Genomic DNA, 231,516 nt, shown 5'->3' with positions numbered 1-231,516 from the left:
TACGACCTGAAAATCACTGACGTCATCATTTTTTTCCTGAGTTCCCAGTTGTCTTGAAAGCACCATAAATCCAGAGAATGCCAGACTTTGATGAAGTTTGATGACAAAATAAACCCACGAAGGACCGCCGCGCCACCTTCCTGTTCAAGTGAGCACAGCACAACAAGGTGAGTCCAAAAATGTCTTGTATGCTTCTGCATAAATGATGTAACATGCCAGGGAGATGTGTATACTGTAGCTAAGAAAGTAATACCAAGTGTATGTTGTGTAGTAAGATGTTAGTAGCCCATGTGCCTCACCCTAATATTTTGGTCTTGTTTCACCTCTTAATCTTGCCTCCTGTTCTGACTTGGTGGTTCACATGAAGCTTATAACATGTTTTTGAGAAATGTAATATTGTACGAATTTTCATTGTCTGCATATATGCCCTTTTATTTATCCTACGGTTCTGACTTGGCGTACAGGGAGAACACTGTAAGAACAGCCCATGTTCTGAATTCTGTCGCTGTACATTTCAAAAGTGCTGAACAAATAGTTATATTGACTACGTCCGTCCTAGCTCGCTCATTAATGTCTTAATCGAAATTACGGATTGCCTCTTATCTGCTTGTCGTCCCCTTATGCCATAGTTTGTACATCTCAAATGTCAGTAGAAACCACATTTGTTTAAGTAAGTCAACCATGTTACTTTAAAAGACAGTAAATGAGGCTGAATGAACTGTTTCGTTGCCAGACATGGTTCCGCTGATAGCCAGGTGTAGCAGTGGTAAATTGTTGGGACTATGCTGTTTGGTCAGCTTTATGTAACAGTTTGTGTTACAATTAATGTATTGTTTAGTAATGTGTTGTGTAGTGGGTTTGCTGGCATGCATCCCACTTTTTAAAAGTTTTTATTTAATCTTTATTTAACTAGTCAAGTCAGTTAAGAACAAATTCTTATATACAATGACGGCCTACCCCGGCAAAACCCAGACGATGCTGGGCCAAATGTGTGCTTCCCTATGGCACTCCCAATCACGGTCAGATGTGATTTAGCATGGCTTCGAACCAGGGACTGTAGTTATGCCTCTTGCACTGAGATGCAGTTCCTTAGACCGCTGCGCCACTCGGGAGCCCATGAAAGGTTTGCTCCCAATGTGAAGCAGGAGTTTGACGGCACAAGCAGGGAGCCCATTCAACAGAGATTTGAGAAATGTGTTGGTACTCTTATCCAGATTTGTTCCTCGCCACAAACCTGTCTCGAAGCTCGACAGACAATTTCTTCATCCTCATTGCTTGGTTTTTGCTCTGACATGCACTGTCAACTGTGGAACCTTATATCGACAGGTGTGATCCTTTTCCAATCATGTCCAATCATTTGAATTTGCCACAGGTGGACTCCAGTCAAGTTGTAGAACCATCTAAAGGATGATCAATGGAAACAGGATGCACTTGAGCTCACTTTGCAAAAATCGCTGAAGTTGGAGACTTTCATCTCCCTCGCCAACTTTAAACATCTGCTATCTGAGCAGCTAACCGATCGCTGCAGCTGTACATAGTCCATCGGTAAATAGACCACCCAATTTAACTACCTCATCCCCATACTGTTTTTTATTTATTTACTTTTCTGCTCATTTGCACACCTGTACATGACCATCTGATCATTTATCACTCCAGTGTTAATCTGCAAAATTGTAATTATTCGCCTACCTCCTCATGCCTTTTGCACACAATGTATATCTTTATTTAAAAAATATATATACTGTGTTATTGACTTGTTTATTGTTTACTCCATGTGTAACTCTGTGTTGTTGTCTGTTCACACTGCTATGCTTTATCTTGGCCAGGTCGCAGTTGTAAATGAGAACTTGTTCTCAACTAGCCTACCTGGTTAGGCTAGTTGGGTGGCGCAGTTAGGCTACCCGGGTGGCGCAGTGGTTAAGGGCGCTGTACTGCAGCGCCAGCTGCACCACAAGAGAGGGAGGGTTTGGCCGGTAGGGAAATCCTTGTCTCATCGCGCACCAGCGACTCCTGTGGCAGGCCGGGCGCAGTGCGCGCTAGCCAAGGTTGCCAGGTGTAGATAGTAGCTACTAAAAACAATTGGCTACCACGAAATTGGGGAGAAAAATAGGTAAAATTCACAAAAAAATAAATGAGGTATAAATTTGCAAAAATGTCTAAAAACCTGTTTTCGGTTTAACATTATGGGGTATTGTGTTTATATTGACGAGGGAAAGATTAATGTAATACATTTTCAAATAAGTAACGTAACAAAATTTGGAAAAAGTAAATGATTATTGCCCTGTATATGATTCAAACTACAGATGTAAGGTTCTGAAGTGGTAAACACAATGGCATAATGGAAAATACATGTCCAATGGTTATCTCTGTATTAGTATTATCCACATTTAAAACAACTAGGTAGAGCAGAGAGGACAGAGCATGTGGCTTTGTAACACACCTAGGTAGAGCAGTGGTTGTCTCTATTAGTATTCTCTCTATATTAGTATTACCAACATTAAAACATCTAGGTAGAGCAGTGGTTATCTCTATTAGTATTATCTCTATATTAGTATTACCAACATTAAAACACCTAGGTAGAGCAGTGGTTGTCTCTATTAGTATTCTCTCTATATTAGTATTACCAACATTAAAACATCTAGGTAGAGCAGTGGTTATCTCTATTAGTATTATCTCTATATTAGTATTACCAACATTAAAACACCTAGGTAGAGCAGTGGTTATCTCTATTAGTATTATCTCTATATTAGTATTACCAACATTAAAACACCTAGGTAGAGCAGTGGTTATCTCTATTAGTATTATCTCTATATTACTATTACCAACATTAAAACACCTAGGTAGAGCAGTGGTTGTCTGTATTAGTATTATCTCTATATTAGTATTACCAACATTAAAACACCTAGGTAGAGCATTGGTTATCTCTATTAGTATTATCTCTATATTACTATTACCAACATTAAAACACCTAGGTAGAGCAGTGGTTGTCTGTATTAGTATTATCTCTATATTAGTATTACCAACATTAAAACACCTAGGTAGAGCAGTGGTTATCTCTATTAGTATTATCTCTATATTAGTATTACCAACATTAAAACACCTAGGTAGAGCAGAGAGGACAGAGCATGTGGCTTTGCAACACACAGGTGTTTCATCTCCACACTGGGATGATTTTACCAGTGCAACGCCACACAGGCCTCATGCCTCTCAGGTAGGAGGGTACCAGAAATAAATGAATAAAAAACACAAAACTAATGAAGGAGCACACAGGGCCACAACACTTCAGGAACACACAGTCACCAACAATATGTCCCTGGCGACAATACTTTCAACTGGCTCAGCTCGCTGTTACAGTACAGCACCACCAAATTCCATTTATTAAGTAACCATCTGTCTTATGGAACCATAATGTAACATATCATTTTGTTTTGAGAGTCCTGGATTATACTTTCTATGTTACATGGAGTCTATGAGACGAGGCTGCTCCTTAACCTACATTATAAACACGCAGATCAAGAGGTGTGTTTTCCCTTCAGCATCTGCATGTGATATAATCTCACCCACCTCACAGCATGAATCTAAAATGGTTAACCTTGGCTGTGAGTGATGGGGAAAAAATCTGACTACGGCAATTACTTGAATAATTCAATGGATGTTTTGTTTACACATTTGATGAGTAATTTGTCTTGTTTAATTAAAAAAAGAAATTGACTTCGCTATGGGGCCGTCAATGGGAATTGGGCCATGATTCAGCTGAACTGCAGTACCGAAAATGCCCTCTGAGCACAGTGGAAAGCATGCGTGTAGACTGGAAGCCTGGCCCCTTGATCCGAGAAGGATATAATTGCAGACCGCAATTAGGGGCGTTCTCTGATATCGGGTGTTTCATGATATCAAGTTTACACCAATTGATGCTCCCCATTGGTCCGTGGCTGTTTCTTTTGCGTTGGGTACAACAGTTGTTGAGAACTGTAGAATTGTAGCTATGCCTAACCTTAACCTTTTTCCTAACCTTAATCTCAGTCTCATAACCACCGTTAACTATCATAACCTGCCACATTCGTTATCCAATCCTGCATGGTAAACAAATCCCTAACCCTAACCCTTTTCCTAACCTTAACCTCAGTCTCCTGACCTCCACTTTAATTATCCTAACCTGTTATGTATGCTTTGTGCCTAGTTAAATAAATATATATATATATATATATATATATATATATATATATATATATATATATATATATATATATATTTGTTTTTTCACCAATAGTCTCCATCAGTTTCATAACACCGAAACTGACCAATTATATCAGGGAACATCCACATCAAGAAACTGTACAGTAGTTCTCCTACTGGGAGGCGCGGGAAATAGATTAAAGAGTGATTGGTGCTGAGGAAGCTATGGCAGTGGATGGCCCGCAGCCTGTTGAGAATCATAATGACGTTTACCAGTTGAAGGATACCGATAGTAAATATGAATTGTTCGTGCGGCTGAAAGGTTTTTGGGAGTTCAGGAATTAACATTGGAAGCATTGCAGGCAGTGGTTAAAAAGTACCCAATTGTCATACTTGAGTTAAAGTAAAGATACTTGAGTCAAGGAAAAGGTGAAAGCCACCCAGTAAAATACTACTTGAGTAAAAGTCTAAAAGTATTTGGTTTGACATATACATAAGTATCAAAGGTAAAAGTATAAATAATTTCGAATTCATTATATTTAGAGAAATAGACAGCACGCTTTTCTTGAAATGTAAATGTTCGGATAGTCAGGGGCACACTCCAACACAGGCATGGCGTGCGTTCCTAAATTCGCTCTGGCTATATACTCCAATTTCAGAGCACTCTGGTCTAAGTGCCAGAGGGCAGAATAATTGATGAAAAAGGAACGCTCAACGTCCCTTGAAAACAGCCGGTGTCAGTAAACGTCGGCAAAAAAAGCGTAATTAAATTGTTGCGTGTAGCACAGTTAACATAAACACAGCCTAACCAGCTCTGCTAAGGCGAGTAAAATGGTCAGACTTCTCTAATTTGTACTGAAAGTAGCTAGCAAGCTAGCCAATGCTAACCAGTTATCTTGGATGCTTGACTGCCGTTGTGAGGTCAGAACGCTTGAATCAACCCTCCTCCTCCGCCAGAGCGTCCAGTGTGGCTCTGAACGCTCCGAGAGCGATACGAACTGACAGTCTGACAACGCTCTGAATTTACGAACGACCAAGCGCACTCTGGCACTCCAGATTGAATTTTTAAGATCACATCCATAATTTACTAACAAAGTATTTGTGTTTAGTGAGTCCAACAGATCAGATGCAGTAGGGATGCGCGAATTGAAAAAATGTCCTGCCCTGCTAATCATTCAAAATCTAACGAGTACTTTTGGGTGTCAGGGAACATGTATGGAGTTGAAAGTACATTATTTTCTTTAGGAATGTAGTGGAGTAAAAGGGGAAGTTGTCAAAAATATCAAAAGTAAAGTACAGATACTCCCAAAACTCCATACATTTTCCCTGACACCCAAAAGTACTTAAAATATTTGTACTTATGTACTTTACATCACTAATTGCAGGGAATACTGTTTAAAGATGTTCCTCCCTACGAGGCCCATGAGACTGTGTAGGGATGTGATTTGAATAGGACTGTGACTGAACGAGTGGAATGTTGTTATTTATCTATTTATGTATTTGGTTTTGATATCGTTGTTCCCCTTCCCCTTTTCCGCAGAGGAAATGTATTTTCTTCTACAGTTTACTAACCTTACAGTAGGTGGCGGCAGAGAGGTTATATTTGTGTAAATGTCAGTATACCAGAGAAGAAGATGACGGTGTTGCATTGTCGAGGTGGGGAACAGGAAGTTCCGGGTCGAAACGACAGAGCTGTGCTGTTGTGTCGATAGTGGTTGTGTCCGTTTCAAATGTATCATTGTAGGTATGTAATAGCATGTTTAAACTTTCTAATGTCGAAAGAATATATAACATGCTAGGTAACAAATCCGTTTCACGCCTGGTAATGGTTTTAATTGTATGTGTTATTTTGGAGTCTAACCGAGTGAGTGAAGAACGTGATTAAAAACTATTTTACAAGTCACATAACTAGACTTTGGGTTTATCTGAGCCTATGTACATATTTTCGTCAAAGTCATTTCATAAAGATTCCATTTATTTAAGTTTTTACATGATCTCGGTTTTGGGTAAAATGTTTATGAGCTGGTAAATAGCCTTGTCCGAACCATCCTGTTCTCGCGAGTGTTTCGTTAATGCAGTGTTTCGTTAATGTAAGCTCGCGAGATCAGTATGGTTCGGACGAGGCTAGTCAAATGGCGTCTTCAACGGTTTCGGTCGTCTTTCTAGGAGTTTGCTCGTGGTGAAATGGCAACATGAGGCTGCGTGATTAAGTGTCAAAATAGAGGGAGGCTAACTGGAGTTATCCTGCACCGTTTGGAGAGAGAGGCCAACTGCATGGATTGGCGTCGATTAATGCGGATGAATCGGAGCACGTATCAAACTCATTCCATGGAGGACCAAGTGTCTGCGTGTTTTCGCTCCACACCTGTACTTGATTAATGAATTAAGCTCACTATTTAGGAACGAACTCCCCTCATCTGATTGTCTAGGTTTTATTTGAAAGGAAAACCTGATGAGATTTGGCCCTCAATAGAATGAGTTTGACACCCCTGAAACGATGGAAATGGAGAGTTTGAGAAGCAACAGCTGTGCTGGAATGCGATCAATGTGGGGGACAGTTCTGATGACATTGAGCTGGAGGATGAGGCCCTAGTATGTGAATGTTCTCTGTAGTGGGAAGACATAGGAAGAACAGAGATAATGATACTGGAAGCAGAGGCGCATGTAGTATAGTAACTACAGGCCCACGGTAGGGAGCTAGAGTGATAATGTTTTATTGTGGAAAGTTGGGATGGTGTTTGAGGTGACCACAGGGCCTCGTTTACACCCTGATTAACCAAGGCCATAAAAAGAGGTGTAGTTAAACTGGGTAAATGAGAACTTGTTCTGAACTAGCCTACCTGGTTAATTAAATAAAGGTGAAATTGAAAGTGGTAGATTGTTAATATCTTGTGCTGGTCAGGTTCAAGGGAAGATTCTTCAAATGGAAAATCATAATGGGACGAAGCTCAGAAGCCATGACCCTGGAGCTGATGCTACATTGAAGGGAGTAATAATCTCTGCGGTCCCAATATCTATGTCCATGGATGATATTGTTAAAGACCATGTGAAGGGGGACAGAGTGGTTGAAGCCTAAAGGTTGATCAGTAGGAAATAGGGTTAAAGAAGTCACAAAGTGCTGTACAGAAACGCAGCCTAAAACAACAAACAGCAAGCAATGCAGGTGTAGAAGCACAGTGGCTAGGAAAAACTCCCTAGAAAGGCCAGAACCTAGGAAGAATCCTTGAGAGGAACCAGGCTATGAGGGGTGGCCAGTCCTCTTCTGGCTGTGCTGGGTGGAGATTATAACAGAACATGGCCAAGATGTTCAAATGTTCATAGATGACCAGCAGGGTCAAATAATAATAATCACAGTGGATGTCGAGGGTGCAACAGGTCAGCACCTCAGGAGTAAATGTCAGTTGGCTTTTCATTGCCAATCATTGAGAGTTTCTCTACCGTTCCTGCTGTCTCTAGAGAGTTGGAAACAGCAGGTCTGGGACAGGTAGCACGTCCGGTGAACAGGTCAGGGTTCCATAGCAGAACAGTTGAAACTGGAGCAGCAACAGTGAATCATCAGTGTTTTTAAATGCCAAAGAATGGGACATGTAGCTGTTGAGTGAAATGATGTGCCAAGTGTGGTGGGGAACATGATTACGGTGAATGTTGGAGCAATGTGACAGTTAAGTGTTGCAATTGTGTGGAGGACAAAGAGCAGCATTTGGTGGATGCCAGGTGCAGAGAGATGCTCAGTGTAATAGAATCTGTCATGATCTATCATATGCAGAGGCTGTAAGACAGACTGGTGGAACTACAGTGCAGACTGATGGAACTTCCATGGCTGGTCCAGTAGTAAGAGGACCTACTGTCAGACTGATGGAGCTTCCATGGCTGGTCCCGTAGTAAGAGGACCAACTGTCAGACTGATGGAGCTTCCATGGCTGGTCCCGTAGTAAGAGGACCTACTGTCAGACTGATGGAGCTTCCATGACTGGTCCCGTAGTAAAAGGATCTACTGTCTGACTGATGGACCTTCCATGGCTGGTCCTGTAGTAAGAGGACCTACTGTCAGACTGATGGAGCTTCCATGGCTGGTCCCGTAGTAAGAGGACCAACTGTCAGACTGATGGAGCTTCCATGGCTGGTCCCGTAGTAAGAGGACCTACTGTCAGACTGATGGAGCTTCCATGACTGGTCCCGTAGTAAGAGGATCTACTGTCAGACTGATGGACCTTCCATGGCTGGTCCTGTAGTAAGAGGACCTACTGTCAGACTGATGGAGCTTCCATGGCTGGTCCTGTAGTAAGAGGACCTACTGTCAGAACTGGTCTTTCTACTAGTCCTGACATGGTTTCGAGGCCTGTTCTTGTGCCCATAAATATGCTGTGACAAAGGATGCTTTAATTGTGAATAATATGTACTTCATAGCTTTCATTTGTAAGGTTATCAACAACTTGGATTGTGTAAAGCAGAAATACCAGGTTTAAAGTTATCTTGTAAACTGCAGCAGAGCTGTTGGGGGTAACAGATGTTACTGTCGGTATGGTTTTTGATAAACTGGATAATCTGGGGGTGGATTGTCTCAGCATGATATAAACCCCAATGTTTGCAAAAACAGAAAGGGATCTATTGATATAGTTTATTGGGGGGTGTGGGAGAGTTTTTTGGGGGAAGGGGAGGGTGTGGTAGAAGTTAGTAGGGATTTCTTGGTTTATTTTCTTAGTACAGAATTAGACAGACATGGACCTTAAAGGTTTGTTTGTGGACCTCCATGATACCATAGGAGGTCTGCATCAACGGACTTCAGTGCAGCTCGTGCCTCATCAGAGAGAGAACATTTCAGTTGCTCTACAGTTTTGAAGCTGAATGTAATGATTATCAGTTCTTTACATGTGTACTAATATTCAGACACATTCAGTTGTTTCTATATTTATCTATAATTCAGGGTTTTCACACTGGGCTTCAAGTAAATAAATATTAGTGGCTGAAAAGTCCTTGAATTTGACTTGCCACTGTACGAACCCTGATAATTCTTAATATGGTGTGAACGGGAAATACAATTGGTTTTTGTGAGTGAAATAATACAGTGAAGACAAGGTTATTCAGGAAAATAGTACATAGTGCTGCCTGAAACATACTGTGATCTTGTACTGTGATCTTGAGTCATTTATGCATTTATGTGAATTTAGGAAATCTACTATAGATTAAGTGCACTTATGTTGTGCAATTTAAAATGTGTACTTTGTGTCTAACATGAATGAATGTTTTGTCAAGGATTATCTACCCGATCTACTGAAATGAGATAATTGAACATGAAAAACAAGAAAATATTTTTACAGAATAAAGTGCCAGAACTGTCAAGAAAATAACTTTTGTGTCCGTTTGTCTTTATTACTACAGACCGACTCAGATTAAGTCTGAGGCCGTTAACATCAACAGTGAGGACAAACCCAGCCTGCCACTCTCCTTCCACAAGGAGTCCAAACCTACAGTCACTGTGTCCTGATTGTGACAGTGGAGCCTAGTTTGCACTGCAGGATCCAGAGATGGCATCAGTGAAGCTGGAAGACTGCAGTCAAACACTGGAGCTGAATGCCAACATTAAAGATGAAGAAGAGGAGGAGAAGATTAGGACAACTGTTAGTCATGGTAAAAGCTGGTTCTATCTAGAAGTTATCTTCATAAATTAGACCTCCATAAGTTAGGACCAGTCTATTGCTAGGTCTAATTCTGTAATTCTAACATCACACATTCCTGAACAACTCAAGACTTCACAGCGAAGCAATTTAAAAAAAAAACTTGTATCGCCTGCCTTTCCCCACACATTGTCTCAAAAACATTGAAAATGTTTAATACCCTCAATCACCAAGTTAGGCATTCCTCATTTCAAAATAGGCCAAGGCATCATCACTGTCAATATTGAATTATAATTCTTCACGTTTTACCAGTGAAATGACCAAGCTGCGTCTGCATGCCAATCGTTTGATCTCAATCAATTTCATGGGAATATGCATTTAAATCTTCTTGAAATACTGTTTGGTTAGCAAATTAGAGTAGATGGTGTTAAATTATTTAGACTTCCTGTATTTAGTTTTAATCAAAGCACATTATGCTTAATCGCTCGCTGTTGAGTTTGGGACGATTCAACAAACCATTCTAAAACCTCCTAAGAAAATAGGTGTTGTTTTTGTTGTAACAGTAATGTTATGCTATAATCTTTGGTGATGTGGACTGCTAATTAATCATTAGGTGATCGTCCAAGACATTGATCTAACTTTACTAAAAAACACCATTGTGGCGGCTCATCGCTCTTGCAGCAATACACACCTGCAGTCTGCTGCACCGAACTAGTGATTGATGCTCACCTAGCCTACTCTTTTGTCTCGTTCAACATTTGGTGATGCAGAAACGAGAGAACATGTTGTTTTCATGAAAATCTGGGAATATTTGGCCAAGGAAACATTTCTGGTTGGTCTCAAGGAATGTCACACAGGGAAACTTTTTAAAACGGGATTGAGAGAAGTAGCAGCTAATGCTCATGTAGAGCCTAACTATTATTATTAACCTTTATTTTACTACGCAACGATTGGAGAAGTGTTGAACATAACCAGTGGACTGTCACATCCTGATGATTTATATCTGATACATATATATTTAATATTTTTATATATCAAGTTGTCGAAACATCTCAATGATGATCAATGGAAACAGGATGCACCTGAGCTCAATTCAAAAGTTTGGGGTCACTTAATCTACCCATGGTGTCCGATTTAAAAAGTGATTTACAGCGAAAGCACAACATGTTAGGTCATAGCCAAGTCAAAAAAAACACAGCCATTTTTCCGTTCCGTTTGTATCATTGTAGGTATGTAATAGCATGTTTAAACTTTCTAATGTCGAAAGAATATATAACATGCTAGGTAACAAATCCGTTTCACGCCTGGTAATGGTTTTAATTGTATGTGTTATTTTGGAGTCTAACCGAGTGAGTGAAGAACGTGATTAAAAACGATTTTACAAGTCACATAACTAGACTTTGGGTTTATCTGAGTGTATGTACATATTTTCGTCAAAGTCATTTCATTAAGATTCCACTTATTTGAGGTCGTTTTTACATGTTCTTGGTTTTGTGTAAAATGTTTATGAGCTGGTAAATAGCCTCGTCCGAACCATCCTGTTCTCGCGAGTTTACATACACTGTTTCGTTAATGTAAGCTCGCGAGATCAGGATGATTCGGACGAGGCAAGTCAAATGGCGGCTTCAACGGTTTCGGTCGTCTTTCTAGGAGTTTGCTCGTGGTGAAATGGCGACATGAGGCTGCGTGATGAAGTGTCAAAATAGAGGGAAGCTAACTGAAGTTATCCTTCACCATTTGGAGAGAGAGGCCAACTGCATGGAATGGCGTCGATTAATGAGGATGAATCGGTGCACGTATCAAACCCATTCCACGGAGGACCAAGTGTCTGCGGGTTTTCGCTCCACCCTTGTACTTGATTAATGAATTAAGGTCACTAATTAGAAAGGAACTCCCCTCATCTGATTGTCTAGGTTTTAATTGAAAGGAAAAAAGGAACACCTGGTGAGAATTGGCCCTCAATGGAATGAGTTTTGCACCAATGAAACAATGGAAATGGAGAGTTTGAGAAGCAACAGCTGTGTTGGAATGCGATCAATGTGGGGGACAGTTGTGATGATATGGAGCGGGAGGATGAGGGCCTAGTATGTGAATGGTCTGTAGTGGGAAGACATAGGAAGAACCGAGATAATGATACTGGAAGCAGGGGCGCATGTAGTATAGTAACTAGAGGCCCAAGGTAGGGAGCTAGAGTAATAATGTGGAAAGTTGGGATGGTGTTTGAGGAGACCACAGGGCCTCATTTACACCCTGATTAACCAAGGCCATAAAAAGAGGTGAAGTTAAACTGGGATGCAGCTGTGTAAATGAGAACTTGTTCTGAACTAGCCTACCTGGTTAAATAAAGGTGAAATAAAATATTGAAAATGGTAGATTGTTAATATCTTGTGCTGGTCAGGTTCAGCAAGGGAAGATTCTTCAAATGGGAAATCATAATGGGACGAAGCTCAGAAGCCATGACCCTGGAGTTTATGCTAAATTGAAGGGAGTAAAAATCTCTGCGGTCCCAATATCTATGTCCATGGATGATATTGTTAAAGACCATGTGATGGGAGACAGTGGTTGAAGCCTAAAGGTTGATCAGTAGGAAATAGGGTTAAAGAAGTCACAAAGTGCTGTACAGAAACGCAGCCTAAAACCCCAAACAGGAAGCAATGCAGGTGTTGAAGCACAGTGGCTAGGAAAAACTACCTAGAAAGGCCAGAACCAAGGAAGAAACCTAGAGAGGATCCAGGCTTTGAGGGGTGGCCAGTCCTCTTCTGGCTGTGCTGGATGGAGATATTCATAGATTACCAGCAGGGTCAAATAATAATGGTGGTTGTCGAGGGTGCAACAGGTCAGCACCTCAGGAGTAAATGTCAGTTGGCTTTTCATTGCCGATCATTGAGAGTTTCTCTTCTGCTCCTGCTGTCTCTAGAGAGTTGGAAACAGCAGGTCTGGGACCGGTAGCACGTCCAAACAGGTCAGGGTTCCATGACAGCAGGCAGAACAGTTGAAACTGGATCAGCAACGGTGAATCATCACAGTATATTTAAATGCCAAAGAATTGGACATGTAGCTGTTGAGTGAAAAGATGTGCCAAGTGTGGTGGGGAACTTGATTACGCTGAATGTTGGAGCAATGTGACAGTTAAGTGTTGCAATTGTGTGGAGGACAAAGAGCAGCATTTGGTGGATGCCAGGTGCAGAGAGATGCTCAGAGATATAGAATCTGTCTTGATGTATCATATGCAGAGGCTGTAAGACAGACTGGTGGAACTACAGTGCAGACTGATGGAGCTTCCATGGCTGGTCCCGTAGTAAGAGGACCCACTGTCAGACTGATAGAGCTTCCATGGCTGGTCCCGTGGTAAGAGGACCTACTGTCAGACTGATGGAGCTTCCATGGCTGGTCCTGTAGTAAGAGGACCTACTGTCAGACTGATGGAGCTTCCATGGCTGGTCCCGTAGTAAGAGGACCTACTGTCAGACTGATGGAGCTTCCATGGCTGGTCCCGTAGTAAGAGGACCTACTGTCAGAACTGGTCTTTCTACTAGTCCTGACATGGTTTCGAGGCCTGTTCATCTTGTGCCCATAAATATGCTGTGACAAAGGATACTTTAATATTGAATAAAATGTACTTCATAGCATTCATTGGTGAGGTTATCAGCAACTTGGATTGTGTAAAGCAGAAATACCAGGTTTAAAGTTATCTTGTAAACTGCAGCAGAGTTGTTGGGGGTAACAGATGTTACTGTCGGTATGGTTTTTGATAAACTGGATAACCTGGGGGTGGATTGTCTCAGCATGATAAAAACCCCAATGTTTGCAAACACAGAAAGCGATCTATTGATATAGTTTATTGGGGGGTGTGGAAGGGTTTTTGGGGAAGGGGAGGGTGTGGTAGAAGTTAGTAGGGATTTCTTGTTTTATTTTCTTAGTACTGAATTAGACAGACATGGACCTTAAAGGTTTGTTTGTGGACCTCCATGATACCATAGGAGGTCTGCATCAACGGACTTCAGTGCAGGTAGTGCCTCATCAGAGAGAAAACATTTCAGTTGCTCTACAGTTCTGAAGCTGAATGTAATGATTATCAGTTCTTTACATATGTACTATTATTCAGACACATTCAGTTGTTTCTATATTTATCTATAATTCAGGGTTTTCACATGGGGCTTCAAGTAAATAAATATTAGTGCTTGAAAGTCTTTGAATTTGACTTGCCACTGTACGACCCCTGATAATTCTTAATATGGTGTGAATGGGAAATACATTTGGTTTTTGTGAGTGAAATAATACAGTGAAGACAAGGTTATTCATAAAATAGTACATAGTGCTGCCTGAAACATACTGTGATCTTGTACTAAATGGTTGTTGAGTCATTTATGCATTTATGTGAATTTAGAAAATCTACTATAGATTAAGTGCACTTATGTTGTGCAATTTAAAATGTGTACTTTGTGTCTAATGTGAATTAATGTTTTGTCAGGGATTATCTACCTGATCTACTGAAATTAGATAATTGAACAAGATAAACAAGAAAATATTTTTATAGAATAAAGTGCCAGAACTGTCAAGAAAATAACTTTTGTGTCCGTTTGTCTTTATTACTACAGACCGACTCAGATTAAGTCTGAGGCCGGTAACATCAACAGTGAGGACAAACCAATCCTGTCACTCTCCTTCCACACTGAGTCCAAACCTACAGTCACTGGGTCCTGATTGTGACAGTGGAGCCCAGTTTGCTCTGCAGGATCCAGAGATGACATCAGTGAAGCTGGAAGACTGCAGTCAAACACTGAAGCTGAATGTCATCATTAAAGATGAAGAAGAGGAGGAGGAGATTGGTACATCTGTTAGTCATGGTAAGAGCTGGTTCTATAAGTTAACTTCATAAATTAGACCTCCATAAGTTATGACCAGTCTATTGCTAGGTTGAATTCTGTAATTCTGACATCACGCATCCCTGAACAACTCAAGACTTCACAGTGAAGCAAAAACAATTTAAACTTGTAACTCCTGTCTTTGCCCACACATTGTCTCAAGAACGTTGAAAATGTTTAATACCCTCAATCACCAAGTTAGGCATACCTAATTTCAAAATAGGCCAAGGCATCATGACTGTCAATATTGAATTATAATTCTTCACGTTTTACCAGTGAAATGACCAAGCTGCGTCTGCATGCCAATCGTTTGATCTCAATCAGTTTCATGGGAATATGCATTTAAATCTTCTTGAATTACTGTTTGGTGAGCAAATTAGAGCAGATGGTGTTAAATTATTTTGACTTCCTGTATTTTGTTTTAATCAAAGCACATTCTGCCTAATGGCGCGCTGTTGAGTTTGGGACGATTCAGCAAACCATCCTAAAATCTCGTAAGAAATTAGTTTTTTGTTGTAACAGTAATGTTGTGCTATAATATTTGGTGATGTGGACTACTAATTAATCATTAGGTGATCGTCCAAGACATTGATCTGACTTTACTAAACAAACACCATTGTGGCAGCTCATCGCTCTTGCAAGCGCTACACCCCTGCAGTCTGCTGCACCAAACTAGCGATTGATGCTCACCTAGCCTACTCTTTTGTCTCGTTCAACATTTGGTGATGCAGAAATGAGAGAACATGTTGTTTTTATGACAATCTGGGAATATTTGGCCAAGGAAACATTTCTGGTTGGTCTCAAGGAATGTCACACAGGGAGACTTTTTAAAACGGGATTGAGAGAAGTAGCAGCTAATGCTCATGGAGAGCCTAACTCTTATTATTAACCTTTATTTTACTAGGCAACGATTGGAGAAGTGTTGAACATAACCAGTGGACTGTCACATCCTGATGATTTATATCTGATACATATATATTTAATATTTTTATATATCAAGTTGTCGAAACATCTCAATGATGATCAATGGAAACAGGATGCACCTGAGCTCAATTCAAAAGTTTGGGGTCACTTAATCTACCCATGGTGTCCGATTTAAAAAGTGATTTACAGCGAAAGCACAACATGTTAGGTCATAGCCAAGTCAAAAAAACACAGCCATTTTTCCGTTCCGTTTGTATCATTGTAGGTATGTAATAGCATGTTTAAACTTTCTAATGTCGAAAGAATATATAACATGCTAGGTAACAAATCCGTTTCACGCCTGGTAATGGTTTTAATTGTATGTGTTATTTTGGAGTCTAACCGAGTGAGTGAAGAACGTGATTAAAAACTATTTTACAAGTCACATAACTAGACTTTGGGTTTATCTGAGTGTATGTACATATTTTCGTCAAAGTCATTTCATTAAGATTCCACTTATTTGAGGTCGTTTTTACATGTTCTCTAACTCTGTCGGGAGCAAGTGTCATGAGACCGAGGCTCTCTGCCAGACCACTTTCTCAAAGAGCTCTCATGAGCCCCTCCTTTATAGTAGAATCCTCAAACCAGTTTCTAAGGACGGTGACATCTAGTGGAAGCCCTAGGAAGTGCAACGTCATCCATATCTCACTGTGAATTCAATAGGCACTGTTTTGAAAATCTATTTCTCACTTCCTGTTTGGATTTCTTCTCAGGTTTTTGCCTGCCATATGAGTTCTGTTATACTCACATACATCATTCAAACAGTTTTAGAAACTTCAGAGTGTTTTCTATCCAATACTAATAATAATATGCATATATTAGCATCTGGTGTATTGAGTTTGGGACAGTTTTCAACTGTGCTAACATAATTGCAAAAGTGTTTTCTAATGATAAACTTGGATTAGCTAACACAACATGCCATTGGATCACAGGAGTGATGGTTGCTGATAATGGGCCTCTGTACACCTTTGTAGATATTCCATAAAATATCTGCCGTTTCCAGCTACAATAGTCATTTACAACAATAACAATGTCGACACTGTATTTCTGATCAATTTGATGTTATTTTAATGGACAATCAATGTGCTTTTCTTTCAAAACAAGGACATTTCTACGTGACCCCAGACGTTTGAACAGTAGTGGATATTTAATATTTTGTATATATCAAGTTGTAGAAACATCTCAAGGATGATCATTGGAAACAGGAAGCATCTGAACTCAATTTTGAGTCTCTTGTTTTTCTGTTTTTTTTGTTTTTTTTAAATAAATTTGCAAAAATCTCTAAACCTGTTTTAGCTTTGTAATTATGAGGGTGTGTAGATTGCTGAGGATATTTTTGTATTTAATTATAGAATTAGGCTGTAATATAGCAATGTGGAAAAGTCAAGGGGTCTGAATACTTTCCAAGGGCACTGTCAGACCCCTTCCCATTTCTCCCATTTTGGTATATTACAGCCTTCTTCTAAAATTAATTACATGTTTTTCCCCGTCAATCTACACACAACATCCCATAATGACATCACAATACCCCATAATGACATCACAATACCCCATAATGACATCACAATACCCCATAATGACAAAGCCAAAACAGGTTTTTAGAAATTCTTGCAAATCTAAAAATAAATTAAATTGCTTATTTATGTTTTTAAGTTTTCAGACCCTTTGCTATGAGATGATCCTTGAGATGTTTCTACAACTTGATTGGAGTCCACCTGTGGTAAATGCAATTGATTGGACTTGATTTGGACAGGCACACACCTGTCTATGTCAGGTCCCACATTTGACAGTGCATGTCAGAGTAAAAACCAAGCCATGAGGTCGATGGATTTGTCTGTAGAGCTCCGAGACAGGATTATGTCGGCACAGATCTGGGGACCGGTACCAACACATTTCTGCATTATTAAATGTCCCCAAGAACACAGAGGCCTCAGGGTGAAATATCTTAGTCATTACTTTAAACACACAAATTCTACTATCACCCTTGTGATGTTGAGTGGAGGATGGTATAGCTCATCATTTTCACGACTTTTGCCTCTTATTAGTGTTTGACTCCTACCCAGTTTTAGAATAGTTTGATTCCCCTTCCCATACAGCCTACTGAAATGAATACATACACTACCGTTGAAACATTTAGGGTCATTTAGAAATGTCCTTGTTTTTTTTGTCCATTAAAATAACATCAAATTGACCATTAATACAGTGTAGACGCTGTTAATGTTGTAAATGACTTGTAGCTGGAAACGGATGATTTAAAAAAATGGAGTATCTACATAGGTGTACAGAGGCCCATTATCAGCAACTATCACTCCTGTGTTCCAATGGCATGTTGTGTTAGCTAATCCAAGTTTATCATTTTAAAAGGCTAATTGATCATTACAAAACCCTTTTGCAATTATGTTAGCACAGCTGAAAACTGTGGTGCGGATTAAAGAAGCAATAATAACATTCCTTTTTTAGACTAGTTGAGTATCTGGGTCATTTGTCGGTTCGATTACAGGCTCAAAATGGCCAGAAACAAAGACCTTTCTTCTGAAAGTCGTCAGTCTATTCTTGTTCTGAGAAATGAAGGCTATTCCATGTGAGAAATTTCCAAGAAACTGAAGATCTCGTGCAGTTCTGTGTACTACTCCCTTCACAGAACAGTGCAAACTGGCTCTAACCAGAATAGAAAGAGGAGTGGGAGGCCCCTGTGCACAACTGGGCAAGAGGACAAGTATTTTAGAGTGTCTAGTTTGAGAAACAGACGTCTCACAAGTCCTCAACTGGCAGCTTCATTAAATAGTACCCGCAAAACACCAGTCTCAATGTCAACAGTGAAGAGGCGACTCCGGGATGCTGGCCTTCTAGGCACTATTCTGGTTAGAGACTGTTTGCATTGTTCTGTTAAGAGAGTAGTACACAGCGTTGTACGAGATCTTCAGCCGTTTCCAGCTACAATAGTCATTTACAACATTAACAATGTCTACACTGTATTTCTGATCACTTTGACATTATTTGATTGGACAAAAAATGTGCTATTCTTTCAAAAACATGGACATTTGTAACTTTAGAATTTATTCATTTATTTCACCACTAATGGTAGTGTATTTAAAAAATATAACTTTATTTAACTTTCTTAGCATACTGGTTGTTGTCCGGAATTTCCGATGATTGACGTGCCCAAAGTAAACTGCCCAGAAGCTAAGATATGAATATACTTGATAGCATTGGATAGAAAACACTCTGAAGTTTCTAAAACTGTAAAAATGATGTCTGTGGGTATAACAGAACTGATATGACAGGCGAAAACCTTGAGGTCACAGATTTTTTCAATGCTTGCCTATGGGATATTCAAATTGTTGGACCCAGATTGCAGTTCCTTTGGCTTCCACTAGATGTCAACAGTCTTTAGAAAGGGTTTCATGCTTGTTTTTTGAAAAATGAACAAGTATTTGTAGTTTTTCCAAGATGTCCCCCATTAGAAAAGTAGTCATGTTGCGCGCATCAACGAGAGTGCGCTCTTCGTTATTTATCTTTGCTATTGAACACACTATTCTCCGTCTTAAATATTATTGTTTATTTACATATTAGAATACCTGAGGATTAATTGGAAACTTCGTTTGACTTTTTTGGACGATCTTTACCGGTAACCTTTAAGATTCGTTTGTGTGCATGTTGAACGAGTGACCTACTGAATCAAGCGCGCCATCTAAACTGATATTTTTGGGATATAATGAAGGATATTATCGAACAAAACAACCATTCATTGTGTAGCTGGGACCCTTGGGATTGCAATCAGAGGAAGATCTTCAAAGGTAAGTGATTTATTTAATTGCTGTCTGATTTTGTGACGCCTGTGCTGGTTGAAAAAGTATTTTGACGTGGGGAGCTGTCCTCAGATAATCGCATGGTATGCTTTCTCCGTAAAGCCTTTTTCAAATCTGACAACGCAGTTGGATTAACAAGAAGCTTTTAAATTATGTAAGACACTTCTATTTTCATGAATGTTTAATATTACGATTTTTGTATTCTGCAATTTCACCCGATGTTGTCATTGGTGTCCCGCAAGCGTTTGGACATGCGCCCAAACAGGTTAACTAGGCAGGTCAGTTAGGAACAAATTCTTATTTTCAATGACGGCCTAGGAACAGTGGGTTAACTGCCTTATTCAGGGGAAGAACAACAGATTTTTACCTTGTCAGCTCAGGGATTTGCTCTAACCACTAGGCTACCTGTCACCCGGTATGGCCAGAAGAGGACTGGTCACCACTCTGAGCCTGGTTCCTCTCTAGGTTTCTTCCTAGGTTCCTGCTTTCTAGAGAGATGTTTGTGGCCACTGTGCATCTACATCTGCATTGCTTGCTCTTTGGGGATTTTAGGCTGGGTTTCCATTAAGCACTTTGACAACTACTGATGTAAAAAGGGCTTCATAAAATACATTTGATTGACATGTATATCACACCAACTGACTGGTTCTTCTGATGTTGTTCACACAGGAGACCATGTTGAGACATTCTCCACATCCATAGAGCAAGAGCAGGAAGATCAGAGAGCCAAGAGGTCTCATCACTGCCCACATTGTGAAGAGATTTTCCCAATTCTATCAAAGCTAAAAATACACCTACAAATACACACAGGAGAGAAGCCTTACTCCTGCTCTGACTGTGGAAAATGCTTCAAAACATCAAATGAGCTAAAAGTTCATCAGAGAACACACACAGGAGAGAAGCCTTACTCCTGCTCTGACTGTGGAAAATGCTTCAAAACATCAAATATGTTAAAGGTTCATCAGAGAACACACACAGGAGTGAAGCCTTTCTTCTGCCCTGACTGTGGAACTAGTTTCTCTCAACTGTCCCACTTAAAAGCACATGAACGTATACATACAGGAGAGAAGCCATACTCCTGCTCTGACTGTGGGAAATGTTTTAAAACATCAAATGTGCTAAAAGTTCATCAGAGAACACACACAGGAGAGAAGCCTTTCTTCTGCCCTGACTGTGGAACTAGTTTCTCTCAACTGTCCCACTTAAAAGCACATGAACGTATACATACAGGTGAAAAGCCTTACATCTGCTCTGACTGTGGGGCGAGTTTCTCTCTTCTGGGCACCTTAAAAACACACCAACGTATACACACAGGAGAGAAGCCTTACTCCTGCTCTGACTGTGGAAAATGCTTCACAACGTCAACTGATCTAAAAGTTCACCAGAGAACACACACAGGAGAGAAGCCTTACGTCTGCTCTGACTGTGGAACTAGTTTCTCGCAACTTTCCAACTTAAGATCACATGAACGTATACACACAGGAGAGAAGCCTTACTCCTGCTCTGTGGAAGGGTGGACGTGTAACTCAAACTTCTAGCCAAAGGCTGCTGTGTTTAGAATCTCATCAAGGTTAACTGTAGTATTTTAGCTAATTAGCAACTTTGCAACTACTTACTACTTTTTAGCTATTACTTAGCATGTTAGCTTAGCATGCAACTACTTAGTATGGTAGCTTACCTTTCCCCTAAAACCATTTAACCCCTCACCCCTAACCTAGCTAACATTCCAACAACAAATTGGAATTTGTAACATATCATACATATTACAAGTTCGTAACATATTGTATGAATAGCAATGCGTAAAATAACGTAAGAATTGTAATTCTTAACATACGATACTTCCTACAAGTCGTATTATACTGAACAACAATCTAAATGTAACAAGTTCGAAGATTTATGGTTCGTATAAGGAAATCAGTCATTTTAAATAAACAATGTCCTAATCTATATATATCACATGACAGGGCAGGGGCTCAGCCATGGCTGGGACTTGGGAGGGCATCGGCCCACTTGGGAGCCAGGCCCAGCCAATCAGCATGAGTTTTTCCCCACAAAACGTCTTGATTACAGACAGAAATACTGCTCACCCCCCTCCCAGACAATCCTGCAGGTGAAGATGTCCTGGGCTGCCGTGGTTACATGTGATCTGCAGTTGTGAGGCCGGATGGATGTACTGACAAATTCTCTAAAAGGACGTTAGAGGTGACTTATGGTAGAGATATAAATATTGAAATCTCTCCTGCAGTCATCATGACAATTGCACATTCCCCGAACTTGAGATATCTGACATTGTGTTGTGTGGCCTTTTATTGTCCCCCAGCATAAGGTGCAGTTGTGTAATGATAATGCTGTTATCAGCATCTTGATATGCCACACCTGTCAGGTGGATGGATTATCTTGACAAAGGCTGAAATGCTCACTTACAGGGATAGTAACAAAGTTGTGCACAACATTTGAGAGAAATTAGCTTTTTCTGCACATGGAACATTGCTGGAATGTTTTATTTCAGCTCATGAAACCAACACTTTACATGTTTAGTGTATATTTTAGTTCAGTTTTTATATTGGTAGTCCAATTTAATGTAACCTAACATACTAAATGGAGTGGCACGGATGTTTTTGTAATACATAATATGTTTTGCTCTGAGACCAGGTTGTCCCTCTGCAGTATTTTGCAAATAATTAAAAAAAATGTGTTGAACCTTTATTTAACTAGGCAAGTCAGTTAAGAATAAATTCTTATTTACAATGATGGCTTAGGAACAGCCTTGTTCAGAGGCAGAACAACAGATTTTTACCTTGTCAGCTCGGGGATTCGATCTAGTAACCTTTTGGTTACTGGCCCAATGCTCTAACCACTAGGCTACCTTCCGCCCCTAACATGTATCAGATAGAGATGATCACTTTTCACCATTAGTTTGGGGGGATTATTTTACAACTTTTTTTAATGATACACAGTTTATGAAATGAATACGTGTGTTTATTAATTGTCTTTAAAACTAGATGAGTTATTTTAGTTACTGATCATGAATGTGTTTGGATAATTGAAGCAAACTTTATTGATCTGCCAATGAAAAATAAAGTTACATGAATATGTACTGGTCAACCTCTTCTTCTCTTTAGTATTCAGTTCTTCATATTAGATCTGACAGTATGAATGGTTCTTATGGGCTGAGTGCCTGGAGTGTTTTTGTATGACTACAGTCAGGAGTTCTCTCTGACCCTGTGACGTCACCAGCACATTAAGCACATTCATCTTGAGATAGCCAGGTGAGACAACCACATATCACAGTAAACACATTTCTCCTCAATTAGTCAGTGTCACATTATTATTGTTATGATTTGTATTATTATTATTTGTATTTTTGGGGGGGGAGGGGACTCTTTAAAGACTTAGGTGTTTCAGACCATTTCGGGCAGTTGGGCAGAGACTCTGCTTCACTGACATCAGAGGGATAAAGTGTGAAAAAAATGATCTGTTTGCAAACAATGTAAAAATGTATAATTGAGTTATTAATAAAGCCGCATTCAAAAATGGTCTCTTTCTTGTTTTCTTGAGTAAGGCAGCTCCAAAATGCAGGTCTTTCAGCCTAGCTCATTGTCTTCTGTGGAGGTGGGGCAAGCCAGCAGAAAATAGAGCGTTTGTGCCGCTATTGGCTCAGTGTTCTGTCATTCATGTGGACAATTCGTCACTACCAAGTCTAAGCGTAGAACTTGAAAATTCAAGCCCCTTGGGTGCTGCCATAGAGTTACATTATAAGTGCCCATCCAAGAAGGCTCAAGGTCATTGTCCACAGATAAAATAACTTCAAATCATGTGATATCTACAGTCGCATTGATTGGACTGATCATGTCAACATCATACTTTCAAAATCTGAGCTAGCAGTCATCATCATGAATCAAGTCGACAATCTACTGGCAAATCCTTTTTAATCTTTGTCATATGAAGAGAAATAATGAGAAATTATAGAGAAAACCTATCAGTGCTCATCGGCCATTGGACATAAACATTACATAACAAATAGCAAATTCAACAATGAGTGGTTTGGAAGGAATCAGTGGCTAACTGCAAGCATTGCAAAGCAATAATTAGCCTGCTATTCAGTGGAGTGGCTGTGTGGTCCCAAGTCTAAGATTAAGGGGCTCTTTTCCTAGTTTAAAATTGTAAACATTCAACATTGGCCATGCTGTCGATGAAGCTTGATTTGTGCCGTGTTCAAAACAACTTTACTCTGTACTTCAAAATCTGACTGGAGTGAGTTCAGTACAACTGGGAACTCAGGGGAAAAACAAGCTACGACTGAGAAAACGTTTTGAACTCATCCAACTCGGAATTGTAAATTGGGAACTTTTTCTTAGCTATGACCTTAAGATCACTGACGTCATCATTTTTCCCCCTGAGTTCCCAGTTGTATTGAAGCACCACAAATCCAGAGAATGCCAGACTTTGATGACAAAATATGCCCATGAAGAACTGCCGCGCCACCTTCCTGTTCAAGTGATCACAGCACAACAAGGTGAGTCCAAAAATGTCTTGTATGCTTCTGCATAAATTATGTAATATACCAGGGAGATGTGTATACTGTAGCTAAGAAAGTAATACTAAGTGTATGTTGTGTAGTAAGATGTTAGTAACCCATGTGCCTCACCCTAATAATTTGGTCTATTTTCACCTCTTCATTTTGCACACTGTTCTGACTTGGTGGTTCACATGTAGCCTATAACATGTTTTAGAGTCATCATTGAATATTGTAAGGGTTTTCATTGTCTGCTTATATGCCCCTTTATTTATCCTACGGTTCTGACTTGGTGTACAGGGAGAACACTGTAAGAACAGCCCATTTTCTGAATTCTGTTGCTGTACATTTCAAAAGTGCTGAACAAATAGTTATATTGACTACGTCCGTCCTAGCTCGCTCATTAATGTCTTAATCGAAATTACGGATTGCCTCTTATCTGCTTGTCGTCCCCTTATGCCATAGTTTGTACATCTCAATTGTCAGTAGAAACCACATTTGTTTAAGCAAGTCAGCCATGTTACTTTAAAAAACAGTAAATGAGGCTGAATGAACTTTTGTTGCCAGACAAGGCTCCGCTGATAGCCAGGTGTAGTAGTGGTAAATTGTTGGGACTATGCTGTTCAATCAGCTTTATGTAAGAGTTTGTGGGCACCTTTTCTCACCGTTTTTGTGCAATTAATGTATTGTTTAGTAATGTGTTGTGTAGTGGATTTGAATCCCACTTTTTTAGTTCATCTTTATTTGACTGGTCAAGTCAGTTTAAGAACAAACAAGGAGCTCATCAAAAGCAGAGGAAGGGAGTTTAAAGGGACCAAATTCGGTCTCAATGACCAATTTCTAAGGGAAATCAACAAACGTCGTAAGAGACTGTATCCGGTACAAAGACAACAAAGGAAGGATGGTAGGCGTGGCTTTATCAATGTGGACAAACTCTTTATAGATGGACAGCTATTCCCAGACAGCTCCATAACACCATGGCAGTACTAAACTCTAAAGGGACTTCAGGCTACGAGAAAAAAATAGAAGGTATGGGAACTGTAACATTTTCTGAACATTATGAAGTGGATATGAACACACACATACGGACTTATACAAACACACACACACACACCTGATCTCGCTCTCCTCTCTCTCTTTTCTCATCTCTTCTCTCCCTTTCTCTCTATTGTTAACTGTTTTATAATTTAATGTGTTTATTGTTTGTCTATATTTTATGTATTTGTCTACAACTTTATATATGTTTACAACAAGCAAGGGGAAGTTATCAGAATAGGGGCATTGGGGAATAATAACATATTGTATGGAATACATTTGTACTGTAGTGGAGTCGTCTCTAGAGTAATGCAAGGTCTCTTTCATGATCATGTGAAACGTCAGTTGCTGTGGAAATGCTGGGATATGTGTTTCAATTATGTTAAAGGTAATTATGATGCAACTATGATGGTGATACGATATGGATTACAATTATCACCATGAATATCAAGGCAATACACACATAGACACCCAACTATGCAAATTGGCAGAGTTATTATTTATTTGGACATCACAGATTATGGTCTTACTCTTATACAGACATCGTACACACTCTCACTATATCCCATCCAATATCGTACACATCAACCTACTCAGATTTGCCACCCACATAATATCTTGTCTCAATTTTCTAACATCTGTGGCATTGGCTCACAGGCAAGGGAATAAAACACATATTGATAGAACCTATTTCTTGAATTCTAAATATCAGACATTTGAAAGCTCTAGTTTTGACCTTCATAATACCTCTGATGGCAGTAACTTTACAAGCACTAATTATGGTAAATTATGACTGAGAATAGTATCTAGTTACGGTAAGGGGTGAAATAAGTATAGCCAGTTATAATTGTAATGGTTTAGCAGATTATAAAAAAAGATCAGTCTTTACATGGCTAAAAGAAAAGGAATATGACATCTACTGTTTACAGGAAACTCACTCTGCATCCTGAGATGAAGCTGCGTTGAAGGGAATGGGGAAAGGGTGTGATGATATTATTTAACAATCATTTCCATCTGAATGTGCAAATAGTCAGGAATGATTCGCAAGGAAGGTGGATCCTTTTGAATATGAAAGTGGACAAAGAAGAGATTTGGCTCATTAATTTATATGGTCCCCATTAGGATGATCCACACTTCTTTGAAAACATTTATACCAATTTATTGAACTTATAGGCAACAAATGATCTAATCATTATGGTAGGAGACTATAACAGTGTTAAGTACCTCAATGGACCGTAAAGCTAATCACTCTACAACCTCTTGTCACCGTGCCCTTAAGGAAATCAAAAATATTATGGACACATTAGAAATAGTGGATATTTGGAGACTAAAAAACCCCGACCTAGTGAGACATACATGGAGGACACTTAATCAAGCTAGTCGTCTTGACTACTTTCTTGTCTCTTTCTCTCTTGCATCAAAGGTTATAAAAGTTTTAATAGGAGACAGAATGCGATCGGATCATCATCTAATTGGCCTTCACATAACTCTTATAGATTTTCCACGTGGACGTGGATATTGGCAATTTAATCACAGTTTACTGGAGGACAACTTATTTTTAACTAAGACAAAATAATTTATAACTGATTTTTTTCTAGTATAATATAGGTTCAGGAAATCCCCTTATTGTTTGGTATATTTAAATGTGTCACGATCGTCGTATGAAGCAGACCAAAGCGCAGCGTGGTATGTGTTCATGATGATTTTTTAATTAAAGAAAGCACTGGACACTGAATACAAACTATACAAAACAATAAACGAATGTGACGCTATAATGAGCACTGTGCTGACACAAGCAACTAACATAGACAATCACCCACAACCCACAATGACAAAACAGGCTACCTAAATATGGCTCCCAATCAGAGACAATGACTAACACCTGCCTCTGATTGAGAACCATATCAGGCCAAACACAGAAACAGACAAACTAGACATCCAACATAGAATGCCCACTCAGATCACACCCTGACCAAACAAAACATAGAAACATACAAAGCAAACTATGGTCAGAGTTTGACAAAATGTACCTTCAGGGGTCATTCAATTCAATATTCATCAATAATAAAAAAGCAGTTTCTGGCTAAAGAGCCAAGACTAACAAGGGAAATCCATGACCTAATAGTACAGGTAGATAGTAATACAAATGATACTACAGAGATACAAAATAAGTTGGAGGAAAAACAAAAAGAACTTGAGGAACTTATTCAAGAACAATCTAATGTAATCTATTGCAAAAATAAAGCAAACTGGATGGAATATAGAGAAAAATGCACAGAATTCTTCCTGAATCTCCAATACAGGAACGCTAACAAAAATGATTTGCAGAAACTCGTTACTGAAGACGGTGTCATCTATGATTCTCTGAATGATATTTTAAAAGAGGAAGATAATTATTTTAGGCAGATGTTCTCTTTTCCATCTCATCCTTTCCCACTGAATGAAGATTATGGTAAGGAATTATTTTCAAATAATACACTGCTCAAAAAAAAATTAAGGGAACACTTAAACAACACAATGTAACTCCAAGTCAATCACACTTCTGTGAAATCAAACTGTCCACTTAGGAAGCAACACTGATTGACAATAAATGTCACATGCTGTTGTGCAAATGGAATAGACAACAGGTGGAAATTACAGGCAATTAGCAAGACACCCCCAATAAAGTAGTGGTTCTGCAGGTGATAACCACAGACCACTTCTCAGTTCCTATGCTTCCTGGCTGATGTTTTGGTCACTTTTGAATGCTGGCGGTGCTTTCACTCTAGTGGTAGCATGAGACGGAGTCTACAACCCACACAAGTGGCTCAGGTAGTGCAGTTCATCCAGGATGGCACATCAATGCGAGCTGTGGCAAGGTTTGCTGTGTCTGTCAGCGTAGTGTCCAGAGCATGGAGGTGCTACCAGGAGACAGACCAGTACATCAGGAGACGTGGAGGAGGCCGTAGGAGGGCAACAACCCAGCAGCAGGACCGCTACCTCCGCCTTTGTGCAAGAAGGAGCAGGAAGAGCATTGCCAGAGCCCTGCAAAATGACCTCCAGTTGGCCACAAATGTGCATGTGTTTGCTCAAACGGTCAGAAACAGACTCCATGAGGGTGGTATGAGGGCCCGACGTCCACAGGTGGGGGTTGTGCTTACAGCCCAACACCGTGCACAACGTTTGGCATTTGCCAGAGAACACCAAGATTGGCAAATTCGCCACTGGCGCCCTGTGCTCTTGACAGATGAATGCAGGTTCACACTGAGCACATGTGACAGAGTCTGGAGACGCTGTGGAGATCGTCTGCTGCCTGCAACATCCTCCAGCATGACCGGTTTGGCGGTGGGTCAGTCATGGTGTGGGGTGGCATTTCTTTGGGGGGCCGCACAGCCCTCCATGTGCTTGCCAGAGGTAGCCTGACTGCCATTAGGTACCGAGATGAGATCCTCAGACCCCTTGTGAGACCATATGCTGGTGCGGTTGGCCCTGGGTTCCTCCTAATGTAAGACAATGCTAGACCTCATGTGGCTGGAGTGTGGCAGCAGTTCCTGCAAGAGGAAGGCATTGATGCTGTGGACTGGCCCGCCCGTCCCCCAGACCTGAATCGAATTGAGCACATCTGGGACATCATGTCTCGCTTTAGTCCAGGTCTGGGAGGAGATCCCTCAGGAGACCATCCGCCACCTCATCAGGAGCATGCCCAGCCGTTGTAGGGAGGACATACAGGCACGTGGAGGCCACACACACACTACTGAGCCTCATTTTGACTTGTTTTAAGGACATTACATCAAAGTTGGATCAGCCTGTAGTGTGGTTTTCCACTTTAATTTTGAGTGTGACTCCAAATCCAGACCTCCATGGGTTGATAAATTTGATTTCCATTGATAATTTTTGTGTGATTTTGTTGTCAGCACATTCAACTATGTAAAGAAAAAAGTATTTAATTCATTCAGATCTAGGATGTGTTATTTTAGTGTTCCCTTTATTTTTTTGAGCAGTGTATAAAAAAATGGAAAATTAACAAATGTACAGAAAGATCGTTGTGAAGGCCAAATTACAGAGGAATAACTTTTTGAGGCTATTAAATCCTTTCAGTCTGGAAAAAACCCAGGGCTTGATGGCATACCGGTAGATGTATATCAAGTATTTTTTTGATATACTAAAAGCTCCATTGTTAGATTGTTTTAACTACTCCTATAGAAATGGTAGTCTGTCAGGTACTCAGCAGGAAGGTCTGATTTCTCTATTATTAAAACAAGACCCAGGTGGCAAATATAAAGACCCAGTCTATCTAAGGTCCCTTACACTTCAATGCTGTGGCAAAAAAATACTAGCAAAATGCATAGCACTCAGATTTAAAAGGGTTTTACCAGGTATTGTTCATCCTGATCAGACAGTTTTTTTTACATGGAGGATACATTGTAGATAATATACGACAACTACTAGAAATAATAGAACATCATGAAACACATAAAAATTCAGGAATGGTATTTATAGCGGATTTTGAAAAGACATTTGATAAAGTAAGACTGGATTTTATTTTTAAATGTCTCGAATTTGGTAATTCTCTTATAAAATGGGTAAAAGATCATGTAGAGCAACATCAGGTGTAAAATAGTAAATAATAGCTACTTCTCAGAGATTTTTGAATTGTCAGGAGGAGTTAAACAAGGGTGTCCGCTATCACCATATCTATTCGTTATGTCCATCGAAATGCTAGCTATTAAAATCAGATCCAATAACAACATGAGAGGATCAGAAAACCAAGGCTTAAAGGTTTTAAATGTATTATTATTATTTTTTTTTTTTGCATTGTTGTTTGCTGTTTTCTTCTGTCTTTTCCTTTTGTTTCTTTAGTTCATTATCTTGGTTGTTGGTGCATTGGGCTGTTCTTGGAGGTAGAGAATGGAATTAATTGTATTTTTTATTTATTTTTTTCTTCCTGGGGGGGACTGGGGGAGGGGTCTCGAATGGTTGAGGGACAGCTATTGGGGAACTGTGTGGGGTGTGGGATTGCCAAGTGCTAAAGCGCGTAGCTTGTAAAAATCGTCTGTCCTCGGTTGCAACTACCGAGTTCCAAACTGCCTCTGGAAGCAATGCCAGAACTGTTCATCGGGGGCTTCATGAAATGAGTTTCCATAGCCAAGCAGCCGCACACAAGCTTAAGATCACCATGTGCAATGCCAAGTGTCGGCTGGAATGGTGTAAAGCCCGCCGCCATTGGCGTTCTCTGGAGTGAGCAATCAGACTTCATCATCTGACAGTCTAATGGATGAATCTGGGTTTGGCGGATCGTTAACTGTCCGAATGCATAGTGCCAACTGTAAAGTTTGGTGGAGGAGGCATAATGGTCTGGAGCTGTTTTTCATGGTTCGGGCCCCTTAGTTCCAGTGAAGGGAAATCTTATTTCTACAACATACAATGACATTCTAGACGATACTGCGGCAACAGTTTGGGGAAGGCCCTTTCCTGTTTCAGCATGACAATGCCACCGTGCACAAAGCGAGGTCCAAACAGAAATGTTTTGTCGAGATCGGCGTGGAAGAACTTGACTGGCCTGCACAGAGCCCTGACCTCAATCCCATCGAACACCTTTGGGATGAATTGGAATGGCAACTGCGAGTCAGGCCTAATCGCCCAACATCAGTGCCCGACCTCACTAATGCTCTTGTGGCTGAATGGAAGGAAGTCCCAATAGCAATATTCCTATATCTAGTGGAAAGCCTTCCCAGAAGAGTGGAGGCTGTTATAGCAGCAATGTTCCCACATCTAGTGGAAAGCTTTCCCAGAAGAGTGGAGGCTGTTTTAGCAGCAAAGGAAGGACCAACTCCATATTAATGCCCATGATTTTGGAATGAGATATTGATGGGCAAGTGTCCACATACTTTAGGTAATGTACTGAATTTTACAACGGAGGCATTACAAGGAATCTTGTCGATGAATGTTCCATTCACACAGGCAGCCTATGTTGGGATGTGATTTGGATTATTACTGAAGGAGGTAGGTATTTTTGTATTTTTTTATTTGTTGCATTCCCGCAATGGATATTTAGAAAATTGTATTTGTACCCCCTTTTTTCGTGGTATCCAATTAGTAGTTAGTCTTTTCCCATCGCTGCAACTCCCGTAAAGGTCGAAAGCCTTGCATCCTCCAAAAACACAACCCAACCAAGCCGCACTGCTTCTTGATGCAATGCACGTTTCACCCGGAGTCCAGCCGCACCAATGTGTCAGACGAAACACCGATGGGACAAGAACATCCCTGCCGGCCAAACCCTCCCCTGACCGGGACGACACTGGGCCTAATTGTGCGCCGCCCCATGGGTCTCCCGGTCGTGGCCGGCTGTGACAGAGCCTGGACTCGAACCAGGATCTCTATTGACACAGCCTTAGACCACTGCGCCACTCGGGAGGCCTGATTTTACATTTTTTATTCACTATAGTTGGCAGCAATACACCAATAGGTGAAGTCTGCCATAAAACATTGAAGGAGAAGAAGAACCAGCACTAAAAGTGGTGTTAGGATATATATGTTTTCCTGTACGAGCTTTTGTGCTGAAAACATTACGTTATTACAGGTGTCAAGGTTATGGGCATGTGGCAGCAGTGTGTAGGAGGGAGGTTCCTGGGTGTGAGAAGTGTGCAGAAGGGCATGAGACAAAGGAATGTGAAAACATTGGGGAAAGTAGTGGAATGTGTTAATTGTAGGGGTTCCCACAGTGCTGGGGATCAGAAATGACCCCTGCGAGAGACGCAGGTTGAGGTTTCCAGGGTTAATGTAGTGCAGAAGTTGTCATATGCTGAGGCAGTGAAGAAAGTAGAGGAAGATGGTCAAGGGGGAGGGATTATGAGAGGAGTGGTGTCGGTGATATATTTTTCAGTAAGATTGGATTTTTGGCATTTATAGCAATGGTTATCATCAACTGTACTGAAGGGATGGAATGTAGGTCGCAGAAAACTGAGGTTGTGGTGGCAGCTGCAGAGAGGTATTTGTGTGTGAGAGACTTGACATCAAAAGAGTTACAGGTTGTGTGAAGTGGTGGTGTCCCATCCTTTCAGGATGTTGGCCTGAGGGAAGACTAAATAGATTGAAATAGTGGAATAGGGTGGTGTATTTTAATTTCTTTAAATGTGTGAGTGTAGATAGTAGTGTAACAGTACTCGTCTTGCGTTGTGTACAATCAGTCATCGACACGGAACTCCAACATGTAGCACCAGTCATGTAGCTTTATTCGCTGGTTTGGTGCTTGTTCACTGGGGTAGTTACCAAAATAATACAATTACAATATACAATATAATATATTTAACCATTAACAATGTACCTGATAAGAACGACACAAAATTGCACGTCATGCAATGCACGTCTCACCATCCAACTCTGCACTCACGCACTGTACAAAATATATGAACCCCCCCCCCACCAGACACAGTAAGTTGCTAGCTAATACTGGCGGGAATTCTCTACAACAAAATGCACAACAAATATTCTCCAAAAACCGCTGCATCTTATGTGTGATGTTCGAATAACATTTACAAACAATTTTGATATAAATTGTACGTTTAAATCATCACTTGAGAGTATAAAAATCACTTTTGATGTACAGTTCTATGCAACCAACAACTTACCGCTGGTTTGGTGCTTGTTCACTGGGACGATTTTAACTGGAACATCCCCCCTCGTAAGCAAGCTACGCAAACCAGCCAATAAGATGCCATGTTGAGTAGGTGAAGGCAAAACAAACTCAAACCAAAAACCCATTGGCTTAACAATACAGTGGCAAGGGGAATCACCAATATAACCCTGTTACAGTAGCGTATTTGTTTATTTTTCCAAGCGAAGTATTAATTAACGAGTTGTACTCCAGTCTAGTAGGTGGCGGTAATGCAACATGCATTGGATGCCAACCGCCGTTAAACCTCATAGAAGAAGGAACACTAGAACTGTGCTGTGAAGACGATAGCTTTTGTATCCGTTTCAAATGCATTACTACAGGTATGTAATAGCACCGTTTACACTTTATAATATCGAAAGAACATGTCATAACATGTTAGGTAGCCAATCCGTCAAGGTATTGTCACGTTTGCTGAAGGTTTTATGACGTTGTTGTTGTGTCAAACCGAGTGAGTGAAGGAAGTGATAAGTCACATCGTTAGAGACTGGGTTTGTCTGAGTGAATGAATATACATTACTTCGTCAAGATAAATTCAAAAATAATCCATCTATTTGAGATTTCTGAGTTCGTTTTACATGTTATTGTTTTGTTGTGTAATGTGTTTTTTTACGAGCTGATAAAATGGCTGCGGCAACTCTGAGTCAATGGACTTCAGTCAGGCAGTGAGGGAGCATCAGAGAGACATTTTCACGGTTGCTCTACTGTTTTGAAGCTGAATGTAATGATTAACAGTTCTTTACATGTGTACTAATATTCAGACACATTTAGTTGTTTCTATGTTATCTATATTTGTTACTATGGTGTGAATGGTAAATATAAAATTGTTTTTGCGAGCGAAATCACATTTTATTGGTCACACGCGCCAAATACAATGTGTAAACTTTGAAACGCTTCCTTCCAATAATACATAGTTAATAAATATAACAACTGGTAGACTCTACAGTGAAACGCTTCCTTCCAATAATACATAGTTAATAAATAAAGGGAAGTATTTTCTAAATAAAGAAAGTAATAGTAGCACAAGGAGTACCAGTACCGAGTCAATGTACAGGGTGGTAATACAGGATCAATATACAGGGTGGTAATACAGGATCAATGTACAGGGTGGTAATACAGGATCAATATACAGGGTGGTAATACAGGGTCAATGTGCAGGGTGGTAATACAGGATCAATATACAGGGTGGTAATACAGGATCAATGTGCAGGGTGGTAATACAGGATCAATGTGCAGGGTGGTAATACAGGATCAATATACAGGGTGGTAATACAGGATCAATGTGCAGGGTGGTAATACAGGATCAATATACAGGGTGGTAATACAGGATCAATGTGCAGGGTGGTAATACAGGATCAATATACAGGGTGGTAATACAGGATCAATGTACAGGGTGGTAATACAGGATCAATATACAGGGTGGTAATACAGGATCTATGTTCAGGGTGGTAATGCAGGATCAATATACAGGGTGGTAATACAGGATCGATGTACAGGGTGGTAATACAGGATCAATGTACAGGGTGGTAATACAGGATCAATGTACAGGGTGGTAATACAGGATCGATGTACAGGGTGGTAATACAGGATCAATGTACAGGGTGGTAATACAGGATCAATATACAGGGTGGTAATACAGGCTCTATGTGCAGGGTGGTAATACAGGATCAATGTACAGACAGAGATCTCTGTCCTCCATCCCTATCTCTGTCTTCTCTCCCTATCTCTGTCCTCCATCCCTATCTCTGTCCTCCATCCCTATCTCTGTCTTCTCTCCCTATCTCTGTCCTCCATCCCTATCTCTGTCCTCCATCCCTATCTCTGTCTTCTCTCCCTATCTCTGTCCTCCATCCCTATCTCTGTCCTCCATCCCTATCTCTGTCTTCTCTCCCTATTGTCGTGGTAATTTCCTGTATTACTAAACATTGAGAGAGCAAACCACACACAAGTCAGAGTTATATTATAAAGTCCATCTTTAATTATATTTCAGCTTCACCATGGCCCTATGACTCTCAGATCAATTCAGTGTCTATAAATGAACTCTCTGAGAGTGCTTACAAAACAATTCTTAGTATCAGTTATAGCCAAGACACAGCCCTCTCAACTCACATGACGAATAACAGATCTTAGGAACATTACAAAGGAAGACTTTTACTGGAGAGAGTAAATAGCCAGAAGGCATTAGCTATAACTTATTGTTCTGTTTGCTCTCTCAGACGAGGTTCTACTTCTCTTTCTTGGTACTTCATATTACCAAACCATTACCTCATCCAATGGCATATATCAGTTGTCAATTCTAGATACGCCCATCTCAAATACAACCTCCACCTGGACAAGCTCACAGAGAGTAGTGAGCCTCTAGGTCATATACTAGGTCAAGATAAGTTTCGACATAAGAGGGGACATACAATGGTTCCAGACACTGCCGTACTCCTCCTCCCAATATGGGAAAAGTAGGGAGTGACTGGTGTACAGACATTGTGGAGCCCTTCACATGGTTTAACAGATACCCTCACATATGAAGACAATCCTGACCTCTCCCCTCTCTGGGCCCCAAGTGACTTTTTCCCTGGAGAAGAGAGAGAGGAAAATGCAACTGCCAACAGTATTATCCAAAAGAAGACGTTCTAATGAAAAATATCTCACATAAGCATTATTATGTAAATAAAACATCTTATTTATCAACTAATTGTGATTCTGCTACGACACCACCTCTGTCCTCCATCCCTCTCCGTTGGACGGTAGCTGGGGACGGCCAAAGGCCAAAATAACACTATATAATACAGTGAATATTATTCAGGAAAATAGTACATAGTGCTGCCTAAAACATACTGTAACCTTGAACTAAATGGTTTTTGAGTCATTTATTTTAATGTAGGAAATCTACTATAGATTAAGTGCACTAATGTTGTGCAATTTTAAAGTGTGCACTTTGTCTAATGTGAATTAATGTTTTGTTGTCAATGATTAGTTACCTGATAAATGGAAATGAGAGAAATTAACAAGAAAACATTATAATATATTTTGTTATAATAAAGAAGTTAGAATAACTTTTTGTGTCCGTTTCTCATTATATCTACAGGACGACTTGAATTAAGTCTGAGGCCGGTAACATCAACAGTGAGGACAAACCCAGCCTGCCTCTCTCCTTCCACACGGAGTCCAAACCTACAGTCACTGGGTCCTGATTGTGACAGTGAAGCCCAGTTTGCTCTGCAGGATCCAGAGATGGCATCAGTGAAGCTGGAAGACTGCAGTCAAACAATGGAACTGAATGTAAACATTAAAGATGAAGAAGAAGAGGAGAAGATTGGAACATCTGTTTCTCATGGTAAGAGCAGGTTCTGTCTAACTAAGTTTGTTGTTCATTCCAACTTCCCACTGTGTATGAAAAGTTGCAGTAGAACTGTTTCAATGAGAAGGTAGAAGTTATTTCATGTGTTTTATTCACTGGGCTGTCTGGAGTGTTCAGAGACTAAAGAAGTGAAGTAGTAAAGTTATATGATTATGGCTATGTAGTTACTAACTCTTGTGATAGTGAGTGGAGGATGATATGGCTGTGTAGTTACTAACTCTTGTGATAGTGAGTGGAGGATGATATGGCTGTGTAGTTACTAACTCTTGTGATAGTGAGTGGAGGATGATATGGCTGTGTAGTTACTAACTCTTGTGATAGTGAGTGGAGGATGATATGGCTGTGTAGTTACTAACTCTTGTGATAGTGAGTGGAGGATGATATGGCTGTGTAGTTACTAACTCTTGTGATAGTGAGTGGAGGATGATATGGCTGTGTAGTGACTAACTCTTGTGATAGTGAGTGGAGGATGATATGGCTGTGTTGTTACTAACTCTTGTGATAGTGAGTGGAGGATGATATGGCTGTGTAGTTACTAACTCTTGTGATAGTGAGTGGAGGATGATATGGCTGTGTAGTTACTAACTCTTGTGATAGTGAGTGGAGGATGATATGGCTGTGTAGTTACTAACTCGTGTGATAGTGAGTGGAGGATGATATGGCTGTGTAGTTACTAACTCTTGTGATAGTGAGTGGAGGATGATATGGCTGTGTAGTTACTAACTATTGTGATAGTGAGTGGAGGATGATATGGCTGTGTAGTTACTAACTCTTGTGATAGTGAGTGGAGGATGATATGGCTGTGTAGTTACTAACTCGTGTGATAGTGAGTGGAGGATGATATGGCTGTGTAGTTACTAACTCTTGTGATAGTGAGTGGAGGATGATATGGCTGTGTAGTTACTAACTATTGTGATAGTGAGTGGAGGATGATATGGCTGTGTAGTTACTAACTCTTGTGATAGTGAGAGGAGGATGATATGGCTGTGTAGTTACTAACTCTTGTGATAGTGAGAGGAGGATGATATGGCTGTGTTCTTACTAACTCTTGTGATAGTGAGTGGAGGATGATATGGCTGTGTAGTGACTAACTCTTGTGATAGTGAGTGGAGGATGATATGAAATGAGTCTGTGTAGTTACTAACCCTTGTGATAGTGAGTGGAGGATGATATGGCTGTGTAGTGACTAACTCTTGTGATAGTGAGTGGAGGATGATATGGCTCATAGTTTTTGACTTTCACCCCTTTTTAGTTTTTGACTCTTACCCAGTTTTAGAATAGTTTTATTCCCGTTCTGTAATTGTACAGACGATGAATTCATATGTCACCCGTGACAGCCAGGAGAGGACTGGCCACCCCTCAGAGCCTGGTTCCTCTTTAGGTTTGTTCCGAGATTCCTACCATTCTAGCAAGTTTTTCGTGGCCACTGTGCTTCTCGATCTGCATAGGTTGCTCTTTGGTGTTTTAGGCTGGGTTTCTGTAGAACACTTGGACAAACTGCTGATGTAAGAAGGGCTTCCTAATATACATTTGATTGACATGTATATCACACCAACTGACTGGTTCTTCTGATGTTGTTCACACAGGAGACCACGTTGAGACATTCCCTGCATCCAGACAACAACAGCAGGAAGATCACAGAGCTAAGAGGTCTCACCACTGCCCACATTGTGTGGAGATTTTCCCATTTCTATCAAAGCTAAAAGCACACCTAAAAATACACACAGGAGAGAAGCCTTACTCCTGCTCTGACTGTGGGGTGAGTTTCTCTCGACTGGATACCTTAAAAACACACCAACGTATACATACAGGAGAGAAGCCTTACTACTGCTCTGACTGTGGGGAGAGATTCTCTCAAATGAGCAGCTTAAAAGCACACAAACAAGTACATACTGGAGAGAAGCCTTACTCCTGCTCTGATTGTGGGAAGTGTTTCTCCCGATCGGATACCTTGAAATCACATGAACGTATACATACAGGAGAGAAGCCTTACTTCTGCTCTGACTGTGGAAAAAGTTTCTCCCGATTGGATAACTTAAAAACACATGAACGTGTACATACAGGAGAGAAGCCATATTCCTGCTCAGACTGTGTAAAATGCTTCAAAACATCAACTGAGCTAAAAGTACATCAGAGAACACACACAGGAGAGAGGCGTTACTACTGCTCTGACTGTGCAAAATGTTTTAAAACATCAACTGAGCTAAAACTTCATCAGAGAACACATACAGGAGAGAAGCCTTACTTCTGCTCTGACTGTGGAAAGAGTTTCTCCCGATTGGATACCTTAAAAACACATGAACGTATACATACAGGAGAAAACCCTTACTCCTGCTCTGACTGTGTAAAATGCTTCAAAACATCAACTGAGCTCAAAGTTCATCAGAAAACACACACAGGAGAGAAGCCTTATTACTGCTCAGTCTGTGGAAAATGTTTTAAAACATCAAATGAGCTAAAAGTTCACCAGAGAACACACACAGGAGAGAAGCCTTACGTCTGCTCTGGCTGTGGCAAAAGTTTCTCTCACCAGAGCAACTTAAAAACACACCAACGTATACATTAAACCCAGTTAAAGCGAGGCGTCCCTCTCGCAAAGGGTCAAAGCTCGCGGGATTTGCACAATTAAACGCTCTACTGAATGAGGACATCTAGTGGAAGACATAGAAAGTGTCTCCAGATCCATAGCTGGTTGGGAAGGGTGGGGGCGATGACGTCAAAGTTGCCCCAAGTTTCAGGCTCCCAAAAAAATAGTTTGGGAGATTGCCTGCCCTGTGAGTTCTGCTATACTTACAGACATAATTCAAACGGGTTTAGAAGCTTTAGAGTGTTTTCTATCCAATAATAATTATTATATGCATATATTAGCAATTTTGGACAGATTTTTTTTCAGTTTACTATGGGCACGCAATTCATCCAAAGGGGGCAGTATTCTGCCTAGCCCTAACAGGTTTTAAGGAGAAAAGCCTCATCAGTTTTCTGACCAGCTAAGAATAAAGTCACTCCTCCATCACTTAATTCTCATCTCATAAAAGAAGTTGTAATTGGATCAAATGAAGAAAGCGGAGAACACTGTAATCCTATTGGTTCTCACTGTGAGAGAACTGTGCAGAGGAAAGGGAGCGTTATAGAATGTTAGCCTCTCTTTACTTTACCAATCAGTGTGCACCTTGTCAGTTTTGGTGTGTTTTTGTTTTGTTGTCTTCTACTGTAAAGATTTGCACTTGGTGTTGAATACCCTCTGTTATTCTTCTCATTTTGAAAACAAACACTAGTCTGCCAATTGACTAGGGGGTACTGCTTCCCTCTCAGCCTGGTCTGACTCTGTCTGTAGGGAGAGTTTCAACTGGGCAGCTTAAAAACACACCACCGTTTACACGTAGGAGAGAAGCCTTACTCCTGCTCTGAGGAAGGATGGGCGTGTAACTCAAACGTCTAGCCAAAGGTTGCGTTTTTGAATCTCATCACGGAGGTTTTAGCTAATTAGCAACTACTTACTACTTTTTAGCTATTACTTAGCAGGTTAGCTTACCTTTCCCCTAAACCGATTTAACTCTACCTTAACCCCTCACCCCCAACCTAGCTAACGTTATCCAAATTGGATTTTGTAACATATCATACATAGTACAAGTTCCTAACATATTGTATGAATAGCAAATCGTAAAATAACATATTAATTGTAATTCTTAACATACGATACGTCCTGCAAGTCGTATTATACTGAACAACAATCTAAACACAACCATTTCAAAGATGTACAGTTTGTATAAGGAAATCAGTCAATTGAAATAAATAAATGAGGCCCTAATCTATGGATTTTATATGACTGGGCAGAGGCTCAGCCATGGGTGGGACTTGGGAGGGCATAGCCCCACTTGGGAGCCAGGCCCAGCCAATCAGAATGAGTTTTTCCCCACAAAAGGTCTTTATTACAGACAGAAATACTACTCAGCCCCCCTCAGACAATCCTGCAGGCGAAGAGGTCCTGGGCTGCTGTGGTTACATGTGATCTGCAGTTGTGAGGCCGGTTGGATGTACTGCTAAATTCTCTAAAAGGACGTTAGAGGTGGCTTATGGTAGAGATATAAATATTGAGTTCTCCGGCAACAGCTCTGGTGGACATTCCTGCAGTCATCATGAGAAATGCACATTCCCTGAACTTGAGACATCTGTGACATTGTGTTGTGTGGCATTTTATTGTCCCCAACACAAGGTACACCTGTGTAATGATCATGCTGTTTAATCAGCTTCTTGATAATCTATACCTGACAGGTGTGGCATATCTTGACAAAGGCTGAAATGCTCACTAACAGGGACATAAACAATTTTGTGGAACGTAACATACTAAATGGAGTGGCACGGATGTTTTTGTAACATAAAATACATTTTGCTCTGAGACCAGGTTGTCCCTCGGAAGGAGTTAGTAGACGCTTTCAAATTATTATTTTTTTTACCTTTATTTAACTAGGCAAGTCAGTTAAGAACAAATTCTTATTTACAATGATGGCCTAGGAACAGTGGGTAAACTGCCTTGTTCAGAGTCAGAACAACAGATTTTTACCTTGTCAGCTCGGGGATTCGATCTAGCAACCTTTTTGTTACTGACCCAACGCTCTAACCACTAGGCTACCTTCCGCCCCTAACATGAATCAGATAGAGATGGTGTGATGATCACTTTTCACCATTAGTTTGGGGGGATTCTTTTACAACTGTATTTAATGATACACAGTTTATGAAATGAATACATGTGTTTATTAATAGTCTTTAAAACTAGATGAGATATTTTAGTTACTGATCATGAATGTGTTGGGATAACTGCATTGAAGCAAACTTTATTGATCTGCCAATGAAAAATAAAGTTACATGAATATGTACTGGTCAACCTCTTCTTCTCTTTAGTATTCAGTTCTTCATATTAGATCTGACAGTATGAATGGTTCTTATGGTTGTATTCAGTTCTTCATATTAGATCTGACAGTATGAATGGTTCTTATGGTTGTATTCAGTTCTTCATGTTAGATCTGACAGTATGAATGGTTCTTATGGTTGTATTCAGTTCTTCATATTAGATCTGACAGTATGAATGGTTCTTATGGGCTGAGTGCCTGGAGTGATTTTGTATGACGACAGTCAGGAGTTCTCTCTGACCCTGTGATGTCACCAGCACATTAAGTACATTCATCTTAAGATAGCCAGGTGAGACAACCACATATCACAGTAAACACATTTATCCTCAATTAGTCAGTGTAAGTAGGACAAGTGTCACATTATTAATATTACTTGTATTTTTTTGGGGGGGATACTCTTTAAAGACGTAGGATTTCAGACCTTTTCGGGCAGATGGGCCGGGACTCTGATGTTGTTATTAAAGCCGCATACAGACATGGTCTCTTTTTTTGTTTTCTTGAGTAAGCCAGCTCCAAAATGCGGGTGTTTCAGCCAGCTCAGTGCTTTCTGTGGAGGTGGGGCAATCCCGCAGAAAATACGGACATTTGCGCCGTGATTGGCTCAGTGTCCTGTCATTCATGGGAACAAGACGTCACTGCCAAGTCTAAGGGTAGATCTTGAAAATTCAAGCCCCTTGGGTGCTGCCATAGAGTTACATTATAAGTGCCCATCCAAGAAAGCTCAAGGTCATTGTCCACAGATAAAATGACATAAAATCATGTGATATCTACAGTCGCTTTGATTGGACTGATCATGTGAACATAATACTTTCAAAATCTGAGCTAGCAGTCATCATCATGAATCAAGTTGACAATCTACTGGCAAATCATGTTTATTCCTTGTCATATGAAGAGAAATAATGAGAAATTATAGATTAAACGTATCAGTGCTTATCGGCCTTTGGACATAAACATTACACAACAAATTGGAAACTGCAAATTCAACAATGAGTGGTTTGGAAGGAATCAGTGGCAAACTGCAAGCATTGCAAAGCAATCATTAGCCTACAATTCAGTGGAGTGGCTCTGTGGTCCCAAGTCTAAGATTAATGGGCTCTTTTCCTAGTTTAAAACTGTAAACATTCAACATTGGCCATGCTGTCAATAAAGCTTGATTTGGGCCACGCTCAAATCAACTTAACTCTGTACTGCAAAATCTGACTTGAGTGAGTTCAATACAACTGGGAACTCAGGGAAAAACAAGCTACGACTGAGAAAATACGTTTTGAACTTTCATCCAACTCGGAATTGTAAATTGGGAACTTGGACCTCTTTCTACAGCTACAACTTGAAGATCACTGACGTCATCATGATTCCATTTTTTCCCCTTCGAGATCCCAGTTGTCTCTAAAGCACCATAAATCCAGAGAATGACAGACTTTGATGAAGTTTGATGACAAAATATTCCCACGAAGGACTGCCGCGCCACCTTCCTGTTCAAGTGAGCACAACACAACAAGGTGAGTCCAAAAATGTCTTGTATGCTTCTGCATAAATGATGTAACATGCCAGGGAGATGTGTATACTGTAGCTAAGAAAGTAATACCAAGTGTATGTTGTGTAGTAAGATGTCAGTAGCCCATGTGCCTCACCCTAATAATTTGGTCTTGTTTCACCTCTTAATTTTGCCTACTGTTCTGGCTTGGTGGTTCACATGTAGCCTATTACCTGTTTTTGAGAAATATAATCATTGTCTGCATGTATGCCCCTTTATTTATCCTACGGTTCTGACTTGGCATACAGGGAGAACACTGTAAGAACGGCCCATGTTCTGAATTATGTTGCTGTACATTTCCAAAGTGCTGAACAAATAGTTACATTGACTACGTCCGTCCTAGCTCGCTCATTAATGTCTTAATCTAAATTACGGATTGGCCCTTATGCCATAGTTTGTACATCTCAATTGTCAGTAGAAACCACATTTGTTTAAGTAAGTCAGCCATGTTATTTTAAAAGGCAGTAAATGAGGCCTAATGAACTGTTTCGTTGCCAGACAAGGCTCCGCTGATAGCCAGGTGTAGCAGTGGTAAGATGTTGGGACCTAACATTTTGTGGGCACCGTTATAGTGCAATTAATGTATTGTTTAGTGGCTTTGCTGGCATGCATCCCACTTTAATTATTTATTTATTTAACTAGGTAAGTCAGTTAAGAACAAATTCTTATTTACAATTAAGGCCTTCCCCAGCCAAACCTGGACGATGCTGGGCCAATTGTGCGCTTCCCAATGGGACTCACAATCATGGCTGGATGTGATTCAGTCTGGCTTCGAACCAGGGACTGTAGTGATGCCTTTTGCACTGAGATGAGGTGCCTAAGACCGCTACGCCACTCGGGAGCCCTTAAAAGGTTTACGCCCAACGTGGTGTAGGAGTTGGATGGCACAAGCTGGGAGCCCATTCAACAGAGATTTGATGCACTTGAGCTGAATTTTGAGTGTCAGAGCAAAGGGTCTGAATACTTATGCAAATAAGGTATTCATTTGTATAAATTTGCTAAAATGTATAAAAACCTTTTTTCGCTTTGTCATTATGGGGTATTATGTCTATTGATGAGGAGTAAAAAATGCATTTAATACATTTTTGTATAAGCCTGTAATGTAACAATATGTGGAAAAAGTCAAGGGGTCTTGTATAATGCGGGTATGCTTCAAATCACAAATGTAAGGATCTGAAGTGGTAGAAACAATGGCATAATGGAACTGCATGTCCAATGGTTATCTCTGTATTAGTATTACCCACATCAAGAGCGTTGTCAGACTGTCAGTTCGTATCGCTCTCGGAGCGTTCAGAGACACACTGGACGCTCTGGCGGAGGAGGAGGGTTGATTCAAGCGTTCTGACCTCACAACGGCAGTCAAGCATCCAAGATAACTGGTTAGCATTGGCTAGCTTGCTAGCTACTTTCAGTACAAATGAGAGAACTCTGACCGTTTTACTCGCCTTAGCAGAGCTGGTTAGGCTGTGTTCATGTTATCCAGAGCATTGGTGACTTTAAATGTGCTTCAGGCAACAATTTAATAACGCTTTTTTTGCCGAAGTTTACTGACACCGGCCGTATTCAAGGGGTGTCGGACGTTTGTTTTTCATCAATTATTCTGCCCTCTGGCACTCAGACGAGAGTGGTCTGAAATCGGAGTATATAGCCAGAGCGAATTTAGGAACGCAGACTATGTCTGAGTGTTGGAGTGTGCCCCTTACAGGTTAGGATAATTAAAGTGGCAGGTTAGGTGAATTACCGTGGCAGGTTAGGAGACTGAGGTTAAGGTTAGGAAAATGTTTAGGGTTAGCTAAAATGTAACAGATGTCAACAACTGTTGTCCCAACGCAAAAGAAACGGCCAAGGACCAATGGGGAGCATCAATTGGTGTAAACTAGATTCCGTGAAACACCCGATACCAGAGAACGCCCCTAATTGCGGTCTGCTATTACACCTTTTTCGGATCATTAGATTACTGATATGAGGTGGGTGAGACTATGCCACATGCAGATGCTGAAGGGAAATCACACCTCTTGACCTGCTGTGCATAATTTAGGTTAAGGTGCAGCCTCGTCTCATAGACTAGGTGTAACATAGTAAATATAAATCAGGGACTCTCAAAACAGTATTATGTTACGTTTTTCTGGTTACAAAAGACAGATGGTTACTCAATACATGGAATTTGGTGGTGCTGTGCTGTAACAGCGAGCTGAGCCAGTTGAAAGTATTGACAACAGGGACATATTGTTGGTGACTGTGTGTTCCTGAAGTGCTGTGGCCCTGTGTGTTCCTTCATTAGTTTTGTGTTTTTTATTCATTTATTTCTGGTACCCTCCTACCTGAGAGGCACCTGTGTGTTGCAAAGCCACATGCTCTGTCCTCTCTGCTCTACCTAGGTGTTTTAATGTGGGTAATACAGAGATAATACTAACACAGAGATAACCACTGCTCTACCTAGTGTTTTAATGAGACTAATACAAAGATAATACTAACACAGAGATAACCACTGCCCTACCTAGTATTTTAATGTGACTCATACAGAGAGAACCATTGGACATGCATTTCCCATTATGCCTTTGTGTTTACCACTTCAGATCCTTACATTGTAGTTTAAAGCATATACAGGGCATTATACAAGACCCCTTGACTTTTTCCACATATTGTTACGTTACAGGCTTATACAAAAAATGTATTAAATGCATTTGTTACCCCTCATCAATATACACACAATATACACATAATGACAAAGTGAAAAAAGGTTTTTATAAATTTGTCAATTTATAAAAATTAATACCCTTTCCTCTGATACTCAAAATTCAGCTCAAGTGCATCCTGTTTCCATTGATCATCCTTGAGATGTTTCTACAACTTGATTGGAGTCCACCTGTGGTAAATTCAAATGTATGGACATGATTGGAAAAGGATCACACCTGTCGATATAAGGTCCCACAGTTGACAGTGCAAGTCAGAGCAAAAACCAAGCAATGAGGTCGAATAAATTTTCCGTGGAGCCTCAACCAGGTTTGTGGTAAGGCACAGATCTGGGGAAGAGTACAAAAACAATCTAAACTCTCTGTTGGCTGGGCTCCCCACTTGTGCCTTCAAACTCCTGCCTCACATTGGGCCCAAACCGTTTAAGGGCTCCCGAGTGGTGCAGTGGTCTAAGGAACCTCATCTCAGTGCAAGAGACATCACTACAGTCCCTGGTTCGAATCCAAGCTGAATCATTTACTTCCTTTTAAAATAACATGCCTGACTTACTTAAACAAATGTGGTTTCTACTGACAATTGATATTTACAAACTATGGCATAAGGGGACGGCAAGAGGCAAGAGGCAATCCGCAATTTTGATTAAGACATTAATGAGCGAGCTAGGACGGACGTAGTCCAGAACATGGGCCGTCCTTACAGTATTCTCCCTGTACGCCAAGTCAGAACCGTAGGATAAATAAAGGGGCATATATGCAGACAATGAAAATTCTTACAATATTCAATGATTACATTTCTCAAAAACAGGTTATCGGCTACATGTGAACCACCAAGTCAGAACAGTAGGCAAAATTAAGATGTGAAACGAGACAAAATAATTAGGGTGAGGCACATGGGCTACTAACATCTTACGACACAACATAGACTTAGTATTACTTTCTTAGCTACAGAATACACATCTCCCTGGCATATTACATAATTTATGCAGCAGCATACAATACATTTTTGGACTCACTTTGTTGTGCTGTGCTCACTTGAACAGGAAGGTGGCGCGGCAGTAATTTGTGGGCATATTTTGTCATCAAACTTCGTCAACAAAGTCTGTCATTCTCTGGATTTATGGTGCTTTCAAGAGAACTGGGAACTTGAATTAAAAAAAATGGAATCATGATGACGTCAGTGATCTTCAGGTCGTAGCTGTAGAAAGAGGCCCGAGTTCCCAATTTACAATTCCGAGTTGGATGAAAGTTCAAAACATATTTCCTCAGTCGTAGCTTGTTTTTCCCCAAGTTCCTAGTTGTCTTGAACTCACACAAGTCAGATTTTGCAGTACCGAGTTAAGTTGTTTTGAGCGTGGCACAAATCAAGCTTTATTGACAGCATGGCCAATGTTGAATGTTTACAGTTTTAAACTAGGAAAAGAGCCCCTTAATCTTAGACTTGGGACCACACAGCCACTCCACTGAATAGCTTTGCAATGTTTGCAGTTAGCCACTGATTCCTTCCAAACCACTCATTGTTGAATTTTCAATTTGTTGTGTAATGTTTGTGTCCAATGGCCGATGAGCACAGATACATTTTATCTATAATTTCTCATTATTTCTCTTCATAAGACAAAGATTAAAAAGGATTTGCCAGTAGATTGTCGACTTGATTCATGATGATGACTGCTAGCTCAGATGTTGAAAGTATGATGTTGACATGATCGAACAGATAATTTATTTCATACTGTTTTATCGCTAAAACTGTGGGGCTCAAAACAGGTGGCTCACCTGCCCTGAATGATGGGTCTCCACTGAACTTATCTAGAACACTACAGTCCGTCTGGGTGTTTAACCTTCCCAAGATCCCCCATGTCACCCTGCTCCTCCGTACATTCCACTGGCGTCCAGCCGAAGCTCACATCCACTACAAGACAATGGTGTTTACTTACGGTGCAGCAAGAGGAACTGCCCCATCTCTACTTTCAGGCTCAAACCCTGTATCCCAACCCGAGCACTCAGTTCTGCCACCTCTGGTCTCATGGCCGTCCCACTGCTACAGGAGGTCAAGCTCCCTCCCAGCCCAGTCAAAGCACTTGTGGTTTTTCACCTGGCAATCTTAAGATGAATGTACTTAATATGCTGGTGACATCACAGGGTCAGAGAGAACTCCTGACTGTAGTCATACAAAAACACTCCCAGCACTCAGCCCATAAGAACCATTCATACTGTCAGATCTAATATGAAGAACTGAATACAACCATAAGAACCATTCATACTGTCAGATCTAATATGAAGAACTGAATACTAAAGAGAAGAAGAGGTTGACCAGTACATATTCATGTAACTTTATTTTTCATTGGCAGATCAATAAAGTTTGCTTCAATGCAGTTTTCCAAACACATTCATGATCAGTAACTAAAATAACTCATCTAGTTTTAAAGACAATTAATAAACACATGGATTCATTTCATAAACTGTGTATCATTAAACAAAGTTGTAAAATAATCCCCCCCAAACTAGTGGTGAAAAGTGATCATCACACCATCTCTATCTGATTCATGTTAGGCGTGGAAGGTAGCCTCGTGGTTGGAGCGTTGGGCCAGTAACCAAAATGTTACTAGATCAAATCCCCGAGCTGACAAGGTAAAAATCTGTCGTTCTGCCTCTGAACAAGGCAGTTAACCCACTGTTCCTAGGCCATTACTGTAATTAAGAATTTGTTCTTTACTGACTTGCCTAGTTAAATAAAGGTTCAATAAAAAATGTAAGAAGTGTCTACTAGCTCCTTCCCACAGAAGGGGACAACCTGGTCTCAGAGCAAAACGTATCATATGTTACAAAAACATCCATTCCACTCCATTTAGCATGTTAGGTTACATGACATTGGCCTACCAATATAAACTGAACTAAAATATAAACTAAACATGTAAAGTGTTGGTTTCATGAGCTGAAATAAAAAATTCCAGAGATGTCCCATATGCAGAAAAGGCTTATTTCTCTCAAATGTTGTGCACAACTTTGTTACTATCCCTGTAAGTGAGCATTTCAGCCTTTGTCAAGATAATCCATCCACCTGACAGGTGTGGCATATCAAGATGCTGATAAAACAGCATTATCATTACACAACTGCACCTTGTGCTGGGGGACAATAAAAGGCCACACAACAAATCTTATTTCTCTCAAATGTTGTGCACAAATTAGTTAATATCCCTGTTAGTGAGCATTTAAGCCTAAATAAAGGCCACACTACATCACAGATGTCTCAAGTTCAGGGAATGTGCAATTCTCATGATGACTGCAGGAACGTCCACCAGAGCGGCCACCTCCAACGTCCTTCGTCCTTTTAGAGAATTTGGCAGTACATCCAACCGGCCTCACAACTGCAGATCACATGTAACCATGGCAGCCCAGGACCTCTTCACCTGCAGGATTGTCTTGGAGGGGGCTGAGTAGTATTTCTGTCTGTAAAAAAAAACTTTTGTGTGGAAAAACTAATTCTGACTGGCTGGGCCTGGCTCCCAAGTGGGCCTATGCCCTCCCAAGTCCCACCCATTCATGAGCCCCTGCCCAGTCATGTGAAATCCATAGATTAGGGCCTAATTTATTTAAAATGACTGATTTCCTTATACGAACCATAAATCTTCGAACTTGTTACATTTAGATTGTTGTTCAGTATAATACAACTTGTAGGACGTATCGTATGTTAAGAATTACAATTCGTATGTTATTTTACGCATTGCTATTCATACAATATGTTACGAACTTGTAATATGTATGATATGTTACGAATTCCAATTTGTTGTTGCTAACGTTAGCTAGGTTAGGGGTGAGGTGTTTAAGGTAGAGTTAAATGGGTTTAGGGGAAAGGTTAGCTAACATGACATGCATGCTAAGCTAACATGCTAACATAGTTAAAAAGTAGTAAGTAGTTGCAAAGTTGCTAATTAGCTGAAATGCTTAAGTCCTCCTTGATGAGATTCAAACAAGCAGCCTTTGGCTAGACGTTTGACTTGGGTCTAGCCTTTGAGAGAAACTCAACAAAAAGTCAGAGCAGACGTAAGCAGGCTTCTCTCATGAGTGTGTTCTCTGGTGAACTTTTAGCTCAGTTGCTGTTTTGAAGCATTTTACACAGGCAGAGCAGGAGTATGGTTTCTCTCCATGTATATGTTTATGTTTTTTTAAGGTATACAGTCGAGAGAAACTTAAACCACAGTCAGAACAGGAGTAAGGCTTTTCTCCGGTGTGTGTTCTCTGATGAACTTTGAGCTCACTTGATGTTTTGAAGCATTTTCCACAGTCAGAGCAGACATAAGCCTTCTCTCCTGTGTGTGTTCTCTGATGAACTTTTAGATGAGTTGATTTTGTGAAGCATTTTCCACAGTCAGAACAGGAGTAAGGCTTTTCTCCTGTGTGTGTTCTCTGATGAACTTTTAGCTCATTTGATGTTTTTAAACATTTTCCACAGTCAGAGCAGGAGTATGGCTTCTCCCCTGTATGTATACGTTCATGTGATTTTAAGTGGGAAAGTTGAGAGAAACTAGTCCCACAGTCAGAGCAGAAGTAAGGCTTCTCTCCTGTGTGTGTTCTCTGGTGAATTTTTAGCTCATTTATTGTTTTAAAACATTTTCCACAGTCAGAGCAGGAGTATGGCTTCTCCCCTGTATGTATACGTTCATGTGATTTTAAGTGGGAAAGTTGAGAGAAACTAGTCCCACAGTCAGAGCAGAAGTAAGGCTTCTCTCCTGTGTGTGTTCTCTGGTGAACTTTTAGCTCATTTAATGTTTTAAAACATTTTCCACAGTCAGAGCAGGAGTATGGCTTCTCCCCTGTATGTATACGTTCATGTGATTTTAAGTGGTAAAGTTTAGAGAAAGTAGTTCCACAGTCAGGGCAGGAATAAGGCTTCTCTCCTGTGTGTGTTCTCTGGTGAACTTTTAGCTCAGTTGATGTTTTAAAACATTTTCCACAGTCAGAGCAGGAGTATGGCTTCTCTCCTGTGTGATTTCTCTGATGAATTTTTAGCTCAGTTGATGTTTTGAAATATTTTACACAGTCAGAGCAGGAATAAGGCTTCTCCCCTGTATGTATACGTTCATGTGATTTTAAGTGGGAAAGTTGAGAGAAACTAGTTCCACAGTCAGGGCAGAAGAAAGGCTTCTCTCCTGTGTGTGTTCTTTGATGAACTTTTAGATCAGTTGATGTTGTGAAGCATTTTCCACAATCAGAGCAGGAGTATGGCTTCTCTCCTGTGTGTGTTCTTTGATGAACTTTTAGCTCATTTGATGTTTTAAAACATTTTCCACAGTCAGAGCAGGAGTATGGCTTCTCACCTGTGTGTGTTCTTTGATGAACTTTTAGCTCATTTGACGTTTTAAAACATTTTCCACAGTCAGAGCAGGAGTATGGCTTCTCCCCTGTATGTATACGTTCATGTGTCTTTAAGTGGGAAAGTTGAGAGAAACTAGTTCCACAGTCAGGGCAGAAGAAAGGCTTCTCTCCTATGTGAGTCTTCTGATGAACTTTTAGCTGAGTTGATGTTTTAAAACGTTTTCCACAGTCAGTGCAGGAATAAGGCTTCTCTCCTGTGTGTATTTGTAGGTGTATTTTTAGCTTTGATAGAAATGGGAAAATCTCTTCACAATGTGGGCAGTGATGAGACCTCTTGGCTCTCTGATCTTCCTGCTCTTGCTCTATGGATGTGGAGAATGTCTCAACATGGTCTCCTGTGTGAACATCAGAAGAACCAGTCAGTTGGTGTGATATACATGTTAATCAAATGTATTTTATGAAGCCCTTTTTACATCAGTAGTTGTCACAAAGTGCATTACAGAAACCCAGCCTAAAAACCGCATTGAGCAAGCAATGCAGATGTAGAAGCACAGTGGCCACAAAAAAACTCCCTAGAAAGCAGGAACCTAGGAAGAAACCTACAGAGGAACCAGGCTCAGAGTGGTGACCAGTCCTCTTCTGGCCATACCGGGTGACAGGTAGCCTAGTGGTTAGAGCAACCGGAAGGTTGCAAGATCGTACGAAGGGCTATATAAATACATTTGATTTGATTTGATTTAATGGACCAAAAAAAAAACCTTTCTTTCAAAAACAAGGACATTTCTAAGTGACCCTAAACTTTTCAACAGTAGTGTATGTATTCATTTCAGTAGACTGAATGGGAAGGGGAATCAAACTATTCTAAAACTGGGTAGGAGTCAAAAACTAAAAAGAGGAAAAGTGGTGAAAATGATGAGCGATATCATCCTCCACTCAACATCACAAGGGTGATAGTAGAATTTGTGTTTAAAGTAATGACTACGATATTTCACCCTGAAACTGTATCAGTGTGTGTGAAATCCATTAGACACATAAGACTATAAGTTGATAATATGTGCAGCGTTGACAGGATAGAATTAGAACATTGTGTTCCTTACAGGACATTCTGTCCCCACCCGGAGTGGAGAAACTGTTAGGCTTGCAGAAAATCATGAAACATGTTGCAGAATATGATAAACAATGTAAGTGGAACAATACAGCCATCCTAAAGCGGGGTGAGGTTCTCGACTGATGTGTGTATAAAAGATGGGCTCTGAACTTGAGAGGGCAGAGCTCTCTGAATAAAGAACTGATCATTTGTATGCTGGGGCTCTGTTTATTAAAACTTAGAGCCTTACAACCTCTAGGATACAGATGGAGTTATAAAATAGTTCAGTTAGAACATTGGGGTAGAAATTCTCGTGACAAAGGGTTAGTAACTACACAGACTCATTTCATAGAACTTCAAAACACTGGCAGTTTGTCTACTCCACTTCTTTAGTCTACTCTCTGATCACTCCAGATAGCCCAGTGAATAAAACAAATGCTGGCAATACTGTTGTCATCCATACAAGTCTTAGCAGCATGAAATAACGTCTACAATGCATTCAAAAAGGATTCAGACCCCTTGGCTTTTTGTTTTTGTTACATTACAGTCTTATTCTAATTCTCATCAGTCGACACACAATACCCATAATGACATCACAATACCCATAATGACATCACAATACCCATAATGACATCACAATACCCATAATGACAAGGGCAAAAACTGGTTTTTAGAAATAACATTAAATATTACATTTACGTAAGTATTCAGACCCTTTACACAATAGTTAGTTGAAGCACCTTTGGCAGCGATTACAGCCTTGAGTCTTGTTGGGTATGAAGCTACAAGCTTGGCACACTTGTATTTGGGGAGTTTCTCCCATTCTTCTCTGCAGATCCTCTCAAGCTCATGGTCAGAGTCCTTTAGGTGCCTTTTGGCAAACTCCAAGTGGACTATCATGTGCCTTTTACTGAGGAGTGGCTTCCGTCTGGGTACTCTACCATAAAAGCCTGATTAGTGGAGTGCTGCAGAGATGGTTGTCCTTCTGGAAGATCCATAGAGGAACTCTGGGGCTCTGTCAGAGTGACCATCGGGTTCTTGGCCACCTCCCCTACCCTTCTCTCCGGATTGCTCAGTTTGTCCGGGTGGCCCGCTCTAGGAAGAGTCTTGGTGGTTCCAAAGTTCTTCCATTGAAGAATAATGGAGGCCTCTGTGTTCTTGGGGACCTTTAATGCTGCAGAAATGTTTTGGTACCGGTCTCCAGATCTGTGCCGACACAATCCTGTCACGGAGCTCGACGGACAAATCCTTCCACCTCATGACTTCGTTTTTACTCTGACATGCACTGTCAACTGTGGGACCTGACATAGACAGGTGTGTGCCTGTCCAAATCATGTCCAATCAATTGAATTTACCACAGGTGGACTCCAAGTTGTAGAAACATCTCAAGGATCATCTCATAGCAAAAGGTCTGAAAAGTTATGTAAATAAGCAATTATTCTTTTTTTAAATTACATTTGCAAAAATTTCTAAAAACCTGTTTTGGCTTTGTCATTATGGGGTATTGTGATGTCATTATGGGATATTGTGATGTCATTATGGGATATTGTGATGTCATTATGGGATATTGTGTGTAGATTGACGAGGAAAAACATGGAATCAATTTTAGAAGAAGGCTGTAACGTACCAAAATGGGAGAAATGGGAAGGGGTTTGACAGTGCCCTCGGAAAGTATTCAGACCCCTTGACTTTTTCCACATTTTCTTATGTTACAGCCTTATTCTATAATTAAATTGAGACTGGTTGACGTTGAGACTGGTGTTAAGTGACCCCAAACTTTTGAAATGAACCCAGGTGCATCCTGTTTCCATTGATCATCCTTGAGATGTTTCGACAACTTGATATATAAAATATTAAATATATATGCATCAGATATAAATCATCAGGATGTGGTCGTCTACTGGTTATGTTCAACACTTCTCCAATCGTTGTTGAGATCTGATATTCTGTGCAGCAAACAAATTACAATTCAATATTGACAGTGATGATGCCATGGCCTATTTTGAAACGAGGTATGCCTAACTTGGTGATTGAGGGTATTAAACATTTTCAAAGTTCTTGAGACAATGTGTGGGCAAAGGCAGGCGTTACAATTTTAAATAGTTTTTGCTTCGCTGTGAAGTCTTGAGTTGTTCAGGGATGTGTGATGTCAGAATTACAGAATTAAACCTAGCAATAGACTGGTCATAACTTATGGAGGTCTAATACATGAAGATAATTTATAGATAGAACCAACTCTTACCATGACTAACAGTTGTCCTAATCTTCTCCTCCTCTTCTTCATCTTTAATGATGACATTCAGCTCCAGTGTTTGACTGCAGTCTTCCACCTTCACTGATGCCATCTCTGGATCCTGCAGTGCAAACTGGGCTCCACTGTCACAATCAGGACCCAGTGACTGTAGGTTTCTACTCAGTGTGGAAGGAGAGAAGCAGGCTGGGTTTGTCCTCACTGTTGATGTTACCGGCCTCAGACTTAATCTGAGTCTGTCTGTAGTAATAAAGACAAACGGACACAAAAGTTATTTTCTTGACAGTTCTGGCACTTTATTCTATAAAAATATTTTCTCTTTTTTCATGTTCAATTATCTCATTTCAGTCGATCAGGTAGATAATCCCTGACAAAACATTCATTCACATTAGACACAAAGTACACATTTTAAATTGCACAACATAAGTGCACTTAATCTATCGTAGATTTCCTAAATTCACATAAATGCATAAATGACTCAAAAACCATTTAGTACAAGATCGCAGTATGTTTCAGGCAGCACTATGAAAAAACCCTGAAATATAGATAAATATAGAAACAACTGAATGTGTCTGAATATTAGTACACATGTAAAGAACTGATAATCATTACATTCAGCTTCAGAACTGTAGAGCAACTGAAATGTTCTCTCTCTGATGAGGCACTACCTGCACTGAAGTCTGTTGACGCAGACCTCCTATGGTATCATGGAGGTCCACAAACAAACGTTTAAGGTCCATGTCTGTCTAATTCTGTACTAAGAAAATAAAACAAGAAATCCCTATTAACTTCTACCACACCCTCCCCTTCCCCAATAACCCTCCCACACCCCCCAATAAACTATATCAATAGATCCCTTTCTGTGTTTGCAAACATTGGGGTTTATATCATGCTGAGACAACCCACCCCCAGGTTATCCATCTTATCAAAAACCATACCGACAGTAACATCTGTTACCCCCAACAACTCTGCTGCAGTTTACAAGATAACTTTAAACCTGGTATTTCTGCTTTACACAATCCAAGATGTTGATAACCTTACCAATGAAAGCTATGAAGTACATTTTATTCACAATTAAAGCATCCTTTGTCACAGCACATTTATGGGCACAATATTTCTGAACAGGCCTCGAAATCATGTCAGGACTAGTAGAAAGACCAGTTCTAACAGTAGGTCCTCTTACTACGGGACCAGCCATGGAAGCTCCATCAGTCTGACAGTAGGTCCTCTTACTACGGGACCAACCATGGAAGCTCCATCAGTCTGACAGAAGGTCCTCTTACTACGGGACCAACCATGGAAGCTCCATCAGTCTGACAGAAGGTCCTCTTACTGCAGGACCAACCATGGAAGCTCCATCAGTCTGACAGTAGGTCCTCTTACTACAGGACCAACCATGGAAGCCCATCAGTCTGACAGTAGGTCCTCTTACTACGGGACCAGCCATGGAAGGTCCATCAGTCTGACAGTAGGTCCTCTTACTACAGGACCAACCATGGAAGCCCCATCAGTCTGACAGTAGGTCCTCCGACTACAGGACCAACCATGGAAGCTCCATCAGTCTGCACTGTAGTTCCACCAGTCTGTCTTACAGCCTCTGCATATGATACATCATGACGGATTCTATATCTCTGAGCATCTCTCTGCACCTGGCATCCACCAAATGCTGCTCTTTGTCCTCCACACAATTGCAACACTTAACTGTCACATTGCTCCAACATTCACTGTAATCATGTTCCCCACCACACTTGGCAAATCTTTTCAGTCAACAGCTACATGTCCCATTCTTTGGCATTTAAAAACACTGTGATGATTCACTGTTGCTGCTCCAGTTTCAACTGTTCTGCCTGCTGTCATGGAACCCTGACCTGTTCACCGGACGTGGTACCTGTCCCAGACCTGCTGTTTTCAACTCTCTAGAGACAGCAGGAGCGGTAGAGAAACTCTCAATGATCGGCTATGAAAAGCCAACTGACATTTACTCCTGAGGTGCTGACCTGTTGCACCCTCGACAACCACCATTATTATTTGACCCTGCTGGTAATCTATGAACATCTCCACCCAGCACAGGCAGAAGAGGACTTGCCACCCCTCATAGCCTGGTTCATCTCTAGGTTTCTTCCTTGGTTCTGGCCTTTCTAGGGAGTTTTTCCTAGCCACTGTGCTTCTTCACCTGCATTGCTTGCTGTTTGGGGTTTTAGGCTGCGTTTCTGTACAGCACTTTGTGACATCAGCTGATGTAAGATGGGCTTTATAAATACATTTGATTGGTTGATTGATGAGGTTGGGTCAAAATCTCTGACATTGAAGCTAAGGAATCCTATTCTGTACTTTTCCAGACAAAACCTTCTAACACCTCAACAGCACTGATAAGCTTTCACTTCTTTAACCCTCTTTCCTACTGATCAACCTTTAGGCTTCAACCCCTCTGTCTCCCTTCACATGTTCTTTAACAATATCATCCATGGACATAGATATTGGGACCTCATAGATTATTACTCCCTTCAATTTAGCATCAGCTCCAGGGTCATGGCTTCTGAGCTTCGTCCCATTATGATTTTCCTTTTGAAGAATCTTCCCTTGCTGAACCTGACCAGCACAAGATTTTAACAATCTACCAATTTCAATATTTATTTCACCTTTATTTAACCAGGTAGGCTCGTTCAGAACAAGTTCTCATTTACACGGCTGCATCCCAGTTTAACTTCACCTCTTTTTATGGCCTTGGTTAATCAGGGTGTGAATGAGGCCCTGTGTTCTCCTCAAACACCATCCCAACTTTTCACTCTAACACATTATTACTCTAGCTCCCTACCTTGGGCCTCTAGTTACTATACTACATGCACCTCTGCTTCCAGTATCATTATCTCTGTTCTTCCTATGTCTTTCCACTACAGAACATTCACATACTAGGCCCTCATCCTCCTGCTCCATATCATCAGAACTGTCCCCACATTGATCGCATTCCAGCACAGCTGTTGCTCCTCAAACTCTCAATTTCCATTGTTTCAGGGGTGTCAAACTCATTCTATTGAGGGCCAATTCTCATCAGGTTTTCCTTTCAATTAAAACCTAGACAGATTAGGGGAGTTCCTTTCTAAATAGTGACCTTAATTCATTAATCAAGTACAGGTGTGGAGCGAAAACACCCAGACACTTGGTCCTCCATGGAATGGGTTTGATACGTGCTCCGATTCATCCTCATTAATCGACGCCATTCCATGCAGTTGGCATCTCTCTCCAAATGATGAAGGATAACTTCAGTTAGCTTTCTTCTATTCACACAGCCTCATGTCGCCATTTCACCACGAGCAAACTCCTAGAAAGACGACCGAAACCGTTGAAGCCGCCATTTGACTTGCCTCGTCCGAATCATCCTGATCTCGCGAGCTTACATTGACGAAACAGTGTATGTAAACTCGCGAGAACAGGATGGTTCGGACGAGGCTATTTACCAGCTCATAAACATTTTACACAAAACCAAGAACATGTAAAAACGAACTTAAATAAGTGGAATCTTAATGAAATGACTGACGAAATTATGTACATACACTCAGATAAACCCAAAGTCTAGTTATGTGACTTGTAAAATCATTTTTAATCACGTTCTTCACTCACTCGGTTAGACTCCAAAATAACACATACAATTAAAACCATTACCAGGCGTGAAACGGATTTGTTACCTAGCATGTTATATATTCTTTGGACATTAGAAAGTTTAAACATGCTATTACATATCTACAATGATACATTTGAAACGGACACAACCACTATCGACACAACAGCACAGCTCTGTCGTTTCGACCCGGAACTTCCTGTTCCCCACCTCGACAATATAACAGCGTCATATTCTTCTCTGGTATACTGACATTTACACAAATATAACGTGTCTGCCGCCACCTACTGTAAGGTTAATAAACTGTAGAAGAAAATACATTTCCTTTGCGGAAAAGGGGAGGGGGAACAACGACGTCAAAACAAAATACAAAAATAGATAAATTACAACATCCCACTCGTTCAGTCACAGTCCTATTCAAATCACATCCCTACACAGTCTCATGGGCCTCGTAGGGAGGAACATCTTCAGTCAGTATTCCCTGCAATCAGTGGTGTAAAGTACTTCTACTTCACTACATTCCTAAAGAAAATAATGTACTTTCAACTCCATACATTTTCCCTGACACCCAAAAGTTCTCGTTACATTTTGAATGATTAGCAGGACAGGATAACATTTAAATTCGCGCATCCCTACTGCATCTGATTTGGCGGACTCACCAAACACAAATACTTTATTTTTTTAATTATGGATGTGGTCTTAAATTCAATCTGGAGTGCCAGAGTGCGCTTGGTCGTTCGTAAATTCAGAGCGTTGTCAGACTGTCAGTTCGTATCGCTCTCGGAGCGTTCAGAGCCACACTGGACGCTCTGGCGGAGGAGGAGGGTTGATTCAAGCGTTCTGACCTCACAACGGCAGTCAAGCATCCAAGATAACTGGTTAGCATTGGCTAGCTTGCTAGCTACTTCCAGTACAAATGAGTGAACTCTGACCATTTTACTCGCCTTAGCAGAGCTGGTTAGGCTGTGTTCATGTTATCCAGAGCATTGGTGACTTTAACTGTGCTTCAGGCAACAATTTAATTATGCTTTTTTTTTGCCGACGTTTACTGACACCGGCCGTATTCAAGGGGTGTTGGACGTTTGTTTTTCATCAATTATTCTTCCCTCTGGCACTCAGACGAGAGTGGTCTGAAATCGGAGTATTTAGCCAGAGCGAATTTAGAAACACACTGTCTGAGTGTCGGAGTGTGCCCCTGACTATCCGTACATTTAAACTACAAGAAAATCGTTTGAATTTGAAATTATTTCTCCTTTTACTTTTGATACTTAAGTATATTTTAGCAATTACATTTACCTTTGATACGTATGTAAATGTCAAACCAAATACTTTTAGACTTTTACTCAAGTAGTATTTAACTGGGTGGCTTTCACTTTTACCTTGATAGAAAAGGACTCAAGTATCTTTACTTTTACTCAATTATGACAATTGGGTACTTTCTCCACCACTGGCTGCAATGCTTCCAAAATGAATTCCTGAACTCCCAAAAACCTTTCAGCCGCACGTACAATTAATATTTACCATCGGTATCCTTCAACTGGTAAACGTCATTATGAATCTCAACAGGTTGCGGGGCATCCCCTGCCATAGCTTCCTCAGCACCAATCACTCTTTAATCTATTTCCCGCGCCTCCCAGTAGGAGAACTACTGTACAGTTTCTTGATGTGGATGTTCCCTGATATAATCCAAATTGACACATGACATTTCGGTGTTATGAAACTGATGGAGACTATTGGTGGAAAAAAATATATATATATTATATATATTTATTTATTTAACTAGGCACAAAGCATACATAACAGGTTAGGATAATTAAAGTGGAGGTCAGGAGACTGAGGATAAGGTTAGGAAAAGGGTGAGGGTTAGGAATTTGTTTACCATGCAGGATTGGATAACGAATGTGGCAGGTTATGATAATTAACGGTGGTTATGAGACTGAGATTAAGGTTAGGAAAAAGGTTAAGGTTAGGCATAGCTACAATTCTACAGTTCTCAACAACTGTTGTACCCAACACAAAAGAAACGGGCACGGACCAATGGGGAGCATCAATTGGTGTAAACTTGATATCATGAAACACCCGATATCAGAGAACGCCCCTAATTGCGGTCTGCAATTACATCCTTCTCGGATCAAGGGGCCAGGCTTCCAGTCTCTAAGCATGCTTTCCACTGTGCTCAGATGGCATTTTCGGTACTGCAGTTCAGCTGAATAATGGCCCAATTCCCATTGACGGCCCCATAGCGAAGTCAATTTCTTTTTTTAATTAAACAAGACAAATTACTCATCAAATGTGTAAACAAAACATCTATTGAATTATTCAAGTAATTGCCTTAGTCAGATTTTTTCCCATCACTCACAGCCAAAGTTAACTATTTTAGATTCATGCTGTGAGGTGGGTGAGCTTATGCCACATACAGATGCTGAAGGGAAAACACACCTCTTGATCTGTGTGTTTATAATGTAGGTTAAGGAGCAGCCTCGTCTCATAGACTCCATGTAACATAGAAAGTATAATCCGGGACTCTCAAAACAAAATTATATGTTACATTATGGTTCCATAAGACAGATGGTTACTTAATAAATGGAATTTGGTGGTGCTGTACTGTAACAGCGAGCTGAGCCAGTTGAAAGTATTGTCGCCAGGGATATATTGTTGGTGACTGTGTGTTCCTGAAGTGCTGTGGCCCTGTGTGCTCCTTCATTAGTTTTGTGTTTTTTATTCATTTATTTCTGGTACCCTCCTACATGAGAGGCATGAGGCCTGTGTGGCGTTGCACTGTTAAAATCATCCCAGTGTGGAGATGAAACACCTGTGTGTTGCAAAGCCACATGCTCTGTCCTCTCTGCTCTACCTAGGTGTTTTAATGTGGGTAATACAGAGATAATACTAATACAGAGATAACCACTGCCCTACCTAGGTGTTTTAATGTGGGTAATACAGAAATAATATTAATACCAAGAGAACCACTGCCCTACCTAGGTGTTTTAATGTTGGTAATACTAATATATAGATAATACTAATAGAGATAACCACTGCTCTACCTAGGTGTTTTAATGTTGGTAATACTAATATAGAGATAATACTAATAGAGATAACCACTGCTCTACCTAGATGTTTTAATGTTGGTAATACTAATATAGAGAGAATACTAATACAGACAACCACTGCTCTACCTAGGTGTTTTAATGTTGGTAATACTAATATAGAGAGAATACTAATACAGACAACCACTGCTCTACCTAGGTGTGTTACAAAGCCACATGCTCTGTCCTCTCTGCTCTACCTAGTTGTTTTAATGTGGATAATACTAATACAGAGATAACCATTGGACATGTATTTTCCATTATGCCATTGTGTTTACCACTTCAGAACCTTACATCTGTAGTTTGAATCATATACAGGGCAATAATCATTGACTTTTTCCACATTTTGTTACGTTACTTATTTGAAAATGTATTACATTAATCTTTCCCTCGTCAATATAAACACAATACCCCATAATGTTAAACCTCATTTTTTTATTTCACCTTTATTTTTTTGTGAATTTTACCCCTTTTTCTCCCCAATTTCGTGGTAGCCAATTGTTTTTAGTAGCTACTATCTTGTCTCATCGCTACAACTCCCATACGAGCTCGGGAGAGACCAAGGTAGAAAGTCATGCGTCCTCCGATACACAACCCAACCAAGCCGCACTGCTTCTTAACACAGCGCCATCCAACCCGGAAGGAAACACCGTTGAGGAAGAAGGAGGAAGGAAACACCGTGCACCTGGCAACCTTGGCTAGCGCGCACTGCGCCCGGCCCGCCACAGGAGTCGCTGGTGCGCGATGAGACAAGGATTTCCCTACCGGCCAAACCCTCCCTCTCTTGTGGCGCAGCTGGCGCTGCAGTACAGAGCCCTTAACCGCTGCGCCACCCGGGTAGCCTAACTGCGCCACCCAACTAGCCTTACCAGGTAGGCTAGTTGAGAACAAGTTCTCATTTACAACTGCGACCTGGCCAAGATAAAGCATAGCAGTGTGAACAGACAACAACACAGAGTTACACATGGAGTAAACAATAAACAAGTCAATAACACAGTATATATATTTTTTAAATAAAGATATACATTGTGTGCAAAAGGCATGAGGAGGTAGGCGAATAATTAACAATTTGCAGATTAACACTGGAGTGATAAATGATCAGATGGTCATGTACAGGTAGAGATATTGGTGTGCAAAAGAGCAGAAAAGTAAATAAATAAAAAACAGTATGGGGATGAGGTAGTTAAATTGGGTGGTCTATTTACCGATGGACTATGTACAGCTGCAGCGATCGGTTAGCTGCTCAGATAGCAGATGTTTAAAGTTGGCGAGGGAGATGAAAGTCTCCAACTTCAGCGATTTTTGCAAAGTGAGCTCAAGTGCATCCTGTTTCCATTGATCATCCTTTAGATGTTTCTACAACTTGACTGGAGTCCACGTGGTAAATTCAAATGATTGGAAAAGCACACACCTGTCTATATGAGGTTCCACAGTTGACAGTGCATGTCAGAGCAAAAACCAAGCAATGAGGACAAAGAAATTGTCTGTCGAGCTTCGAGACAGGTTTGTGGCGAGGAACAAATCTGGATAAGAGTACCAACACATTTCTCAAATCTCTGTTGAATGGGCTCCCTGCTTGTGCCGTCAAACTCCTGCTTCACATTGGGAGCAAACCTTTCATGGGCTCCCGAGTGGCGCAGCGGTCTAAGGAACTGCATCTCAGTGCAAGAGGCATAACTACAGTCCCTGGTTCGAAGCCATGCTAAATCACATCTGACCGTGATTGGGAGTGCCATAGGGAAGCACACAATTGGCCCAGCATCGTCTGGATTTTGCCGGGGTAGGCCGTCATTGTATATAAGAATTTGTTCTTAACTGACTTGACCAGTTAAATAAAGATTAAATAAAAACTTTTAAAAAGTGGGATGCATGCCAGCAAATCCACTACACAACACATTACTAAACAATAAATTAATTGTAACACAAACTGTTACATAAAGCTGACCAAACAGCATAGTCCCAACAATTTACCACTGCTACACCTGGCTATCAGCGGAACCATGTCTGGCAACGAAACAGTTCATTCAGCCTCATTTACTGTCTTTTAAAGTAACATGGCTGACTTACTTAAACAAATGTGGTTTCTACTGACATTTGAGATGTACAAACTATGGCATAAGGAGACGACAGATAAGAGGCAATCCGTAATTTCGATTAATACATTAATGAGCGAGCTAGGACGGACGTAGTCAATGTAACTATTTGTTCAGCACTTTTGAAATGTACAGCGACAGAATTCAGAACATGGGCTGTTCTTACAGTGTTCTCCCTGTACGCCAAGTCAGAACCGTAGGATAAATAAAAGGGCATATATGCAGACAATGAAAATTCTTACAATATTACATTTCTCAAAAACATGTTATAAGCTTCATGTGAACCACCAAGTCAGAACAGTAGGCAAAATTAAGAGGTGAAACAAGACCAAAATATTAGGGTGAGGCACATGGGCTACTAACATCTTACTACACAACTTAGACTTAGTATTACTTTCTTAGCTACAGTACACACATCTCCCTGGCATGTTACATCATTTATGCAGAAGCATACAAGACATTTTTGGACTCACCTTGTTGTACTGTGCTCACTTGAACAGGAAGGTGGCGCGGAGGTCCTTCGTGGGTTTATTTTGTCATCAAAGTCTGGCATTCTCTGGATGGGAAGCTGTAGAAAGAGGCCCAACTTCCCAATTTACAATTCCGAGTTGGATGAAAGTTCAAAACGTATTTTCCCAGTCGTAGCTTGCTATTCCCTGAGTTCCCAGTTGTCTTGAACTCACTCAAGTCAGATTTTTCAGTACCGAGGTAAGTTGTTTTGTGCGCGTCACAAATCAAGCTTCACTGACAGCACGGCCAATGTTGAATGTTTACAATTTTAAACTAGGAAAAAGGCCCCTTAATCTTAGACTTGGGACCACACAGCAACTCCACTGAATAGCAGGCTAATGATTGCTTTGCAATGCTTGAAGTTAGCCACTGATTCCTTCCAAACCACTCATTGTTGAATTTGCAATTTGTTGTGTGATGTTTGTGTCCAATGGCCGATGAGCACCGACACATTTTATCTATAATTTCTCATTATTTCTCTTCATATGACAAAGATTAAAAAGGATTTGCCAGTAGACTGTCAACTTGATTCATGATGATGACTGCTAGCTCAGATGTTGAAAGTATGATGTTGACATGATCAGTCCAATCAAAGCGACTGTAGATACATGATTTGAAGTTATTCTACAGTGCCTTGCGAAAGTATTCGGCCCCCTTGAACTTTGCGACCTTTTGCCACATTTCAGGCTTCAAACATAAAGATATAAAACTGTATTTTTTTGTGAAGAATCAACAACAAGTGGGACACAATCATGAAGTGGAACGACATTTATTGGATATTTCAAACTTTTTTAACAAATCAAAAACTGAAAAATTGGGCGTGCAAAATTATTCAGCCCCTTTACTTTCAGTGCAGCAAACTCTCTCCAGAAGTTCAGTGAGGATCTCTGAATGATCCAATGTTGACCTAAATGACTAATGATGATAAATACAATCCACCTGTGTGTAATCAAGTCTCCGTATAAATGCACCTGCACTGTGATAGTCTCAGAGGTCCGTTAAAAGCGCAGAGAGCATCATGAAGAACAAGAAACACACCAGGCAGGTCCGAGATACTGTTGTGAAGAAGTTTAAAGCCGGCTTTGGATACAAAAAAGATTTCCCAAGCTTTAAACATCCCAAGGAGCACTGTGCAAGCGATAATATTGAAATGGAAGGAGTATCAGACCACTGCAAATCTACCAAGACCTGGCCGTCCCTCTAAACCTTCAGCTCATACAAGGAGAAGACTGATCAGAGATGCAGCCAAGAGGCCCATGATCACTCTGGATGAACTGCAGAGATCTACAGCTGAGGTGGGAGACTCTGTCCATAGGACAACAATCAGTCGTATATTGCACAAATCTGGCCTTTATGGAAGAGTGGCAAGAAGAAAGCCATTTCTTAAAGATATCCATAAAAAGTGTTGTTTAAAGTTTGCCACAAGCCACCTGGGAGACACACCAAACATGTGGAAGAAGGTGCTCTGGTCAGATGAAACCAAAATTGAACTTTTTGGCAACAATGCAAAACGTTATGTTTGGCGTAAAAGCAACACAGCTCATCACACCATCCCCACTGTCAAACATGGTGGTGGCAGCATCATGGTTTGGGCCTGCTTTTCTTCAGCAGGGACAGGGAAGATGGTTAAAATTGATGGGAAGATGGATGGAGCCAAATACAGGACCATTCTGGAAGAAAACCTGATGGAGTCTGCAAAAGACCTGAGACTGGGACAGAGATTTGTCTTCCAACAAGACAATGATCCAAAACATAAAGCAAGATCTACAATGGAATGGTTCAAAAATAAACATATCCAGGTGTTAGAATGGCCAAGTCAAAGTCCAGACCTGAATCCAATCGAGAATCTGTGGAAAGAACTGAAAACTGCTGTTCACAAATGCTCTCCATCCAACCTCACTGAGCTCGAGCTGTTTTGCAAGGAGGAATGGGAAAAAATGTCAGTCTCTCGATGTGCAAAACTGATAGAGACATACCCCAAGCGACTTACAGCTGTAATCGCAGCAAAAGGTGGCGCTACAAAGTATTAACTTAAGGGGGCTAAATAATTTTGCACGCCCAATTTTTCAGTTTTTGATTTGTTAAAAAAGTTTGAAATATCCAATAAATGTTGTTCCACTTCATGATTGTGTCCCACTTGTTGTTGATTCTTCACAAAAAAATACAGTTTTATATCTTTATGTTTGAAGCCTGAAATGTGGCAAAAGGTCGCAAAGTTCAAGGGGGCCGAATACTTTCGCAAGGCACTGTATCTGTGGACAATGACCTTAAGCCTTCTTGGATGGGCACTTCTAATGTAACTCTATGGCAGCACCCAAGGAGCTTGAATTTTCCATTTCTACCCTTAGACTTGGCAGTGACGTATTGTCCCCATGAATGACAGAACACTGAGCCGATCACGGCGCAAAGCTCCCTATTTTCTGCGGGCTTGCCCCACCTCCACAGAAGGCTGAAGACCTGCATTTTGGAGCTGCCTTACTCAAGAAAACAAAAAAAAAGAGTCCATGTGTTATCGCTAAAACTGCGGGGCTCAAAACAGGTGGCTCACCTGCCCTGAATGATGGGTCTCCACTGAACTTCTCTAGAACACTGCAGTCCATCTGGGTGTTTAACCTTCCCAAGTTCCCCCATGTCACCCTGCTCCTCCGTACATTCCACTGGCTTCCAGTCGAAGCTCACATCCACTACAAGACAATGGTGCTTAATTACGGTGCAGCAAGAGGAACTGCCCCATCTCTACCTTCAGGCTCAAACCCTGTATCCCAACCCGAGCACTCAGTTCTGCCACCTCTGGTCTCATGGCCGTCCCACTGCTACAGGAGGTCAAGCTCCCTCTCAGCCCAGTCAAAGCACTTCTCTGTCCTGGCACCCCAATGGTGGCACCAGCTTCCTTCTGATGCTAGGAGAGCAGAGTCCCTGCCCATCTGCCCGAAAAGGTCTTTAAAGAGTATCCCCCCCAAATAATACTACTACTACTACTAATAATATTAAGTGACACTGGCTAATTGAGGAGAAATGTATTTACTGTGACATGTGGTTGTCTCACCTGGCTATCTTAAGATGAATGTACTTAATGTGCTGGTGACATCACAGGGTCAGAGAGAACTCCTGACTGTAGTCATACAAAAACACTCCAGGCACTCAGCCCATAAGAACCATTCATACTGTCAGATCTAATATGAAGAACTGAATACAACCATAAGAACCATTCATACTGTCAGATCTAATATGAAGAACTGAATACTAAAGAGAAGAAGAGGTTGACCAGTACATATTCATGTAACTTTATTTTTCATTGGCAGATCAATAAAGTTTTCAATGCAGTTTTCCAAACACATTCCTGATCAGTAACTAAAATAACTCATCTAGTTTTAAAGACAATTAATAAACACATGTATTCATTTCATAAACTGTGTATCATTAAATAAAGTTTTAAAACAATCCCCCCCCCCCCCCCAAACTAGTGGTGAAAAGTGATCATCACACCATCTCTATCTGATACATGTTAGGGGCGGAAGGTTGCCTAGTGGTTAGAGCGTTGGGTCAGTAACCAAAAGGTTGCTTGATCGAATCCCTGAGCTGAAAAGGTAAAAATCTGTTGTTCTGCCTCTGAACAAGGCAGTTTACCCACTGTTCCTAGGCCATCATTGTAAATAAGAATTTGTTCTTAACTGACTTGCCTAGTTAAATAAAGGTTCAATAAAAAAGTGTCTACTAGCTCCTTCACACAGAATACTGCAGAGGGACAACCTGGTCTCAGAGCAAAACGTATTATATATGACAAAAACATCCATTCCACTCCATTTGTATGTTAGGTTACATTACATTGGCCTACCAATAAAAACTGAACTAAAATATCAACTAAACATGTAAAGTGTTGGTTTCATGAGCTGAAATGCAATGTTCCATATGCACAAAAAGCAAATTTCTCTCAAATGTTGTGCACAACCTTGTTTATATCCTTGTTAGTGAGCATTTCAGCCTTTGTCAAGATAATCCATCCACCTAACAGGTGTGGCATATCAAGATGCTGATAAAACAGCAATATCATTACACAGGTGCACCTTGTGCTGGGGGACAAAAAAAAGGACACACAATGTCACAGATGTCTCAAGTTTAGGGAACGTGCACAATAGACATAGAAATACTTATTTTCCACCATAATTTGCAAATAAATTCATTAAATATCCTACAATGTGATTTTCTGGAAAAAAAAATCTAATTTTGTCTGTCATAGTTGAAGTGTACCTATGATGAAAATTACAGGCCTTTCTCATCTTTTTAAGTGGGAGAACTTGCACAATTGGTGGCTGACTAAATACCTTTTTGCCCCATTGTATATGTGTTTTTAAGTGGGAATGTTTAGAGAAGCTAGTTCCACAGTCAGAGCAGTAATATGGCTTCTCGCCTGCGTGTGTTCTCTGATTAACTTTTAGCTCAGTTGATGTTTTGAAGCATTTTCCACAGTCAGAGCAGACGTATGGCAGTGGGTATAAGTCTCTCCGGTGTGTATAAGTTGGTGTGTTTTTAAGGTGCCCAGATGAGAGAAACTCGCCCCACATTCAGAGCAGAAGAAAGGCTTCTCTCCTGTGTGAGTCCTCTGATGAACTTTGAGCTGAGTTGATGTTTTAAAACCTTTAACACAGTCAGGGCAGAAGAAAGGCTTCTCTCCTGAGTGTGTTCTCTGGTGAACTTTTAGCTCATTTGATGTTTTAAAACATTTCCCACAGTCAGAGCAGTAATAAGGCTTCTCTCCTGTGTGTGTTCTCTGATGAACTTTTAGATGAGTTGATATTGTGAAGCATTTTCCACAGTCAGGGCAGAAGAAAGGCTTCTCTCCTGTGTGTGTTCTCTGGTGAACTTTTAGCTCATTTGATGTTTTAAAACATTTCCCACAGTCAGAGCAGTAATAAGGCTTCTCTCCTGTGTGTGTTCTCTGATGAACTTTTAGATGAGTTGATGTTGTGAAGCATTTTCCACAGTCAGAGCAGACGTAAGGCTTATCTCCTGTGTGTGTTCTCTGGTGAACTTTTAGGTCATATAATGTTTTAAAACGTTTTCCACAGTCAGAGCAGGAGTATGGCTTCTCCCCTGTGTGTATACGTTCATGTGTTTTTAAGTGGGAAAATGTAGAGAAACGAGTTCCACAGTCAGGGCAGAAGAAAGGCTTCTCTCCTGTGTGAGTTCTCTGATGAACTTTTAGATGAGTTGATGTTGTGAAGCATTTTCCACAGTCAGAGCAGACGTAAGGCTTATCTCCTGTGTGTGTTCTCTGGTGAACTTTTAGGTCATATAATGTTTTAAAACGTTTTCCACAGTCAGAGCAGGAGTATGGCTTCTCCCCTGTATGTAGACGTTCATGTGATTTTAAGTGGGAAAGTTGAGAGAAACGAGTTCCACAGTCAGGGCAGGAGTAAGGCTTCTCTCCTGTGTGTGTTTTTAGGTGTATTTTTAGCTTTGATAGAAATGGGAAAATCTTTTCACAATGTGGGCAGTGATGAGACTTCTTAGCTCTCTGATCTTCCTGCTGATGCTCTCTGGATGTAGAGAATGTCTCAACGTGGTATCCTGTGTGAACATCAGAAGAACCAGTCACTTGGTGTGATATACATGTTAATCAAATGTATTTTATGAAGCCCTTTTTACATCAGTAGTTGTCACAAAGTGCTTAACCTGTCTGGTTCAAATCCCATAATGAAAAATTCCTCAAACATACAAGTATTTCACACCATTTTAAAGATAAACATCTTGTAAATCCAGCCACAGTGTAAAATTTCAAATAGGCTTTACGGCGAAAGCACACCAAACGATTATGTTAGGTCAGCACCTAGTCACAGAAAACCAAACGCCATTTTCCAGCCAAGGAGAGGTCTCATAAAAGTCAGAAATAGCGATTCAATTAATCACTAACCTTTGATGATCTTCATCAGATGGCACTCACAGGACTTCATGTTACACAATAAATGTGTGTTTTGTTCGATAAAGTTAATATTTATGTCCAAAAACCTCATTTGAAATTGGTGTGTTGTGTTCAGAAATGCATTGTCTCAAACAAACATCCGGTGAAAGTGCATAGAGCCACATCAGAAATACTCATCATAAACATTGATAAATGATACAAGTGTTAAACATACGAATACAGATAAACTTCTCCTTAATGCAACCGCTGTGTCAGATTTCAAAACGGCTTTACGGCGAAAGCACACTTTGCGATTATGTTAGGTCAGCGACTAGACACAGAAACCCATACAGCCATTTTCCAACCAAGGAGAGCTTCACAAAAGTCAGAAATAGCATTAAAATTAATCACTTACCTTTGATGATCTTCATCTGGTGGCACTCCCAGGTCTCCATGTTAGGCAACAAATGTTTGTTTTGTTCGATAAAGTTCATCTTTATGTCCAAATACCTCCATTTTGTTGGTGCGTTTAGTTCAGAAATCCAAAGGCACAATAAGCACTCTCGAAAAGTCATATAGTACAATAAAAGATGGTAGAAACATGTCAAACGATGTTTAAAATTAATCTTCAGGTTGCTTTTGTCATAAATAATCAATAATATTTCAACCGGACAAAAGCTTCGTCAATGGAAAAAGGTAAACAAGAAATGCGCGCTCTCGATCACTTGCCTGGCTCATATGGATGGAAATTTCCACTGTCCCCTCATTGAAAGCGGTGTATCTCCCTCATTTTTCAGAGTAAAAGCCTGAAACAATGCCTAAAGACTGGTCACATGTTGAGGAAGCCATAGAGATCTGAAACAATGCCTAAAGACTGGTCACATGTTGAGGAAGACTGGGTCTTTGTATGGTGGATAGGCTTTCAATGGAAAAACAGCCTTTCAAAATAATAGTATTTCCTGGTTGGATTTTCCTCGGGTTTTCGCCTGCCATATCAGTTCTGTTATACTCGGACATTATTTTTACATTATTTTAACAGTGTTTTCTATCCAAATCGACTAATTATATGCATATCCTAGCTTATGGGCCCAAGTAGCAGGCAGTTTAATTTGGGCACGCTTTTCATCCAAAATTCCAAATGCTGCCCCCTACCCCAGTGAAGTTAACTTCTTTGGGGTAGGGGGCAGTATTGGGTAGCTTGGATGAAAAACGTGCCCAAATTAAGCTGCCTGCTACTCAGCTGAAAAATCTAGAATATGCATATAAATAGAACATTTGGATAGAAAACAATCTGACGTTTCTAAAACTGTTTGAATGATGTCTGTGAGTATAACAGAACTCATATGGCAGGCAAAATCCTGAGAAAAATCCTACCAGGAAGTGGGAAATCTGAGGTTTGTAGTTATTCAACTCAGCTCCTATTGAAGATACCGTGTGATGTTAGTTATTTTTCACTTCCCAAGGCTTCCACTAGATGTCAACAGTATTTAGAACCTGTTTTGAGGATTCTACTCTAAAGGAGGGGCTCATAAGGGCTCTATGAGTGAGTGGTCTGGCAGAGTGCCACAGCCTCGGTCTGGCGCGCTCACGTGAAAGGTAGCTACGTTCCACTTCATTTGTAGAGACAAAGGAATTGTCCGGTTAGAACATTAATGAAGATTTATGTTAAAAACGCCCTAAAGATTGATTCTAAACATCGTTTGACATGTTGCTATGGACTGAAAGTGGATATTTATCATGTTATTCTGACATCTCTCGACTCCAACATGGCGGAAATTTGTTTGGCTTGATTTTGTTGTCTGAGCGCCGTACTCAGTTTTTTTGAAATCGGACACAGCGGTTTCATTAAGGAGAAGTGTATCTATAATTCCGTGCATAATTATTGTATTTTCATCAACATTTATTATGAGCATTTCTGTAATTGATGTGGCTTTCTGCAAAAATCTCTGCATGTTTTGGAACTACTGAACGTAACGCTCTATGTAAACTCAGATTTTTGGATATAAATATGAACTTTACCGAACAAAACATACATGTATTGTGTAACATGATGTCCTAGGAGTGTCTTCTGATGAAGATCATCAAAGGTAGGTGATTCATTTTATCGATATTTCTGCTTTTTGTGACTCCACTCTTTGGTTGGAAATGGCTGAATGCTTTCTGTGACTTGGCTCTGACCTAACATAACGATATGTTCTGCTTTCACCAAAAAGCGTTTTTGAAATCGGACACTGTGGTTGGATTAACGAGAATTTTATCTTTAAAATGGTGTAAAATACTTGTATGTTTGAGGAATATTAATTATGGGATTTCTGTTGTTTTGAATTTGGCGCCCTGCAGTTTCACTGGCAGTTGAAAGGTGGGACGCTCGCGTCCCAAACGGTCCCAGAGAGGTTAACAGAAACCCAGCCTAAAATCCCCAAGGAGCAAGCAATGCAGATGTAGAAGCACAGTGGCCACAAAAAAACTCCCTAGAAAGCAGGAACCTAGGAAGAAACCGAGAGAGGACCCAGGCTCAGAGTGGTGACCAGTCCTCTTCTGGCCATACCGGGTGACAGGTAGCCTAGTGGTTAGAGCAACCGAAAGGTTGCAAGATCGAATCCCCGAGCTGACAAGGTAAAAATCTGTCGTTCTGCCCCTGAACAAGGCAATTAACCCAATGTTCCTAGGCCATCATTGAAAATAAGAATTTGTTCTTAACTGACTTGCCTATGTCCAAACGCTAGCAGGACACCTACGACAACATCCGGTGAAATTGCAGAGCGCGAAATTCAAAATACAAAAATCGGAATATTAAACATTCATGAAAATATAAGTGTTTTACATAATTTAAATGCTTCTTGTTAATCCAACTGCGTTGTCAGATTTGAAAAAGGCTTTACGGAGAAAGCATACCATGCGATTATCTGAGGACAGCTCCCCACGTCAAAATACTTTTTCAACCAGCACAGGCGTCACAAAATCACAGACAGCAATTAAATAAATCACTTACCTTTGAAGATCTTCCTCTGATTGCAATCCCAAGGGTCCCAGCTACACAATGAATGGTCGTTTTGTTCGATAATATCCTTCATTATATCCCAAAACTATCAGTTTAGGTGGCGCGCTTGATTCAGTAGGTCACTCGTTCAACATGCACACAAACTAATCCTTAAGGTTACCAGTAAAGATCGTCCAAAAAAGTAAAACGAAGTTTCCAATTAATCCTCAGGTATTCTAATATGTAAATAAACAATAATATTTAAGATGGAGAATAGTGTGTTCAATAGCAAAGATAAATAACGAAGAGCGCACTCTCGTTGATGCGTGCAACATGACTACTTTTCTAATGGGGGACATCTTGGAAAAACTACAATTACTCATTTTTCAAAAAACAAGCATGAAACACTTTCTAAAGACTGTTGACATCTAGTGGAAGCCAAAGGAACTGCAATCTGGGTCCTATCAATTTGAATATCCCATAGGCAAGAATTTAAAAAATCTTTGACCTCAATAAATAAAAATTCCGGATGGATTTTACTCAAGGTTTTCGCCTGTCATATCAGTTCTGTTATACCCACAGACATTATTTTTACAGTTTTAGAAACTTCAGAGTGTTTTCTATCCAATGCTATATATATATAGCATTGGATAGTATATGCATATCCTAGCTTCTGGGCAGTTTACTTTGGGCACGTCAGTCATCGGAAATTCCGGACAACAACCAGTATGCTAAGAAAGTTAAATAAAGGTTAATTTTTTTTATTTTTTAAATACACTACCATTAGTGATGAAATAAATGAATAAATTCTAAAGTTACAAATGTCCATGTTTTTGAAAGAATAGCACATTTTTGTCCATTCAAATAATGTCAAAGTGATCAGAAATACAGTGTAGACATTGTTAATGTTGTAAATGACTATTGTAGCTGGAAACGGCTGAAGATCTCGTACAACGCTGTGTACTACTCTCTTCACAGAACACTGCAAACAGTCTCTAACCAGAATAGTGTCTAGAAGGCCAGCATCCCGGAGTCGCCTCTTCACAGTTGACGTTGAGATTGGTGTTTTGCGGGTACTATTTAATGAAGCTGCCAGTTGAGGACTTGTGAGACGTCTGTTTCTCAAACTAGACACACTAATGTACTTGTCCTCTTGCCCAGTTGTGCACCGGGGCCTCCCACTCCTCTTTCTATTCTGGTTAGAGCCAGTTTGCACTGTTCTGTGAAGGGAGTAGTACACAGAACTGCACGAGATCTTCAGTTTCTTGGAAATTTCTCACATGGAATAGCCTTCATTTCAGAAGAAAGGTCGTTGTTTCTGGCCATTTTGAGCCTGTAATCGAACCGACAAATGACCCAGATACTCAACTAGTCTAAGGACCGTTTTATTGCTTCTTTTATCAGCACCACAGTTTTCAGCTGTGCTAACATAATTGCAAAAGGGTTTTGTAATGATCAATTAGCCCTTTAAAATTATCAACTTTGATTAGCTAACACAACATGCCATTGGATCACAGGAGTGATGGTTGCTGATAATGGGCCTCTGTACACCTATGTAGATATTCCATTTTAAAAAATCATCAGTTTCCAGCTACAAGTCATTTACAACATTAACAACGTCTACACTGTATTAATGGTCAATTTGATGTGATTTTAGTGGACAAAAAAAAACAATTTTCTTTCAAAAACAAGGACATTTCTAAGTGACCCTAAACTTTTCAACGGTAGTGTATGTATTAATTTCAGTAGACTGTATGGGAAGGGGAATAAAACTATTCTAAAACTGGGTAGGAGTCAAACACTAATAAGAGGCAAAAGTGGTGAAAATGATGAGCGATATCATCCTCCACTCAACATCACAAGGGTTAGTAACTACACAGACTAATTTCAGAGAACTTTAAAACACTGGCAGTTTGTCTACTTCACTTCTTAAGTCTACACTCTGAACACTCCAGATAGACCAGTGAATAAAACAAATGCTGACAATACTGGTGTCATCCATACAAGTCTCAGTAGCATGAAATAACATCTACACTGCATTCAAAAAGTAAATAGACCCCTTGATTTTTTTTCCACGTCTTGTTACATTACAGCCTTATTCTAAAATTGATTAAATCGTTTTTTTCCCTTCATATCAATCTACAAACAATACCCCATAATGACATCGCAATACCCCAAAATGACATCACAATACCCCACAATGACATCACAATACCCCAAAATGACATCGCAATACCCCCATAATGGCATCACAATACCCCATAACGACATCACAATACCCCATAATGACATCGCAATACCCCAAAATGACATCGCAATACCCCAAAATGACATCGCAATACCCCATAATGGCATCACAATACCCCAAAATGACAAGGGCAAAAACAGTTTTTTTTTAGAAATAACTGAAATATTACATTTACATAAGTATTCAGACCCTTTATACAATAGTTAGTTGAAGCACCTCTGGCAGCAATTACAGCCTTGAGTCTTGTTGGGTATGAAGCTACAAGCTTGGCATACTTGTATTTGGGGAGTTTCTCCCATTCTTCTCTGCAGAAGCTCTCAAGCTCTGTCAGGTTGGATGGGGATCGTCTCTGCAAAGCTATTTTCAGGTCTCTCCAGAGATCGGGTTCAAGTCCGGGTTCTGGCTGGGCCATTCAATGACATTCAGAGACTTGTACCGAAGCCACTTCCACGTTGTCTTGGCTGTGTGCTTCGGGTCGTTGTCCTGTTGGAAGGTGAATCTTCACCCTAGTCTGAGGTCCCGAGTGCTCTCAAGTTGGTTTTCATAAAGGATCTCTCTATACTTTGCTATGTTCATCTGTCCCGTGATCCTGACTAGTCACCCAGTCCCTGCCGCTGAAAAATATCCCCACAGCATGCTGCTACCACAACTATGCTTCACTGTAGGGATGGTGCCAGGTTTTCTCCAGACATGACGCTTGGCATTCAGGCCAAAGAGTTCAATCTTGGTTTCATCAGACCAGAGAATCTTGTTTCTCATGGTCAGAGTCCTTTAGGTGCCTTTTGGCAAATTCCAAGCGGACTGTCATGTGCCTTTTACGGAGGAGTGGCTTCCGTCTGGACACTCTACCATAAAGGCATGATTAGTGGAGTCCTGCAGAGAATGTTGTCCTTCTGGAAGATTCTCTCGTCTCCATAGAGGAACTCTGGAGCTCTGACAGAGAAGAACCATCGGGTTCTTGGCCACCTCCCTGACCAAGGCCCTTATCCCCCGATTGCTCGGTTTGTCCGGGTGGCCAGCTCTAGGAAGAGTCTTGGTGGTTCCAAACTTCTTCCATTGAAGAATAATGGAGGCCTCTGTGTTCTTTCGACCTTTAATGCTGCAGAAATGGTTTGGTACCGGTCTCCAGATCTGTGCCCACACAATCCTGTCACGGAGCTCTACAGACAAATCCTTCCACCTCATGACTTGGTTTTAACTCTGACATGCAGTGTCAAATGTGGGACCTGACATAGACAGGTGTGTGCCTGTCCAAATCATGTCCAATCAATTGAATTTACCACAGGTGGACTCCAAGTTGTAGAAACATCTCAAGGATCATCTCATAGCAAAAGGTCTGAAAAGTTATGTAAATAAGCAATTAAAAAAAAAATTTTATTACATTTGCAAGAATTTCTAAAAACCTGTTTTGGCTTTGTTATTATGGGGTATTGTGATGTCATTATGGGGTATTGTGATGTCATTATGGGATATTGTGATGTCATTATGGGGTATTGTGTGTAGATTGACGAGGAAAAACATAGAAGAAGGCTGTAACGTACCATAATGGGAGAAATGGGAAGGGGTCTGACAGTGCCCTCGGAAAGTATTCAGACCCCTTGACTTTTTCCACATTGTTATGTTACAGCCTAATTCTATAATTAAATAAAAATATATCCTCAGCAATCTACACACAATACCCCATAATGACAAAGTGAAAACAGGTTTAGGCATTTTTGAAAATGTATTAAAAAATTTAAAACTTAAAACAAGAGACTCAAAATTGAGTTCAGATGCTTCCTTGAGATGTTTCTACAACTTGATATATACAAAATATTAAATATCCACTACTGTTCAAACGTCTGGGGTCACGTAGAAATGTCCTTGTTTTGAAAGAAAAGCACATTGATTGTCCATTAAAATAACATCAAATTGATCAGAAATACAGTGTAGACATTGTTATTGTTGTAAATGACTATTGTAGCTGGAAACGGCAGATATTTTATGGAATATCTACATAGGCGAACAGAGGCCCATTATCAGCAACCATCACTCCTGTGATCCAATGGCATGTTGTGTTAGCTAATCCAAGTTGATCATTTTAAAAGGCTAATTCATCATTAGAAAACCCTTTTGAGGGCCTCCCGGGTGGCGCAGTGGTTAAGGGCTGCGTACAATTGGCAACGCACAATTGGCCTAGCGGATATCCTCATTGCGCACCAGCGACTCCTGTGGCGGACCGGGCGCAGTGCACGCTAACCAAGGATGCACAGTGTTTCCTCCGACACATTGGTGCGGCTGGCTTCCGGGTTATATGCGCGCTGTGTTAAGAAGCAGTGTGGCTTGGTTGGGTTGTGTGTCGGAGGACGCATGACGTTCAACCTTCGTCTCTGTCGCTGAAAACTGTGGTTCTGACTAAAGAAGCAATAAAACTGGCCTTTACAACTCTGCCTAGAAGGCCAGCATCCCGGAGTCGCTTCTTCACGGTTGACGTTGAGACTGGTGTTAAGTGACCCCAAACTTTTGAATTGAACTCAGGTGCATCCTGTTTCCATTGACCATCCTTGAGATGTTTCGACAACTTGATATATAAAATATTAAATATATATGTATCAGATATAAATCATCAGGATGTGGTAGTCTACTGGTTATGTTCAACACTTCTCCAATCGTTGTTGAGATCTGATATTCTGTGCAGCAAACAAATTATAATTCAATATTGACAGTGATGATGCCATGGCCTATTTTGAAATGAGGTATACCTAACTTGGTGATTGAGGGTATTAAACATTTTCAACGTTCTTGAGACAATGTGTGGGCAAAGGCAGGAGTTACAAGTTTAAATAGTTTTTGCTTCGCTGTGAAGTCTTGAGTTGTTCAGGGATGTGTGATGTCAGAATTACAGAATTAAACCTAGCAATAGACTGGTCATAACTTATGGAAGTCTAATATACGAAGATAACTTATAGATAGAAACAGCTCTTACCATGACTAACAGATGTCCCAATCTTCTCCTCCTCTTCTTCATCTTTAATGATGACATTCAGCTCCAGTGTTTGACTGCAGTCTTCCAGCTTCACTGATGCCATCTCTGGATCCTGCAGTGCAAACTGGGCTCCACTGTCACAATCAGGACCCAGTGACTATAGGTTTGGACTCAGTGTGGAAGGAGAGAAGCGGGCTGTGTTTGTCCTCACTGTTGATGTTACTGGCCTCAGACTTAATCGGTCTGTAGTAATAAAGACAAACGGACACAAAAGTTATTTTCTTGACAGTTCTGGCACGTCATTCTGTAAAAATATTTTCTATTTTTTCTTGATCAATTATCTAATTTCAGTAGATCGGGTAGCTAATCCCTGACAAAATATTAATTCACATCAGACACAAAGTACACATTTTAAATTGCACAACATAAGTGCACTTAATCTATCGTAGACTTCCTAAATCCCACATAAATCCCTATTAACTTCTACCACACCCTCCCCTTCCCCAAAAACCCTCCCACACCCCCCAATAAACTTTATCAAGAGAACCCTTTCTGCGTTTGTAAACATTGGGGTTTATATCATGCTGAGAACCCACGCCCAGGTTATCCAGCTTATCAAAAACCATACCGACAGTAACATCTGTTACCCCCAACAACTCTGATGCAGTTTACAAGATAACTTTCAACCTGGTATTTCTGCTTTACACAATCCAAGTTGTTGATAAGCTTACCAATGAAAGCTATGAAGTACATTTTATTCACAACTAAAGTATCCTTTGTCACAGCACATTTATGGGCACAAGATTTCTGAACAGGCCTCGAAACCATGTCAGGACTATTAGAAAGACCAGTTCTAACAGTAGGTCCTCTTACTACAGGACCAGCCATGGTAGCTCCATCAGTCTGACAGTAGGTCCTCTTACTACGGGACCAGCCATGGAAGCTACATCAGTCTGACAGTAGGTCCTCTTACTACGGGACCAGCCATGGAAGCTCCATCAGTCTGCACTGTAGTTCCACCAGTCTGTCTTACAGCCTCTGCATATGATACCTCATGACAGATTCTATATCTCTGAGCATCTCTCTGCACCTGGCATCCACCAAATGCTGCTCTTTGTCCTCCACACAATTGCAACACTTAACTGTCACATTGCTCCAACATTTACTGTAATCATGTTCCCCACCACACTTGGCACATCTTTTCACTCAACAGCTACATGTCCAATTCTTTGGCATTTAAAAACACTGATGATTCACTGTTGCTGCTCCAGTTTCAACTGTTCTGCCTGCTGTCATGGAACCCTGACCGGTTCACAGGATGAGCTACCTGTCCCAGACATGCAGTTTTCAACTCTCTAGAGACAGCAGGAGCGGTAGAGAAACTCTCAATGATCGGCTATGAAAAGCCAACTGACATTTACTCCTGAGGTGCTGACCTGTTGCACCCTCGACAACCACCATTATTATTTGACCCTGCTGGTCATCTATGAACATCTCCACCCAGCACAGCCAGAAGAGGACTGGCCACCCCTCATAGCCTGGTTCCTCTCAAGGTTTCTTCCTAGGTTCTGGCCTTTCTAGGGAGTTTTTCCTAGCCACTGTGCTTCTTCACCTGCATTGCTTGCTGTTTGGGGTTTTAGGCTGCGTTTCTGTACAGCACTTTGTGTTATCAGCTGATGTAAGAAGGGCTTTATAAATACATTTGATTGGTTGATTGATGAGGCTGGGTCAAATTCTCTGACATTGAAGCTAAGGAATCCTATTCTGTACTTTTCCAGACAAAACCTTCTAACATCTCAACAGCACTGATAAGCTTTCACTTCTTTAACCCTCTTTCCTACTGATCAACCTTTAGGCTTCAACCACTCTGTCCCCCTTCACATGGTCTTTAACAATATCATCCATGGACATAGATATTGGGACCTCAGAGATTATTACTCCCTTCAATTTAGCATCAGCTCCAGGGTCATGGCTTCTGAGCTTCGTCCCATTATGATTTTCCAATTGAAGAATCTTCCCTTGCTGAACCTGACCAGCACAAGATATTAACAATCTACCACATTCAATGTTTTATTTCACCTTTACTTAACCAGGTAGGCTAGTTCAGAACAAGTTCTCATTTATACGGCTGCATCCCAGTTTAACTTCACCTCTTTTTATGGCCTTGGTTAATCAGGGTGTGAATGAGGCCCTGTAGTCTCCTCAAACACCATCCCAACTTTCCACTCTAACACATTATTACTCTAGCTCCCTACCTTGGGCCTCTAGTTACTATACTACATGCACCCCTGCTTCCAGTATCATTATCTCTGTTCTTCCTATGTCTTCCCACTACAGAACATTCACATACTAGGCCCTCATCCTCCCGCTCCATATCATCAGAACTGTCCCCCACATTGATCGCATTCCAGCACAGCTGTTGCTTCTCAAACTCTCCATTTCCATTGTTTCAGGGGTGTCAAACTCATTCTATTGAGGGCCAATTCTCATCAGGTTTTCCTTTCAATTAAAACCTAGACAATCAGATGAGGGGAGTTCCTTTCTAAATAGTGACCTTAATTCATTAATCAAGTACAGGTGTGGAGCGAAAACACCCAGACACTTGGTCCTCCATGGAATGAGTTTGATACGTGCTCCGATTCATCTGCATTAATCGACGCCATTCCATGCAGTTGGCCTCTCTCTCCAAATGGTGAAGGATAACTTCAGCTAGCTTCCCTCTATTTTGACACTTCATCACACAGCCTCATGTCGCCATTTCACCACGAGCAAACTCCTAGAAAGACGACCGAAACCGTTGAAGCCGCCATTTGACTTGCCTCGTCCGAATCATCCTGATCTCGCGAGCTTACATTGACGAAACAGTGTATGTAAACTCGCGAGAACAGGATGGTTCGGACGAGGCTATTTACCAGCTCATAAACATTTTACACAAAACCAAGAACATGTAAAAACGAACTTAAATAAATGGAATCTTTATGAAATGACTTTGACGAAATTATGTACATACACTAAGACAAACCCAAAGTCTATCTATGTGACTTGTAAAATCGTTTTTAATCACGTTCTTCACTCACTCGGTTCGACTCCAAAATAACACATACAATTAACACCATTACCAGGCGTGAAACGGATTTGTTACCTAGCATGTTATATATTCTTTCGACATTAGAAAGTTAAACATGCTATTACATACCTACAATGATACATTTTAAACGGACATAACAACACAGTTCTGTCGTTTCTACCCGGAACTTCCTGTTCCAAACTACGAAATGTGCATCAGCGTCATCTTGTTCTCTGGTGTACTGACATATGCACAACTATAACGTGTCTGCCACCACCTACTGTAAGGTTAGTAAACTGTAGAAAAAGATACACGTCCAATGTTGAAAAGGGGAGGGGGAACAACGACATCAAAACCAAATACACAAATATATCAATAAAAACTTCCCACTCGTTCAGTCACAGTCCGATTCAAATCACATCCCTACACAGTCTCATGGGCCTCGTAGGGAGGAACATCTTCAGTCAGTATTCCCTGCAATTAGTGGTGTAAAGTACTTAAGTACAAATATTTAAATGCCACATCAGTACTTTTGGGTGTCAGGGAAAATGTATGGAGTTTTGGGAGTATCTGTACTTTACTTTTGATATTTTTGACAACTTCCCCTTTTACTTCACTACATTCCTAAAGAAAATAATGTACTTTCAACTCCATACATTTTCCCTGACACCCAAAAGTACTCGTTAGATTTTGAATGATTAGCAGGACAGGAAAATTGTTCAATTTGGGCATGCATCTGCATCTGCAGATCTGATCTGTCGCACTCACTAAACACAAATGCTTTGTTAGTAAATTATGGGTGTGATCTTAAATTCAATCTGGAGTGCCAGAGTGCGCTTGGTCGTTCGTAAATTCAGAGCGTTGTCAGACTGTCAGTTCGTATCGCTCTCGGAGCGTTCAGAGACAAACTGGACGCTCTGGCGGAGGAGGAGGGTTGATTCAAGCGTTCTGACCTCACAACGGCAGTCAAGCATCCAAGATAACTGGTTAGCTACTTTCAGTACAAATGAGAGAACTCTGACCATTTTACTCGCCTTAGCAGAGCTGGTTAGGCTGTGTTCATGTTATCCAGAGCATTGGTGACTTTAACTGTGCTACACGCAACAATTTAATTATGCTTTTTTTTCCCGACGTTTACTGACACCGGCCGTATTCAAGGGGTGTCGGACGTTTGTTTTTCATCAATTATTCTGCCCTCTGGCACTCAGACGAGAGTGGTCTGAAATCGGAGTATATAGCCAGAGCGAATTTAGGAACGCAGACTATGTCTGAGTGTTGGAGTGTGCCCCTTACAGGTTAGGATAATTAAAGTGGCAATTTAGGTGAATTACCGTGGTAGGTTAGGAGACTGAGGTTAAGGTTAGGAAAAAGGTTAGGGTTAGCTACAATGTAACAGATATCAACAACAGTTGTCCCAATGCAAAAGAAACGGCCACGGACCAATGGGGAGCATCAATTGGTTTAAAGTAGATATCATGAAACACCCGATATCAGAGAACGCCCCTAATTGCGGTCTGCAATTACACCTCTTTCGGATCAAGGGGCCAGGCTTCCAGTCTGTAAGCATGCTTTCCACTGTGCTCAGAGGGCATTTTCGGTACTGTAGTTCAGCTGAAGCACGGCCCCATTCCCATTGACGGCCCCATAGCGAAGTCAATTTCTTTTTTAAACAAGACAAATTAATCATCAAATTTGGAAACAAAACATCCATTGAATTATTCAAGTAATTGCCTTAGTCGTATTTTTTTCCCATCACTCACAGCAAAGGTTAACCATTTTAGATTCATGATGTGAGGTGGGTGAGATTATGCCACATGCAGATGCTGAAGGGAAAACACACCTCTTGATCTGCGTGTTTATAATGTAGATCAAGGAGCAGCCTCGTCTCATAGACTAGATGTAACATAGAAAGTATAATCCGGGACTCTCAAAACAAAATGATATGTTACATTATGGTTCCATAAGACAGATGGTGACTTAATAAATGGAATTTGGTGGTGCTGTACTGTAACAGCGATCTGAGCCAGTTGAAAGTATTGACAACATGGATATATTGTTGGTGACTGTGTGCTCCTTCATTAATTTTGTGTTTTTTATTATTTTACTTCTGGTACCCTCCTACCTGAGAGGCATGAGGCCTGTGTGGAGTTGCACTGTTAAAATCATCCCAGTGTGGAGATGAAACACCTGTGGGTTGCTCTGTCCTCTCTGCTCTACCTAGGTGTTTTAATGTTGGTAATAGAGATAATACTAATACAGAGATAACCACTGCTCTAATAGGTGTTGTAATGTTGGTAATACTAATACAGAGATAATATTAATAGAGATAACTACTACTCTACCTAGGTGATTTAATGCGGATAATACTAATACAAAGATAAGCATTGGACATGCATTTTCCATTATGCCATTGTCTGTACCACTATAGATCCATACATTTGTAGTTTGAAGCATATACAGGGCATTATACAGTGGGGCAAAAAACGTATTTAGTCAGCCACCAATATTGCAAGTTCTCCCACTTAAAAAGTTGAGAGAGGCCTGTAATTTATCATAGGTACACTTCAACTATGACAGACAAAATGAGAAAAAAAATCCAGAAAATCACATTGTCGGATTTTTAATGAATTTATTTGCAAATTATGGTGGAAAATAAGTATTTGGTCACCTACAAACAAGCAAGATTTCTGGCTCTCTCAGACCTGTAACTTCTTCATTAAGAGGCTCCTCTGTCCTCCACCTGTATTAACGGCACCTGTTTGAACTTCTTATCAGTCGTCCAGGTTAGGGAGGGCTTGGCCGGTAGGGATTTCCTTGTCTCATCGCGCACCAGCGACTCCTGTGGAGTCCAAGGTTGCCAGGTGCACGGTGTTTCCTCCGGCACATTGGTGAGGCTGGCTTCCGGGTTGGATGGCGCTGTGTTAAGAAGCAGTGCGGCTTGGTTGGGTTGTGTATCGGAGGACGCATGACTTTCAACCTTCGTCTCTCCCGAGCCCGCACGGGAGTTGTAGCGATGAGACAAGATAGTAGCTACTAAACAATTGGATACCACGAAATTGGGTAAAAAAAAATATATTTAATAAAAAAATAATTGTAAAAAAGGATTTGCCAGTAGATTGTCAACTTGATTCATGATGATGACTGCTAGCTCAGATGTTGAAAGTACGATGTTGACATGATCAGTCCAATCAAAGCAACTGTAGATATAACATGATTTTATGTTATTTTATCTGTGGACAATGACCTTGAGCCTTCTTGGATGGGCACTTCTAATGTAACTCTATGGCAGCATCCAAGGGGCTTGAATTTTCAAGTTCTACCCTTAGACTTGGCAGTGACACCTTGTCCCCATGAATGACAGGACACTGAGCCAATCACGGCGCAAAGCTCAGTATTTTCTGCTGGCTTGCCCCACCTCCACAGAAAGCACTGAGCTGGCTGAAACACTTTTTGCAGCTGCCTTACTCAAGAAAAACAAAAAAAAGAGACCATGTCTGTATGCGGCTTTAAAAACAACAGCAGAGTCCCATCTGCCCATCTGCCCGAAAACGTCTGAAATCCTACGTCTTTAAAGTGTATCCCCCCCAAAAAATCCAAGTAATATTAATGATGTGACACTTGTCCTACTTACACTGACTAAGTGAGGAGAAATGTGTTAACTGTGATATGTGGTTGTCTCACATGGCTATCTTAAGATGAATGTACTTAATGTGCTGGTGACATCACAGGGTCAGAGAGAACTCCTGACTGTAGTCATACAAAAACACTCCAGGCACTCAGCCCATAAGAACCATTCATACTGTCAGATCTAATATGAAGAACTGAATACAACCATAAGAACCATTCATACTGTCAGATCTAATATGAAGAACTGAATACTAAAGAGAAGAAGAGGTTGACCAGTACATATTCATGTAACTTTATTTTTCATTGGCAGATCAATAAAGTTTGCTTCAATGCAGTTATCCAAACACATTCATGATCAGTAACTAAAATAACTCATCTAGTTTGAAAGACAATTAATAAACACATGGATTAATTTCATAAACTGTGTATCATTAAATAAAGTTGTAAAATAATCCCTCCAAACTAGTGGTGAAAAGTGATCATCACACCATTTCTATCTGATACATGTTAGGGGCGGAAGGTACAGAGGGACAACTTGGTCTCAGAGCAAAACATATTATGTATTACAAAAACATCCGTGCCACTCCATTTAGTATGTTAGGTTACATTACAATACCAATAAAAACTGAACTAAAATATAAACTAAACATGTAAAGTGTTGGTTTCATGAGCTGAAATAAAACATTCTAGTAATGTTCCATGTACAGAAAAAGCTACTTTCTCTCAAATGTTGTGACCAACTTTGTTACTATCCCTGTTCGTGAGCATTTCAGCCTTTGTCAAGATAATTCATCCACCTGACAGGTGTGGCATATCAAGATGTTGATAAAACAGCATTATCATTACACAAGTGCACCTTGTGCTGGGGGACAATAAAAAGCCACACAACACAATGTCACATATATCTCAAGTTCAGGGAATGTGCAATTGCATGATGACTGCAGGAGAGAATTCAATATGTATATCTCTACCATAAGCCACCTCTAACGTCCTTTTAGAAAATTTGGCAGTACATCCAACCGGCCTCACAACTGCAGATCACATGTAACCACGGCAGCCCAGGGCCTCTTCACCTGCAGGATTGTCTGGGAGGGGGCTGAGTAGTATTTCTGTCTGTAATCAAGACCTTTTGTGGGGAAAAAGTCATGCTGATTGAATGGTCCTGGCTCCCAAGTGGGCCTATGCCCTCCCAAGTCCCACCCATGGCGGAGCCCCTGCCCAGTCATGTGAAATCCATAGATTATGGCCTCTTATTTAAAATGACTGATTTCCTTATACGAACTATACATCTTTGAAATTGTTGTGTTTAAATTGTTCAGAATAATACGACTTCTAGGAAGTATCGTATGTTAAGAATTACAATTCTTACGTTATTTTACGCATTGCTATTCATACAATATGTTACGAACTTGTAATATGTAAGATATGCTAACATACTAAGTAGTTACATGCTATGTTACGAATTCCAATTTGTTGTTGCTAATGTTAGCTAGGTTAGGGGTGAGGGGTTAAATGGTTTTAGGGGAAAGGTTAGCTAACATACTAAGTAGTTGCATGCTAAGCTAACATGCTAAGTAATAGCTAAAAAGTAGTAAGTAGTTGCAAAGTTGCTGATTAGCTAAAATGCTACAGTCCTCCTTGATGAGATTCTAAACACAGCAGCCTTTGGCTAGAAGTTTGAGTTACACGCCCACCCTTCCACAGAGCAGGAGTAAGACTTCTCTCCTGTGTGACTACATTGGTGTGTTAAGTTGCTGTGGTGAGAGAAACTCACGAAAAAGTCAGAGCAGACGTAAGCAGGCTTCTCTCATGCGTGTGTTCTCTGATGAACTATTAGCTCGGTGGCTGTTTTGAAGCATTTTACACAAACAGAGCAGGAGTATGGCTTCTCTCCTTTATGTATATGTTGGTGTGTGTTTAAGGTATCCAGTCAAGAGAAACTCACCCCACAGTCAGAACAGGAGTAAGGCTTTTCTCCTGTACGTGTTCTCCGATGAACTTTTAGCTTAGTTGATGTTGTGAAGCATTTTCCACAGTCAGAGCAGGAGTATGGCTTCTCCCCTGTATGTATACGTTCATGTGATTTTAAGTTGGAAAGTTGCGAGAAACTAGTTCCACAGTCAGAGCAGGAATAAGGCTTCTCTCCTGTGTGTGTTCTTTGATGAACTTTAAGCTCATTTGATGTTTTAAAACATTTTCCACAGTCAGAGCAGGAATAAGGCTTCGCTCCTGTGTGTATACGTTGGTGTGATTTTAAGGTGCCCATCTGAGAGAAACTCGCCCCACAGTCAGAGCAGAAGAAAACCTTCTCTCCTGTATGTATACGTTCATGTGATTTTAAGTTGGAAAGTTGCGAGAAACTAGTTCCACAGTCAGAGCAGACGTAAGGCTTCTCTCCTGTGTGTGTTCTCTGGTGAACTTTTAGCTCAGTTGATGTTTTGAAGCATTTTCCACAGTCAGGGCAGGAATAAGGCTTCTCTCCTGTGTGTGTTGTCTGATGAACTTTTAGCTCATTTGATGTTTTAAAACATTTTCCACAGTCAGAGCAGGAATAAGGCTTCTCTTCTGTGTGTGTTCTCTGGTGAACTTTTAGCTCATTTGATGTTTTAAAACGTTTTCCACAATCAGAGCAGTAATAAGGCTCCTCTTCTGTGTGTGTTCTCTGATGAGCTTTTAGCTCATATAATGTTTTAAAACATTTTCCACAGTCAGAGCAGGAGTATGGCTTCTCCCCTGTATGTAGACGTTCATGTGATTTTAAGTGGGAAAGCTGAGAGAAACTAGTTCCACAGTCAGGGCAGAAGAAAGGCTTCTCTCCTGTGTGTGTTGTCTGATGAACTTTTAGCTCATTTGATGTTTTAAAACATTTTCCACAGTCAGAGCAGGAATAAGGCTTCGCTCCTGTGTGTATACGTTGGTGTGATTTTAAGGTGCCCATCTGAGAGAAACTCGCCCCACAGTCAGAGCAGAAGAAAGGCTTCTCTCCTGTATGTATACGTTCATGTGATTTTAAGTTGGAAAGTTGCGAGAAACTAGTTCCACAGTCAGAGCAGACATAAGGCTTCTCTCCTGTGTGTGTTCTCTGGTGAACTTTTAGCTCATTTGATGTTTTAAAACATTTTCCACAGTCAGAGCAGGAATAAGGCTTCTCTCCTGTATGTATACGTTGGTGTGATTTTAAGATGGAAAATTTAGAGAACCTAGTTCCACACTCAGAGCAGGAATAAGGCTTCGCTCCTGTGTGTATACTTTGGTGTGATTTTAAGTTGGAAAGTTGCGAGAAATTAGTTCCACAGTCAGAGCAGACGTAAGGCTTCGCTCCTGTGTGTATACGTTGGTGTGTTTTTAAGGTGCCCAGCTGAGAGAAACTCGCCCCACAGTCAGAGCAGACGTAAGGCTTCTCTCCTGTGTGTGTTCTCTGGTGAACTTTTAGCTCATTTGATGTTTTAAAACTTTTTCCACAATCAGAGCAGTAATAAGGCTTCTCTCCTGTGTGTGTTCTCTGATGAACGTTTAGCTCATATAATGTTTTAAAACATTTCCCACAGTCAGAGCAGGAGTATGGCTTCTCCCCTGTATGTATACGTTCATGTGATTTTAAGTGGTAAAGCTGAGAGAAACTAGTTCCACAGTCAGGGCAGAAGAAAGGCTTCTCTCCTGTGTGTGTTGTCTGATGAACTTTTAGCTCATTTGATGTTTTAAAACATTTTCCACAGTCAGAGCAGGAGTAAGGCTTCTCTCCTGTGTGTATTTTTAGGTGTATTTTTAGCTTTGATAGAAATGGGAAAATCTCTTCACAATGTGGGCAGTGATGAGACCTCTTAGCTCTCTGATCTTCCTGCTGTTGCTCTCTGGATGTGGAGAATGTCTCAACATGGTATCCTGTGTGAACATCAGAAAAAACAGTCACTTGGTGTGATATACATGTTATTCAAATGTATTTTATGAAGCCCTTTTTACATCAGTAGTTGTCACAAAGTGCTTAACCTGTCTGGTTCAAATTCCATAATTAAAATTATTTTACACCATTTTAAAGACAAACTTCTTATAAATCCAGCCACAGTGTTCGATTTCAAATAGGCTTTACGGCGAAAGCACACCAAACGATTATGTTGGGTCAGCACCTAGTCACAGAAAACCATACAGTCATTTTCCAGCCAAGGAGAGGTCTCATAAAAGTCAGAAGTAGCGATTAAATTAATCACTAACCTTTGATGATCTTCATCAGATGGCACTCACAGGACTTCATGTTACACAATAAATGTGTGTTTTGTTCGATAAAGTTAATCTTTATGTCCAAAAACCCCATTTGAAATTGGTGTGTTGTGTTCAGAAATGCATTGTCTCAAACAAACATCCGGTGAAAGTGCATAGAGCCACATCAGAAATACTCATCATAAACATTGATAAAAGATACAAGTGTTAAACATACGAATACAGATAAACTTCCCCTTAATGCAACCGCTGTGTCAGATTTCAAAAAGGCTTTACGGCGAAAGCACACTCTGCGATTATGTTAGTTCAGCGACTGGAAACAGAAACCCATACAGCCATTTTCCAACCAAGGAGAGCTTCACAAAAGAAAGAAATAGCATTAAAATGAATCACTTACCTTTGATGATCTTCATCTGGTGGCACTCCCAGGTCTCCATGTTAGACAACAAATGTTTGTTTTCTTCGATAAAGTTCATCTTTATGTCCAAATACCTCCGTTTTGTTGGTGCGTTTAGTTCAGAAATCCAAAGGCACAAAGCGCACTCTCGAAAAGTCATAAAGTACAATAAAAGATGGTAGAAACATGTCAAACGATGTTTAAAATCAATCTTCAGGTTGCTTTTGTCATAAATAATCAATAATATTTCAACCGGACAAAAGCTTCGTCAATGGAAAAAGGTAAACAAGAAATGCGCGCTCTCGATCATGTGTCTGGCTCATATGGATGGAAATTTCCACTGTCCTCTCATTGAAAGCGGTGTATCTCCCTCATTTTTCAGAGTAAAAGCCTGAAACAATGCCTAAAGACTGGTCACATGTTGAGGAAGCCATAGAGATCTGAAACAATGCCTAAAGACTGGTCACATGTTTAGGAAGACAGATTTCCACTGGGTCTTTGTATGGTGGATAGGCTTTCAATGGAAAAACAGCCTTTCAAAATAATAGTACTTCCTGGTTGGATTTCTCTGGCTTTCGCCATATCAGTTCTGTTATACTCAGACATTATTTTAACATTATTTTAACACTGTTTTCTATCCAAATCGAGTAATTATATGCATATCCTAGCTTATGGGCCCAAGTAGCAGGCAGTTTAATTTGGGCACGCTTTTCATCCAAAATTCCAAATGCTGCCCCCTACCCCAGTGAAGTTAACTTCTTTGGGGTAGGGGGCAGTATTGGGTAGCTTGGATGAAAAACGTGCCCAAATTAAGCTGCCTGCTACTCAGCCGAAAAAGCTAAAATATGCATATAAATAGAACATTTGGATAGAAAACACTCTGAAGTTTCTAAAACTGTTTGAATGATGTCTGTGAGTATAACAGAACTCATATGGCAGGCAAAATCCTGAGAAAAATCCTACCAGGAAGTGGGAAATCTGAGGTTTGTAGTTATTCAACTCAGCTCCTATTGAAGATACCGTGTGATGTTAGTTATTTTTCACTTCCCAAGGCTTCCACTAGATGTCAACAGTATTTAGAACCTGTTTTGAGGATTCTACTCTAAAGGAGGGGCTCATAAGGGCTCTATGAGTGAGTGGTCTGGCAGAGTGCCACAGCCTTAGTAGCTACGTTCCACTTCATTTGTACAGACAAAGGAATTGTCCGTTTGGAACATTAATGAAGATTTATGTTAAAAACGCCCTAAAGATTGATTCTAAACATCGTTTGACATGTTGCTACGGACTGTAACATAACTTTTTTTGACTTTTCGTCTGAAACTAGTGAACGCGCTTGGTGAGTTTAGATTGTGTACTGAATGCGCCAACAAAAGGAGCTATTTTGAAATAAATGATGTACATTATCGAACAGAACAAGCACTTATTGTGGACCTGGGATTCCTGGGAGTGCATTCTGATGAAGATCATCAAAGGTAAGTGAATATTTATCATGTTATTCTGACATCTCGACTCCAACATGGCAGACATTTTTTTGGCTTGATTTTGTTGTCTGAGTGCCGTACTCAGATTATGCTGTGTTTTTGAAATCGGACACAGCGGTTGCATTAAGGAGAAGTGTATCAATAATTCCGTGCATAATTATTGTATTTTCATCAACATTTATTATGAGTATTTCTGTAATTGATGTGGCTTTCTGCAAAAATCTCTGCATGTTTTGGAACTACTGAACGTAACGCTCTATGTAAACTCAGATTTTTGGATATAAATATGAACTTTACCGAACAAAACATACATTTATTGTGTGACATGATGTCCGAGGAGTGTCATCTGATGAAGATCATCAAAGGTAAGTGATTTATTTTATCGATATTTCTGCTTTTTGTGACTCCACTCTTTGGTTGGAAAATGGCTGAATGCTTTCTGTGACTTGGCTCTGACCTAACATAACATATGTTCTGCTTTTGCCGAAAAGCGTTTTTGAAATCGGACACTGTGGTTGGATTAACGAGGATTTTATCTTTAAAATGGTGTAAAATACTTGTATGTTTGAGGAATATTAATTATGGGATTTCTGTTTTGAATTTGGCACCCTGCAGTTTCACTGGCAGTTGAAAGGTGGGACGCTTGCGTCCCAAACGGTCCCAGAGAGGTTAACAGAAACCCAGCCTAAAATCCCCAAAGAGCAAGCAATGCAGATGTAGAAGCACAGTGGCCACAAAAAAACTCCCTAGAAAGCAGGAAGAAACCGAGAGAGGAACCAGGCTCAGAGTGGTGACCAGTCCTCTTCTGGCCATACCGGGGGACAGAGCAGAGTGGTTTGAGCAACCGAAAGGTTGCAAGATCGAATCCCCGAGCTGACAAGGTAAACATCTGTCGTTCTGCCCCTGAACAAGGCAGTTAACCCAATGTTCCTAGGCCGTCATTGAAAATAAGAATTTGTTCTTAACTGACATGCCTATATCCAAACGCTAGCAAGACACCGACGACAACATCCGGTGAAATTGCAGAGCGCGAAATTCAAAATACAAAAATCGGAATATTAAAAATTCATGAAAATACAAGTGTCTGACATAATTTAAAAGCTTCTTGTTAATCCAACTGCGTTGTCAGATTTGAAAAAGGCTTTACGGAGAAAGCATACCATGCGATTTTCTGAGGACAGCACCCCAAATCAAAATACTTTTTCAACCAGCACAGGTGTCACAAAATCACAGAGCAATTTAAAAAATCACTTACCTTTGAAGATCTTCCTCTGATTGCAATCCCAAGGGCCCCAGCTACACAATGAATGGTCGTTTTGTTCGATAATGTCCTTCATTATATCCCAAAAATATCAGTTTAAATGGCGCGCTTGATTCAGTAGGTCACTCGTTCAACATGCACACAAACGAATCCTAAAGGTTACCGGTAAAGATCGTCCAAAAAAGTCAAACAACGTTTCTAATTAATCTTCAGGTATTCTAATATGTAAATAAACAATAATATTTAAGATGGAGAATAGTGTGTTCAATAGCAAAGATAAATAAGAAGAGCGCACTCTCGTTGATGCGTGCAACATGACTACTTTTCGAAACGGGGGACATCTTGGAAAAACTACAAATACAAATTTTTCAAAAAACAAGCATGAAACCCTTTCTAAAGACTGTTGACATCTAGTGGAAGCCATAGGAACTGCAATCTGGGTCCTATCAATTTGAATATCCCATAGGCAAGCATTGAAAAAACCGGTGACCTCAAAAAATAAATATTCCGGATTAATTTTCCTCAAGGTTTTCGCCTGCCATATCAATTCTGTTATACCCACAGACATTATTTTTACAGTTTTAGAAACTTCAGAGTGAAATTCCGGACAATAACCAGTATGCTAAGAAAGTTAAACAAAGGTTAAACATTATTTTATTTTTAAATACACTACGATTAGTGGTGAAATAAATGAATAAATTCTAAAATTACAAATGTCCATGTTTTTGAAAGAATAGCACGTTTTTTGTCCAATCAAAGTGATCAGAAATACAGTGTAGACATCGTTAATGTTGTAAATGACTATTGTAGCTGGAAACGGCTGACAATCTCGTACAATGCTGTGTACTACTCTCTTCACAGAACAGCGCAAACAGTCTCTAACCAGAATAGTGTCTAGAAGGCCAGCATCCCGGAGTCGCCTCTTCACTGTTGACATTGAGATTGGTGTTTTGCGGGTACTATTTAATGAAGCTGCCAGTTGAGGACTTGTGAGACGTCTGTTTCTCAAACTAGACACTCTAAAATACTTGTCCTCTTGCCCAGTTGTGCACCGGGGCCTCCCACTCCTCTTTCTATTCTGGTTAGAGCCAGTTTGCACTGTTCTGTGAAGGGAGTAGTACACAGAACTGCACGAGATCTTCAGTTTCTTGGAAATTTCTCACATGGAATAGCCTTCATTTCTCAGAACAAGAATAGACTGATGACTTTCAGAAGAAAGGTCTTTGTTTTTGGCCATTTTGAGCCTGTAATCGAACCAACAAATGACTCAGATACTCAACTAGTCTAAAAAAGGAATGTTTTATTGCTTCTTTAATCAGCACCACAGTTTTCAGCTGTGCTAACATAATTGCAAAAGGGTTTTGTAATGATCAATTATCCCTTTAAAATGATAAACTTGGATTAGCTAACAACATGCCATTGGATCACAGGAGTGATGGTTGCTGATAATGGGCCTCTGTACACCTATGTAGATACTCCATTTTAAAAAATCATCCGTTTCCAGCTACAAGTCATTTACAACATTAACAGCGTCTACACTGTATTAATGATCAATTTGATGTTATTTTAATGGACAAAAAAAAACATACTTTTCTTTCAAAAACAAGGACATTTCTAAGTGACCCTAAACTTTTCAACGGTAGTGTATGTATTCATTTCAGTAGGCTGTATGAGAATCAAACTATTCTAAAACTGGGTAGTACAACCTCTAGGATACAGATGGAGTTATAAAATAGTTCAGTTAGAACATTGGGGTAGAAATTCTCGTGACAAAGGGTTAGTAACTACACAGACTCATTTCATAGAACTTCAAAAAACACTGGCAGTTTGTCTACTTCACTTCTTTAGTCTACACTCTGATCACTCCAGATAGCCCAGTGAATAAAACAAATGCTGGCAATACTGGTGTCATCCATACAAGTCTTAGTAGCATGAAATAACGTCTACAATGCATTCAAAAATTCTTCAGACCCCTTGACCTTTTCCACATTATTTTACATTAGTCTTATTCTAAAATTGATTAAATTGTTTTTTTCCCCTCATCAATCTACACACAATACCCCATAATGACAAAGCAAAAACAGTTTTTTAGAAATAACTGAAATATTACATTTACGTAAGTATTCAGACCCTTCACACAATAGTTATTAAAGCACCTTTGGCAGCGATTACAGCCTTGAGTCTTGTTGGATATGAAGCTACAAGCTTGGCACACTTGTATTTGGGGAGTTTTTCCCATTCTTCTCTGCAGATCTTCTCAAGTTCTGCCAGGTTGGATGGAGAGCGTCTCTGCAAAGCTATTTTCAGGTCTCTCCAGAGATGTTTGATCGGGTTCAAGTCCGGGCTCTAGCTGGGCCACTCAATGACATTCAGAAACGTGTACCGAAGCCACTCCCAAGTTGTCTTGGCCAAAGCGTTCAATCTTGGTTTCATCAGAACAGAGAATCTTGTTTCTCATGGTCAGAGTCCTTTAGGTGCCTTTTGGCAAACTCCAAGCGGACTGTCATGTGCCTTTTACTGATGAGTGGCTTCTGTCTGGGAACTCTACCATAAAGGCCTGATTAGTGGAGTGCTGCAGAGATGGTTGTCCTTCTGGAAGAGTCTCTCATCTCCATAGAGGAACTCGGGAGCTCTGTCAGAGTGACCATCGGGTTCTTGGCCACCTCCCCGAACAAGGCCCTTCTCCTCCGATTGCTCAGTTTGGCCGGGTGGCCAGCTCTAGGAAGAGTCTTGGTGGTTCCAAACTTCTTCCATTGAAGAATGATGGAGGCCTCTGTGTTCTTCGGGACATTTAATGCAGCAGAAATGTTTCGGTATCGGTACCCAGATCTGTGCCAACATAATCCTGTCTCTGAGACAAATCCATCGACCTCATGGCTTGGTTTTTACTCTGACATGCACTGTCAACTGTGGGACCTGACATAGACAGGTGTGTGCCTGTCCAAATCATGTCCAATCAATTGAATTTACCACAGGTGGACTCCAATCAAGTTGTAAAAACATCTCAAGGATAATCTCATAGCAAAGGGTCTGAAAACTTAAAAACATAAATAAGCAATTGTAATTTTTTTTTACATTTGCAAGAATTTCTGAAAACCTGTTTTCGCTTTGTTATTATGGGATATTGTGTGTGGATTGACGAGGAAAAACATGTCATCAATTTTAGAACAAGGCTGTAACGTACCAAAAATTGACTTTTTCCACATGACTTGACTTTTTCCACATTTTGTTATGTTACAGCCTTATTCTAAAGTTAAATAAAAAAATATCCTCAGCAATCTACACACCCTCATAATGACAAAGCTAAAACAGGTTTAGAGATTTTTGCAAATTTATTTAAAAAAAATTAAAAACAGAAGAACAAGACAGACTCAAAATTGAGTTCAGATGCTCCCTGTTTCCATTGATCATCCTTGGAAATGTTATATAAATAATCTAATATCAAGCATTACTAGCAGGCCAATGCTCTGGTTAAACCGGATGTCCTCAGATAACTCTGGGCTCAGTGTCCTCAGTCAAGTCTAGAGCCTACGTGCAATAACATGATTATCCGAAGGACACACAGCTGCCATCACGCAAATATACTCCCCTGTAAACTACAAAGAACATCCTGCAACACTAACGAGCTTAGAGTGCCAAACTATCTCACTGACATTGACCCTTGCATGCACTCCTGCAAAGACAGGAAACACCTGAGCCTAAAGCAGACATTACCATCCCCTAAATCCACGCTTCCTTGACACACATTCATTTCATGAGCACTGTACACTCACACTCTACCCCCCCCCCCCCCCCCCCCCATTGGTCAGGTGCCAAGAGCAAAGGACATTGCTGTGCACCAATGGCGCCCCTGCTCTGGCTAGAGCAGGCCCGCCTCCAACTCTTCGGGACCAGTCAGAAGACCAACACGACGAGACTCCACCTACATTATTCTGTGTATACATTCTGCTGTAAACTCTGGCTAAGCACCCCTTTCTGGGCTGACTCCTTCTGAGCCAAAGGAATAGAGTCCGTGCACGTTAAACTGCAGGACAAGATATATTTTGACTCAATAAACTGCCTTTTTGCTATACTTGATTACACTCTGTCCAGCGTCCATGATTTGGTCTCACTCTCCTGTTTTACAACACCAACAGAAACAGGGATGATTTATGAAACATATGAAATATGCACTACTGTTCAAACGTTTGGGGTCACTTAGAAATGTCCTTGTTTTGAAAGAAAAGCACATTGATTGTCCATTAAAATAACATCAAATTGATCAGAAATACAGTGAAGACATTGTTATTGCTGTAAATGACTATTGTAGCTGGAAACGGCAGATATTTTATGGAATATCTACATAGGCGTACAGAGGCCCATTATCAGCAACCATCACTCCTGTGATCCAATGGCACGTTGTGTTAGCTAATCCAAGTTGATCATTTTAAAAGGCTAATTGATAATTTGATAACCCTTTTGAGGGCCTCCCGGGTGGCGCAGTGGTTAAGGGCGCTGTACTGCAGCGCCAGCTGTACCACCAGAGACTCTGGGTTAAGAAGCAGTGCGGCTTGTTTGGGTTGTGCACCGGAGGACGCATGACGTTCAACCTTCGTCTCTCCCGAGCCCAGGTGTTGTAGGGATGAGACAAGATAGAAGCTACTTAACAATTGGAATCCACGAAAAAGGGGTAAAAAAAAAAAAAAAACTTTTGAATTTATGTCGCTGAAAACTGTGGTTCTGACTAAAGAAGCAATAAAACTGGCCTTTACAACTCTGCCTAGAAGGCCAGCATCCCGGAGTCGCCTCTTCACTGTTGACGTTGAGACTGGTATTAAGTGACCCCAAACTTTTGAATTGAGCTCAGGTGCATCCTGTTTCCATTGACCATCCTTGAGATGTTTCTACAACTTGACATATTAAATATATATGTATCAGATATAAATCATCAGGATGTGGTAGTCTACTGGTTATGTTCAACACTTCTCCAATCGTTGTTGAGATCTGATATTCTGTGCAGCAAACAAATTATAATTCAATATTGACAGTGATGATGCCATGGCCTATTTTGAAATGAGGTATGCCTAACTTGGTGATTGAGGGTATTAAACATGTTCAACGTTCTTGAGACAATGCCTGCGCAAAGGCAGGCGTGACAAGTTTTTAAATGTTTTGCTTCGCTGTGAAGTCTTGAGTTGTTCAAGGATGTGTGATGTCAGAATTACAGAATTCAACCTAGCAATAGACTGGTCATAACTTATGGAGGTCTAATATATGAAGATAACTTATAGATAGAACCAGCTCTTACCATGACTAACAGTTGTCCTAATCTTCTCCACCTCTTCTTCATCTTTAATGTTGACATTCAGCTCCAGTGTTTGACTGCAGTCTTCCAGCTTCACTGATGCCATCTCTGGATCCTGCAGTGCAAACTGGGCTCCACTGTCACTATCAGTACCCAGTGACTGTAGGTTTCTACTCAGTGTGGAAGGAGAGAGACAGGATTGGTTTGTCCTCACTGTTGATGTTACCGGCTTCAGACTTAATCTGAGTCGGTCTGTAGTAATAAAGACAAACGGACACAAAAGTTATTTTCTTGACAGTTCTGGCACTTTACTCTGTAAAAATATTTTCTATTTTTTCTTGATCAATTATCTAATTTCAGTAGATCAGGTTGCTAATCCCTGACAAAACTTCATTCACATTAGACACAAAGTACACATTTTAAATTGCACAACATAAGGGCACTTAATCTATCGTAGATTTCCTAAATCCCACATAAATCCCTATTAACCTCTACCACACCCTCCCCTTCCCCAAAAACCCTCCCACACCCCCCAATAAACTTTATCAATAGATCCCTTTCTGTGTTTGCAAACATTGGGGTTTATATCATGCTGAGAACCCACGCCCAGGTTATCCAGCTTATCAAAAACCATACCGACAGTAACATCTGTTACCCCCAACAACTCTGCTGCAGTTCCAAGTTGTTGATAAGCTAACCAATGAATGCTATGAAGTACATTTTATTCACAATTAAAGCATCCTTTGTCACAGCACATTTATGGGCACAAGATTTCTGAACAGACCTCGAAACCATGTCAGGACTAGTAGAAAGACCAGTTCTGACAGTAGGTCCTCTTACTACAGGACCAACCATGGAAGCTCCATCAGTCTGACAGTAGGTCCTCTTATTACGGGACCAGCCATGGAAGCTCCATCAGTCTGCACTGTAGTTCCACCAGTCTATCTTACAGCCTCTGCATATGATACATCAAGACAGATTCTATTACTCTGAGCATCTCTCTGCACCTGGAATCCACCAAATGCTGCTCTTTGTCCTCCACACAATTGCAACACTTAACAGTCACATTGCTCCAACATTCACCGTAATCAAGTTCCCCACCACACTTGGCACATCTTTTCACTCAACAGCTACATGTCCCATTCTTTGGCATTTAAAAACACTGATGATTCACTGTTGCTGCTCCAGTTTCAACTGTCCTGCCTGCTGTCATGGAACCCTGACCTGTTCACCGGACGTGGTACCTGTCCCAGACCTGCTGTTTCCAACTCTCTAGAGACAGCAGGAGCGGTAGAGAAACTCAATGATCGGCAATGAAAAGCCAACTGACATTTACTCCTGAGGTGCTGACCTGTTGCACCCTCGACAACCACCATTATTATTTGACCCTGCTGTTCATCTATGAACATCTCCACCCAGCACAGCCAGAAGAGGACTGGCCACCCCTCATAGCCTGGTTCCTCTCAAGGTTTCTTCCTAGGTTCCTGCCTTTCTAGGGAGTTTTTCCTAGCCACTGTGCTTCTACACCTGCATTGCTTGCAGTTTGGGGTTTTAGGCTGCGTTTCTGGACAGCACTTTGTGACATCAGCTGATGTAAGAAGGGCTTTATAAATACATTTGATTGGTTGATTGGTGAGGCTGGGTCAAAATCACCGACATTGAAGCTAAGGAATCCTATTCTGTACTTTTCCAGACAAAACCTTCTAACACCTCAACAGCACTGATAAGCTTTCACTTCTTTAACCCTCTTTCCTACTGATCAACCTTTAGGCTTCAACCACTCTGTCTCCCTTCACATGTTCTTTAACAATATCATCCATGGACATAGATATTGGGACCTCCGAGATTATTACTCCCTTAAATGTAGCATCAGCTCCAGGGTCATGGCTTCTGAGCTTCGTCCCATTATGATTTTCCATTTGAAGAATCTTCCCTTGCTGAACCTGAACCAATGTTTTATTTCACCTTTATTTAACCAGGTAGGCTCGTTCAGAACAAGTTCTCATATACAAGGCTGCATCCCAGTTTAACTTCACCTCTTGTTATGGCCTTGGTTAATGAGGGTGTAAATGAGGCCCTGTGGTCTTCTCAAACACCATCCCAACTTTCCACTCGAACACATTACTCGCAGACACTTGGTCCTCCATGGAATGAGTTTGACACGTGCTCCGATTCATCCCCATTAATCGACGCCATTCCATGCAGTTGGCCTCTCTCTTCAAATGGTGAAGGATAACTTCAGTTAGTGTCAAAATAGAGGGAAGCTATCACACAGCCTCATGTCGCCATTTCACCACGAATAAACTCATAGAAAGACGACCGAAATCGTTCCCGCCATTTGACTTGCCTCGTCCGAACCATCTCGATCTCGCGAGCTTTCATTAACGAAACAGTGTATGTAAACTCGCGAGAACAGGATGGTTCGGCCGAGGCTATTTACCAGCTCATAAACATTTTACACAAAACCAAGAACATGTAAAAACGAACTCAAATCAGTGGAATCTTTATGAAATGACTTTGACGAAATTATGTACATACACTCAGACAAACCCAAAGTCTAGTTATGTGACTTGTAAATTATTTCTTTACACATTTTACGTACATTTTTTTAACACGTTCTTCACTCACTCGGTGACCCCAAAATAACACATACAATTAAATCCTTTACCAAACGTGATAATACATTGACGGATTTGTTACCTATCGTGTTATATATTCTCTCGACATTAGAAAGTGTAAACATGCTATTACATACCTACAATGATACATTACAAACGGACACAACCACTATCGACTTCACAACACAGTTCTGTCGTTTCGACCCGGAACTTCCTGTTCCCCACTACTATAGCGCAGCAGCGTCATCTTCTTCTCTGGTATACTGACATTTACACATATATATATATAACGTGTCTGCCGCCACCTACTGTAAGGTTAATAAACTGTAGAAGAAAATACATTTCCTTTACGGAAAAGGGGAGGGGGAACAACGACATCAAAACAAAATACATAAATAGATAAATAACAACATCCCACTCGTTCAGTCACAGTCCGATTCAAATCACATCCCTACACAGTCTCATGGGCCTCGTAGGGAGGAACATCTTCAGTCAGTATTCCCTGCAATCAGTGGTGTAAAGTACATAAGTACAAATATTTAAATGCCACATCAGTAGTTTTTGGGGGTATCTGTACTTTACTTTTGATATTTTTTGACAACTTCTACTCCACTACATTCCTAAAGAAAATAATGTACTTTCAACTCCATACATTTTCCCTGACACCCAAAAGTTCTCGTTACATTTTGAATGATTAGCAGGACAGGATAACATTTAAATTCGCGCATCCCTACTGCATCTGATTTGGCGGACTCACCAAACACAAATACTTTATTTTTAAATTATGGATGTGGTCTTAAATTCAATCTGGAGTGCCAGAGTGCGCTTGGGCGTTCGTAAATTCAGAGCGCTGTCAGACTGTATATGTAACAGTATAACTTTAGACTGTCCCCTCGCCCATACTCGGGCGCGAACTAGGGACCCTCTGCACACATCAACAACAGTCACCCATGAAGCATCGTTACCCATCGCCCCACAAAAGCCGCGGCACTTGCAGAGCAAGGGGAACTACTACTCTACCTAGGTGTTTAAATGTGGATAATACTAATACAGAGATAACCATTGGACATGCATTTTCCTTTATGCCATTGTGTTTACCACTTCAGATCCTTAAATTTGACATTTAAAGCATGTACAGGGCATCCCTAGACTTTTTCCACATTTAGTTTCTTAACAGCCTTATTCAAAAATTGATTAAATGCATTTTTTTACCCCTCATCAATATACACACAATACCCCATAATGACAAAGCGAATTTATCAAATTTATAAAATGCATCAAATTAATTTATTTAGCAAATTTATAACAATGAACACCTTATTTGCATAAGTATTCAGACCCTTTCCTCAGACTCAAAATTGAACTTAAGTGCATCCTGTTTCCATTGATCATCCTTGAGACGTTCCTACAACTTGACTGGAGTCCACTTGTGGTAAATTTAAATGATTGGACATGATTGGAAAATGAACACACCTGTCTATATAAGGTCCCACAGTTGACATTGCAAGTCAGAGCAAAAACCAAGTAATGAGGTCGAAGAAATTGTCCGTCGAACTCCGAGACAAGTTTGTGGCGAGGCACAGTTCTGGGGAAGAATACCAACACATTTCTCAAATCTCTGTTGGCTGGGCTCCCCGCTTGTGCCATTAAACTCCTGCCCCACGTTGGGCGCAAACCTTTTAAGGGCACCCGAGTGGCGCAGCTGTCTAAGAAACTGCATCTCAGTGCAAGAGACATCTCTACAGTCCCTGGTTCGAATCCAGTCTAAATCACATCCGGCCATGATTGTGAGTCCCACAGGGAAGCGCACATTGGCCCAGCATCGTTCGGGTCTGGCCAGGGTCGGCCGTCATTGTAAATAAGAATATGTTCTTAAATTACTTGAATTGTTAAATAATGATTCAGTTAAAAAGTGGGATGCATGCCAGCAAAGCCACTACACAACACAATACTTAACAATACATTAATTGCACAATAATGGTGCCCACAAACTGTTAGGGCCTACATAAAGCTGACCCAACAGCATAGTCCCAACAACTTACCACTTCTACACCTGGCTATCAACGGAGCCTTGTCTGGCAACGAAACAGTTCATTCATCCTTTTAAAAAAACATGGCTGACTGACTTAAACAAATGTGGTTTCTACAGACAATTGAGATGTACAAACTATGGCATAAGGGGACGAAAAGCGAATTAGAGAAAATCTGTAATTTCGATTAAGACATTAATGAGCGAGCTAGGACAGAGTCAATATAACTATTTGTGCAGCCCTTTTGAAATGCAAAGTGACAGAATTCAGAACATGGACCGTTCTTAGTGTTCTCTCTGTACACCAAGTCAGAACCGTAGGATAAATAAAGGGGCATATATGCAGACAATGGCATATTACATAATTTATGCAGCAGCATACAAGACATTGTTTGACTCACCTTGTTGTGCTGTGATCTCTTGAACAAGAAGGTTCAGTCGTGGGAATATTTTGTCATCAAAGTCTGGCATTCTCTGGATTTATGGTGCTTTAGAGACAACTGGGAACTCATGAAAAAAATGATGACGTCAGTGATTTTCAGGTCGTAGCTGTAGAAAGAGGCCCGAGTTCCCAATTTACAATTCCGAGTTGGATGAAAGTTCAAAACGTATTTTCCAAGTCGTAGCTTGTTTTTCCCTGAGTTCCCAGTTGTCTTGAACTCACTCAAGTCAGATTTTTCAGTACCGAGTTAAGTTGATTTGAGCGCGGTACAAGTCAAACTCCATTGACAGCACGGCCAATGCTGAAATGTTACAATTTTAAACTAGGAAAAAAGCCCCTTAATCTCAGACTTGAGACCACAGAGCCACTCCAATGAATAGCAGGCTAATGATTGCTTTGCAATGCTTGCAGTTAGCCACTGATTCCTTCCAAACCACTCATTGTTGAATTTGTCATTTGTTTTGTAATGTTTATGTTCAATGACCGATGAGTACCGATACCTTTTTTCTATAATTTCTCATTATTTCTCTTCATATGACAAAGATTAAAAAAGGATTTGCCAGTAGATTGTCGACTTGATTCATGATGATGACTGCTAGCTCAGATGTTGAAAGTACGATGTTGACATGATCAGTCCAATCAAAGCGACTGTAGAAATAACATGATTTGACCTTTATCTGTGGACAATGACATTGAGCCTTCTTGGATGGGCACTTCTAATGTAACTCTCTCACAGCACCCACGGGGCTTGAATTTTCAAGTTCTACCCTTAGACTTGGCAATGATGTACTGTCCCCATGAATGACAAAACACTGAGCCAATCACAGCGCTAAGCTCAGTATTTTCTGCTGGCTTGCCCCACCTCCACAGAAAGCACTGATCTAGGCTGAAACACCTGCATTTTGGAGATGCCTTAGTCAAGAAAACCAAATAGACCATGTTTGTATGCAGCTTTATTAACAAGTCAATAACATGTTTTTTTACATTGTTTGCAAACAGATACTTTATTTTCTCACTGTTTTATTGCTAAAACTGTGGTGCTCAAAACAGGTGGCTCACCTGCCCTGAATGATGGGTCTCCACTGAACTTATCTAGAACACTGCAGTCCGTCTGGGTGTTTAACCTTCCCAAGACAATGGTGTTTACTTACGGTGCAGCAAGAGCAACTGCCCCATCTCTACTTTCAGGCTCAAACCCTGTATCCCAACCCGAGCACTCAGTTCTGCTACCTCTGGTCTCATGGCCGTCCCACTGCTACAGGAGGTCAAGCAACCTCTCAGCCCAGTCTAAGCACTTCTCTGTCCTACTGTCATATCTAATATGAAGAACTGAATACAACCATAAGAACCATTCATACTGTCAGATCTAGTATGAAGAACTGAATACAACCATAAGAACCATTCATACTGTCAGATCTAATATGAAGAACTGAATACAACCATAAGAACCATTCATACTGTCAGATCTAGTATGAAGAACTGAATACAACCATAAGAACCATTCATACTGTCAGATCTAATATGAAGAACTGAATACAACCATAAGAACCATTCATACTGTCAGATCTAGTATGAAGAACTGAATACAACCATAAGAACCATTCATACTGTCAGATCTAATATGAAGAACTGAATACTAAAGAGAAGAAGAGGTTGACCAGTACATATTCATGTAACTTTATTTTTCATTGGCAGATCAATAAAGTTTGCTTCAATGCAGTTATCCAAACACATTCATGATCAGTAACTAAAATAACTCATCTAGTTTTAAGACAATTAATAAACACGTATTCATTTCATAAACTGTGTATCATTAAATAAAGTTGTAAAACACCCCCCCCCCCAAACTAATGGTGGAGAGTGATCATCTCTATCTGATACATGTTAGGGGCGGAAGGTAGCCTAGTGGTTAGAGCGTTGGGCCAGTAACCAAAAGGTTGCAAGATCAAATCCCTGAGCTGACAAGGTAAAAATCTGTTGTTCTGCCTCTGAACAAGGCAGTTAACCCACTGTTCCTAGGCCATCATTGTAAATAAGATTTTGTTCTTAACTGACTTGCCTAGTTCAATAAAAAAAAGTGTCTACAGGCCTCCCGGGTGGCGCAGTGGTTAAGGGCGCTGTACTGCAGCGCCAGCTGTGCCATCAGAGTCCCTGGGTTCGCGCCCAGGCTCTGTCGCGACCGGGAGGTCCGTGGGGCGACGCACAATTGGCCTAGCGTCGCCCGGGATAGGGAGGGGTGTCCTTGTCTCATCGCGCACCAGCGACTCCTGTGGCGGGCTGGGCGCAGTGTGCGCTAACCAAGGTGGCCAGGTGCACAGTGTTTGGTGCGGCTGGCTTCCGGGTTGGATGTGCGCTGTGTTAAGAAGCAGTGCGGCTTGGTTGGGTTGACTTTCAACCTTCGTCTCTCCCAAGCCCGCACCACAGTTTTAGCAATAAAGATAGTAGCTACTACAACAATCACGAAATTGGGGAGAAAAAGGGGTTAAAATAAAAAAAAAGTGGCTCCTTCCCACAGAATACTGCTCTGGTCTCAGAGCAAAACGTATTATATATTACAAAAACATCTGTGCCACTCCATTTAGTATGGATTTCACATGACTGGGCTCAGCCATTGGGACTTGGGAGGGCATAGGCCCACTTGGGAGCCAGGCCCGGCCAATCAGAATGAGTTTTTCCCCACAAAAGGTCTTGATTACAGATAGAAATACTACTCAGCCCCCTCCCCCCACCACCTCGGACAATCCAGCAGGTGAAGAGGTCCTGGGCTGCCGTGGTTACATGTGATCTGCAGTTGTGAGGCCGGTTGGATGTACTGCCAAATTCTCTAAAAGGACGTTAGAGGTGGCTAATGGTAGACATATAAATATTGAGTTCTCTGGCAACAGCTCTGGTGGACATTCCTGCAGTCATCATGAGAATTGCACATTCCCTGAACTTGAGACATCTGTGATATTGTGTTGTGTGGTCCCCCAGCACAAGGTGCACCTGTGTAATGACCATGCTGTTTTATCAGCATCGTGATATGCCACACCTGTCAGGTGGATGGATTATCTTGACAAAGGCTGAAATGCTCACTAACAGTATATATAAACAAAGTTGTGCACAACATTTGAGAGACATTAGCTTTTTGTGCTAGATCTTTTTATTTCAGCTCATGAAACCAACACTTTACATGTTTAGTTTATATTGGAGGTCCAATGTAATGTAACCTAACATAGATTAGGGCCTCATTTATTTCAATTGACTGATTTCCTTATACAAACTGTAAATCTTTGAAATTGTTTGGTTTAGATTGTTGTTCAGTATAATACGACTTGTAGGACGTATCGTATGTTAAGAATTACAATTCTTACGTTATTTTACGCATTGCTATTCATACAATATGTTACGAACTTGTAATATGTATGATATGTTACGGATTCCAATTTGTTGTTGCTGACGTTAGCTTGGTTAGGGGTGAGGGGTTTAAGATAGAGTTAAATGGGTTTAGGAGAAAGGGTAGCTAACATGCTAAGTAATAGCTAAAAAGTAGTAAGTAGTTGCCAAGTTGCTAAAAAGCTAAAGTCCTCCGTGATGAGATTCAAACACTCAACCTTTGGAATGATGTTTGAGTTTACACGCCCACCCTTCCACAGAGCAGGAGTAAGGCTTCTCTCCTACGTGTAAACGTTGGTGTGTTTTTAAGCTGCCCAGTTGAAACTCTCCCTACAGACAGAGTCAGGCCAGGCTGAGAGGGAAGCAGTACCACCCAGTCAATTGGCAGACTAGTGTTTGTTTTCAAAATGAGAAGAATAACAGAGGGTATTCAACACCAAGTGCAAATCTTTACAGTAGAAGCCAACAAAACACACCAAAACTGACAAGGTGCAAAGTAAAGAGAGGCTAAAATTCTATAACGCTCCCTTTCCTCTGCACAGTTCTCTCACAGTGAGAACCAATAGGATTACAGTGTTCTACAGTGTTCTATGCTTTCTTCATTTGATCCAATTACAACTTCTTTTATGAGATGAGAATTAAGTGATGGAGTGACTTTATTCTTAGCTGGTCAGAGAACCGATGAGGCTTTTCTCCTTAACCTCACTAGGGTAGGGGTCACTATTTTCACCTCCGGATTAAAAGCGTTCCCAAAGTAAACTGCCTGCTATTCAGGACCAGAAGCTAGGAAATGCATACAATTAGTAGAATTGGAAAGACAACACTCCAAAGTTTCTAAAACTTAAAAATATTGTCTGTGAGTATAACATAACTGAAAAGGCAGGCAAAAACATGAGGAAAATCCATCCAGGAAGTGCCATTATTTTGAAATGGCTGTTTTTCCAATGAAAGCCTATCCACCATTTAAAGGGATAGGACCCAGATTCCGTTCCCTATGGCTAACACTAGATGTGAACAGTCTTTAGACATTGTTTCAGGCTTGTATTCTGAAAAATGAGGGAGAATGACCACATTGAGTCAGTGGATAGTGGGATGTCCCCAGAGCTGGGTCCTGCAGAGCGCACCTTTCTTGTTTTTCTTTTATATTGACGACGCTGTTTCCAGTTTAAATATTATCGATTATTTAGGCTAAAAACAACCTGAGGATTGATTATAAACATCGTTTTACATGTTTCTACAAACTTTACGGATACTATTTGAAATTTTCGCCTGCCTCTTGTGACCGCATTTGAGCCATTGGATTACAGAACAAAATGTGCCAACAAAATTGAGGTTTCAAGATATAAAGAGGGACTTTATCGAACAAAATGAACATTTATTGTGTAACTGGGAGTGTTGTGAGTGCAACCATATGAAGATCATCATATTTCTGACTTTCGTGACTAGTCTTCTTGGCTGGTAACTATGTAATGTTTTGTGTGCTGAGCGCCGTCCTCAGATAATCACATGGTTTGCTTTCGCCTTAAAGCCATTTTGAAATCTGACATGGCGGCTAGATTAACAAGTTAAGCTTTATTTTATTTTAATTTTAATTGGTCACTCTGCAATTTCACCAGATGTTGACCAGGTGGGACGCAACCGTCCCAGGTACCCACATGAAGTCAATGTATACGTTGGTGTGTTTTTAAGTTGCCCTGGTGAGAGAAACTCTTCCCACAGTCAGAGCAGACGTAAGGCTTCTCTCCTGTGTGTGTTCTCTGATGTACTTTTAGCTCATTTGATGTTTTAAAACGTTTTCCACAGTCAGAGCAGGAATAAGGCTTCTCTCCTGTGTGTGTTCTCTGATGAGCTTTTAGATGAGATGATATTGTGAAGCATTTTCCACAGTCAGAGCAGACGTAAGGCTTCTCTCCTGTGTGTGTTCTCTGATGAACTTTTATCTCATATAATGTTTGAAAACATTTTCCACAGTCAGAGCAGGAATAAGGCTTCTCTCCTGTGTGTGTTCTCTGATGAGCTTTTAGATGAGATGATATTGTGAAGCATTTTCCACAGTCAGAGCAGACGTAAGGCTTCTCTCCTGTGTGTGTTCTCTGGTGAACCTTTATATGACCTAATGTTTTAAAACATTTTCCACAGTCAGAGCAGGAATAAGGCTTCTCTCCTGTGTGTATACGTTGGTGTGTTTTTAAGTTGCCCAGCTGAGAGAAACTCGACCCACAGTCAGAGCAGGAGTATGGCTTCTCCCCTGTATGTATACGTTCATGTGATTTTAAGTGGGAAAGTTGAGAGAAACGAGTTCCACAGTCAGGGCAGAAGAAAGGCTTCTCTCCTGTGTGTGTTCTCTGATGAACTTTTAGATGAGTTGATGTTGTGAAGCATTTTCCACAGTCAGAGCAGGAGTAAGGCTTCTCTCCTGTGTGTGTTCTCTGATGAACTTTTAGCTCATGTAATGTTTTAAAACGAGTTCCACAGTCAGAGCAGGAATAAGGCTTCACTCCTGTGTGTATACGTTGGTGTGTTTTTAAGTTGCCCAGCTGAGAGAAACTCGACCCACAGTCAGAGCAGGAGTATGGCATCTCCCCTGTATGTTTACGTTCATGTGATTTTAAGAGGGAAAGTTGAGAGAAACGAGTTCCACAGTCAGGGCAGAAGAAAGGCTTCTCTCCTGTGTGTGTTCTCTGATGAACTTTTAGATGAGTTGATGTTGTGAAGCATTTTCCACAGTCAGAGCAGGAGTAAGGCTTCTCTCCTGTGTGTGTTCTCTGATGAAGTTTTAGATGAGTTGATGTTGTGAAGCATTTTCCACAGTCAGAGCAGGAGTAAGGCTTCTCTCCTGTGTGTGTTCTCTGATGAAGTTTTAGCTCAGTTGATGTTTTGAAGCATTTTCCACAGTCAGAGCAGGAGTATGGCTTCTCTCCTGTGTGTATTTTTAGGTGTATTTTTAGCTTTGATAGAAATGGTAAAATCTCTTCACAATGTGGGCAGTGATGAGACCTCTTAGCTCTCTGATCTTCCTGCTGTTGCTCTCTGGATGTGGAGAATGTCTCAACATGGTATCCTGTGTGAACATCAGAAAAAACAGTCAGTTGGTGTGATATACATGTTAATCAAATGTATTTTATGAAGCCCTTTTTACATCAGTAGTTGTCACAAAGTGCTTAACCTGTCTGGTTCAAATCCCATAATTAAAATTATTTTACACCATTTTAAAGATAAACTTCTTATAAATCCAGCCACAGTGTTCGATTTCAAATAGGCTTTACGGCGAAAGCACACCAAACGATTATGTTAGGTCAGCACCTAGTCACAGAAAACCATACAGTCATTTTCCAGCCAAGGAGAGGTCTCATAAAAGTCAGAAGTAGCGATTAAATTAATCACTAACCTTTGACGAGCTTCATCAGATGGCACTCACAGGACTTCATGTTACACAATAAATGTGTGTTTTGTTCGATAAAGTTAATCTTTATGTCCAAAAACCCCATTTGAAATTGGTGTGTTGTGTTCAGAAATGCATTGTCTCAAACAAACATCCGGTGAAAGTAAAGAGAGCCACATCAGAAATACTCATCATAAACATTGATAAAAGATACAAGTGTTAAACATACGAATACAGATAAACTTCCCCTTAATGCAACCGCTGTGTCAGATTTCAAAAAGGCTTTGCGGCGAAAGCACACTTTGCGATTATGTTAGGTCAGCGACTAGACACAGAAACCCATACAGCCATTTTCCAACCAAGGAGAGCTTCACAAAAGTCAGAAATAGCATTAAAATTAATCACTTACCTTTGATGATCTTCATCTGGTGGCACTCCCAGGTCTCCATGTTAGACAACAAATGTTTGTTTTCTTCGATAAAGTTCATCTTTATGTCCAAATACCTCCGTTTTGTTGGTGCGTTTAGTTCAGAAATCCAAAAGGCACAAAGCGCACTCTCGAAAAGTCATAAAGTACAATAAAAGATGGTAGAAACATGTCAAACGATGTTTAAAATCAATCTTCAGGTTGCTTTTGTCATAAATAATCAATAATATTTCAACCGGACAAAAGCTTCGTCAAGAAATGCACGCTCTCGATCATGTGTCTGGCTCATATGGATGGAAATTTCCACTGTCATCTCATTGAAAGCGGTGTATCTCCCTCATTTTTCAGAGTAAAAGCCTGAAACAATGCCTAAAGACTGGTCACATGTTGAGGAAGACAGATTTCCACTGGGTCCTAAGTCTTTGTATGGTGGATAGGCTTTCAATGGAAAAACAGCCTTTCAAAATAATAGTACTTCCTGGTTGGATTTTCCTCTAGTTTTCGCCTGCCATATCAGTTCTGTTATACTCAGACATTATTTTAACAGTGTTTTCTATTCAAATCGACTAATTATATGCATATCCTAGCTTATGGGCCCGAGTAGCAGGCAGTTTAACTTGGGCACGCTTTTCATCCAAAATTCCAAATGCTGCCCCCTACCCTAGTGAAGTTAATTTCTTTGGGGTAGGGGGCAGTATTGGGAAGCTTGTATGAAAAACGTGCCCAAATTAAGCTGCCTGCTACTCAGCCGAAAAACCTAGAATATGCATATAAATAGAACATTTGGATAGAAAACAATCTGAAGTTTCTAAAACTGTTTGAATGATGTCTGTGAGTATAACAGAACTTATATGGCAGGTAAAATCCTGAGAAAAATCCTACCAAGAAGTGGGAAATCTGAGGTTTGTAGTTATTCAACTCAGCTCCTATTGAAGATACCGTGTGATGTTAGTTATTTTGCACTTCCCAAGGCTTCCACTAGATGTCAACAGTATTTAAAACCTGTTTAGAGGAATCTACTCTAAAGGAGGGGCTCATAAGGGCTCTATGAGTGAGTGGTCTGGCAGAGTGCCACAGCCTCGGTCTGGCGCGCTCACGTGAAAGGTAGCTACGTTCCACTTCATTTGTACAGACAAAGGAATTGTCCGGTTGGAACATTAATGAAGATTTATGTTAAAAACGCCCTAAAGATTGATTCTAAACATCGTTTGACATGTTGCTATGGACTGTAACGGAACTTTTTTTGACTTTTCGTCTGAAACTAGTGAACGCGCTTGGTGAGTTTAGATTGTGTACTGAACGCGCCAACAAAAGGAGCTATTTTGAAATAAATGATGTACATTATCGAACAGAACAAGCACTTATTGTGGACCTGGGATTCCTGGGAGTGCATTCTGATGAAGATCATCAAAGGTAAGTTAATATTTATCATGTTATTCTGACATCTCTCGACTCCAACATGGCAGACATTTGTTTGGCTTGATTTTTTTGTCTAAGCGCCGTACTCAGATTATGCTTTTTTGGTCAAGTTTTTTTTAAATCGGACACAGCGGTTGCATTAAGGAGAAGTGTATCTATAATTCCATGCATAATTCTTGTATTTTCATCAACATTTATTATGAGCATTTCTGTAATTGATGTGGCTTTCTGCAAAAATCACCGGATGTTGTGGAACTACTGAACGTAACGCTCCTATGTAAACTCAGATTTTTGGATATAAATATGAACTTTACCGAACAAAACATACATGTATTGTGTAACATGATGTCCTAGGAGTGTCATCTGATGAAGATCATCAAAGGTAAGTGATTAATTTTATCGATATTTCTGCTTTTTGTGACTCCACTCTTTGGTTGGAAAATGGCTGAATGCTTTCTGTGACTTGGCTCTGACCTAACATAACGATATGTTCTGCTTTCGCCGAAAAGCGTTTTTGAAATCGGACACTGTGGTTGGATTAACGACAATTGTATCTTTAAAATGGTGTAAAATACTTGTATGTTTGAGGAATATTTATTATGGGATTTCTGTTGTTTTGAATTTGGCGCCCTGCAGTTTCACTGGCAGTTGAAAGGTGGGACGCTCGCGTACCAAACGGTCCCAGAGAGGTTAACAGAAACCCAGCCTAAAATCCCCAAAGAGCAAGCAATGCAGATGTAGAAGCACAGTGGCCACAAAAAAACTCCCTAGAAAGCAGGAACCTAGGAAGAAACCGAGAGAGGAACCAGGCAGAGTTGTGACCAGTCCTCTTCTGGCCATACCGGGTGACAGGTAGCTCAGTGGTTAGAGCAACCGAAAGGTTGCAAGATCGAATCCCCGAGCTGACAAGGTAAAAATCTGTCGTTCTGCCCCTGAACAAGGCAGTTAACCCAATGTTCCTAGGCCATCATTGAAAATAAGAATTTGTTCTTAACTGACTTGCCTATGTCCAAACGCTAGCAGGACACCTACGACAACATCCGGTGAAATTGCAGAGCGCGAAATTCAAAATACAAAAATCGGAATATTAAACATTCACGAAAATAGAAGTGTCTTACATAATTTAAAAGCTTCTTGTTAATCCAACTGCGTTGTCAGATTTGAAAAAGGCTTTACGGAGAAAGCATACCATGCGATTATCTGAGGACAGCTCCCCACGTCAAAATACTTTTTCAACCAGCACAGGCGTCACAAAATCACAGACAGCAATTAAATAAATCACTTACCTTTGAAGATCTTCCTCTGATTGCAATCCCAAGGGTCCCAGCTACACAATTAATGGTTGTTTTGTTCGATAATATCCTTCATTATATCCCAAAAGTATCAGTTTAGATGGCGCGCTTGATTCAGTAGGTCACTCGTTCAACATGCACACAAACGAATCTTAAAGGTTACCGGTAAAGATCGTCCAAAAAAGTCAAACGAAGTTTCCAATTAATCCTCAGGTATTCTAATATGTAAATAAACAATAATATTTAAGACGGAGAATAGTGTGTTCAATAGCAAAGATAAATAACGAAGAGCGCACTCTCGTTGATGCGTGCAACATGACTACTTTTCGAAATGGGGGACATCTTGGAAAAACTACAAATACTAATTTTTCAAAAAACAAGCATGAAACCCTTTCTACAGACTGTTGACATCTAGTGGAAGCCAAAGGAACTGCAATCTGGGTCCTATCAATTTGAATATCCCATAGGCAAGCATCTGTGACCTCAAGAAATAAAAATTCTGGATGGATTTTCCTCAAGGTTTTCGCCTGTCATATCAGGTCTGTTATACCCACAGACATTATTTTAACAGTTTTAGGAACTTCAGTGTGTTTTCTATCCAATGCGATCAAGTATATGCATATCCTAGCTTCTGGGCAGTTTACTTTGGGCACGTCAGTCATCGGAAATTCCGGACAATAACCAGAATGCTAAGAAAGTTAAAAAATATATATTTTTTAAATACACTACCATTAGTGGTGAAATAAATGAATAAATTCTAAAGTTACAAATGTCCATGTTTTTGAAAGAATAGCACATTTTTTGTCCAATCAAATAATGTCAAAGTGATCAGAAATACAGTGTTGACATTGTTAATGCTGTAAATGGCTATTGTAGCTGGAAACGGCTGAAGATCTCGTACAACGCTGTGTACTACTCTCTTCACAGAACAATGCAAACAGTCTCTAACCAGAATAGTGTCTAGAAGGCCAGCATCCCGGAGTCGCCTCTTCACTGTTGACATTGAGATTGGTGTTTTGCGGGTACTATTTAATGAAGCTGCCAGTTGAGGACTTGTGAGACGTCTGTTTCTCTAGACACTCTAAAATACTTGTCCTCTTGCCCAGTTGTGCACCGGGGCCTCCCACTCCTCTTTCTATTCTGGTTGAAGCCAGTTTGCGCTGTTCTGTGAAGGGAGTAGTACACAGCGTTGTACGAGATCTTCAGTTTCTTGGGATCCCCAGTTTCTTTCTCACATGGAAGGCTCTTCCAAATTTCAGAAGTTTCAGAAGAAAGGTCTTTGGTTCTGGCCATTTTGAGCCTGTAATCGAACCGACAAATGACCCAGATACTCAGCTAGTCTAAAGATGGACCGTTTTATTGCTTCACTAATCAGCACCACAGTTTTCAGCTGTGCTAACATAATTGCAAAAGGTTTTGTAATGATTAATTAGCCTTTTAAAATGATAAGCTTGGATTCGCTAACACAACATGACATTGGAACACAGGAGTGATGGTTGCTGATAATGGGCCTCTGTACACCTATGTAGATATTCCATATCTATCTGTTTCCAGCTACAATAGTCATTCTGTGCAGCGCAAAATGAGACGTAGGCCTATCCTCAACCAATCATATTTCTCAAATCCTTTTCAGGGTAAATTCCAGCCGAACATGGAGAGGACAGTAATGCATAACTACACTGAAAAAATATATAAATGTAAAGTGTTGGTCCCATGTTTCATGAGCTGAAAAAAAAAATCTGAAATGTTCCAACACACACTAAAAGCTTATTTCTCTCAAATTGTGTGCAGAAATATGTTTACATCCCTGTTAGTGAACATTTTCCCCTTTACCAAGATAATCCATCCACCTGACAGGTGTGGCATATCAAGAAACTGATTAAAGGGCATAGTCATTACACAGTTGCACCTTGTGCTGGTGTAACAGTATGACTTTAGTCCGTCCCCTCGCCCATACCCGGGCTCGAACCAGGGACCCTCTGCACACAGACAACAGTCACCCATGAAGACATCGTTACCCATCGCTCCACAAAAGCCGCGGCCCTTGCAGAGCAAGGGGAACCACTACTTCAAGGTCTCAAAGCGAGTGACGTCACCGATTGAAACGCTATTAGCACGCACCACCACTAACTAGCTAGCCATTTCACATCGGTTACACTGGGGACAATAAAAGGCCACACAACACAATGTCACAGATGTCTCAAGTTTTGAGGGAGCGTGCAATTGTCATGCTGACTGCAGGAATGTCCACCAGAGCTGTTGCCAGAGAATTGAATGTTAATTTCTCTACCATAAGCTGCCTCCAATGTCCTATTAGAGTATTTGGCAGTACATCCAACCGGCCTCACAATCGTAGACCCCGTGTAACAACGTCAGCCCAGGACCTGAGGTGGGTCTGGCTGCCAAGTGGGTGGGCCTATGCCTTCCAAGGCCCACCCATGGCTGCACCCCTGCCCAGTCATGTGAAATCTACAGGTTAGGGCCTAATTCATTTCAATTGACTGATGCCCTTATTATGTATATATAAAAACAGCCAAACATGTTCTCTCGTTTCTGCATCACCAAATGTTGTGAGGCAAAAGAATTGTGCTTCTTACCCTAACGGTTCTCTCACTGTCACCCAAAAGCAAATTAAATTTAGGGCCAGGCTTCATTTTGGGCCTACTTTTTCTCATGGTTGCTATGCTTAGACCGAGCGAGCTACAGTCAAGCGGGGCATCTCGTTGAACTCGGCACGGCTTTGAGATTATGGAAATGCCAATGCAGGCACTCTGTCTTTAAACACCTCACTTTGTCACTCCATCCTTGCTGTGTGTGTGTGTGTGTGTGTGTATGTGCATGTGAGAGGTTTTTCTTTGACATCTGTTGGGAGAAATGACTGATTTACAGTTCATGAGGGTTACCTAGTAACACATGTGAAGTTTTGAAAATATCTGATCTTTTTAACCCTCCGAAACAGCACCTATGACACCATTTTAAGGCACAGGAAGCTGAACGTGAACACATATCCTCTTTGGGGTAGGCTCTTACAGAATCCTGAGTTTAAAGTCTTTATGTTAAGAATTGACTGATTTACACAGGGTTGAACGCAATCATCTTCACATTTGCAGGTTATGTACATCAAAACACCTTTTTGGTGAATTTAACCACTTTCGGTAGTTCCAGGAATCTTAGAATCAACACAGGTAGACCTCATAGTGCGATGCGCCGCCACAATGGTGTTTGTTTAGTAAAGTCAGATCAATGTCTTGGACGATCACCTAATGATAAATTAGTAGTCCACATCACCAAATATTATAGCATAACATTACTGTTACAACAAAAAACAAATTTCTTACGAGATTTTAGGATGGTTTGCTGAATCGTCCCAAACTCAACATCGCGCAATTAGGCAGAATGTGCTTTGATGAAAACAAAATACAGGAATTCAAAATAATTCAACACCATCTGCTCTAATTTGCTCACCAAACAGTAATCCAAGAAGATTTAAATGCATATTCCCATGAAACTGATTGAAATCAAACGATTGGCATGCAGACGCAGCTTGGTCTTTTCACTGGTAAAACGTGAAGAATTATCATTCAATATTGACAGTGATGAAGCCATGGCCTTTTTTGAAATGAGGTATGCCTAACTTCGTGATTGAGGGTATTAAATATTTTCAACGTTCTTGAGACAATGTGTGGGGAAAGGCAGGTGTTACAAGTTTAAATTGTTTTTGCTTCGCTGGGAAGTCTTGAGTTGTTCAGGGATGTGTGATGTCAGAATTACAGAATTCAACCTAGCAATAGACTGGTCATAACTTATGGAGGTCTAATACATGAATATAACTTATAGATAGAAAAAGCTCTTACCATGACTAACAGTTGTCCTAATCTTCTCCTCCACTTCTTCATCTTTAATGTTGACATTCAGCTCCAGTGTTTGACTGCAGTCTTCCAGCTTCACTGATGCCATCTCTGGATCCTGCAGTGCAAACTGGGCTCCACTGTCACAATCAGGACCCAGTGACTGTAGGTTTCTACTCAGTGTGGAAGGAGAGAGGCAGGCTGGGATTGTCCTCACTGTTGATGTTAACGGCTTCAGACTTAATCTGAGTCGGTCTGTAGTAATAAAGACAAACGGACACAAAAGTTATTTTCTTGACAGTTCTGGCACTTTATTCTGTAAAAATATTTTCTTGTTTTTCTTGTTCAATTATCTTATTTCAGTAGATCAGGTAGATAATCCCTGACAATACATTCATTCACATTAGACACAAAGTACACATTTTAAATTGTACAACATAAGTGCACTTTGTCCCATTATGATTTTCCAATTGAAGAATCTTCCCTTCCTGAACCTGACTAGCACAAGATATTAACAATCTACCACTTTCAATGTTTTACTAAACCTTTATTTAACCAGGTAGGCTCGTTCAGAACACGTTCTCATTTACACGGCTGCATCCCAGTTTAACTACACCTATTTTTATGGCCTTGGTTAATCAGGGTGTAAATGAGGCCCTGTGGTCTCCTCAAACACCTCCCAACTTTCCACTCTAACACATTATTACTGGCAGACACTTGGTCCTCCATGGAATGAGTTTGACACGTGCTCCGATTCATCCGCATTAATCGACGCCATTCCATGCAGTTGGCCTCTCTCTCCAAATGGTGAAGGATAACTTCAGTTAGCTTCCCTCAATTTTGACACTATCACACAGCCTCATGTCGCCATTTCACCACGAATAAACTCATAGAAAGACGACAGAAATCGTTCCCGCCATTTGACTTGCCTCGTCCGAACCATCCTGATCTCGCGAGCTTTAATTAACGAAACAGTGTATGTAAACTCGCGAGAACAGGATGGTTCGGACGAGGCTATTTACCAGCTCATAAACATTTTACACAAAACCAAGAACATGTAAAAACGAACTCAAATAAATGGAATCTTTACGAAATGATGTACATACACTCAGATAAACCCAAAGTCTAGTTATGTGACTTGTAACATTTTTTTTTAACACGTTCTTCACTCACTCGGTTTGACCCCAAAATAACAAATACAATTAAAACCTTTACCAAACGTGATAATACATTGACGGATTTGTTACCTAGCGTGTTATATATTCTCTCGACATTAGAAAGTTTAAACATGCTATTACATACCTACAATGATACATTAGAAACGGACACAACCACTATCGACTTCAAAACACAGTTCTGTCGTTTCGACCCGGAACTTCCTGTTCCCCACTACTATAGCGCAGCAGCGTCATCTTCTTCTCTGGTATAATGACATTTACACAAATATAACGTGTCTGCCGCCACCTACTGTAAGGTTAGTAAACTGTAGAAGAAAATACATTTCCTTTACGGAAAAGGGGAGGGGGAACAACGACGTCAAAACAAAATACAAAAATAGATAAATAACAACATCCCACTCGTTCAGTCACAGTCCGATTCAAATCACATCCCTACACAGTCTCATGGGCCTCGTAGGGAGGAACATCTTCAGTCAGTATTCCCTGCAATCAGTGGTGTAAAGTACTTAAGTACAAACATTTAAGTGCCACATCAGTAGTTTTTGGGGGGTATCTGTACTTTACTTTTGATATATTTTGACAACTTCAACTTCTACTTCACTACATTCCTAAAGAAAATAATGTACTTTCAGCTCCATACATTTTCCCTGACACCCAAAAGTACTCGTTAGATTTTGAATGATTAGCAGGACAGGGAAACATTTAATTTTAAATTCGCGCATCCCTACTGCATCTGATCTGTTGGACTCACTAAACACAAATACTTTATTAGTAAATTATGGATGTGATCTTAAATTCAATCTGGAGTGCCAGAGTGCGCTTGGGCTTTCGTAAATTCAGAGCGTTGTCAGACTGTCAGTTCGTATCGCTCTCGGAGCGTTCAGAGACACACTGGACGCTCTGGCGGAGGAGGAGGGTTGATTCAAGCGTTCTGACCTCACAACGGCAGTCAAGCATCCAAGATAACTGGTTAGCATTGGCTAGCTTGCTAGCTACTTTCAGTACAAATGAGAGAACTCTGACCGTTTTACTCGCCTTAGCAGAGCTGGTTAGGCTGTGTTCATGTTATCCAGAGAGCATTGGTGACTTTAACTGTGCTACAGGCAACAATTTAATTACGTTTTATTTGCCGACGTTTCCTGACACCGGCCGTACTCACGGCTTGCTAAGCTTTGATCAATTATTCTGTCCTCTGGCACTCAGACCAGAGTGCTCTGAAATCGGAATATATAGCCAGAGCGAATTTAGAAACGCGCCCTGAGTGTTGGAGTGTGCCCCTGACTATCCAAACATTTACATTTCAAGAAAATCTTTTGCTTAATATAATGGCTTTGAAATTATTTATACTTTTACCTTTGATACTTATGTATATGTAACAGTATAACTTTAGACTGTCCCCTCGCCCATACTCGGGCGCGAACTAGGGACCCTCTGCACACATCAACAACAGTCACCCATGAAGCATCGTTACCCATCGCCCCACAAAAGCCGCGGCACTTGCAGAGCAAGGGGAACTACTACTTCAAGGTCTCAGAGCAAGTGACGTCACCGATTGAAACGCTATTTAGCGCGCACCACCGATAACTAGTTAGCTATTTCACATCCGTTACATATATGTCAAACCAAATACTTTATACTTTTACTCAAGTGGTATTTGACTGGGTGGATTTCACTTTAAGCTTGATAGGAAAGGACTCAAGCATCTTTACTTTTACTCAATTATGACAAGTGGGTACTTTTTCCACCACTGCCTGCAATGCTTCCAATGTTAATTACTGAACTCCCAAAAACCTTTCAGCCGCACGTACAATTAATATTTACTATCGGTATTCTTCAACTGGTAAACGACATTATGAATCTCAACAGGCTGCGGGGCATCCATTGCCATAGCTTCCACAGCACCAATCACTCTTTAAACTATTTCCCGCGCCTCCCAGTAGGAGAACTACTGTACAGTTTCTTGATGTGGATGTACCCTGATATAATAAAAATGGATACATGCCATTGGTCAGTTCCGGTGTTATGAAACTGATGGAGACTATTTTTTTTATTTTTTTATTTAACTAGGCACATAACAGGTTAGGATAATTAAAGTGGAGGTCAGGAGACTGAGGATAAGGTTAGGAAAAGGGTGAGGGTTAGGGTTAGGGATTTGTTTACCATGCAGGTTATGATAACAAAATCAAATCAAATCAAATTTTATTTGTCACATACACATGGTTAGCAGATGTTAATGCGAGTGTAGCGAAATGCTTGTGCTTCTAGTTCCGACAATGCAGTAATAACCAACAAGTAATCTAACTAACAATTCCAAAACTACTGTACTAATGTAAGAAATAACACGTAAAAAAAACTAAAAACTGCATAGTTTCCTAGGAACGGGAAGCGAGGCGGCCATCTCTGTCGGCGCCGGAAGTTTACCAAACATCCATTGAATTATTCAAGTAATTGCCTTTGAGTCTGATTTTTTCCCATCATTCACAGCCAAAGTTAACCATTTCAGGTTCATGATATGAGGTGGGTGAGATTATATCACATGCAGATGCTGAAGGGAAAACACACCTCTTGATCTGCGTGTTTATAATGTAGATCAAGGAGCAGCCTCGTCTCATAGACTAGATGTAACTTAGTAAATATAAATCCGGGACTCTCAAAATAGTGTGATATGTTACATTATGGTTCCATAAGACAGAAGGTTACTTAATAAATAGAATTTGGTGGCGCTGTACTGTAACAGCGATCTGAGCCAGTTGAAAGTATTGTCGCCAGGGATATATTGTTGGTGACTGTGTGCTCCTTCATTAGTTTTGTGTTTATTATTATTTCTGCTCTACCTAGTTGTTTTAAATGTGGATAATACTAATACAGAGATAACCATTGGACATGCATTTTCCATTATGCCATTGTGTTTACCACTTCAGAACCTTACATCTGTAGTTTGAATCATATACAGGGCAATATTCATTGACCTCATTTTTTTATTTCACCTTTATTTTTTTGTGAATTTTACCCCTTTTTCTCCCCAATTTCGTGGTAGCCAATTGTTTTTCAGTAGCTACTATCTTGTCTCATCGCTACAACTCCCGTACGAGCTCGGGAGAGACGAAGGTTGAAAGTCATGCGTCCTCCGATACACAACCCAACCAAGCCGCACTGCTTCTTAACACAGCGCCATCCAACCCGGAAGGAAACACAGTTGAGGAAGAAGGAGGAAGGAAACACTGTGCACCTGGCAACCTTGGCTAGCGCGCACTGCGCCCGGCCCGCCACAGGAGTCGCTGGTGCGCGATGAGACAAGGATTTCCCTACCGGCCAAACCCTCCCTCTCTTGTGGCGCAGCTGGCGCTGCAGTACAGCGCCCTTAACCACTGCGCCACCCGGGTAGCCTAACTGCGCCACCCAACTAGCCTTACCAGGTAGGCTAGTTGAGAACAAGTTCTCATTTACAACTGCGACCTGGCCAAGATAAAGCATAGCAGTGTGAACAGACAACAACACAGAGTTACACATGGAGTAAACAATAAACAAGTCAATAACACAGTATATATCTTTTTTTAAATAAAGAGTCTATATACATTGTGTGCAAAAGGCATGAGGAGGTAGGCGAATAATTACAATTTTGCAGATTAACACTGGAGTGATAAATGATCAGATGGTCATGTACAGGTAGAGATATTGGTGTGCAAAAGAGCAGAAAAGCAAATAAATAAAAAACAGTATGGGGATGAGGTAGTTAAATTGGGTGGGCTATTTACCGATGGACTATGTACAGCTGCAGCGATCGGTTAGCTGCTCAGATAGCAGATGTTTAAAGTTGGCGAGGGAGATGAAAGTCTCCAACTTCAGCGATTTTTGCATCCTGTTTCCATTGATCATCCTTGAGATGTTTCTACAACTTGACTGGAGTCCACCTGTGGCAAATTCAAATGATTGGACATGAAAAGGATCACACCTGTCTTTTTAAGGTCCCACAGTTGACAGTGCATGTCAGAGCAAAAACCAAGCAATGAGGACGAAGAAATTGTCTGTCGAGCTTCGAGACAGGTTTGTGGTGAGGAACAAATCTGGATAAGAGTACCAACACATTTCTCAAATCTCTGTTGAATGGGCTCCCTGCTTGTGCCGTCAAACTCCTGCTTCACATTGGGAGCAAACCTTTCATGGGCTCCCGAGTGGCGCAGCGGTCTAAGGAACTGCATCTCAGTGCAAGAGGCATAACTACAGTCCCTGGTTCGAAGCCATGCTAAATCACATCTGACCGTGATTGGGAGTGCCATAGGGAAGCACACATTTGGCCCAGCATCGTCTGGGTTTTGCCGGGGTAGGCCGTCATTGTATATAAGAATTTGTTCTTAACTGACTTGACTAGTTAAATAAAGATGAAATAAAAACTTTTAAAAAGTGGGATGCATGCCAGCAAATCCACTACACAACACATTACTAAACAATAAATTAATTGTAACACAAACTGTTACATAAAGCTGACCAAACAGCATAGTCCCAACAATTTACCACTGCTACACCTGGCTATCAGCGGAACCATGTCTGGCAACGAAACAGTTCATTCAGCCTCATTTACTGTCTTTTAAAGTAACATGGCTGACTTACTTAAACAAATGTGGTTTCTACTGACAATTGAGATGTACAAACTATGGCATAAGGGGACGACGGATAAGAGGCAATCCATAATTTCGATGAATACATTAATGAGCGAGCTAGGACGGACATAGTCAATATAACTATTTGTTCAGCACTTTTGAAATGTACAGCGACAGAATTCAGAACATGGGCTGTTCTTACAGTGTTCTCCCTGTACGCCAAGTCAGAACCGTAGGATAAATAAAAGGGCATATAAGCAGACAATGAAAGCTCTTACAATATTCAATGATTACATTTCTCAAAAACATATCATAGGCTTCATGTCAACCACCAAGTCAGAAAAGTAGGCAAAATTAAGAGGTGAAACAAGACCAAAATATTAGGGTGAGGCACATGGGCTACTAACATCTTACTACACAACATACACTTGGTATTACTTTCTTAGCTACAGTACACACATCTCCCTGGCATGTTACATCATTTATGCAGAAGCATACAAGACATTTTTGGACTCACCTTGTTGTGCTGTGCTCACTTGAACAGGAAGGTGGCGCGGAGGTCCTTCGTGGGTTTATTTTGTCATCAAACTTCATCAAAGTCTGGCATTCTCTGGATTTGTGGTGCTTTCAAGACAACTGGGAACTCAGGAAAAAATGATGACGTCAGTGATCTTCAGGTCGTAGCTGTAGAAAGAGGCCCGAGTTCCCAATTTACAATTCCGAGTTGGATGAAAGTTCAAAATGTATTTTCCCAGTCGTAGCTTGTTTTTCCCTGAGTTCCCAGTTGTCTTGAACCCACTCAAGTCAGATTTTTCAGTACCGAGGTAAGTTGTTTTGTGCGCGTCACAAATCAAGCTTCATTGACAGCACGGCCAATGTTGAATGTTTACATTTTTAAACTAGGAAAAAGGCCCCTTAATCTTAGACTTGGGACCACACAGCAACTCCACTGAATAGCAGGCTAATGATTGCTTTGCAATGCTTGCAGTTAGCCACTGATTCCTTCCAAACCACTCATTGTTGAATTTGCAATTTGATGTTTATGTCCAACGGCCATATGAGCACCGATATAGCACCGTTTTATCTATAATTTCTCATTATTTTTCTTCATATGACAAAGATTAAAAAGGATTTGCCAGTAGATTGTCAACTTGATTCATGATGATGACTGCTAGCTCAGATGTTGAAAGTATGATGTTGACATGATCAGTCCAATCAAAGCGACTGTAGATATCACATGATTTGATGTTATTTTATCTGTGGACAATGACCTTGAGCCTTCTTGGATGGGATCTTCAAATGTAACTCTCTCGCAGCACCCAAGGGGCTTGAATTTTCAAGTTCTACCCTAAGACTTGGCAGTGACGGATTGTCCCCATGAATGACAGAACACTGAGCCAATCACGGCGCAAAGCTCCGTATTTTCTGTGGGCTTGCCCCACTTCCACAGAAGGCTGAAGACCTGCATTTTGGAGAATGAGCGTGAGACTTCTTGGATGGGATCTTCTAATGTAACTCTATCGCAGCACCGAAGGGGCTTGAATTTTCAAGTAGACCTGGCAGTGACGTATTGTCCCCATGAAAGACAGAACACTGAGCCAATCACGGCCTTACTCAAGAAAACAAGAGACCATTTTTGTTTGTGGATTTATTAATAACTCAATTATAAATGTTTTTTTACATTGCTTGCAAACAGATCATTTTTTTCACACTTTATCGCTATAACTGTGGGGCTCAAAACAGGTGGCTCACCTGTCCTGAATGATGGGTCGCCATTGAACTTATCTAGAACACTGCAGTCCGTCTGGGTGTTTAACCTTCCCAAGTTCCACCATGTCACCCTGCTCCTCCGTACATTCCACTGGCGTCCAGCCGAAGCTCACATCCACTACAAGACAATGGTGTTTACTTACGGTGCAGCAAGAGGAACTGCCACATCTCTACCTTCAGGCTCAAACCCGAGCACTCAGGTCTGCCACCTCTGGACTCAAAGCCGTCCCACTGCTACAGGAGGTCAAGCTCCCTCTCAGCCCAGACAAAGAACTTCTCTGTCCTGGCACCCCAATGGTGGCACCAGCTTCCTTCTGATGCTAGGACAGCAGAGTACCTGCCCATCTGCCCAAAATGGTCTGAAACCCTACGTCTTTAAAGAGTACCCCCCCCCCCCCACAAAATACAAATAATAATAATACAAATAATAATAATAATAATAATAATGTGACACTGACCAATTGAGGAGAAATGTGTTTACTGTGATATGTGGTTGTCTCACCTGGCTATCTTAAGATGAATGTACTTAATGTGGTGGTGACATCACAGGGTCAGAGAGAACTCCTGACTGTAGTCATACAAAAACACTCCAGGCACTCAGCCCATAAGAACCATTCATACTGTCAGATCTAATATGAAGAACTGAATACAACCATAAGAACCATTCATACTGTCAGATCTAATATGAAGAACTGAATACAACCATAAGAACCATTCATACTGTCAGATCTAATATGAAGAACTGAATACAACCATAAGAACCATTCATACTGTCAGATCTAATATGAAGAACTGAATACAACCATAAGAACCATTCATACTGTCAGATCTAATATGAAGAACTGAATACAACCATAAGAACCATTCATACTGTCAGATCTAATATGAAGAACTGAATACAACCATAAGAACCATTCATACTGTCAGATCTAATATGAAGAACTGAATACAACCATAAGAACCATTCATACTGTCAGATCTAATATGAAGAACTGAATACAACCATAAGAACCATTCATACTGTCAGATCTAATATGAAGAACTGAATACTAAAGAGAAGAAGAGGTTGACCAGTACATATTCATGTAACTTTATTTTTCATTGGCAGATCAATAAAGTTTGCTTCAATGCAGTTATCCAAACACATTCATGATCAGTAACTAAAATAACTAATCTAGTTTGAAAGACAATTAATAAACACACGTATTCATTTCATAAACTGTGTATCATTAAATAAAGTTGTAAAATAATCCTGCCAAACTAATGGTGAAAAGTGATCATCACACCATCTCAATCTGATACATGTTAGGGGCGGAAGGTAGCCTCGTGGTTGGAGCGTTGGGCCAGTAACCAAAAGGTCCCCGAGCTGACAAGGTAAAACTCTGTTGTTCTGCCTCTGAACAAGGCAGTTAACCCACTGTTCCTAGGCCATCATTGTAAATAAGAATTAGTTCTTAACAGACTTGCCTAGTTAAATAAAGGTTCAAAAAATGTTTTTTAAAGAAGTGTCTACTAGCTCAATCCCACAGAATACTGCAGAGGGACAACCCAGTCTCAGAGCAAAACGTATTATGTATTACAAAAACATCCGTGACACTACATTTAGTATGTTAGGTTACATTACAATACCAATATAAACTGAACTAAAATATAAACTAAACATGTAAAGTGTTGGTTTCATGAGCTGAAATAAAACATTCCAGCAATGTTCCATGTGCAGAAAAAGCAAATTTTATCTCAAATGTTGTGCACAACTTAGTTACTATCCCTGTTCGTGAGCATTTCAGCCTTTGTCAAGATATTCCATCAACCTGACAGGTGTGGCATATCAAGATGCTGATAAAACAGCATTATCATTACACAAGTGCACCTTGTGCTGGGGGACAATACAAGGCCACACAACACAATGTCACATATATCTCAAGTTCAGGGAATGTGCAATTGCATGATGACTGCAGGAGAGAATTCAATATGTATATCTCTACCATAAGCCACCTCTAACGTCCTTTTAGAGAATTTGGCAGTACATCCAACCGGCCTCACAACTGCAGATCACATGTAACCACAGCAGCCCAGGACCTCTTCACCTGCAGGATTGTCTGGGAGGGGGCTGAGTAGTATTTCTGTCTGTAATCAAGACCTTTTGTGGGGAAAAACTCATGCCGATTGAATGGGCCTGGCTCCCAAGTGGGCCTATGCCCTCCCAAGTCCCACCCATGGCGGAGCCCCTGCCCAGTCATGTGAAATCCATAGATTATGGCCTCTTATTTAAAATGACTGATTTCCTTATACAAACTATAAATCTTTGAAATTGTTGTGTTTAAATTGTTCAGTATAATACGATTTCTAGGAAGTATCGTATGTTACGAATTACAATTCTTACGTTATTTTACGCATTGCTATTCATACAATATGTTACGAACTTGTAATATGTATGATATGCTAACATACTAAGTAATAGCTAAAAAGTAGTAAGTAGTTGCAAAGTTGCATGCTAAGCTAACATGCTAAGTAATAGCTATAAAGTAGTAAGTAGTTACAAAGTTGCTGATTAGCTAAAATGCTACAGTCCTCCTTGATGAGATTCTAAACACAGCAGCCTTTGGCTAGAAGTTTGAGTTAAACGCCCACCCTTCCACAGAGCAGGAGTAAGACTTCTCTCCTGTGTGACTACATTGGTGTGTTAAGTTGCTATGGTGAGAGAAACTCACCCAAAAGTCAGAGCAGACGTAAGCAGGCTTCTCTCATGCGTGTGTTCTCTGATGAACTATTAGTTCGGTTGCTGTTTTGAAGCATTTTACACAAACAGAGCAGGAGTATGGCTTCTCTCCTTTATGTATATGTTGGTGTGTGTTTAAGGTATCCAGTCGAGAGAATCTCACCCCACAGTCAGAACAGGAGTAAGGCTTCTCTCCTGTACGTGTTCCCCGATGAACTTTTAGCTTAGTTGATGTTGTGAAGCATTTACACAGTCAGAGCAGTAATAAGGCTTCTCTCCTGTGTGTGTAATCTGATGAACTGTTAGCAAAGTTGATGTTTTGAAGCATTTTCCACAGTCAGAGCAGGAGTATGGCTTCTCCCCTGTATGTTTACGTTCATGTGATTTTAAGTTGGAAAGTTGCGAGAAACTAGTTCCACAGTCAGAGCAGACGTAAGGCTTCTCTCCTGTGTGTGTTCTCTGATGAACTTTGAGCTTATTTGATGTTTTAAAACTTTTTCCACAGTCAGAGCAGGAATAAGGCTTCCCTCCTGTGTCTGTTCTCTGATGAACTGTTAGCACAGTTGATGTTTTGAAGAATTTTCCACAGTCAGAGCAGGAGTATGGCTTCTCCCCTGTATGTATACGTTCATGTGATTTTAAGTTGGAAAGTTGCGAGAAACTAGTTCCACAGTCAGAGCAGACATAAGGCTTCTCTCCTGTGTGTGTTCTCTGGTGAACTTTAAGCTTATTTGATGTTTTAAAACCTTTTCCACAGTCAGAGCAGGAGTAAGGCTTCTCTCCTGTGTGTGTTTTCTGATGAAATTTTAGATCAGTTGATGTTGTGAAGCATTTTCCACAGTCAGAGCAGGAGTAAGGCTTCTCTCCTGTGTGTGTTCTCTGATGAACTTTGACCTCTTTTGATGTTTTAAAACATTTTCCACAGTCAGAGCAAGAATAAGGCTTCTCTCCTGTGTGTGTTCTCTGATGAACTTTTAGATCAGTTGACGTTGTGAAGTATTTTCCACAGTCAGTGCAGGAGTAAGGCTTCTCTCCTGTGTGTATACGTTGGTGTGTTTTTAAGGTGCCCAGACGAGAGAAACTCACCCCACAGTCAGAGCAGACGTAAGGCTTCTCTCCTGTATGTATACGTTCATGTGATTTTAAGTGGGAAAGTTGAGAGAAACTAGTTCCACAGTTAGAGCAGACGTAAGGCTTCTCTCCTGTGTGTGTTCTCTGATGAGCTTTTAGCTCATTTGATGATTTAAAACTTTTTCCACAGTCAGAGCAGGAGTATGGCTTCTCTCCTGTGTGTGTTCTCTGATGACGTTTTAGCACCCTTGATGTTTTGAAGCATTTTCCACAGTCAGAGCAGGAGTAAGGCTTCTCTCCTGTGTGTGTTTTTAGGTGTATTTTTAGCTTTGATAGAAATGGGAAAATCTCTTCACAATGTGGGCAGAGATGAGACCTCTTAGCTCTCTGATCTTCCTGCTGTTGCTCCCTGGATGTAGAGAATGTCTCAACATGGTCTCCTGTGTGAACAACATCAGAAGAACCAGTCAGTTGGTGTGATATACATGTCAATCAAATGTATTTTATGAAGCCCTTTTTACATCAGTAGTTGTCACAAAGTGCTTAACAGAAACCCAGCCTAAAATCCCCAAAGAGCAAGCAATGCAGATGTAGAAGCACTGGGGCCACAAACAACTCCCTAGAAAGTAGGAACCAAGGAAGAAACCGAGAGAGGAACCAGGCTCAGAGCGGTGACCAGTCCTCTTCTGGCCATACCGGGTGACTTGTAGCCTAGTGGTTAGAGCAACCGAAATGTTGCAAGATCGAATCCCTGAGCTGACGAGGTAAAAATCTGTCGTTCTTCCCCTGAATAAGGCAGTTAACCCACTGTTCTTAGGCCATCATTGAAAATAAGAATTTGTTCCTAACTGACTTGCCTAGTTAACCTGTTTGGGTGCATGTCCAAACGCTAGCAGGACACCTACGACAACATCTGGTGAAATTGCAGAGCGCGAAATTCAAAATACAAAAATCGTAATGTTAAACATTCATGAAAATACAAGTATCTTACATCATTTAAATGCTTCTTGTTAATCCAACTGCGTTGTCAGATTTCAAAAAGGCTTTATGGAGAAAGCATACTATGCGATTATCTGAGGACAGCTCCCCACGTCAAAATACTTTTTCAACCAGCACAGGCATCACAGGCGTCACAAAATCACAGACAGCATTTTAAAAAAATCACTTACCTTTGAAGATCTTCCTCTGATTGCAATCCCAAGGGTCCCAGCTACACAATGAATGGTTGTTTTGTTCGATAAAGTCTTTCATTATATCCCAAAAATGTCAGTTTAGTTGGCGCGCTTGATTCAGTAATTCACTCGTTCAACATGCACACAAACAAATCCAAAAAGTTACCGGAAAAGTTTGTCCAAACAAGTCAAACAATGTTTCTAATTAATCCTCAGGTATTCTAATATCTAAATAAACAATAATATTTAAGATGGAGAATAGTGTGTTTAATAGCGAAGACAAATAATGAAGAGCGCACTCTCGTTGATGCGCACAACATGACTACTTTTCTAATGGGGGACACCTTGGAAAAACTACAAATACTTGTTCATTTTTCAAAAAACAAGCCTGAAACTCTTTCTAAAGACTGTTGACATCTAGTGGAAGCCATAGGAACTGCAATCTAGGTCCTATCGATTTGCATATCCCATAGGCAAGCATTGAAAAAAACGGTGACCTCAAATAAAAAATGTCCTCAGGTTTTTGCCTGACATATCAGTTCTGTTATACTCACAGACAGTGTTTTCTATCCAATGCTATCAAGTATATTGATATCCTAGCTCCTGGGCAGTTTACAGGCAGTTTACTTTGGGCACGTCAGTCATCCAAAATTCCGGGACAATAACAGGTATGCTAAGAAAGTTAAATAACGGTTAAAAAATATAAATACACTACCATTAGTGGTGAAATAAATGAATCAATTATAAAGTTTGGGGTCACTTACAAATGTCCATGATTTTGAAAGAAAAGCACAATTTTTGTCCATTCACATAAATGTCAAATTGATCAAAAATACAGTGTTGACATTGTTAATGTTGTAAATTACTATTGTAGCTGGAAACGGCTGAAGATCTCGTACAACGCTGTGTTCTACTCCCTTCACAGAACAGCGCAAACTGGCTCTAACCAGAATAGTGTCTCGAAGGCCAGCATCCCGGAGTCGTCTCTTCACTGTTGACGTTGAGACTGGTGTTTTGCGTGTACTATTTAATGAAGCTGCCAGTTGAGGACTTGTGAGACGTCTGTTTCTCAAACTAGACACTCTAAAATACTTGTCCTCTTGCCCAGTTGTGCATCGGGGCCTCCCACTCCTCTTTCTATTCTGGTTAGAGCCAGTTTGTGCTGTTCTGTGAAGGGAGTAGTACACAGCGTTGTACAAGATCTTCAGTTTCTTGGCAATTTCTCACCTGGAAGAGCCTTCATTTCTCAGAACAAGAATACGAGTTTCAGAAGAAAGGTCTTTGTTTCTGGCCATGTTGAGCCTGTAATCGAACAGACAAATGACCCAGATACTCAACTAGTCTAAAAAAGGACCGTTTTATTGCTTCTTTAATCAGCACCACAGTTTTCAGCTTTGCTAACATAATTGCAAAAGGGTTTTGTAATGATCAATTAGCCTTTTAAAATCATAAACTTGGATTAGCTAACACAACATGCCATTGGATCACAGGAGTGATGGTTGCTGATAATGGGCCTCTGTACACCTATGTAGATATTCCATATCTATCTGTTTCCAGCTACAATAGTCATTCTGTGCAGCGCATAACGAGACGTAGGCCTATATCATATTTCTCAAATCCTTTTCAGGCTAAATTCCAGCCGACCATGGAGAGAACAGTAATGGCTAACTGAAAAACATATATAAATATAACATGTAAAGTGTTGGTCCCATGTTTCATGAGCTGAAATAAAATCTTTGAAATTTTCTAACACGCATAAAAACCTTATTTCTCTAAAATTGTGTGCACAAATATGTTTACATCCCTGTTAGTGAGCATTTCTCCTTTGCCAAGATAATCCATCCACCTGACAGGTGTGGCATATCAAGAAGCTGATTAAACGGCATAATCATTACACAGTTGCACCTTGTGCTGGGAACAATAAAAGGACACTTTAAAAGGTACAGTTTTTTTCCAGAGAATTGAATGTTAATTTCTCTACCATAAGCTGCCTCCAATGTCCTATTAGAGTATTTGGCAGTACATCCAACCGGCCTCACAATTGAAGACCACGTGTAACAACGTCAGCCCAGGACCTGAGGTGGGTCTGGCTGCCAAGTGAGTGGGCCTATGCCTTCCAAGGCCCACCCATGGCTGCACCCCTGCCCAGTCATCTGAAATCTACAGGTTAGGGCCTAATTAATTTCAATTGACTGATGTCATTGTTATATATATAAAAACAGCCAAACATGTTCTCTAGTTTCTGTGTCACCAAATGTTGAACGAGACAAAAGAGTACGAATTGATAGGTGAGCATCAATCACTAGTTCAGTGCAGCAGACTGCAGGGGTGTAGTGCTGCAAGAGTGATGAGCCGCCACAATGGTGTTTGTTTAGTAGTTAGATCAATGTCTTGGACGATCACCTAATGATTAATGAGCAGTCCAATAACCAAATATTATAGCATAACATTACTGTTACAACAAAAACAACACCGATTTTCTTAGGAGATTTTAGGATGGTTTGCTGAATCGTCCCAAACTCAACAGCACGCCATTAGGCAGAATGTGCTTTGATTAAAACAAAATACAGGAAGTCGATATAATTTAACACCATCTGCTCTAATTTTCTAACTAAACAGTTATTCAAGAAGATTTAAATGCATATTCCCATGAAATTGATTGAGATCAAACGATTGGCATGCAGACGCAGCTTGGTCATTTCACTGGTAAAACGTGAAGAATTATCATTCAATATTGACAGTGATGATGCCATGGCCTATTTTGAAATGAGGTATGACTAACTTGGTGATGGAGGGTATTAAACATGTTCAACGTTCTTGAGACAATGTGTGGGCAAAGGCAGGCGTTACAAGTTTTTAAAAATGTTGCTTCGCTGTTCAGGGATGTGTGATGTCGGAATGACAGAATTCAACCTAGCAATAGACTGGTCATAACTTATAGAGGTCTAATTTAGAGGTCGACCGATTAATCAGAATGGCCGATTAATTAGGGCCGATTATTTAGGGCCGATTTCAAGTTTTCATAACATTCAGACAATTTTTTTTTTACCTTTATTTAACCAGGTAGGTAAGTTGAGAACAAGTTCTCATTTACAATTGCGACCTGGCCAAGATAAAGCAAAGCAGTTCGACACATACAACGACACAGAGTTACACATGGAGTAAAACAAACATACAGTCAATAATACAGTATAAACAAGTCTATATACGATGTGAGCAAATGAGGTGAGAAAAGGGAGGTAAAGGCAAAAAAAGGCCATGGTGGCAAAGTAAATACAATATAGCGAGTAAAACACTGGAATGGTAGATTTGCAGTGGAAGAATGTGCAAAGTAGAAATAAAAATAATGGGGTGCAAAGGAGCAAAATAAATTAAATAAATAAATACAATTAATACAGTAGGGAAAGAAGTAGTTGTTTGGGCTAAATTATAGGTGGGCTATGTACAGGTGCAGTAATCTGTGAGCTGCTCTGACAGTTGGTGCTTAAATCTAGTGAGGGAGATAAGTGTTTCCAGTTTCAGAGATTTTTGTAGTTTGTTCCAGTCATTGGCAGCAGAGAACTGGAAGGAGAGGCGGCCAAAGAAAGAATTGGTTTTGTGGGTGACCAGAGAGATATACCTGCTGGAGTGCGTGCTACAGGTGGGTGATGCTATGGTGACCAGCGAGCTGAGATAAGGGGGAACTTTACCTAGCAGGGTCTTGTAGATGACATGGAGCCAATGGGTTTGGCGATGAGTATGAAGTGAGGGCCAGCCAACGAGAGCGTACAGGTCGCAATGGTGGGTAGTATATGGGGCTTTGGTGACAAAATGGATTGCACTGTGATAGACTGCATCCAATTTGTTGAGTAGAGTGTTGGAGGCTATTTTGTAAATGACATCGCCGAAGTCAAGGATCAGTAGGATAGTCAGTTTTACGAGGGTATGTTTGGCAGCATGAGTGAAGGATGCTTTGTTGCGAAACAGGAAGCCAATTCTAGATTTAACTTTGGATTGGAGATGTTTGATGTGGGTCTGGAAGGAGAGTTTACAGTCTAACCAGACACCTAGGTATTTGTAGTTGTCCACGTATTCTAAGTCAGAGCCGTCCAGATGTCAACTGGTTGCTGCGGAAAAGGAGGAGTTCAAAAGGGGGGTAGCCGATGTGAAACGGCTAGCGCTTTAGAGGTGGTGCGCACGAATAGCGTTTCAATCGGTGACGTCACCCTGAGACCTTGAAGTAGTGGTTCCCCTCGCTCTGCAAGGGCTGTGGCTGTTGTAGTTATTGTTACATATAGAGACAGATATGACACTATTGAGCAAAGATAGGTGTACATTAGGCCACAAACAGAAAGCGGACAGGAAACCAAAGATTAAACAGAAATAAGTGTAATGGCCGAAGCCATACGTGCTTTACTGTGCATAAGGGCTTAGGGCAAAGAGGAGGAGGTGACCCTTAAATACATTATCTATTATGGAAGGAGCAGGACATCATTATAAAGATTAGATAGAGAGGGTAAAGGCCATAAGGGCTTAGGGCAAAGAGGAGGAGGTGACCCTTAAATACATGACATATTATGGAAGGAGCAGGATATCAATATAAAGATTAGATAGAGAGGAACAATGGAGCGATGGGTAACGATGCTTTGAGGGTGACTGTTGACGTGTGCAGAAGGGTCCCTGGCTCGCGCCCGGGTCGGGGCGAGGGGACGGACTAAAGTTATACTGTTAAAAATCCAGAGCCGATGTCAACTAGGCAAGTCAGTTAAGAACACATTCTTATTTTCAATGACGGCCTAGGAACAGTGGGTTAACTGCCTTGTTCAGGGGCAGAACGACAGATGTGTACCTTGTCAACACCGGGATTCGTTTTTGCAACCTTCCGGTTACTAGTCCAACGCTCTAACCACCTGCCTTATATTGCACTCCACGAGGAGCCTGCAGGCTGACTACCTGTTACGCGAGGGCAGCAAGAAGCCAAGGTAAGATGCTAGCTAGCATTAAACTTATAAAAAACAATCAAATCTTCACAAAATCACTAGTTAAGTACACATGGTTGATGATATTACTAGTTTATCTAGTGTGTCCTGCGTTGCATATAATCGATGCGGTGCCCATTAATTTCTCATCGAATCACAGCCTACTTCGCCAAACGGGTGATGATTTAGCACTGTCGTTGCACCAAACCTACCCATGAATATCAATGCATTTCTTTAAAATCAATACATAAGTATATATTTTTAAACCTGCATATTTAGTTAACATGAATTTCTTATAACTATGGAAATTGTGTCACTTCTCTTGCGTTCCGTGCAGTCAGGGCATATGCAGCAGTTTGGGCCGCCTGGCTCGTTGCGAACTGTGTGAAGATTATTTATTCCTACCAAAGACCGTAATTAATTTGCCAGAATATTCATAATTATGACATAACATTGAAGGTTGTACAATGTAACAGGAATATTTAGACTGATGGATGCCACCTGTTAGATAAAATACGGAACGGTTCCGTATTTCACTGAAAAGAATAAACGTTTTGTTTTCGAAATGATATTTTCCAGATTCGACCATATTAATGACCAAAGGCTCATATTTCTGTGCGTAATTATGTTATAATTAAGTCTATGATTTGATGTTTGATAGAGCAGTCTGACTGAGCGATGGTAGGCAGCAGCAGGCTCGTACGCATTCATTAAAACAGCACTGTCGTGCGTTTTGCCAGCAGCTCGCCCTGAGACTTGGAGTAGTTGTTCCCCTTGCTCTGCAAGGACCGCGGCTTTTGTGGGGCGATGGGTAACGATACTTCGAGTGTGGCTGTTGTCGTTGTGTTCCTGGTTCGAGCCCAGGTAGGAGCGAGGAGAGGGACGGAAGCTATACTGTTACACTGGCAATACTAAAGTTCCTATAAGTACATACAATAGTCAAAGCTAAATGAAATACAGATGGTATTGTGTAGTCCTATAATTCCTATAATAACTACAACCTAAAACTTCTTACCTGGGAATATTGAAGACTCGTGTTAAAAGGAACCACCAGCTTTCATATGTTCTGAGCAAGGAACTTAAACGTTAGCTTTTTTACATGGCACATATTGCACTTTTACTTTCTTCTCCAACACTTTGTTTTTGCATTATTTCAACCAAATTGAACATGTTTCATTATTTGAGGCTAAATAGTTTTTATTGATGAGTTTTATTGATTATTTTAAGTTAAAATAAATGTTCATTCAGTATTGTTGTAATTGTCATTATTACAAATAAATAAATAAAATTGGCCGATTAATCGGTATCGGCTTTTTTGGTTGTCCAATAATCGGTATCAGCGTTGAAAAATCATAATCGGTTGACCTCTAATTTAGAAAGATAGAACCAGCTCTTACCATGACTAACAGTTGTCCTAATCTTCTCCTCCTCTTCTTCATCTTTAATGTTGACATTCAGCTCCAGTGTTTGACTGCAGTCTTCCAGCTTCACTGATGCCATCTCTGGATCCTGCAGAGCAAACTGGGCTCCACTGTCACAATCAGGACACAGTGACTGTAGGTTTGGACTCGGTGTGGAAGGAGAAAGGCAGGTTGGGTTTGTCCTCACTGTTGATGTTACCGGCCTCAGACTTGATCGGAGTCAGCCAGTAGTAATAAAGAGAAACATACAAAAGTTATTGTCTTCACAGTTCTGGCGCTTTCTTTATTCTCTATTAATTATGTCATTTCAATAGATCAGGTAGCTAAGCATTGACAGAACATTAAATAATTTCCCATTAGACAAAGTGCACAATTTAAATTACACAACGTTAGTGCACTTAACCTATAGATTTCCTGAATTAAAATAAATGACTCAAAAACCAATCAGTTCAAGGTTGCAGTACGTTTTAGGCAGCACTATGTACTATTTTCCTGAATAACCTTGTCTTCACTGTATTATTTCACTCAGAAACAAATTATTATTTCCCGTTCACACCATAGTAACATTTATAGCTAAAGATAAATACAACTGAATGTGTCTGAATATTAGTACACATGTAGACAACTGATACATTCAGCGCCAAGTCAAGTCTGGGACCAAAAGGCTCCTGAACAGCTTCAACTCCCAAGACATCAGACTGCTGAACAGTTAATCAAATGGCCACCCAGACAACTTGTATTGACCCCGTTAATTACTTATGTTTGCACTGGCTATATGGACACTCGCATATTCTACACTGACACTCCCTCCCACACACACACACACAGTAGTGCAACAGTGAAATTGTCTCCCTCTCTCATGCACCCGCACTGCTTGCACTGAAGTCCGTTGACGCCGATACAAAACCAATAACACGTCAAACGAACTCAGAAATCTCAAAGAAATGTGGTTTATTTAGTTATCTTGACGAGATATCGTACATTCACTCAGACAAACCCAAAGTATCTAGCTAACTTATGTGACTTGTAAAATAGTTTAATCACGTTCTTCACTCACTCGGTTTGACAGAAAAACAACACATACAATTAAAACCTTTACCAAACGTGATGATACCGATTTGTTAGCTAGAATTTGATGACATGTTCTTTCCAACGTTTGAACACGCTATTACGTACCTGTAGCCATACATTTAAAACGGAGACAAAAGGTATCATATTAACATCAAGAGTTCTGGCGCTTTCTTTATTCTGAAGAATGGCGTGCGCTTGCCCGGAAGTTCCTGTTTCGTTCACACAAATGTAATGTGTATGTGTCCACCTACTGTACAGTTAGTGAACTGCGGGGGGAAAAGTCATGTCCATTCCAGAAAAGCGGGTAAAACGACATCAGACAAAATACGAAAATGGATCAATCAAAAAACCCTCTCACTCCTTCTGTCACAGTCCAAATCACACCCCTACACAGTCTCAGGGGCCCGAGAGTGGGGAATTTCTTCATTCCCGGCAATGCTTCGGCAGTTATTTACAAAAACCTTTCAGCCGCACATACAATTATATCCAGTTTCTTAAACGTCTTGTTCGTTTGGGCAGGACAATTAATCACCTGCGTAATAAATGCCACAAAATCCACCTTCGTCACAAATCAGTGTATCAGTATCCCTCAACTGGTGAACGACATTCTGAATCTCTACAGGCTGCGGGGCATCCACTGCCATAGCTTCCACAGCTCCCGTCGCTCCTTCAACTACTTCCCGTCCTGTAGGAGACCTGCTGTACAGCACAGATCTTCAAACTCCTTCACCCTAGCAGGGCACTCTGGGAATTCGTCAACTTGAATTCTACCTCAATTGCTACACAGCACATCATCAGATTCTTCAATTACACACACTTGGCCATAAATGACCATGCTTTTCTCTATGTCATCACGGAACCGGATTATACACAACTCTTACTGGGTATATTATGTATCCCAGCATCACATGAGTAGCAGTAGCGAGCGGTGCGTGGGTCAAATCACCAAGGAAGTATATTACAACCTATGTTAGACATAATGATTCATTGATCATACCACATAATGACAACATAATGATTAATAGATTATGACAACATAATTATTCCAAGTTGACCGGTACTATACTTTCTAGACGTATAGTTAGGTAGTCGATTAAATGTATTATGTGAGAAATGGCGATGTAAAAGGATTTATGTACAAGTATTGCTATAATAACCATGATATGGAAGTAAACTTGGAGTCACGCGATGATACCGTGTGTGGTCCTCCCACCACCGCTCCGAAAACCACGCAGTTTATTACAGATTAACTTCACAGCTTGGTGAAAGTGCAAGGTTATCTTGGTACTCCTTTCCAATAAATATCGAGGGTCTTATTCTGGTGACATTGTGATCGATGCTCGACTGCCGTTTGACAAATAAAAACGTTCTCTTGTCCGTAAGAACCAAACAAAAACATCATTACTTTCACGAAACGTGTTTGTGCCGTCGTGTGCGTTAGTAGCGCAAGTCCCAATTTAAAGTGCATTCGGAAAGTATTCAGACCCCTTTACTTTTTCCACACGTTACAGCCTTATTTTTAAATAGATTAAATACAACAAAAAAATCCTTATCAATCTACACAGAATAGCCCATAATGTCAAAGCGAAAACAGGTTTTTAGAAAATGTTTGCAAATGTATGTAAATATGTAAATATAAAAAAATAAATATAAAAAACAGAAATACCTTATTTACATAAGTATTCAGACCATTTGCTATGAGATTCGAAATTGAGCTCAGGTGCATCCTGTTTCCATTGATCATCCTTGAGTTGTTTCTACAACTTAATTGGAGTCCACTTATGGTAAATTAAATGGATTGGACATGATTTGAAAAGGCTCACACCAGTCTATATAAAGGTTCAACAGTTGACAGTGCATGTTAGAGCAAAAACCAAGCCATGAGGTCGAAGGAATTTTACTGTAGAGCTCCGAGACAGGATTGATTCAAGGCACAGATCTGGGGATGGGTACCAAAACATTTCTGCAGCATTGAAGGTCCCCAAGAACACGGTGGACTCCATTATTCTTCAATGGAAGAAGTTTGGAACCACCGAGACTCTTCCTAGAGCTGGCCTTCCAGCCAAACTGAGCAATCGGGGGAGAAGGGCCTTGGTCAGGGAGGTGGCCAAGAACCTGATGGTCACTGACAGAGTGCCAGAGTTCCTCTGTGGAGATGAGAGAACCTTCCAGAAGGACAACCATCTCTGCAGCACTCCACCAATCAGGCCTTTATGGTAGAGTGGCCAGACGGAAGCCACCTCTCAGTAAAAGGCATATGACAGCCCGCTTTGAGTTTGCCAAAAGGCAGCTAAAGGACTCTCAGACCATGAGACAACAAGATTCTCTGGTCTGATGAAACCGAGATTGAACTCTTTGGCCTGAATGCCAAGCATTCCTCCATGTCTGGAGGAAACCTGACACCATCCCTACGGTGAAGCATGGAGGTGGCAGCATCATGTCTGGAGGAAACCTGGCACCATCCCTACGGTGAAGCATGGAGGTGGCAGCATCATGTCTGGAGGGAACCTGGCACCATCCCTACAGTGAAGCATGGTGGTAGCAGCATCATGCTTTGGGGATGTCTTTCAGCAGCAGGGACAAGGAGACTAGTCAGGACCGAGGGAAAGATGAACAGAGCAAAGTACAGAGAGATCCTTGATGAAAACCTGCTCCAGAGCACTCAGGACCTCAGACTAGGGTGAAGGTTATACTTCCAACAGGACAACGACCCTAAGCACACAGCAAAGATATCGTAGGAGTGGCTTCGGTACAAGTCTCTGAATGTCCTTGATCAAGTCAAATCAAATGCTTACTTACAAGCTCTTAACCAACAATGCAGTTAAGAAAAATACCTAAAGAAATAAAAGTAAGAAATAATTAAAGAGCAGCAGTAAAATAACAATTGTGAGGCTATATAAAGAGGGTACTGGTACAAAGTCAATGTGCGGGGGCACCGGTTAGTCGAGGTAATTAAGGTAATATGTACATGTAGGTAGAGTTATTAAAGTGACTATTATCTAGCCAGAGCCCGAACTTGAACCCGGTCGAACATCTCTGGGGAGACCTGAAAATAACTGTGCAGCGATGCTCCTCATCCAGCCTGACAGAGCTTGAGAGGATCTGCAAAGAAGAATGTGAGAAACTCCCCAAATTCAGGTGTGCCAAGCTTGTAGCGTCATACCCAAGAAGACTCCAGGCTGTAATCGCTGCCAGAGGTGCTTCATACAAGTACTGAGTAAAAGGTCTGAATTCTGGAAATGTGATATGTGGTTTTTTTTATACATTTGAAAAAAAAAATCTAAAAACCTGTTGTTTTTGCTGCTTTGTCATTATGGGGTATTGTGTGTAGATTTATTTTTTTCGCTCATCTATTTAATTTAATCAGAACGTGGAAAAGTCAAGGGGTCTGAATACTTTCCGAATGCACTGTATTTCCGTTAGTTTTCTCCATATTGATGTTGGTTTTAAGTTTTAGGAGACTTTTCTTAGCGGATGTACAATCATCGTGAATTGAATAATGGGTGGTTTCAGGCCCCCCGGAGTGAACAGGCCCTGGTGTGAACAGGCCCCGGTGTGAACAGGCCCCGGTGTGAACACACTCGTTCAGAAACGAGGGCTGAGGGGGCTTACATTGACAACTTCTCTTGATTGGCTAATGGGTTTCGACTGATGGCAAAGATGGCCGTGGGGATTCCCCCAAAGATGGCCGTGGGGATTCCCCCAAAGATGGCCGTGGGGATTCCCCCAAAGATGGCCGTGGGGATTCCCCCAAAGATGGCCGTGTGGATTCCCCCAAAGATGGCCGTGGGGATTCCCCCAAAGATGGCCGTGGGGATTCCCCCAAGGGCATAAGGCGAGGGTAAATGGAGGCTGTGTTTTACGTGTTTGTAACACAGCCATAGATAAGGGTGTGAAGAGGACAGGAATGTTTATCTAAACTAACATGTGACGACTTAAACACTACGTCTACATTATGTGCGAGAGTCACATGACCTGAACACGTCGGCAGTTTGGCGCCTTACAAAAAAAATAAAATAAATGTTTTGTCTCCATTGACAGTCCATGATGGGAAGTGGACAGGAGGGCATGGGACAGAGGATTGTGTAGTTTCAGGTGTATAAAGTGGTGTGCCAACTGTAGGGGATGATCAAGTTGCGGGGGATCAGAAGTGTCCGGTACAAGAGAAGTAGGTCGAGGTGGTCAGAGTGTGGGATGTGATGTGAATTGGACATTACAGTTTGTGTGAATCTCATTATACCAGAGATGAAGTTAGTGCATTAGTCCAGAGACAGAGTAGTGCATTAGTCCAGAGACAGAGTAGTGCATTAGTCCAGAGACAGAGTAGTGCATTAGTCCAGAGACAGAGTAGTGCATTAGTCCAGAGACAGAGTAGTGCATTAGTCCAGAGACAGAGTAGTGCATTAGTCCAGAGACAGAGTAGTGCATTAGTCCAGAGACAGAGTAGTGCATTAGTCCAGAGACAGAGTAGTGCATTAGTCCAGAGACAGAGTAGTGCATTAGTCCAGAGACAGAGTAGTGCATTAGTCCAGAGACAGAGTAGTGCATTAGTCCAGAGACAGAGTAGTGCATTAGGTGTCATATGCCGAGGCAGTGAAGAAAGTAGAGGATGTATCAAGGGTGAGGGATTCTGAGAGGAGCCCTGTGAGTAGTAGATCTGTACCAGTACAGAGGGATACTGAGAGGAGCCCTGTGAGTAGTAGATCTGTACCAGTACAGAGGGATACTGAGAGGAGCCCTGTGAGTAGATCTGTACCAGTATAGAGGGATTCTGAGAGGAGCCCTGTGAGTAGTAGATCTGTACCAGTACAGAGTGATACTGAGAGGAGCCCTGTGAGTAGATCTGTACCAGTACAGAGGGATACTGAGAGGAGCCCTGTGAGTAGTAGATCTGTACCAGTACAGAGGGATACTGAGAGGAGCCCTGTGAGTAGTAGATCTGTACCAGTACAGAGGGATTCTGAGAGGAGCCCTGTGAGTAGTAGATCTGTACCAGTACAGAGGGATACTGAGAGGAGCCCTGTGAGTAGATCTGTACCAGTACAGAGGGATACTGAGAGGAGCCCTGTGAGTAGATCTGTACCAGTACAGAGGGATACTGTAGGTCAATGAGTGATACGTTTCAGTAAGGTTGGCTTAGTGTTCACAGCAAATGGTTATCAACTGTACAGCAGAAATGGAGTGTAAATCACAGACAATAGATGTGGCAGCAGTAGAGAAGTACTTCAACGTACGAGACTGGAGATCAGAGGAGTTACAGGGGGGTGTCCTGTTCTCCCAGGTCATCGGCATGAAGCAGGAGCAGATAGGGTCACAGTAGCAATGTCCCTCTTGGAGGGAACGCAACACCCTGCTACACTCACCTCCCCACGGAGTGAAAGAGGTATGTGATTGTAGGTGCAGGTAAGGATGACAGAGGCAGAGAATATGACCATTTACTGGGAATTTATTTCCTTGACACGGGTCATTTGAGGAAAAGGCGCTAGATGGAACCAAAGCAAAGAAAGTAGAAGTTAAAGAGCCCCCTCTCCTACCCTTACCTACCCATCTTAGCACCACCTGGCGCGCTAACCAAAACACAGGGGGTGGTCCGCCCAGGTCTTACCTAGTGTGCATAGACCTAGTAAATACTAGGGATATGTATGCCTCTTGCCTAAGCACTCCCAATGAGCCTTCCCAAGGAGCCTTCCCTTTTCCCCCCAGGAACAAATAAAACAGAATAATACAAACTTAAAGTGAACAATTTCAATCACCCCCCCCATAAAAAAAACTAAGTCCTATGGCATACACAGACCTCTGCAGGACTGCTACAAAATACTGGCAACATATTATACAGGACATACCAAGACGCTCTCTCTTCCTAACAAAGGAACACTTGCTTTTAAAGCTATGAATGAGTCGGTAATTGCCAACAGCTGTATTCCCTAACGAGAGGGCGGGGTTAGAGTGCCACTCTGCAATGGTGCCGACCAATCAGCTGCTTTGGACTTCAGGAAGCCATTTCCTGAAATACACACATACAAACAAACCCACAACACAGAAACTGGGGAACGTAACAAGCATGGTACATATAGGGTCACAGTAGTATGGAGCAGGAGTAGATAGGGTCACAGTAGTATGGAGCAGGAGTAGATAGGGTCACAGTAGCATGGAGCAGGAGTAGATAGGGTCACAGTAGCATGGAGCAGGAGTAGATAGGGTCACAGTAGCATGGAGCAGGAGTAGATAGGGTCACAGTAGTATGGAGCAGGAGTAGATAGGGTCACAGTAGTATGGAGCAGGAGTAGATAGGGTCACAGTAGCATGGAGCAGGAGTAGATAGGGTCACAGTAGCATGATCTAGGAGTAGATAGGGTCACAGTAGCATGGAGCAGGAGTAGATAGGGTCACAGTAGCATGGAGCAGGAGTAGATAGGGTCACAGTAGCATGGAGCAGGAGTAGATAGGGTCACAGTAGCATGGAGCAGGAGTAGATAGGGTCACAGTAGCATGGAGCAGGAGTAGATAGGGTCACAGTAGTATGATGCAGGAGTAGTTAGGGTCACAGTAGCATGGAGCAGGAGTAGATAGGGTCACAGTAGCATGGAGCAGGAGTAGATAGGGTCACAGCAGTATGATGTAGGAGTAGATAGGGTCACAGTAGCATGGAGAAGGAGTAGATAGGGTCACAGTAGTATGATGTAGGAGTAGATAGGGTCACAGTAGTATGATGCAGGAGTAGATAGGGTCACAGTAGCATGGAGCAGGAGTAGATAGGGTCACAGTAGTATGATGTAGGAGTAGATAGGGTCACAATAGTATGATGTAGGAGTAGATAGGGTCACAGTAGCATGGAGCAGGAGTAGATAGGGTCACAGTAGCATGGAGCAGGAGTAGATAGGGTCACAGTAGTATGATGCAGGAGTAGATAGGGTCACAGTAGCATGGAGCAGGAGTAGATAGGGTCACAGTAGCATGATGTAGGAGTAGATAGGGTCACAGTAGTATGGAGCAGGAGTAGATAGGGTCACAGTAGCATGGAGCAGGAGTAGATAGGGTCACAGTAGCATGATCTAGGAGTAGATAGGGTCACAGTTGCATGGAGCAGGAGTATATAGGGTCACAGTAGCATGGAGCAGGAGTAGATAGGGTCACAGTAGCATGGAGCAGGAGTAGATAGGGTCACAGTAGTATGGAGCAGGAGTAGATAGGGTCACAGTAGCATGGAGCAGGAGTAGATAGGGTCACAGTAGTATGGAGCAGGAGTAGATAGGGTCACAGTAGTATGGAGCAGGAGTAGATAGGGTCACAGTAGCATGGAGCAGGAGTAGATAGGGTCACAGTAGCATGGAGCAGGAGTAGATAGGGTCACAGTAGCATGGAGCAGGAGTAGACAGGGTCACAGTAGTGGGTTTTTAATAAGTGTACGGTTAGTTGGAAGGTGTTTTTTTCCCCTTTCCCATTGTCCCGTTTTGCCACACAAAGTATAATGGATTTATACGCTAGTCCAGTTGGGGGTGGTAATGTAACATATTGTATGCCAACCGCCGTTAAACCCCACTGAAGAAGAAGAAGAAGAACGACGACTCACTGTTGTGCTGTCAATATGCTCACCTTTGTGTCCGTTTCAAATGCATTACTACAGGTATGTAATAGCACGTTTACACTTTATAATATCGAAAGAACGTGTCATAACATGTTAGGTAACAAACCTGTCAAGGTGTTATGACGTGTTATTTTTGTGTCAAGCCGAATGCGTGAAAAACGCGCTAAAAACACATCTAACGTTAGACTTTGGGTTTGATTTAATTAATATACAGTTCGACAATGTAATTTTCATAAAGATTCAATTCATTTTAGATTTCTGAGTTCGTTTTTACACGTTATTGGTTTTCTGTAAAATGTTGTTCACAAGCTGGTAAAATGGCGTCGCATACTCGGTCAACAGACTAAAGTGCAGGCTGCCTCTTCGCTCTGGGAGACGGTAATGTGTAGTCTAGAAGGGATCCAGCTTTTGTCAAATTAACTTCATATGTGACTTTTAGTAGCAGTTTAGGATAATTAACATAGCAGGTTAGGATAATTCGGTTTGGGTTAGCTAAAATGTTAGGGTTATCGAAAATGCAAAGAAAATCAACCTTTTGACGGTAATTTGACAAAAGCTGGATCCCTTCTAGCCATGACCCCGAAGTCCCGGGGCCTCGTTGATAAACTGCATACATACAAAATATACCACTAAACACGCGTGAGCCAGTTTTCACTCAAATGTTGGCACTTAGAAAAACTGAACTTGACGTGAGAATGTGGGTTCTCCAACCCTGTTCCTGCAAGGCTACTGTCCTGTAGGTTTTAACTCCAACCCTGTTCCTGCAAGGCTACTATCCTGTAGGTTTTGTCTCCAACCCTGTTCCTGCAAGGCTACTGTCCTGTAGGTTTTAACTCCAACCCTGTTCCTGCAAGGCTACTATCCTGTAGGTTTTGTCTCCAACCCTGTTCCTGCAAGGCTACTGTCCTGTAGGTTTTATCTCCAACCCTGTTCCTGCAAGGCTACTGTCCTGTAGGTTTTGTCTCCAACCCTGTTCCTGCAAGGCTACTGTCCTGTAGGTTTTAACTCCAACCCTGTTCCTGCAAGGCTACTGTCCTGTAGGTTTTAACTCCAACCCTGTTCCTGCAAGGCTACTGTCCTGTAGGTTTTAACTCCAACCCTGTTCCTGCAAGGTTACTATCCTGTAGCAAAAACAAAAACCTACAGGAGGGTAGCTCTCCAGGAACAGGGTTGGAGTGAAAACCTACAGGAGGGTAGCTCTCCAGGAACAGGGTTGGAGCAAAAAACCTACAGGCGATTTAAGACTGAGACTCTTAGGGCCTCCCGAGTGGTGCAGTGGTCTAAGGCAGTGCTAACTGTGCCACTAGAGATTCTGGGTTTGAGTCCAGGCTCAGTCGCAGCCGGCCGCAACCGGGAGACTCGTGGGGAGGCGCACAATTGGCCCAGCGTCATCCGGTTTAGGGGAGGGTTTGACCAGCAGGGATGTCCTTGTCCCATCGGGCACTAGCGACTGCTGTGGCGAGGCCGGGAGCAGACTTGACTTCGCTGTTGGAAAAAAGTTTCTGGGAAATAGGTCAACCAGAGGGCTGGTAAATATATTTATTCTAGATACGGGATGTCTCCTTCAGTGACGGGAGATCAATGTGTTGTGTGACAGGTGTTAGGTTCTAACATGAACCGAGTACAACTCACGGACGATTAGTGAAACTCAAACTAAGTGAATTCACCCAAAGGATCGAACAGCTGAACAGACAGACATTGTTCCACCAGTGGTTGTGTGTATGTATGTGTGTGTATATATATATATATATATATATATACACACACTAGAGGTCGACCGATTATGATTTTTCAATGCCGATACTGGTTATTGGAGGACCAAAAAAAGCAGATACCGATTAATCTGCTGTTTAAAAATATATATATTTATATATTTAAATGTATGTATATATATATATATATATATATATATATATATGTATGTATGTATGTATATATATATGTATGTATTTAAATGTATGTGTATGTATGTGTGTGTGTGTGTGTGTGTGTGTGTATATATATGTATGTATATATATATATATATATATATATATATATATATATATATATATATATATATATTTGTAATAATGACAATTGCAACAATACTGAATGAACAATGAACACTTTTATTTTAACTTAATATAATACATCAATAAAATCAATTTAGTCTCAAGTAAATAATGAAACATGTTCAATTTGGTCTAAATAATGCAAAAACAAAGTGTTGGAGAAGAAAGTAAAAGTGCAATATGTGCCATGTAAGAAAGCTAACGTTTCAGTTCCTTGCTCAGAACATGAGAACATATGAAAGCTGGTGGTTCCTTTTAACATGAGTCTTCAATATTCCCAGGTAAGAAGTTTTAGGTTGTAGTTATTATAGGACTATTTGTCTCTATACCATTTGTATTTCATATACCTTTGACTATTGGATGTTCTAATAGGTAGTTTAGTATTGCCAGCCTCATCTCGGGAGTTGATAGGCTTGAAGTCATAAACAGCGCAATTACTTGAAGCATTATGAAGAGCTGCTGGCAAACGCAGTAAAGTGCTGTTTGAATGAATGCTTACGAGCCTGCTGCTGCCTACCACCACTCAGTCAGACTGCTCTATCAAATCGTAGACTTCATTATAACATAATAACACACAGAAATATGAGCCTTAGGTCATTAATATGGTAAAATCTGGAAACTATCATTCCCGAAAACAAAACGTTTAATCTTTCAGTGAAATACGGAACTGTTCCGTATTTTATCTAACGGGTGGCATCCCTAAGTCTAAATATTCCTGTTACATTGCACAACCTTCAATGTTATGTTATAATTACCTAAAATTCTGGCAAATAAGTTCGCAATGAGCCAGGCGGCCCCAACTGTTGCATGTACCCTGACTCTGCGTGCAATGAACGCAAGATAAGTGACACAATTTCCATAGTTTAATATTGCCTGCTAACATGATTTTCTTTTCGCTAAATATGCAGGTTTAAAAATATATACTTCTGTGTATTGATTTTAAGAAAGGCATTGATGTTTATGGTTAGGTACATTCGTGTAACGATTGTGCTTTTTTTTCCGCAAATGTGTTTTTGTTAAATCATCCCCAGTTTGGCGAAGTTGGCTGTCTTTGTTAGGAACAAATAGTCTTCACACAGTTCGCAACGAGCCAGGCGGCCCAAACTGCTGCATATACCCTGACTCTGTTGCACAGAACGCAAGAGAAGTGACACAATTTCCCTAGTTAAAATAAATTCATGTTAGCAGGCAATATTAACTAAATATACAGGTTTAAAAAGATATACTTGTGTATTGATTTTAAGGAGTTGTTGTTTATGGTTAGGTACACATTGGTGAACTGACAGTGCTTTTTTTCGCGACTGCGCTTGTTAAATCACCCGTTTGGCGAAGTAGGCTGTGATTCAATGATAAATTAACAGGCACCGCATCGATTATATGCAACGCAGGACAACCTAGATAACTACTCATGGTTGGTGATAATACTAGTTTAACTTGTGATTATGTTAAGATTGATTGTTTTTGTTATAAGATACGTTTAATGCTAGCTAGCACCTTACCTTGACTCCTTGCAGCACTCGCACAACAGCTGGTCAGCCTGCCACGCAGTCTCCTCGTGGAGTGCAATGTAATCGGCGTCCAAAAATGCTGATTACCGATTGATATGAAAACTTGAAATCAGCCCTAATTAATCAGCCATCCCTCTAATATATAGCTCAATTTGGGTGGAGTCTCCTCCTCCTCTCTAAACATGACAACTTTATTGTTAGGCAGGAAGTGATGTGGGTAATAAACTGTTCCTTCTCCCTTAATGTGACCTGTCCTTACCTCCTTTCCTCACTAAACCACCTCTGTCCACGCTTATCAGTGACTGCAACCACGTGATGGCCTTTCCTTCACTCAGTACATTCCAAACTTAATTGCCTCCACCACATACATTCCTCCTACAGAAAACCATTAACTTCTGGCGTAGAAAACAGACTATGGCTCTTCTACGTCTGCATAGCCTGGTTCCTCTCTAGGTTTCTTCCTAGGTTTTGGCCTTTCTAGGTAGTTTTTCCCAGGCACTGTGCTTCTTCACCTGCATTGCTTGCTGTTTGTGGGGTTTTAGGCTGGGTTTCTGTACAGCACTTTGTGACATCGGCTGATGTAAGAAGGGCTTTATAAATACATTTGATTGTACTATTTTCCTGAATATCAATCATAGTGCTGCTTAAAACATACTGCAACCTTGTACTAAATGGTTTTTTGTTGTTGTCATTTTATGCATTTAATTGAATTTCAGAAATGTATTATAGGTTATGTGCAGCTAGTGTGCAGTTGTCTAATGGGAATCAGTGAATGTTTTGTTGTCGAAGCTTAGCTACCTGATCTATTGAAATGAGATGATTTGAACGAGAACAAATATCATATATTTTTAGAGAATAAAGAAAAGTACCAGAACTGTCAAGACAATAACTTTTTGTGTCCGTTTGTCTTTATTACTACAGACCGACTCCGATCAAGTCTGAGGCCGTTAACGTCAACAGTGAGGACAAACCCAACCTGTCACTCTCCTTCCACACTGAGTAGAAACCCACAGTCACTGGGTCCTGATTGTGACAGTGGAGCCCAGTTTGCACTGCAGGATCCAGAGATGGCATCAGTGAAGCTGGAAGACTGCAGTCAAACACTGGAGCTGAATGTCAACATTAAAGATGAAGAAGAAGAGGAGGAGATTGGTACATCTGTTTCTCATGGTAAGAGCAGGTTCTGTCTACAGCATTTTATATTGAAAGTAAAGTGTTTATTGCTTCAATAGAACGATCAGGGGTGTGCAACTATAGTGTGTTTTCCTTCAACAGAAAACACATTAGGCAGAAAATAGCTTCATTTTCATCCGATGACAACAGAACTGCAACACTAGCAGCCACACAAGTAAATGAGCTTACAATGAAACAGCAAGGTATATTATTTTTTGTCGTTGCTAAAACGATGCATGGTCATCATATTTCTAATGTTTATCATAGAAAGAATGTAGCCAGCTACATTTCCTGATATAATGTGTCGCTTGAAGTGAATCTGGCATTTTACTGGAGAAAAGTAGTCTGGCTACACCAAGATAAGTACCAGAGTAGCTCCACATCAGTCAGAGTGCTGTCTGCTGATAGAATGATGGAGAACAGTAGCTCCACATCAGTCAGTGTGTTGTCTGCTGATAGAATGATGGAGAACAGTAGCTCCACATCAGTCAGAGTGCTGTCTGCTGATAGAATGATGGAGAACAGTAGCTCCACATCAGTCTGTCTGCTGATAGAATGATGGAGAACAGTAGCTCCACATCAGTGCTGTCTGCTGATAGAATGATGGAGAACAGTAGCTCCACATCAGAGAGCTGTCTGCTGATAGAATGATGGAGAACAGTAGCTCCACATCAGTGCTGTCTGCTGATAGAATGATGGAGAACAGTAGCTCCACATCAGTGTTGTCTGCTGATAGAATGATGGAGAACAGTAGCTTCACATCAGTCAGAGTGCTGTCTGCTGATAGAATGATGGAGAACAGTAGCTCCACATCAGTCAGTGTGCTGTCTGCTGATAGAATGATGGAGAACAGTAGCTCCACATCAGTCAGAGTGCTGTCTGCTGATAGAATGATGGAGAACAGTAGCTCCACATCAGTCAGCGTGCTGTCTGCTGATAGAATGATGGAGAACAGTAGCTCCACATCAGTCAGAGTGCTGTCTGCTGATAGAATGATGGAGAACAGTAGCTCCACATCAGTCAGTGTGTTGTCTGCTGATAGAATGATGGAGAACAGTAGCTCCACATCAGTCAGAGTGGTGTCTGCTGATAGAATGATGGAGAACAGTAGCTCCACATCAGTCAGAGTGCTGTCTGCTGATAGAATGATGGAGAACAGTAGCTCCACATCAGTCTGTCTGCTGATAGAATGATGGAGAACAGTAGCTCCACATCAGAGAGCTGTCTGCTGATAGAATGATGGAGAACAGTAGCTCCACATCAGTGCTGTCTGCTGATAGAATGATGGAGAACAGTAGCTCCACATCAGTGCTGTCTGCTGATAGAATGATGGAGAACAGTAGCTCCACATCAGTCAGTGTGCTGTCTGCTGATAGAATGATGGAGAACAGTAGCTCCACATCAGTCAGAGTGCTGTCTGCTGATAGAATGATGGAGAACAGTAGCTCCACATCAGTCAGCGTGCTGTCTGCTGATAGAATGATGGAGAACAGTAGCTCCACATCAGTCAGAGTGCTGTCTGCTGATAGAATGATGGAGAACAGTAGCTCCACATCAGTCAGAGTTCTGTCTGCTGATAGAATGATGGAGAACAGTAGCTCCACATCAGAGAGCTGTCTGCTGATAGAATGATGGAGAACAGTAGCTCCACATCAGTGCTGTCTGCTGATAGAATGATGGAGAACAGTAGCTCCCCATCAGAGTGCTGTCTGCTGATAGAATGATGGAGAACAGTAGCTCCACATCAGTCAGAGTGCTGCCTGCTGATAGAATGATGGAGAACAGTAGCTCCACATCAGTCAGAGTGCTGTCTGCTGATAGAATGATGGAGAACAGTAGCTCCACATCAGTCAGAGTGTTGTCTGCTGATAGAATGATGGAGAACAGTAGCTCCACATCAGTGCTGTCTGCTGATAGAATGATGGAGAACAGTAGCTCCCCATCAGAGTGCTGTCTGCTGATAGAATGATGGAGAACAGTAGCTCCACATCAGTCAGAGTGCTGCCTGCTGATAGAATGATGGAGAACAGTAGCTCCACATCAGTCAGAGTGCTGTCTGCTGATAGAATGATGGAGAACAGTAGCTCCACATCAGTCAGAGTGTTGTCTGCTGATAGAATGATGGAGAACAGTAGCTTCACATCAGTCAGAGTGCTGTCTGCTGATAGAATGATGGAGAACAGTAGCTCCACATCAGTCAGCGTGCTGTCTGCTGATAGAATGATGGAGAACAGTAGCTCCACATCAGTCAGAGTGCTGTCTGCTGATAGAATGTTGGAGAACAGTAGCTTCACATCAGTCAGAGTGCTGTCTGCTGATAGAATGATGGAGAACAGTAGCTTCACATCAGTCAGAGTGCTGTCTGCTGATAGAATGATGGAGAACAGTAGCTCCACATCAGTCAGCGTGCTGTCTGCTGATAGAATGATGGAGAACAGTAGCTCCACATCAGAGTGCTGTCTGCTGATAGAATGATGGAGAACAGTAGCTCCACATCAGTCAGAGTGCTGTCTGCTGATAGAATGATGGAGAACAGTAGCTCCACATCAGTCAGCGTGCTGTCTGCTGATAGAATGATGGAGAACAGTAGCTACACATCAGTCAGAGTGCTGTCTGCTGATAGAATGATGGAGAACAGTAGCTCCACATCAGTCAGCGTGCTGTCTGCTGATAGAATGATGGAGAACAGTAGCTCCACATCAGAGTGCTGTCTGCTGATAGAATGATGGAGAACAGTAGCTCCACATCAGTCAGAGTGCTGTCTGCTGATAGAATGATGGAGAACAGTAGCTCCACATCAGTCAGAGTGCTGTCTGCTGATAGAATGATGGAGAACAGTAGCTCCACATCAGTCAGCGTGCTGTCTGCTGATAGAATGATGGAGAACAGTAGCTCCACATCAGTCAGTGCTGTCTGCTGATAGAATGATGGAGAACAGTAGCTCCACATCAGTTAGAGTGCTGTCTGCTGATAGAATGATGGAGAACAGTAGCTCCACATCAGTCAGAGTGCTGTCTGCTGATAGAATGATGGAGAACAGTAGCTCCACATCAGTCAGCGTGCTGTCTGCTGATAGAATGATGGAGAACAGTAGCTCCACATCAGTCAGAGTGCTGTCTGCTGATAGAATGATGGAGAACAGTAGCTCCACATCAGAGTGCTGTCTGCTGATAGAATGATGGAGAACAGTAGCTACACATCAGTGTGCTGTCTGCTGATAGAATGATGGAGAACAGTAGCTCCCCATCAGAGTGTTGTCTGCTGATAGAATGATGGAGAACAGTAGCTCCACATCCGTCAGAGTGTTGTCTGCTGATAGAATGATGGAGAACAGTAGCTCCACATCAGTCAGAGTGCTGTCTGCTGATAGAATGATGGAGAACAGTAGCTCCACATCAGTCAGAGTGCTGTCTGCTGATAGAATGATGGAGAACAGTAGCTCCACATCAGTCAGCGTGCTGTCTGCTGATAGAATGATGGAGAACAGTAGCTCCACATCAGAGTGCTGTCTGCTGATAGAATGATGGAGAACAGTAGCTCCACATCAGTCAGAGTGCTGTCTGCTGATAGAATGATGGAGAACAGTAGCTCCACATCAGAGTGCTGTCTGCTGATAGAATGATGGAGAACAGTAGCTACACATCAGTGTGCTGTCTGCTGATAGAATGATGGAGAACAGTAGCTCCCCATCAGAGTGTTGTCTGCTGATAGAATGATGGAGAACAGTAGCTCCACATCCGTCAGAGTGTTGTCTGCTGATAGAATGATGGAGAACAGTAGCTCCACATCAGTCAGAGTGCTGTCTGCTGATAGAATGATGGAGAACAGTAGCTCCACATCAGTCAGAGTGCTGTCTGCTGATAGAATGATGGAGAACAGTAGCTCCACATCAGTCAGCGTGCTGTCTGCTGATAGAATGATGGAGAACAGTAGCTCCACATCAGAGTGCTGTCTGCTGATAGAATGATGGAGAACAGTAGCTCCACATCAGTCAGAGTGCTGTCTGCTGATAGAATGATGGAGAACAGTAGCTCCACATCAGAGTGCTGTCTGCTGATAGAATGATGGAGAACAGTAGCTACACATCAGTGTGCTGTCTGCTGATAGAATGATGGAGAACAGTAGCTCCACATCAGTCAGCGTGCTGTCTGCTGATAGAATGATGGAGAACAGTAGCTCCACATCAGTCAGTGCTGTCTGCTGATAGAATGACGGAGAACAGTAGCTCCACATCAGTTAGAGTGCTGTCTGCTGATAGAATGATGGAGAACAGTAGCTCCACATCAGAGTGCTGTCTGCTGATAGAATGATGGAGAACAGTAGCTCCACATCAGTCAGAGTGCTGTCTGCTGATAGAATGATGGAGAACAGTAGCTCCACATCAGTCAGCGTGCTGTCTGCTGATAGAATGATGGAGAACAGTAGCTCCACATCAGTCAGAGTGCTGTCTGCTGATAGAATGATGGAGAACAGTAGCTCCACATCAGAGTGCTGTCTGCTGATAGAATGATGGAGAACAGTAGCTACACATCAGTGTGCTGTCTGCTGATAGAATGATGGAGAACAGTAGCTCCCCATCAGAGTGTTGTCTGCTGATAGAATGATGGAGAATAGTAGCTCCACATCAGTCAGAGTGCTGTCTGCTGATAGAATGATGGAGAACAGTAGCTCCACATCAGTCAGAGTGCTGTCTGCTGATAGAATGATGGAGAACAGTAGCTCCACATCAGTCAGCGTGCTGTCTGCTGATAGAATGATGGAGAACAGTAGCTCCACATCAGTCAGAGTGCTGCCTGCTGATAGAATGATGGAGAACAGTAGCTCCACATCAGAGTGCTGTCTGCTGATAGAATGATGGAGAACAGTAGCTCCACATCAGTCAGAGTGCTGTCTGCTGATAGAATGATGGAGAACAGTAGCGCCACATCAGTCAGAGAGCTGTCTGCTGATAGAATGATGGAGAACAGTAGCTACACATCAGTCAGAGTGCTGTCTGCTGATAGAATGATGGAGAACAGTAGCTCCACATCAGTCTGTCTGCTGATAGGATGATGGAGAACAGTAGCTCCACATCAGTCAGAGTGCTGTCTGCTGATAGAATGATGGAGAACAGTAGCTCCACATCAGAGTGCTGTCTGCTGATAGAAAGATGGAGAACAGTAGCTCCACATCAGTCAGAGGGCTGTCTGCTGATAGAATGATGGAGAACAGTAGCTCCACATCAGTCAGAGAGCTGCCTGCTGATAGAATGATGGAGAACAGTAGCTCCACATCAGTCAGAGGGCTGCCTGCTGATAGAATGATGGAGAACAGTAGCTCCACATCAGTCAGAGGGCTGCCTGCTGATAGAATGATGGAGAACAGTAGCTCCACATCAGTCAGAGTGCTGTCTGCTGATAGAATGATGGAGAACAGTAGCTCCACATCAGTCAGAATGGTGTAACTGTAGAACATGATGTCATATCTGATGCTGAGCAGAAATTACAATAAGCATCTTTAGATCTGCCTTTACAAAACACAGAAAATACATTTGTTCAGTGTTTTTATTTATTTTTTCCTGTGTGACAATTGCAGAATTCTGCGTTAACGTGACCCCTGCTATAAGAGCAGGTTTTTATCTAAGTTTGTGTTGATCGTTCCAACTTCCCACTGTGTATGAAAAGTTGCAGTAGAACTGTTTCATGATGAACTGTTTCAATGAGAAGGTAGATGTTATTTCATGCTACTGACACTTGCATGGTTTGACACCAGTATTGCCAGCATTTGTTTTATTCACTGGGCTGTCTGGAGTGTTCAGAGAGTAGACTGAAGAAGTGAAGTAGACAAACTGCCAGTGTTTTAAAGTTCTGTGAAATGAGTCTGTGTAGTTTACTAACCCTTGTTATAGTGAGAGGAGGATGATATGAAATGAGTCTGTGTAGTTTACATACAGTGCCTTGCGAAAGTATTCGGCCCCCTTGAACTTTGCGACCTTTTGCCACATTTCAGGCTTCAAACATAAAGATATAAAACTGTATTTTTTTGTGAAGAATCAACAACAAGTGGGACACAATCATGAAGTGGAACGACATTTATTGGATATTTCAAACCTTTTTAACAAATCAAAAACTGAAAAATTGGGCGTGCAAAATTATTATTAATAGAAGGGGAGGGGTTAAAAGGCCCCTCCCTCCTTACATTTACAGGGTTTTATACTACGGATTAACAATATATATTCATTGTAGAGGTTTAGTATTGTTCTACAGTTATATTTTAGTTATCTCTCTCTCTCTCTCTTTCTGCCTCATGATAAAGAGGCCCCTGTGTTGTAAAGCTTTTGACTGGTAGTCGCCCGGTACAGGCAGAAGAGGATATGATGTCATGTGTTTATCACACCAACTGACTGGTTCTTCTGTTGTTGTTCACACAGGGGACCATGTTGAGACATTCTCTACATCCATAGAGCAACAGCAGGAAGATCAGAGAGCTAAGAGGTCTCACCACTGCCCACATTGTGAGGAGGTTTTCCCATTTCTATCAGGACTAAAAATACACCTACAAATACACACAGGAGAGAGTCCGTATTCCCCCTCTGACTATGGGAAGAGATTCACAACATCACATTCTCTGACAGTTCACCAGAGTGTGCACTCTGGAGAGAAGCCTTACTCCTGCTCTGACTGTGGGAAGAGTTTCTCTCGACTGAGCCATTTAAAAAGACACCAAAGTATACATAAAGGAGAGAAGCCTTACTCCTGCTCTGACTGTGGGGAGAGTTTCGCTCAACTGGGGACTTTAAAAAAACACCAACGTATTCACACAGGCGAGAAGCCTTACTTCTGTTCTGACTGTGGGAAGAATTTCTCCCGATTGGATACCTTAAAAACACATGAACGTATACATACAGGAGAGAAGCTTTACTCCTGCTCTCATTGTGGCAAATGCTTCACAACATCAACTGAGCTAAAAGTTCATCAGAGAACACACACAGGAGAGAAGCCTTACTCCTGCTCTGACTGTGGGGTGAGTTTCTCTCGACTGGGCCACTTAAAAACACATGAAAGTATACATACAGGAGAGAAGCCTTACTACTGCTCTGACTGTGTGAAATTCTTCACAACATCAACTGAGCTAAAAGTTCATCAGAGAACACACACAGGAGAGAAGCCCTACTCCTGCTCTGACTGCGGGGCGAGTTTCTCGCAACTGGGCAACTTAAAAACACATGAACGAATACATACAGGAGAGAAGCCTTATTACTGCTCTGACTGTAGAAAATGTTTTAAAACATCAACTGGGCTAAAAGTTCACCAGAGAACACACACAGGAGAGAAGCCTTACACCTGCTCTCACTGTGGTGTGAGTTTCTCTCGATTGGGACACTTAAAAACACATGAACGTATACATACAAGAGAGAAGCCTTAAACATGCTCTTGACTGTGGGGTGAGTTTCTCTTGACTAGGCAACTTAAAACCCCATAAAAGTATACACACCTTATTACTAGAGCTGTGGCGGCCATGACGTTGTGTCAGCCGGTGATTGTCATATAAATAGTTACCGGTCTCATGGTAATTGACAGGTAATTAACCTAAACATGTTTAGCATGTCTTGGCTTCCACGCATAGCCTACAAGCCACTGATGTGGACCTTTTGAAACATCTACATTGTAAAAAGTCTAATAAATCCATGTAATATAGCCTACACCTTCACAATAAATCCATGTAATATAGCCTACACCTTCACAATAAATCCATGTAATATAGCCTACACCTTCACAATAAATCCATGTAATATAGCCTACACCTTCACAATAAATCCATGTAATATAGCCTACACCTTCACAATAAATCCATGTAATATAGCCTACACCTTCACAATAAATCCATGTAATATAGCCTACACCTTCACAATAAATCCATGTAATATAGCCTACACCTTCACAATAAATCCATTATTTATTTCATACAGGTCTAAAAGAAACAAGATATAAAGAAAATGTAGCCTATTTCAGAAGAACAAAATAGCATATTCGGAGTTGTCCTTACAGTATGTTAGGTCCTGATCTGGCTTGGCCATATGGCTGTGGGCAACACTAGTTCATTTAGCACACAATTGAGCATAGCTGAAATTAAAAAAAATATTCCCCAAAGAATTTCAGAGGAAGTGTGCACTATTCTGTGTTAACAGGTCCTCCCATATGCTTACTTTAGATTTATTTTTGCAACTTTAGTTGGGATCTGAACGTATGTTTTAGATTTTGAATACATTCTAAGGCTGCATGGTGCAACTCTATAGTGAATGAAAAGGCCTGCTTCTCTGCTCTGTTTCTTTATGCAGGCTGCACACACTTCATCAGTCTCTCATTCACAATCTGACAAGCACTTGATCACGTTCTCAACCGTCAAGACTGTTCATCATTTCATCTCGTCTTTACATACGGCCTATTAATATATAATGTGTAGAATTATTTTTCAATTAAAACCGTAATCCGTAGCATCCAGTCGATTAGCGAATGAAGGTTACGACGCGTCCATAAGGTTAGAGGAAGCTAAAAGTTAATTGAAATAAATTGACAAAATTGTACAGCCTAATTAGTCTACTCCTGTCTATGCAGAAAGGAAGGAAATCCTTCCAAATAGGCTACTGAAGTATAGTTTGTCCTCAGAGGATCATTAACCTTCTTTAAAATATAAATAAATTGTATATAAATTGCATTGTATTTAAATTGCATTGTCTACAGTCGGAAGGAAAGGCAGGAAAGTGCTCAATTTGGGCAGATTATCGATGAGTTGAGACTGTCTGATAAGTAGAGAGGCCAAGCCAGACATTTCACAATATTTTCAAAATACAATCGTGGGGAAAATGTACACTACATGATCAAAAGTATGTGGACATGTGCTCATTGAGCATCTCATTCCAAAACCATGGACATTAATATGGAGTTGGTCATCCCCCCCCCCCCCCCCCCCCCCCCCTTTGCTGCTATAACAGCCTCCACTCTTCTGGGAAGGCTTTCCACTAGATGTTGGAACATTGCTGCTATAACAGCCTCCACTCTCCTGGGAAGGCTTTCCACTAGATGTTGGAACATTGCTGTGGGGGGACTTGCTTCCATTCAGCCACAAGAGCATTAGTGAGGTCAGGCATTGATGTTAGGTGGTTAAGCCTGGTTCGCAGTCTGCGTTCCAATTCATCCCAACGGTGTTCGATGGGGTTAAGGTCAGGGCTCTGTGACGGTCAGTCAAGTTCTTCCACACCTGATCTCGACAAACCATTTCAGTATGGACCTCGCTTTGTGCACGGGGGACATTGAAACAGGAAAGGGCCTTTCCCAAGCTGTGGCTCCAAAGTTGGAAGCACAGAATCGTCTAGAATGTCATTGTATGCTGCAGCATTAAGATTTCCCTTCACTGGAACTAAGGGGCCCAAACCATGAAAAACAGCCCCAGAACATCATTCCTCCTCCACCACACTTGTCAGTTGGCCCTATGCATTCGGGCAGGTAGCGTTCTCCTGGCATCTACCAAACCCTGATTTGTCCATCGGACTGCCAGATGGTTAGGCCTGATTCATCACTCCAGAGAACACGGTGTCCAATGGCGGCGAGCTTTACACCACACCAGCTCACGCTTAGCACTGCGCATGGTGATCTTTGGCTTGTGTGCGGCTGCTCGGCCATGGAAACCCATTTCATGAAGCTCCCGACAAACAGTTCTTGTGTTGAAGTTGCATCCAGAGACAGTTTGGAAGTCGGCGGTGAGTGTTGCACGCTTCAGCACTCGGTGGTCCGGTTCTGTGAGCTTGTGTGGCCTACCACTTCGCTGTACCTCTTATAGCCCGGGCCGTACCGGTCATAACCCGGGCCGTATCTGAAGTAACCCAGGCCGTACCTGTTATAGCCCAGGCCGTACCTTTACATAAGTCTACAAACGTAATAATGCATAGAATGCTTTAATACGAAGGTGCATTTTTATGGTGAAAATCGGCTTCCTCAAAGTTGGAGGTCACCTATGTATGTCTGATAGGCTACACCGGTTAGGAAATAGGATTCATGTCCTAGAGACAGCTGGGATCCTCTTTAACATAGTGGCCAGTCAACTCAATGACTGGGCTTATAAGAACACGTTTTCACTAGGCTCTGTAGGCTCAATGACTGGGCTTATAAGAACACGTTTTCACTAGGCTCTGTAGGCTCAATGACTGGGCTTATAAGAACACGTTTTCACTAGGCTCTGTAGGCTCAATGACTTGGCTTTAAAGAACAGGTTTTCACTAGGCTCTGTAGGCTCAATGACTTGGCTTTAAAGAACAGGTTTTCACTAGGCTCTGTAGGCTCAATGACTGGGCTTATAAGAACATGTTTTCACTAGGCTCTGTAGGCTCAATGACTTGGCTTTAAAGAACAGGTTTTCACTAGACTTTGTAGGCTCAATGACTGGGCTTATAAGAACATGTTTTCACTAGGCTCTGTAGGCTCAATGACTGGGCTTATAAGAACAGGTTTTCACTAGGCTCAATGACTGGGCTTATAAGAACACGTTTTCACTAGGCTCTGTAGGCTCAATGACTGGGCTTATAAGAACACGTTTTCACTAGGCTCTGTAGGCTCAATGACTGTGCTTATAAGAACACGTTTTCACTAGGCTCTGTAGGCTCAATGACTGGGCTTATAAGAACACATTTTCACTAGGCTCTGTAGGCTCAATGACTGTGCTTTAAAGAACACGTTTTCACTAGACTCTGTGCTCTCTAACCGTGTTCCAGGGGTCCTAGTCTATAGGCTCTGTGCTCTCTAACCGTGTTCCAGGGGTCCTAGTCTATAGGCTCTGTGCTCTCTAACCGTGTTCCAGGGGTCCTAGTCTATAGGCTCTGTGCTCTCTAACCGTGTTCCAGGGGTCCTAGTCTATAGGCTCTGTGCTCTCTAACCGTGTTCCAGGGGTCCTAGTCTATAGGCTCTGTGCTCTCTAACCGTGTTCCAGGGGTCCTAGTCTATAGGCTACGTTTGGTGTTATTAGGACATTTTTAGTTATGATATAAACCTTATTAAAACATATAGGGCTATGAGCTATGCTACATGATGCGTGTGATATAAACCTTATTAAAACATATAGGGCTATGAGCTATGCTACATGATGCGTGCGACCATCATTTGGAGAAAAAAAAGCATGCACTGATTCTGGCTTTAGACTGTATACTCTGGGCACCATTCACAAGTGATAACACATTGTTCACAAGTGACAATATTGTCAAACCAATAGACATTTTCTGAAGTCAATCTTGTCTTTTACATATACTAAATAACGTTTGAATGATATGTCGTGTTTTTCCCGCAGTTCATTTTCATGCCAGCCGTGTAGGCTACTCCTGTTGTAAAGCCAAGCAATGTACTTCATATTAGGAACGTTGATAAATAAACAAACTGCATATTGGGAAGTATTCAGACCCCTTCCTTCCTCCACTTCCTGTTACATTACAGACTTGTTCTAAAATGGATTCATAATGACATCACAATACCCCATAATGACAAAGCAAAAACAACATTTTTCCAATTTATTATTATTAAATTGTGTTTACTTGATAGCTAGCTAGAACAAAGTGTTAAGATAAATTCATTAAAAAGATTAAAAGCAATACAAATAAGTTCTCCAGAGTTATTTACAGAACTCCACCATTCAGGCCTTTATGGTAGAGTGGCCGAAGGAATCCACTCCTCAGTAAAAGGCACATAACAGCCTGCTTGAAGTTTGCCAAAAGGCACCTGAAGGACTCTCAGACCATTTAGAAACACAATTATCTGGTCTGATGAAACCAAGATTGAGCTCTTTGGCCTGAATGCCAAGTGTCACGTCTGCAGCAAACCTGGAATCATCCCTACGGTGAAGCATGGTGGTGGCAGCAGCATGCTGTGGGGATGTTTTTCAGTGGCAGGGACTGGGAAATCAGGATCTAGGGAAAGATGAATGGGTAGCAAAGAACATTGAGATACTTGATAAAAACCTGCTCCAGAGCGCTCAGGACCTCAGACTGGGGCGAAGGTTCAACTTCCAACATGACAACGACCCTAAACACACAGCCAAGACAATGCAGTAGTGGCTTCGGGACAAGTCTCTGAATGTCCTTGAGTGGCCCAGCCAAAGCCCGGACCCGATTGAGCATCTCTGGAGAGACCTGAAAAAAAGCTTTGCAGCGATGCTCCCCATCCAACCTGACAAAACTTGAGCGCATCTGCAGAGAAGAATGGGAGAAACTCCTCAAATACAGATGTGCCAAGCTTGTAGCGTCAAACCCAAGAAGACACGAGGCTGTAATCACTGCCAAAGGTGCTCCAAAAAAGTACAGAGTAAAGGGTCTGAATACTTATGTAAATGTGATGTTTTTGTCTTGTCATTATGGGGTATTGTGATGTCATTATGGGGTATTGTGATGTCATTATGGGGTATTGTGATGTCATTATGGGGTATTGTTTTGGAGATTGGTGAGGGGGGGAGGGGGGGGGGGGGGGGGGGGGGGGGGGGGGGGGGAAACGTAACAAAATGTAGAAAACGTCAAGGAGTCTGAATACTTTACTAATGCACTATATATGGTATTTTGTATTGTATTGTATAACATGGTTGGGATACAACTGATGTGTTGTTGTCTCGCCTGGCCATCTTAAGATGAATCCACAAGCTGTGGGTAGCTCTCGATGGGAGTGTCTGCTCAATCAGGGTTTTATAAACTTGGTCCTGGGTGGACAATTTGTTTTACTACTAACACAGGCTCTGAAACGACTTCATGTGTTTTAAAACTAGATTTATTATGTTAGCCATTGACGATTCATGTTTTTGGATAACTTCAATGAACTTAATTGATCTGCTAATAAAAAATGCACCTTTTTTTTTTGGTGGGGGGTTTATCTATTTATCTTTACAGAAAATACAATGTTTTTGTTTTAATTCATGGCATTCAAAATAATGTTTATTTATCTAATCAAAACCGGTCACTAGATCTCTACACATCACCATTGGAAGAGGCCTATTTATCTAGGCACCAGTATTGTCTACAATCCGTACAAATATATGTTTATCAGTATAAAGGATTTACATAGGTTTCTTATTAAATAACAGTTCAATAAATGTATTTGTCATGTTTTTAATATGGTGCTACAGTCCAGGGACAGCATGACATTCACCATCCAATAATGACCCAGTTACTATTGGGGGAATGGAACCAGAGAGGAAGCTTGTGTTACCTTTCTCACACCACTACAGTATTCATTTCAACAGACCTTTTCCATGACCCCTGTGTTAGAGATCAACAGTACCAGTCAAAAGTTTGGACACACCTACTCAAGGGGTTTTCTTTATTTGTACTATTTTCTACATTGTAGAATAATAATGAAGACATCAAAACTATGAAATAACACATATGGAATCATGTAGTAACCAAACAAGTGTTAAATCAAAATATATTGTTTAGGGAATAGGGAGCTGTTTGGAACTCAGCCCAAGAGAATTAGCATTGGCTGTCTCACTAAAACATGCTGCATTGTGGTATAGTTGGAGTGATTCCACATGAAACCAGGGTAAAGTTCATAATGCTGTTGGAGTGATTCCACCTTAAATCAGGTTAAAGTTCATAATGGTCTTGGAGTGATTCCACCTTAAATCAGGGTAAAGCTCATACTGCTGTTGGAGTGATTCCACCTTAAACCAGAGTAAAGTTCATAATGCTGTTGGAGTGATTCCACCTTAAACCAGGGTAAAGTTCATAATGCTGTTGGAGTGATTCCACCTTAAACCAGGGTAAAGCTCATAATGCTGTTGGAGTGATTCCACATGAAACCAGGGTAAAGCTCATACTGGTCTAATGCCATTTATATGTTTACATACCCTACATTACTCATCTCATATGTATATACTGTACTCGATACCATCTACTGCATCTAGCCTATGCTGTTCTGTACCATCACTCATTCATATATCTTTATGTACATATTCTTATTCATTCTTTTACACTTGTGTGTATAAGGTAGTTGTTGTGAAACTGTTAGGTTAGATTACTGCATTAGTCGGAACTAGAAGCACAAGCATTTCGCTACACTCGCATTAACATCTGCTAACCATGTGTATGTGACAAATAACATTTGATTTGATTTTAATGCCTTGGAGTGATTCCACATGAAACCAGGGTAAAGTTCATAATGCCTTGGAGTGATTCCACATGAAACCAGGGTAAAGTTCATAGTGCCTTTGAGTGATTCCACATGAAACCAGGGTAAAGTTCATAATGCCTTGGAGTGATTCCACATGAAACCAGGGTAAAGTTCATAATGCCTTGGAGTGATTCCACATGAAACCAGGGTAAAGTTCATAGTGCCTTTGAGTGATTCCACATGAATCCAGGGTAAAGTTCATAATGCCTTGGAGTGATTCCACATGAAACCAGGGTAAAGTTCATAATGCCTTGGAGTGATTCCACATGAAACCAGGGTAAAGTTCATAATGCCTTGGAGTGATTCCACATGAAACCAGGGTAAAGTTCATAATGCCTTGGAGTGATTCCACATGAAACCAGGGTAAAGTTCATAATGCCTTGGAGTGATTCCACATGAAACCAGGGTAAAGTTCATAATGCCTTGGAGTGATTCCACATGAAACCAGGGTAAAGTTCATAATGCCTTGGAGTGATTCCACATGAAACCAGGGTAAAGTTCATAATGCCTTGGAGTGATTCCACATGAAACCAGGGTAAAGTTCATAATGCCTTGGAGTGATTCCACATGAAACCAGGGTAAAGTTCATAATGCCTTGGAGTGATTCCACATGAAACCAGGGTAAAGTTCATAATGCCTTGGAGTGATTCCACATGAAACCAGGGTAAAGTTCATAATGCCTTGGAGTGATTCCACATGAAACCAGGGTAAAGTTCATAGTGCCTTGGAGTGATTCCACATGAAACCAGGGTAAAGTTCATAATGCCTTGGAGTGATTCCACATGAAACCAGGGTAAAGTTCATAGTGCCTTTGAGTGATTCCACATGAATCCAGGGTAAAGTTCATAATGCCTTGGAGTGATTCCACATGAAACCAGGGTAAAGTTCATAATGCCTTGGAGTGATTCCACATGAAACCAGGGTAAAGTTCATAATGCCTTGGAGTGATTCCACATGAAACCAGGGTAAAGTTCATAGTGCCTTTGAGTGATTCCACATGAATCCAGGGTAAAGTTCATAATGCCTTGGAGTGATTCCACATGAAACCAGGGTAAAGTTCATAATGCCTTGGAGTGATTCCACATGAAACCAGGGTAAAGTTCATAATGCCTTGGAGTGATTCCACATGAAACCAGGGTAAAGTTCATAATGCCTTGGAGTGATTCCACATGAAACCAGGGTAAAGTTCATAATGCCTTGGAGTGATTCCACATGAAACCAGGGTAAAGTTCATAATGCCTTGGAGTGATTCCACATGAAACCAGGGTAAAGTTCATAATGCCTTGGAGTGATTCCACATGAAACCAGGGTAAAGTTCATAATGCCTTGGAGTGATTCCACATGAAACCAGGGTAAAGTTCATAATGCCTTGGAGTGATTCCACATGAAACCAGGGTAAAGTTCATAATGCCTTGGAGTGATTCCACATGAAACCAGGGTAAAGTTCATAATGCCTTGGAGTGATTCCACATGAAACCAGGGTAAAGTTCATAGTGCCTTGGAGTGATTCCACATGAAACCAGGGTAAAGTTCATAATGCCTTGGAGTGATTCCACATGAAACCAGGGTAAAGTTCATAGTGCCTTTGAGTGATTCCACATGAATCCAGGGTAAAGTTCATAATGCCTTGGAGTGATTCCACATGAAACCAGGGTAAAGTTCATAATGCCTTGGAGTGATTCCACATGAAACCAGGGTAAAGTTCATAATGCCTTGGAGTGATTCCACATGAAACCAGGGTAAAGTTCATAATGCCTTGGAGTGATTCCACATGAAACCAGGGTAAAGTTCATAGTGCCTTTGAGTGATTCCACATGAATCCAGGGTAAAGTTCATAATGCCTTGGAGTGATTCCACATGAAACCAGGGTAAAGTTCATAATGCCTTGGAGTGATTCCACATGAAACCAGGGTAAAGTTCATAATGCCTTGGAGTGATTCCACATGAAACCAGGGTAAAGTTCATAATGCCTTGGAGTGATTCCACATGAAACCAGGGTAAAGTTCATAATGCCTTGGAGTGATTCCACATGAAACCAGGGTAAAGTTCATAATGCCTTGGAGTGATTCCACATGAAACCAGGGTAAAGTTCATAATGCCTTGGAGTGATTCCACATGAAACCAGGGTAAAACTCATACTGCTGTTGGAGTGATTCCACCTTAAACCAGAGTAAAGTTCATAATGCCTTGGAGTGATTCCACCTGTATTTATTTATGCATTTGTTCCTTTATTTAACAAGGCAAGTCAGTTAAGAACACATTCTGACTTACAATGACGGCCTACCAAAAGGCTAAAAGGCCTCCTGCAGGAACGGGGGCTGTGATTAAAGATATATTTAATAAAAATATAGAACAAAACACACATCACGACAAGAGAGACAACACAACACTATATAAAGAGAGACCTGAGACAACAACACAGCATGGCAGCAACACAACATGACAACAACCCAACATGGTAGCAACACAACATGGTAGCAGCACGACATGGTAGCAACACAGCATGGTAGCAGCACAAAACAGGGTACAAACATTGTTGGGCACAGACAACAGCACAAAGGGCAAGAAGGTAGAGACAACAAGACATCACGCAAAGCAGCCACAACAGTCAGTTAGAGTGTCCATGACGGAGTCTTTGAAGGAAGAGATGGAGATAAACCTGTCCAGTTTGAGTGTTTGTTGCAGCTCGTTCCAGTCGCTAGTTGCAGCGAACTGAAAAGAGGAGCGACTCAGGGATGTGTGTGCTTTGGGGACCTTTAACAGAATGTGACTGGCAGAACGGGTGTTGTATGTGGAGGACGAGGAACATTGGTGGCAAATCTGATGGCCAATCTATAAAGTACGTCTCCATAATCTAGCATGGTCAGGATGGTCATATGAATCAGGGTTAGTTTGGCAGCTGGGGTGAAAGAGGAGCGATGACAATAGAGGAAACCAGGTCTAGATTTAACTTTAGCCTGCAGCTTTGATATGTGCTGAGAGAAGGACAGTGTACCGTCTAGCCACACTCCCAAGTACTTATATAAGGTGACTACCTCAAGCTCTAAACCCTCAGAGGGAGTAATCACACCTGTAGGGAGAGGGTCATTCTTCTTACCAATGAAACCAGGACAAAAATTAAAGACCATGACTTTAGGGGATTTTCACTCCATTTAATGGGGGATGGATTTCACAGGAGGTTGGGGCACTTTAATTGGGGAGGACAGGCTCATGGTATTGACTGGAGCGGAATCCACGGAATGGTATCAAATACATCAAACACATGGTTTCCATGGTTTCCAGGTGTTTGATGCCATTCCATTCGCTCCGTTCCAGACATTATTATGAGCCGTCCTCCCCTCAGCAGCCTCCACTGGTAGGATTGTTGACATATTATTGACATTTGTATCTAAAAAGCATAATTGATAAATAATTGAAAGAAGTCTGTATATTTAGGACATTTCAGCCTTACCCAGGCTCCTCCTCTTGAGACCATATTTCATCTGTAGGTGCTACAAAGTTAAACTTGGTGTCGAACGAAGCTTTTACCCCTCTGTAATACGAGTAGAGACCCTTTTTGTTATACTTTTTCCTTTTAAATTGTTCTGTGTGTTATTTTATTTTGTTGGTTGACAGTAAGTCCCTTTGACATGTATCCAATGGCAGCGCCACCTAGTGGTGGAAAAAAATGTAATCTAAAATGTAATCTAAGTAACTATTAACCAGTTAAATGTAACTAAATGTAATAGAAAATGTAATCTAAGTAACTATTAACCAGTTACCATTCCTTTGAACTTTACCCTGGGTTGAGCAACTGAAAGCTCTACAGGAGCTGGCAGAGGAATGCAGTTCACTGTCATTACACAATAGATAGGTAGGTTCTCATGGGCACTACACATCAATACACAGACCATTCCGTTTATCACGCATCTCTATCTCGCCACGGCATTAAGAAAAAGACAGATTTAATGTTGACCCGTGGCTGTGGGGACCGAAATGAGGTTGTTTGGACTGCTGATTGGTCAGTTGTTTGGGGTTTAGGGACGTGGCCTTGGCCTTGGCTCCACTTTGGGCCCTCCCACCGATACCCAGGAAGTGGAGTCTGAAGGTCGTCCACTCCCCGAAGGTCATCTGGAGCAGCTGTTTGAGGTCGTCGGGATCACCGAAGACCAGCGCCTGGCCGGTGAGGTCATTGCTACGGACAATGTCTGCGTACTTCTTAGGGAGGTTCATCCTCGCCAGCTTTTGGGGAATTTGGAAAGATGCAGAACATAGAAAGAACATTTCAGTTTAACATGTTAGGGGCGGAAGGTAGCCTAGTGGTTAGAGTGTAGAGGAGGCAGGTAGCCTAGTGGTTAGAGTGTGATGGAGGCAGGTAGCCTAGTGGTTAGAGTGTAGAGGAGGCAGGTAGCCTAGTGGTTAGAGTGTAGAGGAGGCAGGTAGCCTAGTGGTTAGAGTGTAGAGGAGGCAGGTAGCCTAGTGGTTAGAGTGTAGAGGAGGCAGGTAGCCTAGTGGTTAGAGTGTAGAGGAGGCAGGTAGCCTAGTGGTTAGAGTGTAGAGGAGGCAGGTAGCCTAGTGGTTAGAGTGTGATGGAGGCAGGTAGCCTAGTGGTTAGAGTGTAGAGGAGGCAGGTAGCCTAGTGGTTAGAGTGTAGAGGAGGCAGGTAGCCTAGTGGTTAGAGTGTAGAGGAGGAAGGTAGCCTAGTGGTTAGAGTGTAGAGGAGGCAGGTAGCCTAGTGGTTAGAGTGTAGAGGAGGAAGGTAGCCTAGTGGTTAGAGTGTAGAGGAGGAAGGTAGCCTAGTGGTTAGAGCGTTGGACTAGTAACCAAAAGGTTGCTAGATCAAATCCCTGAGCTGACAAGGTAAAAATATGTAATTCTGCCCCTGAACAAGGCAGTTAACCCACTGCTCATAGACAGGCATTGTAAATAAGAATTTGTTCTTAACAGACTTGCCTAGTTAAATAAAATAAAAAAAACATCTTTATTGTATTTATCTGAGGTCTAAAGGTGGCTATGGACCCTGGTCAAATGGAGTGCACTATATAGGGAATAGGGTGCCATGTGGGACACAACCAACCCCCTACCGCTTTGCAGACGTCCTCAGAGGTCATGTTGATAACAGTCCTGATGTTGAGAGGAGCCAGGTTCCTCCCCCACCCAGAATTCTTCAGTCCGGTGGTCCCTCTGATCCGTGCCAGCTCCCTCCTGATAGAATGATCCAGGTTAACCGTGGTCAGCTTGAACCTCTCCGCGTCCCTCACCCTGAACTGGAAATGCACCTGGACGATTGGAAGATGAAGATGAAGTGTTGCACACACAAACACAGGTCGCTGGTTCAAATCTGTCTCGAAGGAGCGTAAACGGAACACACACCTTGAGGAACATCTCAAACATCTCTGGATCTCCGTCCTGCTCCAGCAGGTCTTCGATCTCCTCCCTCATCATGTGAAGCTCCATCCTCGAGTCGCTGAACACCTATTATAATGTATATAATGCATTAATAATATATAAAATAATAATGTGGAATTTAATTATAATAATATATGCCATTTAGCAGACCTCCCACAAAGCCTTGGACTCGTCGACGACTGTCGCCGTCCCGACAGCGTCATCAATCTCTGCTCTCTGCTGCTCGTCCTCCAGACACTGTAGGATCCAGCTGAGACGACATGGCCAATGGTTGGCAAGAACGACCTGTAATGTGGTGAACATAACTGTTAGTCCAGTCCATGTTTTCTATCCCCACAGTAAAGGCCAACAAACATATCAGACGCCCCAACCGACTTACGTTTTTCTAATCTTATCATTTGTATGACTCCCTCCCTCCCTCCCTCCCTCCCTCCCTCCCTCCCTCTCTCTCTCTCCCTCCCTCCCTCCCTCTCTCCCTCTCTCTCTCCCTCCCTCCCTCCCTCTCTCCCTCTCTCTCTCTCTCCCTCCCTCCCTCCCTCCCTCCCTCCCTCCCTCCCTCCCTCCCTCCCTCGCTCTCCACAACATAAAGAGGAGTGTTACAGTACCCAGGCAGCGATGTTCTCTGGCGGAGGCAGCTCAGTCTTCAGAGCCTCCATGAGCACCACGGTGACCCTGATGGAGTTGATGACCCGTCTCATGGACATGGTGTCATCAGAGATGTAGTGGTGGAGGTTCCCTCTGTTACTGGACAGGATGCTCTCCAGCGCTGATTCTATCGCCTTGTCCACCTCGTCCTCACTCAGCGCAAACGCCACGTGCGCCTCCTTGATGTGGTCGTTGTCTATCAAAGGAGTACTGGTCTCCGTCAGAATAATTGACGTCTCCTTTGTTTGGGGGGTGCTCTCGATCCAGGAGAGGGATGACTTCGGGCTGCCCAGGTCCAGCTCTCTCAGCTCGATCCCCTTTGACCCATGACCGTTGGCTTCTTCCGTGATCTCTGATTGGCCGCTAATGATATTGTAGAACACCTTGGGAGAGAGACGGAGAGAGAGAGAGAGAATATATTTTTTTTACACATTTTGGAAGCATCACACAGATTATGAATGGCAGCAAACGCTGAGTTATTTGATACAATGTATCCATTTCATATAGAACACCTTGTGCTTGGAGGTGTGGCAGAGCGGCGGTATGGTGAAGGCCAGGGTCACGATGCGGTTCAAGAAGGCATAGGCTCTGTCTTCTTTACTGAAGCACCCGTCTGCATAGTTCACCTGTTGGAGAGAAACAAACTGCATTATTGCCCTATTCACATTTTTCCACTGTAAATAATATTCATTATATTGATTCACCTTCTTCCACTGTAAATCATTTAAATAGTCAACATTTCAGTGCTGAGGCTTTTTTTTTTTTTTCTTGTATGCAGCTCTGGAAGATATACACTTGACTTATAGCAGTGGTTCCCTCCAGTCCTCCAGTCCTCCAGTACCCCAACAGTGGTTCCCTCCAGTCCTCCAGTACCCCAGCAGTGGTTCCCAACTCCAGTAATCTAGTACCCCAAACAGTGGTTCCCAACTCCAGTCCTCCAGTACCCCAGCAGTGGTTCCCAACTCCAGTAATCTAGTACCCCAAACAGTGGTTCCCAACTCCAGTCCTCCAGTACCGCAACAGTGGTTCCCAACTCCAGTCCTCCAGTGGTTCCCAACTCCAGTCCTCCAGTACCCCAACAGTGGTTCCCAACTCCAGTCCTCCAGTACCCCAACAGTGGTTCCCAACTCCAGTCCTCCAGTCCTCCAGTACCCCAACAGTGGTTCCCAACTCCAGTCCTCCAGTACCCCAACAGTGGTTCCCAACTCCAGTCCTCCACTACCCCCAACAGTGGTTCCCAACTCCAGTCTTCCAGTACCCCAACAGTGGTTCCCAACTCCAGTCCTCCAGTGGTTCCCAACAGTGGTTCCCAACCACTGTTGGGGGTAGTGGAGGACTGGAGGGAACCACTGGAGTACTGGAACTACTGGGTACTGAAAGACTGGAGTTGGAACCACTGGAGGACTGGAGTTGGGAACCACTGTTGGGGTACTGGAGGACTGGAGTTGGGAACCACTGTTGGGGTACTGGAGGACTGGAGTTGGAAACCACTGTTGGGGTACTGGAGGACTGGAGTTGGGAACCACTGTTGGGGTACTGGAGGACTGGAGTTGGGAACCACTGTTGGGGTACTGGAGGACTGGAGTTGGAAACCACTGGAGGACTGGAGTTGGGAACCACTGGAGGACTGGAGTTGGGAACCACTGGAGGACTGGAGTTGGGAACCACTGGAGGACTGGAGTTGGGAACCACTGTTGGGGTACTGGAAGACTGGAGTTGGGAACCACTGTTGGGGTACTGGAGGACTGGAGGACTGGAGTTGGGAACCACTGTTGGGGTACTGGAGGACTGGAGGACTGGAGTTGGGAACCACTGTTGGGGTACTGGAGGACTGGAGTTGGGAACCACTGTTGGGAGGACTGGAGTTGGAACCACTGGAGGACTGGAGTTGGGAACCACTGGAGAACTGGAGTTGGGACCACTGTTGGGAGGACTGGAGTTGGGTACCACTGTTGGGGTACTGGAAGACTGGAGTTGGGAACCACTGCTATGTGTGACTTATTCTTATCATGAGGTCCCAACAGTTACCCAGATTGTATTATGATTATTATTATACTACTACTGTATATACTTATTTCTGTTTAGTACTGAACTCAACCCGGGAATTTAAAAAGCGTCTTCCACAGGGCTTAATTCTGTGACCGCTGCTGTTGATTAAAACTGTAGAAATCTGTCTGCATATTTCAAGACATGGAGATACACAACGGGCTGGACCATTCTCTCTCATCACTCATCTTGAAAAAAACGACTCAAATGAACGTGGAAATGAAATGATCCGCCATCATTAACACAATGAAAACATCTAATGATTTATTATTGAATAGCATGGGTGACGAGAAAACAAATTGGCACAATTTAAGGCCAAGTGGCAAACAATGATGCAGGCACTAGGGATGGGGTGTGGTCAGGGATGGGTGTGTGGTCTGGGATCGGGGGTGTGGTCAAGGGTGGGGGTGTGGTCAGGGATGGGGTGGGTCAGGGATGGGGGTGTGGTCAGGGATGGGGGTGTGGTCTGGATCCGGGTGTGGTCCGGGATGGGGGTGTGGTCCGGGATGGGGGTGTGAGCCTGCGGGTCTGGCCATTGTTTGTATGCGTCTGTCTGTAAGTTGTTGTTTCATTATGTATAGAATATAATAGAATGTATAGGGTTGACTCAGAGTTGACTGATAACACAATTATGTACTGTTGAACCAGGACCTCAGGGTTGACTGAGGACCTCAGGGTTGACTCAGGGTTGACTGATAACACAATATGTACCTGTTTGAACCAGGACCTCAGGGTTGACTGAGGACCTCAGGGTTGACTGATAACACAATATGTACCTGTTGAACCAGGACCTCAGGTTGACTGAGGACCTCAGGGCTGACTCAGGGTTGACTGATAATACAATTATGTACCTGTTGAACCAGGACCTCAGGTTGACTGAGGACCTCAGGGTTGACTCAGGGTTGACTGAGGACCTCAGGGTTGACTCAGGGTTGACTGAGGACCTCAGGGTTGACTCAGGGTTGACTGATAACACAATATGTACCTGTTGAACCAGGACCTCAGGGTTGACTGAGGACTCAGGGTTGACTCAGGGTTGACTGATATAACAATATGTACCTGTTGAACCAGGACCTCAAGGGTTGACTGATAATATAAGATGTACCTGTTGAACCAGGACCTCAGGGTTGACTGATAACACAATATGTACCTGTTGAACCAGGACTTCAGGTTGACTGATGACACAATATGTACCCGTTTGAACCAGGACCTCAGGGTTGACTGAGGACCTCAGGGTTGACTGATAATACAATATGTACCTGTTGAACCAGGACCTCAGGGTTGACTGATAACACAATATGTACCTGTTGAACCAGGACCTCAGGGTTGACTGATAATACAATATGTAACCTGTTGCACCAGGACCTCAGGGTTGACTGATAATATAATATGTACCTGTTGAACCAGGACCTCAGGGTTGACTGATAATATAATGTGTATCTGTTGAACCAGGACCTCAGGGTGACTGATAATATAATGTGTATCTGTTGAACCAGGACCTCAGGGTTGACTGATACACAATATGTACCTGTTTGAACCGGGACCTCAGGGTTGACTGAGGACCTCAGGGTTGACTCAGGGTTGACTGATAATATAATATGTACCTGTTGAACCAGGACCTCAGGGTTGACTGATATAATATGTACCTGTTGAACAAGGACCTCAGGGTTGACTGATAACACAATATGTACCTGTTGAACCAGGACCTCAGGGTTGACTGCCAGCAGAGAGATAAAGGGGGACTCCTCATCAGAGAGCAGTATACTGATAGCATCCAGGACACCAACATCTTCTTAGGAGCACATCGATCCAGGTTAGTGATCTCCAGAACCACGCGGATCCTCCTCTGCTCAAACACTCCATGAACAGGATGAACCTGGACAACAGCCACATCTTCCTTCCTCACCTGGGAGAGGAAGGAGAGAGAGAGAAAGAGAGAGAGACAAACAGAGGCAAAGAAACAGAGAGAGAGAGGTGATAGAGAAAGTGAGAGAGGTGATAGAGAGAGAAGAAAGATAAAAGTTGGAGAAAGCAGGTTAGGGAGCTGATTCATTGGTCAAAGTTGGTGAATTGATCTAAAATAGTGTACTATGTAGGAAATAGGGGTGCCATAGGGCCCTGGTCTAAAGTAGTGCACTCTGTAGGGAATAGGGTGCCATTATATCCTCCCTCACCTCGTTCATGAACCCCAGTTGGCCGCTGACCCTCTCGTTGTCCAGCGCCTTACGGACGTGCAGGTCCTGGTTGAAGATCAGGTTCTTTCCCATCTGGAAGATGAATCGTATAGCTGCTGCTGCAGGAAGCCCGAAGACAGCGAACGCCAGGCCCTCCAACACGCCGGTCCTCTTTGGGCTTCACTCGGACCTTCTTCTCCTCCTGTTCCGTTTCCGGATCCCAGGTCCGTCCAGTTCAGGTGCGTCTGGAACCTCCGGGAAGCCATACTTCACCTATAGGTGCAGGAACACAAGGTCAGGACAACGTCCTACTCCGTGTTCTCTGACTTGTTTGCTGAAATTCACAATGAATGTGTTATTTTTTCCATCTAATGCTGATTGGTGAAACTTTTTCATGCTACCAAAGATTCCCTCACTCGTAGTCATATTGTGTCACCTTGCTTTACTGGTCCCTTTGTTTACAATTCTTCCTCATTTATGCTAAACATATTATGGGATACTAGAACATGAATGGACTTGTTACTATGGTTCTATCCCAGGTTGGAACCCCGTTCCCTACATAGTGCACTACTTTTACTCCAAGGCAGTGCACATTGAAGGCAAAGAGTGTCATTTGGGAAGCAACCTCTAACAACCTTCTGATTCTCACCAGAAAGACGAGGACTGTGAGAGCAGCCAGCAGCACGGCCAGGACCAGGGACCAGAGAGGGAAACAGCAGAACTTCTTAGATCTCCACTCTGACGATGTGTTTTCAATCACCTTCTTCCTCACCTCATCCTCCTCGTTGTGCTGCGCCACGCGGTACAGACCCAGCTGAAGAACAACAAGAAGACTTTCTGGTCCGTTATCTTGATGTTTCCAGTCAGAACTGGGTTTGGAACTGACAAAGCTCTCACCTCTTATTGGATTTAACCATTATTTATACAGGAAGTCCTGTTGAGGTCAAAGGACCTATTTTATGAGGGAGACCGCTAACCTCTAGGTTACCTACCGGAAGTCAACCTCTAGGTTAATTACCTGAAGTGAACCTCTAACCTCTAGGTCACCTACCTGAAGTATACCTCTAACCTCTAGGTCACCTACTTGAAGTCAACCTCTAGCCTCTAGGTTACCTACCTGAAGTCAACCTCTAGGTTACCTACCTGAAGTCAACCACTAACCACTGGGTTACCTACCTGAAGTCAACCTCTAGTTACCTACCTGAAGTCAACCTGTAGGTCACCTACCTGAAGTTAACCTCTAACCTCTAGGTTACTTACATGAAGTTAACCTCTAACCTCCAGGTCACCTACCTGAAGTCAATCTCTAACCTCTAGGTCACCGACCTGAAGTAACCTCTAACCTCTAGGTTACCTACCTGAAGTCAACCTCTAGGTTACCTACCTGAAGTCAACCTCTAACCTCTAGGTTACTTACATGAAGTTACCTCTAACCTCTAGGTTACCTACCTGAAGTTAACCTCTAACCTCTAGACTACCTACCTGAAGTTAACCTCTAGCCTCTAGGCTACCTACCTGAAGTTAACTTTAAACCTCTAGGCTACCTACCTGAAGTTAACCTCTAACCTCTAGGTAACCCACCTGAAGTTTCCCAAAGCTCTCCTGCAGTGCCAGGCACAGTCTCATCACCAGCCCCGCCCAGAGGAGGTCACTCCCGGCGAAGTGCCATGCGGAGAACCGAACATAGATGAACCGGACATTCTTCCGCCGCTGGTTCTCCTCGCGTCCAGACGGGTCGGTAGAACAGCAGCCTGCAGATCAGAGCTAGGAGACCAGTGATGGAGGCTTTGACGGAACGAGGCTTGGACCTGCCCTGGTAACTCTGCTCCCTCCTCTCTGCCTCCTGCTCCATGTGGACTAGTCAAGGAGCGAGCGAGCAAGAGAGACAGAGAGAGAGAGAGAAAGAGAACAGTGAGATAAGGATATATTCATTCTAGCTCTGGGTGTTAGGGCTACTTTTCTAACGCTGAGCATCCTGCGTAGATGAATATCGTCAACACTCTATATGACAGGATCATGTTGTATCTACCCTCTATATGACAGGATCATGTTGTATCTACCTCTATATGACAGGATCATGTTGTATCTACCTACCCTCTATAAGGATCATGTGGTGTCTACCTACCCTCTATGAGACAGGATCATGTGGTGTCTACCTGCCCTCTATGAGACAGGATCATGTTGTGTCTACCTACCCTCTATGAGACAGGATCATGTTGTGTCTACCTACCCTCTATGAGACAGGATCATGTGGTGTCTACCTACCCCTCTATGAGACAGGATAATGTGGTGTTCTACCTACCCTCTATGAGACAGGATCATGTTGTGTCTACCTACCCTCTATAAGACAGGATCATGTGGTGTCTACCCTCTATGAGACAGGATCATGTGGTGTCTACCTACCCTCTATATGACAGGATCATGTTGTGTCTACCCTCTATAAGACAGGATCATGTGGTGTCTACCTACCCTCTATAAGACAGGATCATGCGGTGTCTACCTACCCTCTATGAGACAGGATCATGTGGTGTCTACCTACCCTCTATATGACAGGATCATGTTGTGTCTACCCTCTATAAGACAGGATCATGTTGTGTCTACCTACCCTCTATATGACAGGATCATGTTGTGTCTACCCTCTATATGACAGGATCATGTGGTGTCTACCTACCCTCTATAAGACAGGATCATGTGGTGTCTACCTACCCTCTATGAGACAGGATCATGTGGTGTCTACCTACCCTCTATGAGACAGGATTATGTGGTGTCTACCTACCCTCTATAAGACAGGATCATGTGGTGTCTACCTACCCTCTATGAGACAGGATCATGTGGTGTCTACCTACCCTCTATAAGACAGGATCATGTGGTGTCTACCTACCCTCTATGAGACAGGATCATGTGGTGTCTACCTACCCCTCTATGAGACAGGATCATGTGGTGTCTACCTACCCTCTATAAGACAGGATCATGTGGTTTTTCTACCTACCCTCTATGAGACAGGATCATGTGGTGTCTACCTACCCTCTATGAGACAGGATCATGTGGTGTCTACCTACCCTCTATAAGACAGGATCATGTGGTGTCTACTACCCTCTATGAGACAGGATCATGTGGTGTCTACCTACCCTCTATGAGACAGGATCATGTGGTGTCTACCTACCCTCTATGAGACAGGATCATGTGGTGTCTACCTACCCTCTATATGACAGGATCATGTTGTGTCTACCTACCCTATATGAGACAGGATCATGCGGTGTCTACCTACCCTCTATGAGACAGGATCATGTGGTGTCTACCTACCCTCTATATGACAGGATCATGTTGTGTCTACCCTCTATAAGACAGGATCATGTGGTGTCTACCTACCCTCTATAAGACAGGATCATGTGGTGTCTACTACCCTCTATATGACAGGATCATGTTGTGTCTACCCTCTATAAGACAGGATCATGTTGTGTCTACCTACCCTCTATATGACAGGATCATGTTGTGTCTACCCTTTATATGACAGGATCATGTGGTGTCTACCTACCCTCTATAAGACAGGATCATGTGGTGTCTACCTACCCTCTATGAGACAGGATCATGTGGTGTCTACCTACCCTCTATGAGACAGGATCATGTGGTGTCTACCTACCCTCTATGAGACAGGATTATGTGGTGTCTACCTACCCTCTATAAGACAGGATCATGTGATGTATACCTACCCTCTATGAGACAGGATCATGTGGTGTCTACCTACCCTCTATAAGACAGGATCATGTGGTGTCTACCTACCCTCTATGAGACAGGATCATGTGGTGTCTACCCTCTATAAGACAGGATCATGTGGTGTCTACCCTCTATGAGACAGGATCATGTGGTGTCTACCTACCCTCTATAAGACAGGATCATGTGGTGTCTACCCTCTATAAGACAGGATCATGTGGTGTCTACCTACCCTCTATATATCTGAGGATCATGTTGATGCGGTTCTGACATGATGAGTAGAGGCCCACTGTAGCAGGAGAGGACACTTTAATCAGAGTCTTGGACAGAGCGTACGCATAGATGTGATCCGACGGCAAATCTATAGAATCAAGAGAGATAAATGTAACACAGGACGTTCCTTCCAGGCATTTTGATAGGTTCGGTTAAGTAGTTAAAATGTAGTGGGAAACTACAAACAAAACATCTACAAGATAAAAATAAATGGACCAAAATACCGGCTGTATTTCTGTATTTTGAAAGTTATACAGTGGGGCAAAAAATTATTTCGTCCGCCACCAATTGTGCAAGTTCTCCCACTTAAAACGATGAGAGAGGCCTGTAATTTTCATCATAGGTACACTTTAACTATGACAGACAAAATGAAAAAAAAAAAAAAAAAAAATCCAGAAATTTTTTTTGTAGGATTTTTAATGAATTTATTTGTAAAATTATGGTGGAAAATAAGTATTTGGTCACCTACAAACAAGCAAGATTTCTGGCTCTCATAGACCTGTAACTTCTTCTTTAAGAGGCTCCTCTGTCCTCCACTCGTTGCCTGTATTAATGGCACCTGTTTGAACTTGTTATCAGTATAAAAGACACCTGTCCACAACCTCAAACAGTCACACTCCAAACTCCACTATGACCAAGACCAAAGAGCTGTCAAAAGGACACCAGAAACAAAATTGTAGACCTGCACCAGGCTGGGAAGACTGAATCTGCAATAGATAAGCAGCTTGGTTTGAAGAAATCAACTGTGGGAGCAATTATCAGGAAATGGAAGACATACAAGACCACTGATAATCTCCCTTGATCTGGGGCTCCACGCAAGATCTCACCCCGTGGGGTCAAAATGATCACAAGAACGGTGAGCAAAAATCCCAGAACCACACGGGGGGACCTAGTGAATGACCTGCAGAGAGCTGGGACCAAAGTAACAAAGCCTACCATCAGTAACACACTATGCCGCCAGGGACTCAAATCCTGCAGTGCCAGACGTGTCCCCCTGCCTAAGCCAGTACATGTCCAGGCCCGTCTGAAGTTTGCTAGAGAGCATTTGGATGATCCAGATGAAGATTGGGAGAATGTCATATGGTCAGATGAAACCAAATATAACTTTTTGGTAAAAACTCAATGAATGGGGCCATGTTTAGTGAGATTTCGAGTGAAAACCTCCTTCCAACAGCAAGGGCATTGAAGATGAAACGTGGCTGGGTCTTTCAGCATGACAATGATCCCAAACACACCGCCCGGGCAACGAAGGAGTGGCTTCGTAAGAAGCATTTCAAGGTCCTGGAGTGGCCTAGCCAGTCTCCAGATCTCAACCCCATAGAAAATCTTTGGAAGGAGTTGAAAGTCTGTGTTGCCCAGCAACAGCCCCAAAACATCACTGCTCTAGAGGATATCTGCATGGAGGAATGGGCCAAAATACCAGCAACAGTGTGTGAAAACCTTGTGAAGACTTACAGAAAACGTTTGACCTCTGTCATTGCCAACAAAGGGTATATAACAAAGTATTGAGATAAACTTTTGTTATTGACCAAATACTTATTTTCCACCATAATTTGCAAATAAATTCATTAAAAATCCTACAATGTGATTTTCTGGATTGTTTTCTTCTCATTTTGTCTGTCATAGTTGAAGTGTACATATGATGAAAATTACAGGCCTCTCTCATCTTTTTAAGTGGGAGAACTTGCACAATTGGTGGCTGACTAAATACTTTTTTGTCCCACTGTTAATTTTGAAAATTCAATATCTGACCTGCAAAACATTTTGGGGACTATATCAACAATGGACTAATGAAATATATACCAAAATATATGTATTTAATGATTGACAGTGTTTTCTGAATGATGGGAGTGACCTCCACTGTAAATATGTATTACTAAAGCATGTGACCACATGAATTTCCTCCAATGGGATAATAAACGTTTATCAAATGTCCTAATTAATACCAGTTGCACACAACTTCCTCTTTTTAAAACCTACAGTATGACTGCATCTGAAATGGCTCCCTATTCCCTATGTAGTGCACTACTTTGGACCTGGGCCCTATTCCCTATGTAGTGCACTACTTTTGACCAGAACCCTATGGGGGAATAGGGCCCTGGTCCAAAGTAGTGCACTACATAGGGAATAGGGCCCTGGTCCAAAGAGGTGCACTACATAGGGAATAGGGTGCCATTTGGGACACTGTCCTGTGTTTGTGTATTCCAGCTGCTACAGAACAGGCCCAGTACATCATTATGCAAACACTCAGGTGCTGTTCTGTTCTATTCTGTTCACACAGCCATAATTGGTCTAGGGTAACTCAGAGATGGGTTGAGAGTGAGGGACCCTAGAAACTAACAATTTGGAGGAGGAAATGGAATCTGGAATCTCAATGATCTCTCTCAAGAGAGAGCTCACCTTTTGTTATCATTGTATTGGTTGTTGCCAACGGCACCCAGAGAATAATGGTAATGTATGGCTGTTTGTGATCTGTGAATGACAAGAATAACACTTACAAATCCTCAGGTGAAAGAGAGGGAGGGAGAGAGAGAGAGAGGGTGGAGGTGAATGAGAAGGGGGAGGGAAAAGGAGAGGGAGAGAGAGAGGGTGGAGGTGAATGAGAAGGGGGAGGGAAAAGAGAGGGAGAGAGAGAGGGTGGAGGTGAATGAGAAGGGGGAGGGAAAAGAGAGGGAGAGAGAGAGAGAGAGAGAAAGAGAAGGGACACAGAGTGGGAGAGAGGTAGAGAGAGAGACAGAGAGAGACAGAGAGAAACAGAGAGAGAGAGGGTGGAGGTGAATGAGAAGGAGGAGGGAAAAGAGGGAGAGAGAGAGAGAGAGAGGGTTGGGGAATTGAATACTAATATAACAGCAGGGTTATATAGAAAGTGCAGCAGTAGATAATATAGAAATAAAATGACTTGGTGACAAAATACACCTCAATGTATACAGTGTCTGTCATTCTGGTGCTATTTAGACTTACTATACATTCAGTGAGTTCCTATACATCCAGTGAGTTACTGAGGTACTATACATCCAGTGAGTTACTGAGTTCCTATACATCCAGTGAGTTACTGAGTTACTTACTATACATCCAGTGAGTTACTGAGTTCCTATACATCCAGTGAGTTACTGAGTTACTATACATCCAGTGAGTTACTGAGTTACTATACATCCAGTGAGTTACTGAGTTACTATACATCCAGTGAGTTACTGAGTTACTATACATCCAGTGAGTTACTGAGTTACTATACATCCAGTGAGTTACTGAGTTACTATACATCCAGTGAGTTACTGAGTTACTATACATCCAGTGAGTTACTGAGTTACTATACATCCAGTGAGTTACTGAGTTACTATACATCCAGTGAGTTACTGAGTTACTATACATCCAGTGAGTTACTGAGTTACTATACATCCAGTGAGTTACTGAGTTCCTATACATCCAGTGAGTTACTGAGTTACTATACATCCAGTGAGTTACTGAGTTACTATACATCCAGTGAGTTACTGAGTTCCTATACATCCAGTGAGTTACTGAGTTACTATACATCCAGTGAGTTACTGAGTTACTATACATCCAGTGAGTTACTGAGTTCCTATACATCCAGTGAGTTACTGAGTTACTATACATCCAGTGAGTTACTGAGTTACTATACATCCAGTGAGTTACTGAGTTACTATACATCCAGTGAGTTACTGAGTTACTATACATCCAGTGAGTTACTGAGTTACTATACATCCAGTGAGTTACTATACATCCAGTGAGTTACTGAGTTCCTATACATCCAGTGAGTTACTGAGTTACTATCCATCCAATAGGCTATGTGTAGTGTACATGCAGTTAGTCGGACTTGCCAGGATAAAATGGGTGTATCCAGGATCAGGTGGGTGTGTCCAGGATAAGGTGGGTGTGTCCAAGATAAGGTGGGTGTGTCCAGGATAAGGTGGGTGTGTTCTTTATAAGATAGCATAGTGCTTACTGACCATGAGCAACCACTTAGAATTCAGCTATCTGAGGTACACTACAATGCCCTGTATCCAATCAAAACCCATCAGATGAAACAGAGGTCTTACCTTTCAGTTGGAAGTCTCAGAACCCACTCCTCCTCCTAACACGGATCAGGAACAGGATCAATAGATGTTGTCTTGTTGTGACAGAGAGAGATCCACAGAGAGAATGCTGCTACCCACCTCTACAATGGCTAAGGTGTGGTGAACTTACACCCCTAGCCCAGGGCCTGCCTGGCTAACTTCCTGCCCGCTGTACAGCTTTACAATGCAGATATCAGCTAAAAGCTAATTATTTACTAGATCATTTCTCCTTCTGTCTATAGGGCTCTCTCTCTCTCTCTATTTGGTCTGTCTGTAGGGCTATCTCTATTTGGTCTGTCCGTAGGGCTCTCTCTCTCTATTCAGTCTGTCTGTAGGGCTCTCTCTCTCTCTCTCTCTCTATTCCGTCTGTCTGTAGGGCTCTCTCTCTCTATTCCGTCTGTCTGTAGGGCTCTCTCTCTCCCTCTCTCTCTATTCGGTCTGTCTGTAGGGCTCTCTCTCTCTCTCTATTTGGTCTGTCTGTAGGGCTCTCTCTCTCTCTATTCGGTCTGTCTGTAGGCTCTCTCTCTCTCTATTCGGTCTGTCTGTAGGGCTCTCTCTCTCTATTCGGTCTGTCTGTAGGGCTCTCTCTCTCTATTCGGTCTGTCTGTAGGGCTCTCTCTCTCTATTCGGTCTGTCTGTAGGGCTCTCTCTCTCTATTCGGTCTGTCTGTAGGGCTCTCTCTCTCTATTCGGTCTGTCTGTAGGGCTCTCTCTCTCTATTTGGTCTGTCTGTAGGGCTCTCTCTCTCTCTCTCTCTATTCGGTCTGTCTGTAGGGCTCTCTCTCTCTATTCGGTCTGTCTGTAGGGCTCTCTCTCTCTATTCGGTCTGTCTGTAGGGCTCTCTCTCTCTCTATTCGGTCTGTCTGTAGGGCTCTCTCTATTCGGTCTGTCTGTAGGGGTCTCTCTCTCTATTCGGTCTGTCTGTAGGGCTCTCTCTCTATTCGGTCTGTCTGTAGGGGTCTCTCTCTCTATTCGGTCTGTCTGTAGGGCTCTCTCTCTCTCTCTCTATTCGGTCTGTCTGTAGGGCTCTCTCTCTATTCGGTCTGTCTGTAGGGCTCTCTCTCTCTCTCTCTCTCTATTCGGTCTGTCTGTAGGGCTCTCTCTCTCTATTCGGTCTGTCTGTAGGGCTCTCTCTCTCTCTCTCTATTCGGTCTGTCTGTAGGGGTCTCTCTCTATTCGGTCTGTCTGTAGGGCTCTCTCTCTCTATTCGGTCTGTCTGTAGGGCTCTCTCTCTCCATTCCGTCTGTCTGTAGGGCTCTCTCGCTCTCTCTCTCTCTATTCCGTCTGTCTGTAGGGCTCTCTCTCTCTCTCTCTCTCTCTCTCTCTCTCTATTCCGTCTGTCTGTAGGGCTCTCTCTCTCTCTATTTGGTCTGTCTGTAGGGCTCTCTCTCTCTATTCGGTCTGTCTGTAGGGCTCTCTCTCTCTATTCGGTCTGTCTGTAGGGCTCTCTCTCTCTATTCGGTCTGTCTGTAGGGGTCTCTCTCTCTATTCGGTCTGTCTGTAGGGCTCTCTCTCTCTCTATTCGGTCTGTCTGTAGGGGTCTCTCTCTCTATGTGGTCTGTCTGTAGGGGTCTCTATCTCTATTCCGTCTGTCTGTAGGGCTCAATTAGCTTGACTACGAGTCTCTTTAGCTAACAATCCACTCCTTGTCATTGCCAAAGAGACTGGCCTTTCAATCTTAACGTTTTCTTTTCTTTCTAAACAGCCCCCTGTAATTCTTAAGTGTATTTCTTCCACTCAGTGGAGTCTATGAAGGAAGCCTGGCGTGAAGATATTTCAACATCATGTCCAGACAATAAAAGGCTACAATGATCACCCGTGCCTGGTAGCCAAATGTATAGGTGTCCCCATAGGTCTAATATTTAAATGGAGGAAATGTGATCCTAATCATTGTTTTGAGCCTCCACGGTAGCCATCCCTCCTGATGAACAGACTCCCCATCCTGCTGCTGTGAGCTGCAGAGGACAGTGAAGTTGCACTTGATACTGTATGTGTTTATGGATGAGAAAGGTGAACTTGCCCATTTCCAGAAATGAGCTCAGCGGGGAATGGGGATTCCCTGCTTTGCCATCTGTTTCCTACATCAACAGCCAGGGTTTCATTGAATAGGCACTATACTTTTATTTTTATTTTTTTTAAATGTAATTAAACCGATGCATTTGCCGGTTTTCAACTTCAATTCACAGGAACGAAACATTCCGAAACGCGTCCCCCGAAACACGACCCCCGAAACACGACCCGACCAAGCTTCTTGGCACCAATGTGTCGGAGGAAACACCACACACCCGGTGACTGTGTCAGCATGCACCGCACCCGGCCCGCCACAGGAGTCGCCGGCCCTCCCCTAACCTGGACGACGACGCTGAGACAATTGTGCGCCCGTCTTCCGGTCGTGGCCAGCTGGATTCGAACCCAGAATCTCCAGTGGCACAGACAGCACTGTGATGCAGTGCCTTAGACCACTGCGCCACTATTCCCTTCTTGAGCAATTCTCTATATTATATTATATTATATTATAGCCTAGCCCAATGTGTCCCAGAAGTAGCGATATAGTTTGGTCTCTTACTTTGAACAATATATATTTGAGGAAATAAGCACCTTGCTTGCTGGATATATACAATGTTCACAATGAATGGCGAGAGCTTCTCTGATGTGCTCCCATTGGCTGTGACCAACGTTGATGTTTATAATGAAATGTATTACGTCAGAATGCCCAATGTTCGAATGAAGAATTAAGGAACGTTTTCCTGTCAGTCTAATTTGCATAAACATTGTGATTGGATGATAGCGGTGAGGGTTATTTAATCAGGGTCAAATTCTCTGATCTCCTTGAGCTCATTATTGAGAAAATTTTCATATTCAAAGAGTGATGAAAGGCTAGTCTTTTTAGTAAATGACAAGGAGTGGCTAGGAATGACAAGGCGTGGCTAGGAATGACAAGGCGTGGCTAGGAGTGACAAGGCGTGGCTAGGAATGTGGAATGTTAGCCTGGGTATAAGTCTCTTTAGCTATGGTTCAATGACTCTCACCAGGAAGTGAGGTAACAGTAGAACTTTAAGAACCGTTGCCTTGGATACATCTATCATTACCTGATTCTAGATTCCATTTCAGACCTCAGCTCCCTCCCCCTCCCTAGATCCCACCTCCTCAGGGGGAACTGAAAGGAATACATGAAAGACCTGGGTGAAAGCAACATGGCGGAGGTTCCACACACCACACAGCCTATTGATTGTTGTTTCCACCTATCCTGTCCTTTCAGATCTGTGAACTGATAGAAGAGGGCGGGGCTAAGCGGCAGGGAGGGGAAGGGGCTGCAGTTTAAAGTTCCTGAATACTTGATCTACTGATGGTATGTCTGCTATGACAACGGGCTGTTCAGACTGTACTCGGGCCTGTACTGACATGTACTGGCTGTAGCTGTAGGGTTGCTTGAAGCCACAAGTTCCTCCACAGAGCAAGACTGATGACAGAACACTGTGGATATACAGTACCAGTCAAACGTTTTAGAACACTTACTCCTTCAAGGGTTTTTATTTATTTTTTACAATTTCTACATTGTAGGATAATAGTGAAGGCATCAAAACAATGAAATAACACATATGGAATCAGGAAGTAACCAAAAAAGTGTTAAACAAATATATTTTAGATTCTTTAAAGTAGCCACCCTTTGCCTTGATGACAGCTTTGCACACTCTTGGAATTCTCTCAACCAGCTTCATGAGGAAGTCACCTGGAATGCATTTCAATTAACAAGTGTGCCTTGTTAAAAGTTCATTTGTGGAATTTCTTTCCTTCTTAATGCATTTGAGTCAATCAGTTGTGTTGTAACGAGGTAGGGGTGGGATACAGAAGATAGCCCTATTTGATAAAATACCAAGTCCATATTATGACAAGAACAGCTCAAATAAGCAAAGAGAAACGACAGTCCATCATTACTTTAAGACATGAAGGTCAGTCCATCATTACTTTAAGACATGAAGGTCAGTCCATCATTACTATAAGACATGAAGGTCAGTCCATCATTACTTTAAGACATGAAGGTCAGTCCATCATTACTTTAAGACATGAAGGTCAGTCCATCATTACTTTAAGACATGAAGGTCAGTCCATCATTACTTTAAGACATGAAGGTCAGTCCATCATTACTTTAAGACATGAAGGTCAGTCCATCATTACTTTAAGACATGAAGGTCAGTCCATCATTACTTTAAGACATGAAGGTCAGTCAATACGGAACATTTGAAGAAGTGCAGTCGCAAAAAAACCATCAAGTGCTCTGATGAAACTGTCTCTCATCAGGACCGCCACAGGAAAGGAAGACCCAGAGTTACCTCTGCTGCAGAGGATAAGTTCATTAGAGTTAACTGTCTCTCATCAGGACCATCACAGGAAAGGAAGACCCAGAGTTACCTCTGCTGCAGAGGATAAGTTCATTAGAGTTAACTGTCTCTCATCAGAACCATCACAGGAAAGGAAGACCCAGAGTTACCTCTGCTGCAGAGAATAAGTTCATTAGAGGTAACTGCAGCTCAGATTGCAGGCCAAATAAATGTTTCACAGAGTTCAAGTAACAGACACATGTCCAACATCAACTGTTCAGAGGAGACTGTGTGAATCAGGCCTTCATGGTCAAATTGCTGCAAAGAAACCACTACTAAAGGACACCAATAATAAGAAGTGACTTGATTGGGCCAAGAAACACGAGCAATGGACATTAGACCGGTGGAAATTTGTCCTTTGGTCTGATGAGTCCAAATTTCAGATTTTTGCTTCCAGCCGCTGCCTCTTTGTGAGACGCAGAGTAGGTGACCGGATGATCTCCGTGGTTCCCACCGTGAAGCATGGAGGAGGTGGTGTGCTGGTGACACTGTCTGGGATTTATTTAGAATTCAAGGCACACTTAACCAGCATGGCTACCACAGCAAGGGATATTTGACCAAGAAGGGATATTTGACCAAGAAGGAGAATGGTGGAGTGCTGCATCAGATGACCTGGCCTCCACAATCACCCGACCTCAACCCAATTGAGATGGTTTGGGATAAATTGGACTACAGAGTGAAGGAAAAGCACCCAACAAGTGCTCAGCATATGTGGGAACTCATTCAAGACTGTTGGAAAAGCATTCCTCATGAAGCTGGTTGAGAGAATGCCAAGAGTGAGCAAAGCTGTCCTCAAGGTAGAAGGCGGCTACTTTGAAGAATCTAAAATCTATTTTGATTTGTTTAACACCATTTTGGTTACCGCATGTGTTATTTCATAGTTATGATGTCTTCACTATTATTCTACAAAGTACTAAATAGTTAAAAAAAAAAAAAAATACATATTTTTTTGAATAAGTAGGTGTGTCCAAACTTTTGATTGGTACTGTATATATGTATACATGTAACCGGCGCTGTGCTGCACCGCTGTCGCTCTGCGTTGTGTGTGGTTGATTGAGACTATAGACGTGGACTTTGGAGATCAGGTAGTTTTAATCAAGCAGAACTGACTCTCTGCATCCTGCATCTGCATCCAAAAAGAAATAAAACATTTGTAGAGCCACATTATGTTCTGCGAGTCGTCGCCTCTTTCTCTCATAGTGCATCAAAATTATTTTCGAATACAACAATGAGTACAGCCTCTCCTTATTATGCATCAACACGTGACATATTTTACATAGATAAAACCACATACCTGCATCCAAAAAGAAATAAAACATTTGTAGAGCCACATTATGTTCTGTGAATCGTCACCTCTTTCTACAACAGATGCACAATAGGAGAGGGTCTGGGATCATTCGAGGAGCTAGCCATCGTTCACACATACAATAAAATAGCCTGCTATTAACCACATGTTGAATTCAGAATATTGACATCATCCTAAAAATTACAATTACAAGTGCATCTTAACAATACCATCCACTTATGAGTAACCTCTAAATATACATCATTATTCATGAGCAAAACACTGTGTGTAGGACTTTGTGCTTAAAAGAATCGAACGTTTCTGAAGACGACAGAAAAAGGCGTGCCTACCTCTCTCAGTGCATCAAAAATAATTTGAGCACGAGCACGCCGGGCAAAACGTAAGTACACGCTCCCCTTCTCCCAGGATGCAGGCATGCATAATAACAGATCAACACGACATGTTAATATGTGAGGCTGGTGAAATTCACATAGTACTTTAACAACCGTCACATACACAAATATATATATATATTATACACTACATTAAATAAATATTTATACTTTGTACATTTAGAATGCATATAGCAGGACAGAAAAAATGGTCAAATTCACGCACTTATCATGAGAAAATCCCTGGTCATCCCTATTGTCTCTGATCTGGCGGGCTCACTAAACAGAGAACATCCCTGGTCATCCCTATTGCCTCTGATCTGGCGGGCTCACTAAACACAAATGTTTCGTTTGTAAATCATGTCTGAGTGTTGGAGTGTACCCCTGGTTATCCGTAAATGTAAAAAAAACAAGAAAATGGTGCCGTCTGGTTTGTTTAACATATGGAATTTGAAATGATTTATACTTAAGTATATTTTATCAAATACATTTACTTTTGATACTTAAGTATATTTAAAATCAAACACTTTTAGACTTTAACTCAAGCAGTATTTTACTGTGTGACTTCCCCTTGGAGAAATGTTCTATTAATTAAGGTATCTTTACTTTTACTCAAGATTGACAATTGGGTACTTTTTCCACCACTTGGGCCAGTAACCGAAAGGTTGCTGGATCGAATTCCGAGCTGACAAGGTCAACATCTCTCTCTCTGCCCCTGAACAAGGCAGTTAACCCACTGTTCCCCGTAGGCCGTCAGTGTAAATAAGAATTCGTTCTTATTAACTGACTTGCCTAGTTAAATAAAGGTTAAATAAAAATAAATGAATACAAATTATTATATTTGTATTTAAAATCACTTGGAGCTGATTTCCTGGTGTGTTTACAGTCTATTATGGTTATTTGTTTTGCTCATTAAAACTTGGGGGGCCAAATAAAACCACCCGTGAGCCGCCAGTTGGGGAAACGTGGTTTATACTTAATGTCCAGTTGGGGTGGTACTGCAACATATTGACCAACCGCCATTAAACCCGACCAAACAAGGACAAGTCCTGTTGCGCTGCGGGAGTCGGCGAACAGGAAGTTCCGGGCAGGCGTCAGCCATAATGAAAGCGTCAGAACTGTTCTCTGAAGACGATAGCTTTTATGTCCGTTTCAAATGTATTACTAACAGGTATGTCATTGCACGTTTAAACTTTATAATATCGAAATAACATGTCAGGTCACAAATCCGTCAAGTTATTATCGCGTTTGTTAATAAAGGTTTGTGAAGAACGTGCTAAAAAATATAATGTTAGTCATATAGTTAGCTAGCTGACAGACTTTGGGGTTTTCAGAGTTTAATAATTTACCTTATTTCGTCAACGTAATTTCATAAAGAATCAATTGATTTGAGATTTGTGAGTTCGTTTGACATGTTTATTATTCTGATTATTTCCATATGTTTATGAGCTGGTAAAATGGCGGCGCCTCTCGGTCTGAGTCAATAGACTTGCAGGCTGTGCGGCTGCACCAGAGAGACAGTTTCAGGGTTGTTTTACTGTTTACAAGCAGAATGTCATGTTCATCTGATTTCTACATGTCACTGTAACAATATTCAGACACATTCAGTTGTTTCTATATTTATCGATAGTAGTTACTATGGTGTGAATGGGAAATACAATCGTTTTTTTTGTGGGTGAAATAAGTAGAAAATGGTGCATAGTTCTGCTTCAAACAAACTGCAACCTTTTATTAAACGTTTATTTATGTGAATTTAGGTCGTCTACTATATATTAACTGCACTTAGGGAGTGAACATTATTTACAATAAGGTCCTCTGAAAGCAAAATGGATGGCCATCCCGTCAACAAAATATATATTGAACCCCCCTGAATGCTTGCTTTTGGACATTGTCTTCAATAAAAGAGGCCTGGTGTGTGGAGGAATAGTATATTTTTGGGGGACTAGGCCTAATCAACAATAAAATCACAGCACAGCCATTGGTTATACAGCATTAAACACGTTTGGGATTAACATGTGTGGGTTGGAATAACCTTTCCCAGTATTTACACCATCCCAGCAACTATCATAGAAATACAGTATAACTTTGCTCTGTGCTTCCTCCCAGCATGCACTTGGTATTCTATAGGCTATGGATCATTTGATTGGCATCACATTAAATAGCCTATAGTCCCACTTGATATTGTCCAGCAGAGAATCAGAGATGAGGGGAGGCATATAAGGCCAGAGGGGGTTTGTGATATAGCCAATATACCACGGATAAGGGCTGTTGTGGAGGGCCTGGATACAGAATTATTGCTATTATAAACGGGTTACCAATGTAATTAGAACAGTAAAAAGGAATGTTTTGTCATACCCGTGGTATATGGTCTAATATGCCATGGCTGTCAGCCAATCAGTGTTAAGGGCACAAACCATCCATCAATTACAAATGACATGACCCCCTTCTGGACTAGATTAAAACAATACTAAACCCTCCCCTTGACTGAGATTGAAAAAGCATAACCTTCATTTTCCTCCAGGTAACCATTCTGTACATTTAGATTCTGTACATTTATCTCTTACGTTGGGTCATTTAAAGTGTGAACTTTATGTCTAATATGAATTAATGTTTTGTTCTCAATGTTTAACTACCTGATCTGTTGAAATGAGATGATTGAACAAGAAAAAATAAATTTTTAGAGAATATAGAAAGCGCCAGAACTGTTAAGAAAATAACTCTTGTGTCCATTTGTCTTTATTACTACAGACCGACTCAGATTAAGTCTGAGGCCGTTAACGTCAACAGTGAGGACAAACCCAGCCTGTCTCTCTCCTTCCACACTGAGTAGAAACCTACAGTCACTGGGTCCTGATTGTGACAGTGGAGCCCAGTTTGTACTGCAGGATCCAGAGATGGCATCAGTGAAGATGGAAGACTGCAGTCAAACACTGGAGCTGAATGTCAACATTAAAGATGAAGAAGAAGAGGAGGAGAAGATTAGGACAACTGTTAGTCATGGTAACAGCAGGTTATATCTATCTATAAGTTATCTTCATAAATTAGACCTTAACTTATGACCAGTCTATTGATAGGTTGACTTCTGTAATTCTGACATCAAACATCCCTGAACAACTGGGCTGTCTGGAGTGATCAGAGAGGAGACTAAAGAAGTGAAGTAGACAAACTGCCAGTTTTTTAAAGTTCTATGAAATGAGTCTATGTAGTTACTAACCCTTGTGATAGTGAGTGGAGGATGATATGAAATGAGTCTGTGTAGTTACTAACCCTTGTGATAGTGAGTGGACGATGATTATGGATAATTATTTTCACTCCTTTTGCCTTCGACTGTTCGGGCCAATTCCAGATATTTAGGGAAATACACTGAAATTCCAGTTCTCTTCAATGATTTTCATTTAGGAAAATGTGGAATTGGAAATTGGTTTACTTTCTGAATTGACTGTTATTTAAAAGGAATTGACCCCAACCCAGACTCTTACCCACTTTTAGAATAGTTTTACTCCCCTGTATTGTGCAGCCTACTGACATGAATACATACACTACCAGCCTACTGATATGAATACATATGTCACCCTGTACAGACAGAAGAGGACCGGCCACCCCACATAGCCTGGTTCCTCTCTAGGTTTCTTCCTAGGTTCTGGCCTTTCTAGGGAGTTATTTTATTAGCCACTGTGCTTCTACATCTACATTGCTTGCTCTTTGGGGTTTTAGACTGGGTTTCTGTAAAGCACGTATACATGTCAAATGTATTTTATGATACACTTTTTACATCAGCAGTTGTCACAAAGTGCTTTACAGAAACCCAGCCTAAAACCTCAAAGAGCAAGCAATGCAGATGTAGCTTCATAAAATACATTTGACATGAAAATCAAACCAACTGACTGGTTCTTCTGATGTTGTTCACACAGGAGACCATGTTGAGACATTCTCTACAGCCAGAGAGCAACAGCAGGAAGATCACAGAGCTAAGAGGTCTCACCACTGCCCACATTGTGAGGAGATTTTCCCAATTATATCAAAGCTAAAAACACACCTAAAAATACACACAGGAGAGAATCTGTATTCCTGTACTGACTGTGGGAAGAGATTCACAACATCAAGGGCTCTGACACTTCATCAGAGAGTGCACACAGGAGAGAAACCTTACTACTGCTCGTACTGTGGGCAGAGTTACTCTCAACAGAGCAACTTCAAAAAACACCAACGTCTACACACAGGAGAGAAGCCTTACTCCTGCTGTGACTGTGGAAAATGCTTTACAACATCATCTGAGCTAACAGTTCATCAGAGAACACACACTGGAGAAAAGCCTTACATCTGTTCTGACTGTGGGAAGAGTTTCTCCCACCTGTGTAACTTTAAAGCACACCAACGTATACATTCAGGAGAGAAGCCATACTCTTGCTCTGACTGTGGGAAGAGTTTCTCCCGATTGTATACCTTAAAATCACATGGACGTACCCATACAGGAAAGAAGCCTTACTCCTGTTCTGACTGTAGGAAGAGTTTTTCTCACCAGGGTAGCTTTAAAGCACACCAACGTATACATACAGGAGAGAAGCCATACTCTTGCTCTGACTGTGGGAAGAGTTTCTCTCAACAGAGCAACTTAAAAACACACCGACGTATACACACAGGAGAGAAGCCTTACTACTGCTCTGACTGTGGGAAGAGTTTCTCTCAAGAGAGCAACTTAAAAACACACCAACGTAAACACAAAGGAGAGAAGCCTTACATCTGCTCTGTCTGTGGGAAGAGTTTCTCTCTACAGAACCAATTAAAAACACACCAACGTATACATAAAGGAGAGAAGCCTCGTCAGTTCTCTCAGACCAGCTGAGATTAAAATTGAGTGATGGAGTGATTTTTATCTGATTGCTCGACTTGGACTGAAATAAGTGCCGGCACTTTATATTTAGCTTCCACAATACTTTTGAGCTCATCTATAACAGGAACAGGAGCTCAAGCAGTAGAACATTTGAGGGCCTGGTACTCCGCTCTGTTAAGTTCCTGCCCAAGTCAAGCGCCGGAACTCACAACATGTATCAGATAGAGATGGTGTGATGATCAGTCACCATTAGTTTGGGTGGGGGGGGGGTTGGTTTTTACTACATAGTTATTTGTTTAATGATACACAGCCTCTGAAACACCTACATGTGTTTATTAAATTGTCTTTTAAAACTAGGTTAGTTATTATAGTTATTCATCATCAATGTGTTTATTAAATTGTCTTTTAAAACTAGGTTAGTTATTTTAGTTACTGATCATGAATGTGTTTGGATAAATACATCCAGTGACGTTACTAGTCCTGGGCTTTCGGGGGCTTCAGCCCCGGATGTTTTAGGCCCCAAACTTTGGATGGTAAAAAAATATATACTGTGTATCTGTAAAGTATTCAGACCCCTTCCCTTTTTCATTTTTTTTTTTACATCCTCATTCTAAAGTTTGATAGTGAAATTTCTTGCACATTTATTAAAAATAATAAAAAAACAGAAACCTTGTTTACATAAGTATTTAGACCCTTTTCTATGAGACTTGAAGTTGAGCTCAGGTGCATCCCTTTTCCGTTGATCATCTTTTAAATGTTTCTACAACTTGATTGGAGGCCACCTGTGGTAAAATCAATTGATCGGACATGATTTGGAAATGCACACACCTGTCCATATAAGGTCCCACAGTTGCCGGTGCATGTCAGAGCAAACACCAAGCCATGAGGTCAAAGGAATTGTCAGTAGATCCTGAAACAAGATTACGTTGAGGCATGTATCTGGGGAAGGGTACCAAAACATTTCTGCAGCAAAGAAGGTAACCAAGAACACAGTGGCCTCCATCATTCTTCATTGGAAGAAGTTTGGAACCACCAAGACACTTCCTAGAGTTGGCCGCCTGTCCAAATTGAGCAATCGATGGTCACTCTGACAGAGCTCCAGAGTTCCTCTGTGGAGATGGGAGAATCTTCCAGAAGGACAACCATCTCTGCAGCACTCCACCATTCCGGCCTTTATGGTAGAGTGGCCAGACGGAAGCCACTCTTCAGTAAAAGGCACATGACAGCCTGCTTGGAGTTTGCCAAAAGGCACCTAAAGGACTCTCTGACCATGAGAAACAAGATTCTCTGGTCTGATGAAACCAAGATTGAACTCTTTGGCCTGAATACCAAGTGTCACGTCTGGAGGAAACCTGTCACCATGCCTACGGTAAAGCATGGTGGTGGTAGTATCATGCTGTGGGGATGTTTTTCAGCGGCAGGGACTAGGAAACTAGTCAAGATTGAGGGAAAGGTGAACGGAGCAAATTGTAGAGAGATCCTTGATGAAAACCTGTTCCATAGCACTCAGGACCACAACGACCCTAAGCACACAGCCAAGACAATGCAGGAGTAAATTCGGTACAAGTCTCTGAATGTCCTTGTGTGGCCCAGCCAGAGCCTGGACTTGAACCAGATTGAACATCTCTGGAGAGACCTGAAACTAGCTGTGCAGTGACGCTCCCCATCCAACCTGACAGAGTTTGAGAGGATCTGCAGAGAAGAATGGGAGAAACTCCTCAAATACAGGTTTGCCAAGCTTGTAGCATCATACCCAAGAAGACTCGAGTCTGTAATCACTGCCAAACATGCTTCAACAAAGTATTAAGTAAAGGGTCTGAATACTTATGTGAATGCAATATTTGAGTTTTTAAACCCCCCCCCCCAAAAAAATAAAAATAAACTGTTTTTGCTTTGTCATTATGGCGTATCGTGTGTCGCTTGATGAGGGGGAAAAAACTGTCCAGTCACCTGGAAAGATCCTCATCCATCTACCACCACTACCAAACTTTGAACCAGCTGCTAAACAAGGTAGCGAATCAGGAGAAAAGGATAATAAAATGTATTCAGACCTGGAAATAGGAGTTTCCTTTCACATGATACAGAGGGAGAACTAATGTACAGGATTCCCCATTTGCACGTAAGTTGTTGAATAGTTTAAACTGTGGTAGTGAATGTTGATTTTTTTTTTTAGTAACCCATTATCGACTGACAGGTTCAGGTTGTCTCACTACACTGAACAAAAATATAAAACTCCACATGTAAAGTGTTGGTCCCACATTTCATGAGCTGAAATAAATAAAAAAATCCCAGAAATGTTCCAAATACACAAAAAGCTTATTTCTCTCAAATGTTGTGCGCAAATTCGTTTACATCCATGTTAATGAGCATTTCTCCTTTGCCATGATAATCCATCCACAGGTGTGGCATATCAAGAAGCTGATTAAACAGCATGATCATTACACTGGTGCACCTTGTGCTTTGGACAATAAAACGCTACTTTATTAAAATGTGCAGTTTTGTCACAACACAATGCCACAGATGTCTCACAAGGTTTGTGGTTGGCTTGCTGACTGCAAGAATGTCCACCAGAGCTGTTTCCAGATAATTTTATGTTAATTTCTCTACCATAAGCCGTCTCCAGTCTCATTTTCAGAGAATTTGGCAGTTTGTCCAACCGGCCTCACAACCGCAGACCACATACCAGCCCACGACCTCCACATCCGGCTTCTTCACCTATGGGTGAAGGGGGTTGCTGAGGAGTATTTCTGCCTGTAATAAAGCAATTTTGTGGGGAAAAACTTATTCTGATTGACTGGGTCTGGCTCCCAAGTGGGTGGGCCTTTGCCCTCCAAGGCTGCATCCCTGCCCAATCATGTGAAATTCATAGATTAGGGCCTAATTAATTACATTGAAATAGACTGATTTCCATATATATTAACCCAGCAAAAAAATAAACGTCCCTTTTTCAGGACCCTGTCTTTCAGATATAATTTGTAAAAATCGAAATAACTTCACAGATCTTCATTGTAAAGGGTTTAAACCCTGTTTCCCATGCTTGGTCAATGAACCATAAACAATTAATGAACATGCACCTGTGGAACGGTCGTTAAGACAAGAACAGCTTAAGCAATTAACGTCACAGTTATGAAAGCTTAGGACACTAAAGAGGCCTTTCTACTGACTCTGAAAAACACCAAAAGAAAGATGCCCAGGGTCCCTGCTCATCTGCATGAATGTGCCTTAGGCATGCTGCAAGGACTGCAGATGTGGCCAGGACAATAAATTGCAATGTCCGTACTGTGAAATGCCTAAGACAGTGCTACAGGGAGACAAGACAGGCAGCGGATCGTCCTCGCAGTGGCAGACCATGTGTAACAACACCTGCACAGGATCGGTACATCCAAACATCACACCTGCGGGACAGGTACAGGATGGCAACAACAACTGTCCAAGTTACACCAGGAAGGCACAATCCCTCCATCAGTGCTCAGACTGTCCACAATAACCTGAGAGAGGCTGGACTGAGGGCTTATAGGCCTGTTGTAAGGCAGGTCCTCACCAGACATCACCAGCAACAACGTCGCCTATGGGCACATACTCACTGTTGCTGGACCAGACAGGACTGGCAAAAAAGTGCTCTTCACTGACGAGTCGCGGTTTTGTCTCACCACGGATTCACATTTATCGTCAAAGGAATGAGCGTTACACCAAGGCCTGTACTCTGTCTGGAGTGGAATCGATTTGGAGGTGAAGGGTCCGTCATGGTCTAGGGCGGTGTGTCAGCATCACCGTACTGATTTTGTTGTCATTGCAGGCAATCTCAACGCTGTGCGTTACAGGGAAGACATCCTCCTCCCTCATGTGGTACCCTTCCTGCAGGCTCATCCTGACATGACCCTCCAGCATGACAATGCCACCAGCGATACTGTTCATTCTGTGCACGATTTTTGCAAGTGGAGGAATGTCAGTGTTCTTGCATGGCCAGGGAAGAGCCCGGTTCTCAATCCCATTGAGCATGTCTGGGACTTGTTGGATCGGAGGGTGAGAGCTAGGGCCATTCCCCCCAGAAATGTCTGGGAACTTGCAGGTGCCTTGGTGGAAGAGTGGGGTAACATCTCACAGCAAGAACTGGCAAATCTGGTGCAGTCCATGAGGAGGAGATGCACTGCAGTACTTAATGCAGCTGGTGGCCACACCAGATACTGACTGTTACTTTTGATTTTGACCCCCCCCCCCCCCCTCTTTATACAGGGACACATTATTCCATTTTTGTTAGTCACATGCCTGTGGAACTTGTTCAGTTTATGTCTCAGTTGAAACTCATGTTCATACAAATATTTACACATGTTAAGTTTGCTGAAAATAAACGCAGTTGACAGTGAGAGGATTTTTCTTTTTTTTCGCAGAGTTTATGTGTGTATATACAGTGGGGCAAAAAAGTATTTAGTCAGCCACATATTGTGCAAGTTCTCCCACTTAAAAAGATGAGAGAGGCCTGTAATTTTCATCATAGGTACACTTCAACTATGACAGACCAAATTAGAAAAAAAATCCAAAAATCACATTGTAGGATTTTTAATGAATTTATTTGCAAATTATGGTGGAAAATAAGTATTTGGTCACCTACAAAGAAGCAAGATTTCTGGGAGCAATTTCCAAACGCCTGAAGGTACCACGTTCATCTGTACAAGCAATAGTACGCAAGTATAAACACCTTGGGACCACGCAGCGTTCTGTCTCCTAGAGATGAATGTACTTTTGTGCGAAAAGTGCAAATCAATCCCAGAACAACAGCAAAGGACCTTGTGAAGATGCTGGAGGAAACAGGTACAAAAGTATCTATTTCCACAGTTAAACAAGTCCTATATCGACATAAACTGAAAGGTCGCTCAGCAAGGAAGAAGCCACTGCTCCAAAACTGACATAAAAAAGCCAGACTACGGTTTGCAACTGCAAATGGGGACAAAGATTGTAATTTTTGGAGAAATGTCCTCTGGTCTGATGAAACAAAATAGAACTGTTTGGCCATAATGGCCATTATTATGTTTGGAGGAAAAGGGGGGAGGGGTTGCAAGCTGAAGAACACCATCCCAACCGTGAAGCACGGGGGTGGCGGCATAATGTTGTTGGGGTGCTTTGCTGCAGGAGGGACTGGTGCACTTCACAAAATAGATGGCATCATGAGGATGGAAATTTATGTGGATATATTGAAGCAACATCTCAAGACATCAGTTAAAGTTAAAGCTTGGTCGCAAATGGGTCTTCCAAATGGACCCCAAGCATACTTCCAGTTGTGGCAAAATGGCTTAAGGACAACAAAGTCAAGGTATTGGAGTGGCCATCACAAAGCCCTGACCTCAAGCCCTGACCTCAATCCTATAGAACATTTGTGGGCAGAACTGAAAAAGTGTGTGCGAGCAAGGAGGCCTACAAACCTGACTCAGTTACACCAGCTCTGTCAGGAGGAATGGGCCAAAATTCACCCAACTTATTGTGGGAAGCTTGTGGAAGGCCACCTGAAACGTTTTACCCAAGTTAAACAATTTAAAGGCAATGCTACCAAATACTAATTGAGTGCATGTAAACTTCTGACCCACTGGGAATGTGATGAAAGAAATAAAAGCTGAAGTAAATCATTGTCTCTGCTATTATTCTGACATTTCACATTCTTAAAAATAAAGTGATGATCCTAACTGACCTAAGACAGGGAATTTTTACCAGAATTACATGTTAGGAATTGTGAAAAACTGAGTTCAAATGTATTTGGCTAAGCTGTATGTAAACTTCCGAATTCAACTGTATATATATATTAATAGTCGGGAAACAGGAAGTTCCGGGCAGGCTCCGGACACAATGAAGTCTGTGGAATTGTTCTCTGAAGACAGTAGCGGTTGTGTCCGTTTCAGAAGTATTAACTAAAGGTATGCAATAGCACGTTTAAACGCTCTAATATCGAAAGAACATGTCGTAACATGTAAGGTAACAAATCCGTCAAGGTATTATCGCGTTTGTTAAAGGTTTTATGACGTTTTAGTTTTGTGCTACACCGAGTGAGTGAAGAACGTGATTAAATATAATTTTAGAAGTCACATTTAGCAAGCTAAGTTTAGACTTTGGGTTTGTCAGAGTGAATGGATGTACATTATTTCGTTAATCTAATTTCATAAAGAATCAATTGATTTGAGATTTGTGAGTCCGTTTGACATGTTTATTATTCTGATTATTTCCATATGTTTATGAGCTGGTAAAATGGCGGCGCCTCTCGGTCTGAGTCAATAGACTTGCAGGCTGTGCGGCTGCACCAGAGAGACAGTTTTAGGGTTGTTTTACTGTTTACAAGCAGAATGTCATGTTCGTCTGATTTCTACATGTCACTGTAACAATATTCAGACACATTCAGTTGTTTCTATATTTATCTATAGTTGTCACTATGTGAGTGAAATAGTGGAAAATAGTACATAGTTATGCCTCAAACTGCAACCTTGTATTAATTGTTTATTTAGTCATTTATGCATTAACGTGGATTTTAGGAAGTCTGCTATAGCTTATCTGCACGTAGAGTGAACATGTTTAATAAGGGTTACATGGAGAAAATATCTGAAAGGAAAATGGAGGCCGTCCTGTCAGCAAAATCTATCAGACATAAACCGTCCCTGAACGCTTGAAAATAAGACGCTCTCTTTATACCCCAAAATAACGATTAAAACAAGATGGATAGTAGAGAACATGTCTACCGTTTACCAACACTTCTTGGACAGACCAGAGCCTTTAGATATGAACTTTATTAACTGTTCTTCGTCCTGTAAGCGTTGCATGGCAACGCAGGAATTCTGATCGCGTTCAGGGCTGCGGGACAGAAGGTCGTGGGTTCGCAGACCACCGTGAACAAGAGTGTGGATAGATCTATTTTATGGTGAAAGCATTCCATGAATCTATCATCGTATTTGCAGGTCTGAGGGGAAGAAAAAGCCTTTTATAAACATTTCATACAAGTCTACGTCATTTTACGTATTAGCCAAATGTTTTTTATTACCACACAGGCTAAGAATGGATAAAGGCCTATGTGTTTATCTCCATATTTCTCCAATGCCAAATCAGTGTTTCTTGTTTGCAACGAAATTGTCCCGGTTTGCAAATAACTAAATCTGAGACCATCTGACATGATTGGTGGGTGGGAGGTGGGGGCGGGAGGTCCAGTATAAACACAAACTCACTTCCTTGACAACAGCTCTGCTCCGTTAAGCGCTAGAAGTATAAAAGCCCGGATGTCTGCTGAGGATGCATCTGCAGTCAGATATCGGATTGACCATCCAGTCTTTTAGCAGAGAAATGTAAATCTCTAACTGCTGGCTACTCTCATTCTGTGTCTTTAACCCAACAAGCATTTCCCTAAAAGCTGTCTGATACCAAAAAAAGGCAATACCGATTAATCGGCCGATTTTTAATTAAAAAAAAAATTATTATTTGTAAAAATGACAATTACAACAATACTGAATGAACACTTATTTTAACTTAATACAATACATCAATAAAATCAATTTAGCCTCAAATAAATAATGAAACATGTTCAATTTGGTTTAAATAATGCAAAAACAAAGTGTTGGAGAAGAAAGTAAAAGTGCAATATGTGCCATGTAAGAAAGCTAACGTTTCAGTTCCTTGCTCAGAACATGAGAACATATGAAAGCTGGTGGTTCCTTTTAACATGAGTCTTCAATATTCCCAGGTAAGATGTTTTAGGTTGTAGTTATTATAGGACAATTTCTCTCTATACCATTTGTATTTCATTAACCTTTGACTATTGGATGTTCTTATAGGCACTTTAGTATTACCAGTGTAACTATAGCTTCCGTCCCTCTCCTCGCTGCTCCCTGGGCTCGATCCAGGAACACAACTACAACAGCCACCCTTGAAGCAGCGTTACCCATGCAGAGCAAGGGGAACAACCACTCCAAGTCTCAGAGCGATTGACGTTGGAAACGCTATTAGCGCGCACCCCGCTAACTAGCTAGCCATTTCACATCGGTTACACCAGCCTCATCTCGGGAGTTGATAGGCTTGAAGTCATAAACAGTGCAATGCTTGACGCACAACGAAGAGCTGCTGGCAAACGCAGTAAAGTGCTGTTTGAATGAATGCTTACGAGCCTGCTGCTGCCTACCACCGCGCAGTCAGACTGCTCTATCAAATCATAGACTTAGTTCTGACATAATAACACACAGAAATACGAGCCTTAGGTCATTAATATGGTCGAATCCGGAAACTATCATCTCGAAAACAAGATGTTTATTCTTTCAGTGAAATACGGAACCGTTCCGTATTTTATCTAACGGGTGGCATCCATATTCCTGTTACATTGCACAACATTCAATGTTATGTCATAATTACCTAAAATTCCCAAACTGTTGCATATACACTGACTGCGTGCAATGAACACAAGAGAAGTGACACAATTTCACCTGGTTAATATTGCCTGCTAACCTGGATTTCTTTTAGCTAAATATGCAGGGTTAAAAATATATACTTCTGTGTAATGATTTTAAGAAAGGCATTGATGTTTATGGTAAGATACACATTGGCGCAATGATACGCACCGCATCGATTGTATGCAACTCAGGACACGCTAGATAAACTAGTAATATCATCAACCATGTGTAGTTGACTAGTGATTATGATTGATTGTTTTTTTATAAGATAAGTTTAATGCTAGCTAGCAACTTACCTTGACTTACTGCATTCGAGTAACAGGCAGGCTCCTCATGGAGTGCAATGGAGTGCAATGAGAGGCAGGTGGTTAGAACGTTGAACTAGTTGCAAGATTGAATCCCCCGAGCTGACAAGGTGAAAATCTGTCGTTCTGCCCCTGAACGAGGCAGTTAACCCACCGTTCCCTGGTATGCCGCCATTGAAAATAAGAATGTGTTCTTAACTGACTTGCCTGGTTAAATAAAGTTGTAAAAAAAAAAAAAAAAAGTAGGCCAAACCAAAAATACCGATTTCCGATTGTTATGAAAACTTGAAATCGGCCCTAATTAATCGGCCATTCCGATGAATCGGTCGACCTCCAGTTTAAACATCTTCTATTGTACAGAAAGTAAATAGCTTAATAAATTGGTAGTGACAGAATTAGATTACAAGTCTTTTTTTGTTTGTCTCCTGGGCTATAGAAGGTTGTAGCTCAGCCTCTGAATGTCAAGGAAACAACGTAACTTCTTCCCTGGTTATTTTACAGCTTGTTTCTAGCGTAAAGCAGCGCTGACCAAAAACACTGTTATAGATCTCTTTATATAATCGGATCAGTTTTATTTTCTTCATGTTATTCTAACAAGTGGTAGGCCTGTGCTTTTTTGACATCATCTGCACTAAAAGAGGCCTATGGCATAACCCCTCAAGTGGAGTCTGGGTTTTTAACTCAACAGCCCTTCACTGACATGGAGGTAGGCTATTTAAAGAGTGCATGGTGAGTGTGCGCTAGTCCGTGCCCAAGATTGTGTGTATTTTTTGGGGACTTGGCCTAATCAACAAAAAAATCTGAAGAAACCTTTCGCTCTCTTCTTCACAGCACAGCCATTGGTTAGGATAGGACTACACAGCACAGCCATTGGTTAGGATAGGACTACACAGCACAGCCATTGGTTAGTATAGGCCTAAACAGCACAGCCATTGGTTAGTATAGGCCTACACAGCACAGCCATTGGTTAGGATAACACAGCACAGCCATTGGTTAGGACAAGCCGACACAGCACAGCCATTGGTTAGGATAACACAGCACAGCCATTGGTTAGGATAAGCCGACACAGCACAGCCATTGGTTAGGATAAGCCGACACAGCACAGCCATTGGTTAGGATAACACAGCACAGCCATTGGTTAGGATAGGCCTACACAGCACAGCCATTGGTTAGGCAGCATAAAAAAAACAGTTTTGGCTCAACAAGCACAGAGCAGGCCGTTTCTCAGGGTTGGAATAACCTTTGCGGTGTGTAATGCAGCCTAGTTGTATTTCCACCATCCCAGCAACTATCCTAGAACCATATTATAATTTTGCTCTGTGCTTCTCCCAGCATGCACTTCGTATCCTATAGCCCAGGGCTCTCCAACCCTGTTCCTGGAGAGCTACAGTCCTGTAGGCTTTCGCTCTAACCCTAATCTAGCACACCTAATTCAATAAACTGAACCAATGGGGTTGGAGTTAAAACCTACAGGAGGGTAGCTCTCCATGAACAGGGTTGGAGTGAAAACCTACATGAGGATAGCTCTCCAGGAACAGGGTTGGGGTTAAAACCTACAGGAGGGTAGCTCTCCAGGAACATGGTTGGAGTTAAAACCTACAGGAGGATAGCTCTCCAGGAACAGGGTTGGAGTTAAAACCTACAGGAGGGTAGCTCTCCAGGAACATGGTTGGAGTTAAAACCTACAGGAGGATAGCTCTCCAGGAACAGGGTTGGAGTTAAAACCTACAGGAGGGTAGCTCTCCAGGAACATGGTTGGAGTTAAAACCTACAGGAGGGTAGCTCTCCAGGAACAGGGTTGGAGTTAAAACATACAGGAGGGAAGCTCTCTAGGAACATGGTTGGAGAGCCCTGCTTTAGCCTATAGACTATGGATCATTTGATTGACATCACACTAAATGGCCTATAGTCACACTTGATATTGTCCAGCAGAGAATCAGAGATGAGGGGAGGCATCAGGCACACATTGATATATAGCCAATCAGCGTTCAGGGCTCAAACCACCCAGTTTATGAAGCCTAATAAGCAAGTCATGGTAAAACACTGAGAAATATTGACATGTCATCAATTACAAATGACATGACCCTCTTCTGGACTAGATTAAAACAATACTCAACCCTCTCCTTGACTGAAATGGAAACAGCATAACCCTCCCTCATTTTCCTCCGGGTAACCATTCTGTACATTTAGATCCATCTCTTATTTGTGTTTTTTCTAATGTTTTGAATGAATGTTTTGTTGGCAATGCTTAGCTACCTGATCTATTGAAATGAGAGAATTGAACAACAAAAAATATAATATCTTTTGAGAATTAAGTAAGCACCAGAACTGTCAAGGTTGTTTTCTGTTTCTCATTATATCTACAGGACGACTTGAATTAAGTCTGAGGTCGGTAACATCAACAGTGAGGACAAACCCAGCCTGCCTCTCTCCTTCCACACTGAGTCCAAACCTACAGTCACTGGGTCCTGATTGTGACAGTGGAGCCCAGTTTGCTCTGCAGGATCCAGAGATGGCATCAGTGAAGCTGGAAGACTGCAGTCAAACACTGGAGCTGAATGTCAACATTAAAGATGAAGAAGAGGAGGAGAAGATTGGGACAACTCTTAGTCATGGTAACAGCAGGTTCCTCATAAGTTAGACTGGGTCATAAGTTAGACTTGGCCATAAGTTAGACTGGGTCACAAGTTAGACTGGGTCACAAGTTAGACTGGGCCATAAGTTAGACTGGGTCATAAGTTATAGAGGTCTAAAGCTAGGAGAGAGGAGACTAAAGAAGTGAAGTAGACAAACTGCCAGTGTTTTAAAGTTATATGAAATGAGTCTGTGTCGTTACTAACCCTTGTGATAGTGAGTGGAGGATGATATGAAATGAGTCTGTAGTTACTAACCCTGGTGATAGTGAGTGGAGGATGATATGAAATGAGTCTGTGTAGTGACTAACCCTTGTGATAGTGAGTGGAGGATGATATGAAATTAGTCTGTGTAGTTACTAACCCTTGTGATAGTGAGTGGAGGATGATATGAAATGAGTCTGTGTATTTACTAACCCTTGTGATAGTGAGTGGAGGGTGATATGAAATGAGTCTGTATAGTTACTAACCCTTGTGATAGTGAGTGGAGGATGATATGAAATGAGTCTGTGTAGTGACTAACCCTTGTGATAGTGACTGGAGGATGATATGAAATGAGTCTGTGTAGTTACTAACCCTTGTGATAATGAGTGGAGGATGATATGAAATGAGTCTGTGTAGTTACTAACCCTTGTGATAGTGAGTGGAGGATGATATGAAATGAGTCTGTGTAGTTACTAACCCTTGTGATAGTGAGTGGAGGATGATATGAAATGAGTCTGTGTAGTTACTAACCCTTGTGATAGTGAGTGGACGATGATTCTGGGTAATTATTTTCACCCCTTTAGCCTTAGACTGTTGTCAGGGTTGGTGTCAATTCCAGATCATTCAGGAAATACACTGAAATTCTAATTCTCTTCAATGCTTTTCAATTAGCAGCATGTGGAATTTGGTTTACTTTCTGAATTGATTGGAATTGAAAAGGAATTGACCCCAACCCAGACTGTTACCCGCTTTTAGAATAGTTTTACTCCCCTGTATTGTACAGCCTACTGATATGAAGTCATAAGTCACCAGGTACAGCCAGAAGAGGACTGGCCACCCCTCGGTTCCTTTCTAGGTTTCTTCCTATGTTCCTCTGTTCCTGCATTCTAGCAAACCTACTCATTCAAGGGTTTTTCTTATTTTTTTTTACTACTTTCTACATTGTAGAATAACAATGAAGACAAACTATGAAATAACACATGGAAACATGTAGTAACCAAAATAAAGTGTTAAACAAATCAAAAATATATTTTATATTATTCAAAGTACTTTGCATACTCTTGGCATTCTCTCAACCAGCTTCACCTGGAATGCTTTTCCAGCAGTCTTGAAGGAGTTCCCACATTTGATGAGCACTTGTTGGCTGCTTTTTTTTTTTTTTGAGTGGGCAGCTTGATGAGAGCCAGTCAATGTTTCACACGTTATCCAGATAATGACGGTTAGCACTTGGTGGTCTCTAGCAGCTTCCCACTAGAATGGGCTTTAGGTGAGGCAGATGAATCTGTAGCCGTATTACTTCAACAGTATTTAACATGAGATCGTCTCTAATCTTTACAGGAATGTGGTTCTGAATATAGACAGCAACACCTCCGCCATTGGCATTTCTGTCTTTTCTGTAGATGTTATAACCATGTATTGCTACCACTGTATCATCAAAGGTATTATCTAAGTAGAGTTTCAGAGAGAGTCAAAATATGTATGTCATTTGTAACTAGCAAGTTATTGATATCATGAACCTTGTTTTTTAGGTTACATATATTAATATGGGCTATTTTTAGCACTTTTATGCGTTGCTTGATTGTTTTTAATGCTTTACTGAGAAGCTTTATCAGGTAGACTTACTTATATTATGTACATTGGAGATGACAGTGCTGTGAGCTGCACAAAGTGGTCTTCTTACTAGGGCACACCGGTAGCCATGCTGGTTAAGTGTGGCTTTGAATTCTAAATAAATCACTGACAGTGTCACCAGCAAAGCACCCCCACACCACCTCCGTTGCTTCACGGTGGGAACCACACAAGCAGAGATCATCCGTTCACCCACCCACACCACATCTCAGAAAGACACGGCAATTGGAACCAAAAGGACAAACCATTTCTTTGGGCTGCGATCTGAGGTGCACTTGACTCTAATGTTGTTTCTCTTTGCTTTATTTCAGCTGTTTTTGTCATAATATGGATGGTATTTTACCAAATAGGGCTCTTCTGTATCCCACCCCTACCTTGTCACAACACAACTGATTGGCTCAAACGCATTAAGAAGGAAAGAAATTCCACAAAGTAACTTTTAACAAGGCACACCTGTTAATTGAAATGCATTCCAGATGACTTCCTCACGAAGCTGGTTGAGAGAATGCAAAGCTTTCATCAAGGCAAAGGGTGGCTACTTTGAAAAATCTAAAATATATTTTTGATGTCTTCACTATTATTCTACAATGTAGAAAATTGTAAAAAATAAATGAAAACCCTGGAAGGAGTAGGTGTCCAAACATTTGACTGGTACTGTATATCACACCAACTGACTGGTTCTTCTGATGTTGTTCACACAGGAGACCGTGTTGAGACATTCCCTACATCCAGAGAGACACAGCAGGAAGATCACAGACCTAAGAGGTCTCACCACTGCCCACATTGTGAGGAGAATTTTCCAATTCTATCAAAGCTAAAAGTACACTTAAAAATACACACAGGAGACAATCTGTATTCCTGTACTGACTGTAGGAAGAGATTCACAACATCAAGGGCTCTGACACTTCATCAGAGAGTGCACACAGGAGAGAAGCCTTACTCCTGCTCGTACTGTGGAAAATGCTTCACAACATCGTCTGAGTTAACAGTTCATCAGAGAACACACACTGGAGAAAAGCCTTATATCTGCTCTGACTGTGGGAAGAGTTTTTCTCACCTGTGTAACTTTAAAGCACACCAACGTATACATGCAGGAGAGAAGCCGTTCTCCTGCTCTGACTGTAGGAAGAGTTTCTCCCACCTGTGTAACTTTAAAGCACACCAACGTATACATGCAGGAGAGAAGCCGTACTTCTGCTCTGACTGTAGGAAGAGTTTCTCCCACCTGTGTAACTTTAAAGCACACCAACGTATACATGCAGGAGAGAAGCCGTTCTCCTGCTCTGAGTGTGGGAAGAGTTTCTCTCAACAGAACCATTTAAAATCACACCAACGTATACACACAGGAGAGAAGCCTTACTACTGCTCTGACTGTGGGAAGAGTTTCTCTCGATTGGATACTTTAAAATCACATGAACGTATACATACAGGAAAGAAGCGTTACTACTGCTCCGACTGTAGGAAGAGTTTCTCCCACCAGGGTAGCTTAAAAAAACACCAATGTATACACACAGGAGAGAAGCCTTACTCCTGCTGTGACTGTGGAAAATGCTTCACAACATCATTTGATCTAAAAGTTCATCTGAGAACACACACTGGAGAAAAGCCTTACATATGCTCTGACTGTGGGAAGAGTTTCTCTCAACAGAGCAACTTAAAAACACACAAACGTATGCATAAAGGAGAGAAGCCTTACTACTGCTCTGTGTGTGGGAAGAGTTTCTCTCAACAGAGCAACTTAAAAACACATGAACGTATGCATAAAGGAGAGAAGCCATACTACTGCTCTGTCTGTGGGAAGAGTTTCTCTCAACAGAGCAACTTAAAAACACACCAACGTATACATAAAGGAGAGAAGACTCATCAGTTCTCTCAGACCAGCTAAGATTAAAATCACTCCCATCACTCAATTTTCATCTCATTGCTTGACTTGGACTGAAATAGGTGCTGGTACTGTTTTGTATTTAGCTTCCACAACATACATCATTCATAAGTAAATTGTCTGTTTATAAAATATAAATTGGTATGTGTTATTCACTGACATGTGGACTTAAACTTCATTGTGTTCTGTGACATTTTAATCACTGCGTTGTAGAGATGATCTCTTTATCTATGTATGTTGCTATTGTGAGGTTAACACACGTCTAGCAGATTTAATCAGTCTGTCATAGGTTGTTATTCTATTCGTATTATACGGTAATTCATCAGTTCTGCCCCACAAAGGAAAATGCCAATAAACTCCCGTGATGCACTTTATGGTCTGCGGATTCAGTTTGTTATAGTTTCCATGGTTAGTTTCCATGGTTAGTTTCCATGGTTAGTTTCCATGGTTAGTTTCCATAGTTTCCATGTTGTTGGAGAGTCAGGGGTTGTTACACTGTTATTATGGGGCGGCAGGGTAGCCTAGTGGTTAGAGAGTTGGACTAGTAACCGGAAGGTTGCAAGTTCAAACACCCGAGCTGACAAGGTACAAATCTGTCGTTCTGCCCCTGAACAGGCAGTTAACCCACTGTTCCCAGGCCGTCATTGAAAATAAGAATTTGTTCTTAACTGACTGCCTAGTTAAATAAAGGTTAAATAAAAATGACAAGAATTATCAAATTGCATCTGTCAATAGTTATTTTTTTTAAATTTACTACTACAGAATTTTTCAGTTTCAGATAAGTATTTTTAACTATTGGACAAGTAAAAAATAATTTGGACAAGTGGCAAGAAAAGTCCATGTCCAGCCCTGACATACTTAAGAAGGTGCAAACTGCACTATATATACTAAAGTATGTGGACACCCCCTTCAAATTAGTGGATTCGGCTATTTCAGCCACAGCCGTTGCTGACAGGTGTATAGAATCGAGCACACCGCCATGCAATCTCCACAGACAAACATTGGCGGTAGAATGGCCTTACTGAAGAGCTCAGTGACTTTCAAAGTGGCACCGTCATAGGATGCCACCTTTCCAACGAGTCAGTTTGTCAAATTTCTGCCGTGCTAAAGCTGCCCCAGTCAACTGTAAGTGCTGTTCTTGTGAAGTGGAAACGTCTACGAGCAACAACGTCTCAGCCGCAAAGTGGTAGTGCATAAAAATCGTTTTTCCTCAGTTGCAACACTCACTACCAAGTTCCAAACTGCCTCTGGAAGCAATGTCAGCACAAGAACTGTTTGTCTGGAGCTTCATGAAATGGGTTTCCATGACCTGTCACACACAAGCCTAAGATCACCATGCACAATGCTAAGCGTCGGCTGGAGTGGTGTAAAGCTCGCCGCCATTGGACTCTGGAGCAGTGAAAATGCATTCTCTGGAATGATAAATCACGCCTTACCATCTGGCAGTCCGACAGACGAATCTGGGTTATGGCAGATGCTAGGAGAACGCTACCTTCCCGAATGCATAGTGCCAACTGTAAAGTTTGGTGGAGGGGTAATAATGGTCTGGGGCTGTTTTTTATGGTTCGGGCAAAACCCCTCAGTTCTCGTGAAGGGAAATCTAACACTACAGTATACAATGGCATTCCAGACAATTCTGTGCTTCCAACTTTGTGGCAACAGTTTGGACAAGGGACTTTCCTGTTTCAGCATGACGATGCCCCCGTGCACAAAGCGAGATCCATACTGAAATGGTTTTGTCAAGATCGGTGTGGAAGAACTTGACTGGCCTGCACAGAGCTCTGACCTCAACCCCATCAAACACCTCTGGGATGAATTGGAACGCAGACTGCGAGCCAGGCCTAATCGCCCAACATCAGTGCCCTTACCTCGCTAATGCTTTTTTTGGGCTGAATGGAAGCAAGTCTCCGCAGCAATGTCCCAACATCTAGTGGAAAGCCTTCCCAGAAGAGTGGTGGCTCTTATAGCAGCAATGTCCCAACATCTAGTGGAAAGCCTTCCCAGAAGAGTGGTGGCTCTTATAGCAGCAATGTCCCAACATCTAGTGGAAAGCCTTCCCAGAAGAGTGGAGGCTGTTATAGCAGCAATGTTCCAACATCTAGTGGAAAGCCTTCCCAGAAGAGTGGAGGCTGTTATAGCAGCAATGTCCCAACATCTAGTGGAAAGCCTTCCCAGGAGAGTGGAGGCTGTTATAACAGCAATGTTCCAACATCTAGTGGAAATCCTTCCCAGGAGAGTGGAGGCTGTTATAACAGCAATGTCCCAACATCTAGTGAAAAGCCTTCCCAGGAGAGTGGAGGCTGTTATAACAGCAATGTCCCAACATCTAGTGAAAAGCCTTCCCAGGAGAGTGGAGGCTGTTATAACAGCAATGTCCCAACATCTAGTGAAAAGCCTTCCCAGAAGAGTGGCGGCTCTTATAGCAGCAATGTCCCAACATCTAGTGGAAAGCCTTCCCAGAAGAGTGGCGGCTCTTATAGCAGCAAAGGGGGGGGCGACCAACTCCATATTAATGCCCATGAGATGTAGTGTATTTTTCTATTGTGACACAAAAGTTACAAAACAAAAAACAACTAAACTTGTTGGTTGCATAAGTATTCACCCCCAAGTCAATACTTAGCAGAAGCACCGTTGGCAGTAATTACAGCTGTGAGTCTTTCTGGGTCTTTAAGAACTTTGCACATCTGAATCCTGCCATTTTTCTTGGGAAAATGACTTAAGCGCTTTCAAGTTGGATGGGGAACATTAGTCAACAGCAATTTCAAAGGCCACAGATTCTCAATTGGATTCAGGTCTCGCCTTTCTTCAGCAATGGCTTATTTCTCTCGCCGGGCTTCCATAAAGCCCAGCTTTGTGGAATGTACAGGTGGTAGTTGTCCCAAGGCCGGTTTCCCCCCCGTCTCAGCTGTGGATCTCTCCAGCTCTTTCACAGTTACCATTGGCCTCTTGGTTGCTTCTCGGTCTAATACCTTCCTTACCCGGGTCACTGAGTTTTGGTGGACGGCCTTCTTTAGTCAGAAGTAGCCCTTGTGCCATATTCTTTCCATTTTTATATTTTTTATAATGGATTTAACAGTGAGTTCTTGACCTACTGATGGCGTGGCTGCTATGACAACGGGCTGTTCAGACTGTACTCAGGCCTGTACTGACGTGTGTGGCTGTAGCTGTAGGGTTCCCTATAAAGTGCATAGGGCCCAGGTCAAACGTTGTGCATTGAGTTCAACACAGTGATCATTTTCAGATACTTTCTGTTTTCCTTCTCCTATCCAGATTCAACCTTGAAGCATAATTAATATACCCAGTATATGATAGACATCCTCAATGAATCCTGAGCATGAATTCATTAGTTGTAATTACAGATTTCATATGGGGAGAGGCCACAGAACAGGGGATGAGGAGGAGGAGTAGGAAGGCTCCACAGAACAGGGGATGAGGAGGAGGAGTAGGAAGGTTCCACAGAACAGGGGATGAGGAGGAAGAGTAGGAAGGTTCCACAGAACAGGGGATGAGGAGGAAGAGTAGGAAGGTTCCACAGAACAGGGGATGAGGAGGAGTAGGAAGGCTCCACAGAACAGGGTCAATCAAATGTATCCTGCATCTTTCTCGCTCTCTCTCTCCCTCCCTCTCTCTCCCTCTCTCTCGTAACAACCATGTAAATTCAAGTAATTGAACAATCAGGTGCTCTCTCTCTCAGTAAAGTAGAGGAGTAATCTGCCAGAGGCTGAGAATTTCAAATGATCTTAACCAGACACTTAATTCAATTCCTACAGCTTTATGAACAAAATAAGTGGTGTGTTTAATTCAAATAATCAGCACAAGGTACGAAGTCTATCAGAGTATGGGCACTGGTCAAAACAAGTAGTGAAGTCAGAGCTTGATTACAACCAAACAGTGTTTGTTTGACTCCCTCAGTTATATCTTGACCAACAAAAAAAAGAAACGTCCGTTTTTCAGGACCCTTGTTTTTCAAAGATAATACCCTTATTGGCCTTCTTGCAACACCTGAGTTAAGAAAAGATTTACTAAATAAACTAATGCAACATATTGAATGCCAACCACCATTAAACCCACCGAAGAAGAAGAAGTAGTCCTGTTGCGTTTTGATAGTCAGGGAACAGGAAGTTCCGGGCAGGCTTCGGCCACAATTGTTCTCTGAAGACAGTAGCGGTTGTGTCCGTTTCAGAAGTATTAACTAAAGGTATGCAATAGCACGTTTAAACTTTCTAATATCGAAAGAACATGTCGTAACATGTTAGGTAGCAAACCCGTCAAGGTATTTTCACGTTTGTTAAAGGTTTTATGACGTTTTAGTTTTGTGCTGAACCGAGTGAGTGAAGAACGTGATTAAATATAATTTTAGAAGTCACATTTAGCTAGCTAAGTTTAGACTTTGGGTTTGTCAGAGTGAATGAATGTACATTATTTCGTCAAAGTAATTTCATAAAGAATCAATTGATTTGAGATTTGTGAGTTCGTTTGACATGTTTATTATTCTGATTATTTCCATATGTTTATGAGCTGGTAAAATGGCGGCGCCTCTCGGTCTGAGTCAATAGACTTGCAGGCTGTGCGGCTGCACCAGAGAGACAGTTTTAGGGTTGTTTTACTGTTTACAAGCAGAATGTCATGTTCGTCTGATTTCTACATGTCACTGTAACAATATTCAGACACATTCAGTTGTTTCTATATTTATCTATAGTTGTTACTATGGTGTGAATGGGAAATACAATATGTTTTTGTGAGTGAAAGTGGAAAATATGACAGTTCTGCCTCAAACTGCAACCTTGTATTAATTGTTTACTTAGTAATTTGTGAATTTAGGAAGACTACTATAGATTAACTGCACTTGGGTAGTGAACATTATTTTTTAATACGGATATCTGAAAGGAAAATGGATGTCCGTCTGGTGAGCAAAATATATTTGACATAAACCCTCCCTGAACGCTGAATAAAAATATAAAAAAATATCCCCCATAGCCAAAATAATGATTAAAACATGATGGATAGTAGAGAACATGTCTACCGTTTACCAACACTTCTTGGACAGACCAGAGCCTTTAGATATGAACTTTATTAACTGTTCTTCGTCCTGTAAGCGTTGCATGGCAACGCAGGAATTCTGATCGCGTTCAGGGCTGCGGGACAGAAGGTCGTGGGTTCGCAGACCACCGTGAACAAGAGTAGGGGTTGACATCTATTTTATGGTGAAAGCATTGCATGAATCTATCATTGTATTTGCAGGTCTGAGAAAAACATTGCCTTTTATAAACATTTCATGCAAGTCTACGTTATTTTACTTATTAGCAGAATCTTTTTTACCACACAGGTTAAGAATGGACAGAGAGAGAGAGAGGCCTGTGTGTTCATCTTATCATATTTATCCTATGCCAAATCATTGTGTCTCGTTTACAACGAAACTGTCCCTGTTAACAAATAATCACATGTGAGATCATCTGATCATGGTACTTTAAATAGTTCAACATTTCCACGCCAGACAGCGTAAAAGACAAGCTTCCTTTCCATGCCAGACAGAGTAAAAAACAAGCTACCTTTCCATGCCAGACAGAGTAAAAGACAAGCTATCTTTCCACGCCAGACAGAGTAAAAGACAAGCTACCTTTCCACGCCAGACAGAGTAAAAGACAAGCTTCCTTTCCATGCCAGACAGAGTAAAAAACAAGCTACCTTTCCACTCCAGACAGAGTAAAATACAAGCTACCTTTCCACGCTAGACAGAGTAAAAGACAAGCTACCTTTCCACGCTAGACAGAGTAAAAGACAAGCTACCTTTCCACGCCAGACAGAGTAAAAGACAAGCTACCTTTCCACGCCAGACAGAGTAAAAGACAAGCTATCTTTCCACGCCAGACAGAGTAAAAGACAAGCTACCTTTCCACTCCAGACAGAGTAAAATACAAGCTACCTTTCCACGCCAGACAGAGTAAAAGACAAGCTACCTTTCCACGCCAGACAGAGTAAAAGACAAGCTACCTTTCCACTCCAGACAGAGTAAAAGACAAGCTACCTTTCCACGCCAGACAGAGTAAAAGACAAGCTACCTTTCCACTCCAGACAGAGTAAAAGACAAGCTACCTTTCCACTCCAGACGGAGTAAAAGACAAGCTACCTTTCCACGCCAGACAGAGTAAAAGACAAGCTTCCTTTCCACGCCAGACAGAGTAAAAGACAAGCTACCTTTCCACTCCAGACAGAGTAAAAGACAAGCTACCTTTCCACTCCAGACGGAGTAAAAGACAAGCTACCTTTCCACTCCAGACGGAGTAAAAGACAAGCTACCTTTCCACTCCAGACGGAGTAAAAGACAAGCTACCTTTCCACTCCAGACGGAGTAAAAGACAAGCTACCTTTCCACTCCAGACAGAGTAAAAGACAAGCTACCTTTCCACGCCAGACGGAGTAAAAGACAAGCTACCTTTCCACTCCAGACGGAGTAAAAGACAAGCTACCTTTCCACTCCAGACAGAGTAAAAGACAAGCTACCTTTCCACGCCAGACGGAGTAAAAGACAAGCTACCTTTCCACTCCAGACAGAGTAAAAGACAAGCTACCTTTCCACGCCAGACAGAGTAAAAGACAAGCTACCTTTCCACGCCAGACAGAGTAAAATACAATTCATGTCTGATCCCAAAATGTGTCCGGAACCTTCTTAGGGAGGGTGTGACACAATTTCTGAACCCACGGAGGCAGAGGTCAAATCAAGCTCCTAACGCATCGCCGTGTGCCTCTTCAAGTTTTGTAACAGTGTGAAGGGCTCGGTATAGCACCGCATTGACCTGATTGGTGGGCAGGAGGTGGGGGCGGGAGGTCCAGTATAAACACAAACTCACTTCCTTGACAACAGCTCTGCTCCGTTAAGCGCTAGAAGTATAAAAGCCCGGATGTCTGCAGAGGATGGATCTGCAGTCAGATATCGGAATTGACCATCCAGTCTTTTAGCAGAGAAATGTAAATCTCTAACTGCTGGCTACTCTCATTCTGTGTCTTTAATCCAACAAGCATTTCCCTAAAAGCGGTCTGGGTTTTAACATCTTCTATTGTACAGACCAGTAATTAGCTTAATAAATTGATAGAATTAGATTAGTATATTTCTTTTCGTTTTGTCTCGTAGGATATAGAAGGTTATATCTCAGCCTCTGAATGTCAAAGAAATGAAACCGTGATTTGCATCCGAGTCACTTCTTCCCTGGTTATCTTACAGCTTGTTTCTAGCGTAAAGCAGCGCTGACCAAAAACACTGTTATAGATCTCTTTATATAATCAGATCAGTTTTATTTTCTTCATGTTAATCTAACAAGTGGTAGGCCTGTGCTTTTTTGACAGCATCTTCACTAAAAGAGGCCTATGGCATAACCCCTCAAGTGGAGTCTGGGTTTTTAACTCAACAGCCCTTCACTGACATGGAGGTAGGCTATTTAAAGAGTGCATGGTGGGTTGAGGAATAGGCTAGTCTGGGTTTTAACTCAACAGCCCTTCACTGACATGGAGGTAGGTTATTTAAAGAGTGCCGGGTGGGTTGAGGAATAGGCTAGTCTGGGTTTTTAACTCAACAGCCCTTCACTGACATGGAGGTAGGCTATTTAAAGAGTGCATGGTGGGTTGAGGAATAGGCTAGTCTGGGTTTTAACTCAACAGCCCTTCACTGACATGGAGGTAGGTTATTTAAAGAGTGCCGGGTGGGTTGAGGAATAGGCTAGTCTGGGTTTTTAACTCAACAGCCCTTCACTGACATGGAGGTAGGCTATTTAAAGAGTGCATGGTGGGTTGAGGAATAGGCTAGTCTGGGTTTTTAACTCAACAGCCCTTCACTGACATGGAGGTAGGCTATTTAAAGAGTGCATGGTGGGTTGACGAATAGGCTAGTCTGGGTTTTTAACTCAACAGCCCTTCACTGACATGGAGGTAGGCTATTTAAAGAGTGCCGGGTGGGTTGAGGAATAGGCTAGTCTGGGTTTTAACTCAACAGCCCTTCACTGACATGGAGGTAGGCTATTTAAAGAGTGCCGGGTGGGTTGAGGAATAGGCTAGTCTGCCTGCAAGATTGTGGTTTGTGTTTTTGGGGAACTTGGTCTAATCAACAACAACAACAAAATGTGAAGAAACCTTTCACTCTCTTCCTCAACTGCCACAATTGACCGACACATCACAGCCATTGGTTAGGTAGCATTAAAATAAATAAAAAAACGTTTTGAATCAACAAGCAGAGCAAGTCGAGGCTCAGGGTTGGGAATAACCTTTTGTGGTGTGTAATGCAGCCTAGTTGAATTTACACCATCTCAGCAACTGTCTTAGAAATACAGTATAACTTTGCTCTGTGCTTCCTCCCAGCATGCACTTGGTATTCTATAGGCTATGGATCATTTGATTGACATCACACTAAATAGCCCATAGTCCCACTTGATATTGTGCAGCAGAGAATCAGAGATGAGGGGAGGCATCAGCCACACATTGATTTATTTAATCGATAATGTCAGAGGGGGTTTGTTATATGGCCAATATACCACGGCTAAGGGCTGTTGTGGAGGGCCTGGATACAGCCCTTAACCCTGATATATTTAAGGTCAGAGGGGGTTTGTTATATGGCCAATATACCACAGATAAGGGCTGTTGTGGAGGGCCTGGATACAGCCCTTAACCCTGATATATTTAAGGTCAGAGGGGGTTTGTTATATGTCCAATATACCACGGCTAAGGGCTGTTGTGGAGGGCCTGGATACAGCCCTTAACCCTGATATATTTAAGGTCAGAGGGGGTTTGTTATATGTCCAATATACCACGGCTAAGGGCTGTTGTGGAGGGCCTGGATACAGCCCTTAACCCTGATATATTTAAGGTCAGAGGGGGTTTGTTATATGTCCAATATACCACAGATAAGGGCTGTTGTGGAGGGCCTGGATACAGCCCTTAACCCTGATATATTTAAGGTCAGAGGGGGTTTGTTATATGTCCAATATACCACGGCTAAGGGCTGTTGTGGAGGGCCTGGATACAGCCCTTAACCCTGATATATTTAAGGTCAGAGGGGGGTTTGTTATATGTCCAATATATCACGGCTAAGGGCTGTTGTGGAGGGCCTGGATACAGCCCTTAACCCTGATATATTGGACATATTCCACAAACCCTTGAGGTGCCTTATTGCTATTATAACGTACGTAACGTAATTAGAAGAGTTAAAAAGTAATGTTTTGTCACCCCCCTGGTATATGGTGTGATATACCACGGCTGTCAGCCAATCAGCGTTCAGGGTTCCAACCACCCAGTTTATAAAGCGTAATAAGCAACTCATTCTTAAACACTGAGCAATATTGAAATTTCACCAATTACAAAATGACAGGACCCTCTTCTGGACTAGATTAAAACAATACTCAACCCTCCCCTTGACTGAAATGGAAACAGCACAACCCTCATTTTCCTTCAGGTAACCATTCTGTACATTTATATCTCTTACGTTGGGTCATTTAAAGGGTGAACTTTCTGTCTGTTTTGAATGAATGTTTTGTTGTCAATGTTTATCTACCTGATCTATTGAAATGAGAGAATTGAACAACAAAAAAAGATAATACATTTTTTGAGGACAAAGAAAGCACCAGAACTGTCAAGATTGTTTTCCGCTTGTCTTTATTACTACAGACCAACTCAGATTAAGTCTGAGGCCGGTAACATCAACAGTGAGGACAAACCCAGCCTGCCTCTCCCCTTCCACACTGAGTCCAAACCTACAGTCACTGGGTCCTGATTGTGACAGTGGAGCCCAGTTTGCACTGCAGGATCCAGAGATGGCATCAGTGAAGCTGGAAGACTGCAGTCAAACACTGGAGCTGAATGTCAACATTAAAGATGAAGAAGAGGAGGAGGAGATTGGTACATCTGTTAGTCATGGTAAGAGCAGGTTCTATCTATAAGTTATCTTCATATATTAGACCTCCATAAGTTATGAACCAGTCTGTTGATAGGTTGAATTCTGTAATTCTGACATCACACATCCCTGAACAACTGGATTATCTGGAGTGATCAGAGAGGAGACTAAAGAAGTGAAGTAGACAAACTGCCAGTGTTTTAAAGTTCTATGAAATGAGTCTGTGTAGTTACTAACCCTTGCGATAGTGAGTGGAGGATGATATGAAATGAGTCTGTGTAGTTACTAACCCTTGTGATAGTGAGTGGAGGATGATATGAAATGAGTCTGTGTAGTTACTAACCCTTGTGATAGTGAGTGGAGGATGATATGAAATGAGTCTGTGTAGTTACTAACCCTTGTGATAGTGAGTGGAGGATGATATGAAATGAGTCTGTAGTTACTAACCCTTGTGATAGTGAGTGGAGGATGATATGAAATGAGTCTGTGTAGTTACTAACCCTGGTGATAGTGAGTGGAGGATGATATGAAATGAGTCTGTGTAGTTACTAACCCTTGTGATAGTGAGTGGAGGATGATATGAAATGAGTCTGTAGTTTCTAACCCTTGTGATAGTGAGTGGAGGATGATATGAAATGAGTCTGTGTAGTTACTAACCCTTGTGATAGTGAGTGGAGGATGATATGAAATGAGTCTGTAGTTTCTAACCCTTGTGATAGTGAGTGGAGGATGATATGAAATGAGTCTGTGTAGTTACTAACCCTTGTGATAGTGAGTGGAGGATGATATGAAATGAGTCTGTGTAGTTACTAACCCTTGTGATAGTGAGTGGAGGATGATATGAAATGAGTCTGTGTAGTTACTAACCCTTGTGATAGTGAGTGGAGGATGATATGAAATGAGTCTGTAGTTACTAACCCTTGTGATAGTGAGTGGAGGATGATATGAAATGAGTCTGTAGTTACTAACCCTTGTGATAGTGAGTGGAGGATGATATGAAATGAGTCTGTAGTTACTAACCCTTGTGATAGTGAGTGGAGGATGATATGAAATGAGTCTGTAGTTACTAACCCTTGTGATAGTGAGTGGAGGATGATATGAAATGAGTCTGTAGTTACTAACCCTTGTGATAGTGAGTGGAGGATGATATGAAATGAGTCTGTAGTTTCTAACCCTTGTGATGTTGAGTGGAGGATGATATGAAATGAGTCTGTAGTTACTAACCCTTGTGATAGTGAGTGGAGGATGATATGAAATGAGTCTGTAGTTACTAACCCTTGTGATAGTGAGTGGAGGATGATATGAAATGAGTCTGTAGTTACTAACCCTTGTGATAGTGAGTGGAGGATGATATGAAATGAGTCTGTAGTTTCTAACCCTTGTGATGTTGAGTGGAGGATGATATGAAATGAGTCTGTAGTTACTAACCCTTGTGATAGTGAGTGGAGGATGATATGAAATGAGTCTGTGTAGTTACTAACCCTTGTGATGTTGAGTGGAGGATGATATGAAATGAGTCTGTAGTTACTAACCCTTGTGATAGTGAGTGGAGGATGATATGAAATGAGTCTGTAGTTACTAACCCTTGTGATAGTGAGTGGAGGATGATATGGATAATTATTTTCACTCCTTTTTTGCCTTAGACTGTTGTCAGGGTTGGTGTCAATTCCAGATATTTGGGGAAATACACTGAAATTCCAATTCTCTTCAATGCCTTTAAATTAACAAAATGTGGACTGTTGGAATTGGAATTAGGTTTACTTTCTGAATGGACTGTTATTTAAATGGAATTGACCCCAACCCAGACTGTTACCCACTTTTAGAATAGTTTTATTCCCCTGTATTGTACAGCCTACTGATATGAATACATATGTCACCTGGTACAGACAGAAGAGGACTGGTCACCCCCTCAGAGCCTGGTTCCTCTCTGTTTCTTCCTTGGTTCCTGCTTTCTGGGGAGTTTTTCGTGGCCACTGTGCTTCTACATCTGCATTGCCTGCTCTTTGGGGATTTTAGGCTGGGTTTCTGTGAAGCACTTATACATGCCACATGTATTTTATATAACCCTTTTTACATCAGCAGTTGTCACACAGTTCTTTACAGAAAAACCTAAAACCCCAAAGAGCAGGAAATGTAAATGTAGCTCCATAAAATAAGTACAGTACCAGTCGAACGTTCGGACACATCGTTAGGGTTCGTTCCTTACTTCCTTCCTTGTCAATCATTGGTGAAATTAGCATTATGACAATTATCTTTAATTAAATCATTCAAAAACCTTTTATTAATGCAATTTGCAGACAGACGTTGACAAACCAGGAACATAGCACGCATGTTTCAGAGTAAGTTCTGCGTCTAACGAAAGGCCTCCAGTTGTTTTATTACACCCTGAGTCGCTCCCTGATGATGTCACTGCCGACATCATCATCCTCTACTCCTGGGACCAGAACCAGGCCTACAGAGCTGTATAAACAGGTCCTTTATTAACTGTTAGCTAAACACTTAGCAGTAAATGTCCCCTCGTCCCCAAAGTGGATTTATAGTGGAATGTTTACCTAGTCTCATCTCCTTCACTCCCCTGCAGAGTTCTGTCTAAGTCACACATTTCTAAGAGGGGCCTCTTTATAATGAGGCAGAAAGAGAGAGAGAGAGAGAGAGAGAACTAAAATATAACTGTAGAACAATACTAAACCTCGACAATGAATAGATATTGTTAATCCGTAGTATAAAACCTTATGAATGTAAGGAGGGAGGGGCCTTTTAACCCCTCCCCTTCTATTAATATAACATACGCATAATCAATTATTCTAATACATCAAATATTTGTACAGCCCCAAATCATGACCCCCTAGGTGAATCCTGACAACACCTACTCATTCAAGTGTTTTTCTTTATTTCTGCTATTTTCTACATTGTAGAATAATAGTGAAGACATCAAGACTATGAAATAACACATATGGAATCATGTAGTAACCAAAATAGTGTTAAACAAATCAAAATATATATTGTATTCTAAGTAGCCACCCTTTGCCTTGTTGACAACTTTGCACACTTTTGGTTTTACAAAGTAGTAAATAGTTAAAGAAAACCAGTTGAATGAGTTGGTGTGTCCACACTTTTGACTGGTACTGTGTATCACACCAACTGACTGGTTCTTCTGATGTTGTTCACACAGGAGACCATGTTGAGACATTCTCTACATCTAGAGAGCAACAGCAGGAAGATCACAGAGCTAAGAGGTTTCACCACTGCCCACATTGTGAGAAGATTTTCCCAGGTTTATCAAAGCTAAAAATACACGTAAAAATCCACACAGGAGAGAATCTGTATTCCTGTACTGACTCTGGGGAGAGATTCACAACATCAAAGGCTCTGACAGTTCATCAGAGAGTGCACACAGAAGAGAAACCTTACTCCTGCTCGTACTGTGGGAAGAGTTTCTCTCAACAGACCAACCTAAAAAAACACCAACGTTTACACACAGGAGAGAAGCCTTACTCCTGCTGTGACTGTGGAAAATGCTTCACAACCTCATCTGAGCTAACAGTTCATATGAGAACACACACTGGAGAAAAGCCTTATGTCTGCTCTGACTGTGGGAAGAGTTTCTCCCACCAGGGTAGCTTAAAAGCACACCAACGTATACATACAGGAGAGAAGCCGTACTCCTGCTCTGACTGTGGAAAGAACTTCTCCCGATTGGGTACCCTAAAATTGCATAAACGTATACATACAGGAATTAAGCCTTACTACTGCTCTGACTGTAGGAAGAGTTTCTCCCACCAGGGTAGCTTTAAAGCACACCAACGTATACATACCGGAGAGAAGCCGTACTCCTGTTCTGACTGTGAGAAGAGTTTCTCCCGATTGGGTACCTTAAAATCGCATGAACGTATACATACAGGAAAGAAGCCTTACCACTGCTCCAACTGTGGGAAGAGTTTCTCCCAACGGAACCATTTAAAATCACATGAACGTCTTCACATAGAAAAGAAGGCACACTCCTGCTCTGACTGTAGAAAATGCTTCACAACATCATATGATCTAAAAGTTCATCAGAGAACACACACTGGAGAAAAGCCTTATGTCTGCTCTGACTGTGGGAAGAGTTTCTATCAACAGAGCAGCTTCAAGAAACACCAACGTCTACACACAGGAGAGAAGCCTTACTCCTGCTCTGACTGTGGAAAATGCTTCACAACATCATCTGATCTAAAAGTTCACCAGAGAACACACACTGGAGAAAAGCCTTATGTCTGCTCTGACTGTGGGAAGAGTTTCTCTCAACAGAGCAGCTTCAAGAAACACCAACGTTTACACACAGGAGAGAAGCCTTACTCCTGCTCTGACTGTGGAAAATGCTTCACAACATCATCTGATCTAAAAGTTCACCAGAGAACACACACTGGAGAAAAGCCTTATGTCTGCTCTGACTGTGGGAAGAGTTTCTCTCAACAGAGCAGCTTCAAGAAACACCAACGTTTACACACTGGAGAAAAGCCTTACATCTGCTCTGACTGTGGGAAGAGGTTCTCTCAACAGAACCATTTAAACACACATCAACGTATTCACACAGGAGAGAAGCCATACTACTGCTCTGTCTGTGGGAAGAGTTTCTCTCAACAGAGCAACTTAAAAACACACCAACGTATACATAAAGGAGAGAAGACTCATCAGTTCTCTCAGACCAGCTAAGATTAAAATTAGGTGATGGAGTGATTTTAATTTCATTGCTTTACTTGGACTGAAATAGGTGATTTTAATCTCATTGCTTGACTTGGACTGAAATAGGTGATTTTAATCTCATTGTTTGACTTGGACTGAAATAGGTGATTTTAATCTCATTGCTTTACTTGGACTGAAATAGGTGATTTTAATCTCATTGTTTGACTTGGACTGAAATAGGTGATTTTAATCTCATTGCTTTACTTGGACTGAAATAGGTGATTTTAATCTCATTGCTTGACTTGGACTGAAATAGGTGCCGGAACTCATTTTAGAGGAAACCCTTTTGGACAATCAGAACCTTACAAATGGAAAGGCCGCACACCCTTCCTAAGAAGGTCTGGTTCCGACAGATAACCAGCGAACGAAGGCATTCACACGTAAATACATTCATGATTTCTTCTCGTCTGCAAAGTATATGATTACTGTGAGAATAGTTTCTAAAATGTTTCTAAAATGTATCAATGATAAGTGTTGTTTTTCTCTCTCTCCTTTTGAAAAAAAACAGACACTATATTGTGTCAGTCCGCTAGGGACCTTTTTAAAAAATAAAAAACACTATATTGTGTCAGTCCGCTAGGGACCTTTTCTCATGTATTAAGTGTGTGTGTTTATCCTGTGTTATCATTTAGTTAGCTAGTAAATAAATATTTAAATCAATTTGTGTACTACTGAATCATAAGTAAGGCTGGGGTTTTTGCAGATGCAGGAGGTTACGACGGTTCAGAATGATGATATGAGACGAGGTTATGATTAATATGTTGACTGTTTTATGGATGTGATAGGTAAATACCTTTTTTAGAGTTTAATTCGGGAGATGCTCTCATGGTGCCCCAAAAATTCCTAATGAGTTAATTGTTACATGATTAATTTAATCGGGTAACAAACAGAGTTAGTTGATTTAGATACATAACAGTCATCAGATTAATGAAAGTAAAGTCACGACAATTGTGTGTGGATTTCTCCTCAGTCTGGGTGCAATCCGGCTACCGAAAGCGCACACAGTGAGCGACGTCATCAGCACTCCCACAAGTCTCCAGAAAACTTGTTTTGTGACCGAGAAGCTCCTTTTTCAGTATAACGTTGGAGGAAATACGTTCCTAGTATGTGAGGAATTTGTTTGCTGGCCTCATGAATACTAGTCAATTAGCTAATATTTAGGGGGAAAAAATGTTTTTTGTTTGGCTAGTTATGCTAACCCGTTTGCAATCTCTTTTAGCATTGCTTGCTAGCTACAGAGGCTAGTTAGCTACAGTAGTTAGCAACTGCTATCAGTTGTGTTATTGTCACATGTTGCCTTTTCCACCGTTTTAAAATGCATACTGGCATTTGTGCGGGAAACCGAACACTTACATGAAGGTTAAATAAAAAATGCACATGGGAAATCCTGTACATTAGATGTCTGAATACATTTTAAAAAATAAATAATTTTCTCTTGCCTTTTTTAGCAGCCGCTACAAAGTTTAGTGGTGGACAGATGGGGCGCTCTCCTGTTGCCTGGCCAGCTTTCAGGTGCCTGTAAAAACATTTTGATAGACAGCTATCTCCCGCTCTCCATTGCCCCAGGACATGTTGAGACTTGACAGTTCATGCAGCTTTTAGTAGTCCCTACGTGACTCCCAATCACAGCCGGATGTGATGCAGCATGGATTCGAACCAGGTACTGCAGTGACACCTCTTGCACTGAGTTGCAGTGTCTTAGACCGCTGCACCACTCGGGATGGAAGTCACTTACCTGTCATTAACTGTTGTAGCGGATGTTGATTGTAGCAACCCATTATTGACTGACAGGTTCAGGTTGTCTCACTACACTGTACAAAAATATAAAATGCCACATGTAAAGTGTTGGTCCCATGTTTCATGAGCTGAAATTTAAAGAAATCCCAGAAATGTTCCAAATACACAAAAAGCTTATTTCTCTCAAATGTTGTGCGCACATTTGTTTACGTCCTTGTTAATGAGCATTTCTCCTTTGCCATGATAATCCATCCACAGGTGTGGCATATCAAGAAGCTGATTAAACAGCATGATCATTACACAGGTGCACCTTGTGCTTTGGACCATAAAACGACACTTTATTAAAATGTGCAGATTTGTCACAACACAATGCCACATATGTCTCAAGGTTTGCGGGAACGTGCAGTTGACATGCTGACTGCAAGAATGTCCACCAGAGCTACCATCAGCTGCCTCCAATGTAATTTTTTTGCGGGGGGGCAGTTTGTCCAACCAGCCTCATAACTACAAACCATGTGTAACCACACCAGCCCATGACCTCCACATCCGGCTTCTTCACCTGCGAGATCGTCGGGGGGCTGACGAGTATTTCTGTCTGTAATAAAGCCTTTTTGTGGGGGAAAACTCATTCTGATTGGCTGGGCCTGGCTCCCAAGTGGGTGGGTCTGGCTCCCAAGTGGGTGGGCCTATGCCCTCCCAAGGCCCACCCATGGCTGCATCCCTGCCCAGTGAAATCCCCAGGTTGGGGCTTAAATTGACTGATTTCCTTGTATGAACTGTAACTCAGTAAAGTCTTAGAAATTGTTACGTGTTGCATTTTATATTGTACTTCAGATATATACAGTTGAAGTCAGAGTTTACATGCACCTTAGTCAAATACATTTAAACTCAGTTTTTCACAATTCATGACATTTAATCCTAGTAAAAATTCCCTGTTTTTTAGGTCAGTTAGGTCAGTTAGGATAACCACTATATTTGAAGAATGTGAAATGTCAGAATAATACTAGAGAGTGATTTATTTCAGCTTGTATTTCTTTCATCACATTCCGAGTGGGTTAGTTTACATACACTCAATTAGTATTTGGTAGCATTGCCTTAAAACTGTTTAACTTGGGTCAAACGTTTCAGGTGGCCTTCCACAAGCTTCTCACAAATAAGTTGGGTGAATTTTGGCCCATTCCTCCCAACAGAGCTGGTGTAACTGAGTCAGGTTTGTAGGCCTCCTTGCTCACACGCTTTTTCAGTTCTGCCCACACATTTTCTATAGGATTGAGGCTTTGTGATGACCTTGACTTTGTTGTCCTTAAGCCATTTTGCCACTACTGGAAGTATGCTTGGGGTCATTGTCCATTTGGAAGACCCATTTGCGACCAAGCTTTAACTTCCTGACTGATGTCTTGAGATGTTGCTTTAATATCTCCACATCATTTTCTATTCTCATGATGCCATCTATTTTGTGAAGTGCACCAGTCCCTCCTGCAGCAAAGCCCTACCACAATATGATGCTGCCACCCCCATGCTTCACGGTTGGGACGGTGTTCTTCGGCTTGCAGACCTCCCCCTTTTCCCTCCAAACATAACGATGGTCATTATGGCCAAACAGTTCTATTTTTGTTTCATCAGACCAGAGGACATTTCTCCAAAAAGTACGATCTTTGTCCCCATGTGCAGTTTCAAACCTAGTCTGGCTTTTTTATGGCGGTTTTGGAGCAATGGCTTCTTCCTTGCTGAGCGGCCTTTCAGGTTATGTCGATATAGAACTTATTTGACTGTGGATATACAGTGAGGCAAAAAAGTATTTAGTCAGCCACCAATTGTGCAAGTTCTCCCACTTAAAAAGATGAGAGAGGCCTGTAATTTTCATCATAGGTACACTTCAACTATGACAGACAAAATGAGAAAAATAAATCCAGAAAATCACATTGTAGGATTTTTAATGAATTTATTTGCAAATTATGGTGAAAATAAGTATTTGGTCAATAACAAAAGTTTCTCAATACTTTGTTATATACCCTTTGTTGGCAATGACAGAGGCCAAACGTTTTCTGTAAGTCTTCACAAGGTTTTCACACACTGTTGCTGGTATATGTCGATATAGAACTTGTTTGACTGTGGATCTAGATACTTTTGTACCTGTTTCCTCCAGCATCTTCACAAGGTCCTTTGCTGTTGTTCTGGGATTGATTTGCACTTTTTGCACCAAAGTATGTCCATCTCTAGGAGACAGACCGCGTCTCCTTCCTGGGCGGTATGACGGCTGCGTGGTCCCATGGTGTTTATACTTGCGTACTATTGTTTGTACAGATGAACGTGGTACCTTCAGGCATTTGGAAATTGCTCCCAAGGATGAACCAGACTTGTGGAGGTCTACAATTTTTTTATGAAGTCCTGGCTGATTTTTTTGGGATTTTCCTGTGATGTCAAGCATAGAGGCACTGAGTTTAAAGGTAGGCCTTGAAATACATCCACAGGTACACCCCCAATTGATGTCAATTAGCCTATCAGGAGCTTCTAAAGCCATGACATCATTTTCTGGAATTGTCCAAGCTGTTTAAAGGCACAGTCAACTTAGTGTATGTAACTTCTGACCCACTGGAATTGTGATACAGTGAATTATAAGTGAAATAATCTGTCTGTAAATAATTGTTGGAAAAATTACTTGTGTCATGCACAAAGTAGATGTCCTAACCGACTTGCCAAAACTATAGTTTGTTAGCAAGAAATGTGTAGAGTGGTTGAAAAACGAGTTTTAATGACTCCAACCTAAATGTTTGTAAACTTCCGACTTCAACTGTATAAGTTATATAGCTAGCTAAAGTTAGCATAGAAAACATGCTAACGTTACTTGCCAGTCAATTAGCCACCAACAGGTTACATTGATCAGCTAATGCTAGCTATGCAGAGATAGTTTGATTTTGACAGTTTAAGCCCATTATCTACTTGCCCACAGTCAGATGAATAACCATTTTATGTCTGCGTGCAGTTTTATTTTATTTTATTTATATATATATTTATATAAAATATTACATCACCAGGTGGCGCTAGAGTCATTTATATAAAATATTACATCACCAGGTGGCGCTAGAGTCATTCATATAAAATATTACATCACCAGGTGGCGCTAGAGTCATTCATGTAATATTTTATATCACCAGGTGGTGCTAGAGTCATTCATATATAACAGAGCTGGCAACACGCAGTCACCATGGCCACAGCTAGTTTCTCTGATGTTCTGAGGGACAACAGAGAGCAGGGAGACAGCAGGGAGAAAGCCAAACCTAGTCATGGTAGCATGTAGTATAGACACTGTATGTTTGTGATTGACACATATGTGTTGTTTTACAGAGTCAGTCATAGTAGTATGATAGGTGTTGTTTTACAGGGTCAGTCATAGTAGTATGATAGGTGTTGTTTTACAGGGTCAGTCATAGTAGTATAATAGGTGTTGTTGTACAGGGTCAGTCATAGTAGTATGATAGGTGTTGTTTTACAGGGTCAGTCATAGTAGTATGATAGGTGTTTTACAGGGTCAGTCATAGTAGTATGATAGGTGTTGTTGTACAGGGTCAGTCATAGTAGCATGATAGGTGTTGTTTTACAGGGTCAGTCATAGTAGTATGATAGGTGTTTTACAGGGTCAGTCATAGTAGTATGATAGGTGTTGTTTACAGGGTCAGTCATAGTAGTATGATAGGTGTTGTTTTACAGGGTCAGTCATAGTAGTATGATAGGTGTTGTTTACAGGGTCAGTCATAGTAGTATGATAGGTGTTGTTTTACAGGGTCAGTCATAGTAGTATGATATGTGTTGTTGTACAGGGTCAGTCGTAGTAGTGTGATAGGTGTTGTTTTACAGGGTCAGTCATAGTAGTATGATATGTGTTGTTTTACAGGGTCAGTCATAGTAGTATGATAGGTGTTGTTTTACAGGGTCAGTCATAGTGGTATGATAGGTGTTGTTTTACAGGGTCAGTCATAGTAGTATGATAGGTGTTGTTTTACAGGGTCAGTCATAGTAGTATGATAGGTGTTGTTGTACAGGGTCAGTCATAGTAGTGTGATAGGTGTTGTTTACAGGGTCAGTCATAGTGGTATGATAGGTGTTGTTGTACAGGGTCAGTCATAGTAGCATGATAGGTGTTGTTTTACAGGGTCAGTCATAGTAGTATGATAGGTGTTGTTTTACAGGGTCAGTCATAGTAGTATGATATGTGTTGTTGTACAGGGTCAGTCGTAGTAGTGTGATAGGTGTTGTTTTACAGGGTCAGTCATAGTAGTATGATATGTGTTGTTTTACAGGGTCAGTCATAGTAGTATGATAGGTGTTGTTTTACAGTGTCAGTCATAGTGGTATGATAGGTGTTGTTTTACAGGGTCAGTCATAGTAGTATGATAGGTGTTGTTTTACAGGGTCAGTCATAGTAGTATGATAGGTGTTGTTTTACAGGGTCAGTCATAGTAGTATGATAGGTGTTGTTTTACAGGGTCAGTCATAGTGGTATGATAGGTGTTGTTTTACAGGGTCAGTCATAGTAGTATGATAGGTGTTGTTTTACAGGGTCAGTCATAGTAGTATGATAGGTGTTGTTTTACAGGGTCAGTCATAGTAGTATGATAGGTGTTGTTTTACAGGGTCAGTCATAGTAGTATGATGGGTGTTGTTTTACAGGGTCAGTCATAGTAGTATGATAGGTGTTGTTGTACAGGGTCAGTCATAGTAATATGATAGGTGTTGTTTTACAGGGTCAGTCATAGTAGTATGATAGGTGTTGTTTTACAGGGTCAGTCATAGTAGTATGATAGGTGTTGTTTTACAGGGTCAGTAGTATGATAGGTGTTGTTTTACAGGGTCAGTAGTATGATAGGTGTTGTTTTATAGGATCAGTCATAGTAGTATGATAGGTGTTGTTTTACAGGGTCAGTCATAGTAGTATGATAGGTGTTGTTTTATAGGATCAGTCATAGTAGTATGATAGGTGTTGTTTTACAGGGTCAGTCATAGTAGTATGATAGGTGTTGTTTTATAGGATCAGTCATAGTAGTATGATAGGTGTTGTTTTACAGGGTCAGTCATAGTAGTATGATAGGTGTTGTTTTACAGGGTCAGTCATAGTAGTATGATAGGTGTTGTTTTATAGGATCAGTCATAGTAGTATGATAGGTGTTGTTTTACAGGGTCAGTCATAGTAGTGTGATAGGTGTTGTTTTACAGGGTCAGTCATAGTAGTATGATATGTGTTGTTTTACAGGGTCAGTCATAGTAGTATGATAGGTGTTGTTTTACAGGGTCAGTCATAGTGGTATGATAGGTGTTGTTTTACAGGGTCAGTCATAGTAGTATGATAGGTGTTGTTTTACAGGGTCAGTCATAGTAGTATGATAGGTGTTGTTGTACAGGGTCAGTCATAGTAGTGTGATAGGTGTTGTTTACAGGGTCAGTCATAGTGGTATGATAGGTGTTGTTGTACAGGGTCAGTCATAGTAGCATGATAGGTGTTGTTTTACAGGGTCAGTCATAGTAGTATGATAGGTGTTGTTTTACAGGGTCAGTCATAGTAGTATGATATGTGTTGTTGTACAGGGTCAGTCGTAGTAGTGTGATAGGTGTTGTTTTACAGGGTCAGTCATAGTAGTATGATATGTGTTGTTTTACAGGGTCAGTCATAGTAGTATGATAGGTGTTGTTTTACAGTGTCAGTCATAGTGGTATGATAGGTGTTGTTTTACAGGGTCAGTCATAGTAGTATGATAGGTGTTGTTTTACAGGGTCAGTCATAGTAGTATGATAGGTGTTGTTTTACAGGGTCAGTCATAGTAGTATGATAGGTGTTGTTTTACAGGGTCAGTCATAGTGGTATGATAGGTGTTGTTTTACAGGGTCAGTCATAGTAGTATGATAGGTGTTGTTTTACAGGGTCAGTCATAGTAGTATGATAGGTGTTGTTTTACAGGGTCAGTCATAGTAGTATGATAGGTGTTGTTTTACAGGGTCAGTCATAGTAGTATGATGGGTGTTGTTTTACAGGGTCAGTCATAGTAGTATGATAGGTGTTGTTGTACAGGGTCAGTCATAGTAATATGATAGGTGTTGTTTTACAGGGTCAGTCATAGTAGTATGATAGGTGTTGTTTTACAGGGTCAGTCATAGTAGTATGATAGGTGTTGTTTTACAGGGTCAGTAGTATGATAGGTGTTGTTTTACAGGGTCAGTAGTATGATAGGTGTTGTTTTATAGGATCAGTCATAGTAGTATGATAGGTGTTGTTTTACAGGGTCAGTCATAGTAGTATGATAGGTGTTGTTTTATAGGATCAGTCATAGTAGTATGATAGGTGTTGTTTTACAGGGTCAGTCATAGTAGTATGATAGGTGTTGTTTTATAGGATCAGTCATAGTAGTATGATAGGTGTTGTTTTACAGGGTCAGTCATAGTAGTATGATAGGTGTTGTTTTACAGGGTCAGTCATAGTAGTATGATAGGTGCAGTGTAATGTGTTGTTTTACACGTTGTTACGCTCCCCAATTTCTGTGTTGTGGTTTGTTATGTGTGTGTTTCAGGATGGCTTCTTGAAATCCCCCGAGCTGCTGATTGGTCGACTCCATGGCTAATTGGAGCTGACCCCGCCCCCTTGTCAGGATACAGCTGTGTCCCATTAGACTCCTTCTCCAGCTATGAAAGCCAGTCTTCTGTTGTTCAGAGGAGAGATGATTGCTGAGAGAGAAGGCTGATAGCTGTGTTGGTTGTTCTCAGAGGAGAGATGATTGCTGAGAGAGAAGGCTGATCGCTGTGGGTTATACACTGTGTTGGTTGTTCTCAGAGGGAGATGATTGCTGAGAGAGGAGGCTGATAGCTGTGGGATATACACTGTGTTCTGTTGTTCAGAGGAGAGATGATTGCTGAGAGAGGAGGCTGATAGCTGTGGGTTATACACTGTGTTCTGTTGTTCAGAGGAGAGATGATTGCTGAGAGAGAAGGCTGATAGCTGTGGGTTATACACTGTGTTGGTTGTCCTCAGAGGAGAGATGATTGCTGAGAGAGAAGGCTGATAGCTGTGGGTTATACACTGTGTTGGTTGTCCTCAGAGGAGAGATGATTGCTGAGAGAGAAGGCTGATAGCTGTGGGATATACAGTGTGTTCTGTTGTTCAGAGGAGAGATGATTGCTGAGAGAGGAGGCTGATAGCTGTGGGTTACACACTGTGTTGGTTGTCCTCAGAGGAGAGATGATTGCTGAGAGAGAAGGCTGATAGCTGTGGGTTATACACTGTGTTCTGTTGTTCAGAGGAGAGATGATTGCTGAGAGAGAAGGCTGATAGCTGTGTTGGTTGTTCTCAGAGGAGAGATGATTGCTGAGAGAGAAGGCTGATCGCTGTGGGTTATACACTGTGTTGGTTGTTCTCAGAGGAGAGATGATTGCTGAGAGAGGAGGCTGATAGCTGTGGGATATACACTGTGTTGGTTGTTCTCAGAGGGAGATGATTGCTGAGAGAGGAGGCTGATAGCTGTGGGATATACACTGTGTTCTGTTGTTCAGAGGAGAGATGATTGCTGTGTCATGTGTCTCTCTTCACCCCCCCCCATAGTATGAGTGATGTCATGTTGTCATGTGTCTCTCTTCACCCCCCATAGTATGAGTGATGTCATGTTGTCATGTGTCTCTCTTCACCCCCCCATAGTATGAGTGATGTCATATTGTCATGTGTCTCTCTTCACCCCCTCATAGTATGAGTGATGTCATATTGTCATGTGTCTCTCTTCACCCCCCATAGTATGAGTGATGTCATGTGTCTCTCTTCACCCCCTCATAGTATGAGTGATGTCATATTGTCATGTGTCTCTCTTCACCCCCATAGTATGAGTGATGTCATATTGTCATGTGTCTCTCTTCACCCCCATAGTATGAGTGATGTCATATTGTCATGTGTCTCTCTTCACCCCCTATAGAATGAGTGATGTCATATTGTCATGTGTCTCTCTTCACCCCCCATAGTATGAGTGATGTCATATTGTCATGTGTCTCTCTTCACCCCCCATAGTATGAGTGATGTCATATTGTCATGTGTCTCTCTTCACCCCCCCCCATAGTATGAGTGATGTCATATTGTCATGTGTCTCTCTTCACCCCCATAGTATGAGTGATGTCATGTTGTCATGTGTCTCTCTCTTTACCCCCCATAGTATGAGTGATGTCATGTGTCTCTCTTCACCCCCCATATTATGAGTGATGTCATATTGTCATGTCTCTCTCTTCACCCCCCATAGTATGAGTGATGTCATATTGTCATGTGTCTCTCTTCACCCCCATAGTATGAGTGATGTCATATTGTCATGTGTCTCTCTTCACCCCCCATAGTATGAGGGATGTCACGTTGTCATGTGTCTCTCTTCACCCCCCACAGTATGAGTGATGTCATATTGTCATGTGTCTCTCTTCACCCCCCCATAGTTTGAGTGATGTCATGTGTCTCTCTCTTTACCCCCCATAGTATGAGTGATGTCATGTGTCTCTCTCTTCACCCCCCATATTATGAGTGATGTCATATTGTCATGTGTCTCTCTTCACCCCCCATAGTTTGAGTGATGTCATATTGTCATGTGTCTCTATTCACCCCCTCATAGTATGAGTGATGTCATATTGTCATGTGTCTCTCTTCACCCCCCATAGTATGAGTGATGTCATGTTGTCATGTGTCTCTCTTCACCCCCCATAGTATGAGTGATGTCATATTGTCATGTGTCTCTCTTCACCCCCCATAGTATGAGTGATGTCATGTTGTCATGTGTCTCTCTTCACCCCCCCATAGTATGAGTGATGTCATATTGTCATGTGTCTCTCTTCACCCCCCCCATAGTATGAGTGATGTCATGTTGTCATGTGTCTCTCTTCACCCCCCCCCATAGTATGAGTGATGTCATATTGTCATGTGTCTCTCTTCACCCCCTCATAGTATGAGTGATGTCATGTTGTCATGTGTCTCTCTTCACCCCCCCATAGTATGAGTGATGTCATATTGTCATGTCTATCTTCACCCCCTCATAGTATGAGTGATGTCATATTGTCATGTGTCTCTCTTCACCCCCCATAGTATGAGTGATGTCAGGTGTCTCTCTTCACCCCCTCATAGTATGAGTGATGTCATATTGTCA

General features: G+C 41.6%; 4 protein-coding genes across 26 annotated transcripts; 2 read left to right on the top strand and 2 right to left on the bottom strand.

The window, feature by feature from the left end:
• The first annotated feature begins 5,657 nt into the window (after nt 1-5,657).
• On the top strand, nt 5,658-206,409 carry LOC110516275 (zinc finger protein 501). 3 transcript variants are annotated; one of them, XM_036951224.1, is made up of 5 exons: nt 5,669-5,920; nt 9,556-9,804; nt 14,390-14,638; nt 35,713-35,961; nt 37,572-38,733. In XM_036951224.1, exons 2-5 carry the CDS (start codon nt 9,702-9,704, stop codon nt 38,549-38,551), a joined length of 1,581 nt encoding a protein of 526 aa, XP_036807119.1. In that variant the 5' UTR covers nt 5,669-5,920; nt 9,556-9,701; the 3' UTR covers nt 38,552-38,733. The 3 variants fall into 3 exon arrangements, with proteins under 3 accessions (XP_036807120.1, XP_036807119.1, XP_036807118.1); XM_036951223.1 differs by lacking the exons at nt 35,713-35,961; nt 37,572-38,733 and adding exons at nt 188,894-189,145; nt 204,857-206,409 and having other exon boundaries at nt 5,683-5,920; XM_036951225.1 differs by lacking the exons at nt 35,713-35,961; nt 37,572-38,733 and adding an exon at nt 21,393-22,523 and having other exon boundaries at nt 5,658-5,920.
• Nucleotides 41,971-136,173, bottom strand: LOC110516278 (oocyte zinc finger protein XlCOF6.1-like). Of its 21 annotated transcripts, none has more exons than XM_036951129.1 (6): nt 135,392-136,164; nt 134,192-134,424; nt 115,335-115,583; nt 96,500-96,748; nt 53,759-54,007; nt 41,971-42,364 (listed from the first exon to the last, which is right to left on the bottom strand). In XM_036951129.1, exons 1-6 carry the CDS (start codon nt 135,403-135,405, stop codon nt 42,279-42,281), a joined length of 1,080 nt encoding a protein of 359 aa, XP_036807024.1. In that variant the 5' UTR covers nt 135,406-136,164; the 3' UTR covers nt 41,971-42,278. The 21 variants fall into 21 exon arrangements, with proteins under 21 accessions (XP_036807024.1, XP_036807013.1, XP_036807014.1 ...); XM_036951118.1 differs by lacking the exons at nt 41,971-42,364; nt 96,500-96,748; nt 115,335-115,583; nt 134,192-134,424; nt 135,392-136,164 and adding exons at nt 47,433-50,824; nt 56,570-56,574; nt 76,406-76,407; nt 77,165-77,407; nt 80,361-80,668 and having other exon boundaries at nt 53,759-53,997; XM_036951119.1 differs by lacking the exons at nt 41,971-42,364; nt 96,500-96,748; nt 115,335-115,583; nt 134,192-134,424; nt 135,392-136,164 and adding exons at nt 47,433-50,824; nt 56,570-56,574; nt 76,406-76,407; nt 77,165-77,407; nt 79,719-80,354 and having other exon boundaries at nt 53,759-53,997.
• Nucleotides 165,357-172,126, bottom strand: LOC118941040 (NTPase KAP family P-loop domain-containing protein 1-like). The gene is made up of 9 exons (XM_036951379.1): nt 172,034-172,126; nt 171,696-171,765; nt 171,551-171,651; nt 168,326-168,439; nt 167,774-168,196; nt 167,319-167,453; nt 167,133-167,234; nt 166,844-167,038; nt 165,357-166,001 (listed from the first exon to the last, which is right to left on the bottom strand). Exons 1-9 carry the CDS (start codon nt 172,124-172,126, stop codon nt 165,708-165,710), a joined length of 1,527 nt encoding a protein of 508 aa, XP_036807274.1. The 3' UTR covers nt 165,357-165,707.
• Nucleotides 206,410-209,619: 3,210 nt separating the features above from the next.
• LOC110528793 (zinc finger protein 883-like) lies at nt 209,620-221,158 on the top strand. The gene is made up of 5 exons (XM_036951255.1): nt 209,620-210,235; nt 213,360-213,461; nt 215,686-215,934; nt 219,084-220,737; nt 220,890-221,158. Exons 3-4 carry the CDS (start codon nt 215,832-215,834, stop codon nt 220,601-220,603), a joined length of 1,623 nt encoding a protein of 540 aa, XP_036807150.1. The 5' UTR covers nt 209,620-210,235; nt 213,360-213,461; nt 215,686-215,831; the 3' UTR covers nt 220,604-220,737; nt 220,890-221,158.
• Nucleotides 221,159-231,516: the final 10,358 nt, after the last annotated feature.

Source organism: Oncorhynchus mykiss, chromosome 18 (genome assembly GCF_013265735.2).
Source record: "Oncorhynchus mykiss isolate Arlee chromosome 18, USDA_OmykA_1.1, whole genome shotgun sequence".
In the NCBI taxonomy this organism is placed as follows: Eukaryota; Metazoa; Chordata; class Actinopteri; order Salmoniformes; family Salmonidae; genus Oncorhynchus; species Oncorhynchus mykiss.
Note: the sequence above shows the minus strand (reverse complement) of the source record. Positions and strands in the feature narration are given on the sequence as shown.

Bases quoted from the DNA above. Each gene is read 5' to 3' on its own strand.
- LOC110516278 (XM_036951109.1), bottom strand. The intron at 115,584-134,191 runs GTAAGAGCTGGT...TTATTACTACAG, and splicing joins TAGGACAACTGTTAGTCATG to ACCGACTCAGATTAAGTCTG. The intron at 96,749-115,334 runs GTAAGAGCTTTT...TTATTACTACAG, and splicing joins TAGGACAACTGTTAGTCATG to ACCGACTCAGATTAAGTCTG.
- LOC110516275 (XM_036951223.1), top strand. From the start codon at position 9,702: ATGGCATCAGTGAAGCTGGAAGACTGCAGTCAAACACTGGAGCTGAAT. The intron at 9,805-14,389 runs GTAAAAGCTGGT...TTATTACTACAG, and splicing joins TAGGACAACTGTTAGTCATG to ACCGACTCAGATTAAGTCTG. The intron at 14,639-188,893 runs GTAAGAGCTGGT...TTATTACTACAG, and splicing joins TGGTACATCTGTTAGTCATG to ACCGACTCAGATTAAGTCTG.
- LOC110528793 (XM_036951255.1), top strand. From the start codon at position 215,832: ATGGCATCAGTGAAGCTGGAAGACTGCAGTCAAACACTGGAGCTGAAT. The intron at 215,935-219,083 runs GTAAGAGCAGGT...TTGTTCACACAG, and splicing joins TGGTACATCTGTTAGTCATG to GAGACCATGTTGAGACATTC.
- LOC118941040 (XM_036951379.1), bottom strand. From the start codon at position 172,126: ATGGGAAAGAACCTGATCTTCAACCAGGACCTGCACGTCCGTAAGGCG. The intron at 168,440-171,550 runs GTACATATTGTG...TCTCTCCAACAG, and splicing joins CTGAGGTCCTGGTTCAACAG to GTGAACTATGCAGACGGGTG. The intron at 168,197-168,325 runs GTGTTCTATATG...CTCTCTCCCAAG, and splicing joins GCCACACCTCCAAGCACAAG to GTGTTCTACAATATCATTAG.